This window comes from Leucoraja erinacea, chromosome 17 (assembly GCF_028641065.1).
Source record: "Leucoraja erinacea ecotype New England chromosome 17, Leri_hhj_1, whole genome shotgun sequence".
Taxonomy (NCBI): domain Eukaryota; kingdom Metazoa; phylum Chordata; class Chondrichthyes; order Rajiformes; family Rajidae; genus Leucoraja; species Leucoraja erinaceus.
In genome coordinates, this window is record NC_073393.1 from 27,477,184 (window position 1) to 27,734,949 (window position 257,766).

The 257,766-nt window shown below is 44.6% G+C and overlaps 1 protein-coding gene, 1 long non-coding RNA gene, 1 other non-coding gene and 1 pseudogene across 5 annotated transcripts; 2 read left to right on the plus strand and 2 right to left on the minus strand.

The window, feature by feature from the left end:
• Positions 1-39,292: 39,292 nt before the first annotated feature.
• On the plus strand, positions 39,293-53,615 carry LOC129705503 (protein FAM110C-like; annotated as a pseudogene).
• LOC129705522 (U6atac minor spliceosomal RNA) lies at positions 40,163-40,289 on the minus strand. The gene has a single exon (XR_008724920.1). It is a non-coding gene; the product is annotated as a U6atac minor spliceosomal RNA (small nuclear RNA).
• Positions 53,507-219,865, plus strand: LOC129705332 (chromodomain Y-like protein 2). Of its 3 annotated transcripts, none has more exons than XM_055648855.1 (7): positions 53,507-53,809; positions 168,861-169,452; positions 170,349-170,578; positions 178,875-179,047; positions 199,481-199,691; positions 202,584-202,727; positions 217,188-219,865. In XM_055648855.1, exons 1-7 carry the CDS (start codon positions 53,672-53,674, stop codon positions 217,344-217,346), a joined length of 1,647 nt encoding a protein of 548 aa, XP_055504830.1. In that variant the 5' UTR covers positions 53,507-53,671; the 3' UTR covers positions 217,347-219,865. The 3 variants fall into 3 exon arrangements, with proteins under 3 accessions (XP_055504830.1, XP_055504829.1, XP_055504831.1); XM_055648854.1 differs by having other exon boundaries at positions 170,346-170,578; positions 217,188-219,864; XM_055648856.1 differs by having other exon boundaries at positions 170,364-170,578; positions 217,188-219,863.
• A 31,749-nt stretch (positions 219,866-251,614) lies between these two features.
• Positions 251,615-255,628, minus strand: LOC129705334 (uncharacterized). Its single transcript, XR_008724882.1, has 2 exons — positions 254,283-255,628; positions 251,615-252,094 (listed from the first exon to the last, which is right to left on the minus strand). It is a non-coding gene; the product is annotated as an uncharacterized LOC129705334 (long non-coding RNA).
• Positions 255,629-257,766: the final 2,138 nt, after the last annotated feature.

Here is a 257,766-nt window from a genome sequence, read left to right on the forward strand (position 1 = left end):
AATGTTGCCTGGGTTTCAACAACTAAGTTACAGAGATAGGTTGAATAAGTTAGGTCTTTATTCTCTGGAGCGCAGAAGGTTAAGGGGGGACTTGATAGAGGTCTTTAAAATGATGAGAGGGATAGACAGAGTTGATGTGGACAAGCTTTTCCCTTTGAGAATAGGGAAGATTCAAACAAGAGGACATGACTTCAGAATTAAGGGACAGAAGTTTAGGGGTAATATGAGTATGATGGGTAACTTCTTTACTCAGAGAGTGGTAGCGGAATGAGCTTCCAGTGGAAGTGGTGGAGGCAGGTTCATTGGTATCATTTTAAAATAAATTGGATAGGCATATGGATGAGAAGGGAATGGAGGGTTATGGTATGAGTGCAGGCAGGTGGGACTAAGGGGAAAAAAAAGTTGTTCGGCACGGACTTGTAGGGCCGAGATGGCCTGTTTCCGTGCTGTAATTGTTATATGGTTAAGAAGGCTCTGCAGAGAGTAGTGCGTTCGGCCGAACGCACTATGGGAACTACACTCGCCCCCCTGCAGGAACTATACATCAGAAGGTGCAACTCCAGAGCCAACAAGATCATGGGAGACCCCTTCCACTCCAGCTACGGACTGTTCCAGCTGCTACAGTCAGGCAAACATCTTCGTTGCCATGCTGTGAAAACGGAGAGGATGAGAAGGAGTTTCTTCCCAGAGGCCATTAGAACTGCAAACTCCTATCTCACCAGGGACTAACTTTACTGTACCATTTTACTGTTGTGTGGTGTCTTTTTAAAATTACTGTTTTTTTCTTTTTTCATCCCACAAATATGTAATATGTGAATATGTGATTCTGTTCCATTCTGTTTTGTAGTTTTTTTTTTTGCACAATCCGCAAGCATTGCCATTTTTCATTTCACTGCACATCTCGTATGTGTATGTGACGAATAAAACTAAACTTAACTTGACTTGGATGCCATTAAAGAGGCTAGTTCAGTGGCCTAAATGTAATAAAAAAGAAATGCAGATACCAACGATGGGTGCAAAATGCTACGGTAACTAAGTGGGTCAGGCAGCATCTCTGGAGACATGGATAGATGATATTTTGGGTCAGGACCCTTCCTTAGACTGAAATTACTCCAGCAATTTGTGTTCCTGGTAAGAATGGATATGAGTTCACGTTTTGCGTGACATATATTTAGAAAACACCTGTTCAGAAAGGTATTTGGACACTCAAAAGACTAGGGGTCCTCGAGGTATTGATCACTGATAACACAGAGAGTTATACATTCATGCACCAGAACTCTACAAGCTCTACAAATGATAAGGCACAAGACCAGAAAGGCAATAAAAGGTGCGGGGCAACAATAAGAAATGACCACGAGTAATGAGAAACATGAGACAGTGAGGTGCCAAGGACGTACCACACCAATGTTTGGACACACAGTGAGGAAAAAATCTACCTCAGTCTGAAAGCATCCATGATGTAAGCACAATGAATGAAACACATCCAATTTCAAACCTGATGATGTGAAAAAGACAGAGGGAGTCATCACATTATAGGATAACTGGCATTATCTCAGGAACGCCACTAACGAGGCTTGGTCAGTGGCCAAAATGTGATAAAAGGTGACTGCAGATGGTGATTTATACCAAAGATAAACGCAAACTGCTGGAGTAACTCAGCGGGTCAGGCAGTACCTCAGGAGAAATTAGATAAGGGGACTTTTCAGGCCGGGCCACAACACGAAACGTCGCCTATCCATTTTCCCCTGAGATGCTGCCCGACCCGCTGAATAACTCGACCATTTTCCGTTTATCTTTGTTTCGTGGCCTTCCTGAGTACAGGCGAGGAGATAGTGCAGGATGCACCGCTCACTGCGGAGCAACACAACTTAGCATTAAGCCCAACCAGGCCAGGAAAGACAACCCAGTAACTTAGGTTCCATGTGGTCTCTGTGCAAATGCAAAACCTTTTGTTACAGTACTAGACAATTACTTTGGGATATTATATTTTTCCAATTTGTCTTCCATTATTAAAGGAAAGATGGGAAATATGTGTCTCTGTGATATTATTTGTGAACAATAATTGTCTGGAGGTTGTCACCCCACCTCCAAAGTTTGTATCATGTGACTAACTGGTCTCTGGGCTGCAACAATGTTGAATGTAAAAGGTTCCTGAGGCTGTGTATTTGGACGCGAGCCAATATAAGAAATGCTAGCTCTTGCACTAAGCTGTTTCCTGAATTCTCATGCTGTTCATTTGAATTACGGACAATTTTTAGCAAATGAGTGAGATATTTGGAGAAACTCCACAATGGGATGAGTGTTTATGGAGGATGGGGAACATAAAACAACCAAGGCTAAAATGGAATAGTCTAACTGTAAGACTGTCAGGCGGAGCAAAGTGTCATCAGTGTACATTTTTAAACTGATGCTATGTTGACAGTTGATCTTGCTGTGGGGTAGAGGGGAGATGGACATAGAAGGAGACCAAGGATAGATTCTTGGTGTTGTGATGGTAGAGAAATGCAACATAGCCATTGCAGTTAATTCTCCAGGTCAAAGCGGTGGTCCCTAATGTTTAGTAGTTGAGGTAAGATTTGTATAGTGCAGGTTGGTTCAATTACCTGACAATTCTAGAGAAATAGTTGTTCCTAATCTTGCTTGTGTTAGATGCCAGTGGTGGACTTGTACAAGAATAGTGTTCTCCCTGGCCAGGGTGTATATAGCCAGGCATGACGTTCTCACAGCAAAGGGCCAGGCATTCAGGACAGAGCAGAGAAGACATTTCTTCCTTCAGGAAATAATGAATCTATGGCATTTTCTGCCAAGATGGTGGGGATGGTCAGTTGCTGGGAACTAGCAATAAACTATCGGCCCATTGAGGAAGTCAAGTGGCTCAGGATTTATGTAGGAAAGTAGGCACTGATGTAGTGTTTCACTGATGATCTTCATCGAAGGATGTAACAGGCATGAGGAACTGAAGAGCCCAAACCTGCTTCTAGTTTAGTTCAGTATAGTTTAATTTAGAGATACAGAATGGACAGAGGCCCTTTGCCCCACTGGGTCCACACCAACCAAGAATCATCCCATATAGTTCTATCCTACAATCTGGGAACAATTTACAGAAGCCAATTAACGTACAAACCTGCACGCCTTTGGAATGTGGAAGAAAACCAGAGCTCCCAGAGAAAATCTGCATGGTCACAGGGAGAATATAGATACTCCATACAGACAGTACCCGTGGTCAGGATCTAACCCAGGCTCTCTGGCGCTGCAAGGCAGCAACACATGGGTGGATCAATTTCTATTTTCTTGCAGTCCAGGGATGAATCTATCTCAAGATCCGATAGTTTTAGGATGTTAACTCATCTTTTATTAAATTATTTATAATGCATTTTTTACATCACCACAAAATCCTTCAAAATATCCGTAAAACACTTCAGGGCATCCTCAGGTTGTGAAAAGTTTTTATTTTTCTTTTATTTTAAAATACAAAGATTTAGAAGACCAATTATTTTTATTAAAATTTGACATCTCAGAAACAAGGTAAAGTTTTGTTTTCGGGATGCAGCATGGAAACAGGCTCTTCAGCCCATCGAGTCCACACCGACCATCGGTCACCCATTCACACTCATCCTATGTTGTCCCACTTTTGTATCCATTCCCTACACACTTCAGGCAATTTACGGAGGCCAATCAAACGTACGTCTTTGAGATGAGGGAGGAAACCGGAGCATCCAGAGGAAACCCATACAGTCACAGGGAGAATGTCAAACTCCACACTGACAACTCCCGAGGTCAGGATTGAACCTGGGTTTGTGACACTGTGAGGCAGCACCTCTACGAGCTGCACCACTGTGCCACCGTTACGCCTTGTACGAAAGTTGACACACTTTGCATATCCTTCAAGCCAGTAGATCCTTCATTCTACGAACATCAACAGGCCCCTCCATGTGACTCAAGTATTTAGCCAGAACCTGGTTTGTCTGTATCTTAATTCCATTAGCAGACAAAATTCCAAACCTCTTGATGCACTAACAAAAATCTATCAACCTGGGTTTTGAAAAGCTCAATTTTTCCCAGCATCAGCACCTATTTTTGAATGAGTGTTGCAGGTTTCTGCAATCCTTTTTGTGTAAGTGTTTCGTGACTTTTATTCTAAATGAATTGCCTCTAATTTTAAGATTGCTTCTTCTAATTCATTGGCACATAACTCTCAAGCTTCAGGGAGGTAACATAATGATAATCTTCAGGGGAAGTGAATAAAAGTATTCTTATCATTCCTTAATGGGAGATTAGTTGTGAAACACCATGGCACCATGATATATTGATCCTTAACTTTGTTTCATAAACAAAATGTAAATGTGTGTTTAATGGTGTTTAGTTTAGTTTAGTTTAGTTTAGAGATACAACGCGGAAGCAGGTCCTTCGGCCCACCGAGTCCACACCGACCTGCAATCCCCGCACATTACCCACACATTAACACTATCCTATACACATTAGGGACAATTTACACAAGCCAATTTACCTACATACCTGTACATCTTTGGAGTGTGGGAGGAAACCGAAGAACTCGGAGAAAATCCACACGGAGAACGTACAAACTCCGTACAGACAGCACCCGTGGTCAGGATCGAACCTGGTCTCCGGCACTGCAAGAGTTGTAAGACAGCAACTCTACTGCTGCACCACCTTGCCGCCCATTTTTATGGCCAGCAATTGAAAACTCTATGTTCACATGGATTGTGAACATAGAGTTCACTATGTTCCTGATTGACATAAGATTTGTGCCTTACACAATTTTCAATTTTTAATTTTCAACTTTGAAACCATTGAAAAACATTAAAACAATAAAACATTGCAAATTCAAAGCGTGAAATAGAAACGTGGATCCATAACCAGATTTATAAATGTGTACATTTGCAATGTGTGATCTGTATAAATGTGTTTGAATTAAACTATAAATAGCTCATTCTAAGCTCCACCCAGTCTAGTTTCAGTCAATAAAATACTGAATCAAGCACTTGAGCAACTAAACTTTATTTTGGATAACACAACACAACTCGCCTATACAATACCTAACCACCGCGGGTTCGATCCTTGTATCTGCTTGGCCAAGCCCTTCTAGCCTCGTGCAAACAGAGACACTCCAAAAGGTCACGCAGTCCCAAGCGTTCTTCCAGAAGATCGATATTGGACCTTGCGGGGGCTGCCTTTTATAGGTCCCTGAACCTTGAGGGGCCGAACCACATGGGGGTGGTCTCTGTACAGTCCAATGACACATATCGATTACAACAGTACATGTGACAGTTCCCTTACCCAATAACATAGTAACTAATACATTATATTCGAAAGGAGCTTCTAGAAGGAAGCCAACATAGATGAATAATGCAACATGTGCCATTCGATTCAGACAACCCAGACAAAGCTTAACATTTCAACCAATCAACAACTAACTAAGTAAGGCTTTGCAACATTATTTACACTATGTATATCTGGTTTGCATTGACCCAATCAGTTCCATGCATTTTACACCTCATTGTCAGACTTATGCAGATGTCCCATTCTTTCTCTGCAGCTCTTATCTGGACCACAGACAAACTGGCACCATTCAGCAGCTTGTCTCAGTTCTGCAAAGGCACATTTTACTTGACCAAAAATGGCTTAGCAGCACACAAGCCCTTACTCAATTTTAATACCATGGCGGCTCCAATTTAGCCAGGATTAACATTCCTTCCTTTTATCATTTATGATAAACCATCATTTAAGATAATCAAATAATCAGAAAATCATATATACATGGGTGACTATTACATTTTCAATCTATTATCAACAACAAGATGATGAGTAATTATTAGTTGTATGGTCTCCCATAAGCCTCGGGTATCTGCATGATATACATGCATTGTGGTTCTTAAATAATCTATAATAGCAGCAGATGACTTATTTCTATCAGGGATTTTGTTTAGTACTGCCATTATTTCATGGGGCTTCCACGAAGTATGGACATCTGTGGTACGGGGATTGTTTATACCTACTGTGCTGGTCGAATCAAAGGCTCTACTCAGCACTTCCCTCACTGGGAACTTTCTATGGAATATCTGTTCAATTTGTAGAATTTCGGTTAAATTAAAATCTATCTCGGTGTCTTCAATCACTGTCTCACCCTCAGATTAATCTTCCCCTTCACTAGGGAGTTCCCAATACTGTCTAACCTCTTTGTTCTACTCCAGGTGCCGTAAGCTACTGTATGATCTATTAATGGTGGAGTGGATAGAGTCGAAGAATCTGGCACCCCAGTCGCTGCTATTGGTAAAGTATGCTCAGATGTAGAATCTGCAGAAGTTGTTACAGGTTCTGCCGACCTAAAATATTTATTACGAACACAAGTCATATAAGGTGTAAGTGAAGTCTGGGAAATGCAAGACAAACATGGTGGGAGCTGTGAATTTCCACTAGCGTTAACATTTGTCCATTCTTCCAAATATTCATCTCCTTCCCCCTTGAAATCAGCACCAACCATCGGATCTCTAAAGTTTAAATTTACAGGGACTAGTTTCTTTCCAGGAGATCTGCCTCTTCCCTGTTCCGTGTCCTTTCCTTCATCTCCACTCCTATCCTTCTTACTGCCTGGAGGTCGAGCTATTTCACCCTTTTTTAGTTCTATTCCAAGTTTAGAAATCGATTTTTCCCAACTTGCCATCCTCCTAACCTCTTTAGTTCGCCTTTCGTTCCTCATAATATTTCTTCCATAAAGTTTAGTTCCTTGCACTCTCACTATTACAATGCTGCCAAATAATTCGTTCTATGTACTTTATTCCTTTTACTGTTCTAATGTCCCCCGGCAGCCATAGCTTGTTTCCTAATTTCTTATTTAGCGTTCCTGACAAATCTCTTAATTTCTCTTCCTTGTGAGGGAACATTGCATATTATTTGGAATGGGCTCCTAGCATCTTCTGTCATATCTCGGTCTAGGCTGTTCCCCATGCCACCGAAACAGAATTTCCAAGTCCTTCACTCCTTTCTAATAATTCACTCTTCCCTTTCAATCCCTAAAGTTATCAAGCTTGCTTCTGAACAGCGGCTAACAGCTACTGAAGAGTTCACAGCCTCGCACATGTTCACTCCTTTTCTCAACCAATCCTAATTTCCTATTCAAATTCTTCTCCTATCTCCCACAAGTCCACACACTTTCAACCTTACAATTTCCACAATCCTCAGTCATCCAAAGATCAGAGTACTTCAGGGAACAATCAAACACATTTGAGCACAATCAAGCACTTTCCTGCAACTCATTTAACCCTCAATCGAAACACACGAAAATGAGCTCCAAACTCGCAAGCAACACCGTACACAGACAAGAAATCACACCGCTTATTATTATCATGCACAACCACACTCCTACATAGACCACAATCATTCATCTAATATCACATTCAGTAACTGTACAGTTCCAAAAGCAAATCAATCCCGCGTCGCACTGTTATCAACCAGTGAACCTCTCCCCCTAATATTGAAGCCTTTCCCCTTCCAAGGGTACTCTTTGCTGAGGGGTACTACTTCTTAACTGACTACCTTTCCTCCTTCAGATACTTTTCCTCCTGCTATGACTGGACTTCTATTGCTGGACCTCTATCCCTCCACTCTGTTCTCAGAATTAGGGGTACTTTTTCCTGTTGGTTCCCTTCTCTCAGTTACTTTTCGCTATCAGGTACCAATCAACAATCGGTCAGAGGGGGTACAAACTCCTAGTTGATCAGCCGCAATTTGGACTCCAATTACAATAACTATCTTAATCAACTTACAGCTGATTCAAACCGATGTCACAACAGTGTTTCTAAAGTTCAAAAGTTAAATCAAAAACAATACACAGTACACAGTAAATACAATGCAATACCGGCAATCTTAATACACTAACCATTACTTTAAAGCTTTAGTATGCCCAGGTAAATCTGAAGAGAAATATATACACTTCAAATCAAAATCGATTCACAATTTTTTTAATATATACCTCTAAAAGGTATCTTTACAGTTTTTACAAGAGATTTGTACATGAGTTAACTTGGAAGGAAAGATATAGGAATTAACCAGCATCTCAAAATGAGATACTGAATATTATTGAATTTGATCCAAATTCAAAATTTGCATGGAACGTCTCTAGGAACATGAAATTTTCAGATTGATTAAAGTACTTTTGACCAATTTACTTTAACCACTGAATTCCCGATACCTTTCGAGATTCCTTCCTCCATTTTACAGGGATCCAGACATCTCATGTAGGTGGCGATTTTACCCACCTAGGTACACCTTAGAAAAGGGTTCCTTTTTACCTACTAAGTATCGGATGTCAGCGCATAGCCTCTTCACACTGGCAGTTGATGCTGATTTCCGGAGCGCCTTTCCAATCTGCGCCCCCAGCATGACGCAGTACTTTGCCGCTTTGCACCACTTGAACCCAGTTTGTCTTTAAATATCTCGCCAATCGGATATCCAACTCTGGGCTGGGCCTTTGGCCCGAGTTTTGCAGGCCTCTAAGCCAAAGGAGTAGGCCCCTAACCCAATGTACTTTTATGGGCCTCTAACCCAACCCAACCCCAAATTGGACCAGCAGCAGCTGCAGCTACCAACTTCACAACAAGAGTTTCGGGGCCTCTAGCCCAGGAAAGGGCTTCTAACCCAACCCCAGTAGGGCCTCTAAGCCCACCCTGGTTTTAAGCGCCTCTAACTAAAAGGAGTGCTATCACCACCCCTCTCCCCTCCCCCCCATGCTTGCTAGACTCTGTTCTATGATCTCGTTGGGACCCTTTCCCAAGCCCGCGAATTATCGATCTGCCCCGACTAACGAAGTGCCGAAAATCAATGCGAAAACCGCACTGTGGCGCCAATTTCTGCACTCGCGATCAGGACACTCAACACCCTTCATCACAAACTTGTGTTTGGGGATCCGTTGAGATCCTGGATGAACCCCCAATGTAAATAGCTCGTTCTAAGCCCCCCCCCCCCCCAGTCTAGTTTCAGTCAATAAAATACTGAATCAAGCACTTGAGCAACTAAACTTTATTTTGGATAACACAACAGAACTCCCTTATACAATACCTAACCATCGCAGGTTTGATCCTTGTATCTGCTTGGCCAAGCCCTTCTAGCCTCATGCAAGCAGAGACACTCCAAAAGGTCACGCAGTCCCAAACGTTCTTCCAGAAGGTTGACATCGGATCTCATGGGGGCTGCCTTTTATAGGTCCCCAAACCTTGAGTCAAGTCTAGTCAAGTCACGTTTATTTATATAGCACATTTAAAAAAACAACTCTCATCGGTCAAAGTGCTTTACATTTGTTATGAGAATAGTATAAACAAACAAACTACATACATATATACATATAGCCCTCGCTCAGTGGACGTCGGGAAAGGCTTGGGATTATAGATAAGATTTTAGTCTTGACTTAAAGGAGTCGATGGAGGGGGCAGTTCTGATGGGAAGGGGGATGCTGTTCCACAGTCTAGGAGCTGCAACCGCAAAGGTGCGGTCGCCCCTAAGCTTATGTCTAGACCGCGAGATATTCAGCAGCCCCAGGTCAGCTGATCTGAGGGACCTGGAGGTGGAGTGGTGGGTGAGAAGACTTTTAATGTAGGAGGGGGCAAGCCCATTGAGGACTTTGTAGACATAGAGGAGGGTCTTGAAATGTATACGGAACCGCACATAGGGGTTGTCTCTGTACAGTCCAATAACACATATCAATTACAACAGTTTATGAGTGAGAGCTCCCTAACCCAATAACATAGTAACTAATACATTGTATTCGAAAGGAGCTTCAAGAAGGAAGCCAACATAGATGAATAATGCAACATGTGCCTTGGGATTCAGACAACCTAGGAAAAGCTTAACATTTCAACCTATCAACAACTAACCAAGTAAGGCTTTGCAACATTATTTGCACTATGTATATCTGGTTTGCATTGACCCAATCAGTTCCATGCATTTTACACCTCATTGTCAGACTTTTGCAGATGTCCCATTCTTTCTCTGCAGCTCTTATCTGGGCCACAGACAAACTGGCACCATTCAGCAGCTTGTCTCAGTTCTCCAAAGGCACGTTTAACTTGACCAAAAATGACCGAGCAGCACACAAGCCCTTATTCAATTTTAATACCATGGCTGCTCCAATTTAGCCAGGATTAAGAAAACCACTAAAAATTGCATAGAAACAATGGGATTTAAATAGGCACATGGTTTTGCAGGGAACGGAGCGATATAGATCATGTGTAGGCAAAGGAGATTAGTTTAACGGCATAATCATTTGCCAGATGCTTATTATAATCTCCCACGGCAGATTATTGTTCATCAGTCATTCCAGAGTTATATTTTAAAGTATTTGCTTGTTTTTAATAGGTTAAGATTGAAGTTATGACTAGAATGATTTAATATTAACTTTGTCCAGGATGATGGTAAAGATTTCATCACCTTGCTGGTGAACGAAAGTCGATTAACTAGATGGTAACTAACCAGATTTGATTTGTTCTGTTCTTTGCCAGAAGGGCACACTAGGACAATTTTCCATGTTAATAATAATAAAGACGGAAAATGCCGGCATTATCCAGCAGGTCAGGCAGCAGCAGTGGAGCGAGCATTCTCTATTTTCCCCATTGTGTAGGTTCATGTGTCGTAAGTGTACTGGGAAAGCTGGGGTAGTGGTGCGGTTAGTTCTGGAGTGTAAGTCATCAGAATTCCATCTACACTTCACGCTTCCTGGGCAAGGCCAACAGCATCATCAAGGTCCAATCTCAACCCTTGCCACTCCCTCTTCTCCCCTCTCCAATCAGGCAAGATTGTTATCATGTATAGTGTTTCCGATGATTGATTAGCATGCAACAAAAAGTGCCTCGGTAGACATGACAATAAACTATATCAAACTAAACTAAAGAATTGAGAAAGTGCATAACTCCAGTTTCAGGGAATTTCTTCCCAGCTATTATCAAGCAACTTAACCACCCTATCACCAACTAAAGAGCACTTTAGTTCTTGACCTTCCATCCATCTCATTGGAGACACCTGGACTATCTTTAATCAGACTTTACTGGACTTTATCTTGTACTAAACGTTATTCCATTTATCCTGTATCTGTACACTGCGGATGGCTTGATTGTAATCATGTATGGTCTTTTCGTTGACTGGATAGCATGCAACAAAAAAGCTTTTCACTGTACCTCGGTAAACCTGACAATGATAAATTAAACGGAACTAAACTGTTCTCAGCTGTATCTTGATCTTAGAAACATAGAAACATAGAAATTAGGTGCAGGAGTAGGCCATTCGGCCCTTCGAGCCTGCACCGCCATTCAATATGATCATGGCTGATCATCCAACTCAGTATCCCGTACCTGCCTTCTCTCCATACCCTCTGATCCCCTTAGCCACAAGGGCCACATCTAACTCCCTCTTAAATATAGTCAATGAACTGGCCTCAACTACCCTCTGTGGCAGAGAGTTCCAGAGATTCACCACTCTCTGTGTGAAAAAAGTTCTCCTCATCTCGGTTTTAAAGGATTTCCCCCTTATCCTTAAGCTGTGACCCCTTGTCCTGGACTTCCCTAACATCGGGAACAATCTTCCTGCATCTAGCCTGTCCAACCCCTTAAGAATTTTGTAAGTTTCTATAAGATCCCCTCTCAATCTCCTAAATTCTAGAGAGTATAAACCAAGTCTATCCAGTCTTTCTTCATAAGACAGTCCTGACATCCCAGGAATCAGTCTGTATCAGTCTGTATCTTGCATGGAGTGAATTGAATTGGCTGAAGACTGGTTCTGAGTCAGTGGGGATCTCAGGTGAAAGCCAGGATGCACCTTCAGCTTAACGCTCTGTGCAGATCATTGTTGCAATGATCTGCAATGTTTTAGTCTTATCTTAGAAAAATAGACAACATTAAAGAATGTAAAAACAACATAATGATGAGTTCATTGCCTGCCTACCGCATGTCTCTTACCTGTAGGTATGCACCCATTTCTCCCCCCCCCCCCCTCCTCCACCACCACCACCCCACCCAGTAACCCTCCTCTTTTTCACTACTCTGCACACTTATCTCCCATTTCCGTTCCCCATTTTCCTTTTATACCCTCTCCTTTCCCTTCTCCTTGTCCCCTTCCACATATATTCCTCCCTCTGGTTTTACATTTCACTCCTCATCTTCTCTCCCTATCTGCAACTTTTGTTGTCTCCTCTTCACCTCTAACCTTTGTCACTCACTCCACCCATCTGCCCATCTCCATCCACCCACCCCTCCCTCATCCGTATCCACTTGTCACTTGCCTGGCTTTGTCCCGCCTCCACCTCTCATTTCAAACTTCCTCCCCCCTACTGCAACCAGTCTTGAGAAGGGGTTTGACCCAAAACCATCATCTGTCCATTTCCCTCCACAGATGCTGCCTGACCCGCTGAGTGTCACTTGCACTTTGTGTTTTGATCGTGATGAATGAGTTATTCATGAATAAATTCAAACACAAATTGTGTTCCCAATGTCTGGCCTCTCTGATCCAAAATATAAAGAAGCGGCTCCATGGATGTTGGAAATCTGAGATATTAACTAAAAATCCTGGCTTATTGACCTACTGAGCACTGCCAGGATTTTGTATTTTTATTTATTATCTGACCCATATGGCTTGGTTCGGTGCGGTTTGGCTCTGCTTGTTTATAAGCCCTGATTTATTTTGTGATTCAAAAAAAATAAAACTTTGGCATGTTTAAAACTCAGGCTTTCACTTTGCCATTTGAATTGGCCCAGACAATAACCATTTTACTGGTTGAAATCTGGCCTTGATTTGGCTTCAGTCCAATGCCTGATCACTTGCTTATTTAACACTAAAGGAACTAATCAATGCCAAAGAAACTTGCCGAGTGGCAAGACAATTAATCCCCCATTAAGTGCACTGTTAGTACCAAAGGGTCCATGTTTTCAATGGTTACAGGTGGTATTTCTGTTGCAAATGCACCTTTTCATCTGAACCACTTTCAGATTGCTAATTAACATACTTTAGAAGATACTTGAGAAGTATCGTCTTTTGTATTTTGCCTTTGGGATGCTGTATAATATGTTATTGTGTTTTGCATTCATTTCAACTACTATTTCCAAGAAAATTATTTCCTAGTTGGTTCACTATTAATAGTGAAAAATATTTTGTTTTATAAAAAATATGATTGCCTTCAAATGTCTATCATGGGGCCATATGATGCATAGCTTGCAAGGAAGTGTGACATATGCTTTCTACATTTTTCGAAATGCCTTTAGTTATTAAAATATTACTCTCATTTGAAATTCCATTTTAGTTATCTTATAGTGACACTGTGTCGATGCAGGGTAAGACTTTAAGTAAAAGAAATTAACACTGAAGCTGCAGGAAATATTAATTAGATCTGGCACCATTAGGAAAGGGAGAGATAGAGTGATAGAGAGAGAGAGCGAGGGGGAGAGAGAGAGGTGCAGAAGAAGAAAAAGTCTGAAAAGAAGAATAAGCACCTCCAAGCGAGCCAATCACAAGTGGATGGGCCCTTGCCCAGACCTGAGCCCACCCGAGGGGTGCCTGTTGGCCCCAGTGAGGTCCAAGATGCACCTGGTGTGACTCAGCAAGGAGCTGAGGAGGTTCAGAAGGGGGCAGGGGAGGTTGAACTTGGGGGTGGAAAAGAGGAAGCTGGTAATGTGGAATGGTGGCCAAGAACTGGTGTCTTCTGGGCCGGAGGTTGGCCATTTGTTTCAGGACATTTTGTGGGTGTTACCATACCAGTTACCTGGGTTGACTTCCCTGGAAATGTGTCCTCTGGGCCGGTGGTTGTCCCCTCGTCTCAGGGACCTTCCGAGGGTGTTATCTCACCAGTTATTGGGGTTGGCTCCCCTGGGAGTGTGTCGTCTGTTGGAGGACCTCACTTAATTTCAGAGGCCTTTCGTGGGTGTTATCATACCAGTTTTTGAGGTTGGCTCCCCTGGAAATGAGTCTCCTGGGACAACCCGAAGGGGGAGTCTTGGGAGTAGAGACAGTTTTTCAGTCTGTGCTCCTTATTAGAACCACGAGAGTTGCTATGGGATGAGCTGCCCCGCTGACTGATGTAATAGGGGAGACTCCAGAAACACTGGCTCTTTCAGTGAGGTTATTCCAATTTCAGGTAACTCTGGTAATCCCTCTCTCTCTCCATCGCTCTCCCACCCTAGTCATCCTGCTAGTTTTACTGTTTGTATCCCTTCATTATCACCTCTTCCACAGTCAGCAATAGACCATGGTGGGCTCTACCATTCCTTGGCCATCGGTGCCAGCTATGATTTGTTTTGTGGTGTGGATCTGCCTGAAAGGATGATAGAGGCAAAAACATTCACTATATTTAATTAGTATCAAGATAAGCACTTGAAGAGGAATAACCTGTAGGGCTGCAGACCAAGGCAGCACAGTGTCGCAGTGGTAGAATTGTTGTAGAGAGAGCTGGGTTCAATCCTGACAACGGGTGCTGTCTGTTTGGGGGGTTTATACATTCTCCCCATGACTGCGTGGGTTTTCCCTGGGATCTACAGTTCCCTCCCACACTCCAAACACATACAGGTTTGTAGGTTAATTGACTTTGGTAAAATTATAAACTGTCCCTAGTGTGTAGGATAGTGTTAGTGTATCGCTGGTCGAGTGGACTCGGTGGGCCAAAGGACCTGTTTCCGAGAGGTTTCTCTAAAGTCTAAAAGTCTAAAGACTTGGTAGGTGCAATTAATAGTAAGATTAAACGAGAACTTACCAGTTCGAAGTTTGATCATTATTTTATGAGGAGTACGTTGAGGGAATACGTGAAGAACCCCGCCAGAACGCATGCGTGTCATTCTCAAAGCAGCGGTGTGAAATCACAGATAACTGTAATGACTAAACATAGTAAGATTAGAGAAGATACCAGTTGAGTATATGATCAAGGGTGGGAGCGGAGGGCACGTATTCCCTCAACGTACTCCTCATAAAATAATGATCAAACTTCGAACTGGTAGGTTCTCGTTTAATCTTACCATTTTACTTCGGAGTCACGTGAGTGACTACGTGAAGATTTTAAAGCTCTGTGATTCCATGCCGTGGAAACGAGTCCATGCATCACATCTGCGTTGATTATGGGGAGAATAGTGTTAACATTATTAGACATCAATACGATATTGAAAAACAACGATAAATTTATTAACACTAAATAATAGCCCCTATTTATGGGGTAAAATTATATTACAGAACTTAAAATTGTTTCAGCAAATGTTCCAGGTTCAATTACTGGTTTGTTATAAAATCGTTGGAAAGTTTTCTCCATTGACCATCCTACTTTCTTGAGGATTTGGTCCATAGGAACATTCACTTCATAGCTGCCGATGTAGCTGCAGCCCTGGTGGAGTGAGATTTAAAAATGTTAGTGTCTACTCCAGCCTTTATTAGGACCTGTTTTAGCCATCTCGAGATGGTCTGGACTGTCACTTTTTTGTGTGGCTGTTTGTAGCTGATTAAAAGTGCAATTTCTTTGCCTCTGATTATCTTAGTATACTCCATATATAATAGCAAGTGTGTTACAATACAGAGACGATCATCTGTCGGGTAGGCCCTGAATTCTATTTTTAGGCCTGCTGACCCTTGTTTGTTCTGTTTGACTAATTCATTGATGTGAAAAGTTAAATTTCCAGATGAAGTAGTCATGTTGTCCAGCCTTAGTTTCTGTAGCGACTGGACCCTTTGTGCCGTGACCAAGGCCATCAGCATGACTATTTTCATAGTCAGTTTCTGTAGGGACAGAGCTGTCGCTGGAGACCAGTTTCTTAATATGGTCAGCGCAATGCTCCCATCCCATATTTGGGAGTACTTGGTTCTTGGGGGATTAACATTAAAAATGCCCCTCATGAGTTTAGTTACCAGGGGGTGTGTCCTAACAGAATGCCGCTCTGTTCCTTGCCACAGGTATGTTGACAGAGCACTTCTGGTGCAGTTGATGGCACTATAACTGAGCCCCTCATCGTAATGGAGGCTTAGCAGGAATTCCAGAACAGACGGAATGTTCATAGATCTGTGGGTGATGTTATTGTTGTGACAGTACATTTCCCATTTTTTGATGTACACCAAGTACTGTTTTTTGGTGGACTGTCTGTGAGCCGCTGAAATAATATCCACTGTTCAGTCCGTCAGTCCCAGGTGTAGTAGAGGTGCTTTCAAACTCTACAAATTAATAGGTTTATATAATTATGACATGGGTGACTTTCCCTTGTTACGGGATGAACCAGTAAATTAGGTCTATGATGGATGGTGATGCATGGTCGAGTATCACCGGGAACCATGGTTGAGTAGGCCAATCGGGTACTATCAAAATACCAGACGCAGTGTCTTGCTCTATTTTCCTTAATACTCGACTGATGAGGCAGAAAGGAGGGAATGCATAAATAAACAATTTCCCCCAATGCAGCGAAAATGCATCTGTTGCCGCTGCCCCAGGGTCTGGTTCCCATGAAACATAGTTCGATAACTGGTGATTGAGCCTGGATGCGAATAGATCGATATCTGGTGTTCCATACCGTGCTGCAATTTCAGCAAATACTTTTTTATCCAACATCCATTCGGTGTTTTCATTGAATTCGCGTGACCTGGTGGCTGCCACTAAATTTAGTTTACCTGGTAAGTAGGTAGCTGATATCCAAATCTCTCTCTGGATACACCATTGCCAAATTGTGTTGGCCAGATTGTCACATGATGTCGATTTGTTTCCACCCATATGGTTGATATATGCTACCACGGTGGTGTTGTCAATTTGTAGTCTAACATGCTGGTGATATAACCCAGAACAATATGACTTAAGGCCAAGGAATGCACCTAACATTTCCAGGTAGTTTATGCCCAGTGTTTGTAATAATGATGCCTCCTGTGCATTCCATCTCCCTCCACAGCTGGAGATGGAATTTATAGCACCCCAACCAAGTGCACTAGCATCAGTTTGTAGTACCATAGACGGGTTGCTGATAATGATTGGATTGGAACAATGCCCAATGTTATCTTTCCACCATTTTAGTTCCATTATGGCCTCTGTTGGTAGCTTCATTGGTCTGTCAAAATGACCACCATTAATTTTGAGTGCTCGTATTTTAGCCCTCTGTAAATTTTGATAATGTAAAGGTCCGAATTGTGTGGTTGGAAACGCAGCCACTATTTTGCCAATTATTCTTGCTACCAGTCTGATGGATGGTTTACTGATGTCAATGATTTTGCTGCAAGCCTCTATTAAGGCTGTAACCTTTTCTTTCGGCAAAGTCACTGACATGTGAACTGAGTTAATGGTGAACCCCAGATAATCCATTGTGGTTGAAGGCGTTAATTTAGATTTAGCTGGATGGATGATAAACCCCAGTTTTTCAAATAATTGTTTTGTGGCTGTTACCGTTTGTTTAGCCAAGTTTTGCCCACAATAAGTATGTAATCTAGATATGCCATTACCATGTGTTTTTGTTTCCGCAGAAACGCTAGGGCTGGTTTCAAAATTTTAGTGAACAGCCTGGGGGCTGATGTTAGACCATTAGGTAGTGCCCTGTACTGCCAGACCTGACCCATCCAGTTGAATTTTAAATAACATCTGTGGTCACCTCTTATGGGTACTGTATAGTAAGCATCTTTTAAATCGATGCTTGCCATGTAGTAACCTTTGGAAATCAATTGCTTAGCAGTAACAAAGGTTTCCATCTTGAAATGAATATATTTTACGAAAGTATTCAAATTAGTCAAATCTATGATGATGCGGCAACCACCATCTTTCTTGTTTTTGATAAAGATATTGGACACGAATTCCTGTGATTCGTGTTGGGTTTTCTCAATTACTCCTTTTTTATAAAGCCGCTGTAGTTCAGCATGTGCTTTTGATTTTTCTTTGCCTGTAAGCACGAACATTCGGTTCGGTACATGCTGAACTGGAGGGTTATGTTTTTGTATAAATTCTATGGTATATCCCTGGATACTGCTTAAAATATAAGTGTCGATAGTTAACTTATTCCATGCATCCAGATAGAAGTGTAATCTCCCACCAACCTCCATGCTCCCTTCAATTCGTAAGGAACCAGACCCACCTACCTCCATGGTTACCAGTGGTAGGTTTATTACTTTTTCGGTATCCTCCGTGGACGTTGAGGCGCCGGTGTCTGGGTCTGTAGTTGGGTTGGTGTTGGGGGTTTGTGCATTTTCCAGGAAGGCCGGTCTGGGCCATGGCCTAAAAAAGACCGATGTTGAGTGCACCTGGCCTTCGAGCTTTCACCAGTTTGTCGTGTCTGACTGGTGGGTGCGTAGGGGTGCTGTTTCTGGCCGAAGTAGTTTTTAGACGTTGCTTTAACGAGCCCCAGGGTTTTAGCCTCTTCATCAAGTTATTTTACCTGTTTGGATAAGTCACGTCCAAATAGTAATATCGGTGGTTTGGAGGTTCCGGTTTGCACAGGCCTGCAAATTTGGGGTCTAAAGCCGGTTGGATGGCACTCTTCCTAATACTATTTAACTCGTATTGGGAGTTGCAAAATAAAGCCAGTGCATCCTGCTGATCTTGTGTCATATCTTTTTCGTTTATTGTGCGGGCGAAAGCCGTAATTCCCGCAGTTAGGACTTTCAGAACTTTTTGTAGTTTCAAGTCCCTGGCTCTGATTGATGCTCCGACATGTTTCCAAATACACTGGTTGACACTGGGAACATTAAGTGATTTGCAGTTCCCTGGTGGTAAGTGTCTTGCGGTGGTGTCCAATAATGCCTGTCCTTGTAGCTGATTGAATGACATGTAGTCGATACTTGCAGCTATTTTAGGTTCCAGGTTTTGGCCAGTTTGGTCAGGTTGAATGAACTGGGACACCATATACAATAGGTTTTTGTTTTCTTGCACCCCATGCTCACTAGGAGTATGTTCTGCACACCCCTCTTCAGGGTCAGCCCAGAATTGATCCCCCGTACTCCCCTCTGATGAGGGAGAAGCACTGTGCAGCCCTACAAGAGGTACTGCTGTAGGACTTACTAGCTGCCCACTGTGACTAGTCTCCATCTCCCGGAGCCTGCCACTTTGGAGCATTTGCTCCATCAGCCGCTCCAACCGGCTCCAATGCTCTCGGGCATTGGCCACTCGCGGCTGCTCCTCAAGCCGCTCCAACCGGCCCCAATGCTCACGGGCACTGGCCGCTCGCGGCTGTTCAAAGTCGGACTCATCGGAGTCAACGACTCTGTCAGTTTTTTGCTTCGCTTTACCGCCCGGCTGCGGTGTTGATTTGGCCGGTGAGGGGGCGAAGTCGGGCACAGCTGTTCCCATTACGGGATTGGTATGCCGTTGGCCGCTGCTGGCTGCCCGCAACTCCGCGATTCTCCCCCGCCAGCTTTTTCACAGCCTTCTTGTTTTTCTTGGATCTGTCCATGCCTCCACCTGTGATCATAGTAAGTGGAAAGAACGCAGAGTCTCCTTACCTGCTGTTCCTGGCTTTTAAATTCTGCCGCTAAGGGGAACAACCCTGCTGTGACTCGTTGCAATGTGTGTAGCGATATGACACGCATGCGTCCTGGCGGGGTTCTTCACGTAGTCATTCACGTGACTCCGAAGTAAAATTTAATTTTCTTTGCTAGTTAGCATGGGCATAATGGGCTGTATGTTCATCTCCCTTCTGTGCTACTAATTTCCATGGTTCTGTGAAGATGTGTGTAAAGGTTTAACCAACAGAGAATAAGAAAGAAGCATCTGTGGCCATTGTGCCTGAGATTTAGTGAGCCTGCCAACACACTGATGCATCTCCCTAATTTTCTTCCTGACACCATTGGTAGTTTTGCCTTGAGCAATCTGGAATCTCAGACGTTTTACTTTTTTCTTGTCTTCTCTATTGCTTGTTTAAACCTACCTTTGGACCAAGTTACTTGCACTTGTATTTCTCGCCAACACTAGACTTCATGTAGGAAATGCCCAACAACAGATATCACAGTTATCACAGTCAATCATCCTACAGGTACGTATGCTATCATAGTCTTTCTTGGAATTAATGAAATGGAGCCACAAATGATTCTACCAGTTTCCCTTCACATTAATAAATTCCATTAGTTAATAACGGTTAAATAATTGGCTCCAGATTTTGCTATTGAGTTTGGCCGTGCAAGCTTCAGGTAGTTTTGTTGTGGGGCATGGTATTTGGGTTGGGATGCAATGGGCAGTGGGAAGGGGGGAGAGACTGGAGGGATGGGGAGAGGGGGTTCAGATTGTGGAGATATATGGTTGAGTGACACGGAGTAGGAAAGAGGTCCACATTGGATTTGGAAGAAAACCACCTGTATTTAGCCACTTGAACAGGTGAGTCCTGGATTTTAACACGCAAATCGCAAATTGATGGGCCGAACATAATACTGTGCTCCAGGGAGACCAATAGCAGGGACCAATCAGGTTGAGATACCCCCACATCTCCTATATCCTGCTCCAGATAAACCAGAGTACAGTCTGAGACTCCAGTGAATTCAATGGGGATTGCAGATTTATGGATTTGGAGCCAAATGGGAAGTATTTTATAAATGATTTTACTTCAGACAATCGAGGCAGAAAAGCCTGTTTTTGTGCTGCACTGTTCTATATTTTATGCGGTTTAATCATGTAAAGTGGTTGCCAATGACAACTAATGTTAAATCCATGATACTGTGATAAATCCAACCACAGATTTGCCATCTGTCGAAACCTGTCTTGGACATTCCGTGGGCAGAGCCTTTGCAACACGTTTCCCCATTGCCCACTCACTATAGAGCCCTTAAGCCTGCAGAGGGCCATTGAGATAAGTCCAGTGTGGATGGATGAGGACAGGGATCAAAGATGCGTCCATTTTTCGCTTGGCTGTATCATTCTTCTATTTGAGACTGGACATGCAGAGGAAAGCCTTTCCTTAGTCTGAATTGACCGAGATTCAGCAAATTTGGTTGCAACTTGCATGTTGCTCCATTACTTTGTTACAATGGGTTGATACTCACTTTTACCTCTGGACATAAGTGGGTAATGGTAGATCAGCCACTCACAGCATTAATCCTACCAACAACTAGAGAGCAGGGCTGAGCTGTTATGTACAGTACCTCATTGGAGACCCTGGGACTATCTTAGATCGGACTTTACTGGTCTTTATCTTGCACTAAATGTTGTTGACGTTATTCTCTTTATCACGTGCTTGTTCACTGTGGATGGCTCGATTGTAATCATGTATTGTCTTCCCATGACTGATTAACATGCAACAAAAACTTTTCACTGTACCTTGATACACGTGACAATAAACTAAAATCAAACTCAAAACTCAATTGAGTAGGAAGGAACTGTAGATGCTGGTTTAAACCGAAGATAGTCACAAAATGCTGGAGTAATTCAGCAGGACAGATAGTATCTTTGGGGAGAAGGAATGGGTGATGTTTCGGTTACCCGAAATGTCAACCCAGAGATGCTGCCTGTCCCGCTGAGTTACTCCCACCTTTTGTGTCAAACTGAATTGAGTGGGGTATGATACAAGCCTATTACTTCCTGTTTTCCACCCAACCATGGCTGCCCGATATTTTTCCCTACATGGTATAGTGCTACAACTTGACTGACAATGGAGTAGTGAGGGTCCAGGGCCCACAATCTTCTGCAAGAAAATGTACACTGCTCTTGCCCCATCACTACATTGACTATTAGCTATGAAAGTAGACTGATATATTGTATGCTGTTCACGTAAAATAAACATATTGTGCCTGTTGGTAGTGACTGATCAGTCATAGTCACATGGCATGGAAACAGGACCCTTGGCCCAACTAATCCATGCCACCAAGATGTCCATCTACACAAGTCCCATTTGTCCATGTTTCGCCCATATTCCTCTCGATCTTTCGTGCACCTGTCCAAATGTTGGGGTGTGTGTGTGGGGGGGGGGCGGGGGTGGGGTGGGAGGGGGGGGGGGGAACTTTTAAAATCTCTCCCTGCACGGGAAACCCGACCTTTTCTCGTCGGGTTTCCGTTGTCGTTGGGGCCGCAACGAGGAGCGGCCTCCAACAGGAAGAGACCGGGGACTCTGGTATTACGACTCACCGTCACCGTCGCGGGGCTGGCCGAGTCCGGAGCGGGTGGAGCGGTGGAGGAGCGCTGCTGCTGCTGCTGCTGCTGCTGCTGCTGCTGCTGCTGCTGCTGCTGCTGCTGCTGCGGCCCGACCAGAGAGTTGGAGGCTCCAACGGCAGGTCTGTGGACGGCGGCACCGGGAGCCCGCGGGTCCCTGGAGGGAGACCGCTTTTCAGGGCTCTCGCAACGGCGACTTCCCCCGCCCGAGTTGCGGGGTTGAAGAGCTCCTGGAGCGGGGCCTACATCACTGCCCCGCGCGGCTTGGAATGGCCGCGGGACTCTGCGAGCGCACGCCGGGGGCTCTAACACCAAGACCCGGTGTGCGACCTCGCACCACCCGGCGTGGCTTTAATGGCCGCGGGACAATCGCCAAGCCAGCCGGGGGCTTTGACTTTGACTCTGACATGGGGGGGGGGGGGGGAGAGTGCAGTGGAGAGATAAGTTTATTTGGCCTTCCATCACAGCGATGTGATGGATGTTTATGTAAATTATGTTGTGTCTTGGGTCTATGTGTTTGTAATGTATGGCTGCAGAAACGGCATTTCATTTGGACCTCAAGGGGTCCAAATGACAATTAAATGTATCTTGTATCTTGTATCAAATGTCCCTTAATGTCCCTTAAATGTTGTTATTGTTAGTCTTGGAATACTCAGAGGATCCTTTCCATTTCCAATTAAAGCACTTTGGAATCTATATTACTAAATCTCTGATCTTGACCGCTTTTGGCCAACTGTGCTGCGATTTCCGAGAGAACGCCACCGCCTACGGCCGTCATTTTTGGCCACCTCGCTCAGAGGCCCCATCCGCCATATGAGTGAGGAGGATTTTTTCAGTAGATGAAAAATGAGAGAGATATTAATGTTTTTACAAAATTCCCCATTCTCTCTGCTGCCCGGGGCAGGGACTATAAAACCAGGAATTGTTGTGCCTCACTCAGTCTCTGCCAGACCCAGGAAGCGAGAGGGTCTGGCAGAGACTCAGCTGCAAATAAAACTGAATGCATGTCAACTCCACGGTGAGTCCCCTCGATGCGGCTGTAAAGTTCTGTAGCCCTTTTTAAAAAGTTTGTGTTCACAAAATGAATTTTAGTTGTTGGGTGTCTGCAACCCAATTGTTTGCCTCGCCTTTTTTTTTTAACAAGTTTGTGTTCAGAAAATGAATTTTGGTTGTCGGGTGTCTGCAGCCCAATTGTTTGCCTTGGCTTGGCTTTTAAAATCGGTGCAACAGTTGAATGCCTGCCCAAGCATCCATACGGCCCACAATGTCTATACTAGGCCTCAGGAAACCAGTACCTTCGGCCCACAACACCCATACTAACGCAACAGACAGCCCCCCCACTGGTGAGCAGTATTGGAATTGGTGGAAAGGTGGAATATTGCGTTGATGACCAGCCCTCCCGTGTGATGCTGGGACCCAACGGGTCCCACAGTCTAGTATGATTATATGATTACCGGCAGGTTCCACCCCCCTCCCACCCCCCTTCCCCATCCCTGCCTCTCCCACACTAAGAAAGTGCACATTTCCTGATGTACATTTATCACTGTCTTAAGTCTGAATCCTGGAAGTCCCCTACTCAACCGCACTGCAGAAGTAAATTTACTAGCGGAATGTGGCTCATCACTACCAATTGCAATTTACAAAAGCAAATGGGGATGGATAAAGTACACCAGACCTGCTGGCACTGCCCATATCCTGAAAAATAAGTGAATAATAGAACAATTTTTATATAGTATCCTTTGATGTAATCCTCCAAGGTGCTTCATGGATGCATGGCTCTGAGCTATCTAAATAGATATTTGAATAGATGATCAAATGCTTGGACAAAGAGGGAGGTTTTAAATGGTGTCTTCTGGGAGAAAAGGGATGTTGAGAAGTTTATAGAAAGGTTTCTAGAGGTCAAGGTCTGTCCAGCTGAAGTCAATGCCACCAGTGATGCAAAGATGCAAATTGAGAGTGGAGACACAAGAAACTGCGGATGCCGGGATCTTTAGCAAAACACAAAGTGCTGGAGTAACTCAGCTGGTCAGGCAGCATCTCTGGAGGGAATTGAATAGGCAACACTTTGGATCAGGGCCCTTCTTCAGACTGGGTTGAGAGTGGGCAGCACTGGAGGGTAAACAAGAAACAAGAAAGTTGGTGGTTGCCGCATCATCATACGGGGTAATAGGAGGATTGTGCGGTCAGAGGTGCCTATAATATTACGGATAGGGTGAAGCCGTGAGAGATGTGAATACAAGAAGAATTGTAAAACTGGAATTCTGCCATGTAGGGAACCAAATGAGCATTAGACCTTGTGTGAAGACTTCTTTTAAGCAGTGAGTAGCATGACGCTAGTTGCGGAGGGCATACTTCTTTGTTGGCAGAAGAATCTTTAGTTTAGAGATACATCGTGGAAACAGGCCCTTCAGCCCACTGAGTCAGCGCCAGCCAGCAATTCTCCCATACTAACACTATCTGTACACTCGACACAATTTACAATTTTACAAGCCAATTAAGCTAGAAATCTGTCCGTCTTTGGAGTGTGGGAGGAAACCGGAGCACCTGGAGAAAACATACACAGGTCACAGGGAGAAAATAAAAATTCCATAGTGACTATTGTTGCCCGTCTCAGCCTCTTCCTGGCAAAAGGTATGGTACCCATCTTTTTTCTCCCAACCCATTTGGTCCTAAACTTGTGGTTTTAGTTTTAGTTTCTCAGTTTAGAGATACAGCGCGGAAACAGGCCCCTTCAGCCCACTGACCAGCAATCCCCGCACATTAACACTATCCTACCCTAGGGACAATTTTTACAGACACACCAAGCCAATTCACCTACAAACCTGTACGTCTTTGGAGTGTGGGAGGAAACCAAAGTTCTCGGAGAAAACCCACGCAGGTCACAGGGAGAAAGTACAAACTCCATACAGACAAGCACTGGTAGCCAAAATCAAACCCGGATCTCTGGCGCTGTAAGCACTGTAAGGCAGTAACTCTATCAATGCGCCACTGTGCCGCAGGTTAATAACAAGACAAATATGAGGAGCTTTAACCTTATGGCTTTCTGGAGATCACTTGCATTACGTTCTACAGATGCAATCAATGCTCTTGCCCATTATTGCAAATCACTTAAATTGCTTTCAAATCACTTACACAATTCTACTTCAAATCACTAAGCTACTTGAAGTATTAAGTTCAATTTTGGTCACCCTGCTACAGGAAGGATGTTGTTAAGCTGGAAAGAGTGCAGAGAGGATTTACGAGTTTCTTGCCAGGACCTGAGAGTTATAGAGAGACGTTGGGCATGCTAGGACTTATCGTTTGGAGCGTAGGGGGCTGAGGTGTGATATTTTAGAGATTGAATAGAAGCCTGATGGACAACTTTCTCATACAGAGAGTGATGGGTTCATGGAACAAGCAGCCAGAGGAAGTAGATGAGGCAGGTGCTGTAACAGCATTTAAAGGGCATTTGCACAGGTGCATGGATAGGAAAGGATTAGAGTGATGGGCAGGTGGAACTAACGTTGATAGAGCATCTTGAGTAATTTGCCTCTTTCTGTGCTCTGTGACTCTACTATCAACGAGGTCTCCATCTTAGCTGCTGTATACAAAAGTGTTGCTGTATACAAAAGTAGTCAGTCTGGGGGGACCCCCACCAGTGTCCTCGATGTCCTCACCGCATACTCCTCATTCTCATTGACAACAATCATGTTGTCAATTTATTATCAACTACCAGGTTGGCTCAAGAGGTTCTGTCACATTTGTGTTTTGATTACAATGTGTACCATATGTACATTGGTCTTTGTTGTTACCTCCTGTTGTAGTTTGTACCTTCTCCCTGTGACCGCGTGGGCTTTCTCCAGGTGCTCCAGTTTCCTCCCACACTACAAAGATGTGCAGGCTTGTATTTTAATCGGCTTTGGTTAAAAAAATGTAATTTGTCTCTAGTGTGTACTATAGTGCTAGCGTATGGACTCGATGGGCCGAAGGGCCTGTTTCTACGCTATATCTCTAACGTCTAAAATCTAAGGTAAAGCTAGGTTTTTATTCAATCCCACTAACCAGTGTGTGAGGATGTACAAGATCATTAGTGCCTGCTGAATGCTTCACAACATTGCCAACAAAAAGGTAACCTGCCTATTTGAGGTGCCCAACCTGAATAAATGCAAGAACAAGCACAACACAGGCCAAATAACTGTCAGTGCAGTTGCAGAGGAACATGAAAGTGGGTGCATAGGATAATTACAGCTGCTCATCAGAAGGGCCTTTTCCTGATCCCAATAGCACTGAGAGATACTTATCTTCAGCTAATATTGATGCTCATTTCCTGCTGTTGTTGTTTTTTCTCAGCTCTCAGATATGGCTCAACTGGTACAAGCCTTTCTTGCCTCAGTCAGTATGTTGTCATTTCGCATCCCACACCAGAGGTTTGAGTGGACCATTATTGATATGGCAAAACTACGAGCAACTGCTGCAAGATCAGAGATGCAGACGCTGCAATCTTGAGTAAAAACAAACTGCTGGTGGACGTATGTAGGAAGGAACTGCAGATGCTGGTTTAACAGAGTATAGACACAAAAAGCTGGAGTAACTCAGCAGGTCAGGTAGCATATCGGGAGAAAAGGAATAGGTGACGTTTCTGGTCTGAAGAAGGGTTTCGAGCTAAACCGTTACCTATTTCCTTTTCTTCTGCGACGCTGCTTGACCCGCTGAATGACCTGACCCAGCTTTTTATATCTATCTTCTGCTGGACAAAGTAAGCAGGTCAGGCAGCATCTGAGATCCAAAACATCATCTGTCCAATTTCCCTCCACAGATGCTGCCTAACCTACTGAGTTCTTCTGGCGGTTTGTGTTTTGTTCAATGATGGATCCTTTTGCAAGGATTGCGTAAACTTTGTATCTTCCCTCTTGAGATGATACAAAGGGTTTCAGGCACCATTTTGAAAAGTAGTATGTATTTCCCAGTGTCTTGACTAATATTTATTCTTCACTCAACCATACAAGAACAAATTGGTAAAGCAGCCTTTTTCAATTACGCCCCCAAGCTGTGGAATACCCAACCCAGGGCTATGAGAGACGCCCACTCAGTTGAAAATTTGAAACGGCAACTAAAAACATACCTTTTTAATCAAGCTTTCAACTGACTCCCTTTGTCCTTTTACACTCTCAGTTTTAAATTTATATTTTTATATAAATCTATGCTTTTTATGCTATTAACTGCCTATGTTCTTACTGTTTTAAATTGTATTTTTGTTTAGACCTGCGTTTATATGGAAAGCACTTTGGGTTGCATTCAATTGTATGAAAAGTACTATACAAATAAAGTTGTTGTTATTATTATTATTATTATTATTATTATTATTATTATTATTATTATTATTATTATTATTATTATTGTCTGCTCTTAATTTCCTGTCTGTTTTTTTTATAGAGCTTGATGTGTGCCATTTGGTTGCTGGTTTTTCCAAATCACAAGGTGACCACACCAAAAAGTAATCATGAAATGTAAAACACTTTAGGAAGTTGCAAATATGATTGTATAAATTAAGTATCTTATCTTACAGAAAAATATTGGGGGTGAATTCTAATCCGTGTATTAACAATGTCAGTAGCATATCAGTAAATGTCAGTCTAAATCTTCTAATTGTTATCCGAAGTGACTTTCCGATTCACCTCCACCCCACTGAGGAATTTGGACTGTCTATGGAACTGATGTGATACGATGCCGAGAACTATATTTTGCACTCTGTATCTTCTCCTTTTCTCTACCTATTGTACTTGAGTTTGACGATTGTATTCATGTACATTATTATCTGATCTGGATAGCATGCAAAACAAAACATTTTACTGCACCTCGGTACACGTGACAATAATAAACCTAAACTCAGTAGGAGATTTATGGCAGATTATCTTGGCTCCAATGAGTCTCATTGGTTATTGCTGAGATGGCTCAGCATTTGACTTACGTCTACTTTTGCTCTACTTTCTCGTTCCTGCTGCTTTCAGCTACATGACCGCGGATCGCTTGTGCACAGCCAACTCCAACATTCTGAACATCACAGTGGCGCAGCTGGTAGAGCGGCTGCCTCATAGCACCAGAACCACGTCTTTTTTCCCGACCTTGTATACCGTCTGTGTGGAGTTTGCATGTTCTTATTATGGCCAGGTGGGTTTCCTCCAGGTGCTCCGGTTTCCTCACACATCCCAAAGACATGCGGGTGTGTAGATTAATTGGTCTCTGTAAATTGCCCTGGTGTTTAGGGAGTGGATGCGAAAGTGGGATAGCATAGAACCAGTGTGAACAGGCGATAGGCCATCGGCATGGACTCGGTGGGCCAAAGGGCCTGCTTCCATGCTGTATCTCTAATAAAAACATGACATGGCTGCTGGACATAACCTCGTCGAGGAGACTGAAAGAGAATAACTCTGAAATAAAGAAATCTGTGTATGTGGCTGAAAGAGGGTATTACCGATAAGGAGTTTTTGGACGGACTTGGATTGTTTTCTGTGGCGTATCGGAGGCTAAGGGGAGGCCTGATAGAAGTATGTAAAATTATGAGAGGCAATAGGGTAGACAGTCAGAACCTTCTTCCCGGGGTGGAAAGACTAAGGGCATAGCTTTCAGGTGAGAGGGCCAAAATTTAGAAGAGATGTGTGGAGCAAGTTTTTTTACATACAGTGGTGGGTGCATGGAATTCACAACCTGAGGTGGTGGTGGAGGTAGATACGCTAGTGGTGTTTAAGAGGCTTTTAGATAGGCACATGGATATACAGAGAATGGAGGGTTATGGATCACCTACAGGCATAGGCAATTACTTTCACTTGACATCACGTTCGGCAAGGATTTTGTGGGCCGAATGGCCTGCTCCTGTGCCTAACTGTTCTGTTCTATTTTTTTCAATCAGAAGACATTTGCTTTATTCAATACCCAAGATGTGCCAAAATTCTCCACACTTTAAGAAACAAATCAGAAAAACTACCAATAGTAAGGTCCTGTACACAGAATTGAAAAAAAAGGATCTGGTAATCTATTGGGTGATGTAAGTGATAATCTTTGGCTAGGACACTGGAGAGAACCAGCCTTTTCTGTCCTTTATCTGAGTACTGTCATGAGATCCATTATGAATAGAAATAGTAGGGCTTTTTTTTACATTTCATCTATGGCAACTCTCTCTCTCAGTGCTGCACCAGAGTGCCGGCTTTGAGCTCTTGAAATTCAAGTATCAGTAATGATAATTGAACCGGGAACTTCTGACACAGAGGTGAAAAGCACAATGGTGTCAGCACTGATAAAATTCAACCCCTGTGCATGTTGAAAGCAGCACAGATTACCTTTTTATATATTGCATCCTATGGCCTCTACCACAGAAGAATAAGGATTTATGAAAGATATTTCAAACACTATTGAAGCATGTACTACCAAAGGCTTTGCTGCAAGTAACTATGATAAACTGTGGTTCAAAGACACCTTGTACAACCAATAAATATGGTATCACACAGCTTTACGAGATTCCTCCAATCTACCTTGCCACACAAGCTTAGTTTAGATACCCTCTTGAATATATTCAGAAAGATTATGCACATCCAGACCAGATTGTAGAATCGTCTTTGTAGTGCTCTTTAGGAAGTTGGTTGATATGAAGTTACGGAAAAATAGAATCTCCAATGGGAAGGTGAATAACATTTTGCAATAGCGTGCAGTAAAAGTGCCATAATCCACCATCAACAGCACAATATTCGCACACAGTGGACGGCTTGATAGTAATCATGTATTGTCTTTCCGCTGACTGGTCAGCATGCAACCAAAGCTTTTCACTGTACCTCGGTACACCTGACAATAAACTAAACTCATTAATATATCTATGGTTGGGTAATCGATTTCAGTCAAAATTTGACAAGTGGGCTAAATGAATTATGCAAAAAAAAACCTCTTTGGCAACTATTCAAATATTTTCACTCCAAAACTTTTAAATGGGTGATTGGAAGATATTAAGCTGCTTAGATAAGAATGCTGGTGGTATTCTAATTTATATCCCTGTAATCCTAGTAAAACACATTATCCAGGGAAAGATATAACCTCATTTAATATTTATTCCATTATAATTATGTTAGAATTTTAATGGATTCTATATACTGTAGAAGAGGGATACAATTAACTTAGCAGGCTAGAATTTTTGTATATGGTAATGTAAGTTTATAATCTCAATGATGACTGGTTTCAGCGCAATCCATGGACAGGCAACACTTTGGGTCGAATCAAAGAAGGGTCCCGACCCAAAACATTACTTGTCTATGTTGGTCAGAGATGCTGTCCATGTCCTCCAGAGATACCGACTGACCTGCTGCGTTACTCCAGCATTTTGTGTTCTGTGTAAGATTCCAGCATTTGCAGTTCCTTGTGTCTAATATCTTGTGTTATGTCCAATTCTCATTGGGGACATGTGTAGGATGATTGTTCCCTTCTCCAGCTATGATGAACATTGCATTCTCTAACTTCACGTGATCCTTGCCTTCCCTCGCTCTCCATCCCTTCCCCCCTTCCCAGTTCACTGACCAGTTTGACTGTCTCTGACTATATGTTATCTCTGTTTGCTTTGTTCTTACCTTGTCCCAGCTAACAATGATCTATTCCTTGATCTCAATCCCCTTCGGTCCTGTTTTCACACCTTACACTTCTTTATCTATGTATCTCCCTCTCCTCCGACTTCAGTCTGAAGAAGGATCTCGACCTGAAACGTCACCCATTGCCCCTCTCCAGAGATGCTGTCTGTCCCGCTGTTACTGCAGCTTTTTATGTCTTTCTTCGCATTGGGGAAACGCGCGTTATTGCTGAACTATGGAGACACAAGGACTACAAATGCTGGTTTACAAAAAAGACACCAAGTTCTGGAGTACCTCAATGAGTCAGGACAGGAGTTCATGGAGAGATGATCCTTCTCTCCACAGATTGTGGTGGTGGGGTAGGGGAGAAAGCTGGAAGAGTGGTGGAGCAGGACAAAGCATGGCAAGTGATGGGTGGATACAGGTGAGGGGAGGGGGGGGGGGGGGGGAGGTTGATAGGCAAGTGGTTGGTCAAAGGCCAGAGATGAAAACACAAAAAGTGTACTCAAGTGTACAAATTCATTCCCCTTGTCCTATCCATCACTCCTTCGTCCTCCATGCAACTTAACACCCGTTTATTTTCTTTCTGTCCCAGTCTAAACAAAGATTCCAGGATCCATAATGTTGACACTCTTTTTTCTCCTTACATAGATGCTTGTGAGTTTGTCCAACATTTTAGACAATAGACAATAGATGCAGGAGTAGGCCATTCAGCCCTTCGAGCCAGCACCGCCATTCAATATGATCATGGCTAATCATCCACAATCAATACTCTGTTCCTGCCTTCTCCCCATATACTTTGACTCCGCCATTTTTAAGAGATCTATCTAACTCTCTCTTGAAAGCATCCAGAGAACCGGCCTCCACCATCCTCTGAGGCAGAGAATTTCACAGACTCACAACTCTCTGTGTGAAAAAGTATTTCATCATCTCCGTTCTAAATGACTTACCCCTTATTCTTAAACTGTGGCCCCTGGTTCTGGACCCCCAACATCGGGAACAATTTTTCTGCCTCTAGCTTGTCCAAAACCTTAATTATCTTATATGTTTCAATAAGATGCCCTCTCATCCTTTCTAAATTCCATAGTATACAAGCCCAGCCACTCCATTCTATCATCATATGACAGTTCCGCCATCCCGAGAATTAACCTTGTGAACCTACACTGCACTCCCTCAATAGCAAGAATGTCCTTCCTCAAATTTGGAAACCAAAACTGCACACAATACTCCAGGTGCGGTCTCACTAGGGCCCTGTAGAACTGCAGAAGGACCTCTTTGCTCCTATACTTTATGACCTGTCTGTCAGCTGTGGCTCAGTTTGTAGTGTACTTGCCTCAGAATCACGTTTTGTATTTAAATTCTGTATCGGAGTCTAATACATAAAAATCTAATCTGATACTCTTTGGAGTGCTGTTCCTTTGCAGTCTTTTGATGAAACTTGAAAGGAAAATTGGTAGTATGGAAGGCAAACACAATGCTAGCATTTATTTCAAGAGGACTAGAATGGAAAAACAGGTATGTAATGCTGAGGCTCTAGAATGCATTGGCCAGTCAGCGTTTGCAGTACAGTGAGCAATTTTGGGCACCACATCTGTGGAAGATAGTGCTGGCTCTCGAGAAGGTCCAGAGGAGGTTTACAAGAATGATCCCAGGAATTAGTCGGTTAACATATGATGAGCATTTGACGGCACTGAGCCCCTACTCGCTGGAGTTTAGAAGGATGAGTGGAGACCACATTGAAACTTACGGAATAGTGAAAGGCTTGGATAGAGTGGATGTTTCCATTAGTGGGTGAGTCTAGGGCCTGAGGTCATAGCCTCAGAATTAAAGGACGTTCCTTTAGGAAGATGAGGAGGAATTTCTTTAATAGGGGGTAGTAAATCTGTAGAATTATTTGCCACAGAAGGCTGTGGAGGCCGTCAATGGATATTTTTAAGACAGAGATGGATTCTTAATTAGCACAAGTGTCAGGGGTTATGGGGAGAAGGCAGGAGAATTGTGTTAGAAGGGAGAGATAGATCAGCCATGAATTAATGGCAGGGTAGACATTTGATGGGTCAAATGGCTTCTATCACGTATGACTTCATGAAAGCCTGCCCAGGCATTTTAGCATGGTAGAAAACATTCCAAGATGCTACTTTGAAGAACAAGTGGCCTACCAAAGGTTCTCTCTCTATAAACATCACTATAAAATGCAAAGCAAATGAAATGCAGATGCTGAAACTCTGAAGTAAATAAGCAAAAACATGCTCAAAACTCTGCGAGCAAGGCAGCATCTGTGTAAAGATAAGCATGTTAAGTCATCAGAACGAGAAAAAGTTTGAAATCAGACACATATTTTAATCGTGTAGGAAGGAACTGCAGATGCTGCTTAATGGCGCCTGCCTGCGGCGACTTTTGCGGAGCACCAGAACATAAAAGGTTTAAATACAACTTCCATCAACTCACCTGGATCAGGAAAACGGCAGAAATCGGTGCCGTTTTGGACAAGCTGCTTGAGCACCTCAAGGCTCTTGCAATTCCGCGATCTCCCACAGCTGCGGGATCCCTGGACTTTAAACTTTCCCACGCTCGCTGGAAATCACCCGACCCGACGGAGGAACTACCTGGAAACCCCGGGATGACCTCCAGAGCCGACAAGCTGGATCTTCCAGGAACAATGGAGCTGGAGCTGCCGTCTGTGAAGGAATCCCCGTTCCAGCACAGGTTCGCAGAAACAGCAGATACAGTAAGCACAGTACCTGGAAACAAAGGGGGGGGCCTCCATTGTGTCCGGAAACGTGGCCGACAGGCAGGACTTCAGGTCTGACTGAGGAGCAGGGGATTTTGGCCGCCTCTCCCTACTATCCTCCTGGCCAATGAAAATAAAGTGGAGGACTTAAAGGCAAGGCTGCTTTATCAAAGGGAGCTGAGGGAATGCTCTGTGTTCTGTTTCACAGAGACATGGCTCAACCCCAGCTCCCCAGCCTGAAGGGTTCTCCATCCACCGCATGGACCGTACACTGGCATCTGGGAAAGGGAGAGGAGGGGGTGTCTGCCTCATGGTCAACTCTGCGTGGTGTTCAGACGTGGCAGTCCTGTCCAACTCCTGCTCTCCACACCTCGAACATCTGGCGGTGAAGTGCCGTCCCGTCTACCTCCCAAGGGAATTCACCTCCATCATCCTGACCGCAGTCTACATCCCTCCCCAGGCCGAGGAACAACTCCAGGACTGTTTGGAGTCAGTAGACTGGGCAATGTTCAAGGACTCGGCAATGGACATGAACGAATACGCCACAGTTGTTACAGGCTTCATAAAGAAATGTGTGGAGGACTGCATAATCCTACAAAATCCTTCAGAGTGTTTCCCAATCAGAAACCTTGGATGAACTTTGAGATCCGCACTCTTCTGAAGACCAGACACCGGGCATTCATGTCTGATGATACAGTGGTCATCACCAAGGTCGTACAAGAACTCCAGATACGACCTTGGTAAGGCCATCAAAAAGGCCAAAAGGGACCTCTGCTCCAAACTGGAGGATGAGACAGATGTTCGGTAGCTGTGGCGGGGCCTGAATGCAATCACCTCCTACAAGGCGAAATCAGGAGGCAGCTCGAATGTCGGCGAAACATCACTCCCTGACGAGCTCAATGCTCGCTTTGACAGGGAGAATACCAATGTGCCTTCCCGAGCCCCCATTCGTTGTGATGGTATTTCAGTCTCAGTCACAGAGGCCAACATCAGGAAATCCTTCAGAGAGGTGACCCTCGAAAAGCGCCTGGACCTGATGGTATACCTGGTCGTGTTCTAAAAACCTGTGTGGACCAACTGGCTGGAGTTTTTACGGACATTTTTACTTCTCACTTCTGATGTTTGAGGTTCCCACCTGCTCTAAAAGGGCATCAATTATACCGGTGCCCAAGAAGAGTAAGATGACGTGCCTCAATGACCATTGACCAGTGGCACTAACGCCTGTGGTGATGAAGTGCTTTGAGAGGTTGATCATGGCGCAAATCAACTCCTACCTCGACAAAAACCTGGACCCACTACAGTTTGCTTACCGCCACAACAGATCAACGGTGTATGCAATCTCGCTGGCTCTCCACTCCGCTCTGGACCACTTGGACAACAAAAACTCATATGTCAGGCTGTTATTCATTGATTACAGCTCGGCATTTAATACAATCATCCCCTCCAAGCTGGTTACCAATCTCGCAGAACTGGGTCTCTGCGCATCCCTCTGCAATTGGATCCTTGACTTCCTCATTCACAGACCACAGTCTGTTCGTATTGGTGGAAATGTGTCAGACTCGATAACAATCAGCACGGGAGCACCTCAACGCTGCGTGCTCAGCCCCCTGCTGTACTCACTCTATACTCATGACTGCGTAGCCAGTCATAGTGCGAACTACATCATCAAGTTCGCTGACCACACCACTGTTGTGGGACGTATCACTGATGGGGACGAGTCAGAAGTATAGAAGAGAGATCGAGCGACTGTCCATATGGTGCCAGCGCAATAACCTGGCCCTCAACACCAGCAAAACCAAGGAACTGATTGTGGACTTTGGAAGGAGTAGGATGGGGACCCACAGTCCCGTTTATATCAATGGGCGATGGTTGAAAGGGTCAAGAGCTTCAAATTCCTGGGCATGCACATCTCTGAAGATCTTTCCTGATCCGAGAACACTGATACAATTATTAAGAAAGCACAACAGCGCCTCTACTTCCTAAGAAGATTATGGAGAGTCGGTTTGTCAAGGAGGGCTCTCTCTAACTTCTACAGGTGCACAGTGGAGAGCATGCTGACCGGTTGCATCGTGGCTTGGTTCGGCGCCCTGGAGAGGAAAAGGTTACAAAAAGTAATAAACACTGCCCAGTCCATCATCGGCTCTGACCTCCCTCCCATCGAGGGGATCTATCGCAGTCGGCCTCAAAAAGGCTAATAGTATCATCAAGGACCCACACCATCCTGGCCACACACTCATCTCCCTGCTACCTTCAGGTAGAAGGTACAGGAGCCTGAAGACTGCAACGACCAGGTTCAGGAATAGCTAGTTCCCCACAGACATCAGGCTATTAAACTTGGCTCGGACAAAACTCTAAACATTAATAGCCCATTATCTGATATTTGCACTTTATCAGTTTATTTATTCATGTGTGTATATATTTATATAATGGTATGTGGACACACTGATCTGTTTTGTAGTCAATGCCTACTATGTTCTGTTGTGCTGAAGCAAAGCAAGAATTTCATTGTCCTATCAGGGACACATAACAATAAACACTCTTGAATCTTGAATCTTGAATCTTGCTTTATACCAAAGATAGACACAAAATGCTGGAGTAACTCAGTGGGTCAGGCAGCATCTCTGGGGAAAAGGAATAGATGACGTTTTGGGTCCCAAACCCTTCTTCAGATTGAAAGGAGAGGTGGTGGGGGGTGGTATAAACTGGAGGCGAGAAAAGATCAGGACAAATCAGGCTGACAACTTCCCATGATGCCCATAATGGCCCCTTGTTGGCTGGGGAAGGTGTGATAACAAGAGGGATACAAGGATGTGACCAGCGGAACTGGTAAGACAACCAAGGTGCGGAAGGGGGAAAGAGAGGAGCGGGGAGGGAATGCAGAGGTTACTTGAAATTAGATAAATCAATGCAGAGGAGGAGGAGTGAAGATGACAAAGAGAATGCCTGCAATTGGATGGAGGTCAAGAGGAACTGAATGACACTGGTGGTAGTGGTGTTGGCTGAGAGAAAAGTCTGCAGCAAAATAACAAACTGCTGGAGTGATTCAATGGGCCAGGCAGCATCTGTGGAAGCAGAGGAAGAGTGCAACAAGACTTGGTCTTGATCCAAAACATTGACCATCCCTCTGCCTCAACAGATGCTGTCTGACCCTGAGCTCCCCCAGCAGTTTGATTTCCGGTACATATTACCGCATCTGCAATCTCTTGTATCTCTGAGAGAAAGAGTCTGTTCACTATCATTTTGCCATTGTGTTTCCTTCATTCTTTCTTCCAGTGTACGTCATTGGCTATGAAGTGTTTTTTGGCTGTCTTGAAAGGTGACATTTATGTGACAGAGTGATTATGCATAACTATCTTCCTTGCGAAAGGATGGAGGTCAAGAGTAACTGATTGACACCAGTTGTAGTGTTGGCTGAGAGATACGTCTGCAGACTATCTTTCTTTCTTGCATTTTGTTTTTATCCTATTCCTTTTCAACATGTGAACTGCCTTTGACATTGCCTTTCCCTGAGGATGACCAGAATAGGATGCAATCTGTAGGTGTAGTTAACAGTCAAAATGCCTCTGCAGTCTATACACTATTGCACATGACCATTCGGTTGTACATATAGCTCTGGTCAACATATTTCCAGAAAGGATAATAAGATTAAATGAGGACTTACCAGTTTGAAGTATGATCTTTATTTTATGAGGAGTTGTGATGAGCGATTACGTGAAGAAGAAAGCCATCAGCCCGCATGCGCGTCAATCTTCAAAGCAACAGTGTGAAATCACAGATAACAGTAGTTGAACTCAATATAGTAAGATTGGACAGAACTACAACCTACCAGATGACCTTTATAATATGAGGGTGGGATCGGTGGGCACTTAATCGCTCATCGTAACTCCTCATAAAATAAAGATCAAACTTCAAACTGGTAAGTTCTCATTTAGTCTTACTATTTTATTTTGGACTCACATGAGTGACTATGTGAAGATTTTAAAGCTCTGTGATTTCATGCCGTGGAAACAAGTCCACACAAGCACAGCTGCATCAGTTGACCACAGATAAGGGAAACATTAATAATGCATACAGACATGACATAGATTCAAAACGTGCTGATGCTTTTAAAATGAACAAATAGTAATAATAGTAACCCCTCTCATCCGGGAGGAAACTATAAAATAGAACCTACAATAGAGTTCGCAAATACCCCTGGTCTGGCAATGGGTTACTATAAAATGTATGGAAGTTCATTTGTTAGACCATCCTGCAGCCGCTAGGATGTGGTCCAGCGGAATGTACATAACCCTTGCTGCTGATGTTATAGCAGCCCTGGTGGAGTGAGATTAGAAAATATTAGAATCTACTCCTGCATAAGCCAAAACCCCGATTTAACCACCTGGAGATGGTCTGAATTGATACCTTCTTATGAGGTTTTTTGTAACTAACAAACATTGCTAGTATCAGAGCCTCTAATGCTCTAGGTGACCTAACATATTGTTTGTAAATGTGTGACCACACATAACCGTAGGTCCATGGGGTATGCCATAAGAATTAGTTTGAGACCTGACGCCCCTGGGCTGCTCTGCTTAACTAAATCATAAACATGAAATATTATATTATTTGCAGATGTAACCATCCTGTCCAGTCACAATTTATGTAGTGACTGGACCTGTTGCGCTATGACAAGCGCCATGAGGATTGCTACCTTTTGAGAGCTGGGCCAAAGATGAGGATATAGCTGGAGCTGGGTTAATGTTAACACAAAGTCAATATCCCATACTTCCGTGTACTTGTGCCTGGGAGAACTTGTGTTAAAGATATCCTTTATAAACTGGATATCAGTGGGTGAGACCCGGCAGAGTGGGTCCCGCTCTCTGCAGCAAATATGATGAGAAGGCACGTTTGGCACAGTAAATGGCACTATAACTTAATTTATTGCAAAGACCCATTTGAAAATGAACTCCAAAACGTCAGTTGTCCGTGCCGTATTATATGAAACATTAGCATTTAAACAAAATGCTTTCCCTCCTGAAGAGGAAATGTACTGCTTTTTTGGTGCTATCCCTGCACTCTGCAGTGAGCACATACATGGATTGGTCTGACAACCCGAGCCGCAGGAGCAGTCTACTCAGAATCTGCAAGTCAATAAATTGATTTTATCATGCAGAGGCTGGTTTCCCGAGCCACAGGCTGAACCAGCAAAGTTTTATGTTTAGAATAACCATATAAGGTTGTATTATTATTCCCGACAAAGGCGGGAACCATGGCTGCATAGGCCAGTTAGACAGTAGGAAAACATGAAGCAGGATATTGCTGACTTTATTGCAAGACCCGGCTGATGAGGCAAAATGGAGGAAAAACATAAAAGAACATTCCTCCTCCGTGTAGCGAGAATGTATCTCTCCCCACTGTTATGCCCCATATTTTTGCAACCGGTGAATGAGCCTGGATGCAAACATATCGATATTTGGTGTTCCATTGAGCCATAATTTCATAAAATACTTTGTGATCCAACACCCATTCTGTGTTGTCAATGATTTTACGTGATGATACACCAGCGCCAAATGAGATTAGGTAAATTATCACAGGATACTTTGACTTGATTGCACCCATGTGACCAACATATGCCACTACCATAGTGTACCGACTTGGAATTGAGCATGCAGATTATGTATATTCACACAATAACCCTTTAACCCATAGAATGCACCTAGTGTCTATAGGTAGTTGATACCAATAACTGAAGAATTGGCAAATCTCATTCGCCTCCGAACTAGAAATGGCATTCGTAATTTTCCATCTTTGAGCACTAGCATCAGTTTGTAATATAACTGACAATTTACTGCCCAAAACTACTGGAGCAATGCTGAATACAGTTCGTCCACCATAGTGACTTTGGTAGCTTCAGCTGGTAATAGCATAGGTCTGTTAACAATGACCTACGTGGCACTCGAGAGGTTACTACTTTGCACAATGTAAGTTCTGATCATGCAAAAGCCCCACTTGCACAGCTGAATCACAGCTACTATATTGCCAATTACACTTGATGAATAGGAAGCTGCTTTATAACAACAAGGTTGTTACAGGCTTCTATTAATTCCAATCTCTTGCCCCAGGGCGGAGTCACAGGCAAATTAATAGTTAAAGGTAAATCCCAATAATCAATGTCTAGTTGGTATCAACTTAAATTTAACTGGATAGATGAGGAACCCCAATTTCTCAAATATAGTTTGAGGCTGAAACAGTTGATTTTAGCAAAATACAGCGTTAGAATATAATCCAACCAAGACATAACAAGTGTTTTTGAGATCTGAGCAGTCCAAGCACCGGTTTTAGTAATTTTGTAAATAACTTGGGAGCTGAAGTTAGCCCATTTTGCAATGCTTTAACTGTTATCATTGCCCAGATAAATTTCAAATGTGATCCCTGTGAATGGGAACTGTAAAGAATGTATCTTTGAGATCGATGCATGCCATAAAGATCCTATGGAAATCAGTTGTTAGTCAGTAATGAAGTTTCCTATTCTGAAAAGTTTATATTGCACATGGGAGTTAAACGACATTCTCCATCTTTCACAATGAACAGGCCCGATTTCCGAGCCTGTCTTGAAAGGCAATCCTGGCAATAATACTGAGCCTGCCTCGAAAGACAACTCTGGCCATAATTCTGAGCCTGCCTTGAAAGACAACTCTGGCCATATTTCCGAGCCTGGCTCGAAAGGCAATCCTGGCCATAATACTGAGCCTGCCTCAAAAGACAACTCTGGCCCCAATTCCAAGCCTGCTTGGAACCCTAGTATTATGCAGTTTTACATGGTTAGATGCCACTAAGTAGATGGCAATGCCTTAACCATTTGTGTGTTATAAGGCCACTAGGGCCCCTTCCATCCTTATGAAGGGGAGTGCTAACCTTCTCTCCTTTCACACAACACATAAACTAATCACAAGTTATCATTATAATTTGTACAAAAAACAAGTGTAAATATTACCAACTTATAAGTGGTCCACATTCCCCATGTTTCGGAAGTGCCAGACCCACCTACCTGCATGGTTACCTTGGTTGGAGAGTAGGACTGGTAGGGTGCGTGGATTACATACTTTTCCTGAGACCGACTTGGGCCTTGGCTTGAAAGACCTTTGCCCAGCTTTCACGCTGCCACCAGCTTCAGTGAACCGCTTACTGCCGATAGAGGCATGGGGTGTGTTGTCGCCGAAACGATGAAGCTTTGCTCGTTGTTGGAACCTTGATTGGTCCGACAGCTTTTGCTTCCTCACCCAGGTCTTACCTGTTGAATAGGTCTTACCTGAAGAGAAGATTCGGTGGCTGGCCTCTAATGTCATCCCTGATAGCGCTGTTCACTGCCGGCACTTGTAGCGTGAGGGGAAATCTGCCCCCTTCCGGGTATTCTGCCAACGGCTGGTAACCAACTCTTCTGGCAACAACACCTTCGTTTGCGAGGATTCCCTTGAAGCCATACGCATGTGCTCCAGTATGTTCCACGGACATACTTTAGAATTTGAAGTCAGTTACACACTGACCACTCGCACTCCCCTCCACAGAGAGGGAGATTCGTAGGCAGCCCTGAAATAGGTGCTGCTGCAGGCCCCTGAGGATACCTGCGCTGATATGGCCCCTCCTACGGACCTATACCAGGATGGAACATCACATTTGTGGGATAAACGCCCGAGGACGCTATCCATGCTCCATTTGTTCCATTGCTCATGAGTCAGAAAACTGACCCTGAATGCTCCCCTCCTTAGAGAGGGAGACATTGTGCAGCCCTGTAACAGGTGCCGCTGCCACGGGCTCCCAAGGAGACCCGGGCTGATAGCTCCCTCCTTTGGAGCATATCATTGTGGAGCAACCTCTCCATCAGGTGCTACATGTGGGATAGACGTCCGAAGACGCTACCCATTGAAGGAGCGGAACCCGACTGGCCTGACTCGCCCGAGTCCATAGGGCTGACCCACTTATTGTTGGTTTTACCCCCTTTCATGGGCACCACAGCGGTCTGGGAGCCGCTGACTGCACTGTCAGCGACTGGTGGCGATGCCGACTTACTCTTGGATTTACCCCCTGCATGGGAACCACAGCGGTCTTCGACTGGGGTAGCAAACCCAACGGCTGCCGGCTACCCGCACTTCCGCGGTCCGGACCAGTCTCCCCACGGCCCAAAACCGGGTTCCCCGCGGCCCAGTTGGACTTCGTCCCGAAAATATCCAGCAGGAAACCGCTGTAAAAAGAGGTTCCTGCAAGAAAAAACAGAACCTGGTAAGAAATACAAAACTTACCTGCAGGTTTAAACTTACTGCTGGCAGGAGCAACGCGCCTGCGAGTCAGTCGTTGTGCAATGCGTCGACGTAATGATGCGCATGCGGGCTGACGGCCTTCTTCTTCACGTAGTCACTCACGTGACTCCGAAGTAAAATGGGATTGCACTGAAGACAGTGGAAGGGAGATTTACATTGGTGTTGCCAGGACTGAAAAATAGTAACTATGATGGATATGAGTAGGAAGGAACTGCAGATGCTGGTTTAAACCGAAGATAGACATAAGACGCTGGAGTAACTTAGCAGGACAGGCAGCATCTCCGGAGAAAAGGAATGGGTGACATTTCGGGTTGCGACCTTTCTTCAGACTGATGTTAGGGGAGAGAGAGATAAGGAAGTGTAAGGTGTGAAAACAGGACAAAGGGGATACCTTCTCCCAGCTAACAGCAAAGCGAACAGACAAAATGTAGTTGGAGACATTCAGACTGGTCGGAGAACTGGGATGGGAGAGGGATGGAGAGAATGGGAAAGCAAGGGTTACTTTAAGATAGAGGTCAACAGGCCCATACGAAGCTTTCCAAAAAGGCGGGTGGCATGACAGAATTGCAAACAAATTATGTGAAATAATGAGCGCACAGCGCACATCACGAGCGCAAAGTGCAAAGTAACATGGCTGGGGTCTGGGGTTTTAAATGCTCTCTGGTGCGTTCTGAGACTTTTTTGGGAGCATTTTTGCACCAAATTTATGACTAAATTTACTGCAAGTTCTTGCAGTAAAGATAACATTTTTTTGGAAAAAATGTTGTGTGCTGATTTGATTGCCTGTTACTGTTCAACTGTGTTAGTGTGTGCAGTGTACCTTTAATGGTCATCCTGACCTAACAACTTCACATCACATCAAATTCAACATGGAATAGGGATGTGAAAACAACATTTAGTTCAACTTCAATTTCCATCATGAAAATTGAAGTCAAACTAAATGATGCATTTACATTACTATGCTCGCTTTCAAACTAACCTATTTTACTGGTGGGGGAGGGGGGGAGAAAGAGAGGGGGGGAGAAAGAGAGGCGGAGAGGGGAGAGGGGGAGGGGGGCGAGGAGAGGGGGGGTCGAGGAGAAGGGGGGGAAGGAGAGGGGAGGAGAGGAGAGGGGGGGAGGAGGAGGGGGGGGGGAGGAGAGGGGGGGGAGGGGGGAGGAGAGAGGGGGAGGAGAGGGGGGGGAGAGGAAAGGGGGGGGGGAGAGGAGAGGGGGGGGAGAGGAAAGGGGATGGGAGAACCTAAAAAACATTTTAGAACCAAAAAAGACACATTCTGCAAGCATTGTAGAACCAAAAGAGACACTTTTTGCAAACATTTTAGAACCAATAAACGCATTTTGCAAACATTTTAGAACCAATAGACACATTCTGCAAGCGTTTTAGAACCACTAAGGACACTTACGTTTGAGTAGACGTGTTCAGTGTTAGCCACAGTTCAGAGAAACGTGACCCTCTGCCTTCCTCCAGCTTGCAGACACTGATTGAGGCACACCACTTCCTGGTTTGATAGTCCCTCCTCCCTGCCGCCAGCAGGGGCAGCAGAGAGAATGGGGAATTTTGTAAAATCATTAATATATCTGTCATATTTCATCGACGGGAAAAATCCTCGGCACACATATGGCAGAGGGGGGCTCTGAGTAAGGTGGCCAAAAATGATGGCCATAGGTGGCGGCGTTCTCTCGGAAATCGCAGCACAGATGGCTAAAGCCGGTCAAGAACAGACTTTTAGTAATATAGATATGGCTGGCAAACAGGAAGGAAAGAGTAGGAGTAAACGGGTCCTTTTCACAATGGCGGGCAGTGACTAGTGGGGTACCGCAAGGCTCAGTGCTGGGACCCCAGCTATTTACAATATATATTAATGATCTGGATGAGGGAATTGAAGGCAATATCTCCAGGTTTGCGGATGACACTAAGCTGGGGGGCAGTGTTAGCTGTGAGGAGGATGCTAGGAGACTGCAAGGTGACTTGGATAGGCTGGGTGAGTGGGCAAATGTTTGGCAGATGCAGTATAATGTGGGTAAATGTGAGGTTATCCATTTTGGTGGCAAAAACAGGAAAGCAGACTATTATCTAAATGGTGGCTGATTAGGAAAAGGGGAGATGCAGCGAGACCTGGGTGTCATGGTACACCAGTCATTGAAAGTAGGCATGCAGGTGCAGCAGGCAGTGAAGAAAGCGAATGGTATGTTAGCTTTCATAGCAAAAGGATTTGAGTATAGGAGCAGGGAGGTTCTACTGCAGTTGTACAGGGTCTTGGTGAGACCACACACTGTATTGCGTACAGTTTTGGTCTCCAAATCTGAGGAAGGACATTATTGCCATAGAGGCAGTGCAGAGAAGGTTCACCAGACTGATTCCTGGGATGTCAGGACTGTCTTATGAAGAAAGATTGGATAGACTTGGTTTATACTCTTTAGAATTTAGGAGATTGAGAGGGGATCTTATAGAAATTTACAAAATTCTTAAGGGGTTGGACAGGCTAGATGCAGGAAGATTGTTCCCGATGTTGGGGAAGTCTAGGACAAGGGGCCACACCTTAAGGATAAGGGGGAAATCCTTTAAAACAGAGATGAGAAAAACTTTTTTCACACAGAGGGGGGTGAATCTCTGGAACTCTCTGCCACAGAGGGTAGTTGAGGCCAGTTCATTGGCTATATTTAAGAGGGAGTTAGATGTGGCCCTTGTGGCTAAGGGGATCAGAGGGTATGGAGAGAAGGCAGGTACGGGATACAGCGTTTAATGATCAGCCATGATCATATTGAATGGCGGTGCAGGCTCGAAGGGCCGAATGGCCTACTCCTGCATCTAATTTCTATGTTTCTATGTTTCTATAATATATAATATATAATTATATTGACATTTAGCCATGAATCATGTTTTCCAGTTCCATTTTCCAAGAATGTAACTGCGTAAACTTAGTCACCACTTTGTCGAAGTTATGGGCAAAATCAAAGTGAATGTGGATTAAGGCGATTGCAGGCAGGCTGTCATTGCTCATGGAAGTCCTGGTCTTTGCTTCTTCGCGGATGTGAAAATGTGTTTGTCCTCGTTGGCTGGATCAAAGTAAGATACCGAGCAAAATCGTGCCCACTGCAAGCATGCCGCCTGAGGCGAACGTGTCTCTGTCACTCAGGCTCCTGACCAAAGGTCCTGGCCACCTCTGCAGTCAAATGGAGGGGACAGGCGGGGTCAGCAGAGTGCCAGAGACTGGCTTCCGACAAGGCCAAGTATGTGGAGAGCCAGACGGCGAGGGGGTGCAAAGTAGAGCCCAATGGTTTGGGCAGCTCTTCCTCCGAGGAAGGTAGCAACAGCGGGGCCAGCAGCAACACGAAGACTTTTCAGGCCTCCGGCAGCCACCAGCAGAATGGGCAGCTGGGGCTCCCGCCTGACATTATGCATCGCTCCAGCTCCAAGAGGCAGTTCAGGCCCGACTCGCTGGTCATGTATCGGCAGAAGTGCGAGTTCGTTCGGGGAGCAGTGGCCACCAGCAACACCCGCAGTTTCAAGGGCGGTGGCAGCCCGGTCCTGCGTCTGCTGCCCGGCTCTAGCGGCCGGGACAACAAGCAGCAGGGGCCAGCTACGGGAGCAGCAACGTTGGAAGGTGGAGAATTAGCAGAGGGTACAGAGGCTGCAGCATCCAAGGGTGCACAAGTATCCACTCCAGCAGCATCCCAGAGTGCACCAGTCGCCATGCCAGCAGCTTCCCAGAGTGCACCAGTCGCCATGCCAGCAGCATCCCAGAGTGCACAAGTCAAGGGCCTGTCCCACGTGGGTGACATTTTCGGCAACAGCCTGAAAAAAGGTTGTTGCATTGTGGTCAGTCGTGACGCGTGGTGTCGCATGTAGTGACGAGCGGTGACGCGCGGGTGATGCGCGGTGTCTCCCTGCCGCCCTGGACTTTGGAATTTTCAAAATCCAGGGGCAACATCTGGGTGTCTCATCATGTCGTGCGCTGTTTCACACGCTGACATGTGCTGTTCTGCGGGTGACGCCCCGTTAAGGTTAGGGTTGGGGTTAGGGACCACAGATGGGCTGTAAAATATTCTTCCTTCAATGCATGGATTTTAAACATTAACATATTAAAATTTATACAATAAAATCAATTGTGCAAATGAAAAGATGTCTGAGTCGTTCAGTTTTATTTACAGAATAGACTAAGTGGGTCCCGTTGGGTCCCATGTTCACACGGGAAGGCTGGTCCCCCAACGCAATATTCCACCACTCCACCAATTATAATATTGGTGGCCAGAGGGGGAGGGGGGCTTTCTGGAACGCTAGTATGGGTGTTGTGGGCCGAAGGGACAGGTTTCTAGAGGGCTAGTATGGACATTGTGGGCCGAATGGATTCTTGAGCTAGCAGCTCAGTCACTCAGGCCTGGTGGGGTGGCAGCTCATTCACTCAGGCCTGGTGGGCTGGCAGCTCAGTCACTCAGGCCTGGTGTGCTGGCAGCTCAGTCATTCAGGCCTGGTGGTCTGGCAGCTCGGAAACTGCCAGAAATTCTGCCCAAAACAGGTGAGAGACTGTGAGAGAGGGGGAGAGGATGGTGAATAAATTTTAGACATTTTTCATCTTTTTCTGCAGATCACAGCAATGAAGGAGGAAAGTCTATCCTAGCCTGGATCTCACAGGAAGCCAATGAAGGGAGGGAGAAAAATACTGGGATTTGGTTTAATACTTGCAGGGGGAATACTCACTGCTGGGCCGAAGGGACTCCTCCTGGGCTGGTACAGGCCTGATGGGCCAAAGGGGCTCTATTTCTAGACTTTTCCTGGCCTGGCACGGGCCCTTTGGGCCAAAATGTTCCTCCTGGCATTTTGGGCAAAAGGGACTGGTTTCTCGGCTAATAGAAACCTTGTGGGCCAAAATTTGTGGTTTCAGTCAATTTCAAGCACAGGGCAGGCCAAACAACTTATTTCATTTTCATTTCATTTCCATTGCACTTTCAAGCACAGGGCAGGCCAAACAACACATTACATTTTCATTTACTTTCCATTTCCATTGCAGTTTCAAGCACATGGCAGGCCAAACAGCTCATTGCATTTTCATTTCATTTCCATTTCCATTGCAGTTTCAGCACAGAGCAGGCCAAACAACTCATTGCATTTTCATTTCATTTCCATTTTCATTGCAGTTTCAAGCACATGGCAGGCCAAACAGCTCATTGCATTTTCATTTCATTTCCATTTCCATTGCAGTTTCAGCACAGAGCAGGCCAAACTCATTGCATTTTCATTTCATTTTCATTTCCATTTCCATTGCAGTTTCAAGCACAGGACAGGCTAAACAACTCATTGCATTTTCATTTGATTTCCATTTCCATTGCAGTTTCAAGCACAGGGCAGGCCAAACAACTCATTGCATTTTCATTTCATTTCCATTTCCATTGCAGTTTCAAGCACAGGGCAGGCCAAACAACTCATTGCATTTTCATTTCATTTCCATTGCAGTTTGAAGCACAGGGCAGGCCAAACAACTCATTGCATCTTCATTTTATTTCCATTTCCATTGCAGATTCAAGCACAGGGCATGCCAAACAACTCACTGCATTTTCATTTCATTTCCATTTCCATTGCAGTTTCAAGCACAGGGCAGGCCAAACAACTCATTGCATTTTCATTTCATTTCCATTTCCATTGCAGTTTCAAGCACAGGGCAGGCCAAACAACTCATTGCATTTTCATTTCATTTCCATTTCCATTGCAGTTTCAAGCACAGGGCAGGCCAAACAAGTAATTGCATTTTCATTTCATTTCCATTTCCATTGCAGTTTCAAGCACAGGGCAGGCCAAACAACTCACTGCATTTTCATTTCCATTTCCATTGCAGTTTGAAGCATAGGGCAGGCCAAACAACTCATTGCATTTTCATTAAGGGCTAACAAATAATTTATTGCAAGTACATTGCAGACTCACAGTTCAGTTGATTCACAGCTTAGAATCAGAGTTGTGGCCTCTCCCTCACGATCTTGAAAAGTGACTGATTCACGTCCAGGCATCCGGGTTTTATAGTCCTGCCCCCCACCCCCGGAAGCGGTGTTATCTTCATCATGGTGATTGACAGGCGAGAGGACCAATCAGCTGATCTCAGGATTTTTTAAACACTCATAACTTTTTTATTTTTCATTGATCGGAAAAATCCTTGTGGCTGCCTCAGCGGAGGAGGACTGTGAGTAAAATGGCCAAATATCATAGCGATATAGGGTAGCGTTTTTTCTAAAATCAATATAGAGCGCAGAAGGAAGTGGTCAAGATGAGACTTTAGGTTATTAGATGTATTGGTCCTCTTCCAGATCTAATCACCTTCTGTAACTTTTCACAGGGATGGATTCAGTGAGTGTAGACTGAACTCCCCTCTCCCCTACACCCCCCTCTTCTCCCCTCCCGTCCCCCATCCCTCCTTCTCCACTCCCCCCAGCCCTTCTCCCCACCCCTCCCCACCTTCTTTCCTTCCCACTCTTCCTCCCCCTCTCCCTGCTCCCCTCTTCTCTCCATTCTCCAAACCCCCCCCCCCCCCACCCCACTTTCCCCGACAGCCCCCCCATTTGTGGACCCAGCCTGTGACAGCTAAATCCTACTAATAGTGCTGCACAAAGGCCACATCATCTGTTTTAGTTACATCGACCATGGAATAAATGCAGACTTTGGGAACAACACCCCCACCCCCCCTCCTAAAACCCCCTCCGCCCCTTCGCCTTGCTCCACCCCCCTCGGGTTGGTGAAGGCGGGTTGTGGCGCTCGCACTCCGACCTCAGCTGCCGCTTCTCCCAAGCCTGCTCGGGCTTGGACAGTTTCTTCGAACACTGTGGACTCGAGTCCGAGGTGATCGAGAACCTGGTCAGGGGGAAGTTTGCCGCCGAAGCCGCCTTTGAAAGCCTTTGCCTAATGTTTTTCAGCGTGAGCTGCCCAGACTCGGAGAACGAGCCGTCTCGGCACAGCAGCAGCGATAGCGGCAACGAGCTGCTCCGCAGATAGAACAAGCCCCCGCCCTCTGCCCTCTCGGTCCTCGAACGCAACGACGGGGTCATCCAGTGGCTGTACAGCTGCAAGAGGGCCAAGGAGCCCAAAGGAATAAAAAAATATTGCGCCCCAATTTTTTTTTAACTCTGGAATTTTTGTTTACTCTGGGTAAAAAAGGGGGGTGCAACCGCACCCATCACAAACCCCCTTCGGATGGCCATGGTCAATGTTCATACCGCTGTGATGTAAGCTGCCCAAGTGAAAGGAGAGCTTAGGTTTGTTCCCTTTGGAAGAGAGAGGTTGGAGTAAGAATTTAAATAAGACGCAAGAAATTATGAGGGGTTTAGATACAGCAAATAGGATCCATTGGTGATCAAGGCATAAACTCACCTTATATTTGAAACATACCTGGGTGTGTACTTTTAAAATTATGACCTGCAGAACAATGGATCTAATGCTTAAAGGTAGAATCAGTTGGTGTCGCCCTTTTATTAAAACCGGCACGAATATAATGGGCTGAATGGCTTCTTTCTGTATTGTACATTTGCCAGGATTCCATGGTTCTATAATTACATTTGATAATGTTCATGAATGGTGGAGGAAATGTACAAATGTAAAAAAAGAGTAAAATGCGATACCAAGTATTAATGGTTCAATGGTTCTTTATTGTCACGTATTCACTGCACAGTGAAATTATTTTTGCATAGCTCACAAATGCACGTGTCGCCATATTTTGGCACCATTTACAAAAGAAAAAGTCCAAAGTCCAAATTTTTTCACACAGAGAGTGGTGAATCTCTGGAACTCTCTGCCACAGAGGGTAGATGAGGCCAGTTCATTGGCTATATTTAAGAGGGAGTTAGATGTGGCCCTTATGGCTAAGGGGATCAGGGGGTATGGAGAGAAGGCAGGTACGGGATACTGAGTTGGATGATCAGCCATGATCATATTGAATGGCGGTGCAGGCTCGAAGGGCCAAATGGCCTACTCCTGCACCTAATTTCTACGTTTCTATGTTTCTAGTCCACATGCTGGATGTACTGGAGTGCCCCCGATCCAGGTAAGCCCAGGTAAGCTGCAGGGCTTCCTTCGTGCCTTCAATCAACTTGGCCTGCGAGCCGACATCCCTATCCCTACCCGACCGCCTTTGTGTTCTGTATTACCAAAGATGACAAGCAATGGGGTCGTACCATCCACCATAGCAAGACCCATGCAGGTTAGCGGAATAAGATGGCGGACTGCGGGGGTGATGCGCCGTCGTGTATGGCCGCTCCTCCTGCAGTCCGTCCTTTCTCCCTTTTTTATTTTTATTTTTAGTCCTTAGTTGGAAGTCTTCTTTTATGTGGTGGGTGGGGGGGGGGGGGAAGGGGGAAACTGTTTAAATCCCAGTCCTACCTGGTCGGAGAAGCGGTTTTCTTCCAAACCGCTTCTTCGTCCTCTCTGTGCGGCCTACCGTCGAGCTGGAGCAGCGCTGGAGCGGCGTTTCCTGCCGGGACTGCGGGGCTTCGCCGGCGGTACAGATGCTGGGACACCAACACCAACGTGGAGCGGGCGATGCCTTACCGGGTCGCCTTCGGGTAAGCTCCGGAGCACTGGGAACATCGCTGAGCTGCGGCTGCAGAGCGTCCAGCCGCGGGCGGGTGGCACTGGATTTCAACACCGCGGGGCCTGGTGTCCGAGTTCGCCAGTGTCAGCGGTCTGGCCAGCGCGGCCTGAGAACTTTGGACACTGCAGTCTTCAGGGAGGAAGCGGCCGCTTCAGTCCAGGCCGCTGAAAAATCGTTCACCCGACGGCGATGATCCGGCTTCGCGGCAGAGGGCCTGAGAACATCGAGTTGGCTGAGGAGGCCACATATAGACCCCGACCTCGGGTGGACTATGAGGGGGAGAACTGGATAATTTTAGTGCCTTCCCTCACAGTGAATTCTGCTGTGGGGGGACGTTTCTTGTTGATTTCTATAGTGTACTGTTCTGTGTCTTTTTTCTCTTTTTTTTGTTTTTATGGATTTATTGACATTTGATCTGTTCAATTAATTTAATCAATCTCTGTAAAGCACTTTGGTTCAAATACTGGTTTTGTTGAAAAGTGCTATATAAATAAAGATTATTATTATTATTATTATTAGCATAACAGTCAAACAAGAGACAGATGGGATTTGATACCAAGAGGGGTAGTGATGCATTTTTCAGAAAAGATGAGGAGAGGCAGGATAGAAAATGGCACAGTTCTAAAGTGTATACAGAATTATAAACTTTTTAATAAAATTTTGGTCAGGCCTCATCTGGACTATTATGTGCAGTTCTGGTTGCCCCATTACAGGAAGAATGGAGAGGCTTTGAGAGGGTGCAGAAGAGGTTTACCAGGATGCTGCCTGGACTAAATTATTTTAGATGTAAGGAGACGGTGGATAAATTTGGATTGATTTCTCTGGAGCATTGGAAGCTGAGAGGAAACGATAGAATTTATTAAATTATGAGAGGCATAAATAGGGTGGATAGTCAGAGCCTTTCACCACAGGGTGGAAATGTCAAAGACTAGAGGACAGCTTTAAGGTGAGAGAGGCAAAGGTTGAAAGAAATATGCAGGGCAAGGTTTTATTACACAAAGCATAAAAGGTGCCTGGAACACACTATTATGGAGAGTGATGAAAGCAGATACAATAGTGGTGTTCAAGAGACTTTTAGATAGGCTAGCGATGAAGGGATATGAATCATATGCAGGCAGAATAAATTAGATTAACATGGCATCATGTTTGGCACAGACATCATGGGCTACGTTTCAAACAGAGGGTCCTGACAGTTTATGTACATGGATGTTTGAAGATGGTAGAAAATATTTTGAGAGTTGCCAGCAAAGCAGCTGAGCATTATGTCATAGGCCACTTATGGATGTGAAAGTCCTAGAGAGAGTGCAGAAGAGATTTACCAGATTGTTGCAAGAATAAAGGATTTCAGCTCCAAAGTTATGTTGAGGATATGGTTTTCTCCACAGAACATCAGAGATTGCGAGGAGGTATGTTTGAGGTGCATATGATTATTAAAGATCATATAAGGTAATCAAAGAAAAGCTGTTCCCATGAGCTGACAGTGCAAAGACTAGGGGACACAGATGTTAATGTCTAGGCCAGAAATAAGGGCGGAATCCAAGATTTCTATGTAACGAGGGACAACGATACTGCCTGTGAGGTTGATGGAAGTGAAAACAATTGATGATTTCAAAAGGCAATTGAATAGTTACATCAGAGAAATAAACTTGCAACTGTTCAAACCTGTCTCACACCTGTTGTTGTTAACTCTGGCCTTTGTTCCAACCATCTGCATGTCAACAAATTCCCCTTGCCTGTGTCGACCTATTACCGGCCAAGCTTAGTCCTGGCTCTCCCTTTATCCAGCTTTCTTCTCCCCCCCCCCCACACCTCCATTCAGTATGAAGAAGGGTCTGGACCCGAAACATCATCTATCCTTGTGCTCCGGAGATGCTGCCTGACCTGCTGAGTTACGTCAGTACTTTATGGATTTTTTTGAGTATCAACCAACATCTGCAGTTCTTGGTTTCTACATACCAAACTTGGAGACTACTGAGAGAGAGCAGGTGAATAGGAAAAACTGGATTGTTTTGCAGTGAGCAATATGGACTCAGCCAGTATGACCTCCTGTGTTATCAAGACACCTTGACTAAAATATATAGGAAAAGACTGGAGAAAAATAGGGTGCATTCCATTGTAAATCTGGTCAACACATTGCAATGTAACCTGTAAAACTATACTCAGATATCAAATTCATGATGCTTAATCAAGCTTTCCATTGCATTGTGAAATCTTTGGATCTGCCCACCACTCAGACAATACTCAGGGGAGGCGCCAGGATCTCTGGAGAACCTTATTTTCCACACTTGGCGGCAGATGGTACTAAACCTATCTCAAAGGATTGAGGTCTCCAGAAATCCAGAGAGGAGCCTACACCAGTAAAGTGCAGGAAACGCTCAGCAGGTCAGGTAGCAACAGAGGAGAGAAAACAGAGTTAAGATTTCAGGATCGATTACCATTTATGCAATAATCTGCCGGGTCAGCTTGTAGTCAGTCGCGGCTCAGATAGCCATCGTGTTTTCCGCTTATTGTGGATGCACAGTGGTTGTCTTACATGCTCGGCGAATTGCACAGCACAGCCACCCGCGACAATCGCCACATGTTTGACGAAGTTGTTGGTCACGTGGACATCAAAGTAACATTTTCTGCCGAGGGCCGAAATTTTCCATCTTCAAAAAAAAAACCCCACCTGGCAACGGCCCCGCTTTCCCGCTACCCACCCGCGACCATCCCAGCGTTTTGTGTGTGAAAGAAACGGTTCGCATTTCTTTGCAAGACCAGCGGCTTTGCCCACAAGGACATCCTCTATCTCCCTCTCCTCCACCTCCCCCAGCACTAAACACAATCCAGCCTCTGACTCCAAGTTCCTTGCAAATATCACACCAAACTAGAACCTTGTGTATGAGGGGGAAGAGGCAAATAATAAAAATACTAATATCACAAAAAAAACAATATATATCACAGTCCTGACACACACAGGGTGAAGTTCAATGTAAGACACGATCATAGAATTATTTGAAAAAATCTAATTAAAAGACACCAGTTCCAACCCATGTTAGTGACTATATAAAGTACTTTTTTTGCCAGGGTGTCCCTTAAAAGGCTAGAGGTTGAAAGGGGGGGGGGTGTGGTTTGACAGAAGGTGGCTTTTTATTATATATATTAAATCCCCAATTGGCTTACTGCGATGGGAAGGGGACGAGGAAGGGGAGGGGAGGGGGTGTTCTCCAGGTAAGTCACTGCGGGGGGAAATGTATCTTTTTTTTTATTTCGCTACTTGTTCTCGCACGTGGGGCCGGGCGTGTAAGTGTCAGACGCTGGTGGATTGGATGGAGCGTTTCGCTACTTCCTCCTGTTACAGTGTATCGAGAGTGAGACGCTGGCGGCGGATTCTGCGCATTGACCGAGCCCCCCCTGTATATTGAGTGAGTGTGTGTGTGTGTGTGTGTATGTGTGTGTATGTGTGTGTGTGTGTGTACATATCAGTCTGCAAAGGAGCACTCGGGCAACACGGCCGCCGAAAGAACAGCGGTAACACCAGCAAGCAAGCAGCGACCGCCTCTGGAAGCGGGTATGGCTTCAGGAGATCTATACGAGGTACTGTTTTAATATAATCATGACTGTGTGTGTGCCTATCAACCCCCCTCTCCTCCCTCCCTTCTCGGTCAGAATGGGGAGGGAGGGGGGCAAGGTCTAGAAAGTAGCCGAAGCTCTTCCGAGGGGCTGCTTGCATTTTGCCTTCTTTCTCTTTCTCTCTCTCTCGCCCTCTCTTGCACACGGGGAGAAACACTGAGAAGCTTGGGATGGGAGCGCTGTCGCTTGCTTTCTCTTTCTTGTGAAATGCATTGCATGGTGATAGGCCTTAAAAAGAGAGTGGGTTAGCGGTTGCATCTGAAGAGACAGATAGGTACAGCACTTGCGATCACCACAGCCTGGAGGGAATGCGAGGGGAGGAGGTTGGCGAAGTGGTGTTTGGGGAGAAGGTGTCGCGAACAGCGGTACATTGCTGAAGTGTGTACGCACTAATTTATTGACAGAACTGCTGACGACTTTTCTGTGAGCATGAATGTGCAGGAAGCTCTGGATGGAGTTTCAAATCCCACTATCACTCCTTATTTTGCATTGGTTTTGGCCGCGGAAGATGCACTTTATTTGTAATCCATGATATATAATTTATAACTTGCATTATATTGGATGGAAGAATGCATAGGATCTGAGCAGCGTGCTGTAAGGTAGCTTAACACACATGCTTGGATGAGTGGTATGATTTTTGAGGCAATCGGATCGGAAAGTACCGTAAAATAGTGGTCATAAGTGATACCAGCGTGGTGTGACACATACAGTTGGCTGTACATTTATCCAAAAATATGAATTGATGGTTCCAGGGTGTGTTTCTTGGGGGTGGCGTGGATGGGATTTGAGTCTATTTTTTTGTCCCATTGACCACATACTTCGCATATAAAATAATGCTACATCCCGAATAATGTTACAAGTGGTAATAATGGCATCCCCAATGCGTGGATGACCAAGGCTGGGTGGCAACGGGGCGATTGGACTTCACTGTCGTTGAACCATCTCCAAACGTCTCCGCCTTTTTTTAATGAAAGAGTTTGCGACTCATGAGATAGCGATGGAGGGCAGAGAAGGTGTGATCTCTTGTCCCGAACAACGCAATGGAAATTCGCTGCTTGACATATGGGATGGAAATGCAACAGTGGAGCGCGCGTCGGGCTGTGGAATTTAACATGTCTCTGGGATTTGGTCGGTGGTGGTGAGAAGATTGCCGCACCACCTTTCATGAGTCGGAAGCTTAGGATGTGGTTTAACGGTTGGTTGGAAGCCAGGCAGGTGGAATGCACATAGGATGTTGGGGCATATTTTTTGGGATTAGTCTGAAGAAGGATCTCGACCCGAAACGTCACCCATTCCTTCTCTCCAGAGATGTTGCCTGTCCCGCTGAGTCACTCCATCGTTTTGTGTCTATCTACGCTTTATCGTGATATTGCCCCTGCCTCTGTTTAAGGGTGTGTCTAACAAGATAAAGACTGCGACGCTATTTCCCCGACCTTGGCGCAATAGTGCCCCGAGGTGCAAAAGCGTCGCATCTCCTGATGAACTCCACACGATTTGAAACCCAGATTGTGTCATGGAAAGACATGCATCCTTCATCTGATGTCGGATTGCAGTTTGTAGATGGAATTGAGGATTTGTTCCTTCACGGGGAAGAGGAGAAGGAGCTTGAGGGGAGTTTAGCGGTTCTGTCCAAGCCTTTGATAGAAACCAGCGATGTATTGTGTCTTTATGTTGATTCCGAGATCAGTTGAACTTAATGGAATTGTAAGTCAATTGCACCAATACTGTTGAAAACCTTCCCGGGCCATGCCAGAAGATGTCTGCCATGTCCCTCCAAATGCACCGTTGCATTCAATCGAAGACCTGCAAAAAGTCTACTGGCTTTAAAGTAGTTCTAGCCTTGACCGCGTCGCACTGGTTCCTGGATATAACAATGAGAGGCCGATCAGATTGGTGGATTAAGGAATGCGGAAAACCTTGGGATTCACCTCCATCTGAGCGAAACCGGAATCATGCAATATTGCAACTACCTTGGCCGCCGGCGTGCATTGTGTTGGACTGGGCTGATGCACAGAACTGGGAAGTAACTCAATTTCACAGCTGAAGAGGATGAGACCAGGGAAATAGAAACATAGAAAAATAGGTGCCGGTGTAGGCCATTCAGCCCTTCGAGCAAGCACTGCCATTCAATATGATCCTGGCTGGTCATCTAAAATCAGTACCCTGTTCCTGCTGTATCCCCATATCCCTTGATTCCTCTAGCCCCAAGAGCTAAATGTACAGTGCTTTCTTTAATGGCAAATTTCCGACTCTTCCAGTTTCCTCTTTTCCATTGCCACTACTACACAGGTAAGTAGGAGTGATTTTGCGCAGACCAAATAGAACAGATCTTCCAATCGTTATTTCCAACAATTGGTTGTTTATTGAAGTAGTTGTACAAACAAAGAGATGAATGTACCAGTCTTTCCATCTTCTGCAGACAAGTTGTAGCTGGCTGTTCTGTTCCTGGTCTGGTGAAAACTGTATGATCTTCCTCCCCGTGTCTGTCGCTTCCTCTCCCCTATCCCATATATATACACCACCCTGTGCCTGTAATGACCGCCCACAGTTGTCCAAAATAATACAGCAAGATATATCCAGACAAAATAATATAAAATGCCAACAGTAGCGAGCCTAAACATAAATGGCTCCTACACACCGGACCCTAATTGTTCTACGTATATAACAAAACAATTACCAATAAACATTAAAAGGAGCTATTAAAACTTTACACATTTTCAAAAAAAGGTGCGTACTATGTGATGGCATTTAATCTTCCTTAGTTATTCTTTAATCATCTTCCTTCTCCATATCCTTATCTTTAGGGCCACCAGACCTGTACCTTGCTGTAGCTAGGTCTCAGCTTCTTGGAATAGGCATATCTTAGTTATCGGTCTTTCCAAGATGTTGCTCTTAGTCCGAAGTCGAACTGTGTGCACAAGACCTTGTGAATCTGTTATGGTCTGCAATATTCTGCCCATTAGCCAGGAGCTTTGTGGTGCAGTGGAATCAGCCACCACAACAATGTCACCTGGAGCAAAGATTCTCCTTACCCTTGACCATCGTTGTTGTTCTTGGATTAGAGGCAAGTATTCTTGTATCCACCGTTTACAAAAGAGATCTGCTATATATTGCACCTGCCTCCATCTGCGTTTGATGTACAAGTCTTCCTTCCCAGGTGGTTGTATTGGCTTGATTTTCAACAGAAGAAGATGGTTTGGTGCGAATGCTTCCAGGTCCATTGGATCATCAGAACTCTTGATAATGGGCCGATCATACAAAATTGCTTCAACTTTACAAATAAAAGTTTACAATCCTTCATCGTCCGGAACTTGTTGGTTAAGAACAGAACGCAGCAGACTTCGAACCATGCGGATCAATTGTTCCCAAACACCGCCATGATGGGATCCTGTTCAGAGGTTAAAGTACCACCTTATCCCTCACTGAAGCATAGCACTCTGGATCTTATCCTGATTGAAGCCATGATAAAATTTGTGCCATTGTCTGATCTTAAAGATGAAACTTGACCTCGTCGACAGATGAATCTTCGTAATGCATGGATGCAGGAGTCTGTATCAAGTGTAGATGCAACTTCAAGATGTATTGCCCTGCTTGCCATGCAGGTGAAGATTACACCATACCTTCTAACAAGACTTTGTCCTCTCTTGATCTCTGTAGGACCGAAGTAGTCTTCTCCTAACGGAGGCTTGACTGTTAGAAACCTCTCCAGTGGCAGGTCTGCCATTTTTTTGTTCTCCAATTTTTCCCCACTGTTGTTTATACACAACATAGTCTGTTATGACCTTTCTTGCAGCGGAGTTAATTTTGATAATCCAGTATTTTTACAGAGGTGAGACAGCATATGATTCCTTTCTCCATGTCTGAGTTGTTCATGGATATGTCGTAACAGTAGTGTTGATATGTAAAGGTCCTTCGAGAGTATAATAGGATGTTTGGCCTCTTCCGGAATCGCTAGTCTATTCAGGCGACCACCTACTCTCAGAAGTCCATCATCCAGCACCGGATCTAGCTTGTACAAATGACTACTTATTTTGACAACATTTTTACCAGCTTCTTGTACTGATATTTCTTCTTTGAATCTTTGTCTTCCTGTCTGGGAATGTTTAGCTGAGAAACAGGCATGGTCTTATGTGTGAACACATCAGATAGTTGAATAAAATCGTCTTTGTCCAGACTAAATATTTCCAAACCTGAGATATGACGACTGATCTCAGGCTTCATTTGGTTCATGGTACGCAAGAGAATACTCGTCCATTTTCCTGTAATGCTCCACCCTATTGTATGGAGCCGAGTCATGGACCACTTACAGCGGGCACCTGAGAGCCCTGGGACAATACCTCAAAGATCCATGTGAAAGTTTCTGAGGAGCAGCTGGGAGGACAAACGCACCAACATCAGCGTTTTGGGGAAGCCAACATGACCAACATCACCACCAGAATAATGCAGTACCAACTTCGATGGACTGGCCAAGTCATCTGCATATCCAACACACGTCTCCCTAAACAAATCCTGTACTCACAATTGAAGGAAGGTCGGCGAGCCCCCGGCGGGCCAAAGAAACGCTTCAAGGACAACATCAAGAACAGTCTGAAGAAATTCCACATCACATCGAGCAACTGGGAGCACATTGCACTGGACAGGCACTCCTGGAGGAAATCCGTGCAGGAAGGAGCTGCACATCACGAAATGGAACTACGCCGTGTCGAAGAGACAAAGCGACAGCACCGTAAGGAGAGAGAGAGAAGAGGGCTCAACGACTACCAACCACCACCAGTCTCCACTGCCCATGTTGTACCAAGGTGTGCGGATCGCGGATCGGCCTCTATTGACATCTGCAGACCCGCAAGTAGATGACCCTATGGAGAGGAAAGGACAGTCATACTCATTTCGAGTGACCGCCGATGATGAATGTTTAGCCTTCTCATCAAGTTTACTGCGCAAAAGGTAGATGAACTTCCATGATCCAAAAATGTGTATGTGTGCAACACTGTATCCCCCTCGGGGCTCTTTACCTGTACTGGTACAATGGAGAAGATGCAGGTTTTTTCATCAGCCCCAATATGCCCACACATATGAGGTGAGAGAACAGCGTAACTCACAATTGGCTTCTCATTCTGTCTGTATGTTCCGGCTTCTCTTTGTTCTTTTGTTCAATGTGAAGTATTTCAGGATGATTTAGTTTGCACATGTCACAAGTCATACGACTCTTGCAGTCTTTGCGCATGTGTCCTATCTTCAAACATCCAAAGCAGACTCCCTTCTCCGTTAAGAAGTCTATCCTTTCTCTGTGCCCCTTCTTCCTGATTTGTGGACACCGCCCCAATGTGTGACCACTTTTATTACAGAACAAACAAGAACCTTGATAATTGGTGGTAGATACATTTATTCTCATTCCACTTGTTGACAGATTTTTTTGCACTGCTGTCTCTACAGGTATTACAGTTGTTGCAAAACTGCTTCCCCTTGGTCCTGACCTTTCCCATGCTTTAACAAACGTAGAGCTTTTGACAGTTGCACTTGGCCTAGCATCCTGAATGTTTCCAAAAAGTGATTGTGGCAGTATCTTCACATGTCTCTCCATGAAGTTTACCAGGTCAGAAAATCTAGCTCGCTGTCCAAGCTGCTCCTGTAGCTGACATGCTCTATCCTCCACTTGTCTCTGAGCTTGTAAGGCAGCTTTAGAAGCATGGTATTCATATTGGAAGCACCATTCACTTCCTCCATATAGGTGAGATAGCATTGCAATCCATAATATTGCAACAACCTCTAAGGAACAGTGAGAACACTTGCAATGCCTTCACATCCTCTGATCTGATCACTGACCAGGCCAATGCGTTGACCATATATTCAATGGCAATCTTATGTTCATTACCAAAATGTTCTTCAAGCAGATCGTTTGCTCTTTGATACCCCTGGGCTGGAGGCAAATGTCAGCAACTGCGCTCTACGTCTTTGGATACCCTCTTGTGTATTGCTCTAGAAAATGCAAGCAATCACTCTTATCATTAGCTTTATTTTCCACTCCGCTCTCGAATGCCGTGATGAAAACTTCATACTGCAAAGGATCACCATCATAAACATGAATGTCTCTTGGTGGGAAAGAAGAAGAGAGATTTTGTTGAGCCAGAAGAGCAGTGACGTCATTTTGCCTCTGCATTAAGTTCCAGATATCACATTGGTTTCCATCATTTAGTACAGGGGGTGTGGTGCTAACATGCCCCTGCACATCCTTTTTCATATGAGTCTGTACATTTTGCCCTTGAAGGGAGTATTGAGTTAGCTGGGTCTTATCATGAGCTCCAACAGATGTTCCATGAGTTGTTTGTTTTGGTCTAACAACCTGTTGCTGGGAGGAAGATTCAGTTCCCATCAACATATTTAATTTAGCTGATGCTTCCCTTTGAGAAGTTCCTTTTCTCATATAAGAGCTCATCCCATCAGATACTCTAGAGCTGCTTCTTGATCCCTTGGCCTCAAATAGATTGATCCTTGCATTGGTTGCTGCCAGCTCAGTCTCTCTTTTCAATTGTTCCTTCTCCCTTTTCAATTGTTTTTCGTGTGCCCCACGCTCATGCTTGGAATTGGTTGCTGCCAGCTCAGTCTCTCTTTTCAATTGTTCTTTATGTGCCTCAAGCTATTTGTTCATGGCGGCAACCCATTCCAAGAGAGCAGCCCAACCTGCCAGAGTTTTAAAACGAGCAGAGGCCGTTGAAGATGCACATTATGAAGAACTAAATTTGTGGCTTAATTTTGGTTTTGAGACATTTGAAAAGAGCTTGATTAATTGAACTAGCAATGTTACAAATTTTTGAGATTTAAAAAATCAAGTCTGCAATTTATCCCATCAGATAAAACATAACAATAAGTTTAATTTGACACCTAATTCACTTTCATATCTCAAGTAATAAAAAAGTTATGGCCATCTTCATACTCGGAAATTAGCATCTTGTTCCCTATTGATTTTCTATGGACATAACAAAAAAGCTGTGATCGTGGACAGTCAAAAGCCCATAACCTTCTTAAAAATTAAGAGAACTGAATGAAATTTTCAGTTATCATAGATTGAAGCATTCTGAAACAAATATAAAATAATCTTACTTGGATGACCTGAAATTAAAGCATATAATTAGTTAGTTACCCAATTGTAGCTAATTTCAAACTTCAATTACTAGCTCTAAACATCTATCCATTTCTTAATAAATGATTAACATTTTTAAATAGCCCAAGTGTCCAAATAATATTCACAAATAATTCACAATAAAACATGATTTTTAAATCTCATTTACATCAATTTATAGGCCAAATGGAAGGAATTTAGTGTTCATTTGCTGTAAATTAAAGTAAATTTAAATCGGCTTTCTAGTGGGTTTCTGTGAACGCGCTGGTTTAGAACGTTCACATTGCGCTGGATTTGTGCCCTCAAGTGCCCAGAAAAATACTGCGGGATATAAAGAGCCCAAAATGAACTACTCGCTATAGAAAACTTTATACACAGGGTTATATACACAAGCCCCATTTAATGTAAAAATAAGGTACATACCTTTAATTGTTTGCTTTATAAAACCCTGGGGCTGCGAGAGGTTGCGGAGTGAGAGAGTGATTTTTAAACTACTATAAATATTATACAAGGCCATAAAAACTAATAATATCTTTTGCGACGGGGTCTTTCAGCGATTTTCCGTTAATGATTTACTAGGCTGAACATTTTCGATTGGAACAGCCTAGTAAAAATCGTGTTTTAAATCCGCCCCCTCTAAACAGCGCCAAAATCGCGAACACGGGGTAGGGCAGATGCTCAGCCACGATTCAGGTAGGTTTTGTAACATACCTAATTGAACCAGGTTAGATTGTACTTCATTTTCCTTTTCCTTTGATTTCATAATCTCCTTCAGCAATTCAATTAACGTACCTTGTTTACATATCGAGTTTCTTGTCTTCTGACACTTTTCCATGAACAATTTCCAGCTTTTGCCAGTGTATTTAATAACTCTTCATTCCTTTTCAGAATCCTTTCCAACATCACCATGTTGTGACTGAGCTTTAGACATACTTGTTCACTTTCTCTTTAAGACTCATTGACGTAAAACCGTATGCCGACAGCACGATATTTCCAACAACTGATATCGTTTTGATTCTTAAGGTCACTTCTCAGATCTCCATTTTAGTAGCCATTTTCCAATACAACTTATCATATATATCCTCTCCAATAATGCTTAATGCTGTACGTACTCCATATCCCTGTGCGTTAGCTTTCGGTGTTTCCAATCTCCATTAGTCAGATTAGCGCAGGTGGCGACCTTGTCCTGGCTGATCGGGAATGGCGATGCCAGGCTTGAGAAATAAAACAATCCGTGTTCCCAGGCTTTCACAAGCTCCACTTGTTTCACTCATAGAGTTAGTTTTCACTTAAATCTAATGGCAAAGTTCCGACTCTTCCAGTTTTCTCTTTTCCGTTGCCATCACTACACAGATAAGTAGAAGTGATACGCAGACCAAATATAAATCTTCCAGTCGTCATTTCCAGTTTAATTGGTTGTTTATTGAAGTAGTTGTACAAACAAAGAGATGAACGTACCAGTCTTTCCTTATTCTGCAGACAAGTTACAGTTGGTTGGTATACAAAATTGCTGGAGAAACTCAGCGGGTGCAGCAGCATCTATGGAGCGAAGGAAATAGGCGACGTTTCGGGCCGAAACCCTTCTTCAGACTACAGGGATTTCTCAACAACCAGTTACAGTTGGTTGTTCTGTTCCTGGTCTGGTGAAAATTGTATGCTCTCCCTCCCCATGTCTGTCGCTTCCTCTCCCCTATCTCATATATATACATCACCCTGTGCCTGTAATGACTGCCCCAAATTGTCCAAAATAAGACTGCAAGATATATCTAGACAAAATAATATAATATGCCAAAAGCAGTTACCCTAAACATAAATGGCTCCTACACCCTCCATAATGCTTCGGCCAAAGTCCCATCATTTATTTATTTGCCCCTGTACTTCACAATTTGAGATTTGTAATAGAAAAAAATCACATGTGGTTAAAGTGCACATTGTCAGATTTTAATAAAGGCCATTTTTATACATTTTGGTTTCACCATGTAGAAATTACAGCTGTGTTTATACAGAGTGCCCCTATTTCAGGGAACCATAATGTTTGGGACACATGACTTCATAGGTGTTTGTAGTTGTTCAGGTGTGTTTAAATGCGCCCTTAATGCAGGTATAAGAGAGCTCTCAGCACCTAGTCTTTCCTCCAGTCTTTCCATCACCTTTGGAAACTTTTATTGCTGTTTGTCTACATGTGGACCAAAGTTGTGCCAATGAAAGTCAAATAAGCCATTATGAGACTGAGAAACAAGAATAAAACTATTAGAGACATCAGCCAAACATTAGGCTTACCAAAATCAACAGTTTGGAACATCATTAAGAAGAAATAGAGCACTGGCGAGCTTACTAATCGCAAGGGGGTTGGCAGGCCAAGGAACACCTCCACAGCTGATGACAGAAGAATTTTCTCTATAATAAAGAAAAATCCCCAAAAACATGTCGGACAGATCAGAAACAGTCTTCAGGAGTCAGCTGTGGATTTGTCAATGATCACTGTCTGCAGAAAACTTCACGAACAGAAATACAAAGGCTACACTACAAGATGCAAACTACTGGTTAGCCACAAAAATAGGATGGCCAGGTTACAATTTGCCAAGAAGTACTTAAAAGAGCAACCACAGTTCTGGAAAAAGGCCTTGTGGACAGATGAGACGAAGATTAACATATCAGAGTGATGGCAAGAGCAAAGTGTGGAGGAGAGAAGGAGCTGACCAAGATCCAAAGCATTCCACCTCATCTGTGAAACATGGTGGTGGGGGTATTATGGCCTGGGCATGTATGGCTGCTGAAGGTACTGGCTCACTTATCATCATTGATGATACAACTGCTGATGGTAGTAGCATAATGAATTCTGAAGTGAATAGACACATCCTATCTGCTCAAGTTCATAGAAATGCCTCAAAACTCATTGGCCGGCGGTTCATTCTACAGCAAAATGATCCCAAACATACTGCTAAAGCAACAAATGAGTTTTTCAAAGCTAAAATATGGTAAATTCTTGAGTGGCCAAGTCAATCACCCGTTCTGAACCCAATTGAGCATCTTTTATATGCTGAAGAGAAAACTGAAGGGGACTGGCCCCCCCAAACAAGCATAAGCTAAAGATGGCTGCAATACAGGCCTGGCAGAGCATCACCAGAGAAGATATCCAGCAATTGGTGATGTCCATGAATCACAGATTTTAAGCAGTCATTGCATGCAAAGGATATGTAACAAAATACTAAACATGACTACTTTAATGTTCATGACATTGCTGTGTCCCAAATATTATGTGCCCTGAAATGGGGGGACTATGTATAAACACTGCTGTAATTTCTACATGGTGAAACCAAAATGTATAAAACTGACCTTTATTACAATTCTGACAATGTGCACATGCACATAAACCGCATGTGATTTTTTTCTATTACAAATCTCAAATTGTGTAGTACAGAGACTTATAATAAATGATGGGTCTTTGTCCCAAACATTATGGAGGGCACTGTAAGTAGAAGGAAAATATATACCGAAAAGCAAGATCTTGACCACAAAACAAATTAGAATCAAATGGCAGAATCTTCTAAAATTTCACAATGAGAACTGTGGATGAAATACGGGCAAACATAGGTAGGGAATCATCCATGTATTGGAAACACAATCCACTTTTTTTAGAAATAATGTACAGCTTTCAGATACTTGACAGGTCTCCAGAGTAATTTTTAGTTGCATTTTGAAACTGGAAGAATCTTGTAATTTATCGTCTGTTGTCTGTGTGCAAAGGAACTCAGGTAGGAAGTTTGGAAGTTGCTGTTGTCTTAACACTGTTGAATTTGAAAACTTTATTTCCAATGCATTGTTATTGTTTAATATATTTTGATGTTTATTGAAGGATGACTTCCACTTTAAAAGCAAGTTGTATATTTAAGATATAATTTTAAACAATTAGGTAATCTCTATTTTTATGTATTTGGGCATTGGCCTATTATGTTTGTTTGAAATGTAATAAAGATTTTATATGAAATTAACAGTGAGAAAAAAGGAATGGCTTCATCATGAATATGAAAAGTAAATCTAGGGTAAATAAGTGGAAATTCCATTGGCAAGTCCTGGTGATCTCTTGGGAGGAACCGTTATCTATTATACACTTAAGTTAACAAGTTATAGGAGCAGAATTAGGCCATTCGAACAATCAAGAATCTGATTAGTAATTCCATCCTTTATACAGCTGCTCCTCAAGCAACGATGGGGTTACGTTCTGATAAATCCATCATAAACCGAAAATATCGCAAGTCGAAAATGCATTTAATACATTTGCAATCACGTGACCGGAAGTGACGGCGGCTCTCAGCCATTGCCGAGTGTGGGAGAAATTAATTTAGAGGGAAATAAAAGGAAAAGCAAAAAGTTACAGACTTCGCAGGTTTGCTTCAAGAGACTTTATTGCATGATATCATGGAGAGATGGCTGCAGTAAACTGCTCACTAGTTCTCTGACTTCCAAGCAGAATTAGCCAACAGTTATACTGTGAAGTAAATAACTTTTGTTTGCTTTTGTTAGATACTATTCTACAAAAACATTCTATCACCATATGGGTTCCAATTATTTCATTAGTCATAACTAGAGCCAGGATGTTTAGGCACTAAAAGTCTCTGAAATAGGCAGGCAAAAAGGCAAAATAAAATTACAAAAAAGGCACGAAAAAGGCTTTTATTGACAAAAAAGGCATAAAAGGCTTGTATTTCCACCACCATATTTAACCAAAATATGGTTAAAAATGATAATTATAAAGGTATACTACATTATTGCCTGGTTGCACATAACTACTACCATTTCTTTTTCAAATTATCTGGTGTTAAACTATGCCGTCTGTCAGACAGAATATGCTTCAGTTGTGAAAAACTTCTTTCGACCCCAGCTTAGGTCACTGGTGCATTCCTGAAACAAGCTACAAACTCTACATTCATGTTGATATCTTGTGCATTACAAATACCTTTGTGAAATTTAGCTATGGTTTGTGCTTCTTCAAGATCTTTGTTAGCTAAAACCCCCCTCTCACATTTACCTTGTATGTCTTTACCTACATCGCCAGGAACGTTAAGTACAAAGTACAGCAAGTGAAGATGTAAACTAGCAATAGTTGTGCTTTTTGACTTCTCCAATATTTCCAATGTCAAGAAATACTCCTTTGATGGTTGACCTGCCTCCAGTTTACCGATGACCCCATTGACAACATATCTCCCCACAGCATTGGTTGTCTCGTCTATTGAGATTCATATTTTGATGCATGCAACTTCATCTCTAATTTTCTACACAACAATGTTGAAGTTGCTGTCAACATAATTTTTCTGTAACGATGACTCGCTCGGTATAGGTTCCTTTGTGTATTTCCCTAAAAAACCTCTGAGAGATTTGTTTTCCAATTTCCACAGTGGAATTCCAGCATCAATGAATGCTCTGCACAGATCACTCGAAAACTCAGATTTGCAATTTGAGCCAGCAGTAAATGTTGTGAGGAGACAAGCTTTCCTACCTTCAGTTTCTCTGCCGTCGACTTGTGTTTAGCTGTCTGTACATGCTGTGAGACGAATTATTTCTTCTCAGGATTCACTGCTTTCTCACATGCTTTATAAAACTGCACACAGTTGTCTGTAGAGAATATATCACTCCCGTACACTCTCACCAAATCTTTCAGTGTTTTACAAGGCGTTGACTTGACTTTAGGCATTTTGACGCTTGCAGGGGTAGATCCTACAGGAGCGGGGATGCAGACCTCTACAGGCAGGCCAAGTACAAGCTGAGAAGAGGAATCAGAGCTGCCAAGGAAAGGTACTCTGAGAAGTTGAGGAGCAAGTTCTCAGCAAATGACTCTTCTTCAGTGTGGAAGGGCTTGCAAGCAATTACAAGCTACAAGAGGAAACCCCCCCCCCCCGCTCCTTGGGGAATTGTCAGCCGACCAATGACCTGAACGTGTTCTATTGCAGGTTCGATAAACAGAAACTTAACCCTGGTACCCCACACCCCATCACCAACCAACACTTCACACCTACTTGCTTGACTCCAGTTTGAAAAGACTAGATCCTTCCCCACCTACTTCTCCCCAATCATCACCACACCTACTTAAAGCATGACTCCAGTCTGCAAAGACTGGACCCTTTCCCATGCACCCCTCTCCAATCACCACTTAACACTCACTTACAGCCAGGTTTCGCCCTGGTGCTGTAAATGTTCTTGTAAGACGTTAAAATGGCAAAAAAAAGGGCTGATTTAGGCACGCAATTGTGAAAAAGGCATTATCTTCCTGAAATCATCAAAAAAGGCATGAAAAGGCACATGGCATTTATGGCAAAATCCTGGCTCTAGTCATAACATACTGTTTGCTTATGTTAATCTTGTTCAACAACATATGGTTAATACAAATCAAATGTAAAACAAGGGAATCTTGACATTATTCTATCTTATCTTTCAAGCGGCCCACATCACCATCCCCATTCCGTGCCAATAATAAGTCTCCCATTTACTGCAACGTATCAACGCTACTAGCGGTGGGGGGGGCGCGGATGATCCACTGTAACTTCTCAGAAATGTAAACAAGCTTTGTTATCTCCTCCCATTTCATGTTTACATTTACCATCCACAATTCATCACATTCCCAGACTGGAGGTAATACGTCTAATCTTTCTCGATTCTCACGAACTTCTTCTGCACCTGGTCAAGCGAGAGCTGCTAATTGTCACATCCAAAACACCCTTTCGTTACCTTGTTCAATTACAATTAAATAAAGAAGGATATTAATTTTTCTACCACACCGAGCATTTGCTGATCGTAAAGTCGAAATATCGCTAGTCAAAGCATCGTAAATCAGGGAGCACCTGTAATATGATTGACATTTGGTCTAGCTTTCTCCTGTAGGAATCAGTCAGCTCCAGACATCAATGTATTCACTAGTTCAGAGATAATATCAGAAAAAAACTCAGATGTTTTGCATGTGAATACAGAGCAGAAGGATACTTGGGAAAGAGTAAAGCTCTTATGAACCAAAATGATAACCTATCCATGGAGGTGGATGATGTGCCTAGAATTCCTAATGAATATGTAATAGAAAATAATGGATTGAGCTACAAGATGAAGTAGTCAAGGCAGGTACAATAACCGCATTTAAAGACATTTGAATAGATACATGGACAGGAAGGGGTTAGAGGGTGTTGGCCCAGTGTGGACAAATGGGAGTAGCTTTAGACTGGCATCTTGGTTGGCAAGCATGTTGGGCCAAAGGGCCTGTTTCCATGCTGTGTTTCAAGGACAATATTGATAGCTGCAGATGGGTAGGAAATGTATGGTATTGGATGCGATATAAATAGTAAAAGCAAGAAGTAAGGGATTTTGTATCTTTGAGATGTTATCTTGTCCAAGCTGTTAAAAGAAGAAAGGAATGCAAAGACTTGAGCATTATTTTTGAATTTTCCTTGGCTATAAGTGAGATACCAAGGGATTGAAGGACCGACTTTAGACTTCAGAAATAGTGCGGAAACCAAGCCCTTCAGCCCACCAAGTCCGTGCCAACCAGCGATCACCCCATACACTAGCACTATCGTACACACTAGGGGGAATTTACAATTTTTTTAAAACCAAAACTAATTAACCTACAAACCTGCACATCTTTGTGGTGTGAGAGGAAACTGGAGCACCCGTAGAAAACTCACGTGGTCAATGTACAAACTCCGTTCAGAACCAACATAGAAGGGGCACCTTGGTCGACATGGGCAAGTTGAGCCAAAGAGCCTGTTCTCTTGCTATCTGACTAAGAATCGAAAGAAATGTCCCGACCCAAAACAGCGCCTAGCCATGTTCTCTATCCATGAGATGCTGCCAGTCTGAAGAAGGCTTCTCATCCGAAATGTTGCTCATCCACGTTTTCCAGAGATGCTGTTTGACCCGCTGAATTACTTGTATCCAGGTACGATTGACGTACTTTTGTGATGAAAGGCTTTTATCAATGAAGGACCAGTATTAATCCCTTGTTTTTGGGCTTTGTTTATCAGCAATTAAGCCCTACGTTCAGGAGGCTTGATACGGGAGCATGCAAATGCAAACATGGATGGTGTGGCAAGATGGGCAGAAAATAGCAAATTACATTTGAGGGATCTGAACAGATTGGAGGAATAGCGTAAACTTAGCATATATATCCATCTCCATTAAAGATAGCATATGAAATAGAAATAGAAAGGACATTTTTGGTGGTTCTTCTCATCCCATTACTGAATGGCTGGCATCTTATTTTAAGACAATGACCCCTGGCTTTAGTTTAGTACTAGACTAAGTGGGACCGGTTGGGTCCCAGCATCACAAGGGAGGGCTGGGCCCCCAACGCAATATTCCACCTCTCCACCAATTCCAATATTGGCGGCAAGGGGGGGGGGGGGGGGGGGCTTTCTGGAGCGCTAGTATGGGTGTTGTAGGCTGAAGGGACTGGTTTCCAGAGGGCTAGTATGGACATTGTGGGCCAAATGGATTCTTGGGCTGGCGGTTCACAGTCACTTAAGCCTGTTGTGCTGGCAGCTCACTCACTCACAGCTGGTGGGCTGAAAGTTGACTCACGGCTATTCCTTGAAATTCCATTAAGTAGGGTGCAAGGCCACTAAAGACAGTGAGTCGTGACCTCTCCCTCCTCCATCTTGCAGAGACTGAGCCACACCCACACTTCTGGGTTTTATAGTCCCTCCCACCAGGAGGAGCATGGCCTTCATGGCGTGATTGACGAGAGAGAATCTCAACATTGTTTAAACACTAATAACTCTTTTATTTTTCATTGATGGGAAAAATCCTCTTGTCCTGCGTAGCGGAGGAGAACTGAGTAAGGTGGCCAAAAATCACAGCCATAAGTTTTTTTTTCTAAAATCAATATGGAGGACAACAGGAAGTGGTCAAGATCAGACTTTTAGTAATATATAGATACTGTTGTGAAGCAGCATGGAAACAGACCCTTCTGCCCATCGAGTCCATGCCAACCGTCGATCACTGGTACACTAGCTCTATGTTATCCCACTTTCGAATCCTAGGCATTAGCCGCAATTTACAGAAGTCAATTAACTTGCGCGTCTTTGGAACATGGGAGGCAACTGAAGCACCCGGAAAAAACCCATGTGGTCGCAGGAAGAATGTACAAACTCTGTACAGACTGCACCCAAGGTCAGGATCGAACCCGGGTCTCTGGCACTGTGAGGCAGTAGCTCTACCAGCTGCACAACTGTGCTGCCCATGTAGCCTTGGGAACCATCAACTTTGCATTTAACAAATTGTTGAAAGAACTCAGTGGATCAGGCAACATCTGTGTTTGGAAATGGAGTGACAACATTTCAGACTGAAGAAGGGACTTGACCCTAAACGTTATCTGTCAATTTCCTTCCATAGATGCTGCCTGATCCATTGAGTTTTTCTTCAAGGTTCCAGCATCTGCAATCTCTTGTATCTCAATCTCTGCATTTGCCCTGTCGAGTCTCTTCACAATCTTATACATTTCAACAATATCACCTTTTATTCTTCTAAAGTCCAGCGAGTATTGACCCAACCTTTGCATTTTTAGTTTAGTTTCGAGGTACAGCATGGAAACAGGCCCTTTGGCCCACCAAGTCCATGCTGACAATTGATCATGTGTTCACAGTAGTTATCCCACCTCACACTAGGGGCAATTTACAGAGGTCAATTAATCTACAGACCAGGTAGACACAAAATTCCAGTGTAACTCAGACCGAAGAAGGATCTTGACCCAAAAAAAACACCCATTCCTTCTCTCCAGAGATGCTGTCTGTCCTGCTGAGTTACTCCAGCATTTTGTGTCTACCTTCGATTTAAACCAGCATTTGCAGTTCTTTCCTGCACAATCTACAGACCAGCACGCCTTTGGGATAAGGGAGGAAACCCACGCAATCACATAGAAACATAGAAAATAGGTGCAGGTGTAGGCCATTCGGCCCTTCGAGCCAGCACCGCCATTCAATATGATCATGGCTGATCACATCAGTACCCCGTTCTGATGTTTTCCCCATATCCCTTGATTTCCTTAGCCCTAAGAGCGATATTCAACTCTCTCTTGAATACATCCAGTGAATTGGTCTCCACTGCCGTCTGTGGCAGAGAATTCCACAGTTTCACAACTCTCTGGGTGAAAAAGTTTTTCCTCATCTCAGTCCTAAATGGCCCACCCCTTCTTAAACTGTGATCCCTGGTTCTGGACTCCCCCAACGTCGGGAACATTTTGCCTGCATCTACCCTGTCCAATCCGCTAAGAATTTTATACGCTTCTATAAGATCCCCTCTCATCCTTCTAAATTCCAGCAAATACTAGCCCAGTCGACCCATTCTTTCCTCATACATCAATCCCGCCATCCCAGGAATGGTGAACCTAAGCTGTGGTCCCTCAATAGCAATAATGTGCTTCCTCAAATTAGGAGACCAAAATTCAGATTCAGATTCAGATTCAACTTTATTGTCATTGTGCCGTGTACAGTACAGAGACAACAAAATGCAGTTGCACACAATACTCCAGGTGCAGTCTCACCAGTGCCCTGTACAACTGCAGTAGGACCTCATTGCTCCTAAACCCATCCTCTTACAATGAAGGCCAACATTCCATTGGCTTTCTTCACTGCCTGCTGTCTCTGCATGCTTACTTTCAGTGACTGATGTACAAGCACACCAGGCCTCGTTGCACCTCCCCTACTCCTAATCTGACACCATTCAGATAATAATCTGCCTTCCTGTTCTTACCACCAAAGTGGATAACCTCACATTTATCCACATTATATGGCATCTACCATGCTTCTGCCCACCCACCCAACCTATCCGTCACCCTGTAGCCTCATAGCATCCTCCTCGCAGCTCACACTGCCACCCAGCTTTGTGTCATCCGCAAACTTGGAGATGTTACATTTAATTCCCTCGTCTAAATCGTTAATATATATTGGAAACAACTGGGGTCCCAGTTCGCAGGATCACAGGGAGAACGTATATACTCCACGGAAACAGCACCTGTGGTCAGGATCGAACCTGCCTCTCTGATGCTGTGAAACAGCAGCTCTACTGCTGCGCCACTGTGCTGCTTGGAATAATCCCTTGTTGTGGGACAAACCTGCAAACACAGGAATTAGTCTGGTGCACCTTTGCTGCAGACCATCCATTGTGAGTAAATCCAGGGAGATCAGACCTACTTATAACACTCCAGATGTAGTCTCACCCTGGCTCTGTATAATTCAACTGGACATCTCTATTCTTGTAGTCTAATCTTCTCACTTTCTAATTGCCTGTTGAGCCTGCATGTAAATTTTGAGCGGTTGCTGTACATATCTCTCACCTTTGCAATCTTCTTTTTAACCAAAAGTGGGAAACTAAAGACTTTTGCACATTATATTTCATTGCTCTCTTTATGCATTCACTTAAACCTATCTATATCATACTGAACTCTGTGCACTCCCCTCAAAATCACTCTACCACCTGGAATGTATAATTAACAAAAACAAATTAACTGTACATGAGCCCCTCACCAAGTCACAGATCCCACAGCACACCACCAAACACAATTTCACAACCTAAAAATGGCCCATCTTTTCCCTCCTTTTTTCCATCTAATCATTCCTCAACGTATTTTAATGTAGTGTGATTGATAACTCTGATTAATAATCCCGTATGTGACACCTCAATGAAGGTTGCCTATAAGCCCAAACACACTACATCTGAGAGATAAGATCATAAGATCCAGGAGCAGAATTATGCCATTCACCCAAGTTCAAGTTCAAGTTCACATTTATTGCCACATGCACCAATTAAGGTTTGAGTTACATGCAGCCACATAATCAAACGAGCACAATACACAATAGAATATAACATGAACATCACCACAGTGGAATCAACATTCTTCACTGAGGTGGAAGGCAATAACTTTCAGTCAGTTCTCCTCGTTTGTTCATCCGTGGTCGGGGCCATGAACCCTCCGCAGTCGCCGCTCTGGATGGCCCGATGTACAGGCACTCTCGTCGGGATGCTCGAAACTCCGACGTCGGGATGGACGGACACTCTGCGGCTTGGAGGTCCAAAACAGCTGCTTCCTACCGGAGACCGGAGCTTCAATATGTTATAGGCCGCAGGCTGGCGGTCGGAGCTCTTCTCCGGAGATCGCCGGCACGGAATCCCAGGCTCCGCGGCTTCAGGATGTTGTAGTCCATGGGACAGCGATCGAAGCACTTCTTCTGGCGACCCCCGGCAAGGGATCACCCGGCTCCCCGATGGAAAGTCCGCGCTGCGCCCGTGACTGAAACTCGAGTCCCAACTCTGGGAGAGGCCGCACCAATCCAAGTTGTTAGGCTGTGAGGGAGTGCAAAATGCAACTAGGAGAAAAGTCACATTGCACCGAGATAAGTAACTAAAAAACAATTTCCCCCAATTCCCGCGGAAAGGACAAACAGCTGCTGGCGAGGCTGCTGGCTCACTGCGCCACCCGTCACCCATTGACTCTGCTCTGCCATTCGATCATGGCTGATCTATTTTTCCCTCTCAATCCCATTCTCCTGCCTTCTTTCTGTAACCTTTGACACCCTTACTAATCAAGAATCTATCAATCTCTGCTTTAAAAATACCAAATGACGGTCCCCACAGCCATCTGTAAATTCCACATATTCATCACTCTCTGGCTGAAGAAATTACTCGTCATCTCCATTCTAAAGGCTGTGCCCTCTGGCCCTAGACTCTCCCACTACTGGAAACATCTTCATATCAACTCTATACAGGCCTTTCATATTCAGGATTTTGAGATTTATGAGTCCAAAAAGAGAGATCTAGAAATGCTCTAGAAGGGCATGGTTCCAAGAAAGTGACAGTTCAAGTGGATAGGGTGGTGAAGAAGGCGTTTGGCATGCTAGCCTTCATTGAGAAGATAGGCACAAAGTGCTGGAGTAACTCAGTGGGTCAGGCAGCATCTCTGGAAATAAAGGATGGGTGATGTTTTGGGTTGGGACCCTTTTTCAGACGTCTTTATCTCCAGAGATAATTGGTACAGTGAGATTTGAGTTACCATACAGCCATACGAATAAAAATAACACAATATACAATAGAATTTAACATGAACATCCCACATAGCAGAATCAACGTTTTCCACTGTGAGGGAAGGCACTAAAGTTCTGTCATCTTCCTCTTTGTTCACCCGTGTTCGGGGCCTTTGAGCCCTCCGCGGTCGCCGCTACGGGCGGCCCGATGTTCAGGCCGTCTCACTGGGATGATTGGAGCTCCGACGTCGGAACAGAAGAACACACTCAGCAGCTTGGAATTTCCGAATCGGCCGCTTCTTACCAGAGTCCGCGGCTTCCGAAGTCCACAGGCCGAGCTGGACGGAGCTCCAACACTGGTGACCCCCGGCAAGGGACCCCAGGACTCCGCGATGTTAAAGTCAGTGTCTTGCTAGCGGCTAGAAGCTCTGCAAATCACAGCTCCACGGTGTTAATGTTAGAAGCCCAACACTCCGGAGCTTCAACACAAGCAATCCCCGGCAAGGGATCGTCCCGCTCTGCAATGGCATTCAGCGCTGCGCCGCTGCTGAAGCTCTGGCCGGTCTCCGGCTGGATAGGCTGCGAGGCTGCGAGGGAGGTGCAAAGTTGCGACTCAGAAAATAGACACATCTCCGTCCAGGTAAGTGACTGGGAAACGGTTTCCCCCTATTCCCCTCCACCACCACCCACATAAAAAAAGACTAAGAAACCTTTAGAACATACTAAAATTAACTAAAAGGGTGAAAGGCCGAACAGCTGCTGGCGAGGCTGCCACACCCGATGGCGCCACCCGATGGAGATCATCCAGGATGTTACCTTGACTTGACGGATTCAGATATAGAGAGAGAGGTTCTATAGGCTGGGACTTTTTTCTTTGGAGCGTTGGAGGTTGAGAAGTGCCCTTATCAAAGCACACAATATTACGAGGGGCATGGATAAAGTGAATGTACCCCAGAGTACAGGATTCTGCTAGTAGGCTTAATGTGAGCAGGTAGGGATTTAAGGACTTCATGGGCAATGATTTCACTCAGAGGGTAGTCCGCATCTAGAAATAACTTAATTTTAAGTGGATACAATTACAAATTTCCAAAGACATTTTGACAGAAAGGATTTATAGGATATGGGCTAAATGCAGTCAGATGGGATGCACCAGATGCACACATTGATTGGCATGGACAAGTTGGGCCAAGGGCCTGTTTCCACGGTGCACAGCCCTATGACATTATCTGCTTTGCACTTATCGTTTATACTATTTACAGCCTCAATAAATTGATACAACCTCAATAAATTTGACCAAGTTTCCCTTTCATGTTGCCTCTGTTCTGTCGCCACTTCCTCAATAACATTTCACAACATTTCCCCAGTACTGTTGTCAGGCTATTCGGCCTACAGTTCCCTGTTTCCTCTCCCCCTCATTTCTTAAATACAGGCTGTCCCTGGTAACAGTTTTACAGAAGTCTGCAAGTCAACCTTTGCCTGCAAGTTGGAAAATACACAAAAAAAACATTCAATAAGGTAACCACACCTCCAGAGTATTGTAATGAATGTCATCAAAAGAACATAAGACTATAAGAAAGAACAATGACTAAAAAATGGTGAGTGAGAGGAAACTAGTTCTGCTGAACGTAGGAAATAACATATATACTTGCGTTGGACTTTTGAGGTTAATTATATAGTGGAAGATCATTTATAAGCAGTTGAGCTTATTATTGTCACTTGCACAGTGAAAAGCTGTTGTGTGATATCCAGTCATAGAAAAAAAACTATACACGATTACAATCAAGCCGTTCACAGTGCACAGATAAAAGATTAAGGGTACAACATTTAGTGCAAGATAAAGTCCACTAAAGTCCGGTTAAAGATAGTTCAAAGGTCTCCAGTGAGGTAGATGAGAGGTTAGGACCTCACTCTAGCAGGTGAGCTGTGTCAGTAACTTGGACGTTCCTCGCCCGGGGAATGTCTATAGTGGGGTTACATTTACTACTTTGTAATCTATGGGAACCATTTTGGACTCTTGGAGGATATCAACCATTGGTACTGGTTTATTATTGTCACATGTAGAGTCATAGAGTAATACAGTGTAGAAACAGGCTCTTCGGCCCAACTCGCCCACACCGGCCAACAATGTCCCATCTACCCTAGTCCCACTTGCCTGCACTTGGACCGAAATCCTCCAAACATGTCCTGTTCATGTACCTGTCCAACTGTTGCTTGAACTATGCGATAGTCCCAGCCTTAACTACCTCCTCTGGCAGCTTGTTCTGTACTCCCACCACACTCTGCATGAAAAGGTTACCTCCAGGATTCCTATTAAATCTTTTCCCCTTCACCTGGAACCTATGTCCTCTGGTCCTCGATTCCCCTACTCTGGGTAAAAGACTGTGCATCAACCCGATCTATTCCTCTCATGATTATACCTCTATAAGATCTCCCCTCATCCTTCTACGCTCCATGGAATAGAGACCCAGCCTATTCAACCTCTCCCTGTAGCTCAAACCCTCTAGTCCTAGCAACATCGTCGTAAATCTTTTCTGAACCCTTTCAAACTTTCCTATAACATGGTGCCCAGAACTGAACACAATATTCTAAAGCAGTCTCACCAACGTCTTATACAACTGCAACATGACATCGCAACTTCTATACTCAATACTCTGACTGATGAAGGCCAAAACGCCAAAAGCCTTTTTTACCACCGTATCTACTTGCGACTCGACCTTCATGGAACCATGCACTTGTACTCCTAGATACCTCCGCTGTACAACACTACCCAGACGCCTACCATTTACTGTGTAGGTCCTGCCCTTGCTCGATATTCCAAAATGCAACTCCTCACACTTCTCTGTATTAAATTCCATCAAACATTCCTCCGCCCACCTGGCCAATCGATCCAGATCCTGCCGCAAATGTTCACAACCATCTTCACTATTTGCAAATCCACTAACTTGTGTATCATCAGCAAACCTGCTAATCTTGCCCTGTATGTTCTTATCCAAATCATTGATGTAGATGACAAACAGTAATGGGCCCAGCACAGAACCCTGAGGCACACGACTAGTCACATGCATCCGGTCTGAAAAGCAACCTTCCACCAGAACCTTCTGCTTCCTTCCATTGAGCCAATTTGCTATCCATTCAGCTATCTCTCCTTGGATCTCATGCGATCTAACCTTCCAGAGCAGCCTACCATGCGGCACCTTGTATAATGTCTTACTAAATTCCATGTACTCAACATCTACAGCTCTGCCTTCATCAACCTTTTTGCTCACGTCTTCAAAAAAATCAACCATATTTGTGAGACACGACCTCCCATGTACAAAACCATGCTGACTGTCCCCAATCAGCCCTTGCCATCCAAACGCCTGTATATCCTATCCCCCAGAATACTCTCTAGTAACTTACCAACCAAAGATGTTAAGCACACTGGCCTATAGTTCCCAGCATGTTCCCTGCAGCCCTTCTTGAACAGAGGCACAACATTTACCACCATCCTATCCTCTGGCATCTCTCCTGTATTTAAGGACGACTCATAAATTTCAACCAGGGCTCCCGCAATTTCCTCTCTAGTTTCCCGCAGTGCCCTCGGATATATCTGATCAGGCCCCGGTGATTTGTTTACCTTCAAACACAACAGTACCTTCAGTATTTCCTCGACAGTAACCCTGACTGCTCTCATGACACTTCCAGTGACTGCTCCCATTTCCTCTGTTCTACTGTCTTTCTCCTCGGTAAATACAGAGTAGAAATACTCACTGAGGATCTTGCCCATCCCCTCTGGCTCCACAGTTCCTGAATTCCTGAGAGGTCCCACTCTCTCTAGTTACCAGTTTCCCCATAATGTATTTATAAAATCTTTTGGGATTGTCTTTTATGCTACCCGCCAGAGCTATCTCCTGGCTCCTTTTTGCCCTTCTGATCCTTAGTTCCTGAAACTCCTCCATGGATGCACATGATTCCAACTGCCTGTACCTGTCCCATGCATCCTTCTTGTTTTTGACTAACGTCTCAATTTGCCTCGTCAGCCAAGCTTCCTTACATTTGCCTGCTTTGTCTTTCACTCTAACGTGGACCTACAAATCCTGCGCTCTGATACAATGAAATGCGTTTTTTTCCCATGCTCTCTGGGTTCATCATGAGTGTAGTCATAACATACATGAGTACAGCAGGTAGTGCAAAAGGGAAAGATATCACAATGCAGAATATAGTATTATATGCACGGCAGAAAATTTGGTTATGCATGCTATCAGGACAAACCATAATGTACATCAGGTAGTGCAAAAGATAAAATAAACAGAATGCATCATATAGTTTTACAGCTACAGAGAATGTGTAGATAAAAAAAAGTGCATGAGCCACAGCGGGGTAGATTGGAGGATCAGGAATACATCTTTAGCAAGAGATCTGCTCAATTGTTTGATAACAGTGGGGAAGAAACTCGTCCTACAGTATATCTGATGGTACATGGTTTCAAGCACCGAATCTACTACATCCATAGTCACCTCTTTTAAAATGTCATCATTTCCTAAGGATGTAGAGCCTTTCAGTCCCATTCATATCTGCAAAACGTTTTAGTTTTAGTTTAGTTTATTGTCACATGTACTGAGGTACAGTGAAAAGCTTTTATGCTGTGTGCTATCCAGTCAGCGAAAAGACGGTACATGATTACAATCCAGCCATACACAGTGTACAGGATGAGGGGAATAATGTTTAGTGTAAGTTCAATTAAAGATAGTCCGAGGGTCTCCATTGAGGTAGATGTTAGGTCAGGACTGCTCTCGAATTGGTGATAGGATGGTTCAGTTGCCTGATAATAGCTGGGAAGAAACTGTCCCTGAAACTGTAGGTGAGTGTTTTCACACTTCTGTCCCTCTTGCCTGATGCTAATATCTTTGAGCTCTCATTCACTTGAGACCTGTGGTCCTCTACACTTTCCATGAGATTTTTCTGTTTTCCATTAAGGTTAATACAAAATACATGTTTCATTTCTTTATTTTCCTCATTCCCTAATATAATTTCGCCTGCATCCATCCATATTAGCGTTCGTTAATTTTTACCTTTTTGTGTAGCTGTAGAAGATCTTGATGACACAAAGCTAGTTGGCAGTGTAGGCTTTGCCAGGAAGCTCCTAGAGATATGGACTGGTGGATAAGGTGGTTTGAAGACATATGGGTTGCTTTAATTTATTAACTGAACCACAGGGTTTAATATCTGGGATCTGTGCACAACATGGGATAGACCACACCTTGAGTACTGCCTACAATTGTAGTAACCACACTGCCTCAGCAAGGCCACCAGCATAATCAAGCACGAGTCTCACCCTGGTCTTACAAGAGGTGCAGAAGTGTGAAAACGCACACCTCCAATTCAGGGAACGTTTCTTCTCAGCTGTTATCAGGCAACTGAACCATCCTAACAACAACTAGAGAGCAGTCCCGAGCTATCAGCTACCTCGTTGGAGACCCTTGGACGAGTTTTAATAGACTTTATCTTGCACTAAACGTTATTCCCTCTATCGTGTATCTGTGTACTGTGGATGGCCCGATTGTAATCATGTATTAACTTTCCGCTGACTGGTTAGCATGCAACAAAAACTTTTCACTGTACCTTGGTAAACTAAATATGCAAAATTTGAAACGATGCGACTGCACTTGAGATGGTTTAAAGGAGATTTACAAGGACTAGAAAACGGTAGCTATGAAGAAAGATAGGGCAGGCTAAGGAAGTTTTCTCTGGAAAGAGGTGGTTGAAACAGGTCTTAACTGAGATATACAATATAAACTATGAGCTACCTAGATAGAGTAAACTGAAGGAACCCATTTCCCTTAACTGAGGGGTCAAAACAGGTGGTTTTGATTTAATGTAACTGGTAAAACAGTGGTAGTGAAGAAGTGGAGCAGTATTTTCACCCAGAGAGTGTTGGTAATCTAGAACGTTGCCTGGATGTATGCCTAAAAGAGCTGGCACCCAAACAGACATAGTGGCAGAATGGTTTTAGTGTTGTAAATATTCTGTTATTCCACTCTACACTCTCTGGGGAAGGAAAGTCCAACAACAACAAACAAGGCCCAGTTACACATGAGAGACATAGAGTCATACCATATGGTAACGGGCCCTTCAGCCCAACATGCTGTGCAACATGCCCCATTTAAGCTAGTATCATTTGCCTGCATCTGGCCCCTATCCATCTAAGTAGCATCAGAGAAAATAGGCCTCTTTGGCCCATTGAGTCTACAATGATCATTGATCACCAGTTCACACTAGTTCTATGTTATTCCACTTTCTCATCCACTCCCTACACACTAGGGGGAATTTTACAAACCTACAAACCGCACGTCATTGGGATGTGGAAGGAAACTGGAGCAACTGGAGGAAACCAACAAAGAGAACATGCAAACTCCACACAGATAGCACCAGTGGTCAGGATTACATGCGTATTTCTGGCACTGTGAGGCAGCAGCTCGACCAGCTGCGCCAGTGTGCCGCCATATTCAATACAGCAAAGGCATCCCCTTCACAGGAGTGTCAGCAAACAGAATTTGTCACCAAATGATCTATGTTTTGTATTAGGACTGATGACCAAAAGTATGGTCACAAAGATGGTTTTCAAGTTATGTCTTGAAAGATGCAATAAGATAGGGAGATTTAAGGGAAAATCTCCAAAGCTTATGGTGATGACAGTTGAGAGCCTAGCTACTGATTGTGAAGTTATTACATTTGAGTGCAGAATCAGAGAAGGGAGACGTTTTGGTGGATATAGGACAAGGAGATTACAGGGACAATGCGCTGTAAGATTTTTGAAAGCCCATCAACGCCTTCACCTCCTCAGAAGATTGAGGTGATTTGATATGTTAATGAATACTCTCTTGCACTTCTATAGGTGTAAGGTGGAGAACATATTCATGGGTTGCATCAAAGCCTAGTTCAGCAACTTAAACGCCCAGGAATGAAGGAAATGACAAAGAATGGTGGACACTGCCCTATCCATCAGGGCTACTGACCTCTCCACCATTGAAGGGATGTATTGGAGGCACTGCCTCAAAAGGGCAGCCAGTAATAGGGGATTCAATTGTAAGGGGAATAAATAGGCGTTTCTGCGGCCACAAACGAGACTCCAGGATGGTATGTTGCCTCCCTGGTGCAAGGGTCAAGGATGTCACTGAACGGCTGCAGAACATTCTGGAGGGGGAGGGTGAACAGCCAGTTGTTGTGTACATTGGCACCAACGATAAAGGTTAAAAAATGGGATGAGGTCCTACAAGGTGAATTTAGGGAGCTAGGAGATAAACTTAAAAGTAGGACCTCAAAGGTAATAATCTCTGGATTACTACCAGTGCCACGTGCTAGTCAGAGTAGAAATAGGAGGATATTGCAGATGAATACGTGGCTTGAAAAATGGTGCAACGGGGAGGGATTCAAATTTCTAGGGCATTGGAACCAGTTCTGGGGGAGGTGGGACCAGTACAAACAGGACGGTCTGCATCTGGGCTGGAATGGAACCAATGTCCTTGGGGGAGTGTTTCCTAGTGCTGTCGGGGAGGATTTAAACTAATGTGGCAGGGGATGGGAGCATGAGCAGAGAGACAGAGAGGTATAAAATGAGGGTAGAAGCAATAGGTAGCAATGTGAAAAGTAAAAGTGGCAGGCAGACAAATCCAGGGCAAAAATGAAAAAGGGCCACTTTTCAACATAATTGTATAAGCGGTAAGAGTGCTGTAAAAACAAGCCTGAAGGCTTTGTGTCTCAATGCAAGGAGCATTTGTAATAAGGTGGATGAGTTGAATGTGCAGATAGTTATTAATGAATATGGTATAGTTAGGATCACGGAAACATGGCTCCAGGGTGAGCAAAGCTGGGAGCTGAACATCCAGGGATATTCAATATTCAGGAGGAATAGACAGAAAGGAAAAGGAGGTGGGGTAGCGTTGCTGGTTAGAGAGGAGATTAACGCAATAGAAAGGAAGGACATTAGCTTGGAGGATGTGGAATCGATATGGTGCGAAACACTAAGGGGCAGAAAACGCTATTGGGAGTTGTGTACAGGCCACCTAATAGTAGTAGTGGAGTTGGGGATGGCATCAAACAGGAAATTAGAAATGCGTGCAGCAAAGGCAAAACAGTTATAATGGGTGACTTCAATCTACATATAGATTGGGTGAATCAAATTGGCAGGGGTGCTGAGGAAGAGGATTTCTTGGAATGTATGCGGGATAGTTTTCTAAACCAACATGTCTAAGGAACCAACGAGAGAGCAGGCTATTCTAGACTGGGTATTGAGTAATGAGGAAGGGTTAGTCAGCAGTCTTGTTGTGGGTGGCCCCTTGGGCAAGAGTGACCATAATATGGTTGAGTTCTTCATTAGGATGGAGAATGACATTGTTAATTCAGAAACAAGTGTTCTGAACTTAAAGAAAGGTAACTTTGAGGGTATGAGACGTTAATTGGCCAAGATAGACTGGCAATTGATTCTTAAAGGGTTGACGGTGGATATGCAATGGAAGGCATTTAAAGACTGCATGGATGAACTACAACAATTGTTCATCCCAGTTTGGCAAAAGAATAAATCAGGGAAGGTAGTGCATCCGTGGATAACAAGGGAAATCAGGGATAGTATCAAAACAAAAGATGAAGCATACAAATCAGCCAGAAAAAGCACTTTACCAGAGGACTGGGAGAATTTCAGAGTCCAGCAGAGCAGGACATAGGGATTAATTAGTAAAAGGAAAATAGATTCTGAAAGAAAACTGGCAGGGAACATAAAAACTGACAAAAAGTTTTTATAGATATGTGAAGAGAAAAAGATTAGTTAAAACAAATATAGGTTCCTTGCAGTCAGAAACAGATGAATTGATCATGGGGAACAAGGACATGGCAGACCAATTGAATAACTACTTTGGTTCTATCTTCACTAAGGAAGACATAAATAATCAGCCGGAAATAGCAGGGGACCGGGGGTCAAATGAGATGGAGGAACTGAGTGAAATCCAGGTTAGCCAGGAAGTGGTGTTCGGTAAATTGAATGGATTAAAGGCCGATAGACCCCCAGGGCCAGATAGGCTGCATCCCAGAGTACTTAAGGAAGTAGCCCCAGAAATAGTGGATGCATTAGTGATAATTTTTCAAAACTCTTTAGATTCTGGAGTAGTTCCTGAGGATTGGAGGGTAGCTAATGTAACCCCATTTTTTAAAAAGGGAGGGAGAGAGAAAAAGGGGAATTACAGACCAGTTAGTTTAACATCGGTGGTGGGGAAACTGCTAGAGTCAGTTATTAAAGATGGGATAGCAGCACATTTGGAAAGTGGTGAAATAATTGGACAAAGTCAGCATGGATTTATGAAAGGTAAATCATGTCTGACGAATCTTATAGAATTTTTCGAGGATGTAACTAGTAGAGTGGATAAGGGAGAACCAGTGGATGTGTTATATCTGGACTTTCAGAAGGCTTTCGACAAGGTCCCACATAAGAGATTAGTATGCAAACTTAAAGCACACGGTATTTATTGGGGGTTCAGTATTGATGTGGTTAGAGCATGCTAGCAGACAGGAAGCAAAGAGTAGGAGTAAACGGGTCCTTTTCAGAATGGCAGGCAGCGACTAGTGGGGTACCGCAAGGCTCAGTGCTGGGACCCCAGCTATTTACAATATATACTAGACCAAGTGCAGACCCGTTGGGTCTGTTCCCCCAACGTGCGGTTGTGGGGGGGGGGGAGGCGGAATGCAGCGTCACACACACTAACTATCCCCCCCCCCCCGCACTCACGCTAATTACCCCCCCTTGATATTATATTAATATTATTAATTTGCTCCTTTTACCCCATAACCACCCTATCTACTGACGCATAACCCCCAACTTGCAGTCACATCTAGAGAGGGGGGGGGGGGGAGGCGGGGGTAGAGAGTGAGGGCAGAGAGAGAAGGGGCAGAGACAAAGAGAGAGACACACACAGAGGGGCAAGAGGGGTGGGGGTGGAGAGGAGAAGAGGGAGGGTGGGTGAGGGGGAAAGGGGGGGAGGAGGAGAGAGAGAGGGTGAGAGTGAGGGAGGAGAGAGGGGGGTGCTGAGAGGGGGTGAGGGGGAGAGGTGGGGAGCAGGGAGGGGGAGGGAAGAGGGTAGGGGTGTGGAGGGGAGGGGGGGGGAGGGGGGAGAGGGAGGGGAGGAGGGGAGGAGGGAGAGAGAGAGAGAGGGGGGGAGAGGAGAGAGGGGGGGAAGAGAGGGTGTGCTGAGAGGGGGGTGAGGTGAGGGGAAGGGGGGTAGGGGTGTGTGGAGGGGAGGGGGGGGGTTAGGGGAGTGACGGTGGGGGAGGGGGGAGGAGGAGAGAAAAAGAGGGGAGAGAGAGAGAGGGAGAGGGAGAGAGAGAGAGAGAGAGAGAGGGAAGCGAGAGAGGGGGAGCGAGGAGAGGGAGGAGGGGGAGAGAGAGGAGGGGGGGAGGAGGAGTGGGGGGAGGGAGAGGAGAGGGGGGGGGAGAGAGGAGAGGGGGGAGAGGAGAGAGGGGGGAGAGGAGAGGGGAGAGGAGAGGAGAGAGAGGAGAGGAGAGGAGGGGAAGAGAGAGGGAGGAGAGAGAGAGAGGAGAGAGAGGGGGGAGAGAGGAGGGGTGAGAGAGAGAGGGGAGAGTGAGAGGAGGGGGGAGGAGAGAGAAAAGGGAGAGAGAGGGGTGGGGAGAGAGGGGGAGGGAGAGAAGAGAGAGGGATAGGGAGAGAGATGTGGGGAGAGAGAGGAAGGGAGAGAGAGAGAGAGAGAGAGAGTGCATTTTTACTTCAACCCAAACCCAAACAACCATTTGCAGGCAGTGCTTTTTTACTTCAAACTAACCATATATTCATTTTCAAACCACATTAAGGGTACTCACAGTGATGTAGACATTTGTTCAGTGTCATTCAGAGCTCAGAGTGACAGAGACTAATTGACAGAGCTCCATCTTGCAGAGACTAATTGAGGCACACCACTTCCTGGTTTTATAGTCCCTCCCTCCCCCCTGCCGCCAGTGGGGGCAGCAGAGAGAATGGGGAATTTTGTAAAAACATTAATATCTCTGTCATTTTTCATCGACGGGAAAAATCCTCGGCACACATGCGGCGGAGGGGGGCTCTGAGCGAGGTGGCCAAAAATGACAGCCGTAGGTGGCGGCGTTCTCTCGGAAATCGCAGCACAGACGGCCAAAAGCGGTCAAGAACAGAGATTTAGTAATATAGATTAATGATCTGGATGAGGGAATTGAATGCAACATCTCCAAGATTGCAGATGACACGAAGCTGGGGGGCAGTGTTAGCTGTGAGGAGGATGCTAGGAGGCTGCAAGGTGACTTGGATAGGTTGGGTGAGTGGGCAAATGCATGGCAGATGCAGTATAATGTGGATGAATGTGAGGTTATCCTTTGGTGGCAAAAACAGGAAAGTAGACTATTATCTGAATGGTGGCGGATTAGGAAAAGGGGAGATGCAACGAGACCTGGGTGTCATGGTACACCAGTCATTGAAAGTAGGCATGCAGATGCAGCAGGCAGTGAAGAAAGCGAATGGATGTTAGCATTCATAGCAAAAAGATTTGAGTATAAGAGCAGGGAGGTTCTACTGCAGTTGTACAGGGTCTTGGTGAGACCACACCTGGGGTATTGCATACAGTGTTGATCTCCTAATCTATGGAAAGCCATTCTTGCCATAGAGGGAGTACAGAGAAGGTTCACCAGACTGATTCCTGGGATGGCAAGACTTTCATATAAAGAAAGACTGGATAGGGTCGGCTTGTACTCGCTAGAATTTAGAAGATTGGGGGGGGATCTGATAGAAACTTACAAAATTCTTAAGGGGTTGGACAGGCTAGATGAGTTGTGTGATCAGCCATGATCATATTGAATGGCGGTGCAGGCTCGAAGGGCGGAATGGCCTACTCCTGCACCTATTTTCTATGTTTCTAAGTATCATCAAAAATGATTTCACTCTTATCACGAGGAAACAGGTCGAGGAGTCTAAAAACCATGACCACCAGGACCAAGAATAGCTCCTTCCCAATGACCATCAGGCTCTTGAACCCAACACAACCTGTGAACTATGGTTGTACTGAGGATTTCAGGCTTTGCATTGGTGTGGGAGTTATTAATTTAAAGGATTCTTGTGTACCATATATTACCTGTGTGTATTGTGTTTACAGACATTATGCTTCAGCAAGTAAGAATTACATTATTTCATATGACATTTAAACACTCTTGACTTGACTCTTGACTCTTGAGATGTGAAATCAAGATTTGAATACATTCTATTCCTCCCCGATTTAACCTTTGTCGTTGGTCCTTCCTAAATCTTTAAACATTTGTGCCTTTTGTATCAGCCAAAAGGGATTCACACAATGTGGGCACATGGAATGGTGCAATTCAATAAAGTAAATATCCTAATGGAATAATTTGAGTAGAAATCCAGACTCTGTGGTGGAATATTTTTTGACTAACATTGCTGATAAACATTGTTGTTTCATCATTTTGCAAAAGCAAATAGAATTTAAATGGGCATAATTTCAGATTAGCAAATTTAACAGTGACATTAATGCTTCTGCTGCTTCTGAATAATAATGTTAATGTGGACCAGCGCACACTTGTGAGTTAACCATATCTACGCTCTCGGCTCTTTTTCTAAAAAGACATTGTAATCCTAACTATAATCTTCTTAACAATGTGTTCCTTGGACTTTTTAAAATCTCTCTTCCATGCCTGCTGTTCCTTTCACTCCCACATCCAACGGACAGTCTTGAAGAAGGGTCCCGACGATACAGCACAGATACTGTGCCGACCAGCGATCCCCGTACAAGAGCACTCTCCTACACACTAGGGACAATTTACAATTTTTACCGAAACCAATTAACCTACAAACCTTGGAGTGTGGAGTCTTTGGAGTGTGGGATGAATCCGGAGCATCCGTAGAAAACCGCGGTCACAGGGAGAACGTACAAACTCCATTCTGACAGCACCTATAGTCAGGTTCGAACCCAGGTCTCTGGCACTGCAAGGCAGCAACTCTACCACTGCGACACTCTGCCGCCCTTCCTCTAGCAGTTTATTTTTTTGCTCAAGGTTCCAATATTTGCATTCTCTTGTGTCTCTAGACAATGTTGTATGTTCTTTTGTATTAGCACATGTTAGATATAAGGCAAGATGAAGGTGTACTATAAACTGCACGGACCCTAGGAAGCATTGATGTACAGAGAAAACTTGGGGTGCAGGTCCACAACTTCCTCAAAGTGGTAACACAAGTGGATTGGATGTCATTGGACTGATTAGGGTACATGAGCTTTATTTCTTGTTCATTTTCAAGTAATTATTAATAAAATATTGCCAAGCACCCTTCCACATTGTAAGTAGATCTAATTATACATTTAACACAAGTACATGAATGTTATCTGCTAAGAATCGATTATTATAAGATGCTGAAAAATGTATGTATGATTAGTCTATTTGCTTTTATGTAGAGATATTTGATAGCTCAGTGATTGCCAATTGCTTTATATCTCTTGTGAAAACTAGAGACACTTTGCATTGTTCAGTGGCACTGCTTTTTGTACTGTTATCTCTGACCCCATTGCATCATTTCATTAATGAGTAGGTAATGTCAATAATTTCTTGTTAATAATAGCATTCAATCTGAACAGTGCTCTGGGAAATCAATTGCACTGACTTATACTGTATCTTCAAATAGATTGCTTGTACTGCGGCTGAAGTCTGTGTTGTTTAGAACGGGAACATAATATCACGTTATTTGATTTATTGACTTGAATGAAATTTTTAATGATAAGATAACTAAAATATCAGCCAGCGGGTCAGGCAGCATCTCTGGAGAAAAGGAATAGGTGACGTTTTGGGTCGAGACCCTTCTTCACGGCCCGGTTTTACGTTCTCCCCAAAATCTATAAACACAACTGCCCCGTCAGACCCATTGTTACTGCCCGCTCCTGACCCACTGAAATAATTTTGGTCTGTGAAGGGTTTCGACCCGAAATGTCACCTATTCTTTTTCTCCAGAGATGCTGCCTGACCCTCTGAGTATTCGAGATTTCTGTGTCTATCTTCGATTTAAACCAGCTTCAGCAGTTCCTTGCTGCACATAGAATTTGAGCCATGTTGGTCCAATTTCATTGTTGAGGTTTGTGTCATTATATATATAACTAAATTAGGTTTAGGTTGGGGTTTCTTATTGCCACATGTACCAAGGTACAGTGAAAAGCTATGTTTTGCATACTATCCAAACTGATCAGACTCTCGACTCGAAACGTCACTCCATAGATGCTGCCTCACCCGCTGTTTCTCCAGCATTTTTGTCTACCTTCAATTTTTCCAGCATCTGCAGTTCTTTCTTAAAGATATACCATTCAATTAGTTGAAAATCAAGTACAAGAGATAGAGCAAAGGATGCAGAATGTAGTTCTCAGAATTAGGAACTCCTCCAAGTTGCAGATCGACATTGCAGGGCACAGCACCGGCAGTCTTGATTCTAAAGAAGTAGGGTCTATAATGAAGTTCATGTCCTTTTGGGGACTGGGCCTGTTTAAATTGAGTCTTGTGAAACAGCCTTGAGAATTTGCGCTGGGAAGCATTGAAAGCTTCACACAAGTGTAGCTTAGTACACACGTTAGCAACCCAAACTCAGCAGGTAATGAGTAATGTTGCTTTAAGAACCGAAGATATGGAAGTAGATGTAGGCCATGTGGCCTTTTATGGATGCTTTGCCATTTTTAATCCTTGGCCTGTATGGACCTATGGCTCAGTGGTTCAATGGAGTTTTATATGTCACATATGCAACTGCATGGTGAAATTCTTTTTGCATATTTATACATGCAAGTGCCGCCATGTTTTGGCGCCATTTCCAAAGTTCAAAGTCCAGTCCGCCCACGTGCTCTGTCGACTGCAGCAGTTAGCCCCAGGCCCCCGCAGGGCCTCTTTACCACTTAGCGACTGCCGTAAAACCATGGTTGATCGACTTTCCCACCAGCACTTTCAGAGGCATACATAAGATTGATACCTAGAGTCCTTTTCCCAAGATGGAACTGACAAAAGCTAGAAGGCTTCGGCTTAAGATGACAAGGGGAACGTTTGAAGAGGTATGAGACAAGTATTTTACATGGAGAGTGGCAAGTGCCCGGAATACGCTGCTACAACAGATGGTAGAAGTAGACATGATAGCAACGTTTTAAGAGCATTTAGTCAGACTCACGAGCAGGCAAGGAGCAGAGGAACATGGAGTGCATGCAGGAAGATGGGATTTGTTTACTTTGGCATGATGGCTGGCCAACACATGGTGGGCTGAATGACCCGTTCTGTTCTGCACTGTTCTGTGTTCTATTGACTATGATATCAGGGAACAAGCAACAGAGTACTACACAGCAGTGTTGACTAAAGCTCTCTGAAATGGAGAAGAGGAATGCATAATCCCATTTTGGTCTTGTGTATGAAATGATTGCTTTTTTTAGCTGCATCTACTCCTGATGCTTCTGGGTGGAAAGATGGGCAATGCCTGAACCCCTGACTTTTACTTTAGACTTTAGATGCTACAGTTCTAAAGTCTTTCTCTCTTGTCCTCCATAATATGCAAATAAAGTTGGGTTGGAGCAACCTTGAAAACACTGGTCTGTTTGGTCTCCAAACGTTCTTTTATTTCCGAGATACAACACGGAATGTGACCCACCGAGTGAGTCCATGCTGACCATGGATCACCCGTTCACACTAGTTCTACGTTATCCCACTTTCTCAACCACTCCCATGGGTCAATTTACAGAGGCCAATTAACCTGCAAACCCACACTTCCTTGGGATGGGAGAGGAAACCCATGCGGTCACAGGAAGGTCTGAAAATGAATAAGAAATAATAGGTACAGTGTACCACAAAAAACTATTTTGTTGTCTATGTTGCCTATTATAACTTGCTGCACTGATCCATGTTCTATCTACTATGATATCAGCGAACAAGCATTTTCCTACTCAAGGTTTTGGAATGTTTGTGCCAATTGTTTGCTGGAAAATTGCTTGGATACAAATACCGAGAAAGGATCGTGATGCTGTAGCCAAAGAGGACCTACCGATTGCAGTAGAGCCATGAATGTTCAGTCGTGTGCTCAGTTTTTTTGTTGCCTTGGTACTGAAGCTGATGTCCCAGCACTTAAAACCCCACAGATGTGGGGAATTTGAAATGTTCTCAATATAATTCTCTGTCCTTCAGTCACCCTTGCCTTTCCATCCTCAACCCATTCAAGGATCAGTGTCTCACCGCTCTGCTTAACATTTTACAACTATTCAAACACGACATTGTTTAGCAAATTTCAAATCATTACCAAGGTTCCTGGCTTGGTTTTTTTCTTCAGTGGCAGAGATCTCTGCTATTGTCAACAGAGCTGTTGAATCATAGAGTGATACAGTGTGGAAACAGGCCCTTCGACCCAACTTGCCCACACCGGCCAACAATGTCCCAGCTACACCAGTCCCCACTTGCCTGTGCTTGGTCCATATCCCTCCAAACCTGTCCTATCCACGTACCTGTCTAACTGTTTCTTAAACAAAGGACAAAGGACATTTATTGTCACATACACCAATTGGTGCAGTCAAATTTGAGTTACCATGCAGCACACAAATAAGATAAACACAACACTATAGAATTTAACATAAAACATCCCCCAGAGCAGAATCAACGTTTCCCACTGTGAGGGAAGGCAATAAAAGTTCAGTCCTCTTCCTCTTGTTCGCCCGTGGTCGGGGCCTATTTGAGGCCTCCGCAGTCGCCGCTACGGACGGCCCGATGTTTCAGGCCCTCTCGCCGGATGATGGTATTCCAGCATCGGAAGAACACTCACAGTGGCTTGGAGTTTCTGAATCGGCCGCTTTCTACTGGAGACCGCAGCTCCCGGAGTCCACAGGCCGAGCTGGGCGGAGCTCCAACCCACTGGCGACCTCGGTGAAAGATTCCAGGCCTTCGCGATGTTAAAGTCAGCGCCACCCGCGGCTGGAGGCTCCGCAGACCACAGCTCCACAGTGTCAAAGTCAGCAGTCCCAGCACTCCAGAGCCTCCAACACGGCGACCCCAGCAAGGCATTTGCCGCTCCGTGATGGTACCTCAGTGCTGTGCCGCCGCTGAAGCTGAAGCTCTGGCCGGTCTCCAGCAGGAAAGGCCGCACCAATCCAGATGGTAGGCTGCGAGCAGGGGGCGAAGATGCGGTTCGGAGGAAAGACGCATCCTCGACCCAGGCAGCGGGTCCCCCCACACACATAAAAATACTAAAGGACCTTTTTGACTAACTAAAAATAATAAAAAGGATGAAAGTACGAACAGCTGCAGGCGAGGTTGCCACGCTCAATGGCGCCTCCACTCGATGGTCCCAGTCTCAACTACCTCCTCTGGTAGCTTGCTCCATACAACCACCACCTTTTGTGTGAAAAGGTTACCCCTCAGATTACTATTAAATCTTTTCCCCTTCATCTTGAACTTATGTCCTCTGGTCCTCGATTCCCCCACTCTGGGAAAGAGACCCTGCATATATCCCGATCTATTCCTCTCATGATTTTATACAACTCTATAAGATCACCCCTCATCCTCCTATGCTCCATAGAAAAGAGACCCAGCCTACTCAACCTCTCCCTATAGTTTGCACCCTCTACTCCTGGCAATATTCTTGTAAATCTTTTCTAAACCCTTTCAAGCTTGACAATATATTTCCTTTTACATGGTGCCCAGAACTGAACACAATATTCTAGATGCAGTCTCACCAATATCTTATACAACTGCAACATGACCTCCCAACTTCTATACTCAATACTCAGACTGAAGAATGCCAAAGTGCCAAAAGCCTTTTTGACTATCTTATCCACCTGCAACTCGACCTTTAAGGAACTATGCACCTGTACTCCTAGATCCCTCTGCTCTACAACACTACCCATAGGCCTACCATTTACTGTGTAGGTCCTGCCCTTGTTCGACGTCCCAAAATGCAACACCTCACACTTCTCTGTATTAAATTCTATCAACCATTCCTCTGCCCACTTGGCCAATCGATCCAGATCCTGCTGCAATCTTTCACAACCTTCTTCACTACCTGCAAAACCACTAACTTTTGTATCATCAGCAAATTTGCTAATCTTGCCCTGTATGTTCTCATCCAAATCATTGAGGTAGATGACAAACAGTAACGGGCCCAGCACCGAACCATGAGGCAGACCACTAGTCATAGGCATCCAGTCCAAAAAGCAACCTTCCACCATCACCTTCTGCTTCCTTCCATGGTGCCAATTTACTATCCATTCAGCTATCCTTGGATCCCATGCGATCTAACCTTCCAGAACAGCCTACCATGCTGAACCTTGTTGAACGCCTTACTGAAATCCATCTACACAACATCTACAGCTCTGCCCTCATTGAACCTTTTTGGTCACATCTTCAATAAAATCAAGTAGCAGTAGCCCCTCTATATATGGAACTTTGGAGACAGGAGGAGGCCATTAACTCTTCAAACCTTTCCTAGCCCTTAGTCTGATGTCGCCCCATGTACCACCTTTATCCATATCACTTAATACCTTTTACTGGTTAAAATATTTATAATTTTATTCCACACCCTTTAATGACTCATTATCAATCTCAGGTTTAAAATTAACCATTAACAAAACATCCATTGCTTTTTCCAGTAAATTTACCAGCTATATCATCCTTTGCAAGTAACGCTTCCTGGAACCTGAAAGGCGTGGCTCTATTGTCAAGTCAAGTCAAGTTCAAGTTACATTTATTGTCACACGCACCAATGAATCCTGTGAAAATTGTATTACCATACAGCCATATGAATAAAAAAGAACACAATACACGATGGAGTTTAATATAAACATCCCCACACAACGCAATCAACGTTTCCCACTGAGGGAAGGCAATATAGTTCAGTCATCTTCCTCATTGTTCACCCATGGGCGGGGCCTTTGAGGCCTTCACAGTCGCCGCTGCGGCGGCCCGATGTTCAGGCCCTCTCGCTGGGATGATCGGAACTCCGACGTTGGAACGGAAGAACATTTTCTGCGGCTTTGAGTTTCCGAATCGGCCACTTCCTACCGGAGACCGCGGCTCCCGAAGTCCACAGACCGAGCAGGGTGGAGATTCAACACTGGCAACTCTCGGCAAAAGATTCCAGGACTCTGCGATATTAGAGTCAGCACTGCTTGCGGCCGGAAACTACGCAAACCATAGCTCCACGGTGTTAAACAGCAGGCCCAACACTCCAGAGCTTCAATAGGCGATCCCCGGTAAGGCATCGTCCCACTCCGCGATGAAATTCAGTGCTGCGCCCGCTGCTGAAGCTCTGGCTGGTCTCCGGCAGGAAAGGCCACGCCAATCCAGTTGGTAGGCCGCGAGGGGGAGGGGGACGAAGATGCGACTCGGAGAAAAGATGCATCCTCGACCAGGAAATGACTGAGAACCGGTTTCCCCTCTTTCCCCCTCCCACCCCCAACATAAAAAAGACTAAGAAACCTCCAGAAACATACTTTAAGACAGACTAAAAATAACAGGGAAGTACAAACTCCTGGCAAGGCTGCCGCATGCAACGCCACCCGATGACTCACCCGACATTGTTTAGACTCTGCTCCCTGCTCTTTGGCTTCCCAGATCCCCATTGTATATCTGCATGTAATATTAAGTTCTTGAAGTCCAGCATTATTCCTGGTGAATCTACACTACACCCTCTCCCAGTTCAATATACACTTCCGACAGGATGCTGCCCCAAAATACTCACAATAGTCACATTTCGTCTAGCTGAGACCTTGTACAATTGTAGAATAATTTGCGCATCATGCACTCTAGTTGCTTTGATATAAGTAGACAGATAGTACAATTATGGCAACTCTGTTCTTTCTCAAGGTGAATGGCTGTCTCAGTGGCATTCTATAAATGTGAAAGCCGATTAAGAGAAACATTGATTTATTTGGTGCTGGAGAAATTTCCCAAAATCTCTTTGACTGAAAGGGTGACCAAAGGGCAACCCGTTCTATTGAAATCACATTCAAGCAGAAACCAATTTGTTTCAGACGTGTGAAGTCGAGGAAAATGATCACTTTGGGTGAAATTGAAGGAAGTACAAGAGGGAAAAGAAACCCTAGACATGGCCTCTGCAGCAGCTTTTGGAATGTAGAATCGTTCGGAGTCAACACTGGCCTGAAGTCAATTGACTGACTAGTGAGGACCACATGGATCAGCATCCTCATATCTATTCAAATTCAATGAAAGTGAAGAGGAAGACTAGTCTTCAAGATGTTATAGACATCGTGGGAATAGGATGACCATTACTGTGCAATGTTGAAGATATGAGAATGGTATCAGTTTATTATTGCCACCTGTATCGAGATACAGCAATACATGTTATCGTACCATCCAGGCAAGTCATACCACACATGAGTATAATCAAAGCATGCACAAGTACAACATGTATTGGAGACAATTCAATTCCTTTGTCTTCTGAGGAAGTAGAGGCATTGGCGTGCTTTCTCGGCCGTTGTTTCATTATAGTTGGTCTAGTACAAATTGTTGATGATATTTACGCCTAGGAATTTGAAGCTCTTGACTACATTCTTTAACGGGGTTAAGTGAAAATCTTATGGTTTATGATTTAGCTATACCAGCTCAAGAAATGCAAAAAGGTAACTTGGAAGGAAAATGTTATTTATAAGCTGGACTCTCACTTAACTTTTTTTCCCTGTTGCCAGCCGGGCAACCTAGGCAGCTATTTAGCTTGCCAAATGACGGCTTGCATGATGCGTGCAATAATGTGCTCGGACGAAGTGCATAGTTACCAGTCGGAATTATGCTCAATGAAGCATTCACATATTATTTCTGCTTGAAATAAAGTCACAAACTAAACATATTCACCAATCAAGACATGATATATACCACAATGACATGCAGCAAAATTATAACTCTTTTTACACATTACAATGAATGCAATTTCTATTATTTCTTTCCACTTCCAAACAAAAATGTGAATAAAACCTGGACCGTGGTAACATATAAGCTTAACTTATATATACCGTGTGGGCGGCGCGACCGACGTCGCAGCGGCCTCTGCAGTCTGTGTGTATATTTTTATTTTTTTGTCCTGTTGAGGGTTTAGTTTGTAGCGGGTTTTTAAATGTGTATATGTTGGGGGTGGGGAGTGGGTGGGGGAAACTTTTAAATCTCTTCCCTGCATGGAGACCCGACCTTTTCCCTGTCGGGTCTCCGTTGCCGTTGGGGCCTAGCGTCGTGGAGCGGCCTCCAACCGGAACGACCTGGAGGCTCAAGTCACGGAGCCTGTGGAGCTGCGGAGCTCCGTGGAGCTGCGGAGCTGCGGGCCTACCTCCGTGGAGCTGCGGAGCTGCGGAGCTGCGGAGCTACCTCCGTGGAGCTGCGGAGCTGCGGACCTACCTCCGTGGAGCTGGCCAGCTTCGGAGCGTAGAGAGCTGCGGTGGTGCGGTGGCGCGCGACCCGACTCCAGTGGATGGTGACACCGGGAGCTCGCGGGTCCCCGATGGGAGACTGCTTTGCGGGGCACTGGCAACGGTGACTTCTCCCGCCCGAATTGCGGGGTTGAGAGTGACCTGGAGCAGGGCCTTATATCGCCCGGCGCAGCTTTAATTTGCTGCGGACTTGCTAGCGCCCGCCGTGGGCTCCAACACCAAGACCCGGGGCAGGGACTTACATCGCCCGACGTGGCCTTGAGTGGCCGCGGACTTGCTAGCGCCCGCCGGGGGCTTTGACCTCGACTTCGGGAGAGGAATGGAGAGCAGGGAAGAGACAAGACTTTGCCTGCAATCACAGTGAGGAAGAGACTCACTGTGATGAATGTTTGTGTAAATTGTGTTGGTGTGTGTCTTGGTTCTTTTCTTGTATGCAGAAACCAAATTTCGTTTGAACCTCATGTGAGGTTCAAATGACAAATAAAAGGTATTGTATTGTATTGTATTGTATTGTAATCATGCACACTTTAGATTGATGCAAGCATGTTTTCTGTGAAGGACCGAAAATTATCATGATATGGTCATAGCATGGGTCGTTATTGCTATTGGTACAGAAACACTCTCACTTCCCACATAATTTATTCACAACAAAATATACAGGTTGCAAGGAAATTTCTAAAGGCATTTTATGATAATAGTTGTTAAAACTGACTATACCCATCTGACAGGTTAAACATTACACTAACTGACAAGAGATGGTCTAATGACATAACTGCAGCAAATGTTCTTTTGGTAATACAGGAGCACAACCTTTTATCCGAAATTCTGGAAACCGAAAAGCTCAGAAAATCGGACATTTTCGGTCCTGGAAAAAAGGGAGGGTATATTGCCCGGGAGAGTAGGAGTCCCTAGACCTAGTACAGTGAGCATCCACCGAGGGTCGCCCGGAGAGGTTCCGCGGTCATCACTCCGGGTGACCCTCGATGGACGCTCACTGAACTAGGTCTAGGGATTCACAAAAATGCTGGAGAAACTCCGCGGGTGCAGCAGCATCTATGGAGCGAAGGAAATAGGTAACGCCTTGGGCCGAAACCCTTCCTCAGACTGCCCTATCAGTCCCCCCTATCAGTCTGAGGAAGGGTTTCGGCGAAGGGAGGGGAGAGAAGGGAAAAGAGAGAGGAAGGATCTGCCGGACATGCTGTGTGTGTGTGTGTGTGTGTGTGTGTGAGTGTGTGTGTGTGTGTGTGTGTGTGTGTGTGTGTGTGTGTGTGTGTGTGTGTGTGTGTGTGTGTGTGTGTGTGTGTGTGTGTGTGTTTGTTTGGCGGAGTCTGAGGGGGAGAAGGAGGAGAAGGGAGAGAAGAAGGGAAGGGAGGGAAGGGAGGGAGGGAAGGGAGGGAGAGGTCCAGCGGCGGGAACGGATGCCTGGGTCCGGGCGTGAGCTGAGGTCGAGGTTTGTAAACGTTGCTGCAACCCCCGGCCCAGCCCTCCGTGTATTGTTCACCGCGCCTTCCTGGAGAGAGGGGGGAGGGCGGGAGCCGAGGCTTGGTGCGTGAAGCATGGCGACTAGAGGGATGGGAGAGCTGCCCCGGGAGCGTGAGGGCACCCTTCTCAATTCCTCCTCACACACCCCTCCCCATTCATACCTTTCTTCCCCCTCTACCTCTCTGCGCTCTCTCGGCCCACAGCGATCTGCCGGACATGCTGTGTGTGTGTGTGTTTGTTTGGCGGAATCTGAGGGGAGAAACGCCGGCACTAAGAATGAGCGAACGCACGGACAGAACGGACAAAAGCAACGATCATAGGTCGGAATAGGTGACCAAAGATCTTTGTAGGTGACATTTTGGGTCGAGACCCCTCTTCTGACTGACTCGGGGGAAAGAGGAGCAAAAGCTATGGACGGTACTAAGGACAAGTGAATGGAAGATATGCCGATATCTCCCGTTTCCCTTTCCCTTGACTATCAGTCTGAAGAAGGGTCTCGACCCGAAATGTCTCCCAACGCCGCTCTATGAACGTTGCTTTCGTCCGTCTGTCCACGCTTTCGCTCGCTCTTGGTGCCGGCGCTTCTCCCCTCATGGCAGCTATTGAAAAAGTCGACCCGAAATATCACCTATTTCCTCCTATTATCACGTATTCCTCATCAGAGATGCAGCCTGATCCGCTGATTTACTCCAGCCTTCTGTGCCTGTCTTCGGTTTAATCAGCATCTGCAGTATGTGCCGTTTAAAAAGTACAAGGCATGTGCCGTTTAAAAAGGCAGTGATAAATAATATTTAAAACATTTAACAACACCTAAACTGTTCCCCCGCAACGCTGCGAGAGGCATAACTGAAGTTGGGTCGGGGTTACTGAAATGACGGAGGTTACGCTCCGGTGCGGACTGCGCATCAGTTCATTGTATTTCGCAGGAGTGGACCATCTTGCGCGCTATAAGATATTTTCACCAATTAATTTGATTACTCTAGCGCGGGGCCCCCTTAGGCGCGGGGCCCAATTGGGAGAAATAGGTCCTATCGGCTAAAGGCCGGCCCTGACCGGGTAACTGCCGGGATTGAGGCACAAACTCACGACCTTGTGGCCACGAGCCGAGCACTCTACCACTGAGCCACATGTTAAAATATACGCTAAAAACCTTCCGTTCGGAAAACCGAAAAATCCCGAAATCCGAGAAGTGTCTGGTCCCAAGGCTTTCGGATAAAAGGTTGTGCACCTGTATGTTTAAAGGTGTCAAAACGCCACATAACCGGACATTCAGATTAGATGTATGTGCTGTGAACAGCAATGAAGATACCCAGTTTGTACGCACCAGATTTAAAAAAGATTATTGATAAATGCTGTTTCCATCATTCCCACTTCAGAATTAACGATAAAATTTCAACTGAAATATCTCCTGACCAAATTTGTGATGTATATGACCGACTGTAGAAGTAAAACCTGGATAAATCCAACGTATGATTGTGAATGTTGCTCATTAAATAACTACAGTACTAATACTCCACATAGCATTGATTTGCCGTTAAAATTAATTCTGTAATAACGTGTCAACGTTAGCAGTGACAATCGAACACTGCAGTTTTAATGTTTCACGAGTTCACAATTTAATTCATCCATATGATTAATTAAAACAAATACTAACATTGGGAATTAAAACACATTTGATTGCATTCCGTTATCAAACATAGTCAATGTTCGCCCTGAAGAAATGTCCAGCATAATAGGGTTGGGGGAGGGGGGGGTTGAATCAGTGCGGGATGGATAGATTGGGGGGGGGGGGGGGGGGGGGGGGGGTGGGGGGGGGGGGGGGGGGAGAAGGCAATTGTTACGGAATGGATGGATTGAGGCAGGGGAATTAGTGCATGTTGGTTGGAGTAGGTACAATTGTGAGTGGAGAGCACGGGGGATGTCAGATGAGTTGAATGGGGGGAGATCAGTACGGGTTGGACGGTGGGGGGGATCTGTGCAGGATGGATGGGGGGTTCAGTACAGGATGGATGGGGAGGATCAGTACAGAATGAGTGGGGGTAGACAAAAACACTGGGGAAACTCAGCAGGTGAGGCAGCATCTATGGAGCAACGGAAATAGGCAACACTTCGGGTCAAAACCCTTCTTCAGACTGAACCCCCCCATTCTTCTTGAATGGGTGGATCAGTACAGGATAGATTGGGCAGTGGGATCAGCACAGGATGAATGGGAGGTTCAGTAGAGGATGAATGGGGAGGGGGGGGGGGGAGTGTCATTACAGTGTGGATCGGAGGGTCTGTGCAGGATGAATAGGCGGATCACTCCAGGTTGAATGGGGGGGCTCACTACAGGATGAATGGGAGAACGCTACAGGATGAATGGGGGAACGCTACAGGATGAATGGGGGAACGCTACAGGATAAATGGGGGGATCAGTGCAGGATGAATGGGGGGTTCAGTACAGGGTGGATGGAGGAGAAGTGCAGGATGAATGGGAAAGGGCATCAGTACAGGATGAAGTGTAGGATTGTTGGGGAGTGGCAGGAGAATCAATGTGAAGTGGATAGGTTGATCAGTGCAGGATGAATAAATTGGGGGGCAGGGTAGATGGGGAAGGGAGCACAGGGGATGTCAGTGAGGGCTGAATAGAGGCAGGAATGGGGATCAGTGCTGGATAGAGAGGAGGGGTCTCAGGATAAAGAGGGTGGAGGGGGGCGTACAAGAGGGAGAGAGAGAGAGGAAGTGGGGAGGAAGGGAGGTCAGCGCTCATCAGACAAGGACGGCATCATTGCCCAGCTGCCTTGGCCGTCCCTGTCCACCGCCAAGTGCCGCTGCCAAAGGGGGAGGCAGTTGGGATCTCCTAGCCACCGCCTCCCCTCCTCCGCCAACGAACAGGAAGGTGTGGTGCCAAGCGGTACAGATGCCTCAAACGGCGATAGGAGGCATCCCCCTTCCTTCCTCCCAGCCTCAGCATGCGGGAGAGTCTGTTTTCAAAGCGGATATGGCGGAGTGGCAAGCAGCGGCCGCTATCAGGGCAGGCGCGTGTGGGAGGAGGAGGTGGAGTCACTGCTGCTGCCACTGTGCGGGGCACGCCATTCACTCCAACCCTCCGTCACCCTGCACCTAGTATCTTTGCCCCGCACTACAGCTTGTTATCATCGCCGACACGAAACGTCACATTCCTTTCCTCCAGAGATTCTGCCTGACCCGCTGAGTTACTACAGTTTTTTGTGTCTATCTTTGGTATAAACCAGTAGTTACAGTGCCAAGCCGGGGAATTTACAGTGCCAAGCCATAGTCATCTACTCCTCATCTTCCCATCCATCCTGCACTGCTCCTCCCCTTCATCCCCTAGCCCCCTCCTCCTCCCATCCACCCCACCCCAACCCCCCCCCCCCCCCCCCCCCCCCCCCCCCCCATTCAACCCACTGTCATCCCCACGCTCTCCCCTCACAATTTTACCTACTCCAACCAACACGCACTAATTCCCCTGCCGCAATCCACCCAATCCACACCGATTGCCTTCTCAAGCCCCCCCCCCCCCCCCCCCCCCCCCCCCACCACCACCATCTATCCATTCTGCACTGATTCACACACACACACACCCCTCCCAACCCTATTGTGCTGGAAATGTCTTCAGAGCTAACATCGACAATGTTTGTTAATGGAATGCGATCAAATATGTTTTAATTCCCAATATTATTATTTGTTTTAATCCATAAAGATGGATTAATTAATTTGTGAACACGTGAAACATTAAAACCGCAGTGTTCGATTGTCTCTTCTACCGTTGACACGTTATTACAGAATTCATTTTAATGGTGAATCAATGCTCTTAATATGGAATATCAGTACTGTAGTTATTTACTGAGCAACATTCACAACTATATGTTGGATTTATCCAGGTTTTACTTCTACAGTCAGTCATATACATCACAAATTTGGTCAGGAGTTATTTCAGTTGAAATTTTAAAGTTTAATTCTGAAGTGGGAATGATGGAAAAAGCGTTTATCAACAATTTAAAAAAAAATTGTTGCTAACAAACTGGGTATCTTCATTGCTGTTCACACCACATACATCTAATCTGAATGTCCGGTAATGTGGCGTCTTGATACCTTTAAATATATTGTCTAAAGAACATTTGCTGCATTTATGTCCTTTGGCCATCTCTTGTTAGTTAATGTAATGTTTAACCTGTCAGATGGGTATAGTCAGTTTTAACAGCTATTATCATAAAATGCCTTTAGAAAATTCCTTGCAACCTGTATATTTTGTTGTGGATAAATTACATGGGAAGCGAGAGTGTTTCTGTACCAATAGCAATCACGACCCATGCTATGGCCATGTCATGATAATTTTCGGTCCTTCACAGAAAACATGCTTGCATCAATCTGTAGTGTGCATGGTTAAGCATATATGTTATCAAGGTCCAGGATTTATTGACACAGGTTGATCATATGCTGAATAATCCAAACACATTTTTGTTTGGAAGTTGATGGAAATAATAAAAATTGCATTAATTGCAATGTGCAAAAAGAGTTGAGACATTGTATTATAATTTTGCTGCATGTCATTGTGGTATATATCATGTCTTGATTGGTGAATTTGTTAATTTGTGACTTTATTTGAAGAAATAATATGTGAATGCTTCATTGAGCATAATTCCGACTGGTAACTACGCACTTCGTCCGAGCACGCGTCATGCAAGCCATCTTAAATGACCACCTAAACTGTCATTTGGCAACCTAAAAAGCTGCCAAGTTTGCCTGGCTGGCAACAGGGAAAAAAAGCTAAGCGAGAGCCCTGCCAATGTTTACTGGTACAGGTGCACAACCTTTTATCCAAAAGCCTTGGGACCAGACACTTTTCGTAATTCAGAATTTTTCGGCTTTCGGAATGGAAAATTTTTAGCGTAGATTTTAACGTCTGGCTCAGTGGTAGAGTGCTCGGCTCATATCCGCAAGGTCGCGAGTTTGCGCCTAGATCCCGGCAGTTACTCGATCGCGAGTTTGAGTCTTCAATGTAGTTTTTTCTTGCAGAATAGGAGAGAATAGGAAGGGTTAGGCTGGGATCATTCTCTGCGAGATGATTTTAGTGCGGGAGACAAGTATAGGAGAGGTGTACTGACTGTGTGGGCAGAACTTTGGAAGTGATTGCCCACCATTCTCAAAAGCCGCTGTGTCTCCCTGTCCCTCTAACTCCAGAGGAATCCGCTCCCGGATGGGCCGCTACGGCGACAAGTGGCAGTTCGCCCACAGCCCGAGCTGCGCCACCCCAAGAACAAGACGTACCTTGCACACCATCAGCTTCTGCGTGTTCCTCTGGAGTTGGAGCGGGACTGGGCTGGAGTTGCTGATCTGGGATCTCCGTGCTTGCAGTGGGCCTGGGGTTGTCCGATGGTGTCCGATGAGGGGGCGCAGCTCGGGCTCTGGGTGAACTGCCACTTGTCGCTGTAGCGGCCCATCGGGGAGCGGCTTCTGGTGGTCCTGGCGTCTCTCAGCTCCCGTCCAGGGGGATAGCCGGAGACGTCAGGACCAACGGGAACCTGCTCCCCGATGCGCCGCTACAGCGACAAGTGGCAGTTCGCCCACAGCCCAAGCTGCGCCCCCTCAACCGCAACCCGGGTTCCTCTGGAGTTGGTGCGGGGCTGGGCTAGAGTTGCTGCTGGCTGTGAGTCTCTGGGATCTCCGTGCTTGCAGTCGGTGTCCCGTTGGTCCTGACGTCTCCAGCCACCCCCCTGGACTGGAGCTGAGACTGGGAACTGTACCGCCCTTGCTCCCTCCCTCAGCAACTGCAAACAACCCCACAGTTCCCAGTCTCAGCTCCTGTACAGGGGGGTGGCCGGAGACGTCACAGCCCGAGCTGCGCCGCCTCATCCGCAATGCCAAGACCAAGACGTACCTTGCACACCATCAGCTTCTGTCCCTACGGGGAGCATGTTCCTCTGGAGTTGGAGCGGGGCTGGGCTGCTGCTGGCTGTGGGTCTCTGGGACCTCCGTGCTTGCAGTGGGACTGGGGGTCGGTGTCCCGTTGGTCCTGACGTCTCTGGTGACTGGCATTGACCCGCTGGCATCGCCGACGTGAAGACAGTGCAAAGCCCCCTCGCCGGTGCAATGGGCGGGGAGCTGGAGAGGGGAGGGAAGGGGTCACACACATGGCCGGGAAGCAGAGGGGTGTAGGTGGGGTGAAACTGAAGGGAGCGACAATTTGCTTCTGCCTGCCCGCTGACTTTAAAAAGTTCCCACGCAAGACTCACGAAACACTGTGTATCATGTGTCTACCATGGGAACTTTTTAACTCAGCGGGCAGGCAGCAGCAGATTGTCAATTATTAACCCTCCCGCGCAATATACCCTCACCTTCTCTTTTATGAATGGGGATTTAGTTCCCCTTTCTTCGAGGACTGACCGGAGGTTCCACTGTCACCTCTGCGGGCCGCTCTCGGTAAACGTCTTCAAGGACCTTTCTTCAAGGACCGAAAAAATGTCCGCTATTCGGAGCTTTTCGTTATTTGGAACTTCGGATAAAAGGTTGTGCACCTGTACTGAAAATATGAGAAATTATCTTATGATTGTAAAAGGGATTGGCAGGGTAGATAGTATTGTTAGTGTTAGTCTTTCTTTGTAAACCAGCAACTGCATTTCTTTGTTTCTACTTAATATTATTATTGCTTTTTTATACTAAAGCAATTCATAAGTTCTTAAGTTGTACGAGTAGAATTAGGCCATTCGGTCCATCAAGCCCTCTCTGCCAATTAATCATGGCTGACCTATCTTTCCCTCTCAACGCCATTCTCCTACGTTCTCCACAAAACCCCTGACACCCGTACTAATCAAGAATCTATCAATCTCTGCCTTAAAAATATCTGTTGACTTGGCCTCCACAGCCTTCTGTTGCAATGTATTCCACAGATTCACCACCCTCTGAGTAAAGAAATTCCTCCTCATCTCCTTCCTAAAGGTACATCCTTTTATTCTGAACCAATCCCCGTCTGGTCCTAGACTCTCCCACTAGTGGAAACATCCTCTCCATATCCACTCTATCCAGGCCTTTCACTATTCAGTTAGATTTAATGAGGTCCTTCTTCTAAACTCCAGTGAGTATAGGCCCAGTGTCGTCAAACTCTGATCCTATGTTAATCCAATTATTCTTGGGATCATTCATTCTCATAAACCTCCTCTGGACCCTCTCCAGTGCCAGCACACCCTTGCTCAGATATGGGCACAAAATTGCTCACAAAATTCCAAATACGGTCTCACCAGCTCCTTATAAAGCCTCAGCATTACATTCCTGTTTTTATATTCTAGTCCTCTAAAAATGAATGCATTTGCCTTACTACTGATTTGACTTGCAAATTATTTTTTTTGGGAATCCTGCACCAGTGCTTCCAGGCCCCATGGGAACTTCTGTCAGCCCCACACTCTTTCCCCTTTCTCTTACTAGTTGTTCTCTCTCAAGTGCATATACAATTTCTGCATGAAAACCCCGATTAATTGTGCCTCCATCACCTAACCAAGCAGTGAATTCCCAATTATAACTACATTGGTATCGATATTGGTATTACTTTCTTATTACATGTTCCGAAAACCTGGGAAAAACCTTGTTTTGTGTGCACACCAGACAAATCGTAGCATAAATTGCTGGAGTGACTCTGTCAGTAGGTAAGGCAACCATTTCTGGAAAGAATGGATAGGTGACATTTCAGGTCCGGACCCTTTATCAGAAGAAAGGTCCCAAACCAAAATGTCACCTATCCATCCATTTCACAGATGCTGCCAGACTCGTTGAGTTAATCCAGCATTATGTGTTTTACTCAAGATTCTAGCACCTGCTGGTCCTTGTGTCTCCAAATCACACCTTACATGATTTACAATCCTACCACTCATCAGTACAACAGATAATGCAAGAAGTGAAAGGGAATAGAGTGCAGAATAGAGAGTTGCAGTTTTGGAGAAAAGAACAAATAAACAAAAAAGTCCAACAAGGTTGATTAGGAGATTAGGATTACATCCTCTGTTTATGAGAGGTCCGTTCAAGTCTGGAAGACATGTGCTTGAATCTGATGGCACATGCTTTAAATCTTTTGTATCTTATTATGCCCAGCATAAATGGGAAGCAGATAATGTCGACAATTCCCAGTTCCCAAACTCTTCGGGATTTTTCTGATTGAACTGTTTTGATCCTTTACCTTTAATGTCCAAATTGGTTCATCACACACTGTCCTAATTTACAGTCCACTTGCTACAATTGTAATATATTGTTTATATTAGCACAACCACCAATGTTTGGTGCCATTAACAAAGTTTGATGCAGTTATTACTTTCACCATCTTAATTGTTAAATAGTTTGAATGATCAAGAACCCAACCACAGCAACAGCAACAACACTGATATGCCATCATCACATCTTGCCAATTAAGAGTACTTGCCATTTATCCTTATTCGCTGTTTCCTCCATTCACTCAAATTCAATACTTTGCCCACAGTATCATCGCCTTTACCCTTGGGTAACAACCCCATATAAAGCATTTGATCAAAAGTCTTCAGGAAATGCGCACAAAATGACAGTCAGTCGCATGTTCCTGTCCACAATTTAAGTAACCTCGTCATAAAGTTTAATCAAGTTTCAGCACGGCACAGTGGCATAGCAGTAGAGTTGCTGCCTTACATTGATTGCAGCGCCGGAGACCCCGGGTTCGATCCTGACTACAGGTGGTGTCTGTACGTTCTCCCCGTGACCTGCGTGGGTTTTCTTTGAGATCTTCGGTTTCCTCCCACGCTCCAAAGACGTACAGGTTTGTAGGTAAACTTGCGTGGTACAAGTGTAAATTGTCCCTAGTGTGCATATGATAGCGTTAGTGTGCGGGGATTGGTGGTCGGTGCGGACTCGGTGGGCATAAGGGCCGGTTTCCGCTCTGTATCTAAACTAAACTAAACTAAACTAAAGTTTGTTAGGCATGACCTTCCATCTTCAAATCCATGTTGGCCCTCTCTGATTAGCTGAAAACATTCAATGATCGGTTTCTCTAAAATCTGACGACAGGAGATATGAAGCTGATTGCTTTATACTTCTCAGGTTCCATCTCATCTCTTTCAAGTGGTGGAGAGAGATATGCAATCTTCCAATCTCCGGCTTCAGACCTGAATTGAGAGAGCTTCTGCAAATTTATAATTAAGGCATTTGCAATATTTTCACCTCATTTCTTCACAACCTTGGAATGGATATCGTTTTTATCCTGGAGATTTGTCACTTCAATGTCATTATTTTTTCCTTTGCTATTATTTTTCTATATTAGTTTCCTTCTAACACACTGCTCTCCAAACTGAAAATATTAATGTTATTGTTCACACTAATTTTCTTTTACGTTATGGCTCAAATCTTTTCATAATTTCTGACCACACTATTTTATCTATTATACCTAGAAAATTATTTTTGATATCGTTTACAAGTGTTTTTCTTATTTGACAGATCTTACTCTCTTTTATTATTCTTTGTATCTTTTACTGATTGCAGATTACGTTATTGTTATATATACCAGGGAGTAATGATATTCCTTTAGACTTTACTGTAGATTCTATAACTCAACTGTAACTCAAATATCATTGTACCTTAATTGGTGCATGTGACAATAAATGTGAACTTGAAGTAGACTCTAGAGATACAGTGCATAGAGTTTCTTACCACTTGAAGCAGGGTGCAAGGCCACCAAATTCAAGTGCAGTTTCATACCATTTCAAGCAAGTGTATGGCCACTAAAGACAGCGAGTCGTGACCTCTCCTCCATCTTGCAGAGACTGAGCTATGCCCACACTTCTGGGTTTTATAGTCCCTCCCCCTCCCACCAGAAGGGGCGTGGCTTTCATGGGGTGATTGACAGGAGAGAGAATCTCAACAATTTTTAAACACTAATAACTTTTATATTTCATCGATGGGAAAAATCCTCGGCACCTGATGAGCGGAGGGGCACTCTGAGTAAGATGGCCAAAAATCACAGCCGTACGTGGTAGCTCTTTATCTAAAATCAACATAAAGCACAAAAAGGAAGTGATCAAGATTAGACTTTTAATTATATAGAAGGCAAGGAAGCTTTAATTAGGCAAGGCAACTTTAATTAGGCAAGGCAACTGTAATTAGGCAAGGCAACTTTAATTAGGCAAGGCAACTTTAGGCAAGGCAACTTTAATGAGGCAACAAAGCTTTAGCATTTCCAAACCAAAAGCAACACAGCTTTAGCATTTCCAAACCAAAGGCAACACAGCTTTAGCATTTCCAAACCAAAGACAACACAACTTTAGCATTTCCAAACTATATTTTCAAACCGCATTAAGGGCACTGACAAGTCAGTAAAACCACTCACAGTTTAGTAGACATGTGTTCAGTGTTATTCACGGCTCAGACTGAGAGACGTGACCATCTCGCTCCCTCATCTTGCAGAGACTGAGGCACTCAACACTTCCGGGTTTTATAGTCCCTCCGGAAGGGGCGTGGCCTTCAGGAGAGAGAATCGCAACATTTTTTAAACACTAATAACTACTATTTTTCATCGATGGGAAAAAACTCTTGTCCTGCGCAGTAGAGGGGGACCATGAGTAAGATGGCCAAAAATCACAGCTGTAAGTGGCAGCATTTTTTTTATAAAATCAATATACAGAACAACAGGAAGTGGTCAAGATCAAACTTTTAGTAACATAGATTATGTGATCTGATTGGACAGTATGCACAACAAAGCTTCTCACTGTACTTTGGTGCACGTAATAATATGCAAACCTGAAAATAATATTGCATCTGACAAGGAAGTATACATTTAGTTTGAATACCTGAGATCTTGAGATGAGCTGTGAAAGTCTTTCGTTGTGAGATTCCGTTGGAAGTGCAAGAAGTGCAATATATTGATGCTTTTGAATTATTTCTTGTGTTGACTGGAATTATAGAGTTTCTAGTGCTAGTTTATCCAGGATCAGAGTAAACCCGCTGAGTTACTCCAGCACTTTGTGCCTTTTTCTGTAAAGCACCATCCGCATGCTCCTTGTTTCTACATAAGGGCCATCAAGTCTGCTTCCCATTCATTAAGATCATAGTTGAACTGGTCCGTGGCTTGAACTTCACTTTCCTGTCCAATCCCCATAAACATTGATTTGCAAATAATATGAGAACAAGAGACAAGAGTGTTTTATTGTCATATGTCCCAGATCGAACAATGAAATTCTTACTTGCTGCAGAACAACAGAATATGTAGCAATTTTACAACATTTTGAGATTTTAAAAATCAAGTCTGCAATTTATCCCATCAGATAAAGCATAAAAAGAAGTTTAATTTGACACCTAATTCACTTCCATATCTTCAGTATTAAAAAAGTTATGGCCATTTTCATATTTGGAAATTAGCATCTTGTTCCCTATTGCTTTTCCATTGACTTAGCTCAAAAGCTGTGATCAAGGACAGTCAAAAGCCTGTAACTTTCTTAAAAATTAAGAGAACTGAATGAAGTTTTCAGTTATTATAGATTGAAGCATCCTGAAACAAATATGAAATCTTACCTGATGACCTGAAATTAAAGCATATAATTAGTTAGTTACCTAATTGTAGCTAATTACAAAATTTAATTACTAGATCTAAACATCTTTCCATTTCTTAAGAAAAGGTTAACATTTTTAAATAGCCTAAGTGTCCAAATAACATTCACACAAGAATTAACATGTTTTTTAATCTCATTGTCATGAATTTATAGGCCAAATGGAAGGAATTTAGTGTTTAATTCCCGTAAATTAATGGCTATTTTAATCATCTTGCGAGTAGGATTTTGTGGAACGCGATCGTTTGGAACGTTCCGGTTGTAGTGAATTTAAACCCCATATCGGCAGGAAAAATACTGCCGGTTCGTACGGGTCCTAAGTCACCTTTTCGCAACACAACATTTTGATTAAAGGCATCCTAAGAAGCACGTTTATATGCAAAATAAACGTCTTTCCTTTACCTGTCCCGTACATGAAATCCGTCCCCGTTGTCGGTTTTTAGAGCGTTAGAAGTTGATTTTTAAATTACTCCCGCTATTAAAATATCCAGTGCAGTTTAAAAAAAACGTAATAAAACCAATGTTGGAGCGATTATTCTTCAGCAGCTAAACAACCTGACAAAAATCGATTTCAACAGGCTGGCAAAAACAGCATTTTAAACCCGCCCCCCCCCCCTCTCAAAGGTGCCAAAGTCGCGCACGTGGGCAGTGACAGAACTGCAGCGCCACTGAAGGTAAGTTTTGTAACATACCTAGAATATGTAATCATAAAAAATAATATAACAAAAACTCAGAAAAAAAGAACAAACAATAACAGTGCAATAATAATAATAATAATAATAATAATAATAATAATAATAATAATAATAATAATAATAGTCTATTGTAGTTCATAGCTTATGAGGTTGTAGTGTTTAATAGCCTGATGGCTGTAGGCAAGAAGCTGTTCCTGAACCTGGATATTACAGTTCTCAAGCTCCTGTACCTTCTTCTCGATGGCAGTGGTGAGATGAGTGTGTGGCCAGGGTGGTGTGGCTCTTTGACGATGTTGGCTGCCTTTTTGAGGCAGCGACTATGATAGATCCCTTTGATGGTGGGGAGATCAGAGCAGCTTTGGCCTGGGCAGTGTTTACAACTTTTTTGCAGTCATTTCCGCTCCTGGACGTTCAAGTTGCTGAACCAGGCCATGATGCAACCAGTCAATATGCTCTCTACTGTGCACCTGTAGAGGTTCAAGAGAATCCCCTTTGACATACGGAATCTCCATAATCTTCTCCGGAAATAGAAGTGCTGATGTGCTTTCTTTATGATTGCATCAGTGTGCTGGGTCAAGGAAAGATCGTCGGAAATATGCACGCCAAGGAATTTGAAGTTAGTTGCTGCCGTACAGCACCAGAGACTTGGGTTTGATCCTGACTACGGGTGCTGGCAGTTTGTACATACTCCCTGTGACCGCGTGGGTTTTCTCTGGGTGCTCAGGTTTCCTCCCACACTCAAAGACGTACTGGTTTGTAGGTTAATTTGTTTCAGTAAGAATTGTAAATTGTCCCTAGTGTGTAGAATAGTGCTAGTGTACAGGAATCTTGCCGGCGCAGATTTGGTGGGCCGAAGGGCCTATTTGCGCGCTGCATCCATTCTGTAGAAATTCCTTTTTGTTTCAGTTTAAAGAATTTGACAAGTTAATTCCTTCACCACAGGGCACGTGCAAACAGCATCCACCCCATCAAGATTGCTCTGAATTTTGCATTTCAATTAGATTCTCTTTCACTCTTCTAAACTCCAGAGATTAAAGCACATTCTGCTCAATCTTTCCTTAAAGATTCTACTCAAACTTTCCTGTAAAACAGCCCTCTGTCATCACAGAAAACAATCCAGCAAACTTGTGCTTCCCTGAAGAACTGTCTTCCTCCTTAAATAGAGAGACCAACACCGCATGGGGTACACCTGGTATTCTCTCAGCGAATCCTCCACCAATGTGGCAAGGTTTGGAAGGGTTCCGAAATGACGTCCATCCTTGTTCTCCAGAGATTTTGCCTGTTCCACTGAGTTACTCCAGGACTGTGTGTCTATCTTTAGCAAGCTTTAATATGGGGGGGTGGAACTTTTGATTAAAACGAACAAGCAAAGTATGCAGCAGGGTAACTTTTTTCTTATTACGAGTTGTCATCAAATTAATAGGACTTGTCAGATTCCATCTTTTTGAAATCTTTCAGCCTGGTTGTTTGACAGTGCGGAGCTACTTTGATCTGTTCTTGGACAGCTCTTGATTTGAACTGCCAGATATTATCCCAGAATTAATTAAGATTTCTTAATAGTTATATCTGACTTTGTAACGTCGAGCTCTCTCAAAAGCCACTGATGGGTTGCTTAGTTACAGACCGCTGGTGGCTTGGTAGATAGTGTATTTTCCTTCCTAGTTTGCCAGCTGAAGTGGAAATCAGCTTGGGGAGTTGATTAGTCATTACAAAGAGCTGTGCCGTATTGCCCCAGTGATTTAATTTAATTCTCCACTGTAATCCTACAGGTGACGTTTTATGTCACAGATTCAGGGAATTCTGTACCCAAGTGTAAAAGGCTTTGGCACATCTCTGCAATCAACAAGGAGGCGATGATCAAATTATCAGCCAAAATGTTGCCGACGGTATTGCTACCTTCTTAAAGAGCGCTTAAGTCCAGAGACTCTTTCTCTTGTGTATAATTAATGCCATCAGATATGTGGGACCAGTGATAATATAATGAGAAAAGTTATCACAAGGCCTTTAATAAAATGAGTCGGAATGACAAGGTTTAAAAATATTTGAGAGATTCTGATAGCATAAAGTTTGGATAAATGTTTTATCCTGGTAATGTTTAAAGTAGTCATAGTGGGTGGGTGTAGGAATGTGCTGCCACGGGTGGTGGTGGAGGCAGGTATGACAGTGGCTTTTAAGAGGCCTTTAGGTAGGGATATGCAGTTAATCACTGTCTAGGAGAAGGGGGAGAGTCTGTGTGAGAAATTAATCATGTAGTTACTATGGATGTTTTGGATTAGTAGGTTCTGATCAAAATTCAGCTGCACCTGTGTACCAGACTTAATTATGTATGTCTGGTTTAAGTGCCAGGACCTCGTTGGTGCTGTTCAGTGTATAACATTGCCAGAGGAGAAAGCTCTGTAAATTGCAGTTCTAGAATACTTCATATTTTTGCAAGAACCTGATATTCTCTCAGCGAATCCTCCACCAATGTAGCATGGTTTGGAAGGGTCCCGACCCGAAACGACACCTATCCTTATCCTCCAGAGATATTGCCTACCCCACTGAGTTACTCCAGGACTGTGTGTCTATCTTTAGCAAGCTTTAATATGGAGGGAAATACAGAGGCTACACTGGAAGATGCAAAGCACTGGTTAGCCGCAAAAATAGGATGACCAGGTTACAGTTTGCCAAGAAGTACTTACAAGAGTAACCACAGTTCTGGAAAAGGTCTTGTGGACAGATGAGACGAAGATTAACTTATATCAGAGTGATGGCAAGAGCAAAGTATGGATGAGAGAAGGAACTGCCCAAGATCCAAAACATATCACCTCTTCTGTGAAATACGGTGGTGGGGGTGTTATGGCCTGGGCATGTATGGCTGCTGAAGGTACTGGCTCACTTGTCTTTAAACAACTGCTGATCATTATAGCATAATGAATTCTGAAGTGTATAAACACATCCTATCAAGTTCAAACAAATGCCTCAAAACTCATTGGCCGGCAGTTCATTCTACAGTACGACAATGATCCCAAACATACTAAAGCATACTAAAGATAAAGCAACAAAGGAGTTTTTCAAAGATAAAAAATGGTAAATTCTTGAATGGCCAAGTCAATCACCCAATCTGAACCCAATTAAGCATCGCTTTTATATGCTGAAGAGAAACCCGAAGGGGCCTAGCTCCCAAAACAAGCATAAGCTAAAGATGGCTGCAATACAGTCTTGGCAGAGCATCACCAGAGAAGACACCCAGCAACTGGTGATGTCCATGAATCGCAGACTTTAAGCAGCCATTGCACGCAACGGAGATGCAACAAAATGCTAAACATGACTACTTTCATTTACATGACATTGCTGCGTCCCAAACATTATGGTGCCCTGAAATGGGAGAACTATGTATAAACACTGCTACGTGGTGAAACCAAAATGTGTAAAAATGCCTTTATTAAAATCTGACAATGTGCACTTTAACCACGTGATTTTTTTCTATTACATTTCTCAAATTGTGGAGTACAGAGGCAAATAAATAAATGATGGGTCTTTGGCCCAAACATTATGGAGGGCATTGTACAGCATGGAAACAGCTTTTTGGCCCACCTGGTCCAAACTAACCAATATGGACCAAGTGTGTGGCTGGTGCTACACACGAGTCACACTAGCTCACACTAGTTCCATGTTATCGTACTTTCTCATCCACTCCTTACACACCAGGGGAGTGTACAAAATGGAATTATTTGCCACAGAAGGCAGTGGAGGCCAATTACATGGGGAAAAAGCATGAAAGGGGTACTGATTCTGGATGATCAGCCATGATCATATTGAACGGCATGCTGGCTCGAAGGACCGAAAGGCCTACTCCTGGATCTACTTTCTATGTTTCCATGTTTCTATGTAGTGTTCCTGATCCTGATCCCGGCTCCAGCCCCATAATGTCCTTGTTTCGGACTCCTAGCTCTAATGAGAGAGCCAGATGCCAAAAACCATCAGGACCTGAATAATCAGAATTTTACTGTATTATCCGTAATTTCTTCCAGATTGGTAACCGTCCTCTAACTGTTTCATTGTGTGTTGAGAAAGGATGTGAAGCAAAGAGCAACAGACTTTAGTTTTAGTTTAATTAGAGATCCAGCGTGGAACATGCCTTTCAGCCCACTGCGTCCACGCTGACCATCGACCACCCCATTCACACTAGTTCCAAGTTATCCCACTTTTGCATCCTACACACAAGGGGACATTTACAGAAGCCAATTAACCTACAAAGCTGCACATCTTTGGAATGTGGGAAGAAAACGGAGCACCTGGAGAAAACCCACGCGGTCACAGGGAGATTGTGCAAACTCCACACAGACAGCACCCGTAGTCAGGATCGACCCCAGGGTCTCTGGCACTGTGAGGCAACAGCTCTACAGCTGCAGCACTGTGCTGCAGTAATCAGGAGACAGGATGTATAAAGTGTACAGGCTGAATAGTGAATAAAGCCGAACGTTAACCTTGCCTTTCTCATGATGATATAGGGTGGAAAATAGAGTTGGGATGTGATATGTTTACGTAAGGTGAGGCTACTGTCATTGAAAGGCATGATGGTGGAGATGCAATGGCTAGTGTTTAAGGTATGAATGCAGGAACAGTGCAAGTGAAATGAAAAGAGACCTAACCATGGTGAACAAAAGATGGATGTTAATAGATCCAAAGGGGACCCATACATTTGCCAGTTAAAGTAGCTAGCCTGAGGGTTGGGAGCAGTTTAGAATTCGGCAAAGAAGTTTGATTTAGGTGGCAAAAATAATATATGCGAGAATACTTGCAAGAAATGTAAGATCTATGAGCATGTGGAAAAATGAAGATCAATAAAGACATATTCAGGTTCCCTACGGTCAGGAAGTGGGAAAATTTATACTGTGCAGCAAAAAAATGGCAGAACAATTAATCAAATACATGTTCTGTCTTCATAGTAGTGGACTTCCTTGAAATGGGAAGTGACAGCTCACTGGCGCAGCTAGTAGAGCCGCTGCCTCACATTATCATAGACCTGAGTTTGATCCTGCTCTCCTGTGCTGTCTGTGTGGAGTTTGGGTATTCTCCCAGTGGGTTTCCTTCGGGTGCTCCAGTTTCCTCCCACATCCCAAAGACATGCGAGTTGGTAGATTAATTGGCCCTCTGTAAATAGCCCTTTGTGTGAGGATGAATGGTAGAATATGGAGCCATTTGGAGCGAACAAAGTTTGGATTAGACTAGCGTAGGATTAGTGGAAATGGGTGTATGATGGTCAGCGTGGACTCATTGACCCAAAGGGCTTGTTTTCATGCTGTTTCATCTCTCTACCTCAGAAACTCTGTACCTCTGCAATGCCAGGGAGCCAAGAGTCTAACAGACAAGATTAATTATATAATATTAGTCTTTAATGGATAAATTAATGGAACAGAGCCAATAATTATTCCCAGGGCCTGATTACCTACATTGCAGACTACATTGCAAGTCTTAGCCATAGAATGGTTGCTTGAAAATGCCAACCATCGATCACCCATTCACACTAGGTCTATATCATCCCACTTTCTCACCCTATACATCAGGGGCAATTTACAAACCGCCAATTAACCTACAAACTCACACGTCTTTAGGTCACAGGGAGAATGTGCAAACTCCACATAGTAAGGAAGCGAAACAGTGTACACACCCTAGTATACATTAATGGCACTAAAGTAGAGATGGTTGAATGCTTCAAGTTCCTAGGAAGAAATATCACCTAGGAAGAAAGCACACCAATGCCTCTTTCTTTAGATGGCTTAAAAAGTTCAATATGTCCACAAAAACCCTCACCAACATCTACAAATGCGCCGTAGAAAGCGTCTTATCGGGATTATCATACCTGGTTTGGGACAACTCCATCCAAGACCGCAAGAAATTGTTGAAAGTTGTGGATGTAGCCCGGACCATAACGAAAACCAACCTCCCTTCCATTGATTCCATCTACACTTCCCGCAGCCTGAGCAAGGCCACCAGCACAATCAATGAACCCAGGTCTCGGGCACTGTGAGGCAGTGACTCTACCAGCGGCGATACTGTGCCATCCATTCTTGCTGAAACAAATATTGAGAATGCACGAAGGCATTGCTCAACCTAATTTGGCTTTAGGCATTGATGGCAGGAGTTAAGTCAAGCACTTCACCATGACGCTAAGCAGAGAGATTGCAGTTTCAAGCAACATTTCTGCTGTTAGTTCACAAGCAAATCAAACGCACGCTATGGGAGACAGGAGTCCTGGTAGTTTGTGGAGCCAAGATATATCTGGTTGAAATGCATGCCAAAATCCCAAATACTCATGGATTCCAAATATTCCCTGCTAGAGATGAACCAGGTCATGAGGTGGTGACCCGCTCCATTGTGAAGTCGTGTCCAAGTTGGATCCAGTGCAGACTTCAGGGCATGAAGGCCCAAATCTAAGAAATGCAACCTTCTTTGAGTTCAAATTCAGAACTAAGCAGTCCAAAGGTTGGTTGCACGCCGAAACCCACAAGGGAACCTACCAGGAAGATTCTGAAATCCAACAACCAGGCTAGATTCATAGCTGGTGTTACTTATAAGAGAAAGCCAATTGTAACCACGTGAAGTGTGTTGATTTGCAAACAAAGGACGGACCCGGCTGCCACCATGAACAACCGACGGCCGGCCGAGAGCAAGGACAGACCTGGTGGCCAACGTGAACAAAGACCCAGCGGCCCACACGTGGCCGCGGGCCGCTGACTGCGCGGGGGAGCTCAGAAGCCCCGAAGACCGGAGAGTTGAGGTCTTCAGTCCAGTGACGGACGCGAGAGGGACCAGGGTATTGCTGCCGGCACCTTCAACGTCGGCTGCAGGAAATGCCCCCGGTACACAGAGGTGTTCGGGCAAGGAGAGGGACGTCGGATCGCGGCCTGCAGCAGCCTGGGGCTTACCTGGGCTTACGGGAGCACTCCAGTACTTCCAGCATGAGGACCGAACTTTGGACTATGACTCATGTCCCTCGATGTCGACAGTGTAAACAAGGCATGGGTAAAAATATCTTTCTTCTAAAGAAAACCGGGAGTTGTGTCATGTAATCATATGCATGGAAACAAAATCCTCTGTTTTTCCTTGTCTTGGACATACTTTCATCCCATTGACTCTTGGTGGGAGGGGAAAGATTTAATAAGAACTTGAGGGGCAACCTTTTCACACGGAGGGGTGGGTTTATGGAACGAGCTGCTGGAGGAGGTGGTTTAGGCAGGTACTATAATTCCATTTAAAATAGATTTGGACAGATACATGGATAGGAAAGGTTTGGAGGGACATGGATACATGGACATGGACATCAAACATGGGCAGGTGGGACTAGCACAGATAGGCATCTTGGTACGCTTGGGGAAGTTGGGCCATAGGGCCTGTTTCAGTTCTGTATGATTCTATTTGTTGGGAGAGTTCAGTTGTCTGCTTTACCAAGGGTTGGTACACACAACCCTTGGTACACACAACCCATGATACACACAGCCCTTGATACACACAACACTTTGTACACACAACCCTTGGTACACACAACCCATGATACACACAACCCTTGATACACACAACACTTTGTACACACAACCCTTGATACACACAACCCTTGATACACACAACCCTTGGTACACACAACCCTTGGTACACACAACCCTTGATACACACAACCCTTGGTACACACAACCCTTGGTACACACAACCCTTGATACACACAACCCTTGGTACACACAACCCTTGGTACACACAACCCTTGATACACACAACCCTTGATACACACAACCCTTGGTACACACAACCCTTGGTACACATAACCCTTGATACACACAACCCTTGGTACACACAACCCTTGGTACACACAACCCTTGATACACACAACCCTTGGTACACACAATACTTGGTACACACAATACTTGGTACACACAATACTTGGTACACACAATACTTGGTACACACAACATTTGGTACACACAACCCATGATACACACAACCCTTGATACACACAACACTTTGTACACACAACCCTTGATACACACAACACTTGATACACACAACCCTTGATACACACAACACTTGATACACACAACATTTGGTACACACAACCCTTGGTACACACAACCATTGATACACACAACATTTGGTACACACAACCCTTGGTACACACAACCATTGATACACACAACCCTTGGTACACACAACCTTTGGTAAACACAACCCTTGGTACACACAACCCTTGGTACACACAACGCTTCTGTCATTGGTAAGCGTTTAACAATGACATGTTGGTAGATAGCATGGAAAAAGGCCCTTCAACCCAATTTGCCCACACCGGCCAACATGTCCCATCCCCACCTGCCTGCGTTTGGCCCATATCCCTGTAAGCCTGTCCTATCCTTGCACTTTCTAAATGATTCTTCAACGTTGCAATAGTAGCTGCTTCAACTACCTCCTCCGGAAACTCGTTTCATTCACCCACCACCCTTTGTGTGCATGTCACCCCTCAGGTTCCTGTTAAATCTTCCCTCTCCTCAACTTAAACCTATGTCCTCTAGTTCTTGATTCCCCTACTCTGGGTAAGAGACTCTGTGTGTCTACCCGATCTATTCCTCTCATGATTTTGTTCACCTCTATCAAATGACCCCTCCTGCGCTCCAAGGAAGAGTCATAGCCTGCTCAACCTCTCCCTGTAGTTCAGGCCCCGGACTCCTGGCAACTTCAACATAAATCTTCTCCGCACCCTTTCCAGGCTGACAACACCAATAACATGATGCTCAAAACAGAACACAATACTCTAAAGGCAGCCTCACCAACGTCTTGTATAACTGCAACATGACCTCCCAACGTCTATGCTCAAAGTGTGTCTTAATACAATAATGCGGAGGTTGCAGTAAGTTCCTGGGCTGCACCAACATCAAAGTTCACAGTCTTTTCAGCACAAAGCTGACATTCTACTCTCTGCGGTCTATGTATTTTGAGACCATTGTATTCAGTTCCTTTTTGGACTCTGTGTTCATCACAGTGTCCCCGTCAAAGTGTATTTTTTTTGCCTGTGATCATCTGTCTTCACTTTCTACAAATGCCATTACGTAATAGTCTTGAAAAGCACACGTTCCTTTTGTAATACGCCTTTTTGTAATCCATATAATTATTTTCAATATACAGCTAGCTTTGAGATACCTTAAACACTTTATTAAATTTCTTCGGAAGCAGTGGTGACTGCATAGCTATGAGTTGTAGTTGAATCTTGATGTAACTCAAGTTATTGGGCCACATTTCTTCCTAATTTCCACGTATTAAGTTTCACGCCTTTGAAATAAGTCTATACTTGGTGGAACATTTGTTCTAATCACGCCAGTATACAACTGTGCAGTATTCAGATGGAGTTTCGGCCAAATTGGTTGTGCCTAGGGACTTTCTGAATATCGTGGACAGCCATCAAAACTTTTCACATTTTTGAATTTGATTAATGTTCCAGAGGCAGATTCAGTGTGAAGTATTGATTGTCCTTCCAGCTGCTAACCATAATCTGTCCACAGCTGTATATTTAATTTAGCTTAGTTTAAAATACAGCAATGAAACAGGACCGCCAATTCCCACCTACCATCGATTGCCAGTTCACACTGATTCTATGTTTGCACACTTTCTCATCCACTCCTTACACACTAGGGGCAGAAGCTGGAGAATTCAAAATCCAAGCAGAAAATACAGCAGGAATAAAACGCTTGTAACATGAACCTGCTGGATTGGTCTGCAAATCAATTTGCCTTACTGATATCCTGTAGGAAAGGAAGTCTAAGGTGGCACAGTGGTCCAACTGGTAGAGCTGCTGTCTCACAGCGCCAGAGATCTGGAGTTCGATCCTGATCTCGGGTGCTATCTGTGTGGAGTTTGCACGTGCTCCCTGTGACTGCATTGGCTTCCTCCGGGTGCTCCGGTTTCGTCCCAAAAAAGAAGATATACACAAAATGCTAGAGTAAGTCAGCAGGACAGGCAGCATCTATGGAGAGAAGGAATGGATGACGTTTCGGGTCGAGGCCCTTCTTAAGACTGAGAGTCAGGGGAGAGGGAGACAGAGATAGCAGCGAGAGAGGGTGTTGCAGAATTCTCGTTGGAGAGAGGAGGAGAACTTCTTCAAAGTAGGCATAACTTGAGGAGATTTCGCAGTGGAGCAGTCAAAATGTGTAGGAAGAAACTGCAGATGTGGGTTTACACCGAAGAGAGACACAAAATGCTGGAGTAACTCAGCGGGACAGGCAGCACCTCTGGACAGAAGGAATGGGCGACAAGTCCGAAGAAGGGTTTAGACCCGAAATGTCACCTATTCTTTTTCTCCAGAGTGTGGGTTTGTACATCAATTGCCCTCTGTAAAATTGTTCCTAAATTGTAGGGAGTGGATGTGAAAGTGGGATAACAGAACTCGTGTGAATCGGTGATCTATGTATTCAAGACTCACCCACTATCAAGGGGGCTTTTTTTATGCTGTATCTCCAAACTAAACCAAGCTCAATGTGTGTAACTGAGTGGGCTTCTAAGTAACTGCAGTCTACACCACCATAGTTGATTCACAATTACCCTCGGAATTGGTGTTCTAAGTCACTTCATGGACAATAAGCACTGGCTTGTCAATGACGTCATTACTTGATTCCGTGTTTCTTCCAGAGACAGTGGCTTAGCTCATGAGTGACTGAGTGAATAAAATAGTTGCCTGCTCAACCTTTTTTTTTGACATGGCACCACAAAAATGAGTCCATGCATCTCAATACAAGTATTTTCAAAGACACAGAGAGCTGGAGTAACTCAGTGGGCCAGGCAGCATCCCTAGAGAACATGAATAGGTGATGTTTTGGTACAGGTTACTCCATCACTTTATGTCTTTATTTTTTTGTAAACCAGCATCTGCAGTTCCGTGTTTCCACATTTTGACTGCTCCACTTCCAAAATCTCTTCAAGGTATGCCTACATTGAAGAAGCTTTCCTCCTCTCGAGCCTGAAGGAGGGTCCTGGCCAGTAACGTCACGTATCCATGTTCTCCGGGGATACTGTCCGCCCGCTGAGCAACTCCAGCACTTTGTGTCTTTATTTTAACGTCTATCGGCACATCTTGCGATGATCCCCATTCACCTTTCCTTCTGATGAGTATCCTCTCACTCCCACTCACAAATTGCCCCCCTTTCTCCCCACTACCCACTCCCCTCCAACCCACCCTTTCTTCCCTCTGGTCTTTTCCTTGCCCCGTTCCTGCTGCTCTCTCTCATTCCCTTCCCCTGCTGTTCATGCTGTCTTGGCTACTGGTCCTTGATCCACCTTGGCAGGCAGTGTCTGAGCTTGGATGATGCAAGCATTGCCATTTCCCATGTTGGATGTTCCTGCCTTACCTCTCCACACGTTGGTTTGCAATGATTATTTTTACTGAAGGCTTGCATCCAAAGAATCAGGAACGAGAATGGATTATATTAGTTCAGATCTCCTTCCTAGAATCCCAATTTGTGCAGTGAATATAGAAAGAGTGTTTGCCTCTGCAACAGATGGCATTTCTGAGGCTTAGTTTAATCTCAGCCTGACTCTCAAATAATAGAGCATTGCAACTGAATTTGACACAAACATTAAACTTCTAGGCATTCTTTGTCTCCTGTGGTTGAGGGTGGCTTGCTTCCACTACAATTCTGTGGGTTCTGCGGTGGCCAATGCAGATCCATAGACTCTGTCCCAGGGGGAGCAGATGGAGCTTCACAGCTGTTCCCGATCTTGTGTGCTCCAGCTCTTACCTCAAAGGTTCAAAGGTGATTTTATTAGTCTCACACACCTAGGTGTAGTGAAATGCTTCTTGCCATGCAGCACATAAAGAAAGAATACAGACATAACAGTAATAAAGAAATTTAAACATAAAAACATCCCCCACAATGGTTCCCATTATGAGGGAAGGCACAATGTCCAGTCCCCATCCCCAGTTCACCCATAGTCAGGCTTATTGAGGCCTCCACAGTTGCCTCCACGGAGGCCCGATGTTCCAGGCCATTCTCGCCGGGTGATGGTGCTCCGGCGTTGGGAGAATCCTCTCGGCGGCATGGGACACCTGGAACGGCTGCTTCCGTACTGGAGACCGTGGCTTCCAAAGCCAACAAGGCCGCTCCGGAAGGAGCTCCACCACTGGCGATCTCGTCGCGAGATCCCAGACTCCTGGTGAAAAGTTCATCACCGCCGCCCGCAGCTGGCCGCTCCACAGTCCCGCAGCTCCGCAATGTTTTTATCGGCGGTCTCAGCTCACCGGAGTTCCAGCGCGGCGACCCGGGCAAGGCATCGCCCGCTCCGCGATAGCGCTCCAGCGCTGTGCCGCCACCGAAGCCGTGGTTCTGGGCGGTCCCCGACAGGAAACGTCGCTTCAGGCCCGCTGGTAGGCCGCGAGGACGGGTCGAAGGTGCAGCCCGGAGAAAAGCTGCCTCTCCGACCAGGTAGGGACCCTAGAAAGCAATTTCCCCCTCCCCTCCCCCCTCCCCCCACATAAAAAAGGCTAGAACTCCAGAACAAAAAAACTCAACTAACTAAAAATTAAAAAAAGAGAGAAAAAACGGACAGCTGCAGGCTGGGCAGCCATACCACACAGGACGGCACCTCCCGCTCTTACCTTACCTTGGCCTACACAATCTCCCTATTGCCAAGCATTTTAACTCCCCCTCCCATTCCCATACAGAGCTTTCTGGCCTAGGCCTCCTCCATTGTCAGAGTGAGGCCACACGCAGATTGGAGCAACAGGGCCTTGTATTTGGCTTGGGCAGTTTACAACCCAGTGGTATGAATATGTATTTGTCTAATTTCAAGTAACCCCTGGAATCCCAGAGTCTTTTGCCCAGAGTAGGGGAATCTAGAACCAGGGGCCGTAGGTTTAATGTAAGGGGGGAAAGTTTTAATAGGAACCTGAGAGGTCATTTTTTTACACAAATGAAGCTGGGTGTTCAGAACGAGCTGTCGGAAGAGATAGTTGAGCAGGTACTATTGCAACGTTTAAGAAACATTTAGACAGGTATCTGGATAGGAGAGGTTTAGAAGGATATGGACCAAACGCAGGCAGGTAGGAATAGTGTAGATGGGGAATATTGGTCAGCTTGCTTAAGTTGGGCCGAAGGGACTGTTTCCACCCCTGATGATAACACTATTTTTGGGCATAGAAACAATGAACTGTAGCTCCTTCCGTAACTCCCTGGTCAATTCGTCCCTTCCCACCCGCACCACCCCGTCTCCGGGGACTTTCCCTTGCAACCGCACGAAATGCTACACTTGTTGCTTTACCTCTCCCCTTGACTCCATTCAAGGACCCAAGCAGCCTTTCCAGGTGCGGCAGAGATTCACCTGCACCTCCTCCAATCTCATCTATTGCATCTGCTGCTCTAGATGTCAGCTGCTCTACATCGGTGAGACCAAGCGTAGGCTTTGCGATCGCTTCGCCGAACACCTCCGCTCGGTTCGCAATAACCAACCTGATCGCCCGGTGGCTCAGAACTTCAACTCCTCCTCCCATTCCGAATCCGACCTTTCTGTCCTCGGCCTCCTCCATGGGCAGAGTGAGGACCACCGTAAATTGGAGGAGCGGCACCTCATATTTCGCTTGCGCTTGGGCAGTTTGTACCCCAGCGGTATGAACATTGACTTCTCTAATTTCAGGTAGTCCTTACTTTCTCCTCCCCTTCTCAGCTCTCCCTCAGCCCACTGGCTCCACCTCTTCCTTTCTTCTTCCCGCCACCCCCCCCCCCCCATCCCACACACATCAGTCTGAAGAAGGGTTTCGGCCCGAAACGTTGCCTATTTCCTTCGCTCCATAGATGCTGAGTTTCTCCAGCACTTTTGTCTACCTTCCATTTTCCGGCATCTGCAGTTCCTTCTTAAACAAGGAACTGTAGATGCTGGTTCACAAAAAGAAAGACACAAAGTGTTGGAGTAACTCAGTGGGTCAGGCAGCTTTCTGGATTCTCAGTATTTAGACCATCTAGAGGAATTACTTTGTCCAAACAAAGGTATCTGTACATTCAGAGGTGTCTTGTCAGCTGCATAGTGAATACATTGTAAATGTGTAATTTAATGTCAGCCTAAAATATCAAAAGTAAACCATATATTTTCAGCTTTTGAAATTGTATTGAATGGCCTGCTGATATCTTTGTCCCGACGCATGATAAAATCTTGACGCACTTTATGTTTGGGAGATTCTACTGAGAAGGTCTCCAAAAAAACGTCTCTTTCTCCTGATGAGTAAAGACTTTATAATAACCAGCTTCAGTCTCCGGGTGGCTTAGTATTCAAGTCACCACACTTAGAATGAATTTTGATGGGGATGATGTGCCCTGCTGTGTAGTTGGCTTCATGAAGGACCACAGCCCTCTGGCTCTTTAGTCTGAGGTCACCCTCTGCTGTGCATGGAGAAATATATCAACAAAAGTTGGCAGAGTGGCGCAGCTGGTAGAGCTGCTGCTTCATAGGACCAGAGGCCCGGGTTCGATCCTGTCCTTGGGTGCTGCATGAGTGTAGTTTGCACACTCTCTCTGTGAACACGTGGGTTTACTCCGGGTGTTCCGGTTTGCTACCACATCCCAAAGACGTGCAGGTTTGTAGGTTAATTGGCCCTCTGTAAATTGCCCTTAGTGGAGTAGATGCGAAAGTGGGATAACATAGAACTAGTATGGACGGGTGATTGATCATCAGCGTAGATTTAGTGGGCCAAAGTGCCTATTTCCATGCTGTGTCTTCAATCAATCTATCAAAAAAAGGTTTGGAGTTTCACTTCTGAGTATGCATCAACTGTATACTACTGCACCATGTTTAGTTTAGTTTAGAGATACAGCGTGGAAACAGGCCCTTCGACCCACCGAGTCCGCGCCGACCAGTGATCTCCATACACTATCCTACACACAAGGTACAATTTACACTTATACCAAGCCAATTTGTACTGAAACCAATTAACCTACAAACCTGTTTAAGAAAGAACTGCAGATGCTGGAAAAATTGGTAGACAAAAATGCTGGAGAAAATCAGTGGGTGAAGCAGCTTCTATGGAGCAAAGGAATAGCTGATGTTTGGGGTCGAGACCCTTCTCGGTCTCGACTCGAAACGTCACCTATTCCTTCGCTCCATAGATGCTGCCACACCCGCTGAGTTTCTCCAGCATTTTTGTCAAGCTACCAACCTGTATGTCTTTGGAGTGTGGGAGGAAACCGGAGCACCCGAAGAAAACCCACGTGGTCACAGGGAGAACGTACAAACTCCATATAGACAGCACCCGTAGTCAGGATGAACCCTGGCGCTGTAAGGCAGCAACTCCACCGCTGCGCCACCATGCCAATGGTCTTGTTACATAATAGAACTGATCATTTGTTGTAAATGTACTTGTTGTGTTGTGTTATTGTGCCTGTAAAACTGCAGCAAGTAAGAGATTGGTGTGTCTCCAGTAATTATAATTAAACACTCTTTTGACTTTAAATTATTCCTCGTGGTGAAAAACAATGAAAGTTACAACTGTTTGTTGCATCTCGGTTTAATGAGCATTGGGAGTAGTTTTGGGTCAAACCTTTAGTTCCTTTTCAGCAAAGAATTACCAAACACCAGTGAAATAATTAGTTACTCCATGGTAATCATGGAAGTCTATAAAACATAGAAGTAAAATTAGGCCATTAGGCAGATTGAGTCTGATTCATGTTTCGATAATGGCTGATCTATTTTTCTCTCTCAACCCCATTCTCTTATCTTCTCCCCGTAATCTTTGACGCACTTACTAATCAAGAACCTATCAATCTCTTTTAAAAATACGCAAGGACTTGGCCTCCACTCCTGTCTGTGGCAATGAATTCCACAGATTCACCACCCTCTGACTAAAGATATTCCTCATCATCTCCTTTAGTGGAGTTGGAGGTTTTGGGCAAAATCCTTCTGGCATGTTGGCTGTTTTGTCAGATCTGGGTGGCAGAAGATGTGCAATGACATGGCTGGTTATGTTAGACCTGGTAGGCAAGCTCATCCACAACAGAGTGAAGGAGTACAATGGAGACTATGATGCTGAAATGGCATTGTAAAGGCCAAAGGATCATGTTCTACGGAATCATGAACAATTACGGCAGAGGCCTAGGAATGATCTTATAGAGGTTGTGACATTAGGGAACGATGCTGGATTTGGCAGTGTTCACGCTGACATTCGCAATAGTGTGAAGACGCATGATATATTTTATTTACGGTGGTAAGAAAGTCCCGAACCGCATAGGAGCGCAGTCCCTCACCAATAAGGCGCATGCGTGATGCGCTGGTGATCTTGGGGTTGTCCCGGCAGTTCAGTCCTGGTCTTGGAAGGAGGAGGCATGGGTATCTCAGGCTTCCCGCTGCAGTTCACCCTTGCCTCGAGTGAGGCACTGACGGTCTTGGGTTTATCTTGGCAATCTCAGGTTTGGGTTTGCAGAGACGACACTGGCGATCTCTGGGGTTATTCTGGTGGCTCAGTCTTTGCCCCTGTGTGTGGCCGCAGTCCGTTTGCAGGAAGAGGTGCTGGCATCTAAGGTTTGCTCTGGCCACTCAGTCGTAGCCTCAGTAGTGGCGCTGGCTGACAAGGACTTCTTCCCAGCAGCTCAGTCTTGCGTCCCCAGTGGCACAATTGGTCTTGGGTTTGTTTCAGTGGCTCAGTCTTCCTCGAACCTGCGAGAGGAGAACACAGCTAGCAGGAAGCCCTCTCCCTCTCTCCCTCTCATCTCTCTGTCTGTCTGTCTGTCTCTCTCTGTCTATCTCTCCCTCTGTCTGTGTGTGTGACTCTCTCGCTCTCCCTCTCTCTTTTCGTGAGGGTGGTGGCTACATGGAACGAGTTGCCAGAGGAGGTAGGTGAGGCAGCTACTATTATAACATTCAAAAGACATTTGGACAGGTACATAGATAGGAAAGGTTTAAAGGGATATGCCCCAAAAGTGGGCAGGTGCAACTGGTGTAGTTGGGGCAAGTTGTCCCATTGCCAGAGTGAGGCCACACACAAGCCGGAGTAACAGCACCTCTTATTCTGCTTGGAAGTGGAAAAATCAAAATTTTAAGTTACTATACAATCAGTCCCCACCTTGCTTCATGCCCTGTATAACTTAATAAAGTCCACGCATCTTTCCATCCAGGACTCCTAACCCTGTGCCCCAACTGGTCGTTCATCTCTTTTCCCTCCCATCCCCCCTTCCACCTACATGCCTTCCTTTAACTTCACAATTCACAACTCTTCCATCCTTTTGTCTCACATCTTACATATTGGTATCTTTGGCCTTTGTTCAACCATCTGCCTATTATAAAGCTGTCCTCACCCCTCCTCTACAATCAGTCTGATGAAGTATCCCGACCCGAAACGTTACTTATCCATGTCCTCCACAGATGCCGACCTCCCATCTAATCCATTAGAGACCTTTGAACTATCTTTAATTGGATGTTATCGGAATTTATCTTGCACTAAATGTTGGGGCGATACAGTGGTGCAGCGGTAGAGTGCAAGAGATCCTAGTTCGATCCTGACTACTGCTGCTGTTTGTACAGAGTTTGGACGTTCTCCCCGTGACCATGTGGGTTTTCCCCGGGTGCTCCGGTTTCCTCCAACACTCCAAAGATGTATTGGTTTATAGGTTAATTTGGGTTTGGTAACATTTGTAAATTATTTCTTGTGTTTAGGATGGTGCGACATTATGGGTATCGTTGGTCAGTGTGGACACAGTGGGCCAAAGGGCCTGTTTCCACACTGTATCTCACAACTAAAGTTAAATTGTATCCTTTATCTGTCCATTGTTGACGTCTTGTTTGGAATCATGTATAGTCTTCTCTTTGACTGGACAGCACACAAGCATAAGCTTTTCACTGTAGGTCGGTGCACGTGACTATAAAAGCTAAACAAATTAAGCTGCCTGACCTGCTGAGCTACTCCGGCACTTTGTGTCTTCTAATGCTTTGAACACCTCTCTGTCTACATGGTCTGTGCCTTGGCAAAGTAAGGAAAGTATCCATTATGCCTTCTTCTAGAAACATAGAAACATAGAAAATAGGTGCAGGAGTAGGCCATTCGGCCCTTCGAGCCTGCACCGCCAATCAATATGATCATGGCTGCTATCTATCTGCTTATCCAGCTTTCTTCAGGGGCTTGTGGCATGTGTTATGATATGTGTAATGTGCCTTTAACGACTTTATTAAGTCCACGCATGCAAGGGGGATCCAGGCTTGCGTAGGAGTTTTACTTACTGGAAAAGCTTGTCCTTCAACATGGTGGCAGTGGTGGTGCCTTAAAGAATCATTTTTCTGCCACAACCTGAAGCACCCGGCTGGAGCAGTTAAGGACAAGTGAAACTGTCAAACGCCGTAGGATTGGTGGGTGAGCAGCATTTAAGGCACGGAAAAGATTAAAACTGCCGGAAAAAACGACATGGCTACCCGAAGGGTGGGACAGACGGCCATTCAGCAGCAAGCCGAGTCGAGTGCGGACGAGGAGACGGGCGACCAGATGCCTACACAGACGGCCAACGGTAGCACTCCACAGCACGCTGCCGGTCCGCCTCCCGTGAGCGGTATACGACCATCGACCCCATTAACCGCGGAGTGATTGAGGGTTGGAAAACATGGCGTCGGATGTAGGCAAACTACAGCGTGGTTGCACAGCTAGACAGGGAAACACCACCATACCCAGACGGCATTGTTTCTCCATACAATTGGCCCGTCAGGACTGGAGTTCGCCAATGACGAGGAGATACAAGAACTAACCGAGATCATTCGAGCGTTCGAGAGCTACGCCATTGTCGAAAAGGGTGGGACGTATGAGCGATACCTCTTCAACAAGAGACAACAAGAAGCAGATGAGAACTCTGAGAAGATGAATCGTTCCTCACGAGCCTGAAAACACTAGCAAAGTCCTGTAATTTCTGCCAGTGCATGAAGGGCAGCTTGCTCCGTGACAAGATTGTGTTGGGCATTACTGACTCGCAGGCGAGGAGAACTTTGCTGCAGGAAAGGAAGCTCACTCTCAACGGATGTATCGACAGTTGCAAGAGCGCCGAGACTGCTGAGTCACATCTCCAAGCTTTCACCGGAAGTAGCAGGTCTGCTGCTGCAGTTCACAAAATCAGACAGCAGAGGGGCAAGAGAGGCGCGGCTGTGCACTACCCACACAAGCAAAGCAAGTGGGCCAAGCACAATCAAGAAGCGAAAGCTTGGAAGTATTGTGGCAAGGAGCGTGCAATGGACAAACAGCAATGTCCAGCCTACGGACAGACGTGTAGGGCATGTGGCAGTCGCATCCACTTTGCCAAAATGTGCAGAAAGAAGAAAGTACACAAAGTGGACGACCAGGCCGGCATTGAGAACCTCGATAGTATCACGCTCACAATTAGTGCGGCGGCCTAGAGATGATGTATACGCATCGATGCTTGTCATTGGGAAGCAGGTCGACTTCCAAGTGGACAGTGGAGCGAGCGTGAACATCTTGCCACACAGATATTTTACATGGCGTAGACCACACACTAGTCGCATGTCAAAAGAAGCTCATGATGTGCAATAAGACTACAATGGACACGGAAGGAGTTTGCCGGGTTAGGCTGCTCAACTCCAAGACAAACCGCAAATATTCTGTGGGGTTCATTGTGGTCGGTGATGGCTTCACACCACTGCTCCAAGCAAAGCTAGTCAGCGAATGAATTTGATCACTGTAAATGACAACAGCTTTCACCGTGTACACAAGTCGACTGTCATAAAAGAGAAAGCGGGTAAGACTGAAGAACGCTATGCAGAGGTGTTCGACGGTAAACTAGGAGAGCTGCCTGGTGAAGCACACCTGCAGAATGACGAGGAAGTCTAACCCACATTCTTAGCGCTATGACGTTTACCTCATGCGATAAAGTAGAAGGTGAAGACGGAGCTAGAGCGCATGGTAGAGCGTCACGTGATCTCACCATTTCATGAGCCGATGAGTTGGGTCAGCCAGCTCACGGTGATGGAGAAAAAGAATTGTGATCTCCAGGTGCGCATCGATCCACGACCGCTAAACAAAGCGCTGAAGTGAGAACACTATCCGTTGCCATTTATTGAGGACATCTTGCCAGATCTCGGCCAAGCGAAGATCTTCAGTAAGCAAGACATGCTCAGCTTTCTGGCAGGTGAAACCTGACGACGTTTAACACACCTTTCGGGGCGTTATCCGTGGCGCCGATTGCCATTCGGTTTAAGTGTAGCGTCTGAAATCTTCCAGCGAAGATTACATCAAGCGCTCAAAGTGATCTGCATTGCAGGCAACATCCTCATCTATGGTAAGGGAGAGACAATGGAAGACGCGGTCATCGACCACGACTCGAAGCTCGAGCAGTTGCTTAAGCGATGTGTACAGCAACACATCAAACTTAACAAGGACAAGTCTGTCTTCAGAGCAACTGAGATACCCATTTTAGGACATGGGGTCACTGGCACAGGACTGCAACCCAACCCCAAAAAGGTTGCAGATGTCGTCAATATGCCAGCACCCTCAGATGTACAGGGTGTGCAGGCTAGTTGGATTTGTCAACTACCTGATCCGTTTTCTACCCAGCCTGTCTTATACCCTTGAGCCCATCAGACAGCTGATGAGACCAGACATAGCATGGGAGTGGTCTGCCGAGCAGGACAAAGCGCTGTCCAAGATCAGACAGATGGTATCTGAAGCACCGATCTTAGCATTCTAAAATCCCAAGGAGGAGCTGACGATTCAGTGTGATGCAAGCAACAAGGGACTGGGGGCAGCCTTGCTCCAAAAGGGATGTCCCATCGCGTATGCGAGCAGAGCAATAACTGACACCGAATTACGATATGTCTCGATTGAGAAGGAGATGCTCGTCGTGGTATTTGAAATGGAGCGTATCCAACAGAATAGATTTGGTCATTTCACCAACGTGATCAACGATCGCAAGCCGCTGGAAATGATAGCAAAGAAGCCGCTAGTGAAAGCACCGAAGCATCTTTAAAGAATGCTACTCCGCCTACAGAGCTATGATTTCGACATCAGCTACTGTCAGGGTAAGCTCATGTACCTTGCGGATACACTGTCGCGTGCAGTTCGCGGTATTCCCAGCAGAGAGCAAGCATTCAAGGAGGTAAACATGGTATCACACTTGCCAATTCGAGATGAGCGTCTCGAGCAAATTTGCGATGAAACAGCGAAAGAAGACACACTACAGATGCTGAAACGTGTTGTCATCAGTGGTTGGCCTAGTGAACGAGATTGGTTACCAGAGCAGCTCACGCCTTATTACAGCTATAGGGATGAGCTCGGAGTCCAAGATGGTTTGATCTTCAAGGGCGAGCGCGTGATCATACCGATGCTTTAGACATGAAAGAAAAGGTACACTCTTCACATTTAGGTGTCGAAGGCTGCCTGTGATGAGTTCGCGAATGCCTATTCTGGCCTGGCATGAGTAGCGACACCAAGCAGCATATTGCTACATGTGATGTGTGTCGCACCTATGAGGTGAGCCAGCAAAAAGAGACACTCATGAGTCATGAGCTACCGACAAGGCCATGGGAGAAAGTCGGCAGAGATCTCTTTACATGGGACAGGAAAGATTATCTTGTCGCCGTCGACTACCATAGCAACTTTGTTGAAGTAGACCGGCTGAGAGACACGAGCAGTCCAACCGTGATTCGCAAGTTGAAAGCTCATTTCGCGAGATAGGGCTACCCAACACAAGTTGTGAGCGATGACGGGCCGCAGGACACATCGTCGCATTTCGCCAGTTTGCGAGGGAGTGGGATTTTGAGTACCTGTGCAGCAGTCCCGGTAATAGCAAAATGAACGTGAAGGCAGGATCAGCCGTCAAAACAGCGAAGCGAAACATGACGAAGAGCAGCAAATCACAATCCGACCCCTAGCTTGCGATGTTGGATCATCGTAATACGCCTTCGCAAGGGCTGAGCACAAGTTCTGCTCAGTGCCTCATGAATCGTCGCACACGTACACTTCTGCCGATAACAGCGAGACTACTTGAACCCAGAACGAGCATGAACGCATCAAGCAGCGCGTTCAGCAGCAAGCTGACAATTACAATAAGTCAGCTAAAGACCTTTCCACACTTCATGAGGGCGACACAGTGTGAATGCAACCCCTCGTACAAGGAAAGAAGAGTTGGGAGAAAGCCATCGTTTCTCTCCAGCTTGACGAGCGTTCATATGTGGTTCAGAGCTCATCTGGCATATACCGTTGCAATCGCGTACATCTCCGCAAGACCTGCGAAAATTCACCAGACGCGCTAGTCGCACGTCAACACGCGAAACATGGCCAGACTATCAACGACCAGGGCGAATCTACTACACGGACTACAACTAACGCGACACAGGCATTGAAACAACATCCAGCGCCTACTGAAAAGAAAACAGCTACTGAGCGAACTGACATAAACGAAACAGCGAGAACTTGCTCAGGTCGAGCTGTGTGTCCGCCTTAGTATTTCGGAGACTATGTGACCAATTGATTTAGTTCTTATCAATTGTTATGTCTTTATGGGGTTGCAAGTACGATAAAACCAAGTTTATGTAATTAAGATAATGAGAAGGAAAGGAAATTTTACTTTAGAAAAAGTGTTATTTTCTCACTTGGGCAGATATATACATTGTGCAGCTGTATGTTTGTTTCTTTTGATAAAAGGGGGGATGTTATGATATGTGTAATGTGCCTTTAACGACTTAATAAAGTCCACGTATGCACGGGTGTTCCAGGCATGCGTAGGAGTTTTACGTACTGGAAAAGCTTGTCCTTGAACAGCATATATCCCCAAAATCTCTCTTATTCCTCTACCCATCCCCCCAATCTTTCCGCCATTTATCGTGCTTTCTCTAGTCTTGCTTAAATGCACCCCCATTCACTTGAACCTACAGCATTGCTGGAGTTAAGTGATCAGTTCTCTTATCCACTACGCTGTTCTTTGCTATCACTTTATTCATGACCTCCTTGGCAATCTCCTTTATTCTCCTCAGGCATATTGGCCTTCGTTGATTGATTACAATGGCAGAGTTCATTTTTTTATATTCATTATCATATCAATCATCCTAGTCTTTACCAAAACAAAGATTATGTTTAACGGTGCCAAAGGCCTGCGATCTCATAACCTTTGTAGATGTTGTCTGTTTCCTCCTGCTGTTCTGATGATGAATTTCTCCATGTTTAACTAATACTGATGAATTACATCAGAAGTTCACTCTGTGTAGGTTTTCTCTTATGAGCCCAGAAGACCATTCCTTCTGAGTAAATGTTTAGTAAACTTGCAATATGTCTGGCATTTCTCCTGACATTGATATAGCTTGGATAAGCTCAGCTAATGGATGGCACAGTGGTAGAGTTACTGCCTTACAGAGTCGGAGACCCAGCTTCGATCCTGATTCGGGGGCTGTTTGTATGGAGTTTGTAAGTTCTCCCCATAACCTGCGTCGGTTTTCTCCGGGTGCTCCAGTTTCCTCCCACACACCAAAGGTGTACAGGTTTATAAGTGAATTGGGTTCCAATAAAATCATAAATTCTCCCTAGCTTGTAGGATAGTATTAGTGTGTGATGATCGCTGGTCGGCGTGGACTCTGTGGGGCCTGTTTCCGTGCTCTATCTCTAAACTAAACTAAAGCAACTACTTAATCCCAGAGTGCTGTCTCCTGGTATCTTATTGCCACAGGTGCATTATGGCAACTGGTTGGTAGTCTTTATCCCGCAGAGATCAAGTGGATTCAAAGTCACCATCTACCTTCTGGCAGATCGTGACATTGTGAAGGTTGATTGGCGGAGGGAGTCTATTCGGCCCATCGAATCCATGCTGGCTGGCAAAGACACTTAGAAAGAGGCCTCTGCTCTTCTATCGCATGCTTGGGACCACTATACATTGTGCATTGATCACCTGTCACGGTTCTTTTTCTGGAGCCTTGGAGTATCTTGCTATATCTGGCGCTCATCTAAAAAATGGCTATGACGGTTTCTTCACACTTTCAACACTTACAACCCTCACAGCGCAAAAAAACCTTCAACCCCCTCTAATATCTCAACCTTAAAGTGTGCGTTCTACATATTCACCACTCTACTGAGGGGCTTCTAACAAGGTGTGTCATGATAGCTTCCTCTGTTTCAAAGGAAAAATCCCAGCCAAGGAAACCAGGGCCTGTTCCTGTGCTGTACTGTTCTATGTTCTAGGTGCTTCCTATTTAGCCTGCCTCATAATTTTAAACCACTTAATTAAAACAGACTAAATGCTTGGTCTCCAGGATGCTGCCTGGCTCGCTGAGTTACTCCAGCACTTTGTGTCTTTTTTTGACCAAATGCCTCTTAAACTGGGCAGTTGCATCTGACTCCAGAACCTCCTCTTGCAGCTTGTTTTGTATAATCACCATCCTCTGTGCGAAAAACGGATCCCCCAGATATTCTTTACATTCTCCCCTCTCTCCTTAAACATGCGCTCTATTTCTGGGCTCCACTGCCTTAGGAAACAAAAACTGTCCTACACAATATCATTCTATGTCAACAGAGCTTTACTCTGTTCGGAAATTGCACATGTCATCTTCACACCTTAAGTGAAGATAGGGTAAATGGGGCATTGTGGTCCAAGCAGCCTGTTCCCAGGCAATTACTGACCAAGAATGGAGTGAGAGAACAACTCTAATGTCCACCTTATCAAGGAGAGGCAGCCTGGATGTGTGAATCGTAGGTCATGCCTGCCGAAGCTTGTTATGTGATTGAATTAATGGAGATTGCGTGAACTTCCAGAGAAAACCCCTCATCGGAAGCTGTTGAGTGAAGTGGAAGATTGCAGATTTGAAGGCAAATTCTTGACCTTACCAGAAGCTGGAGATGAGCAGCTGAAGTCAAGAATAGGAATCAATGAAAGCATAGAAACGGGCAGGATGTGCTGAGTGCAAGATCTTTGCAAGATCTGTGTTGTGAGTCACAACTATACATCAAATATACAAGCAATTTCAAGGCTGCGATTTTTCAAACCACATTTTCATGCTTGCAAAAAAAGTAACTTTGAATGGCATTAAAATGCAAAAAGGACTAAACAGATTAATGGAACAATTCAGAGAACGTAGATTTCAGTTTTGCCAAATGTGAGGTTATCCATTTTGGATCTCAAGAGAGCAGTCCTTTTTAAATTATGGATAACTAGGATCAGTGGATAGGAACTTACAGGTTCATTTATAATGCGGAGAGGTACAGAATACAATGAACAGGCATCGGAACAGAAAGGGAAATGCTGGAAGAACACAGGTTGTCAAGCAGCGTCTGTGAAAGTAGTGTGTCACACGGACAGGGGGTGTGAAGAGGGCATTTGGCACGCTTGCCTTCATTGGGAATGGTATTGAGTACAGGAGTCGGCACATCATGATGCAGCTGTACAAGTCGTGGGTGAGGCCACACTTGGAGAACAGTGTACCGTTCTGATCACCCAGCTAGAAGAAGTATGTCATTAAGTCGGAAAAGGAACAGAAGAGATTGACCAGGATATATTGCTGGCTTGAGATATGGGGAGAGGTTGGATAGGTTGGGATTTTTTTTATAGGAGTGTAGGAAGCTGAGGGTGACTTTATTGAAGTGTACAAGATCATCATGGACATAGATACAGTGAATGCTCACAGTCTTTTTTACCAGGTAAGAGGATTCTAAAACTATGCATAGACATAATGTGGTAGGGAAGAGATTTAAGAAGGGCAATTTTTCATTCTGATGGTGGTCCTGGTCTAGAACCAGCTGCCAGAGGAAACTATATAAGGGGATACAATTTTGGTTTATACAATATTAGATAACAAAAAGCTGGAGTAACTCAGCAGGACAGGCAACGTTTCTGGAGAGAAGGAATGGATGAACCAGCATCGGCAGTTCAAAATATATTTGGACAGATTTATAGGATAGGAAGGGTTTGGAGATAGGGTGAACCGTTTTAAATATCTGGGAGTCCACATCTCCGAGGATATGACATGGGCATCACATGCCTCAGCACTCGTGAGTAAGGCAAGGCAGCGCCTTTACCACCTCAGGCAATTGAAGAAATTCAGAGTGTCTCCGAGGATCCTCCAGTGCTTCTACACAGCGGCGGTGGAAAGCATCTTGTCCGGGAACATTACCATCTTGTTTGGGAATTGCTCTGCCAAGGACAAGAAGGCTCTGCAGAGAGTAGTGCGTTCAGCCGAACGCACTATGGGAACTTCACTCGCCCCCCCTGCAGGAACTATACAACAGGAGGTGCAACTCCAGAGCAAATATAGTCGTGGGAGACACCTTCCACCCCTGCAACGGACTGTTCCAGCTGCTACGGTCAGGCAAACGCCTCCGTTGCCATGCGGTGAGAACGGAGAGGTTGAGAAGGAGTTTCTTCCCAGAGGCAATTCGGACTGTAAATGCCTATCTCACCAGGGACTAACTCTACTGAACGTTTTTCCTTCCATTATTTATTATGTAAAAGAATATGTGTGTTATGATTGTGTTTATAATTTGTTTGGTTGTTTTGTTGTTTGTCTTTTGCACAAAAGTTCGCGAGCATTGCCACTTTCATTTCACTGCACATCTCGTATGTGTATGTGACAAATAAACTTGACTTGACTTGACTTGGAGGGATATGGACGAAACGCGAGCAAAGGAGACTAGCCCAGAATGCCAACTTGGTGGGCTTGGATGAATTGGGCTGAGGGGCATGTTTCCATGCCGTCAGCCCCTTAGATTGTGTCTCTCGTCTCATCCTGGCCGCAGATGTGAAGTTATAATGATATCGACACATTATTAAGAGGTTACATTCATTGTTCTCTGTGTTTATGAACTCACACAGTCACAGCTTCCATCTTGGCTTTCACAGCCCCACCCGATCTGATCTCCAGGTCATCTGATACAGGGCTCATCTTATTGACGTATCATCATCATGACTCATCGTCATGACATCTCTAACTGTGGAAAGAGAAAACAGCCATTTCAGGTTATCAATCCTTCTTGAGAAGCTGTTTGGCTGGTGGAGATTTTCCAGGGTTTCTGTTTCTGTCTCAGAATTCCAACATCTGCAACGTTATTTGTTTTCCAAGCAGATGAGAAGTTATGGAAATTGATGTTAAGCCCCAGTTTTGCAAGGCACTTGTAGGTTTTCACTCCGAAGGAAAGTTACATTCGCCTTCAGGGGGAATGGAGTATAAATTTACCAGAATGATAGCTGTTAAATTGAGGTGAGATTATATCAACATTATATCAACAAGTTATTGTGATCCTTTCTAGCGGCGCCAGTTAGCGCACGCTGGTATCGAATCCGGCGTTCGGAAGCCGCGGTCACGTGATTCGGGAGGGGCCATGTTTTTGGCGCAGTTTTGTTTTCACGCGGCCAGTTGCATGTGTGTAGACCTGTTTACCATAAAACGATTTTGTAATAAAATCTATTTAAATAAACTGGTCGTCGTCTCTGCACTGCTAAATTGGTGACCCCGACTTGTCCAGCCGTCGTTAGTCTGGGATCATGCAGGAGTACTACGTTCCCGCAGAATCGGCCGGCACGAGGCAGAGCTCACCGGGTTTCGAACTACCGATGTTCTGGCCGGATCAACTGCAAGTTTGGCTCGCCCATATAGAGGCAGTTTCATCTGCACAGCATTGCAGCAGACGAGACGATGTATTTCCACGTGGTGGGGGCTCTGCCACGGGAATGTACCTCAAGGCTGTTGCCTTATAAAAGAGACCCGCCGGCGACGTCAAATACGAGGGATTGAAGGCTGTCCTGTTACACACCTTCGGGCTCAGCCGCCAAGACAGGGCGGCGAAGATCCTTCACATGGATGGAATCAGCGATCCCCAGCACCTCGCTGAGAGAGCCGATGAGCTATGGAACACCAGACGACGAGACGTTTGCTCCTTCACCCGCCTCGCTGCCACGGCCAGGGTGCAGCCTAGGAGAAATCGAGAAGGAGGACCGAACTCGCCCAGCCCGAAGATGTCACGTTCCATGTTCGTTTCAGGGAAATGCCTCAGCCGATCGCCCACAAAGGCGAAGGCAACGATCAGACCTGAACAAATGCCTCCACGTCCATGATCGCCACTCCAGCCACCGTTTCCTGGTCGGCTCCAGTGCCATAACCAGCATCCTGCCCCCGACCACTTGAGATACCCGCGTCGGTAAGGTAGGACTTGTCCTCTCGGCCGTTAACGGGAGCAACATTCGCACTTAACGTACACGGACCCTGGGCTTAAATTTCAACTCCCACCCATATAGGTGGAAGTTTACCGTTGCTGACATGAACCAGCCGATATTGGGGTATGACGTCTTGCGCGCATTCTCCCTGTTTGTACGTGCAAGGCAGGCGGATGGTCCCGTGGTCGGACTTGTGCCCTACCAAGCCGCGTAATCCGTTAACGCCCCAATAGCAACAGACGAGGTCACTGAGATCCAGCAACCTTTCGCAGCCCTTCTCAACGAATTCCCAGGGTTGCTCATGCCCCAGTTCGACGGGAGCGTGCCTCGTCATGGTGTGGGCCACCACATTCCCACCGAAGGCCTACCGGTTCACGCCCGAGCGCGCCGCTTCCCACCTGATGAACTGCACATCGCACGAGACGAGTTCCAGCTTATGGAAGACATGGGGATTGTCCGGCGGTCGGATAGTCCTTGGGCTTCCTCTCTGCAAAACCAGCAGGATGCTCCTCAGCTTCTTCCCACAGGCTATAAGACTGTTAAATGGACTTTGCCCCCTGCCAAGTATCGCGCACAAACCCCCACACTGCAGGAGAGCCACTGTTGTGCCGCTGCCGGTCGGAACGGCTGTTGAATGTTTAGTAGAGTGTTAAATTTGTTCATGACATGTATTTTTTATTTTTATTTCTATTTATTTTTTCATGTACACTGAATGGACACTGGTTGAGCAACGTTTTTTTGTTTACTCTGGGTATGCAAATACTCAGGAAATGACAATAAAGATATACAATACAATACAATATGGTGCCCAAAGCATCTGGGGGTTGGAGACCTTGTGGTATTTAAACGTGGTAACCACAGCAGATCGGTTAACTTAGCGATCAGACATTTCCGCAACTTCCTCGATTGCCGCGCGTTCATTGCATTCACGGACCACAAACTGCTCACGTTCGCATTGAATAAAGTAACTGACCAGTGGTCTGCCAGGCAACAGCGGCACCTCGCCTACATATCCAAATTCACGTCTGACATTTGGCATGTGGCGGGGAAGCTGAACGTTGTGGCTGACGCGCTATCCCGTCTGGCCGTCCCTCAGTTCTCCGTTTTAAACCTCGGCGTGGACTACGCGGAGCTGGCAGCGGCTCAAAGGCTGATGTCGGAATGGAAGTTTATCGCAATGCTGAATCGGGACTCAAACTGACTGAGGTGCCTTGCAGTGCCACAGGCGTGCGGGTCATTTGCGATGTTTCCACGGGCAAAGCCCGCCCGATTGTGTCGGTTGCCTGGGCGCATATATTCAACACCATTCACAGCCTAGCTCACCCGTCCATTCGTGCCACCACTGCCCTGGTCGCTTCCAAGTTCGTCTGGCTCGGGTTACGAAAACAGGTCGCAGCATGGGCCCGTGCTTGTATCCCCTGTCAGACTTCTTAGGTGCAGAGGCATGTGCGCCCTCCTGTGCAGGATTTCGCTGTTCCCGACGGCAGGTTTCTGCGCATCTACGTTGACCTGGTGGGTCCCTTACCGTGTTCGTGCGGGGCCACGCACTTGCTCACTATTGTGGATAGGTTCACTAGGTGGGCGGAGGCGATACCGTTGTCCGATACCTCCGCTGACACCTTAAGCTGGCGTTGAAGGCGCGGCTCACCGGCCCCGATTGGGTTGATCAGTTGCCCTGGGTTCTCCTAGGCATCAGAACATCGCCTAAGGAAGACCTCGATGTCTCCTCAGCCGAGCTGGTTTATGGCTCGGTTTTATGGGTACCTGGGGATTTTCTACCCGCCCCCCGCGAGCAGGAGGTCCCTGTTTCGGCAGTGCTAGCTGACCTTCGCGAGCGGATGCGTGCGTTGGTCCCGGTCCCTACTTCCAGACATAGATTGCAGGATTGTGCTTATGTTTTCCTTCGTAGGGATGCTCACCGCTCGCTGTTACTGCGGGTGTACGAAGGACCATACAAGGTGTTAGAGACTGGTACCTCAAAGTTCACGTTGGACATGGGTGGCAGGGAGGAGTTCGTCTCCGTCAGCCGCCTTAAGCCAGCTTACGTGGACGAGGACAGCCCCGGTGACTGGGGCCACTCCACGGCGTAGAGGGCGTCCACCAGTCGTTTTACCGCCCTCTGCACCTGTTACCCCCGGTTTTGTTTCACCGGTCCCCGTTGCTACGCCCATCCCTCGTTCGCAGTTTTCGTGCCCCTCCGGTTCTGTTTTGCCGGTCTCTAATGTTACGCTCATCCCGTCTGGTTACCCGTGCATTTCTGTACCGCGGATTCTGGTGGGGGGGTCATGTAGCGGCGCCTGCTGGCGCTTGCAGGTATCGAACCTGGCATTCGGACGCCGTGGTCACGTGATTCGGGAGAGGCCGTGTTTTTGGTGCGGTTTCGCTTTTGTGCGGGGTTGATCAGTTACCAGCTTTTGCTTTCAGTTGATGGCCTGACCACCGTGGTGGCCAGTCGCATGTGTGTAGACCTACTGACCATAAAACGATTTTGTAATAAAATCTGTTTAAATAAACTGGTCGTCGTCTGTGCACCGTTAAACCCTGTAATTTGCAAGTTGACAGATTGTTGTGTTTGGAGTTTTCAGGATACTTTGAGAGGCAGGCCTTTGAGGAGTTATTGCTTCCATACACAAAAGTTGTAGAAGTCTGGAATTCTTACTTCTACCACCTCCAAATAACCCTTAATTTTGCCTCAGTTGTTAATTTCAAATATGAAGTGGATAGATTTTTGACAAAATAGGAGTTCATGGAGTTAGATCACAAATCAGCCACGATAATTTTACTGGCAGAAGAAGCTGGAGGGACTACTGGGATTATTCCTGTTCTTGCAGTGAAGTTAATAATGTGGTGATGCCTACTGTACAACCTTTACTTCAGACCTCAAAATATGTCATGACTGTTTTGAAGCAGAGATTATCTCTGATTAAAATAGAAACGTGTTTAACTGACCAATTGCAATATTGGCTTTTTTTTAATGGGAACACAAGAAACTGCAGATGCTGGAATGTTGCATAGAACACAAAGTGCTGGAGTAACTCGGTGGGTCAGGCAGCATCTCTGGAGAAGATGAATAGGTGACATTTCAGGTCGGGGTCTTTCTGGTTATTCAGTCCCATTGTGATGTCTTTTTAAGTGCAGCACATTTGTAAATAACTTATTTCCAGAATGGGTAATGACTATGATGTACAATAAACCCTCGTTATAACAGACCAGGTGGGGGGGGGGTGTTGTTGTTGTTATTGTGGATTGCCTGCAGTAACGGAGTACAGTATTATCATTGTATGTACTAGAAACAAAGAACTGCAGATGATGGCTGATAAACAAAAGGACACAAAGTGCTGGAGCAACTCAGTGGGTCAAGCAGCATCTTTGGAGAACATGGACAGGTGATGTTTCGGGTCGGGATCCTTTTTCTGACTGAGTTACTCCAGCACTTTATGTCGTTTCCCCGTAAAAGCTCGGCGACGATGCTGCTGGTCTGCACCGGCGAGCGCTACCACGCTGGCTGCCGCACGGTCCAGCTGACAGCGCTTTCTTCGGACCATCGCCACCGCCAGGCCAAAAGTGCTGAAGGTGGCCGGGCGAGGAGAGCGACAACGGTTCACAGGATGATCCGGAATGGAGGCGACGGATGCAATGGGCAGCTGCAGCTGGGACTTTGAAAACTGAGTCAAAACTTGGCGACGCTTGCATGACTTAACCAGGGATTGCACACAATACTCCAGGTGTGGTTTCACCAGGGCCCTGTACAACTGCAGTAGGACCTCCTTGCTCCTAAACTTAAATCCTCTTAATGGCCAACATGCCATTAACTTTCTTCACTGCCTGCTCTACCTGCATGCTTACTTTCAGTAACTGACGTACAAGCACACCCAGGTCTCATTGTACCTCCCCTTTTCCTAATCTGACACCATTCACATAATAATCTGCCTTCCTGTTCTTGCCACCAAAGTGAATAACGTCACATTTATCCACATTATACCGCATCTGCCATTCATCTGCCCACTAGAACATCACACTATCCACTTAAAGCGATAACGCCACAAGATTCAGATATTAGCAACGAGCGGTCCAAGATTGTGAGGGACATGCAGTTGTTTGATTTGTCCAGCCTTCTCATCCTTTTCCTCTGTAGTGCATTCAGACATGCCTAAACATATTTAATGTGACTGACCTACTTTTGTGCTAATCTTAGCTGACATCTGCTGCATCAGCCTCCCTGTTTCTCTCTGGGTTTGTTGGATTTGCTGCTGTATTTCTGCCTGAATTTTATGAACCTCCTTTGTGTGCATGTCCATATTAAAACAGTATAATAATTTTTTTTGAGACCACGATTGACCAGAATTGGTTCTAGCTGTTGTTGGGTAGACGGGGAACAATTAGGTACAATGCCCAAGGAACAAAGAATTGTATTTGTCCTGGGATTGTGAATGGAGGAAATTAGCAGGGTTTCTGTTCTAATTAGAGGGCTTATTTTTTAAGGGAAAACATATTTTACAGAAAGAATGGAGGAGAGAAAATGACAAAATTAAGGTTTGTGTGTAGGTGTGCAGGAAAGATTAATAAAAGGGATTATATTGAGTAGGGTGAAAGATAATACTGATGGGACAGGAAAGGAACAATAACGGTATTTAGAGAGGGTATAAATAAGCGTGGCACAGATTCAAAAACAGGGCTTGGATTTAAAATATTTTTTTTTATAATATTTATTTTATTAGAAGCAATTCTACAAGGAGAAAGTAATCGACATAACAATTATACAATTTTCGCACAGCTTCAGTTTTAACATTTTATGAACAAATAAGTAAATCGGAAAAAAGAAATAAGGAAAGGAGGGAACGGAAGAAGAAAGGAAAAAGAAAAGAAAGAATTTCAAAAAAGATACGAAAAATAAAAAATAAAAACCCCTGAAGTAACGAAAAAGTGAAAAAAAAGCGGAGATATATCCCGCTACCCTTCCCTACGCCCGCTCACCCGACCCTAGCGTCGGTTTTGAATTTGTGTTCAACCATTATGTTGTTGAAGAAATTCAATGAAAGGAGACCATATTTTGGAAAATTGATCTGATTTGTCAGACAAAACAAGCCTTATTTTTTCTAAATGCCGTGTCTAGGTCATGTCTGATCCACATCTTCACTGTGGGGACTGTTATCTTTTTCCAGAATTTAAATATGTTTTTTCGCAGTTATTTGGAAGTGTCTTTGGAATATCGTTAACTTAGGGCAGCCATCTGACATTCCTAATATTATTAATTTTGAATCTGACTGCAATTGAATTTTGAGTGTTTTATAAATGGCATTGAATATTCCCGTCCAGAAGTTTTGTATTTATATACAGGATACAAAAGAATGGGTAAGGGTAGCTTCTTGGAAGTGACATTTATCACAGAGAGGGGAGACATTTGGGAAGATCTTGTTCAGTTTGGTCTTTGAGTAGTATAGCCTATGCAATACTTTGAATTGTATCAGGCAATGCCTGGCATTTAAAGAACAGTAATGTATGTATAGTAGGCTTTCCTCCCATATATCTTTTGAAATGGGTAAACCCAGCTCGTCCTCCCATGCTCGCCTATAAATCTCAAAAGGTGGGGTGTCAATATTTAGAAGAGTGTTATAAATGTAAGATATCAACTTACTTGTATCGGCATGTCTATTCAAACAATCATCTAATATATCTGGACCCATAAGAAGACAAACTTGTGTATATGTTTTCACATAATCTCGGATTTGAAAGTGTCTAAAAAAAATGTTGGCATTCAAGTGATATTTCTCCTTGAAAAGAAGAATGTGTCCCCTTCTTATAGAGGTCTCCCACAGTATTGATTCCCAGGTTCTTCCATTGAACAAACACCATATCTAAAGTAGACAGTTTAAACGAGGGATTGTTTGCAATAGGAAGAAGGAGAGACATGTTTCTCAATTTAAGATTTAAAATAATTGACAGAAGATTTGAGAGATGATGAAGTTTTGCTCTTCATGCAAAGGGTGAGCCGCCGACTGTTGGAAAAAGCTCTTAGTGGTGGTTCGCAAGAGGAGCTGTCACATAAAATAGTGGACCTACTTTGGTGTAGAGCCACTTCCATTCAGTTTAGTTTATTGTCACGTGTACCAAGGTAAGGTGAAAAGCTTTTGTTGAGTGCTAACCGGTCAGCAGAAAGACAATACATGATTAAGCAGAAAGACATTACTTGGCTTACTACATTGGACAAGTATCTGGATATAAACAAGAAGAGCATTGAGCTGCAGCAGATAGAACTTGGGTTGGGAGTTTGGGAATTGGATGGATGGTTTTTTATACTGACATAAGTACAATGGGCCAAATGGCACTTCTCCGTGTTGTAAATTTTCTAAGATTTTCATGAGCTTGAATTTGATCTTCATTGGAGTAGTAGAAACAAAGAACTGTAGATGCCGGTTAATACACAAAAGGACACAAAGTGCTGGAGTAACTCAGCAGGTCGGGCAGCACCTCTGGAAAACATGAATATGTGACATTTCTGGTCAAGAAACGTTTCTGAAGAACATTCTCAACCAGAAACATCACCATCCATGTTCTGGAGAGATGCGGCTTCACCTGCTAAGTTGCTCCAGCAATTTGTGTCCTTGGAATAGTGAAAGATTTATAATTGTGTTCCTTGGAATAGTGAAAGATTTATGAACGTATATAAAAAATATTGGCATGTTAGAAGCCATAACAATGTGGTTCACCCAACTTCCCAGGTCTCAGTAAAACCCTGGACCTTGAATCTTCCCTTGTGCTTCTCTGACTATTGCCTGTATTTGGTAAGGACGCCCCGCCTCATTTGAGCTTCCCACCTCTCTAATTTTTGCTCCTTCATTTTCTTTTAATCATTTTACCTTTGTGAAGCCTTTTCCAAAGCTGTACAGGTCATGTAGATTAATTAGCTTCTGTAAATTGTAAATTGTCCCTACTGTGCAGGATAGTGTTACTGTATGGGGTGATCACTGGTTGACATGGAACCCATGGGCTGAATGGCCTGTTTCCACGCCGTATCTCTAAAGTCTAAAGTTTTCATCCAGAATAGTAACATCACCAGCCGCTAAGAACGACAGTACACCAACTTAGCCAATCAATAATTGATATTCTAAAGTATATACACTAGATTTTCCCAGATTTCCTAGCCTGTCATTTGGATACTTGAATACATATGATCCTGTTACTTTTAATTTAGATGATTTTAGCCTCTTTTGCCCCCTCTAATCAATAATTCTGCGCTGTTTTTATGTGATTCTTTAGTTGTATGATTTGGAAGCCGGGAATAATCTGTGTTTCTTGGACTTTTTCGTAGTGTGGAAGGAAAAAAATATCAAAGAACAGAGGCCATATTGGTGGACAGATGGAAAGGCAAATGACCAAAAGTAATTTTTTTTAAGCACCGCACAGTTAAATCTAATTGAAAATCCAACTGGTTGGGGACTTTGTGCACATATTGAACTTTTCTGAATAGTCTGCCCCCTCCATGGTTATCACCTGCTCACAAATGGAAATGGAGGGGATTTACACCAGTGGTGTTACTCAAAGTACACTGCACAATTAATGTTGTGATATTTCAGCACTATTACACATTTCAACAAAAGCATTGGCCTCGATTGCCAAGGTGGTCCTTAACTGGATCAGTTAAAGGTTCAATGGTTCTTTATTGTCATGTATGCACTGCTCAGTGAAATTCTTCCACCTGTCGCCATATTTTTGGACCAATTTTCAAAAGAAAATGTCCAAAGGCCAAAGTCTGGTCCACATGCGAGATGTACTGGAGTGCCCCTGATCCAGGAAAGCCCCAGACTGCTGCAGAGTCTCCTCTGTTCAAAAGTAGAAAGTCTGCCTATTCTGAGCCCAGCAGTGAAGTAAGATTTGGAATCTTCAAGGATTATCCCAGTTCCTTCCCTGTCAAAGGGCAAATCCTCATACTCAATCCTAAAGATGGATGCTACAAATGCTGGAAATCTGAAATATAATCAGAAGTTGCTGGAAAGGTCCAGCAGCATCTACAAAGAGAGAACCAGAGTCAATATCTCAGGCCAATGTCAATCAGAAACCATAAAGAATGACTCTTCTTCTTCGATGGGATCCCAGATGTCATCATTGATGCTTGGAGATACATGGTGCCTGACCATATCAATCACCCATCACTCATTAAAATATCTGCCCCAAAGTTGCTCCAATATTTTATGTGGCAGCACCTCTTGAGAACCACCACTTTAAGAGCTTTTACCAAGAGGAGTGACAAGGGTAGAGTTGTGCTCCAATAGTCATGATCCCCACTGATATTGCTTAGCCTCCCAGAGAGCAGATGCAGCAGCTCCAGGCATGTATGAACTCCTTAATCTACTTAATCAAATTACACCAATATTTGAACCAACTTGAAAGGATTTCAGAAAAAAAAATAGGGCCAGCTTATTGAAGATAAGGCATGTACAGTTCGGCTCTGGGGGGGGGGGGAGGAGGCACTTTCGGGGCACAAAGGCTGAAGGTGGCCCGGCGAGGAGAGGGACGACAGCTCGCTGGATGATCTGGAAGGAGGCGACGGCTGGAGGCCCTGCAACAGCCTGGGGTGCCCTTTCCAGGAGACCGTGCGCTAGGACCGGACTAGACTTTGAAAATGGCGCCAAAACCTGGCGACTCTTGCATGCGGTTTCAGTGATATATTTCAATTGACTTTGTATTAATCGTGGGTTTTGCTTGGGTATTGGAATACTTTACTGAACTGGATGAACATAAAATGTCACTTGTAATGTCATATGTACATGTGCCAATAAAACACCATTGACCTCTATAGACAAACTATTTGATTAATTGCAATGTTAATTTGTATCCTATAATTCTATTAAATTTCAAACAATTGCATGTGGAATCTAAACTCTCCAGATTACGCCTACACATATGAAAGGTGTCATTCATAAGATTTCACAATAAGTTTGCAAATGATATGGATTTTATTTTATTTCACACAATTGAATGGATTTGGCTTTGCTTCATTTAACTGTCCCTGAAATTCCAGTGAAAGTTTGGTTCTTGAAATATTATATCTCGCAGATTACGAACGTGTACGCATCAGGGTACAAGGTGCAATATTGCATTCCCAATTTGTTTTATCGTAGGTCGACTCTTTGCTTGATGAAAGAGTACCGAGATTTATGCAATTGGCATTTGAATCTCATGGCCCATCAATACACGCATGTAGCAGTGACAGTCTCTGAGAAGCAATACAACTGATACCTTGTGGAATGGAGAAACACTGTGATTGAAAGATTATTAAGTTGGCTGTTGCTGAAGAAACTTAGATTTGGCAAGGTTTCTTATTATGTTGACAGGTAAAAATGGGCACTGCAAAAAAACTATACTTTCACTAAAACCTCTATCCATTATCCACATGTTGAATCAATAATCAGGTGGATTTTTCCCGCAACTTAAGAATGTGTTGTGATTATCTACTCTAGATTTTCATGTGATCGGAGCAGAATTAGGCCATTCGGCCCATCAAGCCTACCATTCAATCATGGCTGATCTGTCTCTCCCTCCTAACCCCATTCTGCTGCCTGCTCCCCATAACCTGTGACACCCGTACTTTATTTTCTCCATTCCCACTGCTGCTATCTACCACCAATAATTTGTAATTCTACCATCTAATATTAATAAGGAAAGGATGGTTGATGTGGCAGGTATGATCTTTTGCAAGGCTTCTGGCAAAGTCCCACATGGTCCAGATATTGGGCATGAGGGGATCCAAGTGGGAGAGGAAACTTGAACCAAAATAGGCTTGATGTTAGGTGGCAGAGGGTCATGGTTGAGTAAGGTTTTTCTGATCGGAGGTTTGTAACCAGAGGTTGACCACGGTGATTGATGCTGGAACCAGTGTTGTTTGTAACACATCTAAATGGCTTGAATGAGAACAAAGTGCACTGATTAGTAAGATTGTTGATGGCACAAAGATTGGTGGAATAGTGAATAGCCAAGATTGTTGGGAAAGGCAGCCAACATCATCAGAGACCCACACCACCCTGGCCACATACTCACTTCACCTCTGCCATTGCGAAGAAGGTACAGAAGCCTGAAAACTAACGTCCAGGTTCAGGAACAGCTTCTTCCCTACAGCCATCAGGCTATTAGACACTGCAACCTCCAAATAAGCTCTGAACTACATAGACAATTATATATATACTAGACTTAGTGGGACCCGTTGGGTCCCATGCTCACAGAGGACGTCTGGTCCCCCAACGCAATATTCCACCTCTCCACCAATTCCAATATTGGTGGGGGGGGGGGGGGGGGGGAGCGCTAGTATGGGTGTTGTGGGCCTGAAGGGACTGGTTTCCAGAGGGATAGTATGGACATGGTGGGCCAAATGGATTCTTGGGGTGGAGCTCACTCAAGCCTGATGTGCTGGCAGCTCACTCACAGCTGGTGGGCTGGCAGTTGACTCACAGCTATTCCTTGAAATTCCATTTCAAGCAGAGTGCAAGGCTACCAAATTCAAATGCAGTTTCCTACCATTTCAAGCAGGGTGCAAGGCCACCAAATTCAAGTGCAGTTTCATACCACTTCAAGCAGGGTGCAAGGCCACCAAACCCAAGTGCAGTTTCCTAGCACTTCACGCAGGGTGCAGGGCCACCAAACTCAAGTGCAGTTTCATGCCACCAAGCAGGGTGCAAGGCCACCAAATTCATGTGCAGTTTCATACCATTTCATGCAGAGTACAAGGCCACCAAATTCTAGTGCAGTATCATGCCACTACAAGCAGGGTGCAAGGCCACCAAATTCAAATGCAGTTTCATACCATTTCATGCAGGGTGCAAGACCACCAAATTCAAATGCAATTTCATACCATTTCATACAGGGTGCAAACCCACCACATTCAAATGCAGTTTCATACCATTTCAAGCAGGGTGACACCACCATAAAACCACACAGAACACCACAAAACACCACACTCACAGTTCAGTAGACATTCAGTGTGTTCAGTTGATTCACAGCTCAGACAGAGTCGTGACCTCTCCCTCCCCCATCATGCAGAGACTGAGCCACACCCAACACTAATAACTCTTATTTTTCATCGATGGGAAAGATCCTCTTATCCTGCACAGCGGAGGGGAACTCTGAGTAAGATGGCCAAAAATCACAGCCGTAAGTGGCAGCGCTTTTTCTAAAATCAATATACAGAACAACAGGAAGTGGTCAAGATCAGACTTTTAGTAATATATATATATATGTGTGTGTGTGTGTGTGTGTGTGTGTGTGTGTGTGTGTATATATATATATATATATATATAGAGAGAGAGAGAGAGAGAGAGAGAGAGAGAGAGAGAGAGAGAGAGAGTCATAGAATGATAGAGCGTGGAAACAGGCCCTTCAGCCCAACTTGCCCAAACCGGCAAACATGTCCCAGCTACACTAATCTCACCTGACTGCATTTGGTCCATATGCCGTCAAACCTGTCCTATCCATGTACCCGTCTAACTGCTTCTTAAATGTTGGGAAAGTCTCCTCTGGCATGTGTGGGTGGATATGTGCATATATACACTCACTGACCTTTTTTGTACTCGTTTATTATATTGTCTACAGTGTACTATGTTTACATATTCTGCTGTGCTGCTGCAAGTAAGAATTTCATTGTTCTATCTGGGACATATGACAATAAAACACTCTTGACTCTAGAAAGGGAAACAGAGAGAGGTAGATTAGTTGGAAAGCTGGGCAGAGCATATCATCTCCATTCCCTGCATATCCATGTGATTAAAAGAACATAGTACAATAGACCTGATATCCTAAAATCCTCTTAACTTATGATTCATGGTTAAAATTAGTTGTTGAATTAATGCTAAGCAAAACCTGATAGTTTTGTTTTGGTGCCTTTTTAAAGGTCCGAGTGATTAAATTGGTTATTAATTATGTTTTACCTTAGGATGGGATAGCTTTATTCAGCATTAACTTTATTTGGTATAGTATTCAGACCCTTCTTCAAATGGTTCATTCGACCTCAAGTGAAGAACATTTTATTGTAGACTAGACCGAGTGCAGACCCGTTGGGTCAGCTTCCCCAACGCTCCCATTCCCTACTCATAGCCCCCACGGGAGGCGTCGTCCTCCAACTCAAGCTGTTCCCGAACGTAAGATTCCTGCCTTCCTCAGCAGTGGGCTTTAAAAAAATTCCAATTGCACTTGCCCTGCGTGTTGCAATAGCAATTCGCCCTCCCCCTCCTGTGAGATGAAATGTTCAGAGTGTTCCTGTGTTGCAACATTTTATCGAAGTGTGTTGGAAGCTGGCAGGAATGATTTTAATGAAAAATGTGAATCAGAATATGTCTGTTCCCCCAAAGGTGTGGTCTCCCAACCCAATATTCCATCACTCAGACGTTCCCCCAACGCAACTTAACCTGTTCCCGAACGTATGATTCCAGCACTCCCCTGCCCACCTCACTAGTGGACTTAAAAAAAAATTCCAATTGCACTTCCCTTGCTGCCACATCAGTTTCAACTGCAATAACAATTGGCCTTACCCCTCCTGTTGAAAAATCTCATTGAGGTGAAAAGTTCAGTGTTTCTGTCTTGTATCGAAGTGTGTTGGAAGCTGGCAGAAATGATTTTAACAGTAAAAATCTTGTGAAAGTTGGCATTTTGAAAGCTTTAATCGTGAATAATGTGAAATAGGATGAAATCTTCATTGAAGCTGATCACTACTAGCCGAGCCATTGTGACATCATCAATTGAAGCTGGTCGTTTTAAATTCAAAGACTCAATTTTTTTAAGCTTTAATCAGTAATAAGTCGAGAAATAAAACATAAAATGTTCAGTGAAGGTGATCTCTACCTAGAGGGGAAAAATGTGAATCAGAATATGTAAAATTCTTGCGAAAGTTGGCATTTTTAAAGCTTTAATCGCGACTAACTTGTCAAATATCGGATGAAATCTTCAGTGAAGCTGATCACTGCTAGCCGAGCCATTGTGACGTCATCAGTTGAAACTGGTCATTTTAAATTCAGTCTTTTGATTTTTTTAAACTTTTAATCAGTAATAAGTCGAGAATAAGTTGAGAAATAAAGCATAAAATGTTCAGTGAAGGTGGTCTCTGCCTAGAGGGGAATAATGTCAATCAGAATATGTAAAAATGTAATTGTTATCATGTGGTGTTTTGCAAAGATGTAAAGACAACCACATATACACACACCTATACACAAGTACAAGATCAGACTTTTAATGATACTGTAGGTATCAGAGATAAGTGGTCATCTGTTCCTTAGCCAAGGGAGAGAAAAATATTTGTGTTTTTTTTTATAATGGATTAGAAATACAAACATCTTCTCAATGCTGGTTCCAAATTTGAAGAGGTGTAGGTTTATTATTTGCAGTTATAGGGGTGAAAATATATTTTAATTCCTTAGATTTATTATCAATAAATCTGTTAAATTGTGCTGTGTTTAGGTGCAAGATGTAAAGCTACTGAGGTAATGAAGAACAAAAGGTTTTTTAAATATAATTGTGGATGAAATAAAAATGATTTGCACAGCAGTGCCACTTACTTTGAATATGGCCTAGCGTTGTAAACTGAAAGCAATGGCTAACTGTGTCAGTTTTATTGGGTAATCTAAGGCCATGAGTAATTTCTTGCCAATCATCTGCTGAGGTCAGAAGTGAACCAACTACGGTAATCAGACTTTTTTCTTGCCTGTAAAACCTTCAGTGTCAGGAAACAGAAATCAGATTTGTGTTCTATGGTGGGAACTAACTTGACAGTATCAGTAATTGCTCGGTCATTCTCATTTATAGTGATCAGTTTTAAAGCTATTATAAGGCATTGTGGCATGCATTGTTGCAAATACCTCAGCTTTTTACACGTAATAAAAGGAAAGTTGGTTTCCATCATTGTAAAAGCTCTATTGAATCAGAATCTAATTCAGATGTATATCTTCTTGAACCTGGAGATGATTGGTGTGGATAGACACAAAATGCAGGAGTAACTCAGCGGGTCACGCAGCATCTCTGGAGAAAATGGATAGGGGGCGTTTTGGGTTGGGACCTTTCTTCAGACTGGTTTGTTTGTGAGGGATATACTGTTTAGTTTAGAGATACAGTGCGGAAACTGGTCCTTCAGCCGTCTAGAGTCCACGCCAACACACTAACTGTACTACGCACACTAGGAACAATTTACAATGTTATTACTTGCCAATTAACCTTGAAACCTGTACGTCTTTGGCGTGTGGGAGGAAATCGGAGCACCCGGAGAAACCGCACGCAGGTCAAGGGGAGAAGGTACAAACTTTTACAGACAGCATCCGTAGTCAAGATCAAACCCAGGTGGCTGTCCCTGTGCCACCATGCAGTATAAAGATTCTCTTCATTCGCCGTGGTAATGCCTGCTGATATTCTAAAATAATATAGATGCAGAGGAGGATTGATATCCATAATTCCAGAAGCACATTCTGTAGTGTGTATATTCTGTAGTAAAGAGCACAATCCCGACTCCTTTATATATTAGCATGTTAAATTTACTAAATAAATGGAAATTATGGGCTTCATGGATTAAGTCGATTTCTGTTGTGGAACTCGCATAAATACAGTATATATGAAAGAATTTTCAGGCAGTAATGCTTTTATTCATTTGTGGTCTGGAATTTCTTTACTACCATTTTGAAGGTCAAATTCCACAACCGTTTAATCTTCCAGAACATGTGGCTGACGTCATGAACCTGCCCTTAGCTCACAGACAGTTAAGCAGAGACTCACAACAATAAGTGTAACTAGTTAGAGGAGAACACACTGGGAATCCCAGACAAGGGTAGCATTTATTACCCATCTCAGGTTTCCCAATGAGTAAGTGGCAAAGATCCTTCCACGGAATCAGGGGATATGGGGAGTAAGCAGGAACGAGATACGGATTTTGGATGATCGACCATATCATATTGAATGGCGGTGCTAGCTCGAAGGGCTGAATGGCTTGCTCCTGCAGTATTTTCTATGGTCCTTTGTTTCACATGTTTCAAAATCATCTGGGAAATCCCACGGTTCAGATTCTGGCAATGCAGCTGATAAGAGTCCTATCGGACGGCACAGTGGCGCAGCGGTATACTTGCTGCCTTGCAGCGCCAGAGACACGGGTTTGATCCTGACTATGGGTGCTGCCGGTACACAGTTTGTACATTCCACATGGGTTTTTTCCGGGTGCTCCGGTTTCCTCCCACACTCCAAAGACATGCGGGATTGAAGGTTCATTGGCTTTGGCAAAATTGTCCCTAGTGTGTAGGATAATGCTAATGTTGGTCAGCGCGAACTCGGTGTGCCGAAGAGCCTGTTTCTGTGCTGATTCTGTAAAGTTTTAAAGATGGCCAATGTGTCTCCAAGTCAGCCATAGATTTTTGTCAAAAATGTCCTCCTGATAAGTATTAATTAGTTTTGTATGTACATTGTTGGTATTTCCTATTTTGTGCATTGGGGATCAGAAATATTGGATTCCTGCTAGTTTAATACTGGGATTGAAATACTTTTAACTTTACATAATCTCGTGGGACAGGGAAAATAAAATGTTGATTTTTAGAGAGCTGGCTCCCAAAGAATGGTTCGATGGCTTTATTTGTCACATGTGTCACTGCACAGTGAAATACATGTTTTGGTGCCATTTCTAAAATGCAAAGTCCCGTCTGCCCATGCGATCGGTCTACTGGAGCAGTTCCCGATCCTGGTACGCCCCAGGCTCCTGCAGGGCTTTCCTCCATCGCCTTCTACTAGATCGGCCCGTGAACCGACGTCCTCCCTCTCGACCGGACATCATTGTGTCCTGGTGGCGCACCCTGCAGTCGACCTTGAAGGGCCGTGGCTAATTGATAAAATGCACCAGGTACATAGTTAGCTTAGCAAAGATGAGGGGTAGCACACATGAAGTATGAACTAGGAGGGCTGAATGGCCTTTTCAGGTTTAAGTTAAGCATTGTCACATAACCTGGGTTACAATGAAATGCTTTGTTTGGTAATCAGACTAAATAATACTGTACAAATATACAATCGTCAAACTTATGTGCAAGGTAGCATCTCTGGAGAGAAGGAATGGGTGACGTTACTCAAGCATTTTGTGTAAGCTAAGTGCAGAATATAGTTCTCAGCATTGTAGTGCACCAGTTTGAGAGACAAAGTCCAGAGCCCGCAATGAGGTAGAGGTGAATTGGACAACTCTCTAATTTATGGAAGTTCAAAAGCCTGATTAAAGTCGGGAAGAAGCTATTCTTGAGTCTGGTGTGCGTGCTTTCACGTTTTCTGTGGTATATCTGCAGTTATAGGTCAAGGCAACTGACAAGACTCCTGATTTACTTTCTCCTGGACTTTCCACGCTCAACCAGAAAAAATGCTAACTCAGTATTTGCCCATCATGTCTTCTTGGTGTTTTGGGACCCAGTTCATATCTGAAATGGCCTTGGATTTCTAGATAGGGAGGGATTCCAAGCTAGTGAGGCATTCACCCTAGGCTTCCACCCTGGGCAGAGCTCAAACCCAATACCAGGGACAGCCCTGCAGAAAATCTGCCTTCTCCCCAGGGAGATACTCACATGGCTTAGGGATGACCTTCAGACAGCAGGCAATGCAAGAATGGTCCAACACTTGCTTTCATCCTCCCGCTTTTATCTTCAGTCAGCTTCAGTCAGCTTTAGTCCAACTGCACACTTCCACTTCAAAGTCTTAGTTGCCAGGGGCAACACATTTATTGCTTTTCCATTATTGAACCCCGGATACCCGGAGAGTGCTCAGCTGCTTTAGCAGGTACTTGCATCACTAACCATGGATGGATGCTGTGGGTGGTTGTGAGGTGCCCATCAGACCATAAGACACAGTGGTATAGCGGTAGAGTTGCTATCCATGCCTTTGTTATCCCTTTAAGTCTACTACCCTGTTCAGATGCAAGCATCATCCCATGCATCAAGAACAGCAACATGCTGTAATGGTGCAGTCCATTTAATATAGCTATGGTACAAATACACAAGTAAATATTAGAGTGGACAGTCAGAAAATTGGAACAAGGATGTATATTTTAAGTAGCAGCTTAGAGGGGAAGAGCTTTAATGGGGGAATTCAGAGTTCAAAGCAGATGAAGGCACAGCAATTTGGCAGTGGGTTAGCTAGACTTGGAATGGTTTAGGGGCACGAGGAGTTGATCTGGGGATAATGAAGATGAGGATGTCACATTTTGATGTCAACATGTCTCTTGAGCCAGGAAATAGTGGCCCAGAATTTTCAGTCGGCAGCAATGTGTTGGCAATTAAGTCCAACCAAATCCCCCTGGTGATCTCTGCGGCAAGACGTTTTCTAACCTTGAATGATTTTTTTCTAAATTGCGGATACAAGAAATCTGAAATGCTGGAAATATTCACCATCTACAGAAAGAGATTAATTTAACATTTCGGGTCTGGGACCCTTCACCCAATCCTTTTCTAACCTGCTGCCATCAGTCATCACTTCAAAGGGATCCCAGGCACCCAGCACCTTGATATATTACTGGTTGAGCAGCCAATAGCATTGGTAAATTTATACAGACAACATACTAGAGAGCAAAATCCAAGGTTTAATCATAGATTCGCAGAATCGTGCAGCACAGAAACAGCCCTTACCAGCCCACCTCGCCCATCCCAACCATGATGCCTATCCAAGCTAATCCCATTTGCCTACGTTAACCCATATCCCTCTATTCCTATCTTATCTAAATACCTGTAAAAATTCATTTTAAAGACAATACATTTTTCTGCCTCCAGCATTTCTCTTGGCAGCTCATTCCATACAACCGCCATCCTCTGTGTGAAAAGAAAGCTTGCCCTTCAGATCTTTAAATTTCTACCCTCTCAGTTAAACCTATGCCCTCTGTTTCTAAACTCCTCTGCCCTGAGGGAAAGTCTCCGACTCTCCACCTTGTCACTGCCCTTCATCAACCTCTGCAAGATCACTTCTCAGCCTTCTATGTTCTAATGAGAATAAATATAACCAATCCAATCTCTCCTTTAAACTACTGCCATCCATTCCAGACAACACCCGAGGAACAAGGTACTGCAGATGCGGGTTACTACCAAAGATAGATACAAAGTGCTGGAGTAACTCAGCAAGTCGGGCAGCATCTGTGGAGGAAAAGGATGGGTGACGTTCAGGTCTGAAGAAGGGTCCCGACCCGAAACATCACCCATCCTTTGTCTGTGGAGAAGCTGCCTGACTCGCTGAGTTACTCCAGCACTTTGTGTCTTAACATCCTGGTGAATCTTTTCTGCACCCTCTCTATTACTGGCCCATACTTCCTGTAGTGTGGCCAAAACTGTAAACGGAACTGCAAATGCAATGTAAGCAATGTTTTGTACAGCTGCAACATGATGTCCCAACTCAATACTCTGGCCTATAAAGGCAAGCATACTAAATGCCTATTATATTATATGCCTGTGTCCCCACTTTCAACAAACTATAGACTTGCATCCTAAGGTCACACTATACATTGGCACTATACATCACATCCCTGCCATTTACTTTACGTGTCTTGTCAGAATCTGACTTCTGAAGGTGCATTAGATCTGAATTGCCTAGATTAAATTTCATCTGCCATCAACTTCTTAAACAGTATGGAGAAAATTTGACACAAACCTGGAGCATGCAATCAAGGTTAAGGTTGCACCTGAAATCACTGACAATCGAGGTTAAGGTTGCACCTGAAATCATAATTATGGAAGAATAAAATATATAATTTAATCTTTGATTCTATTTGGAATATTCATGTGATGAAATTGCATTCCAGATACAATTAGCAACGTTAATGCCAGGGAAATTGCTGAGTAGTGATTATAGCTTGGTTGGCAATTAAAAACTCATTAACAGCTATTGGAGTCATAGTCATGCAGCATGGAAACAGGCACTTCGGCCCAACTTGCCTGTGCCGACCAAGATGCCCTATCTACACTAGTTGCATCTGCTCCCTTTGGAAAAAATCCCTCTAAACCTTTGCGGTCCATATACCAAATGTCTTGATATTTAACTTAATTTTTAATTTCTAGTAGCGAAGAGCTTTTTCTGTTGAGAATGGTAAGTAAATGTGTACATTCTCCCTGCGATCGCATGCTCTAGTTTCTTCTCAAAAAATACAATTTGGAAGGGTATTTGGCACCCTGTATATGGATGAGGAGCATCAGGGAAGACATGATGGGAATAAGGGGGGGAATGAAATGGGAGTAGTGTAGGAATGGTGTGCAAAAAATGGGTGTTTAATGATCGGCATAGAATGGATCGGCATAGAATGGCTTCCATGCTGCATCTCCACAGGTTGGATCTAAATACCATAACATTTTGTCAAATTGTTGATTTTCCCTGATTGTGGTGGAGAAGGCTGTAAGAAATGCAGGAAGGTGAAAATCCCACACAGCAGGCACAATGCAGCAGGATTATTTGTGTCTATGAGCAATGATGTAGTGTTTGAGGCAGATTGAACAAGCACATTTAAAAGATGTTAGAATGGGTACATGGATAAGAAAATATTAGAGGGATAAAGGGTCAAACGTGAGCAAATGGGGCTAGCTAGATGGGTATTTTGATTGGCATGGATGTTGGGCTGAAGGGCTTGTTTCCTTGCTGGATGGATCCATATGGGAGGAGGTGAGCAGGGCTCAAAATTAGCGGTTGCCCGGGTGCCAATGACCACCCAGAAGTGTCGCCGGGCGACCTAAATGCCGAGTCATTTTGGCCGGCTTGGCACTGCAGATACTGGTTTATACCGAGGATAGAAAAGAAAAGGAACGTGACGTTTCGTGTCGGCGGCGACGACGTAGTGCGGAGCAAATATACGGGGTGTGGGTTGACGGTGGGTGGAGCCCACACACCAGCAGCGGCCAAAGATCCTATAGGATATTTAGCAGCGACATCGGCAGCGATAGTGGCTCCTCCTCCTCCAGCACCCCGCCCGCCCTGATAACGGCCGCTGCTTACAAATTCGCTAACGGCAAAACCGCTTTCAAAACAAACCCTCCCACATGCCGAGGCCAGGAGGAGGGAGGCAGGGAGGGAGGGAGGGAGGAGCCCCTTCCGCCGTCTGAAGCAGCTGCACCGCTCGGCCCCGCACCTTCTGTTGGCTGGTGGAGGAGGGGAGGCGGTGGAAAGGAGATCCCAACTGCCTCCACCTTTGGCGGTGGACAGGGACGGCCAAGGCCGCGGGGCGATGATACCGTCCCTGTCCGATGAACGCAGACCTTCCTTCCGCCCCACTTCCCCCTCCCCCCTCCTCTCTCTCTTGTGCGCCCCCCCTTATCCTGGGACCTCTCCTCTCCACTGATCCCCATTCCCGCCTCTATTCAGTCCTCACTGACATCCCCAGTGCTCCCGTCCCCATCTACCCCACCCCACCCCCATCAATTCATCCTGCCCTGATCTCCCTATCCACCTCACGTTGATTCTCCTGCCACCCAGCCCCCATCCATCCTACACTGGTCCCCCAATTCATCCTGCACTCACTCCCTTCCCATCCATCCTGCACTGCCTCTCCCCGATCCATCCTGTACTGATTCCCTCATTCATCTTTTACTGATCCCCTCATTCATCCTGTACTGATCCCCCCATCCATCCTTTACTGATCGCCCCATTCATCCTCTAGCGATCCCCCCATTCATCCTGCACAGACCCTCTGATCCACACTGCACTGACCCCCCCATTCATCCTGTACTGATCTCCCATCCATCTTGTAACGATACACCCATTCATCCTGTAGTGATCCCCCATCCATTCCGTACTGATCTACCCCATTCAACTTCAACCCCACTGACATCCCCCGCGCTCTCCCCTCACAATTTTACTTATTCCAACCAACACGCACTAATTCCCCTGCCTCAATCCATCCATCCAGCACCTTGCCTTTCTCCCCCCCGCCATCTATACACTCCATACTGATTCACACCCTATTGTGCTGGAAATGTCTACAGAGCGAAAATTGACTATGTTTGATAATGGAATGCAATCATTCTCTTTTAAATCCCAATGTTATTATTTGTTTTAATTGGATTAATTAAATTGTGAACATGTGAAACATTAAAACCGTAGTGTTCGATTGTCACTGCTACCGTTGACACGTTATCACAGAATTCATTTTAACGGCAAATCAATGCTCTTAATATGGAGTATCAATATTGTTATTTAATGAGCAACATTCACAACTATACGTTGGATTTATCCAGGCTTTACTTCTACAGTCGGTCATATACATCACAAATTTGGTCAGGAGATATTTCAGTTGAAATTTTAACGTTAATTCTGAAGTGGGAATGATGGAAACAGCGTTTATCAATAATTTTTTTTAATCTGGTGCGTACAAACTGGGTATCTTCATTGTTGCTCACAACACATACATTTAATCTGAATGTCCGGTAATGTGGCGTTTTGACACCTTTAAACATATTACCAAAAGAACATTTGCTGCAGTCATGTCCTTTGGCCATCTCTTGTCAGTTAGTGTAATGTTTAACCTGTCAGATGGGTATAGTCGGTTTTAACAACTATTATCATAAAATGCCTTTAGAAATTTCCTTGCAACCTGTATATTTTGTTGTGGATAAATTATGTGGGAAGTGAGAGTGTTTCTGTACCAATAGCAATAACGACCCATGCGATTGGCCATGTCATGATAATTTTCGGTCCTTCACAGAAAACATGCTTGCATCAATCTGTAGTGTGCATGGTTAAGCATATATGTTATCATGGTCCAGGATTTATTGACACAGGTTGATCATACGCTGAATAATCCAACCACATTTTTGATGGGAAGTGGAAAGAAATAATAGAAATTGCATTAATTGCAATGTGTAAAAAGAGTTGAGATACTGTATTGTAACTTTGCTGCATGTCATTGTGGTATATATCATGTCTTGATTGGTGAATATGTTTAGTTTGTGAGTTTATTTGAAGCAGAAATAATATGTGAATGCTTCATTGAGCATAATTCCGACTGGTAAATACGCACTTCGTTCGAGCACATTATCGCGTCATGCAAGCCGTCTTAAATTGACCACCTAAACTGTCATTTGGCAACCTAAAAAGCTGCCTACGTTCCCCGGCTGGCAACAGGGAAAAAAAGTTTTGAGAGCCCTGTTGAGCAAATCAGTATTGTTATTGCCTTGGATTGTGAAAGAATGAATTCTGAAACAGTTCTGCTGTGTCAGCAGAAATTGAAGACTTCCCTTCATTGGGCTGCACCTGCCAATAAGTGGTGGAATAGGATATATAAGTGGTGGAATATGTCAGCTACTGGGGTATTAGGTGAGAATAGACACAAAGTGCTGGACTAACTCAGCATCTCTGGAGAAAAGGATAAGTGACGTTTCAGGTAGGATCCCTTATTCAGATCTTCAGGCGAAGTCTGTGAAGCAGAAGTGAACATTCGGCCAGAACATTTGGCCTGTGATTTCTGCTCCACCACCTGACTGATCTTTCATCTCAGTGAGACATTTCTACGCTAACCTATACCTCTTTGTTCCATTAGAATCCAAAGATCTAACCAGACCTGTGTACCATGTCCTATGGCAGCTCGTTCCTTATATCCAGTGAGAGAGATTGTCCCTTCAGTGCCCTTCAATTATTTCCCCTTTGACATGTCTACACACTCTTGTTTTAGGCACCCTTAAACTGAACATTCACCCTTTCCATTCCCCTCATGATTTTATATACTTCTACAAGTTCACTTCCGAGGCTCCAGGGAAAATAGCCCCAGACCATCCAGCCGCTCCTTGTACAGTTAAGAGCCTGTCCCACGAGCAGGCGACTCCATGCGGCAAGCGCGACCTAACGTGGTCGCTTGAGCCGTACAGCCTCGCGGGGCCGGTCCCACTTCGATCACCGGAGCCTTATGGAGTTGTGCGGAGCTGGTCCCGACATTGCGCGGGGCTCCGAAAAACTGACCGTGTTCAAAAATTCCGCGCGGCAATGGCCTGCCGGCCCGCATCCGTCTCGACGCCGTGCGCACCGCCTCGACGGGCGTGCGCAGCGTCTTGATACCGTAAGTCACGCGCAAACTTCCCGCGGACTTCGGTCAAACTTCGCATCACTCAATAAACCTCCGCGCGGCCCCCGCTTCCGGTTTGGTCGCGCTTGCCGCATGCTAGTGGGACCGGCCCTGTACGGGGATCACTCGACCTCCGCGCGGCCTCCGCTTCTGGTTTGGTCGCGCTTGCCGCTTGCAGGTCGCATGCTCGTGGGACAGGCCCTTTAGATAGAGCTCTTAGGGCTAACGGAATCAAGGGATATGGGGAGAAAGCAGGAACGGGGTACTGATTTTGGATGATCAGCCATGATCATATTGAATTGAGATGCTGGCTTGAATGGCCTTCTCCTGCACCTATTTTCTATGTTTCTATAACTCAAGCTATCTGGTGCTGGCAACATCCTTGTGATTCTTTTCTGCACCCTTTTCAGCTTAATAACATCCTTCTTATAGCTGGGCGACCAGGACTGCACACAGTAATGATTTCTAACTTCATTCCACATTCAGAATTAATATTTCTTGCTCCATCGCTGCTGCCTGATCTGCTGACAGTGTACAGCTTTCTGTTTTTACCTTCAGGGCTGATTGCTAAATTTACATCATCTGCACAAATCGTCCTCCATGACTGCATTTAGCCTGGGATTGTCTTTAGTGGTTTACTGGCAGATTAGCACATTAAGCAGTAGTTTTGCACTTGCTCTGGCTGAGTATTATTTTATTAGAATCTTAACATGCCTGAGATTGCAGAAGGTGCAATGGGAAAAGCCACAAATACTGTTTTCCTTAAAAGCCAAAGAATCTTCTTTAATACATCATTCGTGCCTTAAGGCCAAGTTATTCTTCTAAGTAAAGATAAAGACAAAATGCTGGTATAACTCAGAGAGTCAGGCAGCATCAGGAAACTGAATCATCCTACCAAAGCAGACAGCAGTGCTGAACTACGATCTACCTCTTTGATGATCCTCGGACTACCCTTCACCGGACTTTGCTGGCTTTAGCCTGCACTAAACGTTATTCCCTGACCATGTATAGTGCATTCAGAAAATATTCAGACCACTTTCACCACGTTTTGTTACGTCACAGCCTGATTCTAAAATGGATTAAATTCATTTTTTAATCATCAATCTACAAACAATACCCCATAATAAAAAAGTGAAAACATGTGTTTTTGCAAAGGAATTAAAAAGATATAACTGAAATATCACATTTACATAAGTATTCAGACCCTTTACTCAATACTTTGTTGAGGCACCTTTGGCAGCGATTACAGCCTCAAGTCTTCTTGGGTATGAAGCTACAAACTTGGCACACCTGTATTTGGGTAATTTCTCCCATTCTTCTCTGCTGATCCTCTCAAGCTCTGTCAGGTTGGATGGGGAGCGTCGATGCACAGCTATTTTCAGGCCACTCCAGAGATATTTGATCGGGTTCAAGTCCGGGCTCTGGCTGGTCCACTCAAGGACATTCACAGACTTGTCATGAAGCCACTCCTGCGTTGAATTGGCTGTGTGCTTAGGGTCGTTGTCCTGTTGGAAAGTGAACCTCCGCCCCAGTCTGAGGTCCGGAACACTCTGGAGTAGGTTTTCATCAAGGATCTCTCTGTACTTTGCTCCATTCATCTTTCCCTCGATCGTGACTAGTCTCCCAGTTCCTGCTGCTGAAAAACATCCCCACAGCATGATGCTGCCACCACCATGCTTCACTGTAGGTATGGTATTGGCCAGGTGATGAGCAGTACCTGACGCTTGGCATTCAGGCCAAAGAGTTCAATCTTAGTTTCATCAGACCAGAGCACCAAAGAAAACAACCCTGTTGGCAAACTCCAAGCGGGCGTCATGTGCCTTTTACTGAGGAGTGGCTTCCGTCCGGCCACTCTACTATAAAGGCCTGATTGGTGGAGTGCCGCAGATATAGTTGTCCTTCTGGAAGGTTCTCCCATCTCCACAGGGGAACTCTGGAGCTCTGTCAGAGTGACCATTGGATTCTTGGTCACCTTCCTGACCAAGGCCTTTCTTCCCCGATTGCTCAGTTTGGCCAGGCAGTCAGCTCTATGAAGATTTCTGGTGGTTCCAAAGATCTTCCATTTAAGAATGACGGAGACCACTGTGCTCTTCGGGACCTGCAATGCTGCAGAAATTGTTTTATACCCTTCCCCAGATCGGTGTCTTGACACAATCCTGTCTTGGAGGTCCACAGATAATTTTTTCGGCTTCGTGGCTTGCTTTTTGCTCTGACATGCACTGTCAACTGTGGGGCAGTGTATAGACAGGTGTGTGCCTTTCCAAATCATGTCCAATCAATTTAATTTACCACTGGTGGACACCAATCAAGTATGTAAAACATCTCAAGGATAATCAATGGAAACAGGATGAACCTAAGCTCAATTTTGAGAGTCATAGCAAAGGGTCTGAATAATTATGTAAATGTGATATTTCAGTTATTTCTTTTTAATTGCTTTGCAAAAATTTCTAAACATCTGTTTTCGCTTCTTCATTCTGGGATATTGTGTATAGATTGATGATTTTAAAATAAGGCTGTAACGTAACAAAATGTGGAAAAAGTGAAGGGGTCTGAATACTTTCTGAATGCACTGTATGTATGGACTATAAATGGATCGATTGTTATCATGTATTGTCTTTCTGCTGAATGGTTAGCATGCAACAAAAGCTTTTCACTGTACCTCTGTACACGTGACAATAAACTAAACTAACTAACTAATCTCTGGGGAAAAGAATAGGTGATGTTTTAGGTCAAAGCCCTTCATCGGATTGAAAGTAGGTGTGGGGATGAAATAAACTGGTGAGAAAAGACCAGAACAAATCAGGGCCAGCAACAGATGACCTAGTGAAGGTGGAGCCCACAATGGCCCATTGTTGGCTGGGGAAGGTGTGATAACGGGAGGGATACAAAGATGGTAGGACAACAAGGGTGGGGGAGAGGGAAGAGGGATTCAGTGGGGTGTAACATTTTTCTGCAAATAGACAAAGAGAATATGAAGAAAGGTTTTTTTTTTAATGCCGAGTGCAGTTATAATCGGGAATTCTCAGCCTGTAGGAATGGCTGAGGCAGAATTTATCAGGGTTTTCACACAGAACTTGGGTATGCACTTGAGAGAGAATAACTTGTAAGGGGGAAGAGTGTGGGAGTGGGACACCCATATATGCTTTACCCAGCCCCAAAATAGTGTATGGACACATGGTCCCCAGCGCATAACAATTCCCTGAGTCTATATGATTTTGTTTTGTTTCCTTGAAATAGTTTCTGAAAGGGCAAATAAATATTTTATTATAGAAAAAATGATTGTAAAGAAGACCCGACAGCGGTTGTTAGAAGTATGACACAAAATGCTGGTGAAGCAGCATCTCTGGAGAGAAGGAATGGGCGACGTTTCGGGTCGAGAAGTATGACTGGCTTTGATTCTGTGGATGAATGGGATGTTTCCACTTGAGGACATTAGTAGTTGAGCACAAAAATCCAAGCTGCCTTACCAGTGCAGTACTGAGGAGATCTGATGCACAATCAGTGGTCCTACCTCCTGGGATGAAGCATCACACTGAGACCTCTTTAGACTTTAGATTTTTAGACTTCAGAGATACAGCGGGCCACCAAGTCCGCCCCGATTAGCAATCACCCCGTGCACTGAAGATAGACACAAAAATCTGGAGTAACTCAGCGGGACAGGCTGCCTGGAGAAAAGGAATGGGTGACGTTTCGGGTCGAGAGTGTTGAGACTGTGGAACTCACTCCCTAAGGGAGTTGTTGAGGCAATTATCATATTTATAATGGGGAAATGGATAAACATTGGGGAATAAATCAAAATATTTTTTGAAATTGGAAAATAAAAGGATGAGGAGGATAGATGCCCTGGGTGAGATGAAGTGAATTGTGGAAGATAGTAGGTGGAGCATAAATATTACCTGGTCCATTTCTGAGCTGTAAAATCCAATCTCGTAAGATTTGCAATTGATCTCTGCCCATCTCCTGAATGAAGAAAGTGTTATAGTCATACAGCACGGAAACAGTCCCTTCGGCCCAGCTTGTCTATGTCGACCAAGATGCCCCATTCAAGCTAGTTGCATTCCCTCTCCAAACCTTCCCCATTCAGGTACTTTTCCAAATATCTTTTAAATGTTATTGTACCCGCCTCAACATCTTCAGTTGGAAGTTTCTTCCATTTTCTCACCACCCACTGTGAGAAAAAGTGCCCCTCGGGTTCCTGTTTAATATTCCCACTCTCGCCTTAAACCTATACCCTCAAGATCCTCATTGCCCTACCCTGGGAGAAGAACTGTGCGTTCACCCTGTCCGTTCACTGTGTCCACCACTAAAAATCCTGTCATAAATGGTGTTCTTGCAACATCTGACTTCAGAAATATTAACAACCCATCGTTAACAGCCTGAATAAAGGAACGTTTTGGCCAAAGGCTTTTAAAATGTCTGTGGAGCTTCTAACGGAAATAAATCTGACAGCAAACTATGTGTAGGAAGGAACTGCAGATGTTGGCTTGTACTGAAGATAGACACAAAATGCTGGTGTAACTCAGCGGGTCAGGCAGCATCTCAGGAATGCTGCCTGACCCGCTGCGTTACTCCAGCATTTTGTGTCTATCTTCTATTGACAAATAACATTCAAAAACTCAGCAAGTGGAGCAGCATGTGTGGAGAAAAATATTTTGGTGGAAGATTGTTCTCTGTGAGTGCAGAGAATGTGTGATGCAGGAATGTGTTGATGTTATCATCCTTCTCTTAAAAAAATCATTACTGATTACCTCAGTGGGATTTCTGAAGCAGAGTTTGGTGTGTATTTGTTACTTCATTGTCACACTCACAATAGATGACAAGTTAATACCGTGAATTAATACTTCATGTTGTTGAACTTTATCAGCCCTGGTGTAGGTTGGAAATGTTGGAGACTTCCAAGTAGATCCTTGGACAAGGCTAGCAGGGGATGGATGCAACATGGTTGGAAACTAAATGAATGGTCTTTTTGCCTCGGGACCCTTCAGACTGTTTTGCTCGAGATTTGATGGCTGTGTATAGGTTTAATTTTTTTTAATGCAGAACTTGTAACTCAGCAGTATTAACTGAGTCAGGCTGGCGATTAGATTAGATTCCAATGATTAATACTTTATACCATTGGAAGAGTTGCGACTGCATTTAAGTCGCTTAAGTAGTCATTCAGCAGAGGGATGGAAATGAAATCTTCAGGAGATGCGGGAATCTTGAGTAATAACCAGGCATTTAAACTTGTACAGCTCTGTGGCAGCTTCCAGGACCACTGAAAACCAAGTTCTGTTACCAGGGACACGAGTTTTGCTCTGCTTAGTAGCAATTGGGATAGTTGGCTTGAGAATAGATTTGCGTTCAGGATCAATGATGTTGGTATACACAAGAGGTGGTTCCAGAGGCTGCAGCAAAATTATTTGACGGTCTTTTGAATCCTCTGATCCTGTGTTCAGTGAATTAAAGTGAGAGGAAAACAAAGAGTCATCTTTGTATTTGCCTTTGTGCCAACCAAGATGATGAATGTTAATGTTGGCATTGCTACAATAGTTAGATTGTTTTTGTCCCAGCAGGGTTCATTGACTTTAGTACGATCCACATAACCCGAAGAATCCCACTGAATATATCCATCCAGTTGCATTAAAACCGTTCATTTAGGTTTTGTTTTAGTTTAGTTTAGAGATACAGCGCGGAAACAATCACTTCGGCCCACCGAGTTCGTGCGGGTTGGGACAAGTAGTTTGTGGTTGTGATCCATGAAGTGTTGCACTCTCTTCGGACCTTATCATTTGGAGAGAAAACTGTGAAATACAGACAATCAGAAAATAAGAGAAAGCAGCTAACCGATCTTGAGCTAAACACAAAGTGGTGGAGTTACTGAGCAGGTCAGGCAGCATCTACGGAGGGAATGGACAGGCAACGTTTCGGGTCGGTGGACAGGCAACGTTTCAGGTCGGTGCTCTTCTTCAAACTGATTGTAGGTGGGGGAGAAAACTAGGTTGGTTCATTGGGATTTATTGGGTTGTGTGTGCACCATACCCAAGTTAACTGATCTTGTTTATTATTTTTTAAATGTCCCAGCACAAAGAGGAAAACACGTCCTGACTGCCAACAAACGGATTAGTAACACTGGATCGCACAAACGTTCTCCCACCACACTCCATTGCCCTAATTATGTGTCCTTTTTCTCTTTCCTCCATCATGTGTTTAACTAGTGTGGGAAGGAACTGCAGATGCTGGTTTAAACCGAAAATAGACACAAAAAGCTGGAGCAACTCAGCGGGACAGGCTGCATCTCTGGAGAGAAAGAATGGGTGACGTTTCGGGTCGAAACCCTTCTTCTGTTGGTCTGAAGAAGGGTCTTGACTGAAACGTTACCCATTTCTTCTCTCAAGAGATGCTGCCTGTCCCCCTGGGTTACTCCAGCTTTTTGTGTCTATGTGTTCAACTAGATTCCCTTTCAGAGCCTCTGTTCGACTCACCTCAGTTACTTCGGACGGTAATCAAGTGAAGTTGTTTCCTGCGGGGAAGAGGTTAGAAGATAAAACCTAGGCAAAAAAGATGTGATAGAAAGTTTGGACAGGAAATGAATCAGATGCTGAAAAAAAAAGGCATTTTAATGGGCCACCGAGCTGCCATAATTCATGCGTTCAGCATGCTTTTGCACTCTGGAATGTCGATGGAGCTAAAACACACGGTTCGATATCTTGGATATCTTTTATATGTGGAAGTAAAGGCCATAGTACAGTGACTAGTTCACTGAGGGTCTAGAAAGAAAAGAAGACAGGCACAAAGAATGCTTAACCAAAAAGCAAGTTTGTATTGTTGTGGGCAAAATATTTACCAATCTGGAGGCTCAGAAATTGTACACTACAAAACATTGCAGGAAAGATGGAACATACAAACTAAAATATGGTGATTAAAAAACTGCATTAGTGTGCATGAACAACCATGTTTACACAATATGTATGCATGCACATATATGAATCCCAACTATATGTAGGATATATTAGTGTTGCAGTGGTTCATCCACTAGACCAGTAATACAGAACCTTGGATGAACTGTCTGGAGAACTAAACTCAAGTCCCATTAAGGCAGCTGTAGAATTCAAATAAAACGATGTTGGGGTAATAGAACATTGAACAGTACAGCACAGGAACAGGCCCTTCGGCCTTCAATTGACCGCATCAAATATGGTGAAGAAATGAGGAACAGCATGCAGATGCTGGTTTACCAAGGAAAGACACAAAAATCCTGGAGTAACTCAGCAGGTCAGGCAGCATCGCTGGAGAGAAGGAATGAGCGACCTTTCGGGCCGAGAACCTTCTTCAGACTGAAAGACAAGGGAAAGGGAAACAAAAGATATAGACCATAATGTAGAGAGATGTAGAACAATGAATGAAAGATATGCAAAAAAAGTAACGATGGCGTTTCGTTTCGAGGCCCCTCTTCAGACTGAAAGATGATGCCAAGTTAAACTATTCTCCTCTGCCCGCACATGGCAATAGCTACAGAATGGATTGTCATAAGAACCTATCTGGATCAACTGATAACTTCCAGCAAAAACCTGCTCTCTTCACCCAGAACGACCAGTGTTATTGACTGTTAAGAGGGCTGAGTTAATGGACTTGAAATGCTCAATTGCCAGTGGGATCCAAATCCCAATGATTAAGAAACAATCACATAAATGAGCGAGTATTTTGTGTGTGTGAGATGCTGTATATATGCAAGTTTTTTTGCATTATTTCTAAACACATGCAAAAAGAGAGAGAGGTCAAGATGAAGTTTCTTGGCAGTCCATTTCCCTCCACAGATGCTGACGAACCCATTGAACACCACCAGTAGTTCTCCTTCCAGATTTCAGCATCTGCAGTCTCGCTTGTCAGCTGTTTACTATGGTTAGGGTCATCTCTCATGATGCCAATAAGGAAAGCCAGGAGATTCTTAGCATAATCTATGCATGAGTCAATGCCTTCAGTTGAAGTGTACATTGCCTAAATGTTGGCCAGGGAAGGAATTCTGCCAAACTTGCCCATTTTTGTTCTTCTTTTGACTCCAAGCCCATACCCAAGTGTTTGGCTCTTAACTCTATTCTGAAATGGCTGAGCAAGCCAGGGGCAAGCCATTGGAGATGGGCAACAAATCTACATCGAACTAATGTGAACGGGTGATATATTATCGGCATGGACTCGATGGGTTGAAGAACCTGTTTGCATGTTGTGTCTCTCAACTAAACTTCTACACTTGTTTGAGATTCCCTCTTCCAGAAAATCATTAGATCAGGCGACACAATGGCGCAGCGATAGAGTTGCTGCCTTACAGCGCCAGTGGCTCGATTTGATCCTGACCTCGAGTGCTATCTGCATGAAGTTTTTACATTCTCCCTGTGACCGCGTGGGTTTTCTCCAGGTGCTCCGGTTTCCAAAGATGTGCAGTTATGTAGGTGAATTGGCTTCTGTAAATTGTCCCTTGTGTGAAGGACAACTAGTGTACAGGTAGTAATTGGTGAGTGGGCCGAAGGGCCTGTACCATGCTGTATCTCTAAAACTAAAAACGAAGGTAAAGGTTTCTGAAGGATCTTTGGGTAGATGTTGTGAGATGTTGATCACGATGACAATAATCTATGCACAACTTTTTTTTTCTTTCCATTAGGTGGAGAAGATTGTCGACAAAAGGAAAAATAAAAAGGGGAAGTGGGAGTACCTTATACGATGGAAAGGCTATGGAAGTAATGAAGACACTTGGGAACCAGAGCATCACCTTCTTCACTGTGAAGAATTTATTGATGAGTTTAATGGACTCAATGCTTCCAAAGAAAAGCGAACTAAATCAGGGAAACGGGGAAATAGCCCAAGGCAAGTCTTGAGGGACAATCACGGAACAGCTGCATTGAGAGTGTATGAATCAACCAAGGGCAAAGGGGCAGGATTACGAAAGAAACGGACTAATACTCTTCAGAAGCAAAAGCGGGGTTCAATGGCTAGAGATGGAAAGCATGCTCTGGGGGATAACAAGAAAATCGTAGCTACGAAAACAGTGCATTACAGAACCACTGCAAGCGGAGTACAGATTATGCCTTACAGAAAGACTGATAACTCGTTTCAGAATGGCGATGCTAGACACAGCAAAAATGCATTACAGTTTGACAATACCTCAAGGCAACAGAGAATGAATGTGGATTTTGGAAACCCCGAATTTGCAGAAGATGGAGCAATTGACGGCCCTCCTCTAGTTAATGGAATAGGTATGTAATAAATGTGTACAGCACTGAGACTGGCTATTGTGTAAAACCAGCCTTTCTGAGATCTTCATGGATGCACCAATATTCGAGGAATAACAAGGCTTGGTATTCCTTTCCATATTGCATACTATGTGCAGTACTGATTTCAATTTCTAAGTTGGCTGGTTAATTATTCCTCGGTGTTCAAGTATGGTTAAAGATTTTTTTTTTGGTAGCTGATAACAGTTTATGAGGCAATTAATCAATAAAATATACTAAGTACTAGTTTTTTTAAATAAAAGGACTCAAAGTGCTGGAGTAGCTCAGCAGGTCATGCAACTCCTCCATCTGGAGAAGATGGATAGTTGATGTTTTGGGTCGACACACTTCTTCAGTCTGAAGAAGGGTCTTGATCCAAAACGTCACCTTTACATGTTCTCCAGAGATTCTGCTTGACCTGCTGAGTTACTCCAGCACTTTGTGTCTTTTTGTGTGAAATCAGGTCCACCACAGATTTTTTGGCACTCTTGGTTCGAAAGCCTTTCTCGATTATCCGTTTTGCCGGACCAATGGAGGTCACGGCCAAAGGGGGGGGGCCGAGATACCGGTCTGTAGAGTTGGCCGCAGAAGTCATCTATGGGAACAGATCTGCCGGCTCTGGCCGGGCCGGAGTTCCCGAGCCCTGACCGCAGAGGGCAAATTCGACCCGCCAATCGGCGTGGAAGTCCCAGTGAGGTTGAGATCGGCCACCTCACCCAGCCTAGGCCCCACAATTCCGGGGGAGGAGTTTGTCTGGAATAAAAGGGGGGGCCAGAACACCATTTGCTGGAAGATCGGTGGTGGACCTGTAATCAGCATCTGCAGTTCCTTGTTTCTGCAGGTAACTATTAACTTGGCAGATTAACATTTCATTTTAGAAGGCGTGTCTCTTCCAGGCATTTCAAACGGGCAAACCAGTCTGTCATGTTCAGTGAAAAGGAAACTGGTGGAGGAAAAGGACCACTATGTTTTTGACAAGCGCCTCAGATGCAGCGTTCGACAAAATGAAAGCAACTACCAATTCAGGGACATTGTTGTGAGGAAACAGGATGGCTTTACCCATGTTTTACTCTCCAGCCAAACCTCAGATAACAATTCATTAACACCTGAGGTAAGGCCTCCTACATTTTTGCTTGAGTTAACATGTGATTAATATTGGTGAAGTAGAAATGTTTCATTTTCTTCCGTTTTCCAAAAATAATCATCGTGAGGGTTGTAAATTATAAAGGCGGAAATTGAAATCCAAGTGTTATTCATTCAATCAGTCTTCCTCGTTAGGCGAATGAACCAAACTTGAACAAAAATATCATCAAGTCCATCAACACCAACTCCAGTTGCGTCAAACACTTCCACCCTTCCTTCCCAATACCCTTCTCTTTCCCCCCTCCAATTCATCTTTGTTTGACTTCATCTTCTCAAAGAGGGGAACAAAACAAGTAGCAATATCAGGACTGGAAAATTCCAATCAATTGGAAGTAGTCCAAAGGATCACACAAACCAAGTCTATAGAACGTGTCTTTCTCTTCTAAACTTTTGTTCTGCTGCCTTTGACATTAGGCTTTGGAGACTCAGTGCTGAAACAGGCCCTCCGGCCCACCGAGTCCACGCCGACAAGTGATCACCGCATACACTAGCACAATCCTACACATTAGGGACAATTTACAATTTTACCAAAGCCAATCTGTACGTCTTTGGAATGTGCAACGGAACAGGAGCACCCGGAGAAACTCCACGTGGTCAAAGGGAGAATGTGCAAACTCCATACAGACAGCACCCATAGTCAGGATCGAATGCAGGTCTCTGACACTGTGAGCTAGCAACTCTACCGATGCGCTACAGTGCTGCCTTATATCAAACCAAAACAGTCCTGGCCCCCTTGAAACCCAGAGTAATAATCCACCCACTCCAGAATCTTGATTCCTAACTCATCTTATACTTCATTCCTTAAAACTACATTCATTTCATGTCAGCTGAATGTCCATCTGGTGATCGTTTATACTGAGATGAGCTTGATTCTGTCTTCTCAAAAATAAATCTGGACTCACAGTCTGGAGCAGTGATCCTGGCTGTTCTTTTTATCTTCAGCTACCCTGCCTTGGGAAACAAGCTAGCAAATCAAAATCCATGTGCAAGACCATTGTAGACCAGATCTTACGTGTGGACCACAATGAGACCATTGTAGACTAGACCTTGATTGTGGACCACAATGACCATTGTAGATCAGACATTGATTGTGGGCTACATTGAGACCATTATAGACAAGATCTTGACTATAGACCACTATGAGATCTTTGTAGGCCAATCCTTGACCATGGACCACACTATGACCATTGGAGACCACTCATTGCATCTGGACCACAGTGAGACCATTGTAGACCAGTCCTTGACTGTGGACCACTCTGAGACCATTGTACACAAGGTCTTGATGGTGGGCCACACTGAGGCCACAGTTAGGCTGTGACTTAATTACTTAGACTTAGTTCCTCCCACACTGTTGAGTGCATTGGGCAGCAAGCTTTCGGCATTCTGTTCAGTTATGTGCAAGGTCTTCCACCCTCGAGAGGCTTGCGTCCCGGGCTTCCAAATCCTTCTGGAATGTTCGCCTCCATGTGAGTTTTGGTCGGCCTCTTTTCCTTCTTCCGTCAGGTTGCCATGTCATGTGACTGGACGTTAAATCTAATTAAACCAGCATGAATCCAAGAGAGCATCATTATACACCATGGCAATAGGCCTTCGGCCCAACTGTTCCATGCCAACCAAAATGCCTCTCAATGCTGTCCATTTCCCTCCAAGGTTCTGGCTGCATCAACTCACAGGTGAGGGAGATGTTATACACTATTTAGCTACAGTCATAGATTTTTGGATTCCTCTCCCAGAAAGGGACAGGAGAAATAGTCAGTGACTGTTGTAACAATGGAACGGGCTCCCTGTGTACCATGGATGGCAGAGTTATTGAGATATTTGACTCAGTGACTGCCGGCCTTTCTGGAAAGCATTCCAATCCCCACAGCTTATTTTGAAGTGTAGACTTCAAGTTACCACAAAAAACTGTGGATGCCAAGACACAGGGTATTTTTAAAACGGGGATTGATAAGATTTTGATTAGTAAGAGGGTCAAAGGTTATGGAGAAAAGGCAGGAAGATAGGATTGAGATGGAAAAATGATCATGCATGAGCGAATGGCAGAGTAGCCTCGGTGGGCCAAATGGCCTAATTCTGCTCCTTTGCCTTATGGTCTAAGTCCATATCAATACATGATCTCCTGGGTCACTGTAAATCACGGGTTCCTTAATCCCTATCTAGTGTGCTGCTACTTTGCAGCAACACAGTCAACACAACTTTGAAATCAGGTGCAATGGGTGTGATCCATCCATGACATGCGCTACATACAGTGTGTTAGTTACTGTGGCTTCTCATTGAACTAATGGTTTGTTTGCAATGTGGAATTGTGATTATGTGGGAATGAGAAGACTGAAGAGTTCCACTGAAAGGCCACAAGCATTGTGTAACAACCCACATCTTTAACTATTGAACAGTTCGGCGGTCTTACTCCTGAGTCACTGAACGCAATATTGTCGTATATTTCCCGGTTTCCATTCTCTTTGCATGTGTTACCCAAAGGACACTGCATTGGCAAAGATGGAGTGTTGCGCAGAATCAGTTTGCTGCTCTCTGATGAGAACACTGGTGGCATTGTACAACACAGCCTTGGTTATTTAGTTTACTTTAGAGATACAGCATGGAAACAGGACTTCGGCCAACCAAGTCCACACCAACCATTGATCACTCATTCTATGAGAGACCACTTTCGCATCCACTCCTTACACACTGGGGAACAGAGTTCAGTCTCATAAAAAATTGGACTTAAAAGGAACCAAGGGAGATTGAGATTGGTTGGAAAGTAGATTCCAGGTGAAAGATCATCAGTCAATCCATTAAATGGATGAGCAGGCTCAAGGGCCATTCCTGTTCCTATTTCTAAAGTTATTGGCATTGGTTTACTGTTGTCTGATGTACGGAGATAGAGTGAAAAGTTTTGTTTTCATGCTATTCAGTCAAATTATGAGTACAATCGAACTGTGCAAAGAGGAAAACACTAGAGTGCAGCATATTGTTGTGTAACATTATAGTTATTGAGAAAGTGCAGATAAAAAAGTGCAATCTCCAAAATGAGGTAGATTGGAAGATCTGCACTGCACCCTAACTTATGGGAGGACCATTCAGTAGTCTGAAGGCAGCGAGATAACATTCTTCTGTGGTGTTGTGAGATGCGGTTTCAACCTGATTATTTCCACGAAAAGGAGGACAAATGTCAAAATGCTTTCTTGATTAACATGCAAAAAACATGGTTTATTCATCCCTATGATACAACGGGTACAATTCTTGACACGTAAAATAGTAGGATTAAACGAGAACTTACCAGTTTGAAGTTTGATCTTGATTTTATGAGGAGTTACAATGAGCGATTACGTGAAGAAGGGCCGTCCGTCTGCGTGCGCGTCAATCTTCGAAGCAGCGGTGTTAAATCACAGATAAAAAGAAGACCTGAGAATAGTAAGATTGAAGAAACTAGAACTTCCATATGACATTGATAGTATGAGGGTGGGAGCGGTGGGCACGTAATCGCTCATCGTAACTCCTCATAAAATCAAGATCAAACTTTAAACTGGTAAGTTCTCGTTTAATCTTACTATTTTACTTCGGAATCACGTGAGTGACTACGTGAAGATTTCAAAGCTCTGTGATTTTACGCCGGTTACGAATCCAGGCGTCGCACACTGAATGGATTGACCATGGATGCGTGTAATCATTAAAGCATTCAGACATTACGTAGTTAAGTAAAGACACTGATGCTTAAAATGAAAGAAAAGTTTTTAAAACTTGTTCCCCCTCCCAACCTTGGGGGTAAACTAAGGGACAGAACTTAAAATGATACGTGCAAACTCCCCCAGTCTGGTAATAGGTTTGTTATCAAACCGGTGGACCGTTATTTCATTCGTCCATCCTGCAGCCACTAGGATGTCATCAAGAGGCACGGCCATTACTCTTGCTGCCGACGTAGATGCAGCCTTGGTGGAGTGAGATTTAGCCATATGAATGTTTACTCTGTTACCGCCATTACCCCCTTTGACCATCTCGAGATGGTTTGTGTTAACACCTTCTGGTCTGTTCTGAACCTCTGTGGTTCTCCGTAACTCTCAGATAGTGGTGTTAGTATGTTACCACACACACAACCGTAAGTCCTCTGGATATGCCAAGAACTGGATCTCCATCCCTGGCATTCTTGGCCTGCTCTGTTTTATCAGATTCCTGATTACGAATGTTATGTTGTTCATATTGGTGGTGATGTGGTCCAACCGTAGCTTCTGCAGTGTCTGGACTCTTTATCAGCATACCACCTTCAAGGTTAGTTATAGGCGGCCCCCACTGTCAAAGTAGGGTTAGTACCACGCTCACATCCCATGTGTCCGTGTACCTTAGTCTTAGAGGTATTAAATTGTAAATTCCCTTCATGAATTTTGTTGTAAAGGGGTGCGTTCCTATCGACCCGTGCCCTGCTTCCAGCATCAGATAGGAGAAGAGTGCGCCTCTGGCACTATAGATTGCACTATAACTTTGTTTATAGTTATAGTACAGAGTTGATAGGAAACTCCAAGACATCTGTTATCCGAACTGTGTTGTATTTGTTCGGACAGTCCTATGCCTTGAAATGGCCTCCTCAGAATCTGCAGACCAACAAGTTAATACGTTCGTGTAGTGGATGATTACTCCCTGTAACTGGGTTCACTAGGAGGTCTCTGCTCTTGGGTACAGCCATAACTGGCTGGACTATAGTTCCTAAAAATTTTGGGAACCAGGCTTGAGTCGGCCAATCTGGCACTACCAATATGCCTGTGGCTTAGTCTTGCTTGATTTTGGTCAAGCATCGGTTTGTGTGACAAATTTGCGGAAAGCATGCATAAACAATCCTCCCCAATTGAGGGAGGAAGCATCCACTGCCTTTGTTCCTGGATCCTGCTTGCAGGACACATATCTGGGTAACTGATGGTTTAGTCTAGATGCAAATAGCTCAATATCTGGTATGTCAAATCGTGTATTTATTTCATTAAATACTGCCTGATTCAACATCCATTCTGTGTTGTTATTAAACATTCGTGATACAGCATCTGTCACCGTGTTATATCTAACTCGTAGATTTCCCAAATATTCCTCTTGATACACCAGTGCCAAATGAGGTTCGTCAATCTGTCGTAAGATACAGATTTTACACCACCCTTGTTAATGGATATGTGCCACCGCAGTGGTGTTATCAATCTGAAATTGAACAAGCACCGGTTGCATATTGCTACAGAAACCCTTGAGTCCAAATTGTGCCCCCAACAATTCTGGGTAATTGATTCCATATGTTGGGGAATTACAGACTCCTGCTCATTCCATCTGCCCCCACAGCTCTGGACTGTGTTAGTGGCTCCCCATCCTTAGCCGCTTGCATAGGTCTGAAGAACCCTCGATGGCTTTCAAGCAAATTTTACTTTTAGTTTCCTTGCGTTCGTTATCCACCATAGTTATTCAACAATGGCCTCTGTTGGCAATCCATAGTTTTGCCAATTTGGCCTGCATGGAATCTGAGTGTTTGTTCCTTTGCCCGCTGTAAATTCTGGTAATGCGAAGGCCCGTACGTTCTGCTGGAGATGCAGCTACTATTTGCCAATTATACTCGCTGTTTGCCTGATAGATAGCTAGTATTTGACTATCAGGTCATAGCAGGCTTGATTTATATAGTCGTTTGCCCCTAGGCAACACATTTACTGTTTTTGATAGTAAATTCTAGGTAATCAATTACCCTTGTAGGTGTCAATTTTGATTTAACTGGATGGATGAGGTAACCAATTCTATCAAACAGGGTTTTGGTTTGCTTTGACTGATTCCTCTGCCAATTCTTGGTGACTCCAAAATGAAATAGTCCAAATATGCCATTACTATGTGGTTCTGAGACCTTTGTAGGCCCAGAATTGGTTTCCGTAGTTTTGTCAATAGTCTAGGAGCTGATGTCAACCCATTTGGCAGATCCATACCATCCAGTTAAACTTCAAATATCTCCTGTTCTTAGTGAATAGACACCGAATAGTATGCATCTTTGAGGTCGATGCATGCCATGTGACCATTTTATAGGAAGCTCCTATAAAACAGTAGTTAGCCCGTAACAAAATTACTGTTTCTAAAAGTTTGTACTGCACAAATGAGTTAAACCTGGATGAAGTGACATCCTCCATCTGTCACATGTCCTGAATGGCAGTCCTGCCCAAAAATACTGGGCCTGCCTCGATGACAATTCCAGTCCAAGTTCCAAGTCTGCTTGGAACCTGTGTATGTTGTGCAGTAAAAATTATCACATGTTATTATCTGTTTTAAAACCAGTTCTGAAAATTCATGTTATTGTCATTTTGAGCAAGAACATAAGTGTAAATTACCAACATGTAACTGCTCCACAATCCCTTGTTTCAGTAAACCCAGACCCACCTACCTCCATGGCTACCGGTGGTCTTGTGGTAAGCCCAAAGGCCCCTGATGCGGGTTCCTTTTCTCTCCTTGATTGGGAGTAGGACTGGTAAGGAAGTGTGGATTCCATGTTTCTCCTGACCTCTGCTTGGGTCTGGTCTGAACCTCATCATACTGAACCTGCCTTGTAGGACAATTCTGGCCATTATTTTGAGTCTGCCTTGAAAGACGACTCTGATCATATTTCCATGCCCAGCTTTCAAGCTACCACCGGATTCAGTGAACCGCTTACCCCCTATGGAGGTGTGGGGTGTGTTGTAGCCTATGCGGATATTCTGCCAACTGCTGGCTCTTGAAGCCATATGCATGCTTCAGTATGTTCATACTTTAAATTCGAGATCAGTTACCTACTGATCATTCACACTCCCCTCCACTGAGAGTCAGGTTCGTAGGCAGCCCTGAAAACAGGTGCTGCCACAGGCCCCTGAGGATATCTGTGCTGACATGTTCCTCTCCTCAGAGCAGGAGGCATTTGTGCAGCCCTGAAAACAGGTGCTGCTGCCTGCTGGTTCTACATAATACCCGGGCTGTCAAGAGCTAGATTCCATCCAATGAAGCACCCAGTGGAACCTGGATGATTGCAGAAGCACTTATTTTCTGTTTGTTATTATGGAAGCTTATTATTCCTTTAATGTAAAGCATTTTGGTGTTGACTTAAACAGTGCAATATAAGTAAAACTTACTTACTTACTTCCTTTCTTCTGCTTGTTCCTGGGAAGGTTTTCCCCCCCTCTTCTTTGTACTCTGATTCAGAGTGGTTTCTTCCACATGTAGTTCCCCCTCCAATGGGGAAGACATTGGGCTGCCCCATGTGCGAGGCTCCCGGCACCGGCACTCCTGTAGGCCCCGGGATGATACTGCTCCCTCCCTTGGAGCAGATTATTGTTGGAGCAACTTCTCCTGCCGATTTTGCTGTCGACGCTAATGTCGGGAAGCATTGCTCCATGTGGGAGAGTCGTCCTCAGACGCTCTCCGTTGAGGGAGGGTATCCCTCTTTCCCTGACTCAAGAGAGTCAACCGGTTAGTTAGATTTGCGGGTGGCATTACGCCCTGCAGGGCAACCACGGAGCTCCTGCTCCCATGCAAAGTCTCCTGCCGATTCTACTGTCGGCGCTAATGTCGGGAACAAGACCATCGTCCGCTACCTGGAAAGCTGCGGTCTTCGGCAGCCGACATCCCCGCGGGCCGTCTCCTCGACATCTGGGCTCTGAAAAAAACTTCAAGCCCGAAAGAACGCAGGTAGGTAGTTCAACTTTCCTTACCTGCTCATCCCGACGGCTGGGAGGCCACAGTGCGTGCTGGTCATTCGTGCGCGTTGCGTTCAGACGTAATGACGCGTTCGCAGACGGACGGCCCTTCTTCACGTAGTCACTCACGTGACTCCGAAGTAAAATTAAAATAAAGTGTGGTTTACAATTGAAGCACAGAATATTCCTAGTTCTATTAATTCTGTGTGCCATTTTCTCCATGTTTTTTGATTAAATGCACAGATGTTCTTAAGTTCATAAACTGTAGGAGCAGAATTAGCCCATTTGGCCCATCAAGTCTACTCATCCATTCTATCACGGCTGATCTATCTTTCCCTCTCAACCCCATTCTCCTGCCTTCTCCCCATGACCCCTGACACTCTTACTGATTAAGAATCTCAACCCTGCCTTAAATATATCCATTGGCCTCCACAGCCAAAAGCAGCGATAAATTCCACAGATTCACTGCCCTCTGACTAAAGATATTCCTCCTCACCTCCTTTCTAACGTGTGAAATCCAGAGAGGCAGACAAAGAATCTCCAGGTATGTTGCTGTTCCCCATTGGCGCCAGTGATTGAATGTTTCTGTTATCTCTGCAGATTATGAAGGAGGTACGGAGGGCCCTTGGTAATGCATCCACCGATGACAGCAAGCTTCTTCTGCTCAGCGCAGTTGGGAGTGTGTTCTGCAGTGGTCTCGACTATTCCTACCTGATTGGCAGGTTGTCCAGTGACAGGAGGAAAGAGAGCGCCCGGATTGCAGAAGCAATAAGGTATAGTACTCTCCTTTTAAACGCTCAAACGAAACAGTTCGATTGTACGCGTCTTGCCTCTTGTGATCATGGCTGGGAGTAAACCTGAGCACCACAAAGCAAAGCATTGCACTGACAAGCTAATCTTTCAGTTAGAACCAAATATGTAACGTAATAAAGCTACCAACAACTAGAGAGCAGTCCTGAGCTACTATCTACCTCATTGGATACCTTTGGACTATCTGTAATCTGACTTTACTGGACTTTATCTTGTACTAATCGTTATTCATGTTATTCCCTTTATCATGTATCTGTACACTGGATGGCTCGATTGTAATCATGTATTGTCTTTCCACTCGCTGGTTAGCACGCAACAAAAGCTCGCTGTACCTCAGTACACGTGACAATAATATTGTCTAAAAATTGTTTTGTTTATTATTGTCACTTGCTTTTTGCTGCGTGCTATCCAGTCAGTGAAAAGACTATGCATGGTTAAAATCAAACCGTTCACAGTGTACAGATACAGGATAATGGGTACAACGTTTAGTGCGCGATTACGTCCAGTAAATTCCGATTAAAGATAGTTTGAAATTAATGAGATAGATGGGAAGTCAGGACTACTCTCCCATTGTTGAGAGGACAGTTCAGTTGCCTGACAACAGCTGGGAAGAAACTGTCGCTGAATCTGGAGATATGCATTTTCAAACTTCAAAAAGACACAAAGTGCAGGAGTAACTCACAGCAGGTCAGGCAACATCTCTGGAGAACATGAATAGTGACATAAAGGGAATAACGTGAATAACGTTTAGTGCAAGATAAAGTCCAGTAAAGTCCGATCAAAGATAGTCCGAAAATCTCCAATGAGGTAGATAGTATCTCAAGACTGCTCTCTAATTGGTTCAAGATGGTTCAATTGTCTGATAACAGCTTGGAAGAAACTGTCCGTGAATCTGGAGGTGTGCGTTTTCACATTTGAATTGAATTGAATTGATTACCTTTGGCCTGATGAGAGAGGGGAGAAGATGGAGTGGCTGAGGTACAACTCATCCTTGATTATGCTGATGGCAGCATGTGATGCAAATGGAGTCAGTGGAATGGAGGTTGGTTTGATGATTGATCTGCTAATGTTCAACAGCAAGGGCATAAAAATTCACAGGGAACCATAGGATTTACCATTCCTGCCTCTTCCCCATAACTCTAGGATCTCGACAGTCCATACATTTGGATAATTGACATGTTCAATGAATCAGCATCTGGAGCTCTCAGGGGTTGAGAATTCTCCAGTTCACTGCTCTTCGAGAGACACAATTTCCTCCTCTACTCTACCTTAATTGGGCAATCATTTATCGTGAGATCACGTTGTCTTGTTCCATACTTCCCTCTGGTGGAAATATCCTGTCACCATTTATCCTGTCAAATCTTCTCAAGAGCATTTGTATGTTCTAATGAGATCCCCTCTTATTCAGTGGGACCTCCGTCAGCACATGGAGCGCAACGGACCAGGAAGATCACCCGACACCACCTTGTCCAACACAGCTGGGGAACGTCAATAACTGCAGCCCATGCCAGGAAAACATTAAATCATTTAAATGGATGTGGCATTTAGTGTGTCTAATCAGGGTTGGGCAGGAGAGACTATAAATTATGCATTGAGTGCTGGAGGAAGATGTGTACCATGCCCTTCTAATAGTCTGGTGAGACCACACCCAAAGTTCCATGGGCGTCTTCATGAGCCTGAGGCAGTGCAGGGGAAAGCCTGAGAGGATGGAATTGTAGAATTAAAAACTGGAATAACCTGAACTCCTTGCATTGTCAACTAAAATGCTGTGTTTGCAGGAGTATAAAGATATTTCTAATTGTTTATTTTTGTCACGTGTACCAAGATACACTGGTCTGAAGAAGGGTTTCCGACCGAAAATGTCACCTATTCCTTTTCTCCAGAGATGCAGATAATACAGAACTTAAAATTGATTCTGCAAACACCGCAGGTCTGGCAATTGGTTTATTATAAAACTGCTGGAAGGTCCTCTCTCTAGACCATCCTGCTGTACCCAGGATGTGGTCTATTGGAACTTCCAATTCCCTTGCTGCCGATGTTGCTGCAGCCCTGGTGGAATGAGATTTGAAAATATCAGTATCCACCCCTGCAGCTCCCAAAACCTGTCTAAGCCACCTAGATATGGTTTGTGCCAATACACTATTATGAGGCTGTTTATGGCTAATCAACAGCGCCTTTTCTTTGCCGCTAAGATTTTTTGTGACCTCTATATATTGTAATAGATGGTTCATAATGCATAGGCGGATATCTATAGGGTATGCTCGGAACTCTAGTTTGAGGCCTGATGATCCTGGCCTGTTTTGTTTCACTAATTCAAAGATGTGGAAAGTTATCTTGTTGGTTGATATAACCATCGTGTCCAGCCTTAATTTGTACAGTGACTGGACACGTTGTGCCAAGACTAGTGCCATCAGCATGACTGTTTTATGTGTCAGTTTTTCCAAAGACAGGGACGTTGCTGGTGACCAACCCCTGAGCAACGTAAGGACAACACTCACATCCCAAATCTGTGAATACCTTGCTCTAGGAGGATTGGTGTTGAAGATACCCCTCATTAGCTTTGAAACCAGAGGGTGAGATCCAACAGTATGATATTCTAATCCCTGCCACAAGTAAGCTGATAGGGCACTCCTGGCGCAGTTATTGGCACTGTAGCTGAGACCTTCATCAAAGTGAAGGCTGGCCAAGAATTCCAGTACATTAGTTACAGTAGCCGTGTTGTACGTAATATTAGTCCTGGTACAATATATCTTCCATTTTCTGATATATGAGAGATATTGTTTCCTGATGGACTCTCTGTATGCCGCCGTGATCATATTCATGGTTCGGTTCGTCAGCCCCAGATCCAGAAGTGGCCTTTTCAAATTCTGCAAATCAACAGATTTGGGTGACTTTCGCCCGTCCCGTCACAGGATGGACCAACAAATCCGGTAATTTGGGGATAGACATACATGGTTCCAAGACCATGTCGAGAACCACAGGGAACCATGGCAGAGTAGGACAATCGGGTACTACCAAAATACCTGACGCGGAGTCTTGTTGTATTTTGCGTAAGACCCGACTGATGAGGCAGAAGGGGGGAAATGCATAGAAAAACAATTTTCCCCAGTGCAGCGAGAATGCGTCCATCGCTGCTGCCCCAAGGTCTGGTTCCCAAGCGACATATGTTGGCAACTGGTGATTCAGCCTAGATGCGAATAGATCAATATCTGGTGTTCCATATCGCGTTACAATATCAGCAAATACTTTGTAGTCCAACATCCATTCGATGTTGTCATTAAAGTTTCGTGACCTGGTGTCTGCCACTTTATTGAGTTTACCTGGTAGGTAAATAGTGACATCCAAATATTTCTGTTGATACACCATTGCCAAATTGTATCAGCCAGATTATCACATGATATTGATTTGATTCCACCCATATGATTAATATATGCCACCACTGTGGTATTATCAATTTGTAGGCGGACATGCAGTTGGTGCATTTTTGAGCAGTACGACTTCAGCCCATAGAATGCACCCAACTCTAAATAATTTATGCCCAGTGAAGTAAAGATGATTCATGTGCATACCATCTACCACCATAGTTGGAGATGGTATTAGTAGCACCCCAACCGTGAGCGCTGGCATCAGTTTGTAACACAACTGATGGGTTGCTGATAATGATGGGGCTGGAGCAGTGCCGTATGTTTTCCCTCCACCATTGTAATTCCAAAATTGCTTTAGCTGGTAGTTGCATTGGTTTGTCGGAATGACCAGCATGATGTTTGAGTGCTTGCACCTTTGCTCTTTGTAAATTTTGGTAATGCAAAGGTCCAAACTGTGTGGCTGGAAAGGCAGCCACAAGCTTACCAATCACCCTTGCTACTTGTCGAATAGATGGTTGACTGATGAAAACAAGGCTGTTGCAGGCTTCCATTAAGTCTGCTGCCTTGCCCCTTGGCAAAGTCACAGACATGTGAATTGAGTTAATAGTGAACCCCAAATAATCCATAGTTGTAGAAGGCGTCAACTTAGATTTATCTGGATGGATCATGAACCCCAGTTTTTCAAACAAGAGTTTGGTAGCTGATACAGCTGATTTGGCTAAATCCAGGGTTTTTTCCACAATTAATATATCATCGAGCTATGCCATGACAATATGTTTCTATTTTCGGAGAAACGCCAGGGCTGGTTTTAATATTTTAATAAATAGTCTGAGGCTGATGTTAAACCATTAGGCAACGCTTTATACTACCAGTCTGCCCCATCCAGTTAAACTTCAGATATCGGCGATGATCCTTCTGTATAGGTACCGAATAGTATGCATCTTTTAAATCGATGCAAGCCATGAAGTAACCTTTGGAAATCAATTGTTTGGCAGTAACAAAAGTTTCCATTTTGAAATGAATATACTGCATAAATGTATTCAGCTTAGTCAAATCGTTGATGATGCGGCATCCACCATCTTTTTTAGTTTTTGTGAAGATATTGGACACAAATTCTAGAGAGTCGTGTTGGGATCTCTCAATTACTCCTTTGGTATATGGCCTCCCCCACTCTGCATGACCTTCCAGTTTCTTCTGTTGTGAAAGCACAAACGCTCGGCTAGGCGCATGCTGAACCGGGGGAAGGTTTTTGTGAATAAATTCAATTTCGTATCCCTGAATACTGTGCAGTATATAAGGGTCAGAAGTTATAGAAATCCATGCCTCCCAAAACAATTGTTATCTACCCCCAGTTTGAGTAGAATTATGTTCTGGAAGGAACCAGACCCACCTACCTCCGTGGTTACCTGTGGAGTGCTCATTTCTTCTGCTTCTGTTTCCTCGGAGGTAGAGTCGCTGGAGTGCGGGGTTGGCACATCTTCCACGAAGGCTGCTCTGGGTCGTGGCCTAAAAGAGATCTTTGTCCTGGTTGTAAGACCTTCGTGCTTTCACCAGCTTTCATGTATCGTGGTCTGCTGGTGGATGCGTAGGGGTGCTGCCGCCTGAGATGTGAGGTCTTGCCCGATGTTGTACCTTCATGAGCCCGACGGCTTTTGCTTCTTTGTTAAGCTCCTTGACCTGTTTCGACAGGTTGCCCCCAGCAGTATCGGTGGTTGTGTATTACTGGTTTTACACAACCCTGCAAATTTGGGGTTCAAGGCAGGTCGGATTGCGTTTTTTCTTAGGCAGTTGATTTTGAAATGCGTGTTGCAGAGAAGTGCCAGTGTGTCTTGTTGTGTCTCTGACATTTCTGTGCCGTCCACCGACCGAGCAAACGCCATTATCCCCGAAGCCAACAGCTTGAGGATTTTTTGCATCTTCACCTCCTGGGTTCTGATTCCTGCACCAATATACCCCCCGGATAGAGCTGTTCACTGCAGGAACATTGTGAAGCACAGTTCTCTAGGCGCCAGATATTTGGGAAAGAGAGAGGGAAGAAGAGGGAATAACCGGCGTCTGCGAGGTCTTTTGATGATGTAGGCTGCTTTCCTGAAGCATTGTGAATTGTAGTTGGAGAGGTGAATTGTTTGCGTGATAGACTGGGCTGTGTCCGCAAATCTCTGCAATTTCTTGCAGTCTTGGGCATAGCAGTTGCCATCTGTAGAAATTGGTAAGATTCATTGAAAATGGTTGGTGTGCTTTCTTGAACTTCTCGACCATCTCCGCTTCCCCACCGTCGATGCAGACTGCTGCATTCTTCCAGAGGTCTATAGCTAGCTCTTGTAGGAGAATCAAAAACCAGAGGATATAGGTTTATGGTGAGAGGGGAAAGATTTAATAAGAACCGCACATCTTTTTCACTCAGAGAGTGGTGGGTATATGGAACAAGCTGCCAGAGGAGGAAGTTGAGGCAGGTACTGTAACAACATTTAAAATACATTGGGGGGGGGGGGGGGGGGGGGGGGGGGAGGAGGTATATCTCCATCTTTTCTTTTCTTCCTTTTCTTTCCTCTGCACTGCTTTGGTAGCTTGTTTTCTTTTTTTTTTCTTTTTTCTTTTTTTTTAAATTTAGGATATAAGGTTAAAAATGAAGCTGTACAATAATTGTATAATTGTGATGCTGATCGTTTTATCCTTGTACAATTGCTTCTAATAAAAAAATGTTTTAAAGACATTTGGACAGCTACATGAATAGAAAAGGTTTAGAGGCATATGGGCCAAGTACAGGCATGGACGAGTTGGGCCAAAAGGCCTGTAACTGTGCTATATAACTCTATAATAGACTCTTAATTGTCTTTGTTGGAATAACACATTTCTTGCTGAAATCCATGATGACTGAGGTGTACTCATTCAGGCCTGGCTTGAATATGTTCCAGTCCACTGATTCAAAGCAATCCTGAAGTTTGCCTTCAGAGTCCACAGGTCACTGCTGTCATTCTCTCTTCATTCTTGGCTCATAGTTCGACTGTCTGTAAACTGACAGGTCAGTGACTAATAATCAAACTGGATGAGGGCTAGGGATGGAGTGATAGGTATCTTTGATGGTGGTTATAGCAGTGGTGAATAATGTTCACACCTTTCATGTTTCAGGAGAGATGCTGCCGCTATTGGGAATACGTTCCTGAAGTTGGCTTGAGTTAATCATCAGCAATAATGAACAGGGCACCAGGGTTCGCTCTCTGAAGAGAGTTAACGCCAGAGTATAATTCGTATGTAGTATGTAATATAGAATGTAGATCACAGACAAAATGGTGGAGATGAACTTCCTCGATAGATAAAAGGGATGGCATCTTCGGAAGAGGTATTCCAGATCAGTGGAGCAGAACTGAGCTACGACCGTCACATCAGTGCACCAGGAAATGTTGATCTTAATGCAGATACATCTGTCATTCCAATTCATTGAGTGTCCCTTACGGTCCAAATGGAAAAACCCGCAGGTTATATACAGTGCCCTCCATAATTTTTGGTACAAAGACCCATCGGAGGATCGGCCACGGGCTCGGTGGACGACATCATCGGGAGCTCGCAAGTCACAGGTTGGTGACCTGTTTTCCGGAGCTCCCGCAACAACAGCTTCGTCCGCTGGACTGGAGGGCGGCAGTTTCGACCACCCCGGGCCGCGGAATTTGAACCGGCCCGTTCGCGGCGTTTGGATTCAGCCGCGGGACTGACTGACATCACCTGGCGGGGTCACAACATCCAAAGCCTGGATTGCCTCGGCGCAGAGGGAGAACAAGGAGGGAAGAGACAAGGACTTTAAGATTTTTGCCTTCCATCACAGTGAGGAGGTGCCTGGTGAACTCACTGTGGTGGATGTTAAATTTGTGTTTATTGTGTGTTTTTGTCATTTTTATTATATGTATGACTGCGAAGCAACGACATTTCGTTCAGACCGAAAGGTCTGAATGACAATAAAGGTTACTTTGACTTTGACTTTGACTTTGAGGGGAGAGAATTATCGATGCCTTGGGCTGAGGTATTATAAATGCTTTCCCTCCACGAATGATGTTTAACCTGCTGAGACCCTCCAGCAGTGTGCCATTTTCACTAAATTGACTATTCTTCTTATGGATTCTGACATCCCTGCTGTGTATGTTTGTTTAATTGAAGGGATTTGCACGGAATACTTTGTGCATGAACAAGCCTCCTGACCGAACCATTCCCAGGAGCCATTAAATCGCTTCAGCCACCTTCAAAGATATCTATGATGCTACCATACCCACTCCCTGCACTTTTGAGGCAGCATCTCTGGAGAAAATGGATAGGCGATGTTTAGGGTCAGGACCCTTCTTCAGACTTATTTTACTGGGGGATGGGGTGGAGTGGGGAGAAACTGGAAGCAAGAAGTAAAACAAGACCAATCGGTACCGGCGACAGATTACCTCAGGCAGGGAGGTTCCCTGATAAGCCGATGGTTGGCTATGGACAGTGTGAGAGATATATCATTGCAAACTGGTTAACTAAATTTTAGTGGAGGTGGGGGGGGAGGGAGGTGCATGTAGATTAGCCTGAAATTGTTATTACTATATTATTATTATTATTATTATTATTATTATTACAATTATAATGACATGTCTACTCAACTGTGAGTGCCCTTAATGTGGTTTGAAAATGAAAACGTGGTTGCTTTGAGATGCTGCACTACAAATGGTTTTCAGTGGTGGTAACTGCTTTGAAATGCTGCACTGCAAATGGTTGTTGGTGGTGGTAACTGCTTTGCTTTGAAATGCTGCAAGCAAATGGTTGTTGGTGGTGGTAACTGCTCAACTTCCTGTTTGCACTGTATATGAATTTTAGATAAAATGCTACCATTTACAGCTGTGATTTTTGGCCATCCTACTCAGTCCCCCTCCGCTCATCAGGTGCAGAGGATTCTTCCCATCAATGAAAAATAAAAGTGTAATTAGTGTTTAAAAAAATGTTGAGAATCTCTCTCCTGTCAATCACGCTCCTTGAGGGGGGAGGGATTATTAAACCCGGAGGTGTGGGTGTGGCTCAGGCTCTGCAAGATGGGGGGAAGGAGAGGTCACGACTCTGTCTGAGTTGTGAATCAACTGGACACACTGAATGTCTACTGAACTGTGTGTGGTGTTTTGTGTGGTTTTATGGTGGTTTTATGGTGGTTCTATGCTGGTTTCGCCCTGCTTGAAATGCTATGAAACTGCATTTGAATGTGGTGGCCTTGCACCCTGCTTGAAATGGTATGAAACTGCACTTCAATCTGGTTGTCTTGCACCCTGCTTTAAGTGGTATGAAACTGCACTTCAATTTGGTGGCCTTTCACCCTGCTTCAAATGGCATTAAACAGCACTAGCATTTGGTGGCCTTGCACCCTGCTTGAAGTGGCATGAAACTGAACTTGAGTTTGGTGGCCTTGCACCCTGCTTGAAGTGGTCGGAAACTGCACTTGAATTTGGTGGCCTTGCATCCTGCTTGAAGTGGTATGAAACTGCAATTGAATTTGGTGGCCTTGCACCCTGCTTGAAATGGAATTTCAAGGAATAGACGCGAGTCAACTGCTCGCCCACCAGCTGTGAGTGAGCAGCCAGCACATCAGGCTTGAGTGACTGAGCTGTCACCCCAAGAATCCATTTGGCCCACAATGTCCATACGTGCTCTCTGGAAACCAGTCCATTCAGCCCACAATACCCATATTAGCGCTCCAGAAAGTCCCCCCCCCCCCCCCCCCCCCCCCCCCCCCCCCCCCCCCCCTGGCCACCAATATTGGAATTGGTGGAGAGGTGGGATATTGTATTAGAGACCAGCCCTTCCGTGTGAACATGGGACCCAACCGGTCCCACTCAGTCTAGTGAATTTAATTTTTGTCTTTTGGTGGCCTTCTTTGATCAGGACTCCAATATTTTTCATCTACCAGTGTTAAGATGAATGGTCTATAGTTATAGATCATAACAAACATAGAACAGTACAGCACAAGCTTCTTTTCGTACGTTTGGGTAATCCTGTCTCAACTATCTCACCCATAAATCTTTTAAACAGTGTGGATCAACTCTGTCTGGTGAAAGGATTTTATCCTCTTTGTGTTGAATAATTTATTTAATATTTCTCTTCTATTTCAAGCACGATGATATTGTTTCCAGTCTTATCTTACAAAGTCATGCCCACCTAGTACATTCTGAAGCAAAGCAATTAGGTGACATTTTTTCCACTTTGGATAGAACTGATTGAGAATATATTCTGTTCACTCTTTGTGAGCCATTTCTCGCCCTGTTGTCCTTTTTGCTTATGAGCCAATAGACTACTTTTCTTAATTTTTTTTCATAATTTCATCTGTCAGTTTCTTTTCTTCCTATTAATTTTTGATCTTTCATCTAATCTCTGTAGTTCTGTATCTCTAAGTCTAAACTCCAATAGGTATTGGCCTCGTAACCTCATTTTTCCCCCTTATGTTCAGATCATTTTCTTTAACCACAGGTTTTTGTCCTGGTCTAGGAGATAACTGTTTTAAATATTTATTTTCCTGATCAATGTTATGGCCTGTATTGTCCTTTAATATTTCACAATATCCATCTAGTCGCTCTCTCCCATAATCACCTCTATTTCATATGTTTTGCTTATCATTACCATGGTTATATAATTTCAAAATGAGTTAAGCTGTGATAACTATTGTCTTCATCCACCCACATGCTCTTCTTATTTGCACCATGTAATGAGTCGAGTCGTACACAGGTCAGGATACAACACATATTATTAAAGTTCACTTACAGCATTGGTCTGCAGGACATTACAGTAACTAGCAGCTACTCAGACTGAATTGCGTAAGCACGATCTTGGTAATATAAATCGGATATTAGGCGCAGCAACTACTAACAAGCACTACAATTGGTTAGTAGGAAATAACCAATCTACATCTTTCTTTGTAGAAACAAAATAAAGCATAGATACAAGGAAACATGGTGGCTAACGTTAATATCGCATATGGGGAAGTATAAATGGTTACACAAAATCGCCATATCTAAATGGTGGTCTGCTGCCCGTCCGGCACGGGTGCGGTACGAATCCGCATCTCCTCCTTTCACCGGTGAAGTGACTGGGGAGGGGACAGGGGATGTGACCGGGGATGGCACCAGAGACCCACCGGTTAAAGGTGGTGAAGCAGGCGAGCTGGGCGCTGAATGGCGTGGAGAGGCCGCGGGGGACACAGTCTCTGGTAGTGGAGCAGCCAGCCCAATAGTGGGAGGGTATACAAAACACGAGACCTCTGGATGCGGAGTCGCAGGACGCGGTTCCTTCACAGGAAGGAGATGTTGACGGTTGCGTCTGTAAATGGCCCCATCCGCGCTAACCAGGTAGGAGCGCGGTTCTTTGGCAGGGCTGTGGATGTGACCCAGACGGCCATAGCTCTTGATGGTCTGGAGGCGAACAACCTGTCCACCGGAGAGAGGTTTAAGTGGCTACTGGACTTGTCGAAAAAATATTTTTGTGCATCGCACTTGAATTGTAGTTGTTTCTGGACTGCGGGCGGAGAACGGACCTGTGGCTGCAGAAGCTGCTGGGGTACAGGCAGGACAGCATGGGTTTGACGACATCAGTCGTTCGGCTGGGAAAGTTCCCTGGCAATGTTCCTTAAATTGAGCAGGTCCAGGTAAATGTCAGATAAGAACACTCCAATAGTTGTTTAGCGCTTCGGATGGCCCGTTTGGCGAGTCCGTTGGACTGCGGAAACTCAGGGCTGCTGGTGATATGTCGAAAATCCCATCGTTGTGCAATGTTTTTGAAAAGCTGGCTGGTGAACTAACTGCCGTTGTCGGATAGAAGGCGTGCATGGGAACCGTGCACGGAGAAGTGGTGTTGCAACTTCTGGATAACTGCTTCAGATGTGATGGTTTGGAGTAGATCAATGTCAAACCAGCCCGAACAAGAGTTGACAAGAACCAGATAGTGTTTCCCATGCCATTCGAATATGTCGGTGGCTACCGTGGACCACGGTAAAGGAGGAACCGGGTGCGGCAGTAGGGGCTGCTTGTGCTGGTGTGGCGTCAGGCTTTTGCAGATGGTGCAGACTTCAGTTTTGTCACGTATATACTTGGTCATACCGGGCCAGTAAAACATGCTCTGTGCCCATTGTACGGTTGCCTCCACACCGGGGTGGCCCTTGTGGACGGCATCAAAGTACTTGTCCCGGAGGACGGCTGGGAGAACTGCCTTTTGGCCCTTGAATATAATCCTGTCCTGTAACACCAGTTCATTGCGAACCAGGAAGCATGGGTGGATGGCGAGCGGGGTGCTGTGTTTTTCATTCGGCCAGCCACGCCGGATGACTGCGGACCGCAATTGTAATGTCTCGTCAGCAGCCGTGTGCTCTGCCAGGCTGCTTAGGTATTCAGTGGAAACATACGATACCTTCATTACTGAGAACTGGTCCTGTTCGGAGGGCTGTTGTTCACTGGCTTTGCGTGGGGGCCCTTGATAGCATGCCAGCTATGTGCATGTCCTTGCCTTTTTTGTAGACAATGTTGAAATCAAAATGCTGCAACTGCATCATCATCCGTTGCAGGCGAACCAGAGGAGCGTGAATGGATTTATTCAAAATGGTGACCAGCGGCTGGTGGTCTGTTTCTGTAGTCACAGACTTCCCAAATATAAAGTCTTTGAATTTCGTGCAGGCGAAAACCACTGCAAGCAATTATTTTTCAATCTGGGCGTAACGTTGTTCAGTTTTGGTTAGTGTGCAAGAGGCATATGAAACAGGCTTACAGTCACCATTGGTAGTGGTCTGCAGGCAAGCAGTGCCAAGTCCGTACTGGGAAGCATCACAAGTGAGTGTTACTGGTAACTCCAAAACGAAATAGGTGAGGGTAGGTGCGCTGGCCAGCTGCAACTTGAGGATATCAAAAGCTCTTTGGTGCTGCGGATATCAGGACCATGCAGTGTCTTTGAGTGTCAGTTCCCGCAGGAGGGAAAATATGTTGCTGAGGTTGGGAATACATTTCCCCAGGTGGTTGACCATTCCAAGGAACCTTTGTAGACTCGTAACGTCTGTAGGAACCGGCATCTCGTTGATAGCAGCAGTTTTGATGGGTCTGGTCCAATTGGAAGCGTGGATTCGGATCCCACTTCTGACACCATGTCAAATCATACACAGGTCAGGATACAATTCATATTTATTAAAGTTCACTTACAGCATTGGTCTGCAGGACATTACAGTAACTCGCAACTACTCAGACTGAATTGCATAAGCAAGATCTTGGAAATATAAATCGCATATTAGGTGGAGCAACTACTAACAAGCACTACAATTGGTTAGTAGGAAATAACCAATCTACACATCACTCACGTATCTGCCTCCACCACCATTCCCAGCAGCACGTTCCAGGCACCCACCTATGTAAAAAAAACTTGCCCTTCACATCTCCTTTAAACTTTGCCCCTCACACCTCAATGCAGTGTCCTCTAGTATTTGTTATTTACATCCTGGGAAAATCATGCCAAAATACTACTCTGGGTCATGATGTAGCTTCAACAGTATGAGCCAAACATGCTATGATTTCCTTTCAAACCTTGTACCTATTTTCAGTCCAAGGGGAGGCAGAGCGTTCTACAAATGTGCAACAAACCTGTGTGATCTCCTCTTTGCCCTGGAGCGAATCACAGCTTAGCCTGGGGTTCACAGCCCCTGTTAAATCGAATGGGGTCAATTCAGAATGCGGGTGCTGTTCTATCCCAGGCAGTGACCTTATCATAGCAAAACGGTTGGGTTGTAAAACTTATTAAAAAGCAAATGTCAAGGAACATTTTGTTTATTATTTTTAATGTAGACAATGGGAAGAAAGTACTTGGAACAAAATGTGCCTTCCTTAGTCTCGGCTCTCCCTCCAAGCATAATACTACTATCAGCTCTTCTGGGAACTTGCCTGCCAGTAAAAACACATAGTGTGTTTGCCTTAACTGTTTGTAGAACTCTGGAGAGTCCAGGGAACTGCTTTCCCCTTTCTGGTAAAACACTCGATCATTATTTTAACTTTCGCAACAACAAATGTATCACTCTGTCAATATATCTCACTCTGTAATTTTAATGAGTACCTGTGTGCTTTATCATGGAGGGTAGGAGCTCATAAGTTGGATGGGGAAGGGGCATTGCTGAGTTTTCAAACTCTAGGTTTAAAATTTAGAAACAAAGAACGGAAGATGCTGGTTTAATACCAAAGATAGACATAAAGTGCTGGAGTAACTCAGTAGGTCAGGCAGATTCTCTGGAGAAAAAGGATGGGTGATGTTTCTGGTCGGGACCTTTCTTCAGACTCAAAGACTTCTTCAGGTCTAAAGAAACCAGGAGAAACCACAAGTGTGGTCTTGATGGGAAATGCCACCTATCCATGGTCTCCAGAGATGCTGCCTGACCCGCTGAGTTACTCCAACGCTTTGTGTCTGTCTTAGGTGTAAGGTTGATTTCCTAGAAATTCACGGAGAGACAAGGAACTGTCGCAGGTCAGTAACACTAAACAAGTTTTAACCAACAAAACAAGATTGGGATCGGAAAACGAGTTCCATAAAGAAAGTTGGCACCAAATTGCCACAGGGGATATGAGCAATGTTTTCTTTACCAATTGTAGGTATGCAAATGTGTTCTAATCGCTTGACAAGTTAATAATTTTTGCTTGTTGTTTAAGCAAGAGCTTCCTATCTTATTTTTGTAAGTTTCCATTGTACTGGTCAAAATATTTTGAAAGGTCAAAAGATTTATTTAATCTGCGTCTTCTACGCTTGCTTTCCTGCACTTTGTATTGTGTTTTTTGACGTAATTATTTTAATTAAGAGACCGGGTTCGATCCTGACTATGGGTACTGTCTGTACGGACATTCTACATTCTCCCTGTGACCGTGTGGGTATTCCCCTGGTGCTCCGGTTTCCTCCCACATTCCATTGAATGTGGAATGTGGATGTTTGTAGATTAATTGGCTTCCGTAAAGATTCTAAATTGGCCCTAATGTGTAGGAATGTGCGAGTGTACAGGATCGTGTGTCGTCGTGTACTCGGTGGGCCGAAGGGTCTGTTTCCACGCTGTAACTATAACCTAAACTAATCTACAGTGCAAATTTAAATATGTTAGCAGAAGCAAGACAGATTGATAAAGACTTCTATGTCCTGGTTAAGGAGGCTGACTATGGAACATCTCTGTGACACAGAGTTAATATTGCAGAAAGATTAGCAAGATTTGCAAATTGCAAGACCATAGTTTAGATATCAACTTGCGACCATTCAGGAGTAGTAATGTGCCATCCCCATCCCCACAAATAGCATATATCATATTAAGTAATGCACTGATGCAAAGTTAGGTTAAAAACCCTCTGAGGTTTAGAAAGGTCATCTTCCAATAATCAAGAAGACACTAAAGATTGCAGATGCTGGAACTTTGACCATGTGGGAATCTTGCACCTCCAGCAGTCTTTTTATGAATCAAAAACCTTAGATGGGTGCTGGCCAGGACAACATTGTTCTGGGTTTTATAAGCCACTTTATATTCCTGCATATTTTTGATTGAGCAGAATGCAACTCAAAGAAAATTTAAATAAAAGTTTTTTTTAATTGTCATGCATAGAACCTTACTTCTATGGGGCGGCACAGTAGTAGAGTTGCTACCTTACAGCGCGAGAGTCCTGGGTTTGATCCTGACATGGGTGCTGTCTGTACGGAGTTTGCACGTTTTCCCTGCGTCGGTTTCCTCTGGGTGCTCCAGTTTCCTCTCACATTCCAAAAGACATGCGAGCTTGTAGGTTAATTGTCCCTAGTGTGTAGGATAGAACTAGTGTGCGTGTGATTGTTGGTCGGCGCGGAATCGGTGGGCCAAACAGCCTATTTCCACACTGTATCTTACACTAATGAAGCTTAATTCTATTGGAAGTAACAACTTGGAATTTTAGTTTGATTTAGTTTAGAGATGCAGCGTGGAAACAAGCTCTTTGGCTCACTGAGTCCATGCCATCCAGCTATCACCCCGTACGCCAGCACTATCCTACACACTACGGACAACTCACAATTTTTTTATCAGAGCCAGTTAACCTACAAACCTATATGTCGGTATGTTACAAAACCTACCTGAATCGTGGCTGAGCATCTGCCCCACCCCTTGTGTGTGATTTTAGCGCTGTTTAGAGGGGGCGGGTTTAAAACGCGATTTTTACTAGGCTGTTGCAATCGAAAATGTTCAGCCTAGTAAATCATTAACGGAAAATCGCTGAAAGACCCCGTCGCAAAAGGTATTATTAGTTTTTATGGCCTTGTAAAATAGTTAGAGTAATTTAAAAACCACTCTCTCACTCCGCAACCTCTCGCAGCCCCAGGGTTTTATAAAGCAAACAATTAAAGGTATGTACCTTATTTTTACATTAAATGGGGCATGTATATAACCCTATAATTAAAGTTTTCTATAGCGAGTAGTTCATTTTGGGCTCTTTATATCCCGCAGTATTTTTCTGGGCATTTGAGGGCATAAATCTAGTGCAATGTGAACGTTCTAAACCAGCGCGTTCCACATGAACCCACTAGAAAGCCGATTTAAATTGACTTTAATTTACAGCAATTGAACACTAAATTCCTTCCATTTGGCCTATAAATTGATGTAAATGAGATTTAAAAATCATGTTTTATTGTGAATTATTTGTGAATATTATTTGGACACTTGGGCTATTTAAAAATGTTAATCATTTATTAAGAAATGGATAGATGTTTAGATCTAGTAAATTGAAGTTTGAAATTAGCTACAATTGGGTAACTAACTAATTATATGCTTTAATTTCAGGTCATCCAAGTTAGATTATTTTATATTTGTTTCAGAATGGTTCAATCTATGATAACTGAAAATTTCATTCAGTTCTCTTAATTTTTAAGAAGGTTATGTGCTTTTGACTGTCCACGATCACAGCTTTATTGTTATGTCCATAGAAAATCAATAGGGAACAAGATGCTAATTTCCGAGTATGAAAATGGCCATAACGTTTTTATTACTTGAGATATGAAAGTGAATTATGTGTCAAATTAAACTTATTGTTATGCTTTATCTGATGGGATAAATTGCAGACTTGATTTTTTAAATCTCAAAATTTTGTAACATTGCTACTATATGTCTTTGGAGTGTGAGTGGAAATCGGAGCACCTGGAGAAAACTCACACGGTCACAGAGAGAAGGTACAATCTCTGTGCAGACCTCACCCATAGTCAGGATCGAAGCCGGGTCTGTGGCACCGGGTCTGTGGCAACTCTACCACTGCGCCAACAAAATATAAGGCCCGTTCAGAAATGAATCTACTTGCAATTCTTTGCTTCTTTGCAACTGTATTTCTGTTCAGTGTTACCATTCCAGTTATGGCTCTAGTTGTTAGGAATCAGCTGGTTTTATGACTTAAAAAAACATACCCAGCATGTATTTCCTCGACATCGTAGCTAAACATTTATGCTTTCTGCCTAGCCCTTCACAGGAAGGGATTGCGATATGAACTTCCTAGAAGTAAATATCAGAGTCTAGATTTCCCCTGACATATGAGCAAAACCACTTAACATGTTTAATTACAGGGAGGGTTTTTTTTGGCTTAAAAGTACATGCTCTATCTCCCTGATATTAGTGATGGTTGCAGGCATTAGTGACTAAAAAAGGGTGGATGCCTTTAAGAAGGCAGCACAGTGACACAGCTGGTAGAGCTCACAGCACCAAGGCCACGAGTTTGATCCTAACCTCGGGTGCTGTCTGCGTGGAGTTTGCATGCGACCAAGTGGGCAAGCTCCATATTTCCACATCCCAAAGACATGAGGATTGGTGGATTAATCACAATCACAATCACAATAATACTTTATTAGCCAAGTATGTTTTGCAACATATACGAGGAATTTCATTTGCCAAGTCAGTCATACAAATAAAAAGCAAGGGAACACGCAATATGTGGAACATAAACATCCACCACAGTGACTCCTCCGCATTTCTCACTCTGACGGGAGGTGAAGAAAAGTTCACATTTCTGCCCTTCTATGCTCCCCGCGGTCGGGGGCCTCGAACCTTCCGTTGACGGGACAATCTTGACTGCCATAGCTGGTGGTTGGACCCTCCGCATCAGGGCGATCAGCTGCATCGGGGGGGTCTCAGCTCCCCCGCGCCGGCAATCGGACCCTGGTCGATCCTCTGCGTCGTTGGAGCTTCCCGACTAGCCTCTCTGGAGACTGCGAGCCCTTGATGGTAAGTCCGCAGGCCACGGTTGGAGCGATCTCAAGCAAGGGATCGGCTCTGATGTTAAGTCCACTCCCCGCGGTGGGGCACAAAGTCAGTCCGAGGAGGTCACTGGTGTATAGATGACGGTGGATTCTGGGGGAGTTGATGGGTATGCGGGAAGAATAAAAGGGAATTAGTTTAAATGGTCGCTTAATGGCCAGCACCTTGGTCGGCCAAAAGGCCTGCTAGTCTAATGAAGCGTAAAGAAGAGTCCCAATCCTATCTATCTATATTCTCCAGAGATGCTCCCTGACCCGCTGAGTTACTCCAACACTTTGTGTCTTTTTGTGTAAACCAGCATCCGCAGTACTTTGTATCTACAAGCCAGTTTTCACACCATTTCTGTCTATGATTTCAAATCATAAAGATTTGGTCGTGGGTGAAAGAAGGTGGCAGAAATAGTGAAATTACCGAATAGTGAAAGGCTTGGATAGAGTGAATGTGGAGAGGATGTTTCAACTAGTGGGAGAGTCTAGGACCAGAGGCCATAGCCTCAAAATAAATGATGTACCTTTAGAAAGGAGATGTGTAGGAATTTCTTTCGTCAGAGGATGGCGAATCTGGAATTCATTGCCGCCGACGGCTGTGGAGGCCAAGTCAATGGATATATTTAAGGCGGAGATTGACAGATTCTTGATTAGTAAGGGGTCAGGGTTATGGGAGAAGGCAGGAGAATGGCATTGAAAGGGAAAGATAGATGTTGTACTTCCGGTGGCGCTGGTGCCAGCAGCCTCCACCTACAGCCCGGTATCTTTTTGTTTTTTTGTTTATTTAGTTATGTAAAAGTGTGTTTTTTTGTGGGTTTTTTGTGTTTTTATGTGGGGGAAGAGGGCACGGTGCGGGGGATACCGTCCTTCAGCCGCTTCCTGGTGAGGGCGCGACTATTATTCGAGTCGCGTCCTCGCCCCCCCCCCCCCCTCCCCCCACAGCGGCCTACCTACCTGGATTGGCGCGGCCTTTCCTGCCGGGATCGACCGGAGCTCCAGCAGCGGCAGGACAGCGCTGAAACATCGCGGGGCTGGCGATGCCTTACCGGGGGTCGCCGTCTGGAGCCCGGAGTGCTGGACCTGCTGCACCAACATCCTGGAGCTGCGGTTTGCGGAGCTCCCAACGCGGGCGGCGCTGATGGACAGCGCGGGGTCCTGTGACTCTGCCCGGCTCGGCCTGTGGACTCGGGAGCTGCAGACTCCGGCAGCGGGAGGCGGCTGATCAGGAGGTCCGGGCCGCTGAGGAGGAGGATGCTCACCGTCGGGGTTCAGCGTCGGCGTTCCACCAGCCCGGCGTGAGGGCCTGAACATCGGGCCATCCGGGGCGGCGACTGCGGGTGCTCGGAAGGCCCCGACCACGGATGAACACGGAGGGGAGGCTGGCTGGACTATGGTGCCTTCCTCACCTTGGTGCCATTTATGTTATGTTGTGTCGTGGACTTTCTGTGTTTGTGCTTTTTTTTTAATTCAATTTCAATTTTATTTTTAATATGTTTTATTATTTATTTATTATTTATTTATTTTTTGTGATTTTTTTTTATTTTTATGATACTGCCTGTAAGGGAAATTCATTTCGTTGTCTCAAATTGAGACAATGACAATAAATTTGAATACAATACAATACAATACAATACAATAGATCAGCCATGATTAAATGGCGGAGTAGACCTCATGGGCCAAATGGCCAAATTCTGCTCGTAGAACTTATGAAGGAGGAACAAAAGGTCAGTCCACTGGAAGTATAAATGCAGAATAATTACCTGTAATTACCATAGGGGCGTGGAGTAAATAGTTTAAATTTGTCCTTGTCTCAACATTGAAATCTTGTTGAGTCCCAAAAGTTACGGTGTGTCTTTTCAGAAGATGAACTGTTGTTCCACACTTGTAGGTTGACATGTTGGTTGGTGTGGGCAAGTTGGGCCGAAGGGCCTGTCTCCACATTGACTCTATGACTATCAATGAAAAATCTTGAACTAAAATATTAAAGCAATGTGAACCTATGACACTGGTAAGGTACAACGTGGAGGTCGCTGTTGGAAGATAGGATCCTTTCTCAATATAAATTCCATTTGTCTGGTAATTCGACAAAGCTATTAAACAAAAAATTGTCCTTGGTTCTGAATGTTGAACAGGCCTGTGTGATATCAAATGACCATTCTTCTGTCCTTCACGATTAAAGATGATTTGTAGTAATCAATTGCTGTGACCTAGCTGCAGTGAACTCCCCAATTTTAGGTAACCTCTAACCCTTTCTCCCCTCTCCCTCCACGTATGTTCCTTCCTCTGACTTCACAACTCACAACTCTTCAACCCTTTTCCCTCCCACCTGTTTTTTTTTTCCATCTGTAGCCTTCGTCCAACCATCTGCATATCAAACGCCCTCTCCCTGTGTTCACCTATTACTGCCAGGCTTTGGCCTGGCTCTCCTCTCTTCTAGCTTTCTTCCCCCCCACCCACTGCCCTCTGCAACCAATCTGAAGAAGGGTCAGCGATCCTGGCACACTAGCACTATCATGCACACACTAGGAACAATTTACAATTTTACCAAGCCAATTAGCCTGTAGAACTAAATGTCTTTGGAATGTGAGAGGAAAGGGGAGCACCCGGAGCAAACCAACGCAGGTCACGGGGTGAACGTTCAGACAGCACCCGTAATCAAGATCGAACCCGTGTCTCTGGAATTGTAAGGCAGCAACTCGACCGCTGCGCCACCGTGCCGCCCATAGTTAATGTCCGCACTGCTAGAAATAGGTTAATTAATTGTGCGTTTGTTTCTTTTTTCTCTTCCAGAGACTTTGTGAATGCTTTCATTCAGTTCAAGAAGCCCATCGTAGTGGCAGTCAATGGACCAGCTCTGGGACTGGGAGCATCTATACTCCCACTCTGTGACATTGTGTGGGCCAGTGAAAAAGCCTGGTTTCAGACCCCGTACGCAACCATTCGATTGACGCCAGCCGGATGTTCTTCATATACCTTTCCACAGATCATGGGAGTCGCTCTAGTGAGTTCCTCTTGACAGCTATTATTGACTGATTGACAAGTAGAGCAAGGAAACAGGCCCTATTTCCATGCTGTATCTCGGTGCCACCAAGTCCACGCCAACCATCGATTACCCGTTCTCACTAGTTCTGTGTTCTCCCACTTCTCCATCCACTCCCTGTACACCGGGAGCAATTTACAGAGCCAATCAACCTACAAACATGCATGTGCTTGGGATGTGGGGGGAAACAGAAGAACCTGGAGGAAGCCTATGTGGTCACATGGAGAACATGCAGACTCCACACAGACAGCCTCCAAGATCAGGATCTCTGGCACTGAAGCTCTACCATGCCACTCATCTTCCATTGAATATAAAGATACATTTGTCAATTTAGTCTCCATTCCCTATCATTAGATTAAGGGTCAACACAAATTCCTTTTTCTGTACACCGATGCTCCCTTGACCACTGAGTGTTTACAATATATGTTGATTTTATTTTATCGAATTAAAAGTATTATCTTTAGTCGTAGAATTCACGGAATAATATAGCACCGAAACAAGCCCTTTGGCCCAACTTTTCCATGCCAACCAATGTGCCCCATCTTTGCTAGCCCCATATTGCTCTTGCCTTTAATAGAACAGGTCACAAACCATTCAGGAAAGGAATTGGTTTCAAATATAAAACACTGCACATGCTGGAAATTAGAAATAAAATGGAAAGTGGTGGAAATCGCCATTAACGATTTCCATCTCATCAATATTAACATTTCAGATTGATGACCTTTCGTCAGAATTGGGAAAAAAAAAGGGTGGTTCTTTGATCAAGTGGCGAGAACAGGAGGCAATGATGTTTTCAGCTAAGAGAAGATCCTAAAGACTCATGAGTACCAAAAGGAGTGTGAATAGAAGACGAACGAAGGTGGCACGGCTGGTAGAGCTGCGTCACAGCGCCAGAAACCTAGGTTCGATCCTCATCTCAGATGCTCTCTGTGTGGAGTTTGCATGTCCCCCGTGTGACCCCATGGATTTTCTCCGAATGCTTCTGTTTACACCTCTTCCCAGTCGTGTGGGCTTATAAATTAATTGGCCTCTGTTAATTATCCCTTGTAGATATGGAGTGAATGAGAAGGTGGGATAACATTGATCAATGATCGGCATGGACTGCCGAAGAGCTAGATTCCATACCTTTTCTCCAAACTAAACTAAAATGCTGTAAAAGTGAAGAACAAGTGTGGAATTAGTGGTTAGCTGAAATGGCTCAATCCAATAAAACTAGTCCAGAAAAGACTGAGTTGTTCCAAAACCCTTAAGGAGCTATTCCAAAATTCTTAAGGGAGCTTTCAATGAATTTGTGAATCATTATGAATCTGAAGCACTAAACACGTGTGGTTATACTTGCGTCCAAACCATTCAGTTTCATTAAACTTAATGGAATCAGCCATTAGGTGGTGAATACAGCCCGAGGGTACCATACGCTCAAGACCTGCCATCAGAGACATGGTTTTCCTTTCCTGTTGTAAATCTACTTACTCTATGCAGCTAAAGAGAAGGTGGAAGAAAATACATCTGGAGTATTGACATTAAGTTGGATTTGTTGAGCCAAATGACTTGTTTTTGAGCTACAACCAGAGCATAACAAGCAACCTTTGCCCATGCTTTGCTCAGTAGCATGGTGAAGATTAGTTAGTTTAGTTTGGAGATACAGCGTGGTAACAGACCCTGCGACCCACCAAGTCCACGACCACAATCAATCACCCGTTCATTATGTTATCTCACTTACGCATCCTACTCACGAGGGGCAATTTACAGAAGCAAATGAGTCCACAAACCTCATAGTGTCAGCAGAAATTACTATAACAATGATGGGGTAATATTTGTCAGTAACAATGTACTCGGAACAAACTCATTGAGTCATAGTGTGGAAACAGGCCCTTTATTCCAACTTGCCCACACCGACCTACATGCCTAACATACACCAGTGCCATGTGCCTGAGTTTGGCCCACATCACTCTAATCCTATCCTTTCTACGTACCTGCACGTCTTTGGAATGTGGGATGAAGCCAGAGCTCCCGGAGAAAACCCACGTGGTCACAGGGAGAACGTGCAAACTCCACAGAGGCAGCAACCATAGTCAGGATTGAACCCGGGTCTCTGGCGCTGTGAGGCAGCCACTCTACCGCAACGCCACAGTGCCACCCGGGGGAATAAAATTCTGTTTTTTTTAGACAAGATGATGAGTGGCTTACATACCACTTAAATTCCCCAATTGAGCAAAAAAAACATGACCTTGAGTGTCACCACTGCGTGAAATGTTTTGAAACCATGGAACTATTGGAATAGACACAAAGTGTTGGAGTAACTCAACGGGTCAGGCAGCATCTCCGAAGAAAAGGGATGGGTGACATTTAGGATCGCGACCCTTTTTCAGACTGAAAGTCAGGATGGGTGTGGGAGGGGGTGAAGAGCTGGAGGCGGGAAAAGACCAGGACCATGGGAATATATTGGGAGTAGGGTCAGTGAAGGTTTACATGACTAATAACTGGAATAATTGTGGGGGCAGATTGGACGGGCAAGGCTTGTATCTGCTGAACTTTAGAAGTGAGAGAGGGGACTTGATTAAAACAAGCAAGACCCTGAGGAGTCTTAACAGGTTTAGGTTGATATTGATATTGTCATTATACTGTGATGCATTGAGGGAGCTGGATAGAAGAGCACATTAGAGGCTATGATGGATATATTAAGGATGTTTCCTCTGGTGGGAGAATCTATGACTCAAGATCAGTGCTGCTTAAATTAATTAAATTCCCCATTTGCCCTCAGTCCTGTCGGGAGTGACCCTTCCCTTAAACCACTTTCCTGCCAGAAATAACATTGCAAAACTTAACATTGCAAAACTTTGTTTCTTCTTGCAGGCGAACGAGATGCTGTTTTGTGGGAGAAAACTAACAGCGCAGGAAGCCTGCAGTAGGGGACTGGTATCACAAGTCTTCTGGCCAACCACATTCAGTCAAGAAGTTATGTTGCGGGTGAAAGAAATGGCATCGTGCAGTTCCGTGGCAAGTTCATTCGTCACTTACAAATAACTTTAAGGCTTAAGATGCGTCTCGGGGTCTTGATGTTTATGGGAGTGATGCGTCAGAATATATTTTAAATGGTCGGAACCAGTAAAGGTTGGTGGACAGCTGTATCTTGCTGCACTGGTTAATGAAACGCAGCATGTTTGCAGCAGGTAAAGCAAGCAATCTGGGAGACAAATGAAATGTTGGCCTTCAATGTAAAGGAATGGTGCATAAAAATAAGGACGTTTTGCTAAAATGGTGCAGGGTTTTTTGGTGAGAAGTTACGTTCATTTAGATTAGAGGTACGGAGTGGAAACATGCCCACCGAGTCCACACCGACCAATGATCACCCGTTCATACCAGTTTAGTTTAGAGATACAGCGTGGAAACAGGCCCTTCAGCCCACTGGGTCCACGCCGACCAACAATCACCCCGTACACTAGTTATATCCTACACACTAGGGACAATTTACAGAAGCCAATTAACCTAATAAAAACCTGTATGTCTTTGGAATGCGGGAGAAAACCAGAGCACCCAGAGAAAACCCACGTGGTCACAGAGAGAACGTGCAAACTCAAACATATGTTTGAAATGCCAAACCAGAGCTGAAGCTGCAATTTAATGGTGATGACAAAGAGTGATATCCTGGCCCCAACCTGTGTTGGCTTCTAACAGGCGTTGGCAGGTGATTAACAAAGCATCTAGGAGCAGAATTCCTGAAGGGTGTATCAGCCAGCTAGAACACTCAGTGAAGCCACAACCTGGAATTGAATTGAAATGAATTGAATAGAATTCAGAGCAGACAAAGCTTGGGTCAGAATATTCAGGCAGCTCATTCAGTGTCAGTTTTTGGATGAAGCATCAAGCTGAACTGCCATCTGCTCTCTAAGGTGGATATAAATGACTCATGACTATTTTGAAGTGCAAGGGAATTATCCTGGCCAATATTTATCCTTTGATTAATTTTTCTTAGAACAGATTATCTGGTCTTTATTACATGGTCGCTTGAGGGATCTTAATGTGGGCGCATTGCTGCCTTTCCGACATTACACCCCATTCCAACCGCAATGTTAAATCTATAATACAAATTTAAGCCTTCATTGGTATCAACGAGCAGACATTGGGGATTTTTACTGTAGAGATTGGCAGGTTCTTGATTAGTAAGGGCGTGAGGGGTTATGGGGAGACGGCAGGAAAATGGGATTGAGGCAAAGATAGATCAGCCATGATTGAATGGCGGAGTAGACTCGATGCGCCGAATGGCCTAATTCAGCTCCTATGATTTATGAACATCAATAGTGCAATGAATTATCAGTAATATGAGGTAATCAGACCAAAACAATGCGAACTGATGCAAGTAGTGCAATTTAAACAAAAGTCCAGAGTAACTCGTTGCTCAGATTATGTTTCTGCAGTATTATTCAAGAGTATGATGATTGATGGGAAGAAGCTGTTCTTGAATCTAAAAGTCATGGTTCTCAAGCTCCTGTACCCTCTTCCTGGTAGCAACGAGATGAGAGCGTGGTGTAGGTCTTTGATGATAATAGCTGTCTTTTTGAGGCAGCTGTTCGTGTGGACCCCTTTGATGGGGGGGGAGATCAGTACCTGTGGTGGATCGGGCAATGACCACCTGGTCTGATTGGAAAAATATCTGGTAGGATTGCTAGTTGGAATAGAAATAGACTATTTGTAATTCCACAGATGCTGCCTGATCTGCTGTGTGTGTCCACCATTTTCTGTTTTTGTGAAGTTACTGCCTTACTAAGCAATGCCAGGGGTTATGGGAGAAAGGTTGAGGTTGAGAGTGAAAGATAGATCAGCATCATCTGCAGTGTTTCAATTTTAATTTGCCATGGTGTGCTTCAAACTGACGTTGAGGTAGAGCGTACTGAAGAAAAAATCCTTGGGGTGGTAATATGAAGCCAAAATGCAAACCCAGAACTAGTAGAGGGATTAGACTGTGATAAGAAATCTATGGCATAGACAGAAAGGTAAAAACAGCAACAAATTCTCCACTGCTGTAGCAGAACCAACAATTCATTTCATTTCATTTCATTTCATTTCATTTCAATTAGAAAATAGATGCAGGTCTAGGCCATTCGGCTCTTCGAGCCAGCATCGCCATCCAATATGATCATAGCTGATCATCCAAAATCAGTACCCCGTTCCAGCTTTCCCCCCATATCCCTTGATTCCCTTAGCCCTAAGAGATTTGAAGAATAGGAGACACAAGGATCTGCAGATGTTGGAATCTTGAGCAAAGCACAAAGTGCTGGAGTAACGCAGGGGGTCAGGCAGCATTTGTGGAGGGAATGGATAGGTGACCTTTAGGGTCATTACCTTCATCTTCAGAACAATTATAGTGTGTGGGAGAAAGCTGAAAAAGAGTTGTTGGTGGGGCAAAGGAATAACAACTGGAAGTGCAATGCCAGTTTTTTTTTTTTAAAGCACAAAGTGCTGGAGTAATTCAGCATATCAGGCGACATCACTGGAGGACATGGATAGATGATGTTTCAAGTCGGGACACATTAGACTTCAGAGATACAGCCCCGGAACAGGTGCTTCAGCCCACTTATTGTGCGACGACCAGCCATCACCCCATACACTAACACTATCCTACACACTAGGGACAATTTACAATTTTACCAAAGCCAATGAACGTACAAACATGTACGTCTTTGGAGTGTGGGAGGAAAGCGGAGCGCCCAGAGAAAACATATTTCTTCAGATGGATACAGGTTAAGGATGAGTTTTGATTGGCAGGTGGGTGGACTGAGTAACTAAGGCTAGAGATGAAAAGGAGGCAAAAGATTGACGTAAGGAGAGAAGAGAAATGAAATGTAAAGCCAGAGCGAGTGAGGAGATGGGAAGAAAGACGGGATGCAAGAGTACAATACAATACAATACAATGTATTTGTCACTTGAACCTCATAGAGGCTCAAGTGAAATGTTGTTTCTGCAGTCATACATACAAGAAAAAAAAGACCCAAGACACAACACAATTTACACAGACATCCATCACAGCACATCTCCACCTTGCTGTGATGGAAGTAAAAAAAAACGTATCTCTCCCCTGCACTTCCCTCTCCCCCCGATGTCAGAGTCAAAGTAATGACCCAGTTGGAAGACAGCCAACACAATAAACACAATACAATAAAATACAACACAACACAATATAATGGTTCGAATGAGCAATGAGGTGAATGATAACGACGAGCTAAATTACCTGTTAAACCAGTGTAAATATAGGCAGTAATTGTAGAATAATCCATAATGAAAAAGGGACTTCCTTGGTAATAGAAGGAGGGCCCTTGCTTGAAACATTGTCTCTCCGTTTCCTCCACAGATGCTGCCTGACCTGCTGAGCTCCTCCAGCACTTTGTGCTTTGCTCAAGGATCCCGCATCTGCAGACTTTTGTGTCAACAACTAGACTAATTTTTCCCTTTATGTAACTTGTAATTGATTCCCTTCCATGGAGTTCTGCTGTGAAGAAGGGTTCTGACCCGAAACGTCACCTATCCCTGTTCTCCCTCCAGGGATACTGCCTGACCTGCTGCGTTACTCCGGCACTTTGTGGCTTTTCTTGTAAAGCGGCATCTGCAGTTCCCTGTGCCTGCTTCTTGATGGGTGCGCGGTGCCTGACATTCAGTGCAGAAATCAGCTGCCAGCATGCTCTTGACAAAACAATTATACTGGACTCATGTCAACATCCGTGGTAAACTCCAATTATCTTGCTAAGGTTGACAGCCTTTAATGTAATGAGCAGTGAATGAGTTGTCACATCTCTGCTCGAAATGTGGAAATAGCGATGATAACCGACAAACCAAATGTGATGTAAATGAGATCCATCCCCACATCTGACTTCAAGAAACACATCAGCCAAACTGTATAGACTTTCCAAAAATATTCGGAATGTCCATCTCACTCCAGTTCTTACAATAATCTAGCATTCTAGATCATATTAATTAACCCAGGCTTGACGATGGCTACTTTACACTTGGGGCCCTGTTTTAGATTGCGATTATTCAATTGGAAAATCCGTGTATTTATATCCCCAATGAGAACTGAGTGTTACCGATGTGTAACTCTGTTTGTTTCAAGCTTCTTAGAGTAGCTACTTTGAATGGTGAAAGGCTTGGATAGAGTGGATGCGGAGAGGATGTTTCCACTCGTAGGAAAGTCTAGGTCATAGCCTCAAAATTAAAGGATGTTCCTTTAGGATGAGAAGGAATTTCTTTAGTCAGAGGGTGGTGAATCTGTGGAATTCTTTGCCACAGGTGACTGTGGAGGCCAAGTCAATGGATATTTTTATAGCAGCGATAGATAGATTCTTGATTGGTATGGGTGACAGGGGTTATGGGGAGAAGGCAGGAGAATGGGTTTAGGAGGGAGAGATAGATCAGCCATGATTGAATGGCGGAGTACATGGGACGAATTCTTCTCCTATCACTTATGACCTTCTTTTGTCTCTATGATGTACAGATAACAAGGGTGACAGGTGTAAAAAGGAAAGTTCTGGAGGAACTCAGCGAGTTAGGCAGCATCTGTGGAGGGATGGACAGACGACGTTGCGGTTCTGAAGGAGGATCCTTTCCTGAAACGCCGTGTGTCCATTCACTCCACAGATGCCGCCTGACCCGCTGAGTTACTTCAGCACTTTTGTGCCTTTTTATTTGTAAACCAGCATCTGCAGTTCCTTGTTTCTTCTTCTCCACCTAATCGTTTCCCAGGCTTTGTCCCGACACCACTTGTCTTTTTTAACTTTCTCCCCCCCCCCCCCCCCTCCACTACAATCAGTCTGAGGAAGAGTCCCGACCTGAAACGTCACCCTTCCCTCCACACGTGCTTCACACAGTCGCGATGAGGTTGAGATCGGCCTCCTCACCCGGCCTACGCGCCACATTTTTGGGGGGATTTCAAGTGTGCTCTCGCAATTTTGTCCAGATTAAAGGTGCCGGACCACCAGTTGCTGGAGAATCGGTGGTAGACCTGTATTTTTAACAGGGTTATATTGTCGCCTCATCCATTTGTGTATCCATTTATTTGGAGAGGTGGAACTAGTATCAGTGCCCAGGGTAAAAAATAGCGAGCAGAATAATTTTGCATTTTGTTTCCACTGATAGATAATGTACTGAGAGAGAGAAGGGTAAGCCTCCGCATGGCCCAAAATGTTTGGTATAAAATACGTGAGCATGTCCTGTGGGAATATCCGTTCATAATCTATCTGTGCCTATTACAGCCTATCTTCCAATGTAATACTTAAGGGCCTGTCCCATGAGCATACGACTGCATGCGGCGAGCGCGACCAAACCAGAAGTGGGGGCCGCGCGGAGGTCGAGTGATCCCGTACGAGTTGACGTGAAGTTCGAGCGAAGGCGTATGCCGTCAAGACACTGCGTATGGCGTCAAGACGCTGTGTACGGCGTCGAGACGCTGCACACGCCCGTCGAGGCGGTGCGTGCGGCCTCAATGCGGCTGCGGGCCGGCAGGCCGTTGCCGCGCGGAATTTTTGGACTGTCAGTTATTCGAAGCCCCGCGCGATGTCGGGACCAGCTCCGCACAACTCCATACAGCTCCGGCGATCGAAGTGGGACCGGCCCCGCGAGGCCGTACGGCTCAAGCGACAACGTTAGGTGCTCGTGGGACAGGTTGTTTATTGTTTGAAGTTATATGAAAATGTTTGCCGATATTTTCACATCTTTAGACCTTTTGGAATACTCTGCCAGTACTTGTGCAGACAATTTGCGTGAACTCACCAGACAATTCACTGCTGGAAAGAATTTCAGGATTGGGATCTCTTGGGAAATATGAAAATGGCGATGTACTTGATGCAAGAATTAAGATGACATTTAAGAAAAGCCGAAACTGAGCAACGGAGCAAAACAAAAAAGATAAAGCCACTATGCAGCCTACTCTGATCGCTAAATAAAGGGCAAGAATGTGACATTACTGAGGAATATTTGAGTGCAGGATATGGATTCCATTCACATTTATACAGCATGATAACAGGCCCTTCAGCCCAACATGTCCATGCCAACCAAGATGCCCCATCTAAGATTTTTGCCCACATTTGGCCCATATCCCTCTAAACCTTTCCTATTCATGTGTCTGGCCAAGTGTCTTTTAAATGCTGTTAAAGTACCTGCCCCATCTACTTCCTCTGGCAGCTCGTTCCATATACCTACCACCCACTGGGTGAAAAAGTTGCCCCTCAGGTTCCTATTGAATTTTGTCCCTCTCACCGTAAACACATGTCCTCTTGTTTTTGATTCCCCTATCCTGGGTAAAGGATTGTTGAGAATTCACCCTATCAATTCCCCTCATGCTGTTATACACCTCTATAAGATGTCTCCTGTGCTTCAAGGAAGTAAGTCCTAGCCTGCCCAACAGCCTTGAGTCCTGGCAACATCCTCGTAAGTCTTCTCTGTACTCTTTCTAGTTTAATGACACATGGAGTTTGTCCAAAGAACCAACGTCCACTGTCCCCTACATTCATGTGGACCTATTGAATAATGTGGCATTGAAGGAGGTAGTTTAGCCCATCGAGTGTCGGCCTACCCCGAGTAGAGTTACCGCATCAGCCCCATCCCCTGCACCTCCCCCAATACCCCTACAAATTATTTCCTCTCAGGTGCCTGTTTATTTCCATCTTAACACCCCCTGGATGACTCCATCCTCATCAATAAATGCATTGAGTTCTAGGTCATTATTATTCTCTGCACACACCCGCTTTTCTCCTCACATGTCTTTTCTCGCCTCTAGTTTCCCCCCCCCCCTCCCTTCCGCTATCTTTCAGTCTGAAGAAGTGTTCCGACCCGAAATGCCACCTATTCCTTTTCTCCAGAGATGCTGCCTGACCCGCTGAGTTACTCCAGCATTTTGTGTCTGTCTTTGTTTTTCCTCTCATATCCCTTACATCTTCGACCAGACTTTAAGTCTGCATCTCGTGATCCTTGAACTATTATTTGTAGGAAAAGCTTCCGATCTTTTTATCCTATCTCAGCCTGCCGGGACTTTGTGTTCCTCCCTCGGATCTCCTCTTCTGATCAGTCTCACCAGACTGATTCCTGGGATGTCAAGTCAAGTCAAGTCAAGTTTATTTGTCACATACACATACGAGATGTGCAGTGTGTCTTATGTCAGGACTGTCTTATGAAGAAAGACTGGATAGACTTGGTTTATACTCTCTAGAATTTAGAAGATTGACAGGGGATCTTATAGAAACTTACAAAATTCTTAAGGGGTTGGACAGGCTAGATGCAGGAAGATTGTTCCCGATGTTAGGGAAGTCCAGGACAAGGGGTCACAGCTTAAGGATAAGGGGGAAATCCTTTAAAACCGAGATTAGAAGAACTTTTTTCACACAGAGAGTGGTGAATCTCTGGAACTCTCTGCCACAGAGGGTAGTTGAGGCCAGTTCATTGGCTATATTTAAGAGGGAGTTAGATGTGGCCCTTGTGGCTAAGGGGATCAGGGGGTATGGAGAGAAGGCAGGTACGGGATACTGAGTTGGATGATCAGCCATGATCATATTGAATGGCGGTGCAAGCTCGAAGGGCCGAATGGCCTACTCCTGCACCTAATTTCTATGTTTCTATGTTTCTTCACTTCTTCAAGGAGAACCTTATATTCTGTTGTCTCAGCTTACAGTAGAAAGTCATCATCCCTGGAACCGCTCAGTCCGCCTGCACCTACTCGATCTCCCGGTTGCTAAACATTTTAATTCTCATTCCGATTCCAACACAGACCTTTCTGTCCTAGCTCTCCTCCATTGTCAGAGTGAGGCTAAATGCAAATTGGAGGAACAGCATCTCATATTTCACTTGGGTAGCTTCGGATTTCTCTAACTTCAGGTAGCCTGGCATTCCCTCTCTCTATCCCTCCCCCTTCCAAGTCACACTAGCTTCTCATTTTCACTTTTCACATGTTTCCTTTATCATTGTCACTTTTTTGCATATCTTTCATTCATTGATCTTTATCTCTCTACATCATCGTCTATATCTCTCGTTTCCCTTATCCCTAACCAGTCTGAAGAAGGGTCTCGACCCGAAACGTCATCCATTCCTTCGCTATTTGTGTCTATCTTCGGTTTAAACCAACATCTGCAGCTCCGTCCTACACATCCCTGGAACCTTTCTCCAGTAACCCTCCTTTCAACCTCACCACTTGCTTCATGTGTGGTAACTGGAATTAGATGTAACACTCCAGTTGTGGCCTGGTCAATATGTTATCCAGGTTCAACTCCCTTATGCCTTTATGGATGAATTCCAGGATCCTGTATCCTTTACTAACTTCTGTATCAACATACCAGCGTTTTAAGTATTCCAAATGTCAACAACATGAAAATGTAGGAACAAGATGCTGGCTTACAAAAGAAAAGACACAAAGTGCTGGAGGAATTCAGTGAGTCAGGCAGCATATCTGGAGAACATGGATAGGTGACGTTTCGGGTAGGGACCCTTCTTCAGACCCGTCCCAAATTGCCCTTCTTCAGACCCGTCCCAAATTGTCCTCTATTCATGTTCTCTAGAGTTGCTGCCTGACAGGCTGAGATACTCTGCACTCTGTGTCTTTCTTAGTTTAGAGACACTGCGCGGAAACAGGCCCTTCGTCTCACAGAGTCCGCGCCAACCAGCGTTCACCCCGTACATTATCACTATCCATCACACTAGGGACAATTTACAATTTAACCAAAGACGACAAACAAGTACATCTTTAGAGTGTGGGAGTTCATCTGGTGCACCCGGAGAAAACCCTTGCGGTCACAGGGAGAGCGTAAAACTCCGTACAGACAGCACCCATAGTCAGGATCGCACCCGGGTCTCTGGCTCTGTAAGGCAGCAACTCTACCGCTACGCCACCGTGCCACCTCCCTCAACCGTCCAGCAAATGCGTGCATGTGTGTTTATGTGCTAAACAGATGTGTCTTTGTGCCTCTCAGCAATATATCCGTGAAGTATTTTGTTATTTGGCAGTACCATGATATGCCACCCCAGGCAAGTTACAATGGATTCTGAATTCAAAGCTCTTCAGCCAAGTGTGCAGCTTTGCAAACTACAGTAAAAGAAGATTATGCAAGAACATCACTGGGACCTGAAAATTACAAGCCTTAGTCACAGCGATTTATTCTCCCAGGCACCACCAAGGCCAAGCCATATGTTCCTCGATCGTTGCCAGTCAGTGAACAATATGCAGCTCAGCAGGAAGAAAGGTTTCAATGGGAAGGGTTGTCAGAGCATTGTGCTACAGTTAGTGTGGGGATGCTGTTTAGTGCAGGTATCACTTTTTTCCTCTCATCTTCAAAAGGCCAAACGTCTGCTGACTTCCAGCTTTGGATAAATGAATCCATACATCAACATCGTCATCCGGTGAACATGTCACACACCTCAGCTTGATCCACAGGATCATTGTTGCATGTGCGAGGTGATGACACAGTGAAATTCTTTATCTTGCAAACAGTCCAGCAGAGTATCGCCATACCCCTGATCGCCGATTAGCAAGTGTACAGAAATAGTCTACTGAGCCGGCATGCAAGGGGTGCCATGTTTTGGCACCATTTTCGATTTCCACACTCTAGTTCATATGAGCCATGCCCACACCACGAGGGCACAGTGGGCCAGACCCCAGGTTCCCTCTCGTCTCCACCCGGCCTGACTCCTCGCCCGTCATCACTGGCTCCATCCTCCCGGTCTCTGGTTTTCGGAGTACGAGCAGGGGCCAGCATGTCCCCTCCTGAAAGTCTCCGGCTTCCAGACCAGCAGTCCAAGCAGTGGACTGGCTCGGCGACTTCCTCCTGAGAACCTTGATACACCGATCTTCCGTTTGACCGAGCAAAGGCCGCGGCCTTCTGGGAACTTCCGAGTTAGCTGTTAAAGTTATCCTGGAAACAGGCTCTTTGGCCCAACTCATCCATTCCAACCAAGATGTCCCATCTAAGTTAGTCCATTTGCCTACATTTGGCCCTCTAAACCTTTCCTATCCAAGAGTACCCGCGCAAGTGTCTTTTAAATGCTGTTTTCGCACTGTCTTCAACTACCGCCTCTGGCAGCTCATTCCATACACCCACCACCCTCTAAATGAAAGAGTTGCCCCTCAGAAACAATGAAAATCTTACTTGGTTTTCCCCACTGATGCTCTGGTTTCCATCCGAGACTCCAAAGACGTACAGGTTTGTAGGTTAATCGGCTTCGGTAAAGATTGTAAATTGTCCCTAATGTGTAGGATAGTGCTCGTGTAGAGGGTGATTGCTGGTCGGCATAGACTCAGTGGGCTGAAGGGCCTGTTTCCACAATGTATCTAAACTAAAGCAGCATCACAAACATGTCGACACAAAACATAAATTAGAGTTGCCAGTTGTGGATTAATTAATCCTCATATCAGTTTTAGTGGGGTATAAGAGCATAAAGGTGGGAGCATTATAGACCACTTAACTCACAATAAACGTAACAAAGTATAGGTCAGTAAATAGAATCATAAGAGTGCTACATCCAAGAAACAGACTCCTGGGCCCCTGACTATTTTCCCATCTACGTGTACTAATCCCATTTGCCTGCATTAGGACAACATCCTTATGTGTCTTGCTTATTTAACTATCTGCCTAAATGCCTCTTAAACGCAATAATTGTGTCTGATTCTATCACCTCCCCTGTGTTTGTCAAACAAAATGCAAAAATAAAATTACAGGAACAAAGCTGCTGCAGTTACCATGGGGGATTTTAATTAACATTAGACAAATCAAATCGACACAGTAGTCCTAAGTATATGTTCACAGTATATTTGTGACTGTTCTCAGGGAAACCAACCAGGGAGCAGGTTATTTTAGATTTGTTTTATTCAGTAAGAGATTAATGATCTCAAAGTCAAGTCTCTCTGAGGAACGAATGAGCATAGAATGATGGAATTTCAAATCCAGTTTGTGGCGGCACAGTGACACAGCGGTAGAGCTGCTGCCTTACAGCACCAGAGACCCTGGTTCGATCCTGACTACGGATGCTGTCAGCACAGAGTTTGTACGTTCTTCCTGTGAACCTGTGGGTTTTCTCCGGGTATTTCCTGCCACACTCCAAAACGTACACGTTAATTGGCTTAAGGTGAAATTGTCTCTCGTATGTAGCATAGTGTTATTGTACAGGATATTCGCTGATCGGCATGGATTCAGTGGATCCACGTCCTGTTTCCGCGCTGTATCTCTAAAGTCTAAAGTATGAGAGGCAGAAACTTGCGATGTAAACAGGTGTCCTAAAGCGAAGCAGCTGTATTAGGACAGCAACACAGGGAACTGTAGATGTTGGTATCTTGAGCAAAACAGAGTATTCGAGAAACTCAGCAAGTCAGGCAGCATCTGCGGGAGGAAATGAAAAGACAAACGTCTGCTTCAGATGGAGAAGTGTAAAGTGGGGAGAAAGTTGGAAAAGAGCGATGGGGGTAGGACAAAGCTTGGCAAGTGAACCCGAAACATCACCCATTCCTTCTCTCCAGAGATGTTGCTTGTCCCGCTGAGTTCTTCCGGCATTTTATGTCTATCTTAAGTGATAAGTGGATACAGGTGAGGGAAATTTTGATTTGCAGATAGGTGGAGTAATTGACTAAGGCGAGAGGTGAAAAGGAGACAAAAGGGTGTCCAATAAGGAGAGAAGAGATGTGAAATGTAAAGCCTGAAGGCGGGATATAGCCAGAAGGGAAGAGAGTGGAGGAGAAAGATAGGGGGTAAGAGGGAATTAAGGGACTTGGGAATGGGAGATGGGAATTGAGTGTATGAAGGAGGAGAAAGGAGCAAGATGTATGGGAGATAGTGGGAGGAAATGGGGTGGAGAGAGGGAGTAAGGGGATATTACTTGGAATTCGAGAATTCAATGTTCATAGAGTTGGCTAAAATGGTCTTGGAGAGGAGATTAAAGAGGAAGATGGCAGTCCAGCAATGCAGGTGTAAGTCTCAGCAGTGATCTGGTACGGAGGAAAAGCTCCACAAGAAGGAAGCCGCACCCGTGACTGCCTACGGAAATTAAAGATGGTATCAGATTTAAACAAAAAGTCTTCAATGTTTTGAAGGTTAGCGATAAGCCAAGGGATTGGGGAATTTTTAAAAATAATGAAAAATTATGAAAAGAAAGAAGAGGTATTTTGAGAGTAAATTAGCAAATAATATTAAAAGACAGTAAGAATAGCAAGGCAGTTACATAAAATGGAAAATAGCTTATGTAAATGTTGAGCCTGAAGAAGGGTCTGTGTGTGTGTGTCCCCAAAACGTCACCTATCCATTTTCTTCAGGGATGCTGCCTGACTTGCTGAGTTACTCCAGCATTTTGAGTCTATCTTTAGTATAAACCAGCAACTGCAATTGCTTTTTATTATATTAAGTAAATGTTTGCCCATCGGAGGATGAGACTGGGAATAAATAAATGGGGATAGAGAAGTGGCAGAAGACAATAAAACATCCCATTGAGAATAACATTAAATAAGGAAAAACCTACAGTAATTTAAACCAATTAGTGGGGAACAAAGTATGAGGCAAACTAATGGGACTAAAGGCCTCTGGACCCAATACCCTGCATCCTGGGGTCTGAACTAAAGTGGATACGGAGCTAGTAGATGTGTTGATCACAATCTACCAAGTAACTTTGCATCCCGGTTAATGCTTTCATTCAAGAAAGGATTAATTCAGAACGCAAGAAACATAACAGCCAGTTTGCCTAACAACTGCCATTGAGAAAATTCTGGAATTCATTATTAATGAATTCATATCAGGACTTTTAGAAAAAAAATCCCATGACAATCAAAGAGAGTTCACATCATTTATAAAAGATAATTTGTGTCTGATAAATTTGCTTGGGCTTTTTTGAAGATGTATCAAACAGGATGGATGGAAAAAAAGAACAAGTAGATTTAATGTATTTGGATTTCAAGAGAACATAAGATTAAAAAGGTTAACAAAAATGCTGGAGAAACTCAGTGGGTGCGGCAGCATCTATGGAGCGAAGGAAATAGGCAATGTTTCGGGCCGAAACCCTTCTTCAGTTAAGAGCCCAGAGATTTGGGGCAATGAGACGTGATTAACTGACTGAAAATAGAGAATTGGAATAACTCATCATTTTACAATTGGCAGTCAGTAAGTAAAGAGTAATGATGCAAGTGTTGGAGTTTGATGCCATAGGGAGCACTGATGGGTCTCAACTATTTACAATCTATATTAATGACAAAAATGAAGGAATCGAGTATACTCTAGCTAAGTTTGCTGACAATGCAAAGATAGATGGATTGGCAAGTGGTGAAGGGGACATAGAGAGCCTCCAAAGAGATGTGGAAAAGTTAAGTGAAATGGTCAAGAAGTAGTTTAGTTTAGAGATACAGCGCGGAAACAGGCCCTTTGGCCCAGTAATCCGCGCCGACCAGTGATCTCTATACACTAACACTAACCAACACACTAGGGACAATTTACAATCTTTACCAAAGCCAATTAACCTACAAACCTGCATATCTTTGCAGTATGGGAGTAAACCGAAGCCCCCTGGTCACAGGGAGGAGCTACAAACTCCGTACAGACAACACCTGTAGTCAGCATGGAACCAAGGCCTCTGGTGCTGAAAGGCAGTAACTCTACCACTGTGCCTCCCCTTGCACTCAGGGCAATTTACAGAGGCCAATTTAACCTACAAACGCACACATCTTTGGAATGTGAGAGGAAACCAGAGTACTCGGAGAAAGCCCACGTGGCCACAGGGAGAGTGCTCAAACTACACACAGACAGCACCCGAGGTCAGGATCAATCTTGGGTCCCTGGCTCTCTGAGGCAGCAGCTGCACCATCATGCCGCCCTTTTATACCTGAGCACAGTATTGATAATCTCAAGTAAAACAGAGAATGCTGGACTGGCTCAGCAAGTCAGGAAGCATCTGTGGAGAGTGAAACAGAGGTTTATGTCTTTCTTTCAAATCGTGTTCTGATGAAAGATCAACGACCCAGTGGTCATCTGATGAAAGGTCTTGCACTGGTTAGTTCATTAGTATTGTAAATAACCTCAGTGATAAAATCTATGCCAATGAAATGCATTTAAGTACTGTTTTTGCCTGATTTTACAATTCACAGAAGCCAATTAACCTACAAACCTGCACATCTTTGGAGTGTGGGAGGAAACCAACGTGGTCACAGGGAGAAGGTACAAACTCCGTACAGACTGCACCTGTACTCAAGATCGAGCCTTGGTCTCTTGCACTGTAAGGCAGCAGATCTACTGCTGTGCCACTGTGCCACCCTAAAGCAATCAAGGGAGTTTTGAATTTGACATTTTAATTTAGTAACCTTCTTAGATAATTATTTCTCTGTCCCCACCTGTTTGGCCTAATATTGTTTTAATTCAGACTGGCAGCATCTGCAGAAATTTGCTTTTAGACATTGTTGGGAATCCACCAGGTTCTGAGCTTTGTCCATTGCTGACTGACGGGGTTTTCTGCCACCTCCAGGTGCTGGAAGAATCAAAATGTCTGGTGCGCAGTTTCCTGAAGACTACGCTGGAGCAGGTGAATGAAAGGGAATGTCAGATGCTGAAACAGCTGTGGAGTTCCTCGAAAGGATTGGATTCATTGTTTAGCTACCTGCAGGAAAAGATCTACGAGGTCTGAAGCCATTGTTACACTTGAATCTACTGTCCATTATTCCAGAGTCTGTGAAGGGAGTGGATGGGTTTAATAAGTGATGTTAACCAGATGGTTAACAGATGGACGCAATGTTACAAATTGGCCAGCAAATGTCTTTGATAACATGATAAATACTGAAGCGATCCATCAGATATGCCAAGTGGGTATATATTAGATGCACCTCTGCATGCATTTTCAGCTGTTTTGATGCTCATTGTCAAATAATGCTATGTGATTTATTTTCTTAAAAGCTGGCCTTAAAAGTCTCAGTATTGTTCCATCAAACCGACCAGATTTGCTCATCCAATTTATAACGAATGTTGCGTTTATGAATAACACTTTAATGAATCAGTCATAATTAATTCCTTTGCATCTGAACCCACAGCACAAGGAAGAGATGTTATGTAATATGTCAAGTTGTATATTTGGACTTTTTTTTTTGCTACCAATTTAGTTAGCAAAGGGTTGACACTGGTTAATAGATAATCCCATCATTAGGATTGTAAGTAACCTCAAATGATAAAAAGCATTTCGGTGGTGTAGATTTTCAGTACAAGTTTTCCTGATTACTAAGCAATCAGGGAAATTATTAATTTGTGACATTTTTATTTAGTAACCTGTTAGATAATTATTTCACAAAAGTTTCAAACTCTAGGTAAACAATAGCGGATTTTATGTATTTATTATTTCTTCCAGCTTTCACAATAAGGTTTAATGGAACATATTTCTTTATCTTTTGGATCTTTACAAACCGAGGTGTGAATTTTACTAGGAACGTAATATTTTTAAGTTTTATTTTTTAAATGATCCCAAACTACCTAAATCACCCATGCAAGATATCATTGTGACTGCAGTCTTGATGCTGTTGAAGACAGCTCTGTCTTGGATCGCTAAATATACGAGCAGGGTTTGAATACCAAATATAATATTTCTACAAAACAGAGGAATTTTCTGATGGTGAAGTATTTTTTTTCTCCCCGATTCTTAAAATTCACCAATATCTTTCTGGTATTGACTGCTGTCATGTGACCAGCTTAAGGTCCAAAGCCAATCAGTCATGTTCCATGCTCTGTCCTGAAATGGTAGTGAGTTTTCATTTCTTATTTATTTAAAGAAATTATATGCACTAATCAGACACAGTGTATGTGCTGTTGTTAAGTGACTCAGAGGAGTATGTTACAAAGAAGATATGGGTTTTATGTCACTAAATTGAAAAAGGTTAAATAAATATTTGTTCGTTTCATTTTAGTTGTGCAAAAATAGATGGGTGTTTCTTGATTCGAGAACAGTCCATACTTGGGTACTGGCACAAATACAGTATTTAGAAACATAACATGGGAAGCCACATTGAAGAGGCTGAGCACTCGAAGGTGTGTTCATTGTAAACTGCTGTGTTTAGTTTTTTTTTCTAAATAGTCACTGGTATCAACACCTGGTGGATATGGAATAAACTGTCTGCTGGTTCAAAGGAAGTGTACACTTGATTTTCATCTGAAGTTGCTTCTGTAACTGTATTGATGAGTTTGACACACCATATCACCGAAATATGGCAACATTGCAAGACAATATATATTTTTTCAAATGATAAACTTTCTTTTATACTGTGTATTATTACCCTCGACCTCTTGCTTTGCTTCTTTAGAGTCTTTTGTCCTGAAGTCGATGGGTTTTTTTCATCGGCTGCCTATGTAACCTCAACGCTTTGTGCCAATATATATTGGTTTTTTTATGTTTATCAAACACTGTTTGCCCCAATCCCATTAAAAAGAAAAAAAATCTGCCCTGTATTGGAAGATTAAAGAGCCGAGATGAAATACAAGCCGTTCATATTTTGGATTTATTTATTTTTTTGCTTAAGTTCTGTTCTGTTCAAGACACAAGGAATTTCACGGGAGAGCTTTATCGCTCCCAAGGCACAAGAAACGTTGAAGTTTGCCTTTCGGATAATCGGTGTCAATGGTGAAAGAAAACAGGATGAAAGTGTACTTCATCTTCCAGATGGATCAGTCATACCACAGCAACCTGTCGGGGCTGAATTGTATATGTGTCGGAAACTTGTTAAATGTATTTATCCTACAACAGAACACAATGGGTTTTAACAGTTTTTTTGTAAACGGGGGCTGTGTTTATTTAAAAATTCTTAGCGATCTGTTTTTGATGTGGGCACCCTTTTTCTTACTGGAGATATATTATCTATATGTTCGATAAACTACCAGGTAATTCTGATCTATGTGATAACTAACTTGTGTAAGACAGAAACCTACACAGTCTGTCAACTGCTTTTGTAATTGGTGTACAGACACTTTTCTGGGTGCCTTAGAAGTTGTATTTTTCATGTGTGTTAATATATTTATATATTGTGGAAAAGCTGCTCCCAATAAAATAATATGAAATTCATAGCTTGATTAGTTGTCTCTTGTTCTGGATCCTCTGCATGTCACATCACAGTGCATAAAAGCCAAAGTGCTCACTTAAGAGTGTAGGAAACAGCTGCAGATGCTGAATTACACCAAAGAGAGACACAAAATGCTGGAGTAACTCAGTGGGTCAGGCAGCTTCTCTGAAGAAAAGGAATGTGATGTTTCAGGTTGAGAAGTCTGAAGAAGGGTCTCGACCCGACACTTTATTCATTTTTGCGGGAGATGCAGCTTGACCCGCTGATATACTCCAGCATTTTGTGTCTATCTTTGGAACTCAATTAAGAGTCAAGAGCGTTTAATTGTCATATGTACTGACAATGGAACAATGAAATTCTTACTTCCAGCAGCATAACAGGCCTGGAAACACAATACACACATATGCTATACAATGAACAGAAATTCAATATATTAATAACCTCAGTACTAATGCAAAAAAAGTCAAAGTCCATAGTGCGACCAAAGGCAGTCCATAGTTGAGGTTAGTGTTACATAGCGTTCAAGAACCTGATGGTTGCTGGAAAAAAGTTGTCCCTGAAACAGGTGATCACTGTTTTCAGACTCCTATATCTTCTTCCCAATGGTAGGACTAAAATAAAAGCCTAGCCAGGGTGGAATAGGGATACTTTATTGTCACATGTCACTAGGCACAGTGGGATTCTTTGCTTACATACACAATGTATACAAATAGCAACCACCTACGGCGCTAACAACATGACAAAGCACGACGGCTCTTCTTTTTGTCTCCCCCCCCCCCAAACAGTTCCCACACGGCGTGTCCCCATTGTCCTTTGTTCCCCCACTCCCCATTGTCCATTGTTCTCCCCGCACCTCCCTCACGGTGGTTCTCCCACGCCAGGTCCTCCGTTGTTCTTCCCCTCCCCCCTCACGCCGCGAGGCCTCACCACTGCCAAGGCTCCATCGTCGTGAGGCTTCACCACTGTCGATGCCCCACTTCACGCCTCCATGGTGCCGACCCGAGCCCCAGCCGCGGGCTCCGTCAGCCGCTTCACCCGACCCGGGATTCTATCCACGAGGCCCCGGCTGGGCCCTCGACCCAGGCTTCTACGTGGCGATCCGAGAGACATTGAGGCCGCGACACCTCGATAAAGGCCTCCGGCCGCATTCCCAGTCCACAGCTGCGGCTCGTCGGGAAGACTTCTGGCGGCGCGGGAGGCCACCTGCCCATCGGGAAGGTGTGGATCTATGTTGATATTGGCCTCCTGTAGATCCCATCAATGGTGGGGAAGTCAGTACTTATGGTAAACCTGGTGACCACTACAACTCTGTGTAATCTCCTTCGTTCCTGGCCGTTCGAGTTGTTGACTCTCCACCGATGAAGACAGATTCATAGTTCCTCGGCTTTCCCCTCTAATGTCAACAGTCTGCACCCTGGTCTTACTAGTTCATGGAAGGGGTTGTAATGGATGGAGGTTGCAATGGAATTTCAGTAAACTTCAGGGCAGTATTGTCCTTCCATTTGCTGCCACAAATAAACTTTGTAAATAGCTATTAATACAAAGCTTCAGCGCATTATAGATTACTGGCTGGTCTAGGTTTGATTGTCATGATCTAGGTGCACAGTTGGAGTATGAATTGGTTGAGGTATGTGCACCAAACTATGTTCTTTTAACAATTGTTAACCATTCTTGATTAGTATGGGTGTCAGGGGTTATGGGGAGAAGGCAGGAAAATGGGGTTAGGAGGGAGAGATAGATCAGCTATGGTTGAATGACAGTGGATTGATGGGCTGAATGGCCTAATTCTACTATCATTTATGACCTTAATTTTTATCCTTGTTTCCAAATCCATTCATAGTCTTGTCCTTCTTACTTCTGTCATCTTTTCTAGCATTTGGAAGACATCGAAAAATTTAGAAAAGTTCCTCGAATTCTGGCCTTGCAGTCATCCTGATTTTTATCATTGGTGTCTTCAACTTCTATCAGACCCAAAACTCGACAATATCCTCCTATAACCTCTCCTCCTCCTCTGTCCAAACCCCCTGTCAATGCACTTGGACAGGTCATCTACCCTCATGGTTCCCATCCTTGGGGAAAGAAAGAACTGCAGCTGCTGGTTTATACCAAAGATAGACATAAAGTGCTGGAGTAACTTAGCGGGTCAGGCAGCATCTCTGGAGGAAAAGTTTGGGTGATGTTTTGAGAATGGACTCTTCTTCAGACTGAAAGACGGGGGTGGGGAGGGAGTTGGGGGAAGTAGAAGAGCTGGAGGTGAGAAAAGACCAGGACCAATCAGGGCCAGTGACAAATGATTTCAATCAAGGCCCATTGTTGGCTCGGGAAGGTGTGATCTCAAGAAGGTCACAAACGTAGGGAACCTTGGAACTGGTTCACCCTAGTCATTTAAACAGTTTACATGTTCAGTCACCACATACAACTTCCAATCTTAACATTTTCAGTCCCGATGGGACGGTAATAGTTCAAATGTTTTGCATTTTTATCACATGTATTTTAGGATGTCCAAGATTGCTTAACAGCCAATAAGCACGTTTGAAATGTTTTCAAAGTGTACGATTCAAAATAATGGTGATCTATTTGCACACAGCAAGCTCTCACTAACTGCAAGCGATATTGTTCTTGTGGTCCCTTTTAGTAAGAGTGGTTGACAAATATATTCGCGCTGAGAATTTACTTGGTATATGGTCACACTGATCTGTTCTGTATTTATTTATGCCTACTATATTCTGTTGTGCTGAAGCAAAGCAAGAATTTCATTGTCCTATCTGGAACACATGACAATAAACTCTCTTGAATCTTGAATCTCTTGAATATCCTCATCGTAATTTGATGGGTCTTTTTTAAGTCCACTTGAGAGAGCAGATATGCTTGGTTTCATATGTTGTCCAAATGATGGCTTCCAACCATTGTTACTGAAAATAATTCATCTCAAGAGTCAAGAACCAAGAGGTTTTATTGTCATGTGTCCCAGATAGGACAATGAAATTCTTACTTGCTGCAGCACAACAGAATATGTAAACATAATACAAAACAGAAGATAAAAGTTCAGGACCAATAAATAAATAAACAGATAAAGTGCAATAAAAATAATAGACTGTTCAGAGCTTATTTGATGTTGTGTTTAATAGCCTGATGGCTGTGGGGAAGAAGCTGTTCCTGATACTGGATGTTACAGATTTCAGGCTCCTGTACCTTCTTCCCGATGGCAACGGTGAAATGAGTGTGTGACCAGGATGGTGTGGGTCTTTGATGATGTTGGCAGCCTTTTTGAGGCAGTGACTGCGATTGATCCCTTTGATGGTGGGGAGGTCAGAGCCGATGATGGACTGGGCAGTGGTCACAACTTTCTGCAGCTTTTTCCGCTCCTGGGCGTTGAAGTTGCGGAACCAGGCCACGATGCAACCAGTCAGCATGCACTCTACTGTGCACCTGTAGAAGTTCGAGACAGACCTCCTTGACATACTGACTTTCCGTAATCTTCTCAGGAAGTAGAGGCGCTGATGTGCTTTCTTTATAATTGCATCAGTGTGCAGGGTCCAGGAAAGATCGTCGGAAATATGCATGCCCAGGAATTCGAAATTTTTTACCCTTTCCACCAATCCCGTTGGTATAAACGGAATTGTGGGTCCCTATCCTTCCCTTTCCAAAGTCCACAATGTTTTCCTTGCTTTTACTGATGTTGAGATTCAGGTTGTTGTGCTGGCACCATTTGGTCAATCGGTCGAACTCACTTCTATACTCTGACTCATCTTTCATTAAAATGGTGTTATTGCAATCTAGAGGTGCAGCAGCTAAATTGTCTGCTTCGGCCACTTGAACGCCCAGGAGCAAAGAATACTGCAAAAAATGGTGAACACTGCCCAGTTAATCACTGGGTTCTGACCTCCCACCACTGAAGGGATCTCCAGGAATTGCTACCTGATAAGGGCAGCCAGCGTCATCAGAGACCCACACCACCCTGGCCATGCTCTCATTTCATTCCCGCCATCGGGAAGAAAATACAGGAATAAAGGAGCCTTAAAAGTGTAACGTCCAGGTTCAGGAACAGTTTCTTCCCTACAGCCATCAGGCTATTAAACACTATAACTTCCATATTAGCTCCGAACTACATGGGCTTGGGGGCATTGGTTATGTCTTTTTGCACAATTATTGTTTATTTGTTCTATGTGTGTGTATGTATGTGTGCATATATGTGTGTGTGGATGTGTATACTCAAGTCTTTTTTCATTTATTATAATGTTTACTGAGTTCCTTGTTCACATATGCTGTTGTGGTGCTGCAAGTAAGAATGTCATTGTTCTGTCCGGGACACATGACAATAAAACACTCTTGACTAATAATAATCGACAAACTGCTTTAGTTCTCGTTGATGGATAAACATTGGCAAGGGCTCCTGGAAAAGTATTGTTAATATATAATTCCTCTTACCAGAGCTCTGCTACAGTGGATATGGCTTCAATTCAAGGTCTCAGTCACATCAGTGTGATGTACACTCAGCAATGCATTGCATTATCAACTTGGATCAAATTCTCACACCTAGTGAGAGGCATGAGACTGGAAGCTGAGTTCTTGACTCATGGCACCATAAATCAAGGTTCACATGCACACGATTTCCAGGTACAGCACGGTAGTCACCTGACTCCAAGTAATAAATGCATGGAGTAGAAATTCACACTTGGTTGCTTTCAGTAAATGAACAAAGTAGCACAAATACTCAGGTCAATTCAGAAATGAAGCTCCACTGGCCTTGCTGGAATCAAATTACTCAAGCTGACTACAAAATGCTGATGCAATTACCTTTTCATTTCACACACATGATTGAATTAAAATCTCCAACTCAGGTATTAGTTACTTGGGGTGAAAGCTGAGAAGAAAGGGTCTGAAGAAGGGTTCCGACCCGAAACGTTACCTGTTCCTTTTCTCCACGAGGTGCTGCCTGACCCGCTGAGTTGTTCTAGCACTTTGTGTTTATTTTCAGTGTAAAGCAGCATCTGTAGTTCCTTGCAACACATGAAAGGTTTAAATACTGACACAAAGTGCTGGAGTAACTCAGCGGGTCAGGCACTTGTGTCTGCACTGTAGTCTGCACTCACCCCTAGTCCTCACCTTTCACCCCACTAGCCGTTACATACAACAAATAATTCTCCGTCAGTTTCGCCACCTCCAACGTGACCCCACCACTTGCCACATCTTCACATCTCCCCCCATGTCTGCTTTCCGCAAAGACCGCTCCCTCCGTAACTCCCTTGTCAATTCTTCCCTTCCCTCCCTTCCCACCCCCTCCCCGGGCACTTTCCCTCGCAACCGCAAGAGATGCTACACTTGTCGCTTTACCTCCCCCCTCGACTCCATTCAAGGACCCAAGCAATCGTTCCAGGTGCGACAAACCTGCATCTCCTCCAACCTCATCTATTGCATCCGCGGCTCTAGATGTCAGCAGATCTACATCGGTGAGACCAAGCGGAGGCTGGGCGATTGTTTTGCCGAACACCTCCACTCAGTCCGCAATAACCAACCTGACCTCCCGGTGGCTCAGCACTTCAACTGCCCCTCCCATTCCGTATCCGACCTCTCTGTCCTGGGTCTCCTCCATGGCCAGAGCGAGCACCACCGGAAATTGGAGGAACAGCACATCATATTCCGCTTGGGGAGTCTGCATCCTGGGGGCATGTACATTGAATTCTCCCAATTTTGTTAGCCCTTGCTGTCTCCTCCCCTTCCTATCTCTCCCCCAGCCCTCGGGCTCCTCCTCCTTTTTCCTTTCTTCTCCCCCCCCCCCCCCCCCCCCCCCCCCCCCCATCAGTCTGAAGAAGGGTTTCGGCCCAAAACTTTGCCTATTTCCTTCGCTCCATAGATGCTGCTGCACCTGCTGAGTTTCTCCAGCATTTTTGTGTACCTCTAAAGTTAAATATTGATCCCATTGATAGCAGCAGTGGGATCAATATTTAACTCTTAGAGTGTAGACACATGGAACTGCAGATGCTGGTTTACAAAGCAAAAGCTCTGGAGTAACCATCAACTTAATTCAAAGTTGGACAACGTCAATACTTTGCAAATGGTTACATTGTTTTTCTCTGCATTGCCAATGCAGTTTCCAAAATCAAATTGATTTATTGACTAATTATAGAAAATTCTTGGAAAACATGATGAATAAATGGAGTAAATTTGTGGGAGACATTGATACTCTAACAGCAGAGCATTTTAATTAGGTGAGAGTCTCGGTGATTCACTGACTCTTCTACCTATAGTTGAGACGATGCCTGAATTGCCATGCATTGTAACCCCTTTGGGAAATTACAATGGAAACAACAGCTACTTTTAAAAACACTCCAAACTTACAACAATATATCCAGCTGCTCTACCGCGAGAGAAAATGGATGCCAAAAAACAAAATGAGAGCTTTGGTTGGAAAGACCAACAGCACAATGATCCTTAAAAATCATGGAACGCAGGAAGATGAGGGGTGATTTAATAGAGGTGTACAAGATCATGAGAGGAATAGATCGGGTAGAGATTTCCTTGCCCAGAGTAGGAAAATCGAGAACCAGAGGACATAGGTTTCAGGTGAAGGGGGAAAGATTTAATAGGAACCTGAGGGGTAATGCTTTTACACAAAGGGTGAAGGGTGTATGGAACAAGCTGCCGGAGAAGGTAGTTGAGGCATGTTCTATCGCAACATTTAAGAAACATTTGGACAGGTACATGGATAGGACAGATCTAGTGGGATATGGGCAATGCACAGGCAGGTGGGACTAGTGTAGATGGGACATGTTGGCCGGTGTGGGCACTTTGGGCCGAAGGGCCTGTTTCCATACTGTAAAACACTGTGACTCTCTGTGAAAACAGGTAGCAAGGAGAAAACAGGAGAAACAAGGAACTGCAAGTGCTGTTTTACAAAAAAAAAGACACAAAGTGCTGGATTAACTCAGTGGGTCAGGCAGCATCTCTGAAGAACATGAATAGGTGATGTTTCAAGTCGAGACCCATGTTCAAAAAGACACAAAGTCCTGAAATAACTCAGCGGGTCAAGTTGCATCAACTGAGCTCCAAAGGTGGAAAGCCTGGCAAAGAGAATTAATTAAACATGGTAGGGTCAAAATCATTGGGAAACTGGTTGTCTCAGAGGGAACCAGCAGTTACTCAGCACCAGTGGAGTGCAAATGACCTTCTGGGCCATTTACTTGATGAATGTGGCGTCATAAGAGAGGAGGGATGGCTGGAGAGAACTTCCCGAGTTATCATTGAGGTACTGGAGCCCAGATTCATACTTCATGGGACCTGTGTACAGGTGATAGTGCAACTGAAGTATTGATTGCAATCTGTTTCAGACCGAAGAGGAGGGAAGAATGAGGGTAATTGGTCCCTGAACGATTTATCAGTGGATCCATCTCCACTAAAAGGCAGTCGCTCGGGCAGTCAATGCGCTGGAGGGGGAATAAGGAATCAGTAACTGACTAGACAGGAGGTGGAAGCTCAGACAAAGCAGGAAACCATTCCCATCAGTGGTCGATGAAGTCAGTGCCACCTGGAGGCGTTTTCATTTTCTCTGTTACTGAGCTGTAGGGAAGTTCAACTCCGCAGGGTCTTGTCATCAAGGGAAAAGATGTAATGTTGTTCAAAATGTCTAATTGGTTATTTGTGTAGTTGGAACCTTTACGGTGCATACAGGTGGTGGTCTTTCTGGAATCAGCTGTTCATTTCTTTGTGCAGAGCAGCCAAGTTACTCTGATTTTCTACAGCTCCAATCTCCTCCCATGACAGAACCCTCTTGCAGCTGAACAGATTCTGAACAAACAGCTCGGAGGCAGATTACTGCGAGCAGCCGACTGACCATAAGCTGTCACAGGGAGATTATTCCCTGTGGGCGGCACAGTGGCGCAGCTGGTAAAGCCGCTGCCTCACAGTGCCAGAGACCTGGGTTCAATCCTGGCCTCGCCTGCTGTCAATGTGGAGTTTGCAACTTCTCCCTGTGACAGCGTGGGGTTCCTCCGGGTGCTCCGATTTCAGTAGACAATATGCAGATGCAGGAGTAGGCCATTCGGCCCCTCGAGCCAGCACCGCCATTCAATGTGATCATGGCTGATCATCCTCAATCAGTACCCCGTTCCTGCCTTCTCCCCATATCCATTGACTCCGCTATCTTTAAGAGCTCTGTCTAGCTCTCTCTTGAAAGCATCCAGAAAACCAGCCTCTACCACCCTCTGCGGCAGAGAATTCCACAGACTCACAACTCTCTGGGTGAAAATTTAAATCCTCATCTCCGTTGTAAATGGCTTACCCCTTATTCTTAATCTGTGGCCCCTGGTTCTGGACTCTCTGAACATCGGGAACATGTTTCCTGCCTCTAGCGTATCCAAACCCTTAATAATCTTATATGTTTCAGTAAGATTGCCTCTCATCCTTCTAAATTCCAATGTATACAAGCCCAGCCGCTCCATTCTATCGACATATGACAGTCCCGCCATCCCAGAAATTAACCCGGAGAACCTACACTGCACTCCCTCAATAGCAAGAATGTCCTTCCCCAAAACTGCACACAATAATCCAGGTGTGGTCTCACTAGGTCCCTGTACAACTGCAGAAGGACCTCTTTGCTCCTATACTCAACTCCTCTTGTTATGAAGGCCAACATGCCATTCGCTTTCTTCACTTCCTGCTGTACCTGCATGCTTACTTTCAGTGACTGATGAACAAGGACCCCCAGATCCCGTTATTCTTCCCCTTTTCCCAACTTGACTGCATTTAGATAATAATCTGCCTACCTGTTTTTTGCCACCAAAGTGGATAACCTTACATTTATCCACATTAAACTGCATCTGCCATGCATCTACCCACTCACCCAACCTGTCCAAGTCACCCTGCATTCTCATAGCATCCTCTTCAAAGTTTACACTGCCACCCAGCTGTCCAGCACCGTGCTTTGAGGTACCCCACTAGTCACTGCCTGCCATTCTAAATGGGACCCATTAATTCCTACTCTTTGTTTCCTGTCTGCCAACCAATTTTCTATCCATGTCAGCATCCTATCCCTTTCTGAAAGTCCAGGTACACTACATTCACTGGGTCTACCTTATCCATTTTCCTAGTTACATCCTCCAAAACTCCAGAAGATTAGTCAAGCACGATTTCCCCTTCGTAAATCCATGCTGACTCAGACCGATCCTGCTACTGCTATCCTCCCACATCCTAAAGACGTGCGGGTTTGTAGGTTGATTGGTCCTCTTTAAATTGCCCCTAGCGTGTAGGGAGTGGTTGAGAAAGTCGGATAACATTGTACTAGTATGAACGGGAAATCGATGGCCAGCGTGGACTCTGGGCTGATGGGTCTATTTCCCTGCTGTATATCTAAACTGAACTAAACTAAAATAAACTAAACTAAACTAAATTTCCTGCTTTCGATACTTGCCACTCCCACTCTCTTCCACTTTGCACAGCTTGGGATTCAATATACGCTTGAGACGTAAGCGTTTCTAAGGCAAGAGAGAAAGATCAGAGGGACTACTTACATACAAAAGCTGGAAAACTTAACATTTCAGATCGGATACTCTTTATCAGAGCCCCAAGTACTGGTGAAGGATCTACTGATAGGAAACATTAACTGGCTCTCTTTCCACAGATGTTGCCTGACCTGCTGAGCTTTACCACCATTTTCCATTTTTATCTCATATTTGCAGCATCTGCAGTTTTTGTGTGTGTGTGTGTGTGTGTGTGTGTGTGTGTGTGTGTGTGTGTGTGTGTGTGTGTGTGTGTGTGTGTGGGTGTGTGTGTGTGTGTGTGTGTGTGTGTGTGTGTGTGTGTGTGTGTGTGTGTGTGTGTTTTTGTGTGTGTGTGTGTGTGTTTTTCAGACAAATTGCACAGTCCTTACAAAGAGCTGGCAAAGACTTAATGATCACCTACTTTGCATGATTCTGCGGACTCCTTCCTGCAATTTCCTGCAGATGATTCCATGATTCGGAGACAATAGACACTGCAGATGCTGGAATCTTGAGCAAAAACACAAAGTGTTGGAGTAACTCAGCGGGTCAGGCATAATCTCCAGAGGATGTTGATCGGCGATATTGCAGGTCGGCACTTTACTTCAGATTATAGGGAGGGGGAAATCTGGAAAAGAGAGTGGTGGGTGTGCAGGATTTCAGACTGGAGCAGGCCTTTATGGCCGGCTACAGCTGGGACAGTAAAATGGAGCCAAAGACTGGCAAATGTTGCATGTAGACTCGGTGGCCTGTTTCTATATATGACGTACTTATTGTACTTATTTATGGCAATAGTCTTCCAATCTGTATGCAAAAAAATAATTCCACTGCACCTTGGTACGTGTGATAATAAAATAACAGTTGGTCAGCACGGTGGTGCAGTGATGGAGTTGCTGTCTTACAGTGCCAGTGACCCGGGCTCGATCCTGATCACGGGTGCTTGTCTGTATGGAGTTTGTATCTTCTCCCCATGGCCGGATGGGTTTTCGCTGGTATCTCTGGTTTCCTCCCATATTCCAAAGTCGTACAGGTTTGTAGGTTAAAAGGCTTTGTATATTTGCAAATTGGTCCCTAGTGTGTGTAAGGTAGTGCTAGTGTGCAGGTATCGCTGGTCGGTGCGGACTGGGTCAGCCAAAGGGCCTGTTTCCATGCTGTATCTCTAAGCTAAACTAAACTAAACAATTGAAACCATTGCTGACATTGAATCGAGCTATGGCACCAGAGGTAACTGAAATACCAATCTTGGACCTTCCAAATGCAACTAACATGGCAGATGGGTTTAACATTATCAGAGAGAGATCAGCTTTAACACTGTAGCACTCCCTCCGCACCCTGCCACCCACTGAGCCATGGCTGACACCAGACTGAGCTGTGTCCTTGAAACTTGAGCTAGCGCACCATGGCATCTGCAAGGCAATGATACAGTAATTTCCTGCACAGCATGTAGTGTGAGATGTCATATTCCATGTACGTTCTACAATGATAGTTTTGCACAGATGCTATTCTGTGCTAATGTTCCCTGCTCAATTCACGAGAGATCAATGAGATGGCTGCACAAGTTTACGGAGATCCTTGCTCCTCCATTTTAATTATTCAAATGCCATATTTTTGCAGCTTTAATTATCTTACTGATTTAAAATGAGAAAAAATATCCATTTAATTGCCTTGAAATGATTTCTCATTGCATGAGCTTCATCTGTAACTAGAACAAGACCTCGAATTGCATGAAATTAGAACTAAATTTCCATTAATCTGAATCAGTCTCTGCATCACAGAGATGCACAGGATAGTTACAATGTGGAAGGAGGACATTCGGCCCATCGAGTCTGTGCAGCCATTCAGCTCGCCTCTGCCCTTTGCCCTGCAAATTCATTGCTCTCAGGTCTTCATGCAGTTCCACTAATGAGTTACGAACTCCACACTGAATCTTCCTGCATTTTTACCTCCGGGATTTTACCTCCAGAATTTAATCACTCACAGATGAAAAGAAAACCTTCTTTTATGCAAACTGGAGGTACACAGCTCATATTCCGCTTGGGCAACTTACAACCTAACGGTGCGAACATTGAATTCTCCAATTTTAGGTAACTAACCTACTTAAAAAAAAAGACACCAAGTGCTGGAGTAACTCAGCAGGTTAGGCAGCATCCCTGGAGAACATGGAGAGGTGACGTTTCGGGTCGGGACCCTTCTACAAAAACTGATTGTTGGTGGCTGAGCTGGGGGGGGGGGGGGGGGGGGGGGGGGGGGGGGGGGGGGGAGTGGCAGGGCAGGCAATAGGTGGAGACAGGTGATGGGGGGTTGACAAAGCCCAGAAATTAAAAGACCGAATGTGTGCTACAAAAGGATTGAAGAGTTGCAAATTGTGAACCTGCTGAGTATTTCCAGTAACTTCTGTTTTTATTTCAGATTTCCAGCACTTGCAGTTTTTTTAAATCTTCATCCAATTGTTCTTTCCCAGGATAGAGCATCCTCGACTTCCCACGGCACAGGGCCAGCATTATTTGTTGGTTTAACTCAACCATCACAATGAATACATTAGCAACAAGGAACTGCACATGCTGAGTTACAAGGAAATACACAAAGCGTTGGAGTAATTCATGCAGTTTCTCTGGAGAACATGGATAGGTGACATTTTGGGTCAGGACCCTGCTTCAAACCAATGATTAGAATAGATTTATTCCATAGATGTGGTGGCTCAGTGGTGCAGCTGGTAAAGCTGCTGCCTCACAGCGGCGGATACCCAGGTTCGATCCTGACCTCAGGTGCTGTGTGTGTAGAGTTTGCACGTTCTCCCTGGTGACCGCATGGGTCTCCTCCAGGTGCTCCAGTTTCCTCCCATATCCCCAAGACGTGCTTTGTAGAGAAAATTACCTCTTTAAATTGCCTCTGGTGTGTGGGGAGTGGATGCGGAAATGGGATAATATAGAACCAGGGTGATCGATGGTCAGCATGGACTCGGTGGGCCTTTTTCCATGTTGTATCTTTCAATCAATCAAGTCAGTTAATTAAAAATACCATGAGTATTAAATTAATTGCTATTTTACTTTCCCTGAAGGACCTTGTAGAATTCCACAGTTACTTGTTTAAATCACAGGCTTGTTTAAACTTACGGAGATATTGATTCTCATGCTCATTTTAAACCCTCATTGTTACATCTCCCTCCACATTTCGTGAATACAATCAGATGGATCAACAACGGAATATTATGAAGGGCAAAATGATTACCCTTCGCGGAAATCGTATCTTTAATAAATTACAGCTGAAATAAAATGATCTAAAAGTGCTGCAACACACGACATCCGTATTGAAATGAAACATTCAGCTGCCAATGCCAAGTCAAATTTTAAAACCAAATACCCCCAAGAGTCAGGTTCAGAATTAAACACTGGGAAAATGCACAAGGAGACAATAATGAAAATCTTTCACATAAATCTAGATTTCATTTCAGAATCTTTTTTTACAAAAATGGGCTGGTTTAAACTTAACAGACATTAATAATCAAAAACGGACTGGATTACTGATGATTACTTTCAGCGAGGAAAAATCGCCGCCCGTCGTAAAAGAACAACCTGCTGGGAAAAAAATCAGCAGGTCAGCAGCATCTGTGGGGGTAAATGGACAGTTCCTCTGGACAGGGAGGGGCTTGAGGCTGTGTGAGTGAGTCAGGGTGAGAATGTAGTCACAGAGCAGAATAATGGGAGGAATTATGAAGGGGGAGCAGTGAGGGTCTCACAGAACTGTTGGTGAGTGGAGGATCATTTCTTCAAAGGGGGCATACCTTGAAGAGACATGGCGGCATGTTGGTGCAGCGGTGTAGTTACTGCCTTACAGCGCCAGAGACCTGGGTTCGATCCTGACTACGGGTGTGCGTTCTATACAAAGTTTGTACGTTTCCTTTGTGATGTAGGTTTTCTCACAGTGCCCTGGTTTCCTCCCACATTCCAAAGACGTACAAGTTTGTAGGTTAATTGGCTTTGATGAGAATAATAAATAGTCCCTGGCCTAGTGTATCGGATAGTGTTAGCGTATGGGGATTGCTGGTCAGTGCAGACTTGGTGGGCCGAAGGGCCTGTTTCCGCACTGCATCTGTAAACTAAACTAAACTATAAAAGACTTCATAGTGGAGCAGTAAAGTGGGGATATAAAAGATTGCAGATGCTGGAATCAGGAGCAAAAAAACAACCGCTGGAGGTACAAAGTGGATCAGGCATCACATGTGGAGGCAGAGCCCTTCAAAATGTCTTTTAAATGTTGTTACGTCTGCCTAAAACGTGGCGACCCTTGTTTACTGACTCAGAATGGTCTATTATCCTACATTCTTCTACTGAGTATGAATGTGCCTAATGTATTGTACGATTATCACTGAACTGTGCAAAATAAAGAATTTTGGTGTACTTAGGTACACATGCCAATAACCACTGAAGTGGACAGTTGACGTTTTGGATCAGACCCCGTCAGACCATTCCAGATCAACTGAGTTCCCCCAGTAGTTCGATTTTTGCTCCAGATTCTAACATCTGCAAAATTTTTCTATCTGTATCCTTAGCCGGACTGACCTCCATGTGATCTCAAATCAAATAAATGAGTTGACTTTTGACTGCCGTCCAAAAAAGCCAAACATGCTACTAATTTCATGAACAATTAAGAATGGACAAAAAATGGCCATCTTGCTAATGACATCTTAAGATTTTGCACCTGCATTCATTATTAAATCCACATGTTGTTCAGTAAATGAAGATATCTGCTTTATTGGCCTGCCTTACCCTCATGCTCCAAACTGTACATTATGTTCGTATAGGGGAAATGCATGCTGTTCTCAAGAGGGTTATAATAATATAACAATAACAATAACATTGCAATCACTTCCTCTGAAAGTAATTTTAAAAATCTGAGAGAAGTAAATGGAAAGGTCATTTGAACGACTTCTTGGTTAATGCATGAGCCAAGGTTTCTCTTTCAAATCAGTCTGGCCAATTGAGAATTTTGTGATATTGCCCGTAATTTATATTGCATCTCCAGAATTCGCAGCTTATAGAGTCATAAAGTCATACAGCATGGCCTTTGGCCAAACTTGCCCATGCCAACCAGTATGTCCCATCCACACTAGTCCCACCTGCCCATGTTTGGCCTGTATCCCGCTAAACCTTTCTTATCCACCTACCTGCCCGTATGTCTTTAAATGTTATTCTATTAGCCTCAACTACCTTTTCTGGCAGCTCATTCCATATACCCCGCTCCCCACCCATTGTTGCATGAAAAGGTTGTCCCCCAGCTTCCTATTAAATCTTTCCTCTCTCGCCTTAAACATGTCCTCTGGTTCTTGATTCCCATACTCTCAGTAAAAGATTCTGTACATACACGCTGTCTATTTTTCTCGTGATTTTATACACCTGCAAAAGACCATCCCTTATCGTTTCATTTCTTGTATTATTGCAAGGATAACTAGAAATCTATATTGTTGTAGGCCCAAATATTCTATTTGTACATAGTACACTGCAAGCTACGGAAAGGCCTAATGAACCACCGTGGCCTAAAAATCCATCAGGCGGGAATGAAATGCTCGGAGAAGGAGAAAGAGGTGCAGCGCACAGGCCTTGAACCTGGTGAGACGCAGGAGGAGCCCGAACAGGACTCACCCCACAGAGCCCAGTCCCTCCAAGCACTAGAGTCTCCCAACCCCTGCAGAGTAGTTATTAAGATGGCTGATCCACGGGCGGTTGCTGCTGGGCCGCAAGTCGGGGCCTGATCAACCTTGGCTGGGTCACCTGGGCGAGGGTGTCTGGTGTTGTGAGACCCAAAACACCTGATGACCCCAGGTCACATCACTGAGGATGCGTCCCAGTGCATCTAGAAGATGTATATTTTTCACATCACTCATTTGTGCAATATATTCAAAATGGATAACACACATTTGCTTAGGAAATAGATCACAAAGCGTTCATCTCTTAGGTACTAATTGCACAAATTTCCATTTTACCTGGTACCAACTTTTACTGAACAAGTCTCAGGAGAACGAGGAGCATAACGGGTGATATTCTTGTTTTTCTTGCTATTTAAAGGGAATCTGGAAAAATGACTGGACAACTTCAGACATCACTACCACCAGTTCAAACATGGAGTGTGATTAAAGTGTAGAAACAATGTTGGTTCTGCTGGGATAGCTTACAACCCAACAGCGTGAACAATGAAATCTCCAATTTTAGGTAACCTCTAACAACACCCCTCTCCCTCTCCCCTTCTCCCCTGTGCCCCACCTGGACTCGCACTTATTTATCCCCTCCCCTTCCACCTACATTCCTTTCTCTGGCTTCACGAATTGCAACACTTCAATCCATTTGCCTCTGCCCTTTTTTTTCATCTCTTGCTTTTGTTCAACCATCTGCCTATCAACTCTCCCCTCGCCTGTGTTCACCTATTACCTGCCATTGTCCTGCCCCATCACACCTTCAGCTTCCTCCCCCTCCTCCTCCAACTCACACAATGAGTCTGAAGAAAGGAACCAACACGAAACATCACGATCCATGTTCTCCACGCATGCTGCCTGAACCGCTGAGTTACTCTTGCCCCTTTTTGAATGTGATTGAGAGAGTGTTGTCCCCAAAGTTTCGCTGCTGAGCAGTTCGTTGCTCGGATGCCTCAGTGGGGGCACTGCTGGCAATTTGTAATTGGAGCTGTAACTCTAGCCAGCGGTGAGCAGCCACTTCAGGGTGAGCTGGCTGTCTCAAGGCAGAAGGCCTAGACATGTTCACTAGTAACTCTCCTCCTCCCAAATGGATTTCCCTGATGAACAGTTTTTATTACGTTTGCCATGGTAGATTGGGCTGAATGTCCTAATTCTACACCTATCACTTATGACCTTATGACCTTAAAGCTGTCATCATTGAGATAGTGGGCATTGTAAAAGGACTTACTGCACACACACAAGTCTTTTACTATAACTATTTATTAGGTAACTGTTAATCACTATGCTGTAGCTGTCCGTGGTCATCACTGGAGCTAGAGAGCGAGCTAGAGGTGGGGACACTACAATTATACTGGAGACAATGGGGAGTGGTTAGTAATACGGGAGGTCACTATGGTTAAAGGAACATGCACTGATCTACATCCTTCCTCTGGGAAACAAAAGCATGGCAGGTACTATACAGAGTGACCACGGCTCATACGCTACGAACACCAACCGCACCGGCAACAGTACAACACTATGCGAATTCCCCGTAGCGGACAGGCGGCCTGACCAGCCGGCCAGAGCGGGTGCGTAAACCGCCCTCCTCCTCATCGTCGGGAACAGAAGGGACGGCAGCCGGGGGATGGGCAGGAGAGGCGGGCGGAGGAGAATGCGGGGCTGCGGGTGGAGAGACAGGCTTGGCAGGGGAGGGAGGTTTTGCGGGCGATGCTGGCTTGACAGGCGAGGCAGGGGAACGGGCGGACAGTTGTGAAGGTAGGGTGCGTGGCATGCGAGGCGTAGACGGGGCCTGAGGGGCCACGGGAGGTCTGGAAGAGATGGGGGGGTGAGAAGGATCCGCGGGAGGCGGAGCGGGCTCATTCACAAGGAGTAAGTGCTGGCGGGAGCGACGGTAGATAGCCCCCTCGTAGTCGACGAAATAGGAGCGCGGAGAACCGGCGTCTCCGACTACGACTGCCAGGCGGTAGTGGCCAGTGGGGGATTGCATCCGGACAACCTGCCCCGGGAGCAGACGTGGAAGTAGGCGGGCAGATTTGTCAAAAGAGCGCTTCTGGGTGTCCTGTTTTTTGGCAATGCGCTCAGTGACAGTGGCAGGATTTTGTACAGAGGGCTTGAGGGACTGCTGGGAAACCGGCAGGGGAGGTCTGGTGGTGCGAGACATGAGGCGTTGGGCAGGGGAACCGAGCGCAGGGTCGCGGGAAATGTTGCGGAGGTTAAGCAGGGCAAGGTGGAAATCGGCACGGAACAGGCGGCAGTGTTCCAGCAGCTCCTTGGCACTACGAACGGCCCGCTCAGCAAGTCCGTTGCTCTGAGGAAACTCGGGGCTGCTGGTGATGTGGTGAAAGTTCCAACGGGCAGCAAAGGTCTTGAACTCGTCGCTGGAGAACTGGCTGCCGTTGTCGGACCGGAGGGTCACCGGGGAGCCGAAGGTGGAAAAGTGACGGCGAAGTTTCCCGATGACGGCGGCAGAGGTGATGGAGGTCAGCTGGTCGACCTCGAACCAGCTGGAATACGAGTCCACCAGGACCAGGAAGTGCTTTCCGCGCCACTCAAAGAGGTCGGTGGCAACGGCCATCCATGGGAGCTCTGGAGCCGGCGGCTGCAGGAGAGGCTGGCGCTGCTGATGGGGGTGCAGGGTGTTGCAGGCAGCGCAGGCGGAGACCCTGTCACGGATGTCCTGAGCCATGCCAGGCCAGTAGAATTGGCTTTGGGCATGGGAGAGGGTAGCTTCCACCCCAGGGTGGCCGCTGTGAGCAGTCTGGAAATAGTGATCCCGGAGTGCGGCAGGCACCACGACTTTGTGACCCTTTACCACCACGCCGGCGTGAAGCACCAGTTCGTCGCGAACGAGGAAATATGGTGCCGCGCCAGCAGGCAGTTCGGAGCGACGGTCAGGCCAACCACGGCGGATAACGTCCGCAAGTTGTTGCAGGGCAGGATCATCAGCAGTATGTTGGACCAGGGACTGCATTTGCTGTGAAGGAACAATGTTGACGTTTAGTACCAGAAGGTCGGAGGATTCGTACGGGTGGCGGACAACGGAAGGCAGCGGAGCACGAGAAAGAGTGTCAGCTACAAACATGTCTTTGCCCTTACGGTAGACGATCTGGAACGTGAAACGCTGGAGCTGCAGCATCATGCGCTGCAACCGGGAAGAAGCAACATGGATAGGTTTATTAAGGATTGTCACCAACGGCTGGTGGTCAGTCTCGATGGTGAAAGAGTTGCCGAGGATGTAGTCTTTAAACTTGGAGCAAGCGAAGACCACGGCAAGCAGCTCTTTTTCAATCTGGGCATATCGCTGCTCGGCAGGGGTCATGGTGCGTGAAGCGTAGGAGACGGGCAGCTGAAGGTTGTCATAAAGCTGCAGGCAAGCGGCACCGAGACCAAACTTCGAGGCATCGCAAGTGAGGATAATGGGTCGGTGCAGGTCGAAAAATTTCAAAGTCGGGGTAGCGGCAAGCTTGAGCTTCAGAGCCACGAAAGCTGACTGGTGGTGCGGGAGCCAGACCCACGCGGAGTCCTTTTTGATTAGTTCCCGAAGGGGGGCACTCAGTTCACTGAGGTCGGGTATGAATTTACCCAGGTAATTGACCATGCCCAGGAAGCGCTGCAGGCCAGGGACGTCGGTAGGAGCGGGCATGTCAGTGACTGCTGACGTTTTCTGGGGGTCGGGTTTGAGACCCCCAGCCGTGAAGACATGGCCAACGTAAGTGACTTCTGGAACCCGGAATCGGCATTTCTTCGGGTTCAGCTTGAGGTTTATCACCCGCGCCCTGTCCAGGACTTTGCGGAGGTTCAGGTCGTGCTCAGCAACGTCCCTCCCGTACACCAGAATGTCATCCACGATGATGGCGCACGGTAAGCCGGCAAACAGTTGCTCCATGGTGCGCTGGAAAACCTCGCTGGCAGAGTTGATTCCAAACGGCATGCGGAGGAAACGGAACCGGCCGAAGGGAGTGCTGAAAGTGGTGAGGAATGAGGAGCGTTCGTCCAGAGGGATCTGCCAGAAGGAGCTCTTGGCGTCTAGGACTGAAAAGACAGTAGCAGGGCCGACCTGTGCAGCAACGTCCTCTACCGTCCGCATGGGGTAGTGGGGGCGCTTGATGGCAAGGTTGAGGTCCTTGGGGTTAATGCAGATCCGAATCTCGCTTTTGTCCTTTTTGGCTGCGACGACCATGGTGGAGACCCACCTGGTGGGAGCGCTCACCTCCTTGAGGATGCCCATGGTCACCATATCGCGCAGAGTAGACTCCACGCGGCCCTTCATGGCAAAGGAGACGCGGTGTGCCGGTCGAATCACCGGGTCGACGCTCGGGTCGACAACAATCTTGTAGTCGCAGGGCAGCTTGCCCAGAACGTCATCAAAACGGTCGGGGTATTCAATAAGTGGGTCCATGGGAGCCTGCACTAGGTGAATGCTGTGGTGGAATGAGACCAGCCCCAAGTCCTGACACGCACGGGCGCCCAGCAGGGTGACGTTGTCAGAGTCCAGCAGGTGGAAAGTGAGGGGCCGAGAGGTCTCTAGAACTGTGCAGATAAGAGTTGCCTTACCCACGGGAACCAGGACGCCACCCCCGTAGGCATGGAGGCAGGTGTCGCCAGGGAGTACTTTCTCACCAGATCTGATCTGCTTGAAAAGGCTTATTGACATAACATTGGCGAAAGCGCCAGTATCGACCTTGGCTGAAAAGGAATGGCCGTTCACAGTAACATGCACAGAGGGATCCGTAATCAGAGCAGGTGTACCCAAAAGTGAAAAAATAGTTGGATCTTCACGAGAGGGGAGTGCATCAGAATCTTGGAGCTCCTCCAGGTCGTACTGAGGAAGCAGAGCGCTATCAGGGAGTGCAATGTTGTTTAGTTCGGCAAGGTTGTTTAGACTCCTTCTTGGAGCAGGGACTGGCTTCCCACGGGAACGGCAGGCGGCAGAAAAGTGGCCGAGTTTGCCACAGGAAAGACAGGTCTTGCCCTGTGCCGGGCAAATGTTTGAGGGATGAGCCGTAAAAAAGCAGTTAGGGCAGCGTCGCGGGACAGTGGAGGTGGCGACTTTCATGGGGAGAGCCGCGGGGTTGCGTCGCGTAGTCAGGCGACCGGCTTGACCGGTGAAGTTAATGTCCTGGGGAGCCTGTCTGGACACGGAACCAACGGCTTCAGACATGCGTGCAGAATACATAGCATCCCGCAGTGTCAGATCGGGTTTAACTAAGAGTTGCTCACGCAGTCTATCGTTGCGGAGACCATTGACCAGGACGTCCCTAATTAATTCGTCAGGGGTGATTGTGTCAAGGCGGCAGCGCTGAGCCAGGTGATGCAAGGCGGCAATGAAAGTGCCGACAGGCTCGCCTGGCAGCTGCTGCCTCTGGAAGAATTTGAAGCGTTCGATGATGTTGTTGGTAGGAATGTCACAGAGGGCAGCGAACTTATTAAGGAGACATACCGGGTCGTTGCGGTCCTCTCCGGCGGCGAAATGGAACGATGCATACTGATCCATAGCTGCAGGTCCCGCGAGGTTAAGCAATAGGTGAGCCTGCACAGCAGGAGTGGCATCAGGATGGGCGATAGCAATGTAATGCTCGTAATCGCGCTGGAACACGGTCCAGCGATGGACAATGTCCGTGTCGAACACCAACTGGTCTGGTCGACGACAGTGGTGGGACATGATAAAAGAAAGGAGGGAAGGACTGGGAGAAAGAAATGATAAAACAAAAACCGATGAACAGGAGACGCAAGTCTACCGCTATGACACCATGTAAAAGGACTTACTGCACACACACAAGTCTTTTACTATAACTATTTATTAGGTAACTGTTAATCACTATGCTGTAGCTGTCCGTGGTCATCACTGGAGCTAGAGAGCGAGCTAGAGGTGGGGACACTACAATTATACTGGAGACAATGGGGAGTGGTTAGTAATACGGGAGGTCACTATGGTTAAAGGAACATGCACTGATCTACAGGCATGTTGTGAGGAGACCTTCAGGGATGCCCTTGTGCTTGGACTGCTCTCTCTGGAAAAGGTTTGTGGAAACCAACCCATCTTCCATCTTCTGCAAACAAAATCGTTGAACTTGCTTATCGCTTCTTAAATCATTCCAGAATTCTTTCCTCCATTACTTTATCCATTTGATTCACTGACCACTCCTTAGTCTCTAGGCAAACTTACTTACAGAGTCATAGTCATACAGTGTGGAAATAGGCCCTTCAGCCCAATTTGCCCACACTGACCAAAATGCCCAATCCACACTAATCCCACCTGCCTTCGCTAGGCCCGCAGCCCTCTAAACCTATCCTATCCATGTACCTATCCAAATGTCTCGTAAACACTATTATAGTACCTGCCTCAACTACCTGCTCCGGCAACTCTTTCCATACACCCATCACCCTTTGTGTAAAAAACGTTACCCCTCAGGTTCCTATTAAATCCCTCCTCACCTTAAACCTAGTTGTAGATACAATTCACAAGTTTATGAGTCATTACATGTGAAAGGTCAGATAAACTTGGAATGTTTTCTCTGGAACGTCAGAGATTGAGGGGAATTTTAAAAAGTTACGCCTAGGCTCCAGAGTATTACCATACCAAGCACATCCCCGATTAGCAAATTGTACAGAAATAGTCCACTGACCCCACATGAAAGAGACACCATGGTTTGACACCATTTTCAAAGTCCAGTCTATGCTCCAGGTACCATGAGTGGTGCTCATTCCAGGCAAGCCCCAGGCTGTTGCGGGTCTCCAGCCATTATCTTCCCTTGGACGTGCAGGTTGACCTGTGAACCAATGTCCCTCTCCTCGCCCGTCCACCTTTGAGCCTCTAAACAGCTAACCTTGGGACGCGCAATAAGCCAGACCCTAGTCCCCTCTCCTCTGCCACCAGCGTCGCTCCGGTGGTGGGGGCCTGAAACTTATTGCCAGGGGTGTGTGGTGGAGGTAGATATAATAGGGTTGCGTTTAAGATGCTTTTAGATAGACACATGGAAGTGCAGGGAATAGGGGAACATGGATCATGTACAGGCAGATGAGATCAGTTGAACGTAGCATCATGTTCATTGTGAGTGATAGAATGATAGACATTGTGGGTTAAAGGGCCTGTTCCTGTGTTTTATGTTCTATGTTCTAGTGAATCTAACTCACCTAGAAATTCCAATGTTGCTTAGGTTTAGGTTTAGGTGTCACATTATTGTCACATGTATCAAGATTCTGTGGAAAGCGTTGTTTTGCATACTATCCAAACAGATCAGATATACCATACATGGATAGAATCAGTTCAAACCCAAGTACAATAGATAGAGCAATGGGGAAGATACCGTGTGCGGATGTGGCGCCGACAGACGAAAAGCCGAAGCAAAGAAGTTGAAGCCAAAATAAACGAATGGAAACGAGGCCGAAACGCCAGAAAACCAAAAGAGAACGAAGACGAAACGCCAACTAACCGAAAGGATGGGACGCCTAAATGCAAACGAACCGAAAAGCTGCGTCGCCTAAAAGCAAACTCACCGAATAGTCGCTCTGTCGAAACGCCACCTACCCGAAAGGCGGCGTCGTCTACAAGTCAACGAACCGACTGCCGCTCAACAGAAAAGTCCAATAACGGACATGACGTGGCCGGGGGGGCGGGACGTGTCAGCGATTGGTCCAGACCCCCACGTCCATCTCATCACTGTGGAGGGATGAACATTGTCCCACACCTCCGCTCCACCCGACCCACCCGAGGGTGGCCAGGGGAGAATAGGAGCTGTCCCGAGGGATGCTCACCTTCGGCCGCTTACAACTTGGTGCTTGGGTTCAGATTGCCCAGTCGCATGTGGTTTGTGTGGAAAAATGACCCCCACCCTCCAGTTTCCCCTTCTCTCTCCCCTCTTCTCTCTCTCCCCCCTCTCTCTCTCTCCTCTTCTCTCTCCCCCCTTTCTCTCTCTCCCCCTCCCCCTTCTCTCTCTCCTCCTCTCTCTCCCCCTCCCTTAACCCTAACCCTAACCCTAATGCTTTTGGCGGGTAACTAAAATGACATTAAAAGCCTCTGTGGTAATCGCAGCACAGACGAGTCATAGCCAAAAATCATAGAGTGGATACACTTATGCAGAGCGGCTATGGAAGTTGAGAAAACTGGCAGCGGTCCGTGTGAAAATACAGCACCTACCAACAATGAAGGCACTATGAAACCAGCTGCCGTAAGCCCTTCCCATGGGACGGGGTTTTAACTCGGCATTAAAAATCAAAACAGAGCTACATTGATTTAAAAACAAAAATGTTACGTATAAATCGTTCATACATTCGGTAACTTGGTTAATTAACTGGTGGCATTATTTCCCTGTACTAACTGCCTTTGCTTTAGCCGGTGGCCACATCCATTCCATTCCTCCCTCCTTTGGCGTTTCGGCCTTTTGGCGTTTCGGCCTTGTTTCCATTCGGTTCTTTGGCTTTGACTTCTTTGCTTTGGCTTCTCGTCCGTCGGTGCCACATCCGGGTATCGGAAGATACAGTGTGCAGAACATAGATCTCAGCATTGTAGCGTATAATTTCCATAGACAAAGTCCAATGTCCTCAATGGGGTAGACGTGAATCAAACAGTCTGACGGAGGGTCTCGACCCGAAACGTCACCCATTCCTTCTCTCCAGAGATGCTGCCTGTCCTGCTAAGTTACTCCAGCATTTTGTCTACCTTCGATTTAACCCAGCATCTGTAGTTCTTTCCTCACATGAATCGAACAGTACCCTAGTTTATGGAAGGACTGTTCAGAAGCCTGCTAACAGAGGATAAGAAGCTGTTCTTGAGTCTGGTGGTGCGCGCTTTGAAACATCTGTATCTTCTGTCGAATATGAGCAGGGAGAAGATGAAATGGCGGAGACCTGACGTCTTTGATTGCGTTGACTGCATTTCTGAAGCAGTGAAGTATAGATGGATTTAATAGTGGGAACTCTGGTCTGTGTAATGGACTGGGCTACGTCTACAACTATGCTTCTGAAGAATTTGTCTGGGCTGGTGAGCTCTTAGTACATTTAAACATCTCAGGCAATCATGTACATAGAGGTGTCAACTAAAAGCAGCCTGCCAATAAAAACCATTGTCAATTCAACTTTCAAACAAAGTTGACAGTATCATCATTTGAGAATGCACCCATCACACTTGCAATGTTTCTGTCGCTTCAATCTACTCCATAACACTGGTCCTATATAGAATGTGCTGGACAGATAAGGAGCCTTCTGCTCCTTATCTGCAACAGCTATGCTGATACAAATGCTCCACCCAATCTCCTTTATCAGTGCAACCTGCCATTCCTTTCTCTCTCATCTGTTTAACTAGTTTTGCCCGTAAGAGAGACAGCCCAAGTGTCGCAACAACCCCCAGGGTTAGCAAGTTCTGTTCTCTGTGTAAACAAGTTTCCATAAAGACAGACGGTTGCAAGTTGTTTTTCCCAAAATGGCATTTTACATGCTTTCTGCGCAAATCAGTGTCAAAGTATAGAGAATCACAGAGATATGCAGCACGAGAACAGGCCGTTCGGCCCACCATGTCCATGCTGACCTTGCTGAGAATATAGCTACTGTTGAAATGCAAAATCCAAAAATATGTGTGCTGCATTGCTGTTTAATTCATTAAAAGGATATTCACTTTTTTTACTTTGCATGGATATGCAGGCAATGAATGGACATGGATCACATGCTGACAGAGGACATTAGTTCTGCACAGATATTGTGGGCCGAAGGACCTGTTCCTGTGCCAATGCTGGAATCTTAAACAAAACACAAAGTGTTGGAGTAACTCAGCAGGTTGGGCAGCACCTGATACAGTCTGAAGAAGGAACCTGACCCGAAACGTTGCCTGTCCATTCCCTCCACAGATGATACCTGACCTGCTGAGTTCCTCCAGCACCTTGTGTTTTGCAAAGGGATGAGACTGTAGTGATATATTTTACCTTTCTGTTTGGGCCATTCATTGGCCCGATGCAATGGTTTTATCAGTCTGATCTTGTTTCCAGTTGACCCAGCAGTGTGCTTATAAATGGGTTATTCTGATAACATTCATTTCTTGGTCACACTGTGTGCTGAGTGATATATTTTAACATTGGTAGGTTTGACCTTTGTTTTATGCCCATGTTGTCCAGCTGGCTTTGTGCCAACATTTCACCACCAATGTCAGGATTAGATTTACCTCAATTAAGATCACCACAGGATAGTTCTGCATTAGTCCATTCACTCAGCTTTAAGCAGGATATCGTTCCCATTTTTACATTGTGGGCAGCTTAAAGCTGAATCATCCTTTGAATGCCAAATCATAGAAAGTTTACGATCCAGATGGAATCCATTCAACCATCGCATTCAGATCAGCCAAGAATAGTCAAGAAGAAGAAAACGTCAACAATGTTTTATTGTAGGTAGACAAAAATGCTGGAGTAACTCAGCGGGTGCAGCAGCATCTATGGAGCGAAGGAAATAGGCAACGTTTCGGGCCGAAACCCTTCTTCAGACTGAGCGTTAGAAAGGAGGTTGTGAAACTGTCTCCGGAGAGAGAAGAACTTCTTCAAAGTAGGCATACCTTGAGGAGATTTCGCTGTTATCAGAAGAACCCATTTATAAGCAGCAATGTTTTATTGTTATCTGTCCCAGTAGGTAGGAACTGCAGATGCTAGTTTACACCGAAGATAGACACAAAATGCTGGAGTAACTCAGCGGGACAGGCAGTATCTCTGGACAGAAGGAGTGGGTGATGTTTCAGGTTGAGAAGGATCTCGCCCCAAAACATCACCCATTCCTTCTGTCCAGAGATGTTGCTTGTCCCGCTGAGTTGCGCCAGCATTTTGTGTATATCGTCAACCCAATAAAGACCTCCTGAAATAATCTTCTGTTCAAGTTTTAGTTTTAGTTTAGCGATACAGCACAGAAACAGGCCAAGTCCATGCTGAGTTGAGCTAGTTGAGTTTAGTTTAGTTTATTGTCAAGTGTACCAAGGTACCGTGAAACTTTTTTTGTTACGTGCTATCCAGTTAACGGAAAGGCTACACATGAGTACAGTCAAGCCGTCCACAGTATACAGATACAGAATAAAGGGAATCATGTTTAGTTGAAGATAAAGTCCCGTAAAGTCCGATTAAAGATAGTCCGAGGGTCTCCAATTTGGTAGATGGTAGGCCAGGACCTACCATGTAGTTCTACATTTTCCCAGTTTCTCATCCGTTCCCTATACATTAGAGGAAATTTTACAGAGGCCAACATACAAACCAATCTCCAAGTAGTTTTATTTGTGTCTTGCACCTCACTCCTTCCCCAAGCGCTGCTTTGGAAACTGTTAATCCTCAAGGAATTTTTCTTTGTCATATACAATGGAACAACAAAATTCTTACTAGCTGAGGGTTTAAAAGCACAAGTAAGAGGTTCATTGTTCATGTAACTCTCTCAGACTGGCTCTAGTTCTTGACAAGCAGTTCCTGCTACTTGTTAACTATGATAATAGGTTCATCCTCCACCATTTCTGACTCTGATCTTCAGATTCCCACCAGTCTCTGGATGAGGTACTTTGACTCAACCCTCCTCTTATCCTTCTGCAACTTACAATGAAGCTATGTACCTTAGTTATTCTCTGCTCAGATTAATTGGTCCTTGCAGTCCAAACTCATTGGACTTTCGACTTTCCACTTTCGAGATACAGCGTGGAAACAGGCCCTTCGGCCCACTGGGTCTGTGCTGACCAGTGATCATCCCGTGCACTAACATTATCCTACGCACTAGGGACAATTTTACAATTTTTACTGAAACCAATTAACCTATTACCAGTCATTATTCTCGCCTCAATTATACATGGTAGTAATTTCTGAACTGATAGCCTTGTATTGTATAGGTGGATCTAAATTCCTGAGTAGTATGATTGGAGCTATGTTATAGTGGACAGGGTTGCAAAAGGTTAAACATTCAACAGGAAAATGTACCAATACCTGTCACGCTGTCAACAGTCTTATATTGTACAAGTTCTCCAGGAAGCTTTGAAATTAAGATTTTATTCATAACCTTTATTCATGACGTTAAAATTGCTTTATCGTGTAACCATTGGTAATTCAAATAGTGTTGGAATGATATTTGGGAAAACAGTTTACATCAGAACATGAAGTGTTACAATAGTGCACAAAAAAAATGTTTTTGGTCTACCCAAGTGTTTATTAAATCTAATATAGAACAAAATCATCAATTTCTAATGGGAAAAAATAACTATATGAATGTGAATAACTAGCAGATTTTTTAAAGCAAGAATAATAAGATTAACATGGGCTATCCCAGATACAACCATAAAAAACATAAGTATTCCACAGATGGCATCTGTGGAATAAAAACCAATAAACAGCAGACAAAATGTGTAGGAAGCTGGTTTACACCGAAGATAGACACAAAATGTTGGAGTACTCAGTGGATCAGGCAGCATCTCTGGAGAAAAGGATTAGGTAACATTTTGGGTCAAGACCCTTCTTCAGATTCAAAAACTGCAGATGCTGGTTTACATAAAAAGACAACACCAAGTCCACACCAAGCAGCAACAACGGTTACCATGACTCCATTAACCCCATTTAGTTTTAGCGATACAGCACGGAATACTCCATCTACATTAACCCCATGCATTCTCATCAGATTCTCCCACTCACCAACACTATAGACAATCCAACCCATCAACTAACACATCCTCAGGATGTGGCACAATACCAAAACACCCTGAGGAAAACCAGTCAGTCCCAGAGAGAATGTGCAAACTCAGCACAGACCGAAAAATCATCCCAGCCTGTTACACTAACTGTGGCAAGGAGGGAGCCAGTTGATCAGACTACTTTATGTCCCATTGGCTTTAATGAATGAGTTTTTATTTCTTTAATATGATTTGGGAAGGAGCCAAATTATAATGTGATGAGGAATATTTACAATAGATTCATGATCCATGGTATTATGTGAACCAGTTTGCTCTTCAAATGGTTTTTAATTACCTGAGAGGTGGAAAAAGTACTTTTCTAATTTTCACTGTGTAGAATATTATTTTATTTGAGGATGACTGGAGAGCAAAACCAAGTAGCCCTGACTTTGCGATGGTGGAGAGAATAGAGCTGGCAGGATTTTTGGAAGGAAATATCTGTGCACAACTAGATTGCAGGTGAATCTGCAGATTTTGTTTCAGATTTCCAGCATCTGCAGTAATTATATTCTCTAATTTCAGCAAACCATCAGACCCTGGGCCCAGTCACTAGATTACGTTCTGTCCTCTTTTTGCATGACCTTTCAAATTATACTTTTAGATGTTGGAATTGCTGGCAAGGCCAAAATTAATTGCCCATCTCCTACTGCTGTCGAGGAAGTGATTGGGAGGAGCTCAGATGAGCCAAACTTTTCCTAAATCAACTCGCTGATCAAGACGAAACACACTTGTTCATTTGTTTTCTTCCTCCTTATCTGAACCTCTTCTCTGTAATTCTAACTCTATTACGGCATTATAGCAGACTCTGTTCTCTGTTATAGCAGGACTATAACAGAGAACATGGATATAACAAAGGGCGGCACAGTAGTGCAGCAGTAGAGTTGCTGCCTTGCAGCACCAGAGACTATGGGTGCTGTCTGCACAGAGTTTGTACGTTCTCCCTGTGACCGTGTGGGTTTTCTCTGGGTGCTCCAGTTTCCTCCCACACTCCAAATATGTACAGGTTTGTAAGTTAATTGGCTTCTGTAAATATTCCACAAAATTGTCCCTATTGTGTTGGATAATGCTAGTGCACAGGGGTGAATGCTGGTCGACGCGGACTTGGTGTTTCCACACTGTATCTCCAAAGTCTAAAGTCTACTATGCACGCTGCTGTATTTCATCTCAGCACTACCTGCTGTAATGTGTGTACAGTTTGATTGTGCAAATCTGGAGTATGATTTGACTGGTTAGCACTCAAACAAGGTTGTTCACTGGACCTCAGTACACGTGACAATAATAAACCAATGCCTTTACCAAGAACAACAAACACTTCACATAGCACAGGCTGGAGTTCAATCCTGGGAACATCCTTGTTTGTACAGCTGCGAGAGGCACTGAGAAATATATATTTCTATTAATAATAGTCACACAGACATTGCCAGGCAAAAGAAGCTGGAATTTTTAATAAAGTGTATCCATCTTAACATGAGTCCATTAAATTTGTTTTCAACCATTTTGTGCAATGGCGCCTTTGAATCAGAATTACATTGTTTATATCTTTGAGTACCACAACGTGCCAAAGGCACTTGATTTAAGCATCCCCAGAGGTCAATTAACACATGGGCCCATGGGAACTGTCTTGCCAAGGCCCTCTGCCACAAGCCTCTGCACTTTTCCACAGTATGCTGGTCTTGCTGGGGTGAAGGAGAGCAACAGTTCGACCAGAAAGATAGACACAAAATTCTGGAGTAACTCAATGGGACATGTAGCATCTCTGGAGAGAAGGGGAGAGAAGGCATGGGTGACATTTCATGTCGAGACCCTTCTTCGACCTGAAGATTGAGTCCGAAGAAGGGACACGACCCAAAACGTCACCCATTCCTTCCCTCCAGAGATGCTGCCTGTCCCGCCGAGTTGCTCCAGCATTTTGTGTCTATCTTTGATGTAAACCAGCACCTGCAATTCCATCCTACACAGTTCTACCAGAGGAGCTTCAAAGGTTGGTGGAGGCTTCCTACCTGTCAGGCGGGAGCAGCGGCTCAAGGTGAGGAACAACAGCAGCACAGTGGTGCAGCGGGTAGAGCTGCTGCCTCACAGCACTCGAGACCTGGGTTCAATTCTGACCTCGGGTGCTGTCTGTGCATGGAGTTTGCACGTTCTCCCTGTGACTGCGTCGGTTTCCTTTGGGTGCTCTGGTTTTCTCCCAACATCCCAAAGACGTGCAGGTCTGTAGGTTAATTGGCCTCCACAAATTGGCCCTAGCTTGTAGGGAGTGGATGCAAAAGTGGGATAACATAGAACTAGTGTGAATGGATGATCTACCATTGGCATGGACTCGGTGGACCTGGAATATCCATAGTCGGTCAGTCGGTCGGTCGGTCAATCAAATTTTCTATGTTGAAATTGAACTGTTATTCCCTGGTCTTTATTGGTACCCAGATGCCTGTAGGATATTGAACAGAAGAGAGATACAAAAAGCTGGAGCAACTCAACGAGTCAGACAGCATCTCTAGAGAAAAGGAGTAAGTAAAGTTTCGGGGTTAAGACCCTTCTTCAGACTGAGACTCAGGGGAGAGGGAAACAAGAGATATCGACGGTGATATAGAGGGATATAGAACAAATGAATGGAAGATATGCAAAATAACAACAATGGTAAAGGAAACCCATTGTTAGCTGCGGGCGAGCTAAGAACAAGTTACAGACAATGAAACTCATCAGGACAACAGTGAAACTAGTACAATGGCTAGTGGGAAAGGGACGGAGAAAGAGGGGATGCAAAAGCTACGTACTTGGTTAGAGAAATCATATTCACACCTTTGGGGTTTAAGCTGCCCAAGAGAAATATGAGGTGCTGTTCCTCCAATTTACGTTTGGCTTCACTCTGACAATGGAGGAAACCATTGAACTGTTTCATGTTATCCACTCCTCACATATAAAAGCCTCTTAAACGCTACCATCATATCTGCTGCCATCACCATCCCTGGCAGCGAGTTCCAGGCACCCACTACACTCTGTAAAAAAACTTACCCTGCACATTGGTTATAAATAGAGCCAGGATTTTGCCATAAATGCCTTTTCGTGCCTTTTTTGATGACACCAGGATAATGCCTTTTTCATGATCGTGCCTAAATCAGCCTTTTTTTGCCATTTTGCTAAAATGTCGTGCTATTTTCTCTAGTACCGTTATCTATGATAACACGTTAATATTAATATTAATGTTATTACAAGAAAACTTCCACCACCGGGGCAAAATCGGGGCGCCATCATCAGTCATTCATTTGTTTGTGCCGCTGCCCACTGGATCAGTCTCCTCCAAGAACTATTTAAGAAAGAACTGCAGATTCTGGAAAAATCGAAGATAGACAAAAAATGCTGGAGAAACTCAGCGGGTGAGGCAGCATCTATGGAGAGAAGGAATAGGCGACGTTTCGGGTCTAGACACTTATTCAGACTGATGTGGAGGGGGGGGAGGAAGAGGCAGAGACAGTAGGACTAGAAGGAGAGCTGGGAAGGGGAGGAGAAGGAGGGAGAAGACAAGGTCCATCTAAAATTAGAGAAATCAATGTTAATACAGCTGGGGTGTAGACTACCCAAGCGAAATACCCAAGCTTGTCTCCTCACTACATTTATTGCTGTCTCCAGTTGCAAATCTGAGTTTTCGAGTGATCTGTGCAAGGCATTCATTGATGCTCGAATTCCACTGTGGAAATTGGTAAACAAATCTCTCAGAGGTTTTTTAAGAGAAATATACATAGACCAAGCGAGTCATCATTACGGCAAAATTATGTTGACAGCAACTTCAACATTGTTGTGCAGAAAATTAGAGATGAAGTTGCATGCAACAAAATATGGATCTCAATAGACGACACAACGATGCTGTGGGGAGTTACGTTGCCAATGTGGTCATCGGTATACTGGAGGCAGGTCAACAATCAAAGGAGTATTTGTTGACATCGGAAGTATTAGAGAAGTCAAACAGCTGAACTATTGCTCAGTTGATTACACCTTCACTTGCTGTACTTTGGCCAGAAGGTATAAAACACGAGAATGCTCTTCTGTTTGTGACTTAGTTTTATTCCCCAAAATGTTACATTTGACATGCTTAGCTCAAGGACTTCATAGAATTGCCAAGCACATACGTAGCTTGTTTCCAAATGTCAATCGCCTAGTTTCCAATGTCAAGAAAATCTTCCTCAAAGCACCATCACGTGTGCAGTTGTTCAAGGAAATGGCACCCGAGATTCCGCTACCTCCTCGGCCCGTTTTGACTAGGTGAGGTACATGGCTCCTCTGTACTCTATAATGCTGCAAATTTTGAAACGATAAAAGAAATCGTCAGCTGTTTTGAAGAAGGAGAATCTGCTGCAGTCAGGATCGTCAGTGAAATCTTGCAGAAAAAGTCCCTCCACCGAGATCTTGTATTTATTACTTCCAATTTTGCAAACTTCCCCACTTTCCTTGAGAAACGTGGCAAAACATTAGTGAATTACTTGCAGGTTTTCAATGAAGTAACTGACGATATTCGTAAAGTTCCTGGTGATGTAGGTAAAGACATACAAGGAAAATGTGAGAGAGTGATTTTAGCTAACAAAGATCTTGAAGAAATACAAAACATAGTTAAAGTTCTCAAAGGTAGTTGTAATGCACAAGACATCGACATGAATATAGAGTCTATAGCTTGTTTCGGGTATGCACCAGTGACCTCAGCTGAGGTAGAAAGAAGGTTTTCACAATTGAAGCATATTCTGTTTGACAGACAGCACAGTTTAACACCAGACAATTTGAAAGAAAATGCTAGTAATTATGTGCAACCAGGCAACTTTGGTCATTTAATGTAATATACCTTTATATTATCATTTTTAACCATATTTTGTGGTGGAAATAAATGCCTTTTTAGTCAATAACTGCCTTTTTTGAGCCTTTTTTGTAATTTTATTATGCCTTTTTGCCTGCCTATTTCACAGTTTTTTAGTGCCTAAATATCCTGGGTCTCGTTATAAACATTTCCCCTCTCACCTTAAACCTATGCGCTCTAGTCCTTGACATTTTCATGCAGTGGGTAAGGTTCTGCCTACATTTGATTACATACTGATGTGTTGGTAGCATTAAAACGTAGGCATGATGAGTCTGTAAAAGAATGATATTCGTAATACATAGTTTTCACATCTTTGATCTTTACGGAATGACTTGAAAATGCATAACCCTACTGCCTTACCTGAACAGCAGGAATCACCAATATTATTACTGGCCTCAAACATGAGGCTAGCAGAATGGTCTGTATTTTCTTGTGATATCTTATCGTGGTAGAGGTTACAATGTAAAATGTGTGGCTTAAAAAAGTCATGCATCAGGATCTTTTTCCTGAGGCATTTGTTTCATTCAGTTCTGAGTGGCAAAACTAACGAGTTAATCGCCGCAGCATGGTATGCTTTATTATTGATGCATTGCGTGAAGGAGTAACAGCTATTTAGTTAATGCTTTTAGACACATCAGGTTTTATTCATGCCGTGTTTTTGTGTTCCAATTTTCTGTTCGCCTCGGGTACCAATGAATCTGACTCTGCCCCTCGCAGTTCCATTGCAGCATGAAGTTTTATTTGTGTAGGAAGTAACTGCAGATGCTGGTTTATACCAAAGATAGACACAAAGTGCTGAAATAACAGGTAGCACCTCCAGAGAAAAAGGATGGGTGGCATTTTGGGTCTGAACCCGTCTTTAGACCCGAATGTCTTCAAGCTGTTTGTAGAATTTGAGACAATCCATCACCATTCAATAGCTTGCAAGATTCAAAGTTATTTGGATTTTCCAGAAGTCATTGGAAAGCTAGTTAGTTAATGTTCATAAGTTATAGCAGAATTGGGCCATTCGGTCCATCAAGTCTACTCCGCCATTCAATCATGGCTGATCTATCTTTCCCTCTCAACCCCACTTTCCTGCCGTCCCCATAACCCCTGACAAGAATCTATCAATCTCCACCTTAAAAATATCCATTGACTTGTCCTCCACAGCCTTCTGTGGCAATGAATTCCACAAATTCACCACCCATTGACTAAAGAAATTCCTCCTCATCTCCTTTCTAAAGGTACGTCTTTTTATTCTGAGGCTATGGCCTCTGTTCCTAGACTCTTCCACTAGTGGAAACATCCTCTCCACATCCACTCTATCCAAGCTTTTCACTATTCGGTAAGTTTTAATGAGGTCCCCCCTTACCCTTCTAACTCCAGCGAGTGGTGCCAAATCATTTATTAGTTCTATATTTTAAGTTAATACAAACTTTAGACTTTAGAGATACAACGTAGAAACAGGTCCTTCAGCCCACCGAGTCCGCGCCAACCAGCAATCCCCCAGTACACTAGCTCTATGCTACACACTAGAGATGATTCACAATTTACAGCAGCCAATAAGCCTACAAACCTAGAAACAAAGAACTGTAGATACTGGTTTATACTAAAGATAGATACAAAGTGCTGGAGTGACTCAGCGGGTCAAGCAGCATCTGTACGTCTTTGGATTGTGGGATGAAATTGGAGCATCTGGAGAAAACCTACGCAGTCACTGGGAGAATGTACATGCTCTGTACAGATAGTACCCATAGTCAAGATCGAACTTGTAAAACAGCAACTCTGCCGCTGAGCCATCCATCAATGCTGGGACTCCCTTCATCTCTGCAAAAACTCAAGCTGCTCACTGAACAGACCTCTGTGCATTTTCCTTTGTCTTACCTTCACATAAGCTCCACCTTGACCTTGAATTGTTCTGAAGATAGACACAAAATGCTGGAGTAACTCAGCGGTTCGGGCAGCATATCTGGAAAAAAGGAATAGGTGACGTTTCGAGTTGTGACCATTCAGCAAACTGAGAGTCAGGGAGAGGAAACATGTTCGTTACTCGAGTATTTTGTGTCTATCTTGAATTGTTCTGCTTTGCATTGAATTATTGCCGCCTCATAGGATCATAAATCAGGCCCGAAAGAAGGGCTTCTGCCCGAAACGTCGCCTATTTCCTTCGCTCCATAGATGCTGCTGCACCCGCTGAGTTTCTCCAGCAATTTTGTGTACCTTCGATCTTCCAGCATCTGCAGTTCCTTCTTGAACACCCTGTATCCTGTATCTGGCTTTACTCAGATAGACACAGACACAAATTAAAACAGCTCGTAGATCAGTGGTGAGTCTATCGAACAAGTTGCTTTATTGAAGGCTTTAATTGTACGCTCTAGAAAACACTCTGAGAGAACCCAGAGTAATCCCAGTGAGCACAGTTAAGGCCTTCAATAAACCAATTTGTTCGATAGACTCACCACTGATCTACGAGCTGTTTTAATTTGTGTCTGTGTCTATCTGTGTATTGTTATATGGTTCGATAGACTCACCACTGATCAACCAGCTGTTTTACTGTGTGCCTTGTCTATCTGAGTAGAACCAGAATCAGGCTATGGGTAGGGCATTAAATAGCACAAAATTTCCTTGTACAATTATCGCAGTCGGCAAGATACTACACAGGATGATCAACAATATGGCTCCTAAACGGGTGAGTCTGTTTAATTTTACTACCAATAGTTACAGGAGTAGATTCTATATTGTTGTCGGGCAACCGCAAGTTGTCGTATCAAAAGAACAAAAGTGGAGGAAAATAAATAAAAAAGGGAAAATGTGGTGCTTTTACTGGACCCTTCTTCAAGAGGATGTTGCAGAACTCTCGTCGGAGAGAGGAGAACTTCTTTAAAGTTGACATAACTTGAGAAGATTTTGCATTGGAGTGGACAATGTGTCGGAAGGAGCTGCAGGTGCTGGTTTAAAACAAAGATAGACACAAAAAGCTGGAGTAACTCAGCGGGACAGGCAGCATCTCACGAGAGAAGGAATCACCCATTCCTTTTCTCCAGAAATGCTGCCGATCCCGCTAAGTTACTCCAGCTTTTGTGTCTATCTGCAGTTTAAACCAACATCTACAGTTCCTTCCTACACATGCAAATAAGGTCTGAACTACTTAGACTTGGGGACATTGGTTTTGTCTTTTTGCACTATTATTGTTTTATTTATGTGTGCGTATGTATGTATGTATGTATGTATGTATGTATGTATGTATGTATGTATGTATGTATGTATGTATGTATATAAATATATATGGACACATAAATCAAACAAATAAAATATATGTGTGTATGTATACAATACAATACAATACAATTTATTTGTCATTTATGTGTGTGTATATATGTGTGTGTATATATATATACATATACATATATATATTTATAGATAACATTTTCTGTTTATTATATTGTTTACAGTGTAATATGTTCACATATTCTGTTGTGCTGCTGTAAGAATTTCATTGTTCTGTCTGGGCCATATAACATTAAAACACTATTGACACTTGGTTCACTAATGTGCCGAGAACTATATTCTGCATTCTGTATCTTCCCCTTTGCTCTACCTATTGTACTTGAGCTTGACTTGCCTGTGTTAATGTATAGTATAATCTGATCTGATTGGATCGCGTGGAAAACAAAGCTTTTCATTGTACCTCAGTACCGGTGACAATAATAAGCCTAAACCAAAACTTAAACATCATCTGTCCATTTCCTTCACAGATGCTGCCTGACCCGCAGAGTGCCTGCAGCAATTTGTGTTTTGACTATTCGAAAATGCTGAAGCAACTTCATCAACCCGCACCTGTTCACAAAGTGTTATAGGTAAGCAGAATAGAAACCAGATCCAAATTCATGCCGCAGACGCCAAAAAAAACTTTCTAAAATAAGAAAGGAATCTTAAGATTATGACAACACTTTCTTGTATCCTTGTTTACACAGCGAGAAAAAAAAACAGGTTGGGCAAACAGTGTTGAGTTCACTCATGGACATCAGGAGTATACAGCATTGTGGATATTGTCCTGTGCTATTTTGTATGCAGAAGTCAAGCCAAGTATTGGGAAATCGGTGGAATGGAGAAATGTAGCCACGTGAAACAAGGATTGAGGAGTGGCCATCTTTAATATTGCATCAGTAGCCCAAACAAATTTAGAGTTTTACAGCATGGAAACAGGCTGGCCAAGATATCCATCCATGCTGGTCCCATTTGTTTGCATTTGGCCCATATTCCTCCAAATCTTTCCTATGCATATGCCTGTCCAAATGTCTTTATAAATGTTGTAATTCAACTCAGCTTTACAGCTTACTCTGGTAGCTTGTTCCATATGAAAATGTTTGTCCCTCTTTCCCCTCTCACCTCAACCTATGCCTTCTAATTTTACACTCCACCACTTTGGGTAAAAGACTGTGACCTCATCCAAGCCCCTCGTGATTTTATATACATCCATAAGGTCACCCCTCAGCATCCCACTTTCCAGGGAAACAAGTCCCAGATTATCTAATGTTTCATAGAACAGTACAATGCAACACAACGTCCGTGCCGAACATGATGCCAAGACCATCACTCATCTATGTGCACATTCATGTTCATAAGTTATAGGAGCAGAATTAGGCCATTCGGCCCATCAAGTCTACTCCACCATTCAATCATGTCTGATCTAGCTTTCCCTCTCAACCCCATTCTCCTGCCTTCTCCCCATAACCCATATCCCTCCATATCCGTATGCCTATTCAATGGTCTTTTAAATGCCACCAACATATATGCTTCACCTAACATCCCAGCAGTGCTTTCCAGGCACTCACCACCCTCTGTGAAGTTGCCCTGTACATCTTGCCCCTCTCACCAAAGAGCTTTTCCCACTAGTATTATCCTTATAATTCAAGCCCACTAATCCTAGTCTCCAGGACAAAGGGCAGCAGAAGGCAAGTGCAATTGGTGCACTGGAGCAGGGAGTTAAACTCCTGGCCTAGTATGGCTCTTCTACAACTGTACAAGAGTGAGAGCTACACCCGAATTACGTCACCTAACATTACAGCCGACAAAAAAATATATATTCTTCTTTTTTTCCCCCTTTTCTTCAGCAATTCTTTGGGTTTGGGGATGACTTACTCCCTTTAGAACATAGAACAGTACCGCACAGATCCTTCGGCCCACAATGTCTATGCCAAACACAAAGCCAATACTGTAATCTGCCTGCACACAGACCATATCCCCCCATTTTCTGCATATCCATGTGCCGATCTATGATAAAAAGGAACTACAGTTGCTGGTTTATACCAAAGGTTATCAGAAAATGCTGGAGTAACACAGCAGGTCAAGCAGCCTCTCTTCAGAA

What these genes read in the sequence shown, in the direction of transcription:
- LOC129705332 (XM_055648854.1), top strand. Translation starts at nt 53,672, where the DNA reads ATGTGTGTGTGTGTGTGTACATATCAGTCTGCAAAGGAGCACTCGGGC. An exon ending in CTTCAGGAGATCTATACGAG is followed by an intron (nt 53,810 to 168,860) that starts GTACTGTTTTAA and finishes TCTTTCCATTAG; the next exon opens with GTGGAGAAGATTGTCGACAA. An exon ending in CGGATTGCAGAAGCAATAAG is followed by an intron (nt 179,048 to 199,480) that starts GTATAGTACTCT and finishes TTTCTCTTCCAG; the next exon opens with AGACTTTGTGAATGCTTTCA.